This window comes from Hippichthys cyanospilos, chromosome 6, assembly GCF_059441005.1.
Source record: "Hippichthys cyanospilos isolate Australia breed blue-spotted pipefish chromosome 6, RoL_Hcya_1.0, whole genome shotgun sequence".
Taxonomy (NCBI): domain Eukaryota; kingdom Metazoa; phylum Chordata; class Actinopteri; order Syngnathiformes; family Syngnathidae; genus Hippichthys; species Hippichthys cyanospilos.
This window is the reverse complement of record NC_142374.1, coordinates 12,703,116-12,991,473: the sequence shown is the minus strand read 5'-3', so window position 1 is coordinate 12,991,473 and position 288,358 is coordinate 12,703,116. Positions and strand designations below refer to the sequence as shown.

The 288,358-nt window shown below is 39.5% G+C and overlaps 4 protein-coding genes across 6 annotated transcripts in view; all 4 read right to left on the bottom strand.

Annotated features, from left to right (window-relative positions):
• Positions 1-72,826: 72,826 nt before the first annotated feature.
• On the bottom strand, positions 72,827-87,098 carry cbln1 (cerebellin 1 precursor). The gene is made up of 3 exons (XM_088417101.1): positions 86,317-87,098; positions 85,046-85,165; positions 72,827-73,419 (listed from the first exon to the last, which is right to left on the bottom strand). The coding sequence occupies exons 1-3, from the start codon at positions 86,578-86,580 to the stop codon at positions 73,222-73,224; spliced, it is 582 nt and encodes a 193-aa protein (XP_088273227.1). The 5' UTR covers positions 86,581-87,098; the 3' UTR covers positions 72,827-73,221.
• A 29,208-nt stretch (positions 87,099-116,306) lies between these two features.
• peds1a (plasmanylethanolamine desaturase 1a) lies at positions 116,307-146,805 on the bottom strand. The gene is made up of 6 exons (XM_088418011.1): positions 146,335-146,805; positions 133,594-133,713; positions 132,277-132,368; positions 125,606-125,750; positions 122,701-122,913; positions 116,307-118,919 (listed from the first exon to the last, which is right to left on the bottom strand). Exons 1-6 carry the CDS (start codon positions 146,492-146,494, stop codon positions 118,798-118,800), a joined length of 852 nt encoding a protein of 283 aa, XP_088274137.1. The 5' UTR covers positions 146,495-146,805; the 3' UTR covers positions 116,307-118,797.
• A 3,962-nt stretch (positions 146,806-150,767) lies between these two features.
• znf423 (zinc finger protein 423) lies at positions 150,768-279,982 on the bottom strand. Of its 3 annotated transcripts, XM_088417873.1 has the most exons (22): positions 279,046-279,982; positions 260,837-260,899; positions 247,980-248,174; positions 221,067-221,244; positions 220,194-220,318; positions 219,664-219,745; positions 219,478-219,553; positions 219,085-219,365; positions 218,722-219,005; positions 218,270-218,650; positions 216,776-216,957; positions 215,942-216,481; positions 215,707-215,857; positions 214,609-215,142; positions 214,317-214,501; positions 212,990-213,393; positions 211,526-211,739; positions 210,099-210,183; positions 205,560-205,580; positions 166,219-166,350; positions 164,533-164,648; positions 150,768-151,439 (listed from the first exon to the last, which is right to left on the bottom strand). In XM_088417873.1, exons 1-22 carry the CDS (start codon positions 279,083-279,085, stop codon positions 151,410-151,412), a joined length of 4,299 nt encoding a protein of 1,432 aa, XP_088273999.1. In that variant the 5' UTR covers positions 279,086-279,982; the 3' UTR covers positions 150,768-151,409. The 3 variants fall into 3 exon arrangements, with proteins under 3 accessions (XP_088273999.1, XP_088274001.1, XP_088274000.1); XM_088417875.1 differs by lacking the exon at positions 260,837-260,899; XM_088417874.1 differs by lacking the exon at positions 205,560-205,580 and having other exon boundaries at positions 279,046-279,981.
• Positions 279,983-286,668: 6,686 nt separating this feature from the next.
• Positions 286,669-288,358, bottom strand: part of LOC148422233 (uncharacterized) — a 9,786-nt gene continuing 8,096 nt past the window's right edge. Inside the window, exons 9-10 of the mRNA XM_088418012.1 lie at positions 287,588-287,794; positions 286,669-287,428 (exon numbers count right to left, since the gene is read on the bottom strand). Coding sequence (XP_088274138.1) covers positions 287,397-287,428; positions 287,588-287,794 — 239 coding nt within the window. The 3' untranslated portion in view covers positions 286,669-287,396. The remainder of the gene's footprint in view (positions 287,429-287,587; positions 287,795-288,358) is intronic.

Genomic DNA, 288,358 nt, shown 5'->3' with positions numbered 1-288,358 from the left:
GTCATTTGTTAAAGATATTCATTAAGTGTCCAGATGTGCTAATATATGACACGTATAGTTTTGTCAATCAGCAGCACTGGCGGTGACACGCTGTCGTCACGGGAATGGTGGATGACGCCAGCAGAGACAACACCAATCAATCATCAGATCAATCATAAACGGCGTACTTTGCATATTTGCCGTATATTCTCCATTATCATTCATGTATGCAAATTAGCAGCAAGCTACTGGGTCCGGCGGGAGAGAGAGGTCAGCACTGAAGTTGGACATGTTGCTGGGTGAGATATCAGATCAGGCCTTTATTTAGATTTATGCAGATGTTAACAGTAATGATATACAGCCGCTACATTGTCCTTCTTTGTCACTAAAGTTGTTGTTTTTCTTTTTTTCCCCTTCCACAGGTCACATACTGCAGGGCTGAAAAGAAAATGAACTCGTTAGTCTCATTTGAATTGGATCTTATCCTACTCTGGAGGCGACTGATTTCAAGTCAGCCAAAGTGACTTTTGGACATCTTTGTTTTTCATAGTTTCTGTAAAACCGTAACAAAGATGGGGATGATTATTGTTATAAACAGGAGGCCTACGTTAATTTGTATATACTGTACTGTAATGGTCCATCATCATTGATAAACTGGATAATCTAAACACAGAGTGTGATGTACAGGAGTGAGAAAAGTGCATCACTTGTTCTATCCTCAAACACTTCCCTGAACCCCACATCCCACACCCCAACGGCAACATTGTTCAAAAACATTTTTTTGAGGCTATATCAAGGCATCAGCAAATGAATGTGTTGAAATATATCTAAACATCCATCGCTCCATATTCATTGAGTTGTCTTATTCATAGGATGACCAGACATCCCATTTTATCTGGGACAGTCCTGATTTTCTTGGTTTGGAGCCTTATGAGTACCAGTGGATTTTAACAAACCCATTGTTTCATCCAGATTTTACATCAATCACGTCCTAATGTCCCTTTCTAAAAACAAAAAAAATGTTGTCCAGCACAAGCAAGGCAATCCAGGGTTCCACAACCTTTAACATTCAAGGAGCCATTTTGGTTTCTATGGATAAGACTGGGAGCCACAAACAACCAGAGGAGTTGCTTACAACAGCTTTTGTTAGCCAACGTTGTAGCATATCGGAAGGCCACGCTGTATTTTCTGTTGATGTTCTCCTTTGGTCATATAGCTTTTAGCGATGTTCGTAGTTACCAAGGTTGTTATCTTCTTGGTTTCAAGAAAAGAACTAGTAGAATGACCAAACGTTTGAATCCATCATTGTTCACACTCAGAGCCATTAAGATGACATTTTTTTGTGTTAAGAATTCTTCAAGCGGTTTAGTTTTTAATGAACAATTATATTTCACGTTGAAAATGTGAAAATATATATCCGCAATATATACCCGTTTCCTATTTTTACCTTCCTGAAACAGATTGGCTGGCTCGTGTCACATTTCATGTCTCAAGTTAAATTTTCCCTCAAAAATGCTCCTTTACTTGAATTAAAGGGTTTCCAGAATTTTAAGTATAAATGAATGCTGTAAAGCAATTAATTCGTTTAACTATCCATCCATCCATTTTCTATAGCCGCTTATCCCCACAGGGGTCGCAGGCTTGCTGGCGCCTATCTCAGCTGGTTTTGGGTAGTAGGAGGGGACACCCTGAGCTGGTTGCCAGCCAATCGCAGGGAACACAAAGACAAACGACCAATCATGCGCCCAATCACACCTAAAGACAATTTAGTATGTCCATTTCACCTGCCATGCATTTTTGGGGGGAGTGGGAGGAAGCTGGAGTGCCCGGAGAGAACCCACGCAGGCTCGGGGAGAACATGCAAACTCCACACAGGAAGGCTGGAGCCAGGTGGATTTGAACTGGGACCTTTGAATTGTGAGGCGGACGTGCTTATTCACTGCGCCACCAAGCCGCCTCGTTTAGCTATTCACCACTAAATTTTCCAGAATTAAGAGTGTTTTCCACCAATTTCTTTTTACAACGTTCAAAACAGATCTTTATTGAGTAAATTTTGAAATGACAGCAATATTACAGCAATGATATTTTGACTGTAAATGCTTTCTTTGATTCTTGACTACAGTTCTTTTTCTGTAAAATACAACTTGTGAACAAAACCATCAAATTTGACTCAGCGTTATGGGCAGTTTTTCTTACAGCCTTCTCAAAGAAACAATTCTCAAAGCCTTTGACTCACAGATGTACTTCAGCCAATCAGCAAACCACAATGTTTGCAGATTCTTTTACGATGAAATGGTATCCCAAAGATGTACATCTTATATAGTGTTTGATCTTGGCTTTGCAAAGTGTACTTTTTTTTAATCCAATCAGCCCTTGAGTTTCTTTTTAATATAAAACAATGTCCATCTTTGTCTTTGTGCCGGTGACTCTCTCATTTAAGTTTGGTTTTAAAGTTAGCAGAGTTAAACTGCCACAGAAAGCAGAACAGAAAACAGATTTTTTTTTCACTCCTCCAAAGTTACTGCTTTAACTTTGACAACCCGTACATAAAAACGTTTTAAGTTTACTAAAGTTTATACAGGCTATACAGGCGAATAACAGCATGTATTTGACTGAAAAACCACCAGGGCTATCTTTTCTTTCCTTCTTTCTTTCTCTTCTCTGCAGCAGAAAAAAATACACCTAAAAGGCTTCACTTTCATTGATGGAGAAAAAAAAAATTCAATGAGAAAGGTCAGTTCAAGCCTCGCTTTAATTGTTGGCAGGAATGTTGTAACAAGCGTCCTTGTTGTTTGTGTATGTGTAGGTATGAGGGGATTGGTTCAGCACACTGCACCTATGTAAACATGTGATGATGGTAGGCTAAGGAAAGTGTAGTGTTTAAAAATGTTAACCTATCCAACTGTATTCTCTACTGCAAACCGGTTTAGGGTCATGGGGAGCTGGATTCTGTCTCAGCTGACATTAAGCAAAAAACAAACAAACAAACAAACAAACAAACAAAAGAATAAACTACATATGGCTAAAATATACCCCACTTTAAACTATTGTATCATGTCTGTAAAATAACGCCACATACAAAAGTAAGCCATGGACTAAAACCTGAGAAGTCTCATTTGTTGGTGGTGCAAACACATTTACTATATGACCATGATTTTAATGCACTGAAGTACTTGACCGTGTATATGCACCATCAGAATAACGTCACATACATCAGAAGGACAAAAAAAAAAAAAAAGTGCAGCCTGTTTTTGATTTGAATTACATGTGCGCTACGGCCATCGGTCGCACCCAGCTGTGACGTTAATGTGAGCAGCTTATGTCGGCGAGTTGAGGGAAATGGCAGTGACACAGGAAGCAGAGGAGACTGGCTGGTGCTGAGTGACCATCTGTTCAGGTTTTACTTCACTACATCTTTGTTTGTCAGCCACAACACACAAAACACACACGCACGCGCACACACAAATACGTGCATCTTTGTGTGTCATACATCTTTCAGAACTCTTTCAGTCACTCTATATCTGGGAGGCCACAAGAAGCTTACCGTTAGAAAGAGGAGCTTACGGCATATCTGACCTGTGCTTTGACCTACATGTTACACCTCCAGTGTCAAAATACCAGCGTGCTTGGCCCATTATAAAATTTATGACAGGGTGACTACACTACAATAAATGGGAGTTTCATTCATTTATTGTGTGTCATACTGCGCCATTAATAACACACAATTTTAGCTACAATGGAATGAATTCCTCCTCCTGATGCAGCCTTTGTAGTGTGTTGGTGTGTTGTTGTTGTCAAGGCAACAGTAAACCAAAATGTAGCCGTTTTGTGTGTGGTGAAATAAAAGGAGGACCACATTGCAACTCTACTTGAGTGGAACATTTTCTCCTCCCTCCTAGAATCTCATTTGTAATTGTCACTGCTGATGTTGGCTGTGACTGTGTGGATGTGATACTCAAGTCCTATATTTGTGTCTTCCTCTTTGTTGATTCAATCTCCTGGACGTGAAAGGCAGGCAGGCAGTGATAATCTCCCTAAATTTCACTGCAGAATATTATATATATATATATATATATATACAGTATATATATATATATATTTTTTAAGATTTTATGTAGCTTCCGTCAGTGACAGCCAAAACTGCACATGCGCAGAACATTTCAAAATGTACGATATGAAATGCCATTTTGATTGTGTGCATTGAAGTACTCAAATGTATATTCCAAATGGACTCTATTTTCGTAGGCAGGTGCCTATGCGCTCTGCGTAAAAAAGGGCCCATTATTATTTTGCTGCTGACACAAGTCTAGTTGATCATATGTTGGGCCGAGTAGCTGCCTGCGATTTTGGTGTATTTGATGATTTAGTGCTTGGCAGACTTTTGGGGTGTGTGATATTTGGTAATTTGTAGATTTTGGTTTTGATTAGATTTTAAATTGGCACGTTTTCCCTACTGCCATTCTTGTCAATGTCTATCTCATTACTCTAATGCAGTGCTTGTGACACCGTCCATGGAGTCGATCTGAACCCAGCATTATTTATTTTCCCTAACCACGGAGAGCCACAACATAAGGATGAAAGAGTCCCACGCGGCTCCGGAGCCGCAGGTTGCCGACCCCTTATCTAGATTGCGCACCACCTAGCATCAAACGTCCCCTGTGATGAGCTCGAACTATGGCCCGGGGAACATTCCATACAGAAAAAGGATAGCTGGAAATCCTAACTGTGTTCTGAATCTATTTATCTGCTAATTTGAAGAAACCAAATGAAATGTAAGGGCAACAAAGTCCCCACCAATCCGAAGGAGCGGTGATCCATGTAAAAGTCTGCTCGTGCATACGCCGAGGCTCAAAAGCCTGTGGGTCAGTGTGACAGTGATCATGGTCTGACTGTTCAACACTGCTTTCTGTCAACTGGCATTAACATCCTTAATGTGGCATTTATCAGCCGGGACACACTGGGTCACTGCTTCCCAATTAGTTGGAAAATGCATATTTGCCTTCATTCCTCACGCCGTGACTCATCACAACGAAAGGAGAAAACGCTGGCGTTAATGACGAAAATCAGCTGTGAGAACCATTATGATGGTGGTGCTATTAAAAAAAGGGACCATGGGCGTTTGGTTTCATATTATCCGGTGACAGCCCAATATATGCAGCTGGCTTTTATGATTACACCTCAATAGGCGGTGTCTGCTGAAAATCCATTAGACTTCCCATGCTTGAAATTATTAAAATGTTTTGCACTCTTAAATTCAAACTTCTTTAAATTTGCAAGACCTCATTCTGACACATTGAGATCAGTCAAATTTTTTATTTTTTTTTTTCTCAGATTAATTAGTAAATTCGTGCGCTAGACTAATTAATTTTTAAATTAGTTAAAGATCTGAATGTATAATACCACTGGTCTATTTTAAAATGGGAACACTTCACAGTGGGATTCAGAATAGCCATTAATAGAGCAATAAAAACTTGACTTGCAAGCAATAACTTAAGTTCCCAATTCCCTTCAGACCCTTCTTAGCTTCATTGAATTGGAAGATAAGGTGGAGATATGGGTGCAAGACATTGAAAACTGGATTTTAAAGTGTACCTCTGGAGCTTGGAAGGAAAAAATGTATTAATCATGAAAAATGGCATCCAATTGTATTTTTGGTTACGCTGGCTTTATTGGAGCAAGCTGTTAAGAGCCTATGGAAATTTTCAGCCGGAGACACCATAGCGGCAGCCATGTTGGCTTCTTTTTTGGATCCTTTAGGCCAAACCGTGACCTAGAGCCGTTGGTAGACAAATCCAGATGCTATTAGCTGTTGCAGGCAGCACCAGCTTGCACAGGATTCCTGTCTTTGAATGCTTTAAATGCACAATGCAAAGCGTATGGATGACCCAATAATAAGAGGAAAATCAAAGACAAGCACGGCAGTACTTTTATATGCCTGAACCTATTAATTCAGAATGTAAATTGATCACATAAAGGTGGCTGCATAGTATGGGTATCGGACACCATGTGAAAACTTACAAAGAGTAAAAGGACCCAATCAGGATACACACACTTCCCGGGCAGTATCTAATAGGGATGGAAGGAAATCTGTTATTTTGTTTTGTTTTGTTATTTGATTAAAAATCTTTTTGCCCCAGAAATGCAATGAATACATGGGTAGAATAGCTGCCTGTTATCTACTCCTTTGTGGTGAAGCGCCAAAATATCAGCCAAACAGTGTGAGAAGACTAGGCAATGCTCAAAAAATAAACTGCATTTCATCTAGTTGTGTATGATACAAACGGCCTTGTGAAGCTTTTGTTTTGCAGTCATCTTGTTTTAGTCATCTTAATCAGCTCGGATGTAAACATTTTGACTTTTGACTTTTGATGTCATAACAGCACCATGCTGTTTGCAGGGAAAAAAAAGTATGTTATGCACCATATTAATACATGGTGAAAAACAAAACTGAGAAGGGGTGACAAAAAAATAAGACCCCGCTTAATAGGATAAAAGGATAGCTCAGGCGATTGGTGATCCAATTAAAATGACACAAGTCTGGTTGGAACCATGTTATACTGGAGAATATCCAGTTTTGAACAGCAAAATAGCGGGGTAGAAAGAATGGTCTTCTGTGCTGTGGGAAAACTTACCGATTGGTTAAACAGCTGACATAACAGAGGTAGCAAATTAAAGAAGGGCTCTTCCAACTGGCCATTTATTTAACTACACAACCTCGTCAAAGTGGAGAATATCTAGCTTTGAACAGCAAAATAGCGGGGAAATTTCTGGATTACATTTCAAAAAGAAAGATCGGTCTTCTGCCTTGTTGAAAAACTGACTGGTTAGACAGCCGATAAGGAGCGGCATTCATGCGCTAGTTGATCAACCCAGTAATATTTGTGCATATAAATCAGCCTTCAACATTAAGCATTTTAGTCAATTTTCTTGGATTTTATTCACCGTAAATTGATGTTGGCGGCAACAAAAGCACTCAATATGAGTTTTCGGCGTTTGATCAAAGCAACAGCCTCCATCTCCACCCTGCCCTGTCTCTCCGATGCAATGTGACATTTTTTTCATCCGACAAATCAGTCCTGCCATTTTCATAGCCGGATTCTGAATAGAAGTCCTTTTCTTAAAATTCACATTGGCCCATTTCCTCTTGACTTTGGTCCATTTTAACAATTACAGCAACAATCTGGCGTATCTCTCGGTTAAGCAAGAAATGGTCCTGTCAACCATTTGTCCATCTTACAAAACTATCTAGGGTGATTTTGGGCGAACTGTTTAGGGAAATACGGAACAAGACAAAAATTTTGAACACCATCTATTTATGAAACTTTACAATGTTACTCTCTCTACCCATCAAGATCTCAATTTGGGATCTCCGGAGGTACGGTTTAACAAATTAGCTTTGATCATTTTTTTCTGAAAAATATTTCTTAATTAACCAACCATAATCCTGTGATTGTGTGCTATCACTCACACCGCACAAACGTCACCGGATCCACGCATCACTTACTTCACTGTAACATATCTCTTCGTAAAGCTCCCTACGAAGTAAAAAGTGCTTGAGATGATTGTATTATATTGATTAAATAGAAGCCCAGCAAAATTTTGCTGTTGTGGCAGCATCCAGGCAGGTGCCCTCACATGCTGTTTTGATTCAATTGATTGTTCTGAAGAGCTGCAAATTCTACTTAACAAAAAGATTTGGAGTTCCGTTCCTATGACTGCTGAAATGCAGTGCTTTGGCCACTCACTGTTTGTGCATGGAAGAGATGGCCATAGTGCACATTTTTGGAACACAACTTCAGCTAAAAAAAAGACTGACAGCTGAAGAAATGCCACTCGGCCAGGAATCGACTACACTCCTTCGGCCTTGTCATTTAAATGCATTACAGACCAATTTAATACAGTGCGTGAATGAGAATTTTGCCTAAATTACATTTCATAAAAGCAGTGTCTTTCTTTAACCTTCTTTTACTATGCTATCTGTATTTTACAATGCAGTGTTTTTATTACTTAAAGCGTGACAAAAAGTAATTTTTTTATGTTGTTGAAAACATTAGGCCCTACTGTATTTTTCGGGCCGTAAAAGGCACCTCATCATAAGGCATGCTTTTATCCTTTCTACGTTTCAAGACTGATAGGTGAGGCTCCGCCTCTGCTGCCTCCCCTGACTGCCTGGATTGTATGTCAGCCAATCGCGGGGCACACAGGAACGAACAACTATTCACAAATCCAGTCACACCAAAGGACAATATGGAGTGTCCTATACACTTATCATGCATGTTCTTGGAATGTGTGAGTCTCCGGATAGAATCCTCTCAGGCATGGGAAGAACATGCAAACTACTCAAAGGGAGGCCGGAGCGAGCTGGAATTGAACTTGGGACTCTGAACTGTGTGGCGGACCTGCTAACTATTCTTCCACCGTGCCACCGGTCTATAGTAGATATGTATTCGTATGAAAAACATTAATTTGTGCAAAATTCTGTTGATCTAGAGTGTGCCCTTGAAACATGTGTCTCAGAAACTACTGATAACAGAGCTGAGTCTTTTCATATTCATGACCAAAAAGAGATTAAGCAAATTATGTTGTTGAACTCTGGATGGTTCTTCTTAGGTCAACATGCTTGTTTCAACAAGTACTTCATGGATAATCATTTTTATAAGAAGAAAACCTGCTGGATGCTGTGAGTCACTATTACATGCGCCAATTGCTTGCTTTAAAACATTTTCAAAAAAGGCAGTATAATCCGAGACGATTGCCAAAGAACACTTACAAATAATTGACGAGTGAAATCAAAGTTGAACTTCTTTCTTCTTTGTCCTTGAAGCACCAGCATATGTCATGTTGTCTATTCTGGCAGACTTGATGTTATGTGCAATGGATGGCTCAGTTGCAAACTCTACCTCCCCTATATGGAATTCTATGTATCAAAGTGATCTAATATGATGTGAAGAGTGAGCCTGTGTTCCTTCCTTGATGTAGGCTTTTCCTTAAAAAGCATGAGTGGTTAAGCGACTGCCGATAATGGATGGCTGGATGGTTGCGCAGAGTGCTTCGCAAAGCATTTGGGCCAATGAGAAATGATAGAAAGGAAGGAGCCTCATGTCCAAAAATGAAACCTACTTTCTGCCATAACTGAATGGACATAAAAAAAAAGGAGATAAAGTACATGCAAGGGAAAAAAAAACACATCAAGGGACAATACGTTTAAATAAACAGGACTTCAACTGAGCAAACATGAGAACATGGTACGGGGAGAGGATGTGGACATTAAAAAGAGCAATATGTAGAATTGTGTGTATGGCTGAGAGCTCAGTGAGAGAATAGAGAGATGCCTGACATTTACCTTCCGTATTCTTCAGTAAACAAAAGAAACCAAATCGAAGTGGAGTGAGATACGGTATACTTGACCGCTACAGTATACTGGATGGCTACAATATCCTTTGGCATTGTGTAAGTCAGATTTTGTGTTGGATTTCATCCTTCAGCTGCCATGCTGCACGCCCTATTGCTTGCTGTTGTTTTTAATGGTCTTGCTTGATTATCTATTATATTTGCATATTTCCTTTGCTTTAATATGTTTGGTTAAATTGCACAGTTCAGTTAAATTGCAGTTTTATATTATTCAAGCAACATCATTATTTTTTCTCCGGGCAATGCCAAAGTATAGGCTAAATTTTCTTCAGAGACATAAATAATAGCACCAATTTTCTTTCAGTCACTCAAGTGAAATACTTTTAAAACATAATCAAAAAATAAACTAGTTGTAATTTATACATAGAAGGGGGACTTTGATTTCAGAGGGTACATTTTTCACAGAGGTACTCATAACCTACTTGACCAAATCACCCACCTGTAGATCCTGGGTTGGAGTCTTGACACCTTTCCATATGGATAGATCATATTCTGTAGTTGTGCCATGCATTGGGCATTGTCAGAAGTGTTGTGCTTTTGCCTTTATCACAGCGCTGCTCTTTTAGATTGATGGCGTTTCTGCTCGAGTCATGTTTAAAAAGATCAAGTTGCCTTTTATTTGGGCAAACTACATCAGAAACTTGAAGCATAAAGTTTGTGATAAAATCCCACTCTGTAAATGACCGGGCACATTTCGCGAGCTCTTCTGCTACAACCTCGCTTTGTGATTTGGCTTTTCTGAACAGTCTGCCAAGATTTAAGTCCTTGTATTAATTCTTGCACCTTCGGTAGCCTTTGTTTCATGTCCATATTCTTGTTTTTGTCCTTGTGTTTTGTTTCATGATGCCATCTTCTCAAATTATACTGTTTCATTATCGCCACTCTTTTTCCACTTAGAGTTAACCGGGTTTTCTAGCAAGCTCCGTGAACATGGAATCCAACACCAACGTTTTGTTTGAATCCCCCGTTTTTCAGTGTCCGTCTTCGACGTTGCCATTTTTGATTGGTATCTGAAAGTTAATTTTTTGCTGTTATGCGAGCTAATGACTTCTGATGAATAATGGACGTTGAGTGCGCCACTGATGCACTGTGGTAAATGTAGTATCAGTGTTTGCAAAACACTGCAATTGGCCTCTGGACACACATGTGCCGTAAGGGGTAGTAACCACTCCTTGATGGTTTAGTTTTTGTTCACAGTTTAACAGGTTTGGTCTGAATAATTTAGCTCTCTTCTTTTTCTCAAATGTCAACACCATTGTCCAAATTCTAGAACACATTAACCAAGTAATGAGTGGTGGGTCTTGGTCCTCTTGCAACAGATCAGTTCAAATTGATCAGTCACAGAAAAGCGTCAGAACCTAGTGTATCACTGTCCATAATATTAACAGTTTATCCATTTGTGTAATAATCTGACGTCTGTACAGCTCAACTGATGGTCCCAACTCCGTTGCTAAAGCAAGAAATTCAACTATTTAACCTCTGTGACCTCTTAAACATGGTAGATGTAGACTCAACAATTTTAGATGGCTATCGTGCGTATTACTTGGGACTCTAACTAGCCAAACCTTGTGTGGAAGAATGCATTGATAACACAAATCTAGACTCTCGAAGGTATGATAGAGTCCCTTTTTTAATGTGAATTTATTCTCCTAAGGCATTTTTTTTTTATCACTTAGGTTTGATCCATTTCATCATGTAATGTTGGAAATGTTTGAGTGACTAGAAGCAAGCTCTGCCTGCTGTGGAAACACAAAGGCCCTAAAGGCAATGTCACACCTGTTCAAAAATGCCTCTTCAATGGCCAATTTTACTTTGTTGCTCTTGTACTCCTGTGTTCCCCTTTCACCTCTTTTGTTGTCTATACTGTCTCACCTCCACAGGTGGCAAACAGCTGGCCAGAGAGAAACAAATGGATCTCATGTCAACAAGCATCTGGCGTAAAAGCAACATAGCAAAAAAAAACAAAAACATAACAATAGGGTGACAAATGGTTTAAACCTGTGGAGAAGACAGCAACAATATCCACCTTGACGCAGACAAGACCAAAGAACTGATCATAGACCCAAGGCGGCAGATGGAGTCGCACAAACCATCACTAGCCCATCAATGGGACAGAGGTGGAGAGGGTGAAAGCTTTCAAATTCCTTGGGACCTACATCAGTGAGGCTCTCACCTGGTCCCACAACACTCGACAGATCATCAAAAAGTCGAAACAGAGACTGTACTTTCTCAGGGGAGTGAAGAAATTTGTCATGCCAGCCAAGATTCTCAACAACTTCTACAGATGTACAATGCAAAGTGTCCTCTCCAGCTCCATCACAGTCTGGTATGGCAACTGTACAGCACAAGACAGGAAGGCTCTCCAGCGTGGGATCAAGACCTCACGGCGCATCTGTGGAGCAGCCTTCCCATTTACCACACCAGTGTTCTGCGGAGGACACACAACCTCATCAGGGACAATATTCACCCACAACAAAACCTGTTGGAATTGCTGCCATCAGGCAGACACTACAGGACAGCCTAAGGACCAGGATTGTCAGGCTGGCAAATAGTTTCGACCCACAGGCCATCCAAATTCTGAACAAATCCCTTACGCACTAATCTGCCTCTGACCAGATGCATACATGCACCTTACAACCCTGCATAGTGCAGGAAAGTTGCTGAATACATAATATTTTGCACTGTCGTCTTCATATGTATACAGTTCCTCCACTCAATCTACTCTGTATTATGCTCAGAATGTAAGTTTATTCATTCATTAGTGGGTCATTAGTACTGCCCTTATGCTCCATTAGTGTTTTTTTGTGTTTTATCGTCTACCTTATTGTTTACTCGATTATGAAATGTAGTCTGCTCGGGGAAGTCAACATAATAAGAATTTCATTGTGTAGTATTACTATGAATATGACAAGAAAAGTCTTGAATCTTGAATTTGAGATGACACCTTCTCAGAAGCTTTTCTCAGTTTCTCAGTACAGAAAAAAAATCATTTTCCAATACAAGAGGAAAATCCAGAAAGGAAAGTCGCCAATCATTTTCATTTGGCACATCACCAGCGTGGAGTAGCAAATACATGTTATTACTTGAAAAAACATGGGTAAAACATGAACTGCACGTCAAGGAGGTAACTATCTAAGTGTATGAGAGCGGCATTCACAAAATTGCAGCTCGGAATTCTGTTCTGCCACTCAGCTTTGGAGTAATGGGATGGATAGATTCCAGAGACCAATCAAATTACACATGAGGATATGATTGTGGTGTATACTCTTAATGGTATTTCATTAAGATCCTAACCCAAAGTGCATTAATAACATGATGAATATAGGTCAGTTGATTCACTCATAAACTACTATATATTATATTGACACATACAATTTATTTTTTAGTCTGAACAGTTGATATGTGTGAAAGGTGGGTCACACATGAAAATTGTTCGGTCCAACTAAAACCACACTTATGTTCGACGATTTTCTGTGTTTCTGGATGATACATTCTGATATATTTTTTCTGGTCAGAACCTGAGCAGCAACATTCTGAATGAACTGCAGCTGTTTGATGCACTTTTTAGGGGGTCCAGTCACAAGACAGTTACAATAATAATTGGTATAATTGTTGGTTTCCTTAATGCTTGAATGTAATGTCTGTTCCGATTGTTTGTTTTTGCCTCAGGAATGGTGTTTTTTTGTAATTCAAAAAGACATACAATACGCTCTTGTAATTCAGACATATAATACGAGGTCATTTTTTTTCACAAGTCATTTTATTCAACTTCTTTCATTGAGTGTAGTGTGCTGTGTTGGTAAATAAATAAAAACACCTGAAAAGCAGTATAATAAGAACACGATAAGTAGATATGTACATACTGTATGTACAGTATAGAGTAAATACTGTAGAATGTGCATTCACCATATTTATATAGAAATGATTATAAACAGGATTACAAAGGATTCTTGCGTGGGTATGTGTGTTTGTGTGTGAGCGCGCATGTGGCATGGTTCTGGGGCAAAGGTTAATTTAGCCCCGCAGTGAAGAGCCCTTGATAAAGAGCAGAGTGATCCCTGTTTAATTACCTTCCGTTGACTTTTCAATGGTTCACACCAGGTCATAGGTGTGCATTGCTGTGCGTGTAGGGAATGGATGATTTTGGCTTTTGCGGCACACATGTCCACATTCACGTACTGATTAGGAATGTGAAAGATGAATTAAATTTCAGCCTTATTTTCACAATTGTTGGTGCAATTCTTGTGGAGAGGTTGTTTATGCACAAACTACACTACAGAAAAGATGCACATGTGTAACAGGTTAGATAAATGTTATTAATTTCACTCAAAACAGGTCTGTTATTAGTAGGATTAAGAATATATTATATTGATGTGTGAAACATGTTCTGCATGTCTAAATTTACATTTGTTCCAAAGATGAAGGTATTAAATGTTTTTTTTTAAATCTAGCTTTTCCTTATGTTAAAATGGTGATGTGTGAAACATGTTCTGCATGTCTAGATTTACATTTGTTCTAAAGACGAAGGTATTGAATGTTTTTTTATCTAGCTTTTCCTTATGTTAAAATGATTGGTGATACTTTGCAATTCATGTCATACTTGGAGGTGTTTAAGTGATGGGACATTTAATATTGTCCTCTAAATTATTGTAAGTGCATTCTGCATCTTGGGAACTATGCCACACATTTTAACATAAGGAAAAGCTAGATAAAAAAACATTTGATACCGTCGTCTTGAGAACAAATGTAAATCTAGACATGCAGAACATGTTTCACACATTAGCTAGTATGCGCGTATACTGCATCTGAAATGTTCTGAAAATTAGCCTGTCGTCACTCACATCTACTTGCTCGCAAACACTATACGTGTGTGTTGTGTGTTGTGTGTGTGTGTGTGTGTTTTTTAACTGCTCCTTAATGACTTGAGCCCCATCGCTCACAGTGAAGAGCCGTTCAAAAGACTCATCACTTAGCATGTTCCTCTGCCTTACATGGCTGTTTACCTTGCTCTCCACACATTCTCAATGATTACAGCAATAAGACTCTGCTGTAGCAGTTGGGTCATGTCATTTTGATGAATCATATTAAAGCTATCTGGCATGATTTTTCGGCTTAAAAAAAACACAACCAAAACACACTAAAAAAGCTTTTTGGAGACTGGCTGCTGGAAAAGTAGATCTTGGGGAAAATAAGTTTGTTTACCTCTGCTTTACAGAACGAGGTTCACTTAGTGAATGCATAGTGGCTATATTATAATTCTCACTGCATTCCAAAAAAAATGTGTGTATGGGGACAAGAGTATGTGTTGATACTAGTTTGATGCAATAGATAAATAGTTAAAGTAAACCTTCTTGCACATTTAATTACACTTTTCATACACCTTTCCACGCGCCTTCTGTCTTTATAATGTCATTCAAGAAACATACAAGGTTCTTCAGGATACTGAACTGGTACAAAGTTAATGCTATACGGCGGAATTTCACGCCAATTTACAGAATTAATATGCAGAATAGCAAGCACGATGACAAACAACAAAGCTACAAAGCACAGTATGTGTCTCCAAATGCTCATTATCTCCTTTAAACGCAACACAACTTTCACACGCACACACACGCAAACTCTGCTGTGTGTGTTTTGAGTGAGTATGTTGCTGTTGGCAGAATGGAAATAATGTTAATTAAATTAGGCCTAATGAAACAGCTGACTGCAGCAATTGGAAAGCCCCCACTAGGATGAGAATGCTGGAAGAATTAAATGACTACAAAATTATGTTCACACACAAACATGCACATACAATAATACAATAATAACTTGATACCACTAAACAAAGCTAAGTAAACAATTTGCCACTCAATCTTGAGTAGATCATGGCCAGCTACAAACACTAAGAATTACTTTGGACACTTGTAAACCCCTCGTATGGGAAATACAAATGCTACCTGAATTTGGCGCAAAATTGTGTCCTCCTTACTGTATGAAGTGATTTTAAGAATCCTACCCAAAATCAAAAGATGTCAGAGAATTTCTGACTTTCTTTACAGCATTGCCTTGAAATTTAAAGAAAGAGCTGGTTAATATGTTCACCAATTATGTTTTACCTCGAGCAACACAATGGGATGTTGATTTGCATCTCTAGCTGATAGTCAGAATTTCTGAGGTCAAAACTGTTTCTTTCTGAACTGTGTTGTGTGCTTGTAAGTTTGTAACACGAAATTTTAGATTAGTGTAAATGTGCTCACGTTGGTAACGACAGTGAGACCTGGAGGGGTAGGATTGAAAGGAAGGCAGAATTTTTCGAAGACCTCCTCAATTCCACCGACACATTTGACTTGCTTTTACGATATGGGTTTGAATTGGAGAATTGCTAGGAAACTGTTCAAGAAATCATACATTAAATTGTTAAAGAAATCCTACATTAAATTGTTATCATGATTTATTTATTTTCTGTATTGCAATCTATCTATGGAATCCTTGTCCATGTCACCCCATTCCTTAGATAGGGCTGTTGATGCAGAAACGTGTGAACTGAAACCTTGGCCCAGCTGTTGGATTAGATCAGCGGCGCTGGTCTATCTGCAGTTGGGCTTTTTGTTATGTCTTGTTTTGTGTAATGCTTTGCTGCATAAAAAAAGCAAGTGGGACGACTGAGCTCGGACAGCTCTGAAGCGAACACAAGAGTGAGAGCTTAGTTGTCCCTTGCTAGCAAGAAAAGTCATTCTTGGCTGGTCTGAGTTACTATTATACAGTGTAGTCATGGCTTGTCTATGTCTTCTTTATAGATTTCTTTGACAAAAATACATTGTCAATGGGATGTCCATAATTCGATACCCACCCCCGTTGTGTGTGAGAGAGCGTGCATGTGTGTGGTTATTTGTCAGCATGTTCTCAATAGGCTCAAGCCCACCTATGATCGCACTGCAATCCTACAGAAAATTTGTGAATGTTTTCCAATACATATAAAAGACTTCTATTGACATTCCATTCAGTATAGTTCCAGAATTTGTGTGTTAACGTTTTAAAGCCTCTATTTATGTGATTTCGTTCATCACTTTTTTCCTTTTTCTACTTTCTTTTCCCCTCAGTTCATCTCTTTCCATCAACGTCTGCTTCATTCTCTTCTGTCTTGTTTGGCCGTCCTTGAGTTGAAAATAAAGACGTAGGCCACAGTGAAGGGAGACAGATATTGCTTTGACACTCTGTAACATCCCTTTTGTTCGCGCCAAACTCATTCCAGATTGTGTGCGTGTGTGCTGGGAGCTCACCGGTGTGCGTGCTTTTTCATGGGAACGCGCAGTGAGCAGACTCAAGGCTGGAGACGCTTACAAAAGCAGTGAACTATATGGCAGATTTCAATGAACATAAATGAACACGTGAACAACGGGAGGGTGGAGAAAAAAACAGTATCTACGTGGTGAGCTAACTGTTGCTAGGCAATTTCAATAACCTTGATTGGTGGGTGTAGCTTTTGCTGCAAGTACACTGCGGTATGGTTATAAAAATTCATTAGAATTTGCTAAGCTAACACGAGCTACGCTGACATACTTAGGGTGTTTCGAATATTTTGCTTAAAAAAAAAGTACCTTCATAAACATCTTGTTAAAATACCTCCCCAATACGGCTCTCCTATCTCATTAGATTGTTATCGTACAAAAACGCAATACTTTATCTCCTTAATCTCTTTGTTTTAACCTCCGGTCAGTGGTGCGGCTGTTTAAGCACACCAGAGATCATGCATCAACACCATTCATTTCATTGTACACTTTTAAGCCACTTCCTCACTTGCTGATCAATCTTTCTTTAAAGCACAGCCGTAAGCCTCACTTCCTTTCCTCTTTCCCTCTTCATCCTGCCCTCTATCATTTCCCCCTTCCTTGTGTCTCCCTTGTCCCTGTTGCTTATTAATGGTTTTAATTTACACGGACAAAAGACCGCGGTGCCAGCAGAGGCACGCACTCTGCCCCCCCAGTGTGTACTTGCGCGTGTAAAAGACGAAGCCCCTCTCGTCCCGCCGTAACCGAACCGCAATAATGCTTTGTCTTCTTTAACTGTGCTGCTCCTTCAATGTATCCCACATCTTCCTGCCGACAGTCTTACTCCAACATTTTGCGTCTCAATCTTTTTTCTTCTTTTTGTCCTCTATGAATTGATTTTTCAAAGAAACTTTAAGTTATTAAAATGTAAAATGAACTCGAAGGAAAAACAATTGCTTGGAGCACAATCATTTCAAGTTAACATGTTCTCCTCAAGCCCATGTGGGTTCTCTCTGGGTATTCCCGCTTTCTCCACACTCCAAAAACATGCATGGCAGGTGTATTGCATTGCTGAGTGCATGATTGGTTGTTCGTCCCCGTGTGCCCTGCAATTGGATGGCAACCATTTCAAAGTGTCCCCCGCCTACTGCTTAAAGTCACATGGGATAGCCACCAGCAAGCCTGCTACCCCTTTGTTTTGCGAGTCTTACCCAGTTATGGACATATTCTGATGTAGTCAAAATGCTATGAATATGAATGCTTGATTAAACTTTGATTTATAATAACTTATGTGTCCGTCATTCCATGATGTGTGTGTTTTTTTCTTTCTGAATAATAAAGAAATGAGAATGAATGTGTACAGTGTTTAGAATCAACTTAATGTATCTAATTGATCATAAAAGGTCAACAGCAGCAATTATGCTCAAAAGAAATACAAATACTGAATGGTTTTAGTTTTACAAATGAATGGGTTAATTGTCGCTTGTTCACTTTTTTCTCTTGATGGATGTTCACAAACAACAACACAATATGAAATGATTTCCTGTGCATCTTCACCTATAATATCAACTTTTCGGTTACAACAAATGCTAAGTGTTCGGGAAAAAGAAAACACACTCTCTGTCGATTGGTATTCGCACTTGGATTTTCAAAGAATTTACTCTCCGGCGATGGGTATCTGAGACCTGCACTTCAGTGAGCCTTTGATGAATCCCACTCCCTCCAAAAACATTCTTCAAAAATACTGAAAAAGAATCAGTATATGTTCTTTGTGGAAAATGGGAAGAAATGTGGAAGAAAATTCCTGCACAGATTATTACACAGAGGGATAAACTGCACTATGTTGCAAATTTTCACCACCACCCTTAATAATAACTAGGTAACTCAAAAACGGAAGCCTTATTTGCCGAACGGGCCACAGTTGGGAACTGAACCTGAAGCTACCTTCACCAAAATCTGGATTAATTTACGACACTGTCAGCAGCTCTCATAGAGCGTTCTGTTTCCCCATTATTTCTTTCTTGTAGGATTTTCTTCTGTCTTATTTTCTTACCTTTAACTCCAATGCAGGAAGCGTCCCTCTCAACCCAATTACTGCAAGCTTCCTTTACGTTTTCTTTCAAATAATCTGACATACACACACAGGCATGCACACACTGCTTTTATGCGTCCACCCAGTTTTCTGCTTCAGCACCTCTGCATTTAGAATTGTCCCCACAAATGAGATGGTGGAAAATACAATTAAAGTGAAAATAAAAAGGAAAAGGCAACCCACCTTGGCTCACAGCCTTTCCCACTTGGTTTGTTTGCCCTCATTAAAAGTGATTGGTGCTTATTATACATACGCAAGACATAAATTAACAAATTAATGCAAACGCTGGCATCTTATTTGTAATATTTATAGTAATATTGTTTAAAAACCTGAGAATCACTTGCTAAATTAGTTTTTAAAACATTCTCATGTCATATATATATATATATATGTATATGTATATATATATATATATATATATATATATATATATATATATATATATATATATATATATATATATATATATATATATATATATATATATATATATATATATATATACACATACACACACACACACACACACACACATTGTGTGTGTGTGGCAGCACGTGGAATTAATGCTTGACATCCGCCTCACAGTTTTAGTTTCAATCTCAACTCTGACTTTCCGTTCTGGAGTTTCCTGTTGTATTAGAAAAGTATGGATGTTAAGTTCATTTAAAATCCAAAACTGTCAACATGCCTGAATGATGATGTATAAGATATTGTTTACCATTACTTGTACTTCATAGGCACAAATCTGGTTGAGATGGGCTTCAGCTCACCCATTATCATAAAATATTATGGTTGTGCTTTTTCCATTTTACTATGTATGCTTCTTTTCCAGAAATATTAATGTGTGTTTTATTGTTTTTACGTCCCCATATTCAGGTTATTTTCACATTTGTCAAAATCTTTTGTGTCCACACACAGCTATTGATGCCAATTGACATTTTAAATGGAAGGGCTGGCAGTTGAATGAGTAAAAGTTATTTCTTAAATCAGTTTTAGGATGATGGCATTTTGATCTTGCAACTGCTTTTTTTTCTCCCAATACAACGTTCTTAATCATCATGCTGTCACAAGTGAATAATTGTGAACAGTTTAATGAAATATTGGTGTTTAATGGATAGATAGCTGGATGGATATAAAGTTGAATAGATGACTGACATGATAAATGCTTCAGGGTGTACAAACATACACATTATAGATTAATTCTTGTATTTGGGAGAAGAGTCAAGGGTCTAGCATAATCTATCTTAAAATATATTTTATTTTAAAAATGAGCAGCTTTATCCAGGACCAGTGTTCTCTCTGAGGTGTGTGTGTGTCACATGTGGCAGACAAGCATGAAGGTAAAATGCGTAAAACTTCACAGAAAATGGTGAAAATGTGTGTGTGCAAATTTGTGAAATGCACACCATATTGTGTTATTCATAGTCATACTCGGTATGTATCGGTTCCTATCGGTAGATTCTAAATTTACAGTCATAACAATGCTGATGTATATTGTAGGCTACCAACATTACACCCGTGGAGTGTTATCTCTCTGTTAATTATGACTCCTATTGAGTTGGGCCTGGCTTTGGTAACAAGTGCAGAATACACTGTTTCGACTGCAACACTTATTTCACATGATACTTAAAAAATAAATGAAAAAAAAAGGTCTGAAATTGCTGAAACATGTTGAAAGTTTGGCAGCTCATCAGTTGTAGTTCGTCATTTATCAAATTCACTGTGTCCTTCTTTTACTGGGGGGGGGGATTATTATCTGACATATTGCAGCACTCTTACAGTAATTAGTAACAACAATATGGAACAATTAATATGGTTTGTTTTCCACTATATTTACATTCACACACACACACACACACACGCACACACGCACACACGCACACACACACACATATATGTATGATGAAAAGCATCCATCATGTCACTTCACACTTTATGTAGGCCTACTTTGTATGATAAAATAGCAAATACCGTATTAAAGCATTGATTTATTGAAACATTATTAACATTTACAAAATATCCATTTACTTGAGTTGAATTCTGGACGATTCAAGTCAATTTGGACTAATACATAATAAGTTAAAAAATAAGTTACAAAATCCTTACTCTGAAACTGACTGATCCACACTTTTTGTTATATTTTTGTTTATGTTTGTTTTATTTGAGGTACAAATCCATTCTATCTTTTTTTATGCAGTATAACAGGTTTTATTTTTTTTTTTTTGTAACATTATGCTCTCAGGTTTTGGACAGGTGTAATACTGTTTTGGTTAACAGTTGCATTTGTGATGCTGCTCACTTTGGTCCAAGGCATGCTCAGGGAGCTTGGGTGAATGCTCGGATTCATCGAAAATGAAAGGGAACATTGTCTAGAATCACATTCCAATTGAAATCTGGCAATTTTTATATTCAGTTTATCATATCAAATCAAGTTGATTTATATAGCCCTGAATCACCGAAGTCATTCCAAGACTTCTTTTGCAAAAAAGAAGTGGTCCAGAGACTTCTTTTCATCATAAGTACACAACAGCATGCCTTGATCAAAGCTCCCTGAAGGGGAAGGAAAAACTCAAAAACCCCAATTTGGAGAAAATCAGAAACCTTCAGAAGGGACCACAGGTGAGAGGAGCCCCCTTCTTCCTTCTCTAAAATTTGAAAGATGAAAAATCCAATAACCTCTTTTTTTGTTTTGCCACCCACTTAAAACAAAGAATTATGGTTCCTGGAAATGTCATTGTGCATTTGTGGGATGTAGGGTGCATGTATAGATTTGTGCGTGTGTGAACGTGTAAATGTGTGTATTTGAATAGAACAAAGAAGAGTATGCACACCCACACTCTGAGCATTACAGTGGAGATCAATGTGTCTTTTATGTAAAATGTTTATACCATGGTATGTATTGAAATGATCGTTTGTAAATTGATTAACATGGCTATTTTTCAATCTAGGTCTAATGTTTAGAGGACAAACGATTGGTCAGCATGACACGCAAGTACGGTGTCTCGGTCAAACGCACCCTGGGGAAAGCAATGTCGCAGCTTGACGCACAGCCAGGGTCATGTGCAGCAATGTGTAAACAAAACCGACACGGTAGAATATATCCTTTGGTGCAGCAGCACGCATCTTGTCATATACAAACGCTTAAGGTCTGTGCAGTGCTCCTGGTATTGCCTGGTGCGGCTTAATCACCCCACTAATGTCACTACACTGATTTGTTGCGCTGGTCATTTGGATGTTTATTAGAAAGACCACCAGGCGACAACGTGACTAAGTGCAATGACTGACTAAAGCTGCTCTGTCTCTTTTGTGGCCTTTTCATCACATCGATAAGCATAGGCGGGAGATAGATACACTCATATATTTAGACACGTTATTGGTGAGACAAAAACTGATGGAAAAACAAAGGGGATGGAGGTTAGGAGATGGGAAAGCAAATGAGAGACAATACAGAAGTGGCCTTTTTGAATAAAAAACAAGAAAACAATACAATACATAATGAGCACAGCATCAGAGGTTGTATGCTGTACTTGGAAATCCTCAGAAAACAATTGCAGCCTGCATTTTTTTTTTTTTTGGAAAACTGATTTTAAATGCTTTTTATTTTAAGAATCGTGGCAAAGGAGTTCCAGACTCATTATATTATTGTGTTTACCACCGGCTTTTGCTTTTGCTTCTGACACAAATACGACGTTTGACCTCAGCTTTGCATTGTTGGATTTAATTAAGAGTCAATATGTTTCCCGTGTTTGTAATGCATCATTGTTTCTGAAGGTTTGGGTGGATCAGCGAGCTGCCACAAGCCAAATTGACTGGGATTGAAATACGTAAATGCATTATTGCTGTGGTTTTGGACAGTCCGTCCGTCCGTCCATCCATCCATCCATCCATCCATCCATCCATCCATCCATCCATCCAAAGACAACTCCACCAGCAAGCAAAATATATACGCATAGTCTAGCAGTCTGAAATTTGACCCCAGATGTTTAATGCACTTCAAAATCACCTAGCCTGAGTGGAGTTTGCCAAGTTCTCTGACATGCTTCTTGCCCAAATTTAGCTTGGATAGCTCGAGCTCACAATTATTGTACACAATATGGATTAATGGTTTTTACATAAGTCTCATGTATTCATTTGTTATGGAAGGCACCAATAAAATGTATGTTTCAAGAACATAGGTTGCAGTATGCAGTTACAACTAGAAGTCTGGTGCATTTAAATTCAGTCGGACATTTCACAGAATTATTTCAGAAAAAAAAAGTACATCTATGCATTAATTGTTAATAACTGCCAGATATCTAAACGATTTTTGCCTTCTATTACTCTATAAAAGCTGACAAATATCAAGAAGAAAGATGGAAGAATAATTTAAGGAATGTGATATATTAGTAAATGCAGTGGCGGTCCGTGCATTTCACAGGCTTTCAGTGAATGGACGGACCCCTCATGCGCACGTACACAGGCTTTTTTCAGAGCATTTAAACATCAATAAACCCACATCAGCAATTAAAGCTTATCATTATATGTGCCAAAACTTAGAATAAGTCATAATAATTCCAAATTATTTGTCCACAAAGTTGCTCACAAAAAAAAAATCATTAATTTAACAGGTAACAAGAAGTGGCACGTGACAAGTTGGGCCGAAGCATTCTAGTATGGAGGAGAATCTGAACGCCCTTGTACCCCCATTTGAGAACCATCACTTTACATGTCAGGCAGAAATCATTGTAAATCAAATCATTTTGAATCCAAACTTGTTTTAAATCAAAATCAATTCTGATTTGAACCGTAGAGCTGGAATTCTGGTTTGAAGACAGTTATGGATTCCTATACCTAGTTGCAATGCTTATTCCATTGTATTCCTTTGACATTTAAAATACTTAAAATTGTTACTTTTCAAGATTCATGAGTTTTTATTGTCATAGCCATAGTAATACCACACAATGAAATTCTTGTTCTGTTCACTTCCTTGAGTAGACTACATTCCGTAATCGAGCAAATAATAAGGTAGGCAATACAACAAACAAACAAACAAACAAAAACAGTAATAGAGCATAAGGGCAGTACTAATGAACCCCTAATAACTTAATAGACATACACTCTGATCATATTATCGAGTAGATTGAGTGGAAGAAAATAATAATAATAAATGAATAGACATACATTCTGATCATATAATGGAGTAGATTGAGTGGAAGAACTTTATACATATAAGGAAGATAAAATGCAAAATATTATGTAGTGCAAAATATTATGTATTTAGCAGCTTTCCTGCACTATGTAGGGTTGTAAGGTGCATGTTTGCATGTGGTTGCATTATGTCAATCTTACCAAAGAAACTACTTGTGCTAGGTGTGATTGCATGCTATATGAAGCGATTTTTAACATCGATGGATCCAATGTGGCCAGGATGGTAATATTATAAGCATGTTTTGCACATCTCTAACCTCACAATTGGGAGCATCTTTTGATAAGCCACTTCTCATTTGTACATTGTATAGATGGCAAAAACAGTGTTAATGATCACACTTCATTAGTGAGTACACGTGTCTCCTTGGTGATTCCATTAATGAGCCACACACAAAATGATGAAAATTTAAAGGACCAAAATGTTAAACAGTATTGAACTTCAAGATTGCGTGCACGCAGGCCAACTTTGTTGTGTGCTGCAGTCTTTCATTCTCAAGGTCTCTTGGAGAGTCGTGTTGGCGCTCTCCTTCAACAAAGAAGGCTTTCCATTGAAATGTGAAAAAAAAAAAAAAAGTTTCAGCCAAAGGAGTTGGCAAGAGAGTATGCTATTTTTTTTCCAAACAATGACACGTTTAATTCCTTTTAAACCTTGACCTACGACAAACTGAGAAAAGAGATGGGGAGGAGATTTACATTACAGTAAGCAGTGATTTTTGCATATGGTACATAGAAGTGAAATGTCACCTTTTATACTCTTAGAATGTTTTTAAATGCACAGCTTGATGCAAAAAGGTTGATGTTCTTTCAGGGAAGAAGGCTATATCACGTCATAATCTTCCACTGGTCCATTGTAAAAGCAATAATAGTCAGCAGCAAATGAAGGCTTTAGGTTGCACAATTCACATTACCGTAACCTCATTGACTCTGGTCACATGTGCTAATTAGGGGGATGGATTGAACAAAGAATTAATTACACTTGATGAATACATGATATTCCGTGCCAAGCACGAGCTATGACAATCGCATGTGTTAATTTACCCAGCTCGTGTTTGTGTCACGTCACTTCACTTTCCTCAAAGGCTCCAACAGTCAGAAGAGCATTCATATAATATCTGCATCTTTTTGTCCCAAAGCTGTCTTCTTCCTCGCAAAAGTTCACCAAAACAATGGGGAACAGTGGAACCAACATATTGATATCAACTGAAAAGCCCCCCTCTTTTTTTTTTTTTTTTTTTAACCAATCGAATGTCTGCAAAATGCCTATAATGTCATCTACAATAACAACGTGATGCCAGAAAATATGACAGAACAAACTAAGATTGATGTCTGGGCCCGCCAAATTTGAACCATCACATCACTTGAGAATTGGCATACACCAAAATAAACAAACTGAAACATTATCATTTGCGCATTTGTGCTACACTGTGCCTCAGAGTCCTTCACAAAAGGGTTAATAAATGGCTATTATTACCTGTGCTGATCAATAAGGTCTAAAATGAAACACACTTATCACTGCAACTCCCCTACACGTGGCAGCCGCTTCTGCTTCTTGCTTACAACATGGTTGAGATGCATTGTACAAAGGTAAAGCGAGGAGGCAGCTTTCTTTGTCTCCCCAGAGAAGACAACAGGGGAGCTCTTCATAATTAATGGCTCATGCTATGAACAATCTTGGTGTTGATTTGACATTCTGGTATAATAACTTAAGGACAGCTGAATGAATAAAACATGTGTGTTTGCAAGCTATAACTTGTCCATCATTTCAAAATTTTCAGTGTAAATTACAAAGTAGCACACTTTGGAGAGAGAGAGATTCTATTACTCCCAGACATTAAAGGAGACATTCAAATCCACCTGGCTTCGGCCTTTCTGTGTGGAGTTTGCATGTTCTCCCCAAGCCTGCGCGAGCTCTCTCCGGGCACCACGGCTTCCTCCCACACTCCAAAAATATGCATGACAGATGTATTGGAGATACTAAAAATTGTCTCTTGGTGTGATTGGGTGTGTGAATGGTTGTTAGCCTGTGTGTGCCCTGCAATTGGCCAACAACCAATTCAGGGTGTCCCCCACCGACTGCCCAAAGTCAGCTGGGATAGGAGAAGCGGCTGTAGAAAAAGGATGGATTAAAGGAGACATATTGTTAATTTTTGTGAGGATTTAAAAATAGCCACCAGGTGTGTATACTTACACACTACATAGGCCATGTTTTGTGTGTGTCTCAAGTGAGCCATGATATGGTTATCTTCTGTTATATCCTAAGTTTTAATGACATGTGCTCTATTCATGTCATCATAGGTGGTACATCAGGATAATGATAATTGTGTCAAAAATTGGTTTTTGGTATACGGAAAAGTCTAAAAAAAAATCCATAACTTTTTTTTCTTTTTCATGGTACATAATACTGTACGTACATTATAAAGAACACTACTGGCCAAAACATGTTTGTACACTTCACCTGAGATGTGTTGATAGCATCTGTCACTGCTATCAAATCTTGCCTGTAGCCACTCACATTTACTTGGTGGCGAATTTTCCAGCAGCTCAAACACTCAACCTCTTCAAGAACGTCACATCACTTAGTTCATGTCATGAGTGAGAGAAAGCTGTGTGTGTAGATTGATGCCACTGTTACGCAACAGCCGAGGAATTAAAAACCTTCTTGCTCACAGACACATTTTTCAGAAATGGGTCGGACTTACAGGTTGGCTGGCACTCCCGAGACACCATTATCCTTATACGAGTCATTAACAAGTCCGTTTTCTGTCCCCTCCGAGACTCAAAATGGAGAAATGATGAGAATATAAGAATATATGGTTGAGATTTGGCAAATTGAGAGTTATTTTATTTAAATCTGCTAACACTCTCACCATCAGCTTCTGCACCAAAATATACTTCTTGTTATCAGTTAACATGTTGCCATGCTGTGTAACAAGCATGCCAGCTGGGATGGAAACAGAAATTTTCTGGTGACGTTAGTAATTCTAGTAATAAGGAAATAAAAATGCTTCCCTGCTGTGCCCTGCATTTCTGTGAGCAAGCAATCTCAAGTTGGTGATATCACCCACGTCTTGAAAAAGACTGGATAAACGTGAAGAATGTGGAGACATGAAACATTTTGAATCCAAAAACGGATCGAAAAGGGAGGGTGTTACCATATGACTAAAATAAAGAGATACCGAGCGAGGGTGGGAGAAAAGGAATAGGTGTTTGGCCAGGTAGGGAGGGAGCTGTCGTTTTCAAAAAAACAAGAGGAGGATCAACAAATCGAAGGAGAGAAAGTAGTAAAAAAACAGGCTGAGGCCGAATCAACGGCTGCAGGGGAACTCAGCGTGAGCGCTGCAAAGCACATAGAGGCCGATGAAGGGAGGAAAATAATGAGGAGCTAAATAGGAGGGTGGAAAACGCACAAAACAAAGTGTGTGTATGTGGTGTGTGTGTGTGTGTGTGTGTGTGTGTGTGTGTGTGGTCATTTTGCAAGATACAAGAGGCATTTTTCAAACACACTGTCAAGATTGTGAGTTGTGAGAGAACTCCAACGTATGAAAAGTTAAGTAGGAATAAAATAAGTGGAGGAGATGCTTGAATTGACAGATCCCACGTGTCATTATTACTTTTCAAAGGAGCTATTTGGGCTCCACAAAGAAGGAATGTAAGTGCTCAAGGCCACATACGAACCTGAATATGGGTTTCTGTGTGTTTGCGTGCACACAGAAGGTTGGTGGAGAGGAATAGTGTGCTCTCAGCTCTCCAGTGGCTTCTTTTCAGTGAATCCAAAGTGCTAACCTTCACCTTACAAAAGCGAAAACCCAAGGCCAGTGAAAGTCTTTGGAAGTCATATACAGTACACAACAATCATTGTAAACCTATAATGACCATCCGTGTCGACAGTTCCCCTTTATTCACCGTGGAAAGCACAGAGACAAAATCTAGACTCATTTTCAGGTTTTTCTGTTTAGATAATCATTGACTCGTACAGTGAACATTGTACGCTGTAAAACTGTATAATTTAAAAAAACTGTAAAACTTGGAATAATTAATCCCAGATATTCCAGATTAAACCTTTGACTGTGGTTATATAGGCTTTTGTTTTACAATTTACAGAATTTGTTGTGATACAATTATAAACAGAAGTTTTGAAGGAATGTGATTTTAAAAGGCTTTTGATTTTAATGACAAAGGATATGGACAAAATACTGTATTAACGTGTCGCTGATGCACAGTTGGTAAATAGCTTTCATATATTCGGCTTGGCTGGTAATCAGTTCCAAAATTATCACAACTTCTGTGTTCGCTGGGGGCCGAAACATCAATCTCTAACACTCACACACTCATCAACACGCACTTGTTCCATATTTCTCTCACCTTCATAGTGCGCCCCCACCCCGAAATTTGCCTTGCTCAGAAGTGCGTGTGCTTACCGCTGTCCTTCTCCAATCTTCCTTCCCAGTGTGTGGCCTCTGGTACCATGGTAACAACACAAACATACATTCAGACTTTCATTACCTGGGAGGACTTTTTATTGACTCTTGATTCCTGGTATCATACGCTATAATGTTAAATTCACACAAGGCTTCACCCTAAAATCGAACTGTAAAAGGGGCTTGTGCTGCACCCAATGAGGGTAACCTACACAATTTTTCAGTCATGCATTCTTGATTTGTACGTCTCTCAGGTTACATCTCCTTTTCAAGTCTCCAAGTCTTTTTTGCATGCTCCTTAATGTTTCTTACAGATCATTTTCAAGACCAATACACAACAGTCACCATGACAACTAACACCACTTAAAGTGATAAAACCTTGACAATGTTATTTTTTGCACCTAAAGAGTCTTCTTGCTGAGGTTTGGAGGAGTTACTTGACTGCAGTTAGTTTGATGTATACTTGAAGATGATGAATTACTGCACTTTGATTATTTGACTCTGAAGGGGTGAAAATGACTTCTGAATGCAAATGAGTTTTCAAAATATTTTCTTTTGATGTCTTTTGATGATTGTGGTGGCCACGGGATATTAGTGTAATGAATGCCAATAATCCTTGAACAATGATTATCTTTTATTGCAGTTGAAAAACAAGATTTGAATTACATACCAATGTTCAATGTTACAAACGCATTACAAATGTTACAAATGCGTTGATTAGACATAGAAAAATAAGACACGCCTCATTATGCTGTGGTAGCAGGTAGTTGTAGTAGGTGCCCATTCATGCTCCCAGCATGGTGCAAAATTTCACACAGCTGGCAACTAACAACTGAAATATTCAAACCACCAGAGTGTTGTGGAATATCACAAACTACAGAAACAATTTACTGTTGTTAGATAGATAATGAATTTATTTAAACGTTTTCAGCAAGAGAAAAGTTCATATGAATAACATTAAAATCGTTCGTAATTACAGCCAAAATCATGATAGTAAAAAAATATTTACTGTACATGTGGCCGTTTTGGATCCCATGATATTAGATTTATGTTATATGTAGTGTGAACTTCCGGTGTTTGCCCGAAAGCGGTCCTCCGAATAGGTTCCGGGTTCCAGATACTGAACATAGATACTGGAATTTCAGTTGCAGGGAATCGATCGATAATGTAATGTAATCGTAGAAAATTTAATGCATACGTTTTTTTTTTTTTTCCGGGTTCGGAAATTTCCGTTTGCCAGAGGTCCATAGTTGGGAATACTCACTGTACAGTATTGTCAGATAGCAGGTCACTTGCAATGCAATGTAAAACAAGCAAAAAATAACACACAAGTGCAAACAATTGGTCTAAAAGCCAACTGCAGACGCACATATGCAAAAGGTTAGACCGTGATTCTCCAAATACTGTATAGGGCACACACTTAAATTTAGGGTCAAATTCTGGTATTTTCTACGTTACCATGTATAGAGCGCACCAACAGTTTGGGAACAATGTCACCATTATCGCAAGACAGAATAAATCTTATCTTGTAGTTTTTTCATATTTTCTTGTGTTCATATCCATAAGTTATGTATTTGTTGCAGGTATATTGAGCGAGACCTGTGAGAGGGGGAGAGAGAGAGAGAGAGAGCGAGAGAGAGAGAGAGAGAGAGAGAGAGAGAGAGACGGTGCTTGCTTGAAGTAAACGTGAACGCTGATTGTACCCCCTTGTTCTCCTGCCTTATTGTGTCCTTGCATAAAATTAATTTAATTTCCATTACTTCCCATGGGGAGGATTGCTTCAATCTCTTTTTTCATGTGCCCACTTTAATGGTTACTAGTTTAATTGTTTGATTATATTGTACTTCTGTTGCAGAATTATAATGTTCTTGTGACCTTTGTAATAGAGGTTAGCACACACAAAACTTGCTATATACGTAACAAAGTGTGTTCTAATTTAGCCTTCAAGAAAAATATCTTCAGATGACACGCAAAATCATGACAAGAAATTGGAAGAAAAACTTCGCAGAACCCCCTCACAATTTGGTTAATTTGTGTTTCTCTAATTGAAGCCTACTTACTGCCAATATAAATTATGAAATATTGAGATGTTTACCAACCGTGCCCCTTGCTCATCCTTCACGTTTGCCTCCTTCTTCCTGCCTTTCTCTTTTCCCTTCATGCCCTTTGCTGCCAATCATCTTCTAAGATTTATGCACAATTTCACTTTTAAAACAAGCTGCATTCCCAATTTACACACCTCTATTGGCAACTTTGTAGCTGCATAAAAAAAAGGCAATGACCTCGCCTCTATTTGGAGGAGCACTGTTTTGCATCTATTTCCTCTCGCTTGCATGGGTCTTCCACTCTTCGGCATCATTAAAGCCTCACTGGACCAGGAGGCGTGGTGTGCAAGGATGAAGGGTCAATTTTTCGTGTCCTTGCCCACCTGAGTCAGTAAATGTCAGCACAGTGGCATGATAGTGTATTCCTCTATGTGTGTTCAAAAGCCTATTTGTGTGCGTGTGTGTGATTGTGTGTGTCCGTGCAAAATAATTCAGGGAAATGGTTTGGTTCCTGTATAATAGTTTGACATCCGACTTTGCTTTTATACCCTTCACCCATGGCCTCAATTAAGCTGGAGGTATCATGCGTGTGTACAGGCGTATGTGTGTGTGCATGGCCACGCTGACCACAGTAAAGTTAAATTTAAGTGAGGCAAAGGTGAAAGTGTCAAGCAAGGTCGACTCCGTATTTCAACCATGTATGGATTTATTATGATCTTTTATTGTGCCTTCCATTGAATTTTTTTTTTTGAAGGAAAATGCAAACCAGGCTGTGAGGTTGTGGGCTTACATTGCGTTTTTTTTCAACACCATACCTGCTGTGAAACACGTTTTGTTATGGTCTCACACTATGATTATTTTAAACAGGCTAAGTCTAAAAGACAATTCACTGCTGTAGTTCCAATTACCGTATTTATTGGACAATAAACCACGGCGAATTAAAAGCCGCACCAACAAAAATTTTACAGAAAATGGATTTTTGCCATGTTTAGGCCGCACCAAACTGCAGTGGACCTCCGTATATATATATATATATATATATATATATATATATATATATATATATATATATATATATATATATATATATATATATATATATATATATATATATACAATTAAATAACATCATGAATAAAACATATATAAAGCATTTATTTATTTGGCTATTTTTCATAGCAAGGGTAGCAGAGCTTAGCCTAGCCTAGCCTAGCCTTCTTTGTATTTAATCTCCAGCTTCTTCAAAATAGGAAAAATTTGAAACCTTTTTAGTTTTCCCTTCTAATTTCCCCACTTAATGACCAAATGACACCGTTATGACAATTGTTCAGCTCATCTCTACGACAACTGTTTCCCCCAAATTTCTAAATACAAGCAAAAAAAAAACAATACTTATTTTTCATAATCCCACATCATTAAATAGTTCCACCAATTCAAGCTTCATTCAAACTCATTCTATATTTAATTTAAAAATGCAATAGGCAGTATGAAATGCCTGAATGTAGCTAGCTTCATGAGGGTAAGATGAAACGAAAGGATTTATAATGAAGGCAAAATATTTGGTCAAAGTGCAGCAGAGTGGAAGTGCATCGCAATTACCTAGCACAATTTTCCAATCAAACGTCATAGCATGGCTATGAGCTATGTAAAATGATGTAACACCTTCAGATGACTAATAAGAAAAATCAAAGTAAAATCAAGTGTCAAAAAGGTGCATGCTTGAAATGCTTGGACTGCACCACTCAGCAGTGTGTGAGTGTTAGCTTTTCCTTTCCCACTCCTTGACAGTGGGGTGTCAGAATCCGCTGACAGCTGACCCACACTGACTACATAACTAATGAAAACACTGCACAAATACACACACTTACTGAAAGTTCCTGCTATGTATTCATAACTGTGCTTTTCAATCCTGCTCTTCCTTCTTTGTCTGCACATTATGCCAGCCACTTTTGTGCATGTCTTAGAATGTCTGTGTGTGTGCATGGGTGTGTGTGTTTGACTCGACAGCTGTGCATCACCGATCTTCCTTCCTTTCCTGTGGACAGTTCACACTGTGCAGGTGTGCGCCAGTTCTCCTCTACATGTCCTACGCGCACACACGCATGCACAAGCGTGTGTGTGCATGCATACACACCACTGAAACAAGAGAAGGTGACAGCAGAACAGGAAGACAGCAAGTTGAAGGGAGCGTCAAAAACGTAACTCGTTGTTGTACGGTCATACTGTTGTCATGACACCATCTCTTAACGTGCGTTCCAGGACAAAACCATGAGTTTTCTTGACATGTGATGTGTCATCTGAAGAAATAAAAGAATAGTGGTAGCTATACTACAAAGATTGAATGATCCAATCAGTAAGGTTTTAGGCTCAGTAGGTTTTAGTGCATATCACACAAGCCATCACAAAAGTTGTTCTGAATATATGCCTATTCTATTAGGTACAATAAATTGAATACTGGCTTAGCTGGTGAACTCTTCCTTGAATACATGAAGTGGCTTCAAGTTATTGCATACAGCATGTTTCACCATTAAAAATTCACCTGCTGGGACTTACCCATTTTCACCAGGCTGCAACAGTGCAAGGTACAAATGAAGTCCAAACCTGTGCTAATATTTGACGGTTCTTGGTCATTGATCCGCATACCAGTTTTTAAAAAAATGGTCATGTTATAGTGTCGTAATTTCAGTAACCAACCAAATCAACCAAACCTCATATTAAAAATTAACCAAACCAGAAACCAACCAACAAACGTGCAAGCCCAAGACAAAAATCACATCCATCCATCCATCCATCCATCCATCCATCCATCCATCCATCCATCCATCCATCCATCCATCCATCCATCCATCCATCCATCCATCCATCCACAGCCACTTATCCTCACAAGGGTCGCTGGTGCCTATCCCAGCTGACTTTGGGCACCAGGCAGGAGACACCCTGAACTGTTTACCAGCCAATTGTACGGCACACAGACACAAACAACCATCCACGCACCCAATCACACCTAAGGACAATTCAGTATGTCCACTTCACCTGTTAAGCATGTTTTTGGAGTGTGGGAGGAAGCCGGAGTGCAGTGATGCAAAAAAAAAAAAAAAAGATCATTTCACATTTGTGAAGCTCACGACAGTCACAAGCAAGTAAAAATAAAGACATGCCAATATTCATGAAAAGAGTGACATTTTTTCTATTTGTCCCAAAACATATAAAACATCCTACGGAAAATATTCTACAGTCAATCATAATCTAATCTATTCAATCAATTCAAAATTACAATTCTGTAGCTTTCAAAATGTTACAGAAGTTATGATACAAACCATTAAATGTATGGTGCTACAATTTTTAAATATATCAGCTTCATGTCATTTTAGGATAGCCTAAATATCATCTAATTCCAAATTGTATTCATAGAAATAAGCACAATCATACACACTTGCACACACACATGCGCAAGCATACCTTTGCCTGTCTTTCCTGTGAGGGCAGAGTCAAGTGTTTTCCTGTCTTCATGAATATTAATGAATCACTTTCTCCATCAAAACACAATCTCATTTAAGCAGGAATCTGTGAAAAAAAAACCTCCCTCTTGCACTGATCTGCATGCGTGCCCACACTGAGGGAATATATGGAGGTATTACGGTCCTACATATGTCCTTTACTATCTGTGGTGAAGTGCTTTTGATGCATGAGTTGTTGATAGACACGTATTCCCAAATGCACGTAATAAGACTCCTTTTACAGGAATAGAAAAGATATCACACTAATGTATGACCTTTGACTGATTTTCAAGCGTTTTTGCAATGTTAATGAATTCGGTCATATTACACACACAAACATGCCCCAACACACACACACACAAACACGCACACACACACACACACACTCACACACCATTATTTATGGAATAAGTGGAATTAATGCTTAGTGCGGGTGGAGTGTGAGAGTTGCTTGGCCAGTGTACTCAGATTTGTGGTCAATTAAGTTGGATTTAGTGGGCCCATCATGAGATCCTCAACGTCTTAGTGCATTTATATTGGACTGGGCTCTTGGTAAGCCGTCTGCATTCTCTGCCCTATTCCCACTTTGCTTGTGCTTTTCTCTATTGTTTGTGCTATGCGCACTTAGATGTAGGGACGGAACAAGATCTCATACAATGAGATCTTGTTGAGATTATAACGCCACTAGTTTTCTCATCCCTGCGCAACTTGAGATCGATTTTCTTAAGGATTCCACAGAAAGTGGTGATTTGTAATGCACTCCATGACAGTAACTTAGTGAGACAGAAAACGTAGTGAGGTCAGCCATTTTTAAAATAAACCTTACCATACCAAATAATATACGGTCACAACCGACTTGGTATGCTTTTATTTTGAAGTTTTTCCCAGAAGTTACAACAACTGACTTGACTTAACTGTTAAATCCAATTCAATTGCCAATTCAAAGCATTATAAAACAACCTAATTACACAGAATTTTCATGGTATGGTTTCTGTTGCAAGTGTTAAGTGCAGTGTGTATGAAAAATTAGCTGCTAGCTAGCAGCGCTTGAAGGACTCCCAAGAGCAGTCAGAGTATTTTCAAAGGCAGTTTAACAGACATAAACAACTCCCACATCCTGACACAGTTTAACTAATGAGACTGAGCCAAAATGTGCTGTTTCAGCCTGCAACATCAGTCCTTTGGTTCTCTCGTTACTTTGCTACACTGATCAAAATTTGTCTAAAATCTCACAATTTGAATTTAAGTAAATTTTAAGTAAATGTGTTTTTTAATCTCAAAATATTATGAAAGTTCATCATTTATAATTAGGTTTAAATGTGCTATTTGGTTTACAATTGTAAAATAATTGGTTAAGAAAAGATGGGAAAATATTGGTAGATAAGGAAAAAAACGTTTGAAAAGGCTTTAAAAAAATGAGGCCATACGCCGCAGCTACTGCAAGCTGTATGCATTTTATTAAACTTCTGTAAGAAGAAATATCTCAGGTGCAGACTTTTGCACATTAAATTGTTAATGAGATCGACATGAGAATGACAGTCTGCTCAGTAAAAAGCACACATTTTGAAAACTAGAGCAACAAAATTAGGCATAATTTTTTCAAATTTTGCAAAAATCTCATGGGATTTGGTGCCAACACATCCCTTGCGTGTGTATTTGTGCCTGTGTGTGCGTGTTTGTGTATGAATTCACTAAATAAAGAAGTTACCTTATTTTGCGTTCCCTGTTAATTGACACATTCTGAGAAATAGGGATTTTATAGCATTTCTTATTGTAGATTTCGTTTGCAATAATGTAGATTTGCATTGAATCACGATGTGTGCTGTTTGTAATATTTTGCCCCAATATGTACATATAGAGATTCATGTCTCGTATAATTTTACTGCGCTCATTACATGTAAATCAAAGGTGGGTATAAGTTGAGCTGATAGAGTATTGGTGTGACTCTCACCTTGGCTCACTTCAAACTGCGGTAGGTTCTGAAGACTTGTGTAATGAGGTTTCCTGCCTCAGAAGGAATGAATGAATAATGAGTGAAAATATTGCTAAGCATCCTTTACCCTTGTCGGTAATGCAGAAATGGACCACTGTCGCTCCTGATAAGGAATTCCATAAGACATTCCCGGATACAAACTGACAAAGAAATGAGATTAGATTTGGTCTTTAATGGCATTTGAATTAGAATGAATTAGAAACAATTCCAACAAGACTTTTTGAAGTATATTATTGACAATCAATATTTGATATTGGGCATTTTTAGATGACCATGACCTGACAATAACTCTTGCGGCCAGTGCTACAGTATTTATTTATTGATTGATGACAAATTGCCACCTTGATTTAAACGTGCAGTCAAATTGTATGGGCTGCTCTTGCTGTGATCAGTTCGCAGGGTTATTATAGTTTTGCAGTTTTCTTAATAGTTACCATATTTTTATTTTTAGAGTTTTGTCTTTTAAAATTTATATTTAATTACTGATCAGGTTTTGTGCTTGATTCCAGTTTTAATGTTTGTTTTATTACTAATTTTAAAATCCATATTACTTGAATACAAGATTTCAAAAACTCTGTCGTAAAAACTCAACAAGAATATCACTTTAAAAATCATTAATTTGTCACTATTTGTACACGTTTGTTTAGAATTAGATACCTTCAATGTTCAGGTGTATTAGTGGCCCTCAAACACGCACTACCCCAAAAAGTTCAAGGTATTCATATTTCAGGATCATTTCAGGATGAATTGGAAATGTACAATGGTTTTGACATGTGAAATCAATGTGATGTTTTTTGAATTTCACCCAGAATATTTTTCCCTGAATACCCCCAACAATTAATGCGCATTGGATGTACATAATACAGTGCACCAATGGGGCAAACATGCTGCAAAAGGCAGAACACTAAAATACAGGTATTTGGCAAACAGCAAAACAACTGCAAACAACAAATGCAAACATATTGAAAAAAAATTTGCAAAAATACTCTCGCAAAAATGAAATAGAAGCAAATTTACAACAAAACAAGTATAAAAATACACACTCAAGATTAAAACAGCTACAAAAAAGCACCAATAAATGCAACCCCAAAAACCAAATCGACACAAACGGAAAAGAAATGCGAAAAAAAGCAATGCTATGAAAACAGCTGCAATGACAACATATGCTGTAAATTGACACCACACAACGGAAGTGATGCCACTCGGAGATGAAACTGAGAGGCATTCACATTGTGTTCTTTTGTTTGTTTGCATCGTTCAAAAGTTTGTAGAGTTCTGCTAGTTGAGTAGATTATCCCCTGTCAGCCACAATAACATATGAATCAAGAAATTAAATTGAAACAATACAAGGATGATGATAGCATTAACAACAGCACTTTTGGTGGAATGTTTAGGAATACTTTTGCATCCCTGATATAAAAAGAGGAGAAACAAAAGAGGAAAGACAACTTAGAAGCAGACAGGACAAAAAACAAAAAAAACAACAACATAGCAAAAAAGGGTTGAAATCAAGGGTCAGAGATTTGTGAAACACATGACCAATATATTTTGTTTTGCTTGACATAATGGCAAAACGAACAAGTGACTGAACAAAGGATATATACTGCATGTACCCAAAACTTCAGACCTGCTAATCACTTTTTTTTCACCATGGTTCCGTTATCTAAATCAAAATGTGGACATTACAAGTTTGCACAGTGGTTAAGATTCTCAAGTGCTCTGGGCAAAACTATGCGCTCAAGCAAGACAACAATACCATCAATTTAAGGAGTTAAGTGTCACTAATATTGCGTGTTCGCTTTAATGGGTCAAGGGAAAAATTCGGTTTTTATGTACACGACAAAAGTAATGATACAGTGGCACAAGTGTGCACACCCGAACGTGCATGTGCCTTTCTGACGCTAATTTAAAGAGTGAGAGCAGTAACTTCCATTGACTGGGAATCACACATTTCTGAGTTCACTCCCACAGTGTTGCAAACGTCCCTTTCATCTACAAAAATATTAACATGAAGAAAACCAGACCTATGCGTGAAAACAGGGCCGACCCAGTGTTTGTGTTAACGCGGGACGGTTGACTCCATTACTATATTACTGTTCAGCTGTGTAAGAGGTTGAAGCTCTCTTCTTGTTGCATATTTCAACAGTCCACCTCGGTCTGACGTGAATGTCACAATCGAGCTACGGGTGTCAAAAAAGACAACAACAACAAAAAAAGTCTAGCTCACAGTTATGGCTCAAGTCATACTGTATTATCAATGAGAGCAATATTACACAAAAAAACACAAATTGACTGTGGTACAATATTGGAGGGGATGAGTGCTCTTTAATATCACTCACTGTGATGTCCATGAAGGTTTCAGAGGATGCTTCCAAGAGTCAGCTGTGTCAGTCTGCAGTGTGCTGGCACCAAGACAGACTGCATTGACTGCCTGACCCCAACAGATGTGGCGGCCTCTGCAGTAATGTGATACAAAGGTTGCTCCGTGGGCCAGAACAAACCAGCCTGCTGTATAGACAAAATGTCCGCGCATTCCTGAATATAGCTGAACAAAGTAGAGACAAAGGTGATGCGGATTCAAGTTACCGAATGGGGTCTCACAAGGAAAACATGTAAAGTTATTCTAGATTGAAAGATTACAATGCAGATTACGGTCAGATGTGAATGAAAATGGTTGTCTCTATATGTGTCCTGTGATTGACGGATGACCAGTCCACTGATAAATGGATGAACACACGAGTAAACAAAAAAATGTGTGCTTGGCTAAATATGCCCACCGGTTTTCCCAGGAGGAAGAGCAACAGCACATCTGTTCACATCCGGCCGCCCATCTGTCTTTATGTCCCCGTGTGGGAAACCTCCGTCACCTTGTGTATCCGTTGTGTCCAATCAGCACTGTTGACCCACTCACACGGTGGCAGAACCTGGCGTCACATGACCGCGTATAATTGGAAGACCACCTTATGTCTAGCACATACTGCACACTATATGGTATATTGTTAGAGCAGGACTTTATACAAACAATTGTTTACTAACTGACAATGTCCAAACGCAAAAATATCTACGCCATCAAATAGTTTTTTTTACACTTTGGATAAAAATAACATCATATATGGCTTATTGGAATTCCGGTCTCACGCAGCATGAGGGGATCTCATCAAAAGTCATGCCAACAGAGCCCAATTTAGTCTCTGGATAGAATTGTGTCCAACTAAGTTTCAACTTTTTGTCATGAGGCCGAGAAGGATTTTTGGAAAGCCCTTACTCAGTTAGCGTCATTACATAAACTACACTGCTGATACTCAGGAAAGCTTTTGATAAACGAACCTATACTGTAAAGAACAAAGTTGGTCATAAATGTTATATATTATTATATTATTTTATAAATATTCCTCATGGAGCATTTGCTAAGGGATTTGACAGGTTTGCCATGAAGTTTCAATATCCATATATACTGTGTATATATATATATATATATATATATATATATATATATATATATATATATATATATATATATATATATATATATAAAAAGATGAAAATACTTTTTTTATTGCAATTACACGCCACATGAAAAAAAAACAAGCATTTCCCCTGGGCTCATCCCCGCCCCGCCCTCACTCAAATTAATTTTTTTGACAGTAATGACACAGTCATAAAATGGAGAAAACTCTCAATTTCATGTTTGAAATTGTTTGGCATCTTATTAAAGGCAATGTTCAAACTTTAACTTCAATTGGTTGAGGAAGGGGCCACCAAATAGAATTTCGTTTCAGGCCATAAACTCATAATAATAAACCTGCAAAAATTAACACTTAATAATAAACAACAAACACTCATACCACTTTTGACAACTTCAATTAAAACTTCAATTAAAATGTCCTCAAATAAGGCCTACCTAAAATACCTAATACAGAAAATACATATGCTATTACTGTATACTTATATCACTGATTAAAAATATTTAAAAAAAATCAAGCAAACACTCAAAACTCTACCTTCCACCTGCATGATATATGATAATAGTGTTATGACTCTGGATGGTGTTTCTCATGTGAAGCATACTGTACATTTACTGACAACTCAACTTTCTCCTTTTTTTATTTATTTACTTTTTATTAAACACAACACTGCATTGCCTCGCACAGTAAGTGGCTTAGCATCGACTCGCTTTCACTCACACACATACACACACACACACACACACAGGCATCTGCCAAGTCTCAGCTTAAACTTGCTGGGAATTTATGTACAAATAATTACTTTTTAATAGCCGCTAATGTGATTTCCTGCCAAAGAAATATTCAAATGTATCTCAGGCAGTCCAGTGTATTACCTGCCTGGGGCGATCAAGACGACATAGGGGAGACAGTGCAGGGTAGACGGATTATTGTTTGTGTAATGATAATAATTATTTCACCCCTGTCAACTGCACAGAGAAAATGGGAGATAATGTATTTCTCTCCTTTTGGCTTGTGGCTTCGTCCTGCTTGATGCAGACACTTGAGTAGAGATCCCACTTCACTGGTGATCACCAAACAGTTTTTATTGTAGATACATTAATATCTGTGAATATAAGAGCGTTGGTTCTATTTATGCTATGTTAAATAAAATTGTAAGAGGTTGACATCAGATTAAAAAAAAGTCACAAAGCATTCCAGAGAAATGGTTAACCTTGTTTGAATGGTTTTTAAGCATGCAAATTACTGGAAGTAAAATCAGTTCTTCATTTATAATATCTGTGAATGTGAGACCTTTAGCTCTATTTGTACAATGTTGAATTCATTTGGAAAAGGTTGACATTAAATTAAAAGAAAAAAAACACACACACACAGAGCATTCCAGAGAAAAGGTTAACCTTATTTGAAACAATTTTAAGCATGTGATTTAGTGGATGTAAAACAGTTTCACTGAAGGAAAGCCATGGTTAAGTGCATGGCATTTTATTTTAAAAGCTTGCAGTGAGTGGTTGGCACATTTACTTCTCAGGAAACAAGTCTCAGGTTCAGACGATTCAGATGGATATGTATTATATTATTCATCTCCAACTTTTCTATTTTACCTTTTTGTTTCATATCCAATTCAGTTTAATTTTATTTTTGTTCCAGAGAGTCATTTTAATTACCTGCTAAATGTTCAGTGGAATAAAAATGAGAATGGATAATTATCTGTTTTTGTTCATCTTACTCTGATTACGTGTTTAATTGTTTTTTACATGTTTTGAGAAGATTAATGAATAGAATGTTTACTACCATGCTTATGAGTGGTATAATTGTTTTAAAATGTGCAAGTGTTGTTCAATAAATGCCAAAATAACATGAAAATAGGCTAATCTTGTAAACATTAGATTTTATTTAAGGGGAAAAATACTTTCATGAGTAGTTTTTCTGTTATATTACGGTATTTTATTGGCGTACCAGCTGCCTGAAGTTACAGTTTTTTTTTTGTTTTTTTAACTTTTTTTTACAGAGCAGACAACGAGCTACTTTTTTTCTGACAGGTGAGGTTTTGACCTACTTGGACAGTCTTAAATAACCAAATTTCTAAATTATATATTGCCACTTTGAAGGAGAGAATAAAATTGATCACTTATGTTTATTATAGTAAATACTTAAAGCAAATAAACTCCCAGCATGATTGATATTTTGCATTTTCTGGACATTTTGTTTCTCAAAATCTTTTTTGACAATTTCATGGCACTATTCTACCAATATTTGTATTATTAAATGTGACGCAAGTGTGTTGGTTAATGACCCGTGAAAAGAAACAAACGAAACCCCAGGGAGTCAAATGACTTGCTGCGCTATGTTGCTTTGAACAAGTGTGCATGTGCAGGTGCGCGCGTGTGTGTGGCACCAGCTGAATTGCTGTTCTGTCATCTACGCACGAACAAATTACAGCATGCTGATGCGAGACTATCAAGAAACTCACACAGAGAATAAAAGGTATGAAATTGGATATGAGTTATTGACAAATAAGCAGAGGAAAAAATACAATCGCTCACTTATTTTCATTCTTATTTACATCCGTCTTCTAGCTCCATTTTCCTGTCAGAGCTGTGTGTAGCACATCAAAACTATAGAGCTGTGCGCTTTTGTGTCAAGGGACAGATTAGTGTGTGAGTGTGTGTCTGTGCATGTGTGCAGAGTTGGATGTGAGTGTGTATGACAAGCTGATAATAGGACAGGCTTTGGGCCACGCAGGCTACCTGGAAACATACTATATCTGCCTCAAGGAAACGCACACGCATGCACAACACACACACACACGGTCTTATCACAATGGCAGCCTAGCCAAGAGCAGTCAGATCACTTACAGTCACGGATCAGTACGCAGGCCGAACACGCTCACATACACATTCACACGCGCAGCCGCTATGACTGTGATGTCGGTGGCTCACTAAAGATGATCCTTTCAAATCTTCCTCTGACCTCACTGATGCAATCAGACACATGAGCCGCCTTCTGGCTGTCTAAATGGTAAACTGTATTTTTTGCTACTTTCAAAGGATTGAATAAATGCAGTAAAAATAACACACGAAGCATCACAGCTTTTTCTGAAGCACAGAAAGATGACTAAAAACACTTCATAACAGTTCGGTCAAAAAAATATACAAATTATGGGTCAAAAAAAAGACTGGCCCAATATTTGGGCCAATTTATTCCAACTTTCTAGGATGGTAAGTACAAAACAGCCCTCTATCAGATCGGACCATTTTGGGTCAAAAGATAACCTACTTAGATAACCTAATTTGGCTCAAATTGGCCAAATTTTGGGGTTGTCCTTTTTTTGACCCATAATTGGATTATTTTCAACCCGCAACTGTTTTTAGAGTGAAGACATGATAATAGATTTGAATTGCATTTTCTCTTAATTTCACGTTTTGTTTCCTTTTCTTGGATGGTGCTTTGTTGCTCCATCCATCCATCATCTACCGCTTTATCCGCAGTCAGGTGGGTTGGGGCAGCAGCTTCAGCAGGACAGCCCAGACTTCCCTCTCCCCAGCTGCTTTGTCCAGCTCCTCCAGTGGGAGAAATAGTCTCTTCAGCGTGTCTTGGGTCTCGTCTCCTCCCGGTGGGATATGCCCAGAACACCTCACCGTGACACGTCACGGTTTAATACTATTTACGAGCACAGTTAATTGATTTTTGCGTAGTTTACTGCCAGTTTCCAGTTTACCTGAGTGCAGTCCTGCTTTGAATCCAATCTCCATGTCAGCCTCTCAATATTACTTTATTATTAGTAGTAGTATTGTTATGTTTATGTAAGCTAATTGTAGAACACTAATATGTGTATGGAATGGATGAGAACACAACAAAAGTTTAATTAAAAAAAAAAGAATGACAAATTTCAAATACATAAACATTTTCTGACCCGAAAAGTACTTGGTAAAGGCTATACTGGTTCCAATAGTTTGATTTTTATAGTACTGTAGAGTGTTTTAATTCCAGTTTCAGGTTTACTTGAGTGCTGTCCTGCTTTGATTCCATCCTCCATGTCTGCCCCCCCCAGTTTTATTATTACTTTTATCATGTTGTTTTTTTTTCAATGGTGCTAATTGTTGAATTTTAATAATATAATGGTGTGGTTGATGATAACATGAAAGTTTAACGTGAAAACAAAAGTTATCAACAGGAAAAAATGTTTGAAAATACCACCATAATATCGGTATGGGTATCTGCAATACTGGTACCAGCATTTACTAAGTACTGATTAGAAGTATTGATTGAAGTAAATCTCAAGTATTGTACATCTTTAGATGACATGCATGGAGGAAGGCTGGTGCTGAGGTAGAGATCTCAGACAAAAAGAACAGAGAGGAACGCGTTAGGGGTCTTACATGGGGGAACTGGGGTAGTTGGTAGGCTGAGGGCGTCAAGTCTCTGCATGGTGTGTGAAGGGGTGGAAGGTAGTGGACCTGAATGTAGAGAAGCTGGCGGCAAGGTGCATTTAATAATACTCATTTAATAAGAAGAAGGACCAAAAATAAATCAACAAGACTGCATACAAATAATCTATCCAAAAAATTTGACTTACGAAGAGAAAAACAAGAACCAAACTAACTCGGAGCAACATAGACAGGAACTCTTCAACAGACAGTCAGATAGTAACTCGACAAGAACTGAACAGCGATTGGAAAATAAATACACTCAAAACTAACGAGACAACACGAAACAGCTGGATAGGAAACCATTGGCGAGGGAGCTGACTGATCAAAGCCCGGGTGCAGGTTAGCAAGGACAGATGGACACAATGACACTGACGAAATACTGAGAAAGGGAACAGAAACATGAACTCATAACAAAAACCCCAAAACAGAAAAGAACAGAAAACCCCAATATTAAGCCTCAACGCACACACACACACACACTCACACAAAACTACAAATCCCAACAGAACATGACCACATAATAATATAATAACATAATTGGGTCAAATATTCAGTTTCAATTGTAATTTTGCTTTGTTATTTGCTTTGTGTTGACTTTTGCTTCTGCTTATTTCAGCCATTTCAGCAAAACTGGTTTCAGGGGTAATTTTTTAAAAGTTTTTTCAAATGTTTTGCTTTTTTTCTGAGTGAAATAACCTTTTATTCTCCATATCCTCTTCCCTTTGCTGCATACTTCTCCCTTTAGTCCATTGTTGTGTTTTTCTTTTGATCTTTCTCCAATTTGTCTCAATGTAGCCTTTTTTTTATATCACACTTTCATTTCTCTTCGCTACCTCATGCTAATGATTCATGCTGCATTTGTGATGAGAAGCCCCTGGCACACACACATATTGCATGCATTCATCACTGCCACAATCCAACTTCTATTTTGTAATACAGTCATACACATGTATTGGCATGCCTCTGGTCATCTACGTATGACATCGAGACAGATTATGTATTATAATCCTAATAGGAAGATGGATAAATTTGCACTAATTTCAGTCATTGTATTCAAATCAGCTCTATTATGACCAGTGTCAGTCTGTGAGATTGTTCAACAGTGTAACTACTTTATCAGACAAGAAAGTATAACAAAAAAGTGAGAAAAAAAAGATGTTCACTATTGAAAGCTTTCTGATGGATGACGATGTAGTCTGAGGGCTGCCTGCAGGGATTCAACACTGATTTCACTTTTGGGCTTACTCCCTGAGTAAACCTTTTCTGTATTGTAGTTTTGTTGTTTTGTATTTGTCTTAGAGTACTCTGGGAATAGAGAGCAAACACATACTGTTTCTTCCTAAAGCAGTGAACAATGTACATAAATGCAGTTCTTGCTTGATAATTGATAGCAAAGTAGCTATAGCATGCTACAAACTAATTATGTGGAGTCAACTAATTAGCTCCCTCACTTCCCCTGTTTTTGGCCAGGAGATGGCCTTGAGTCCTCTTGTTCCCCTTAGCTAAAATCAATAGACCCAACAACAGCCCCCCCCCCCCCCCCCCCCCAACGTCTTGGGAGTTAATTTGTTGTCGAAAAGCACTTGGATGAGAGGGAGATGATAATGTATCCTCTGAGGATACACACAGAGAAAGCCCGCTAACCGCAGCAGCTTTAAACTTGACTGAGTGTTCAATGAAGTAAGTGATCACCAGCATGTAGGCCTTGTCCACAACAACCTTCATTTACATTTACCAGCTGCACCAGAACACAAAATAGTACACTTAATTTATATCATAATCCCTTTTATGATTTATGTAACAATGGATTATCATCCTTCAATTGGCTGTAAACCTGTTCATGGTGTACCCCCGACGGTGGTTAAGATAATCAATTGATGAACAATGGATGATTGGATGGTTCATAGTTTTTGTTAATTTACATATGTGATCTCATTCTTTTATGATTGTGTGTTTACTTTCAAAACGTAAACACTCCATCTTTTCAGTGCATGTTGCTGTTACCCAAACTGCTGCCTTTCTCCCTGTAGTCTGACAAACAAATATTCTTCAACCTTGACAGTGGTCTGTATCTGTTTTCAGATGTCACAAACTTTGGAGACACAATGCAATGCAAATTCCATTGGCCACCCTATAGCGACTGTCTTTGACATCATGAGCCAAGGACAGGTCAATACTAATCAAGTCAGAGTGGGGACATGGAATATGATTACAGTATTCTCCAGCCAAACAATGTATTCTTATTAAAAGTTTAGACAAGGGGAAGAATAGGACTGTATGTTGAAATAAAACCGTTTGATGTCAGTTTTGAGGTTGTTCATGCTGTTAAGAAACGCCATACAAAAGAACCTGAAAAACCCCATGGTGCACAGTGTTATTAATATGTTAATAGAAGTAGCTCAAAATAGCTTGCAACAACTAACTTAAGCTAACCTTTGTTTGAGAATTTTGCGAGGACTATTTAGAACAAATAGAATTGCTACAACAGGGATCATGTGCTTCTCCATGCAGCTATCGATCAATGAATGCAAGAGCTGCAAAATCTTGTTAATAAAACTAAAAATCAATTGGTACAACATATCAGTCGACTGACTACAAGTCCCATGAATCTTAGACACGGACACAAGAAGTAGTTTAAATTCTGGTATGCCGCTATCATAAAAGTAAAATGGAAGGAATCTAAGTTACATTTTTTTTGGATTGGTTTCCTGGGTGAATTCATACGACACATGTTTGATTGATGCACACATGGCACAAACAAGTGACTTGCAGACTGGACTCCAAAAAAAAAAAAAAAAAAAAGAACATTGCGATGCAACCTACACAGAGGTGGGACTAAAATATTGGGGCTGGCGCAATCTGTTGGGACTCAAGAAATAAGAATCAAAACTGTAACTGTAAAGCAGGAAATTTGGTCTTCCAAGTTGTGTTTTGGGACTGTAGCAGACCCCCCGATCAAGGTTGCCGCTTTACTGGTGATTTTGATCTTTTATTGATGAGCGACATTGTCCTTCATTGCCATCATTGTCACTTTCACAATAATTGCATGCACCTGGATTATGGCGTTATATTTGTGCCACAATTACGCACGCGCGGAAAAAAAAATTGAGCGGAGAAAATCAAACTGAGCGAGCGAAAACAGATTTTGAGAGCAAGAAAAAAAACTATTGAGCGCGTAATGATAAGAGTTTGAGCGCGCGCCGATGGAGTTTGAACACAGAAAAAGAAATTGCTCGCTCAAAATTCCTTTTTGCTCGCTCGGGATAGCCCTCTCTCGCTCAACATCTCGCTCTCGCTCGCGATACTCCTCCCTCCCTCGCTCAACATCGCGTTTGCTCATTGAGCTCTCGCTCGCTCGAGTCGTCCTCTGCGCTCGCTCAGTTCTGCTCACGCGTTACGTTTGTGCCACAAAACCAGCCAATCAGAGCTTGTAAAAGCACTTTGATTGACACAGCTTAGTATCCAATGAGATTGCTTGTACGCTATCCATTGACGCACTCTCATTTGCCCTGTGTTCACCCAAAAAGGGCAAAAGAGAGTGCGTCAACAAGGACTTGGGCTGGAGAATTACTTTTAATATTATTATTATTACTGTATTGTATCATTTGACAGAAATACCTTGTTAGTTTTTGTACTTTAATAATATAAGCCCACCCCTCCCGCACTCTCGTTCGCTCCTTCCGGGTGAACACAACAAGCAATTAAGCTGTCAATCAATGTGCTTTTACAAGCTCTGATTGGCTGGTTTTGTGGCACAAACGTAACGCGTGAGCAGAACTGAGCGAGCGCAGAGGACGACTCGAGCGAGCGAGAGCTCGATGTTGAGCAAACGCGATATTGAGCGAGGGAGGGAGGAGTATCGCGAACGAGAGCGAGATGTTGAGCGCGAGAATGCTATTGCGAGTGAGCAAAAAGGAATTTTGAGCGAGAAACTTCTTTTCAAGAACTTTTTTTCTGCGCTCAAAATCTGCTTTCGCTCGCTCAGTTTGATTTTCAACGCTCAATTTTTTTTTCCGCGCGTGCGTAATTGTGGCACAAATATAACGCCATATTCATGCACCAAGTTCTAAGAGGAAACCATGGCCGTAATGGTTATTTACAACAACATTGTTACAATCTACCTGGATTGAGGACCCCAAAGCAGAATAAATATAACGGTAGCATATAAACTAACTGGCAAAAATAAAAAACTGCATAACATAACAAATGCATTACTAACAGAAAAACACAGAAACAGAAATTACGCAATGCTATGGGTGCAAGCAATGTGATAAATCATCACAATCATTTGCTGCTGCTACGCCTGAAAACCTAAGTCTCCGCCCACAAGGAAATTATCAACAGAAAAAAAACAAACAGCAAAGGCAAAGAATATATCCTTTATGGATACCCAGAACCCGTTTGTATGGACGCTCCCAGTCAAAATTATTCATATGTGATCATCTTTTAATCATATTACTGACTACGCGCTTGTATTCAGTCTCATTTGTGTGTGCTTATGTAGGGGCTTCTTTCTTAATTCAGCGTGTTAATTGAAAGTGTTTTAGTGAGACACACGTCCCATCTAATGATCTTAAATCTCATGTACACACGCCAGGCAAAGTGCAGAAAATGTCCTGCTGTTCTTCTGCGACAGCAGATCTGCTCACACAATTACAAAAGGTGCTAGCAAATATGTTGGTGACAAATCACTCTGGAAGGTGAAGACACGAGCTCTGCACAGATGCTCTTCCTAGAATTTGCTCACATCATTTCAATGCATTAAGACACACACGTGCACACAAATGCGCATGCACACACACTCACACACATGCACAGCCATGGTGCAGCAGCTGCCTTTGCTGCAGTAAACTTAGTCAGTCTGCAGGGGATGCAGTCAATTATAAACACATTAGGTTGTGTTTCCCATAATGCAAAATGACAGAAATACCTGTAATAGAAAAGCAGCTTGCTTACAGAATTTCTTCCTCTACAAACACACATTGGGCACTAAAATAGGTATACATTTTTGACTGTTGTTATTTTATAAGGGATGCATCATATTTTTGTCCATTCAAAGTTTTAAACTGAAAACAAATAGTGCATATTTTGCATTTGATCAAACCAAGGGTTTGCAACCTTAAAACCTTCAAATTTAGACCTGGGACAACACTGGGAGCCGCAAAACACTTTATTACATCTGAAATGAAGCTGTGTTTACACACACATATACGTTATTGTCATTTCAAAGTAATTAGTTACATTACAATATTACTGTTTTTGAAATGTAATGCATTAAATTACTATTACATTACTTTGATATTACTCTCACCACCATAACTGGAAATAAGTATTTGCCATACTGCACCAGAACTATTTGTAGACTATCATTAATAGTAATTGTACAGTGAAAATTAACGTTAGCTTACCTTGTCATTATTGCTAGTTGTGAGAGGGATCTTGCTGACATGGTTTGCAAATGCTCTTGAATCCACTAGGAAAAGAGCCAGTGAGAGCTAGTGAATCTTCTAACCTTGTGATGTCGAAGTGTCATCCCTCAGGGAGAGAGCGCAATCCTCCGAGTGTTTTCTTTTGGCTAACTTCACATTATTATGGCTCCGTCCTAAATAGTTTGTCAAATTACTGGTCCTATTTCGCCCTATTCGTCCTATTTGCCCTATTCAACGTACTGTAAAATCACAGTATTGTGTGCTGTGAAGTCACAGTATAGTTGTGCTTTTACAACAACACATTGTAATCTCCTGCCTGTGAGATTACAATATGTTGCGAATGCATTCACAGGATATTGCTGTAATCATTACTGTGAAAATAATGCAAAACTTATCCAATAATTTACTGAGAATTCACAGTGAAAATTTTTACAGTGTGGGCAACTACTGTTTTAAAGCATTTCAGTTGAGTAAAAAGCACTGTCGGGCTTCCTCTTCTTTCTTGGGACGACAGGCAAGCCAAAAAAGGCCAACTTCATATCGCACCCAACAGTGTTATAAAAATAGTGTACCAACATCAATGCAATAGCCATAACCCGTTGTAACTGTGTTGTAACAGCGTTGTAACAGCTCTCAAGACTTGTCACTCACATCGGTGACCAACAAAATAAGAAATCATATCCAATCACTGATTAAGGACACCAGGAATCCTCACCTAATTACGCTGTCAGTATGTCATTTAATCGAAATAAAGTTTGAATCTGCCTTTGTTATTTATAAATACTATAACATTTACACCCCCCCTTACCCCACCCCCCCAAAAACAGCATTAAAACACTAAACAAGAATAATATCCAGAGCCATAGTATACAATTTTATTTCATTTTCATCAATCGTTCAAGGACCTATGCATGACCTATGACCTAACTATTATGGCATTGGGCAATAAGCGCAAAAAAGTCATTTATTTAATTAATTATTAGGGAGGGCCATGCGTCTCTGATTTTCAGTTTTCAGTTTTGGTCAAAGATTTCAGTCCATCCCGAATTAGTATTATTTCAATGTAGGGCTGGGCAATAATCCAATATCAATATTTATCGTGATAGGCACATAATCAATAGCTACACATACGATCTTCGATAAATGTTTGAGAGAACAACTAACAAGGGAGAAAAGCCTGACATTTTGTTTGCCGTTGGCGAAGGCTAGAGTATGACATGTGATATGCCCCATAAATTTAAGCGATTTAATATACCCAAACACCTTGTACATTCCTTGAAAGTGAGTTTAACTATAATATAAGATTAAGCAATTGATACTAGTGGGGGACAGTGGACTGAACTCTCACTGCAGAAAGATTGAGAATGAAGATACTTTCGTGTAATACACTAGGGGGGAAGGAGACTTTTTAATATAAATAAAGACTGACTTGACAATTGCGAAATTCACTGCCAGGGTTAAAAAAGAAAACTCAATTCGTTCAAGAGCCCTCTTGTAAAAATCACAGGCATGCGCTCTCAATTCCCAGCAGTCATGTTGCCTTTAATGCTAGCAAAGTAGCAGAGCTCTGCACTAGACGGATGAAACCATAACTGACAGACAAGTTGACAGGAAAAGAATGTCTTTGTATTACTTTGTACTTTCATCCATAAAAACACTCGAGGCGCGTTCAACAGGGAGCTGCACGGAGGCGCGAGAAGGTGTGGGCGACAAGCTTCTTCGAGTATTAAGCACGTGGAACGTGCAGCATACACCCACTTGCCACGACATTTGGTACACCTGGTACTTGCAGTTTTAATGTTCGTTTTTGATTGTAGCAACAGTGTGTTATCGCCACGGATTCTTCCTGGCCGACAACATTTTCTGTAGTTTTTTCAATCATCATTTTCGATGATTGATTATTCCACAAATAAACACCTCAAATGGTGCCACGACTCTGTTTTATATTCCTTCTTGTCTTTTTGTGTTTGGTTTATTCAAAACATAACGGCTCTTTTTTTTAAATTCACATATTGGTTTTTATAAGGGATATCAGTGTACCGGTATTAAAACCAGCCTACTGAATTCTAGAATCTGCTTTGGTGAAAGTGACAAAAATGTCAGGCTGATGTTTACCAATATTAAATGGATTAAATGACAGTAGTGTTGCTCAAATAATAATTAGTGGAAACGTTTGTCTCAGCATTTACTCAAATACTATTAAACTACTAGAAATAACTATGTATACTATACCACTAAAAATACTAATACTAAAACACAGAAACTCCCATTTGAATGAACCCAAGCCTTTTAATTATCCTCATTGCACAGCATGACAGTAAAATGTCTTTTTATCAATACTCATTCCCTTCAGACAGAAAGAAGTGATGATGACCTTTACCCTGCTGCAGGTAGGACATCTTTCATGATTGTCCACATGACAAGCCACTCAACACTCTACACTTTGCAAACATCTCACTTCAACAGCATCACGGCTCATTTACTTGCGTCACAAAAATTACCTGCATCTTTTTGGACATGAATATATTTTTTGAATATTTGAAGCAACGTTCTTAAGGACATCCTCTTTAGTTTAAAGGTTGTGTGTGACTCGTTCTGAAAAGCAGGAGGAAACAATTAGTATAAACGCTACGAAAGAAACTTGAATACAATACACATTGGGAACTCAGATTAAAAGCAAGCTATTACCAGTAAAGATGGATTTGTCTTACCATTCATTTTAAGAACAAACCAAGAACTTTAAAATGGTGGAGATGATGGCCACTTATAAAACTTCTTGACTGTTAATCTTTTTTGTTATGCCTGAGCATGAAAACATTGTGAACAAATTCTCAGGGAATGTTTTGATTGCTAAAAAAAATACTAAAAAAAAAAAAATACAATAACTGCCTCGCCTGAAGTGTACCTATTCCATGGCTTTGACAGAAAATGTTAAGGCAAAGAAACTTTATTTGTATAGCACATTCCATACACAATGCAACTTCATGTGCAACAGAAGACCTGAGTTCATTTGTAAAACAATAACATTGCAACTCCCAACACCTTGCGTTTGAAGAAAACTTCAGCAGCAGTCTAAAAAGGAAAACAAACTGAAATTTCGATTTCACAGACACCAATGACAATAAAGTCAGTAAAGGGTTTCTATTAAGATGGGGAAAAAGTTGACCAAGTCAGGTAAGCATTTTACTTTTACATGTGTAATGTTTATATAAGTGTGAATTAATTCCTAGTGTCTGTTGACTTTAAATGGAAATCACTAGCTTGCTAATGCTAACTGCTTTTGCTAACCAGTTAGCTCGGGCAAATTTTGTTGGTGTCTAAAATTCTTATGTCTAGAAGATAATAGATATTGAGATTATATATGTACTCTCTTCAATTTACGTTCAATCTTAGTGGATTATTTAAAAAATCAACTCACATTCAACCTGACATTATTATTATTATTATTATTATTATTATTATTATTATTATTATTATTATTATTATTATTATTTTAATTTAATTTTTTAAAGGTAGGATAATCGATTTTAAAAGACTCGATAGTCACAGCCCTAGTTTGTATATTCGTCCATCTACAAACATCGTAGTAAGAATATTATTGATCGTTACATTGTTTCACCCAACACCATGTGCTCTAAAATTATAATCTAACTAAAATCAACACCCGTATTCCTAAAACCATAAACAGTATCTACATTTAAGACCACCTAAAGATAATGGAAACAATAGTGAGCCAATAAAGTATGACAGGATCTGAAGAGAGGAAGGTGGGAGAAAAAGAAGAGTGAAAAATAGAGAGAGAGAGAGATGCTAAAGGGAATAACTGAGTGATGCTCATTAAAACTGATTATTAAAGCAGCAACACTGAAGAGCAGCATTCATGCATAGACACAGCATCCCAAGTGTGTGCCGCCATCAAGAGATAAACGCTGAAGAATTACAAATGCAGTGTGCATCCGTATAAAAAAAATATTTTGTTTGCACAATGTTTCAGTGAAGCTGGGTCTGAAGTGGCAAATGTAGTTTCTGATATAGGATGAGTGCTGTCAAAATATTCCTAAAGCAAGTTTGACAAAAGCGCTCGTGTTAGGAAAACGGACTCGGTACCAGCAAGAGATACAGTGCATACGTCAACTAAAAAAAGAACAAAAAAAAGACCTGCATATTTTAATTTGAATTTGTTCCAATATTCAATTCTCAACTAAAGGTACAGAAATGATATATGTCTATTTAGAAGTTTTATCTTTTCTCAAAAGAAGGTCACCACATTTTTTACCAATTGTTAATGCTGATTTGGTACATAAGCTTATCGGGAGAACCAAGTGTAGTTCCCCCTATATTATTTGGAGTTTTAAGTGTTGGATATAGACTGAAATTCCTGCTGCAGGGGCTTGCCTCAAGCATGTGTGCAAAAGTACGTGAAGAAAACAGCATCGGTATCGTACAAGATGTGTTTGCCTAAGGCAAAGCCTCAAGACATGGATGTGAATTTGAGAGGCTGTGTCAAGTGCTTCATTGTGTTTTAGTCAAAGTGTCAAATTGTTTACCTTTGTTTTGTGAGGTGAAATAAATGGAAACAAAACCAAAAAAACTGGTTAAAGAAGTCATTGCGATCATTCATAATGTGAGGAAATTGCATAAGAAATTAGACAAACTCTAGGAAAAATGTGAAGGCTGTAATACTTGAATGAAAAATATATTATAACTTGGAATGATTTTTATTGATGTGATTTGTATTGTGTAATAAATGTTTTCTTCAATGTCATAAGGATCTTTTTTTTTTTTTTTAATGAGCAGAACACTGAAAACTTTTCATGGGAACACCGTGAATCTGTTTTGTTAAATGTGTGATTGATAATGAAAAATATTTTTGTGTGTGAACATTTTTTAGGAAAACTTTGACATTTTGGTTAATAAGAATGTTGAATTTTTGGTCAGAGAAATTTTGGTGAATTGAAAATTGTTCCCAAGATTGAGCTGAATGATGTAAATTGCAGCAATGCAAATGCCAAATCTTGAATGTGCCATTGGAATGAATGATAATCAATCTTTGTGAGAAACTCAACCTATTGTGAATGAATTGCTAGAAAAACTGAATAGTTGGAATGAGATAAATAATGGCACCCATTTTGTGAATTCTTGGAATGTGTTGAAAATGAAATATCAATTCGTCCATCCATCCATCCATCCATCCATCCATCCATCCATCCATCCATCCATCCATCCATTATTGCACCTTATCCTCACTAGGGCCGCAGGTTTGCTGGTGTCTATCGCAGCTGTCTATAGGCAGTAGGCGGAGGACACCCTGAACTGATGGCCAGCCAATCGCAGGGTACAGAGGGACAAACAACCGTCGCACCCAATCACTCCTAAGGACATGTTGGAATGTCCAATACATCTGCCATGCATGTTTTTGGAATGTGGGAGGAAGCAGTAGTGTCCGGAGAGAACCCATGTGGGCTTGGGGAGAACATGCAAACTCCACATTGGAAAACCGGAGCGAGCTGGATTTGAACTTGGGACTCTGAACTCTGAGGCACATGCTAATCACTTTTGCACCGAGACGTCCCTAATAAAGGGATGGCTGTGAAAAAAAAACTGGTCACAATGCTACTTTTAACTTCATCCAAGTGGCTGAATGTTTGAAACTCTCATGCAACCGTAGAATAATTTCATAATCACTGCGATCACTCTGCAGTGACATTCATACAGAGATGCATGTGATCGTTTACATTGCACAAATGAGTACTGTACGTTACCTTAATATTGTCTGTCCCGTTACAGTTGACAAACTTCAATGGATTAGTATGAATTATGCAGTATGCTCACCATCCGGCCTTCCTCATTTATTAACAGCCTTAAGACAAGACAGACTTTTATCCATCAAGATGATAATCCCACTTCTGATGTACATAATCTTTCCCTACACAGCCGCCATTTACTCTTCATCATCCTTTCTCTTTCTCAGTCTTCCAATTGACCCCTTACGATCGTGTTTGACTCCATCTGATGGTAGTTAACTTGTTCAAGCTATCGCAGCACACGCCGACTTGATGGGAAGCTCACAGTGTTTGCTGTTATCTAATTGCTTCACAGGCTGGAGGAGAACAAGGAGCTCTGTTGAATTAAACGCCAGGAACAAAAATCTCAAAATGATTTTGGAATAGAAGACACACTTCGCACATTTTGCGGCCATCTACTTTTTCTTTGACAATCGTGCCATGTTTTTGTGGTTTAAAAATAAAATAATGGCTGTACACTATACTGAGCCATTATTTCACCCAAAAAATATGAGTGGAACTCTAAAATGTGGACATCGATTAGAATAAAGTAAGTGATACCAGATCACTATAGCAACAACTGTGAGTTTTTACCTTTATACAAAGCGATGCGTCATCCACATGATTTTGAAGCCATTATCATCGAGCCAAATAAGAATATGATATGCTTTGTAGAGGAGCCACAACACTTTTGTATTTCTAAAGATTCTTCCGTACTACTCACGTCACAGCTATTTGACTTCAACAGCTTAGTCACTGATTGATGGTTTGCAGTAAAAGCTCATTTTGCCTGGAGCAGCCAAATACAAGCTGAGAGCAAAAGAGGATTCAAAACTATTATTCACTTCCATCACTTGGAAATTAATGTAGAGTTGTGTAAATGTGTCTGGGTCTCAAGTTTTGAATTAGTGTTTAAAATGCTGTATATCCTTTTGAATATGCTGTCTGAATTTGGATGAATATTTTTTCATTTATCAGCATGAAGCCTATTTATTTTGCTTGGTTTCGAAGGACATGGAGTAAATCAGATATTCACATTTCAAATGAACACTGGAACATCCTGTATTTATAAAAGTATATAATTTACACATCCAGAGTAAACTCTCAAAGTGTCTGATTTAAAACAACATACAAAACCTAAAAAACAAAGAAAAAAAACAAACCAAGAAAAAGCAACCCACCGAGCAAAATTAGCTTAAAAACGAATTGAAAAACATCACGTATGTCCATCAGGAGTATGCATATAAATCTTGTTGAAAAGTGAACGTTGAAAAGACATAACTTTGAGAAAATTAAAAAGATGTCTTTATAAAGACATGCTTTGAAAATCTGAATTTGATTGATCTCTTTAATGATGCAAATCTAGTAGTTAAACGATCTTGCCATTTTTGGGGAAAAATCATCATTTTGGATTCCACCTGAAGGCAGCGTGTTGCCATTTCATCTTTATAAATTCGAATACAGTACTAGGAAACTTTAAGTAAATCAATCTAAAAAGGGAAATGCATAAATAAAGCCTCGAAGCATAAGAAAGCAGAAAGCAAAACTTGCTACCAAATTTCTACTCTGAAATTTATGTTGCTTTTTTATTGTGTATTAGTGAAATTTCGTTTTCAACCTTCTATTACCACTGATGTAGAATTTCGAGTTTTCATTTAGTGTTGAGTTCTTTTCTTTTTAACTTTAATAGATAAACTATTTTAATTGAATGTGATGTATATTTAATTCGTATTACTCCCAAATTATTTTTTTTAAATAAATTATTTTTTTCAAATAAAGACTGCATTTGCTATGTCGTCGATACTCACAGTGTTGGAGGGAAGGACTTGAAGAGGTTTTGTGTTGATTAAAAAACATTGTATTAATTATTGGAGACCGGGCAGAGCTTTTTATTTCTTAGACACGATGTGTGCTGGTGCAATATCTGGAGGGCATCACTTTCAAGCCAAAAAAAAAGAAGCCCATAGCAACAAAGGATTTTTGTGCACAATATGATGGTCAAAGGAATAGAAAACAAGAATGTCACGGAACCACCTCCAAACACACACGCGCGCACACAAACACTGCCTTCCCCTTTCCCTCGTCCATCCCCATTTCTCTGCCCAAAAGGTTAGTAAATGTCAGATGGGAGTTGTCATCATCTTCAATGGTGTCATCTTTCTTCATAGAAGCACTCTGTCTCTGTGAGCATCTTTATGTGTGTGTGCATGTTTTTTTTTTTTTTTTTCGTGTGTGTGACAAGTTGAAGGGAAAATAACAGAGAAGAAAGAAATAGGGCAACGTATTGGAAACCAACATGCAACAAATACAACATGCAAGGCTGAAAGATTGTTCCTTCCGCCTCTATGTGTCTTCATTTTGTTATGGAAAGCCAACACACAAACTTTGGGGAACAAAATCGATGCGGCATCCTGAGTGTTATGCAGTAGCACACATAAACACACGCACACGTACACGCACTTTGCTGCGTCTTCACTATATTTTATGAGTAATAGAAGGAGCAAACCTTTGTGCCGATGACAAATCCCTACACGTCGACACTTTTACGAGCTCTAAAGAGCCCCTTGACAAACGACTGGGCTGTTACCCTAATATTCTAATGTTGTGTGTTATTGTAATGGCATGTCTTTGTGAGTGTGCGCGTTTGTGTGTGCAAACGACTCTTTCCGAGCTGTTGGGCATCACCTAACTACAACAGCAATAAACAAGCTTTAGCACCGGAAACAAATCAAGAAATTGTACACACAAGCACGCTTGCATTGCATTTTATGTACTTTAAATGTACAATATGGGCAGGTTGGTGCAAAATATGTCTTTTTGAAAGTTAATGTTATTTTATAAGGCTTTTGACAAGGACCAATGGATTTGGTTTTTAACAACACGTGAGCTAGAGTGGTACATATCGCTAAAATAATACTCTGCAGAAAATCCTCTTTTGTTGTGTTGTAGCTTTCATACTTGAATGATTCTGAAGAAAATGCTGAAGACACCTGTCACTGCGCTTTTACAGAAGGTCCATAGGTGTGATTGGTTGCATGAATTGTTGTTCACAATTGCCCTGCAATTGGCTGGCAACCAGAAAGCCAACGACCTTGCGCTGTGTGTGTGTGTGTGTGTGTGTGTGTGTGTGTGTGTGTGTGTGCGCGTGTGCGTGCGTGTGTAAATATGAAAGAATGAATCAGATTTGGTGTATATATATATATATATATATATATATATATATATATATATATATATATATATATATATATATATATATATATATATATATATGTATATATATATATATGTATATATATATATATAAACACGTATATTAAGATCTTGAATGAAATCGATGTAAACTTAACGTTCCAGCAGAGTTCAGCTGCCACAGGAAGTAAATAGAATTGAGATTTTGTATTTTTTTTTTTTTCATGAATTCAAAATGAATCCTCAAATCTACAGCGCAGCTTCTGAAAGTGGCATGACCCATTTCAGAAAGCTAATTTCAGTGATTGGTTTTTATTGTGGCTGTGACGTAATTTTCGTTTGACTGCAAGTGGCAAAATGGCTGCCCCCAGAGATACTGTAGATAAAAAAAAGGCTGGACTTTAACGCATTATTTATCAGAGTGCTGTGATTGGACATTTGATTGGTGCATAGAACATTTTTAAAGAGAGTTTTTTGGTTGACTCCTGTGTCGAGTTGCTTTTTCATTTTATCACCATGGACCGCTTGTACAGAACTCTGTGGGCTTGATAGATTTGAAACTGCTGCATTGGTCTGAAAACATAGATGGACTCCGTCATGCTTATTCTATCCAAGTCACCAGTCCTCCGCTTTAAGCCTGGCGTCCCACATGCTTCATCGTCATCTCATAAGTCTTAAAGGAGTACATATCTCACACCTTTTCTGTGCTCTTCTCATCCATAATCCCCTAATGGCCACGCGCTGTTATTTCCCCCGAGGCCCGGCGGGCCAGGCACAGTTGTGGGAATGCATTAAATTCAAGAGTTGTTGACGCACGCTTAACAGAAAGCAATAACCTGTGCAGGGTCATTTTTTCCCCTTTCCTTTCATTTTGTGAGGGTGGAACTGAATTGCCTCTCAGACCGCGCATGATTATGTTGCGTTTAGCATGGGAATTATGAGAACCACGCACGCCTCGACAAGATTAAAACCTGCCGGTGGAGAGACAAAATAAGGGTCAAATGGGAGGAAGAGAAGCGCTGAGAGTGATAAGCGTGACATGTAGCTTTACGGTTTTAATAACACCTTTCCTTGGACCTTTTGTAGGGTGAGCTTCAATGATGACTGACAGTGATTATTCCAGGTATCAATCCTGCAGCCTGCAGCCCAAACAATGACTGCTGGCTATGTAAGACAAAACAGGAGAAGGCTTACGAACATTTAGTCTCCAAATTCCCAAGTGTGTAGTCTGGAGCATATGTTTTATAATAACAAGAGCGCCACGCTCCCTTGCCACCTGTTAAAAACCTTTGGCAGACCACAAACTGCAATGTACAGAAGGTCTTGTAGCTACATGAAGGCCCCTGCACCGAGGCGTTTCATAAAAACTGAGGAAAATAAAATAAAAGATGATTTAGTCACCTGCTTTTTTTATACAGTATAGTCTGTACAGGGATGAAAGCTCTCTGTCCTTGTAAGGGGATGCACAATGCTAAAAGACAAAGACGAAACCACCAACACTTCACATTTGATCATTATTTTTTTTTATTTTACTGAACCCAAGTAAATAATAAATAACGTAGTGTTTTGAGGTAGATACATTTACACGATACATTTGCTAGTATTTATGAATTACTAATTACACTTAGAAATATATTCATCATTAAAAGCAGACTTACAATAACAGAATACTAGTAGCTTTTAAATCCATGGTGCATGGTCTACGTTCACAAAATTACGCATTTGAAAAACCTTTCAACGTACAAAACACTGTAAATAAAATATATATAGTTCTATTTTTAAATAATAATATTTTCAAGTCATTACACCTAATTAAAAACTACTTACTAATTACATACTTGCAGCCTTAAATGAAAAAATACATGCATTTTACCTTTATTTGTATTTTTAAGCATGAAAAAATGTTCTTCTGAACCATTGGTTATCACACAATCAATTTGCGAATTATTTTACTGTAATAATACTGATATATTATGATATTTTAATATATCGCTAGCGTCTGGTGGAATGTGTGTATTACAAAAATTTAATAATTTTCAGGAGACCCCAAATATAGCAAATTTGTTCTACTCATTGCGTTGCCTATTGGAGATCACCGCCTTAGATTGGTCATTAATGTATACAATAAATAAATAAAATAATAAACATAATGATAATCCCCTCCATGAACCGTCACCTTACTAAAAAACTATTGGTCCCAAGAGAAAGGTTTAGAGTCCCAAAAATTGTGCCGTAAAAGGACAAAGTAAGTCCAAGGTTCAAATTGCATTCACGTCACATGAGCAAAAATAACCAGCTGATATTAACAAATGTCAGCATATGTAAACACATTTGTGTCCTTTTTTTTCAATTAACGTTCTTTTTCTCGTGAGATCAAAGCAAACATGGTGGACGAAGTTGTCAAAAATTTTCGTAAATCGTCGAGTTTTGTTGGATGAAAGAGTAGATGGATGATGATAAATATGTTGATGTAAAAAACAAAACAAAACTATGCATCTAAGGGACTCACGTTGATTTGAAAGTATGCATCCTCCTTCAAAAATCACGCGTCTGGGACACATGCCACACTGCCACAATTGTCACTTACTGTGAGGTTTTGGGTTGATATTTCATCACAAAACTTTCTGTTTAAGGTTGATTACTTCTCTTCATATTTTAAAAAATGTATTCATCAGTAAAATTTCAACTGTTTTGTTAAAGCTACCACAGTGATGTTTCTGCACCGAGCCCATGTCTTTGGTGTCTGATCTTGCCAAGCTTTTGTTTTGGCGAGCCAAGTTCTTGTAGCTTTCTGGTTGTTTGTTGCGTTATTGTGTCAGACTGTACAGTGCACCTGCAGCTGATCAGCCGTTCACACATGCGTAAACAACAACTGATGATCTGTGTTTTGGTGCCCGTTGATTTGTGCATTATGAGGGGTGTTTTGGCCAATATTGTACATTTCTTTGCAATTTTGCATTTTTTTCGTGCCTAACATTTTTTTGTCATATTACAAGTTCTTCCCTGCTCAATCTTGCTCAACTATTCCACACGGAGCTCTTGTTCTCTCACTGATTCATTGGGCTGTTCCCTTGGCTCGTTACCAGCTCTCCATCATTTGGAATGAACCTCCTCCACCCGTGTCCTGAACTTGTTCACCAAACTTTCCTTTCCATTAAAAACTCTCTTAAACCTCCATCAACTGTATCCTTTGACTTTTTGGGCCTTGACTAGCATTTAATTTTTGAACCATTATGTATTCGTTACCACACTTACCATAATCAAGTTTTTTTTCTTAGTTACCTAGATTTATGTAACAACTAACTGTGATCTATTGATTTGCATGAATCCAAATTAGACATGAAGCGTTTCCAAGCCGTTGGCTCACATCAGTTCATTAAGCAGAAACCGTCACTTTGTTCCTCAGGCAACAGGTTGGGATCAATGTGTAATGTGCTTTTTGGTTTATTAAAGGCAAGGCGGAGAGTATACAGTCTGCTAATTGAGCTCTTCCAATTACGCTTGAGAAGGACTAACACTCATCTTGAACACGAGCGGGCATAGCGGAGATCAGTGCAAGACACATAATTGAAGGTGCTTGTTTTTGCCTGGGTATGGACAGGACTGCTGCATGCATACTGGTACCAATAGGCAACCTTCTTCACCATACATTATCCGTTTTGATTCTATTTCAATGTCTCCAATAGGGTGTGAAGTACGAACAATCTGTTTGTTGTATTGAAGTAGAATTTCTATTCTGATGACCTTCTTTTGTCAAAATAGGCAAGTTGCTTCAAAATGAGGTGAATAGAGCGTCACACCGTACACAACCATATGTTCAGGGGTGCACATATTTTTTTTATCGTGGCTTACTCCAAGGCCAGGAGTACCAGCAAGTAATGTTTGGTTCTCTTTCTGTAATCAAAAAGTCTTCTTCGATGTCATTCTCATTGTCACTCCCACATTGAGAGCACTGTCTGTGTGCACACAGCAAATTTATTCAAATTTGTGCCCTCAAAAAGTTTCACAAGTCCATCAGTTATATTAAGTGTGCTTCAAGATACGACACACCTTGGAGCCACTTCTCAGAGCAAGAAAAAGTTAATCAAGGTAATAGTGGGCAAATATACCTTTTGACAGATGAGAGGCTTAATTGACAGAAATCTTTTGATTGCAGTGATTGCCTCGAAAATGTTGTGCAATACAATATGAATATTAATATCACCCTTTACAATCTTTTGCCGATACCTGTTACATTGTAATTAAATAATTTTCTTGAATGACAATTCAAATGTAATTGTGTGGAGAGTGGGGCCCTTCACACAGGTTTCTTTTCCTTCCTATCAGGGCTTGTAACAGCTCCCAGCCCACAGGTTAAAGAATTAGGACTTTTCTACACGAAGCCGGTGTTCTTGCAAATGGGAGCCAAATGTATGCGTTCTGCACTGTCTTCCACATGCCCCCAGTGTTTTTTCATCAAGAACATAGGTTTATATTAATTGCAGCTAAGAGGGGATTTGCCAGATTGTCCAGATCCTCATTCGCATATAACAGTACTAAACGGAGTTTTACGTCATGGCTCTATACACGTCACTCACATACAAACCTCAAGCAAGCAGCTTTCGCCTTTTTTTACTGCAGATGTACTGTTCAAAATAACTCGGCTCCATGTCGGACCAAATTGTGGTTGTGTGGAGTAGTGTGAAATTAGCTTTCTTATCCACAGCAAGGCTTTTTCTTTCTTCTTCTACTTACTCTCATGATTTGCTATTTTAGATGCTTGTAAATGAATTCAAAGACACACTTATGCATTTGTGTAAAGAGACATTTTTTTAAACAAAGCTGTATGGAGGGATTTTTTTTTTTTAATTATGTGGGTTTGTGTACATGTAGACAAAGCCTTAGTCACTCCCACCCCGGCCCTAATTGGCCAACACTGAGGGCTCAAAAATGTGAAGACGTACGCAAACAACGGGCCTGTCTTTATCCAGCTTGTACTGGGACTAATTTAGTGTAAAATTCCCATGATTGTCCAGCATTGAGGGTGAGAGAAATGAACTGGCTCAGTACAATAAAATAGATGTTGAGACACACAGATTTGTTTTCTGTTAATTTGCCAGAGGGGTTGCACTATAGTAGCAAGACAAGTAAGCCTCATTATCACCTTGTTACTTCAAATCACCAGCAAATAAGTACAACAGCTTCTGATTTCAACAAACAAATGTCATTAGAAGCAGCGTACGGCAACTGGAATAAAGAAAGCGTAACCATGAAAGTTGCATAATTACAATGGCACAGGTGAGATAAAACACAACTGAAGTCATAAAATAAATAAAATTTTGATTTTTAATTGCCATTCATAATACCAATGTAGAAATGCCACAGCTAAACTTTGGCTGTTTTTTTATGTAGATATACAGTATACCATTTTTAAATGGACTGCTACCATGTCAGCATACCTAATGGTACTTTAGTTCAGCAGTTTCAGAATATTACCTGTGTGAATGCTATGATGAAGCATTTGGGAAAGCAGGGAAAACATGGAACAGCTGCATGACAAACTGAACGAAGCAAGTGAACTAAAAAACTAGCAAGGTTAATGGCAAAAAATAAAGTCAAGTAAGTTCTGAAAAGACGATAATGCAAAAGTCAAAACAAAATACACACAACGGCAACAATGATGAAATAAAGATCTAGAAAACTAAACACAAGAACAAGACCATTGACGAGATGAGGAAGCAGATTGACAAGCACAGCTGGAAACAAAACATACAACCCGCAACACAGGACAATAAAACATGCAAAGAAACAAACCTACACCAGGGGTGCTCAATGAATCGATTGCAGTCGATCGGTTGATCACAAAGTTATTATTGGTAGATTGCAAAGCATCAAATCAAATGGGGTAAAAAAAAAAAAAAAAAGAAACAGACGCAAACAGTCGGGCTAAAAGCTAACTGGAGAATCACAAAAGTAAAACGTACGGTAATATACAGTATAGTATATTATTAATTTAACAATAAGTACTTCTTATTACAAAATTAGGATACAGAATACATTTTGTTTTTTATTATTTATACTAGTGCATTTGTGGCATGAGCTGGGGTGCATGCTGCTCTGGACGATTGTGTTGGGTCATACTATAGTGTATGTGTGAGCCTATGTCATTCTTGCTCCTGATGTGGCTGACATCAAATTTTATATTACTCTTCTTTTATTCTCAATGGTTAAAGCAATAAAACTTGTGTTGTAGTTGCTGGGTGGCATTTAGCTAATGTTGCTAGCACTGATTAGCATATATTCTATATAGTTGGGGTGCTGGGCTGTTTCGGCCACCCATACAGCTATACTTTGAATGTACACAGTTATCTGTGATCTAGCTTTCTTTTTCAAACTAACTGCAAATGTCCAATTAACAAGATTTACTTTGTTGTTCAAACCAATGTAAAACAAAATATAAAAATCAACCTATTGCCGATTGAAGCACAATGCTTCCATTTTATGTGGCATTCCATCTGGAAGCGATATTAATTATTCACAGCATTCACAATTGAACAAACGTAGCCGTCACCAGTGGAGAAACACCATGTAAACACGTGATCCAAGAACACTCATCTGGCTGCTGTCTGAATCACTTAAATCGTCTTACGCCAATCATTCTAAATTTGTGTTTGTGTGTGTGCGCGTGTGGCCACTTGGTATTTGGAAATGTCCCCTCATAACTGCTGATCCATGAATAGCCCAGCTAGCTGCTTCGCCACATGTCCTGTCATTGAGTGCCTAATTGGCAAAAAACATGCACATAAACAGAGAGATGAATGAGTGTGTCTGCGTGCATACACACAAACAGATATAAAACACACACACCCCAACGCATAACCCAGAGAGAGGAAAACACAATTAGAGATTTAAAAAAATAAAATAAAAAAATGTCAAGTCTACTTCCCAGTGTGCGGACATCTCAAGTGGGCCCCCAACCCACCCAGCCTTCACTCCATTGGGAATAGGAATTAACAGGACTCATAAATAAATAAGGTATACACTCCGTGGAAAGACGCCCTCTGGTCACCACGCTTCCTAACAAAGACGCGTTTATTCAGAAATATTCTTGACATTTAAGCAAAACACCTTTGGTCATTCTGTGCATTCACATTGCCATTGTGACAGTGTGACAGGAGCGTTCATTTTTATCAACTCTACTTTTATGTTTTGCATATGTGCTTTTAAAAAAGAAATTTAGCTCTATATCATACTAAATCATGAAAGAGAATGTATGGAAGTATGGAAAATAAAGTCACATACATGAAAACTGTTTTGTATTTTTGTTGAAGTGTGCCTTTAAGAGGCGTTGTCTAGTGAATGACATGATTTTAATAGTGCTGGTTTCATCAGGGTTAAAAAGGTTTGTGTATGTTTTGAACATCAATCAGGTTTGTTCTTTTTTTTTTTCAATTTTGCTTTAAAAATTGAGTGCAAGACATAAAGAAAGGTCAGAAAATATTGTGTAATAATGTATTATGTAATAATACATAAGATGGACAAAATGTCCATCTCATAATCATATGCTTATCTAATACTGTTTGATTTGGTTTTTATTTATAGATAAATCCCTTGTGAAAATGTTTCATGCTTCTCACTGAATTCATGCGGATTGCGTCACCTGTTTCTAGACTTTACCTTCCTCCCCTGTAGAGATACCATATGGGCACCATCCTGGTTTTCCTAATTTGTACCAGGCAAGGACAAGGAATAAAGGGCACTGCTAAAGTACTAGAGCCGTACCAGTGCCCTGGTATGTCCATCCATCCATCCATCCATCCATCCATCCATCCATCCATCCATCCAGCCATCCATCCAACCAACCAACCAACTACAGGGATGGGAAATCCAGGTCTAGAAAGTAAAATCCCTGACAGAATTTGGTTTTAGCCACAGGTGCTTCTAATCAACTTGCAGTCAAATGAGCTTGTTAACTTATCTGTTAAGTGAAAACGCATGTGGCTAAAGCCAAACTGTGGCAGGTTGTTACTTTCTGGACCTGGTTTTCCCATTTCTGCTTAACTGTGAGGCAGATGTGCTATCCGGTGTTGTTTGGAAGGTTTGCTTTTGATCCGATGAAACTATGGAAAACATTTGCCACAAAAAGTAATACAACACATTGTGCTATATCATGAAGAGTGCACACGGCTAATACGACTACGTACTCTTATTATTAATAATGATAAGTGCACTCATAGTGTTAGCAGCAGTCGAATTCCATGCCTCTACCTTTAATTTGATCAAATATAATGTTCTAATTCCATATTTCTAGCTTTCATTTGATCAACATTTCAACTAAACACTCACTTTTATTTGCACAAATACTTACATTTTCTCAGATCAGCTTCTTTCCACGGGGTTATATATTATGCATGCCGTGACTGATTTGTAGAAGGTGGTATGGATGCTTAATCACGCGCTTCAGCAAAATTGAAATTGCAAATGATAAACAGTGAGATTCATACGGCATGAACTCTGACTTACCATAATGTCATATTATTGCCCCAGCCCAAATTCCCAACCACTGTATTATGTTGTATGAGTTCATACAAAAATGAATACATTTCATGTTGTAAATACAGCACAATTGAATTGTGATTGTGATTAAAACTACACAAAGCACTTTATGGTCATCATCAGGGGCGTAGCCACAAATTCTTCAGAGTGGTAGGCTGGCCACAGCACGTCAGTGAGGGATGGCCATGCACATGCGCATCATTCTTTATCATACCGCCCACAGTTAAGGTGTAAATAAAATTCACACATACCCAGAACAACGCCCATCACACATGATCAAAGCTGGAACAATTGCAAGTTTTAAAAAGCAACACACTTTTGCTGTATTTAATGAGAAAATGTAATTTACTTAAGGGGTGAGCTCTTATCTGTGTGTTTGTCTGATCCCCATTAAAAAGGTCATCAAGAAAACACTGACTCTCAATTGCGATTTTGAGTTTTATCTCTTTTTAAAGTTCAATAACATGCAGAAATTACAGACCAGGTCATTTCTCTTTGATCGCAGTAGAAAGCAACAACAACAACAAAAAACAGCACGTATTTCTATGATGATCATCCAATCTTGTCAAGTCATCCAGGGGGTGATCCCGATTATCCTTTGCCAAGGGTCGACGCAAGGCAAACTGGAAGGCGACGCCAGATTCCCCATATCGCAGAGGCCAAGCTGGTTTCTAGTCTCGGGTCATTCTCCGCATTCTGCAGACACTTATCAAGAAACACAAGCAAGTTCTTCTCTATTTATATGCATAGCTAAACAAAGGAAGCATTTTGAAATGTCCAATCCAACACTTTTGTATCTGATTTGCTAGCTAACAACCAATCAATGAGCGATATTCACAGATGACATTGACTCTAAACAGTTAGATTCCATAATGAACTAGGATGCACAGGAAACGTAATTTGTGTTTGCATGGTCTCTTCCCTTGAAAAAAGACATGTGAAGATGCAAGATTTCATTCACAATGCGATTTGGTCCAGATCTGCCAAGCAAACTTTTGTATTATTAAATCCAAACATGAAACCCCTCATCCACATTCAGAGTGTGCTCTTCTCTGAACATCACTGCTGGAAATAAGCTGTCCGTGTTCATTATCTTCTGTTCTTTGCTCTGTCTTCTGTCTTTCTATAACTCTGTGCTCTGCTCTCTCGTCTGCACTCCCTTGTCACCTTAGCTCATAACACACAATCTACAGTACACATTCAGGTCAGCTGCAGAGGCACGTCTTATTTGACATTCCCGTATGCTTTCGTTTGGACAGTATCGTTTCTGTTTGTTTCCAGTCCTAAACTCCATGCACCGAAAGACAGTTTCTCAAGTCATCTTCATATTGTCTTTTTTTGTTGTCTGCCACAATTATCTGTTGGAAAACCACCGTAACAATTGCCATTTACAGTTACATGTTGCGCAATGATTTGGGATATGGGACCAGGTCTAAAGTTTTTTGATGCATTTGAAGATGGCTGGCTAGCTTGTCACTGATTGGTGATTGGATAGTTGAATTGATGGAAGGCAGGATTGATGGTGTTAGATTCCTAGATAGAAAATGGGTCAGGAGTAGGGAACTCCAGTTCCTTGAGAGCCGTATCCTGTCTGCTTTCGATGTCTCCCAATTCACATAATCAGCTTATAAGTAAGCTCTGAGGAAGCCAGTTTGAATTTAGCAAGAATCATGATATAACCTGCAATGATGCAATAGACCAGATCTGGCACCAGGGCCTTGAGTTTGACACCTGTGTAATACAGTACATTTACCCTACAATAGCAGTGTGACTGCTCCTCATTAAGTCATTTTTGTCACCGTGTGAAAGAGCAAATTTCATGTTTATGCAATGCACAAACATAATTTATTCATTGTGAATTTATTACTTGGTTGTGTTTACAATATGTGTGTGTTTGTATTGTTAGCACAAAGGAGAGTATTCTCAAGCTTTTATGTGACTGCAAGTGTTGGTAGAGTGACAAGGGTTGAAGGGAAGGACTTTCGGGAGTAACAGGCACAAGATGCGAACATGGTTTGCATCAAGCACACTGGAAAAATGTGTGTGTTTGCGTGCGTGTGTGTCCTGACAAACAGGAGATAACTGTCCCCTGTGTCTCATGGCAGTAAAGGGAGAAGGAGGGGAAGAGAAGACTGGAATATAAGTGCTGACCAACTCACGTTGTTTTGAGTGTGATGCGGTGACCTGCTGTAGATGGCTACATCTCAGTGTCTTCCACATTCCCATTGGAGCTGAAGGCCCCTCACAACACACACCAACAGACATACACACTTTGTAGAATCGCATAGTAGAAAGATGCACTAACTTTCAACATACATTATGGGAAGTGCAGATTTTTAAGTAGTAGTAAATTGTGTACTCACCTAGAACATCAAAGGTGACAAACTTCAAAGGGAAAATACTGCTTATGCCTGAGAGGTGAGTCTCTTCACCTTAACACTAAACCCTGAAAAGTGCACATTAGAAGTAGTAGTTTTTATGTTGACTAATTAGCACTGTATCCAAATTGTAATGCAGTAATACTAAATTAATCATCGGTTCCATCAATGAAGAGGTCAAACTGACGTTCTGGTGTAGGGCATACGGACCGAGAGGATGAGGTAGTTGGGATCCTGACTCAGGTCAAACGCAGCAGCAACCTGCGGCTCTGGAGCAGCATGTGGGTTGTAGCAACTAATCCAGTGACAATTTTTCGCTATGCGCAATAAAGTGTTTGTGGTTCCAGGTCAAAACGGCTCTTTGAATGTTAAAGGTTGCAGACCCTTGGTGAAAGCCTTGTAACATAATTCAATTTCTATTTTAATGGTGGTCATCACTGTACTCTTGCATTAGTGTTTCCTCTTTCTTCTTCATAAAAAAAATTGATTGTTATCCTATACTATTGGAATAAATTCTCATTTTGCAATGACAGAAATAAGTGAAAGGAATACTACACATATTAGTGATACATATAACAAGCCAACTGCCAACTTGAAAAAGCTATTTTCTTAAAATAAGCATGCATTAGAGCGCTTCATAAAACATTCAAGCACAACGACAATCAAACATGCCAGCTGTGCTTTTCTCATTTTTAATTAAAAAAAAAAGCCAAGATAAAACAATTTGCCGACTTTCTTTCTGGACAGCCGTCCATGTATTCCACTTAACCTTTTAATAGTTGCAGGGAGATGGGAACAAGGCAAATCCCGGACTAAACCACAAAACATGTTTTCAAAAGAAAATCAACCCAAAAGTTTTCTTTGCCATATGTTCTATGTGCGACCACTAGTCTAAACATAGCATTCCAATGAATGCTACATTTGCGTAAAATTAATAAAGCAACAATATTGACTTATTGTTTTCCATCTTGGGGGCAGACTTTTTGACACTTGCTGTTGACTGAAAAATAACATCACAGTTTCTCAAACCCCGGGTAACAACCTATCACTGCTTATCTTGCAAATGTCACATGATCAAACACAGAAAACAGGTGAGCTGAGCAACTATAATGCCATTTTCAGTTGACAGCTGGTGACAAAATAACCGTCCTCTGAGATGGATAAAAACAGGTGGATTTTGATGCAAGAGACATCTTTCAATTTCTCTTCAGTTATGTTAACCCATTCACTGTCAATCCAGGTAAAATGGATTTTGGCTAACATAGCTATCAAGAACCAAATGAATAAAACAATTCATCTTTCACATCCACTTAAGATCTTCCTCTTTTTCTTCAGTACTATTACTTTTTTTTTTTTACTTACATAGCTGTCAATAACAGTGTATCTATGATGTCAAAACCGTAAATGCTAAAAAAATAGATTAAAAATTCTGCAAACACAATATTAGAATACATAATATTATCAGAATGTTGTGTTCGGACTAGTGAGGGTGCCTAGAATATATTACTGTTAATAACGTTTTTGTTTCGGCACCCTCTTTTAAAAAAAAGTCAGAAAAATACAATTGCCTCAAAACTTGTCACTACTTTTGAGATGTTTTGTATGCGGACGAGCTGGTTTGTGCATGGAAATGAGACATTTTTGTTGTGTAGCAACTTTTCACTATGCTTTTTTTTTCATTGGTTTTGCTCATTGGATACATCCAGGAAAACCATTTTATTGTTGCATTACCATTTGTTATGCTCTTAGAATAGTTTGTAGTCTGTTATCCTCAACAACAAAATTCATAAAAAATGCTCTAAATTCAAGTATTCCAAACATTCACTGAGAAATTATGCTTTTCTGCAGATGACAAGAAATGTAAAGACAAAAAAGGAGATCACGTTGTGTTTACAAAGAGAAGCCCAGGCTTGGAGAGCAGACATAGAGAGAAATTGAGGACACGATATTTAAGAGGGTCTTCTGGAGGGACAAGTGGCGGCAACATAAGACATGAAGAGAGAGAGCGATGAAATGAAGGAGAAGAGGAGAAGGAAAACGGAGAAAGGAAATGATGTTTGTGTTTGCCTTATGTTTTTCTTTTTTTTTATTCCAGCACAAATTTTCCCCCCGGAGCTCATTAGTCTGGAGAGAAACAAACCACAAAACCTTAAAAACCAACAGAGTGGAGAGAGATGGGAAAGGGGAAAGGAGGGGTTGAGCCTGAGTAAAAAGAGAAAAAAAAAGATGGAAACTAAGATAAGCAGCGGAGGAGTCGACAAGTGAGAGAGAGGACAGCTACAAGTGGACAACAACATGCTACTAAAAACTATCTACTGAATAAATTACACGACCAAATGTAAGATAGGTTAAAGAAAAATAAAATTCCATTTGAATTTTATTGATTTCAGAGCAAAGAAAATAACAAAACAGTCGATAATAAATCCATTTGATTCAGTGATAAATGAGAAATAATTAAGGTCTAAATATTCACATATAATTTACAGAAAAGATAATAATAATAATAATAATAATAATAATAATAATAATAATAATAATAATAATAATAATAATAATAATAAGAGTTTTATCTTGTTAATATACTGTGATATATATGTAGTATCTGAGCTTTTTAGCCACAACTTGGTTTGAACTAAAGAAAAAAAAAAAACAAGAAGCATTTTTTTTTTTTTTTTATCAGAAGAGCAGAACAGCAGCCCAGTTTTCCACACAAAGTCACTAGGAGATCCCCTTATATTTTTTTCTTTCATATAACACTGAAATACAGAATATACAGACATTATAGTCATCAGCCAGATTCCTTTTAAGGTATGGGTATTATTGTTATCATCATCATCATCATCATAGTAGCAGTAAAAACAGTGGCTTGGATCTATTATACAGTATAATATCACATATGTAACTGTATATTGTTGCTTTTGAGTGTCCGAAAGACCCGAGTCTGACGTTGAAGTGAAGCAAGGATTAGTCCGTGCTAGGAGGCAAACTAATACAGCAGCAGTAACACATACAAAAGTACACATTGGGGAGGTTGCGAGGATGATGAGATGAACCACTCATGGAGGAGGAAGGGCTTTTGGGGGCGGGATCAGATGAAGGTAAAACTAAACTGTAGCCTTAGAAGAAAGTGGGGACAAAAAAAAACTGCGCTAATGTCTTCTGCCTCAAGCGCTTTGCAGCATTTTAGAAGCTTGTTGCTGTTGCTGTTATTGTTACTGTTGCTATTTGCACAAAAATTGTTGATTAACAATGCCTGCATGAACTTGGCATTTGTATGTGTTGCAGCCTGATGGCAAGATTTAGAGCCCCCCAAAGAAGAAATGTAGTAAAGCAACTGATTGCCGCTGACTAAAAATTCTTGAAGAAAAAAGATGGAGATGTTGATGTCATGTTTCATTGCTTGCTCCAAAAGAGCGACGACCACAAGCATGAGTTTATATCTATGTGTGTGTACAAAAATTGTTAATCAACAGCTCCTGCATGAACTTGGCATTCGTATGTGACTTGCTGTCACTTGCAGCCTGATGGCAAGATTTGGAGCCTTTCGAAGAACATTTAGTAAATAACTGACTGCAGCTGACTAAAATTTCTTGAAGAAAAAGAAAAATGATGCAGATGTTGGTGTAGTGTTACATTGCTTTCTCCAAAGCAAGAGTATGTATGTATATATATATATATATATATATATATATATATATATATATATATATATATATATATATATATATATATATATATATATATATATATATATATATACATATATATATGTGTGTGCGTGTGGTTGTGTGTATATATGGGCTGAACTACGGAAACATTCCTCTGATGTGGATGGAATGAAGGGAAAAAAATGGTACTCTGCCTTTAAAACACTCACGTCATGTGTATACGATGGGGGAGAGTGTATAAAAAAGGATTTGGCCATCCACAGAACAAGACTAGGAGGGATAGATTGATGGAATGAAGTAAAGTGAAGGAGATGGCCACACTTTTTCAACTCTTCAGTCGCATCCCAAACAAAAGTCTGTCGTCACCTCCATTTTCTCTTCCTCAGGTACCCTCCATCCTGGCACCTCTTCATTGTACTTCCCTTAAACAACCAGCATCTTCTTCCTCCTTTTCCTTTCACGCTTCTCTTCTACATGGGGAACACCAGGAAGCCAGAGAAGGTGGAGTATTTCCATCCTCCCATCAAATTTCCTCTCTCCAATTTGAGGTAGGCTCGGTCTCCCTTCTCCATCTGGATCAGAACGCCGTTGCTGGCCGCCTCACGGGTCACATCCTGGTCACCGGCAAAGGCTGAGATGACGGGCCAGCCGTTGTGCATGAGGCTCACCTGGACAATAAAGAAGGAAGCGGACAGCTTTTATAAGTGGAGAAAGGAAACGAAGGTGAATATAGGGGACAGCTGACACTCAAATTGACAGTTTAAAATAGATGGTTGAAATGTTATTGTGATTTCTTATGAAGTCTGTATTGCTGAACCGATCTGATTTTGAGAATCAGGTGGCATTGCGACAGTATGATTTTCTACTTCCTAGGCTTGGTTTTGTGGAATGAGCCAGTCCAACACTAAGTGACCATATTGGCCTATTACAGTGGTCGGCAACCCAAAATGGTGAAATAGCCACATTGGACCAAAAATAACACAAAATCTGTCTGGAACCCCAAAAAATTGATAGCCCTATATAAGCCTTATAATGAAGTCAACCAATGCTTTGTCTATATTAGCTATATTATATCACTATCAAAATGATGGCATAGTATAATAATAAACCTTTAGTATTAAATGTTTATTTTCCCTGCAGTGCATAGAGAGAATAGATGCACCATATGACTATTCTGCTATACGATAGTGCTTGAGATTCAACTTCCAATACAATATTATTGTATCATGTTATGTTGCATTGATGAAATTATAGATGAACAGAAGTAAAGAAATCAGATTTTGGATGTAATTTTTATTCCAAAAAAAAAGGCTTCAAAAACAAAAACTGTGTAATGTGACTTCTGTTTTTGAACATCACTTGACACATTCTCAGCATCATGAATGGAATGTGTCATCTAAATCTTCACCCATCTCACTTTGTGCTCCCCTAATTTCTCCAGACGTAATTGAAGTCCCCTTTTTTTGCTAACTCCCAAACGGGTGTAAATATAGCATGCCTTCTTGGGAAATGTCTGTCCACCTCATTCTTTTGGTTATTAGACAACTTCTCATTACAAAGCATAGATGCAGCCAGTACTTTGGCATTGGCAATGAAAGCAAATTATTTGATCCAAGAAATGTTGAATCCTCTGCTCTCCTCAGCTATCTTTCTCTTTTTCCCTTTGGAATCCACGGCCCATCAAACCTTCAACACCCACATAACTGGCTCCACAATGGGCTGAAAGAAACATGTGTCTCAAGCTATGACGCAAATAAGCAAATCTTAGTTGACAGATTTGTTGAAATGTAGTATTTTTCTACACGTTTTTACAGCGTGTAAAACATGTTTGTGGCATGTTTGTAAACAGTACATATATATATATATATATATATATATATATATATATATATATATATATATATATATATATATATATATATATATATATATAATATATATATATATATATATATATATTTATGTTTCCCGTCCACCTTTCCACATTTTCATAAATTTGAATAGGCAATTAGCAAATAGGGATGCACAGAAATGAATAGCAGAAATTTAAAAATAATTATTGTCTTTTTTTTTTTTTTTGGGCCGATAAACAATTAATCTGAAAAAAATACATCCGAAAATGGATGCGGTGATCAGGTGCAAACACCAGCACAGAGAAGCAGAGGGTGTCGCTTGGTGGGGAACAACGGAAAAGCATTTCAGTGGGTCAAAAAAGAGCTACTGCTGAGTTTCCACTTCATGGTCAAGCCAAAAAAAAAAACAAAAAAAAACGTCAACGGCGTGTTCTTCTTAACTGTGTTAAGAGTGGCTAGCTTTCGTCTTTGTCACTACACTTTTGTATTGCTGTCACGTCACGTCTCTACAAACCAACACAACGCCATAAAACTATATCCAATCGCTGATTAGGGATGCCAAGAAACTACTAATCAATCAATCAATTGGATGATACAGCACAAGTCTACAGTATTAGACTTCTGAATGTCTGAATGTTACTGAATGTAAAATTATGGCATTCCGGTTCTATTGTACAATAGAAATGCAGTCGGATACTGTATTTCATACTCAGACTGGAAAAATGTCAGTCAATGGATAAAACGTTAATGACCGCAAATGTCTAAATATTGTGGGCTTCTTATCAATGTATGAAGCTGACTTGTATCAAGAAGAAGGATGAAGTGGAATAACTCATATTTTACCTAATTACAAGTGGTCCACCTAATCCATTGCGTTTACAATACCTAATGTCAATTAACCAGAATCGAAATTAAACCTAACTTTGTTATACGCTGCATAACTATTACAACATTTACCACAATCGAACTGGTGCACTTTTGAATTAGTCCCATTTAAACAGCTGTTAAAACACTGAACAAGAATAATATTCAGAGCCATAGTATGCCGTTTTATTTTATTTTATTTTCATTTACAAACCTGTGCTGGTCACTGCTTGCAGCATTACAGTGTAGTTTTGTTTTTTTCCCTTCCTGTTATTCATGATAAAATAAAACGACAGCACAACAGGCAGCAGCATTTTCAAATAAGCGAGTCCATGAGTGAGCGAACAATGCAAACACCACAGGCACAACGTTGTATCTAAGATGAGACAGAACATATGTGAGTTTTTCCACCACCATGAAAATCCCAATAGGTAAAACAGGTAAAATGGTCTAAACAGTACAACAATTCCTAAATTTGGATCAAATCCTGCATTGTGTTCTTAATACAACTGCTTCAGAGCATCACAAATTGTCACCGTCATCTATTGCACAGTAAATGTAACAAGCACACTACATTTATTGGTTATTCCTGTAAGACCCACAGGTGGACCATCTTGTATTCACATATGAAGCAGTGCGCAAATAGTAGCTGTTTAAACAACAATCATGAAATTCTGAATGAAAATCAAAATGCTTGGCGGAGTTAAAGGATTCTAAATTTACCATTAAATCAACTGATGTAGCACAACCATAAGCATCACGTAATTATACACTTATACATCACTTCACCTCCTGACGCGCACAATCGTGCGTATGTGAGTGCATACGCGTGCGTGTGCGTGTTTGTGTGTTTGTGTGGGCAGGATGAAGAGAGTGGAGAGCTCTTTTGGCCCGCCACTCCTCTTTAATGGCCAACCTGCTAACGGTGACTCATAGTCAGAGCACAAATGTGAGAACGAGTATGTTGCTTTGAATAATTACATTAAACCACTCAGACGCTACTTGAGCGACTTTTTTCATTAGATCAGGATGGCAAAATGCCATACATAGGTCAGCATGAGGAAAAACGTGTAGTTTCTAGTGCTGAAACTTTGGTTGGGTTGGGTCCCAATACAATGATTTTTAAGGAGTAAGTAAAACAGTCACTTTTTATTATTATTTATCATTTATTTATTTATTTTTGTTATGTATCGTAAACATTTTAAAATCATTTTTATTACGTACCACTAGTTTTAATTACGGTAGTTTTAGGATACTTTAGTTTTAATCCACGCGTACTCATTCCTGCACTTTTTGCCTCTTTTGTTCCATTTCAAGTCATTTTTTTCCAGCCAGTCAGCTTGCCTTTCCTTCTGTCTCCAATTAACAAACGGTTCATGCTTTTCGCATATGTCATATCTGAGAAACATGGCACCTGTTTAGATGGATTAATCTGCCAGATTTTACTGACAGGTTTTTGGGCAGCTGAACCACATTATGTAATGTAATTGAACTTAAAATGATCAATTTTGGTTTGATTGCTTTTAGCTTTTAGCCAATTATTGTCTTGGGTAAATCAGCATATAATATATAACAGACCTAATTTATGCAATGCTATACTGTGCCATCACAAGTGTTAAATTATGGAATGTGAATGTTGCATTATACTAAAAATAACACGATGAACAGTACATTAAATCTATGTATAGTCGTGAGTCTTTTTTTTTTTTATTACAAAATGGATTGAATGCAATAACAGTATGTTGGTCAACAGTGTGATTCAAAACTCCTTTTGACTCTTGTCTTAGTCACGGAAAAACCCAGTTCTTTATGGCATATCGGTTTGATGCAAATACTTTGGTTGACACTGGCGTTGATGAGAAACCTAAGGGTTCAATTATGAAATATTCCTATTTCTTTATCAGGAATAATGAGATGAGCTCATAAATAAAAAGAGGACATGAAATCAAAGATCACCAAAAGCGTCCTATTAGCCTTATAAACCTCTTGACCTACAAGAGAGATCACGTTACCTTGTTGTGCAGGACGTTCCCCTGAGAATTCATTTACAGACACACACACAAGCACAGACACACACCAAGCATCTTCAACACCCTCACATTTACCAGGCATAAAAATAAAAGCCTGATAATAGGGCTGCACATTGGTCAGGCCTAAATTGACCTGCATTCATTATGCATAAGCATCAATTAAGTACCTTATTATGGAGCAAGAGACAATAACCGACCAAGTGCAACATCGGGAATGCACGAAGACTACGATAAAGGGACTCAAGTGCATCTATCCTGTGCCATTTCGGTAGGGTTTTGGAGGAATCCAGGGGAAATTTCCAGAGGAACTATGACTATATATTGAAGTTGTTCCCATAATCTCAGGGGCGCATTCTGTCTCCAAGCCCTAAGCTATTTTGAAGTCAGCCAAGTGGTGGGCACATCACAGTGCAAAGGTTGGAGATTGGAATCTGGGCTCCGGCTTTCTTGTGTGGCGTTTGTACGCTTCAATAGCGCTAAGAAGTCATCTGAGCCGTGGGGTAGTCAAAATACAGGGGGTGAGAAGGTTTTGAACGGTGGTATTGGTCTGCGAGCAAATAACCTCTTGTGTGATGTGTTAAAGACATTGACCAGTATTAAAATAAAAGCAAAAAGCACAAGAACATAACATCCATTCATAAGTGAGATTGTCTGAAGCACTGTTGCTTGGGATCCTATCTCAGTCAGCGCTAAGGTGCAACACAGTAAACAGAGCTCCCTTGATCGACCATAAATTACAATCCCTTACTCGGTTGATACACAGGGAAACTGCACTGTTGGAAAATAAATGGTAAAATAATAAGATTATATTTCATTAGTACATACCTTTATCAACTGTGCTTCTTGTTATCAAAATGAATAAAAAATGTAAATATTGTGAAGGCCAGTGTTTAATCAAGCTTTACTACAAGATTGTGTTTTTACAATATTTATGGAATAATCATTCCTTGAGTACATTTGTTGTAAAAGTGGTTAAGGCATTGAAAAACGTTTGAGCAGTCTAATTTGTGCAAAAAAACAAACAAAAAACAGTGCATGTATGAGATGTGTACAGTTGTAAAGCCACTTGTTAAAACACTCAACCAGCACAAGTTATTAAGTCATGACAGCAATCAATTGTTTACAGTACAGTTTGACAAATCAATACATTTTTCATCTGACAATATACATCTGTGATCATGCCCAAAAATATATGTTAGCCAAAACCTAAAACTCCAGATGGGGAGTTTAACACCGAAAATCCGGAACCTGTGTCAGCCACCTAAGACAGGCAACTCGGAACAGTGATTCCAAAAAACCTGATCAAATATATGTGATCACGTGATGATGACGTAGGAGGCTTCATGTGCAAAAATAAGAGACAGGAACTGACACAAATATTCAGCTGTGTCAAAAGAAGATGGCTGATGAGCGTCAGGTATCCTGGACTATGTGAAGGCACTCCAGGGGTACCATTTATGCAAAACTTCTTCAACAATAATGATCTGATTAAGGGAATATTTTAGTTAAACATTAGGAGTCCTTTTTTTTTTTTTTTTTAATTCAATAGGCTACTCAATTTCGTTTTCTTGAACTCAGTCTCCTTCATATGTCACCCAAAAGGAGGACACTTAGTAATTAGCAAATAGGGATGCACTGAAATCAATAGCAGAAATTTGCAAAAAAATAATGATTTTCTTCTTTTTTGGGAGACCAAAAAACAATTAATCTGAAAAAAATACGTCAGAAAATAAATGCGGTGATAAATTTGATAATTTTACATCCACAAAAGTTCATTTCTAATCCAATTAATTATTTCCTTTTTGTTTGTTTCCAAATAGTACAAGAGCACCACTGTACAAATAGAGTTCCAAAGTTTTAAAAACATAAATAAATAAACAATGTGTGGACAGCACTCTGTTTTAGGTATTTTTTGCTTGGCTGAAAGAATATTTTAATGGGAGTACTTGATATTTTAGTGAAAAAAGGTTGAGAACCACTAACAGAAAACCAGTGTGGTATATTTTATAAGCCTTCTTGATTCTCAGGCAGATCAGCATGGAACTTTAGTTCAGTTCCATTTTCACTCACATTTGTCTAATTTAAACCCATGTTTCATGTTAATGCTACGATACGCATGATTGCTTTCCAAAGCATGTCTTCTTTTGTTTCACACTGTGGGAGCTGTCGAATCTGGCTCTATTATCACTAATAACAATATTGCATGACTGGTCGATGGGTAGCACAAAATTTACCGTGGCCATTCTCTGAGTTAGTGCAATTGCATTCACAGCAGGTACCCGTACTCAGGTTTTTGTATGTCACAAACTTGGCAAAACGCAGATTCCACAGTATAGGCAAAGTTAAAGCTACATATCTGATAACATATCTGCTACCATTATTTTACCTGATGTTTGCCAAAATGCATTAAAAACACATAGAAACAAAGTAAAAAAGAAAATCATTTTTATAATTAACATTAAGAATAGGAATATCCAAGATCATCTTTTAGGACCGGATATAGAATATAAATAGAAAACGTGCATTTTCAATTCAAAGGAGAATTAAAAATATATTTATATATTAATGTTTTTACTCTATGTTCATTCTTCTCACCAGATTTCTCTTGTCTGATGCTAGTTTAAGTTAACATTGTTTGTAATCCCAAAACAAATAACTAAATAAATGAATACATTTTTAATGAAAAAAGGCTTCCTGTTAGTATCTAGCCCATGAATGGAGGATACATGCAGCACAATATACATTTCTGATTTGTTTTCCTCAGTCAATCAACGTCAATCTGGAAAAAAAAAGTTCTGCAAAATGATTCGAGTCATTATTTAAAAACACCTTTTATACTTTCGCTACTAGTTTTCCCCATGAGTTTTATTAAACCAGTTCTATTGTTTAGGCCCTGAGCCTGCTCTTGTTTTGAGCCAAATTATTCCTATCATTTGGCCTCATTAGTTGGTGTCTTTGCTCAATCTGTACGCTGTCTACAGTGATTAGGATGCTTTCTGTTTGTTGGCTATTATCCAGACTGCTAATTGGGTGTTTCATTGTACAATCCTGGGGAATGACAAATTGTTTTATAAATATAGTGGTTGTCTGTATGAATAGTGATTGCACATTCACGCATATGTTTTCAATAACAGTTGTACCAATGTATTTCAAATAAAACTGCAACTACAATCTTTATGAGCTCCCTGTTTTTGGGCCTTGCCATTAATATTTGAACAATGTCCTGTTCTCTCATGTTTTTCTTCTTGGAAATGAATACAAAGAAATGCTCACTTTATGTATGACATTGAATTAAGATGAGTATTTTGCAATAACAACAAATCAGAAAACAAAATACATTGTATAGATTTTGAGAAAGAACGCTCAATTAGTATTACATTATAGTCTTGAAACAAACACATTTTTAGCCTTTGTAAACTAGGTAACATGTTTATTTTTTTGTAGTTTTACTGGTGACAAAATGTGGGCTGGATGCTGTCATCTAATAATCCGAAGGAGGGAAGCTGCAACGACAATGTGAGTGGACACTTTGGACAACAATATTCCACTTAGATTTGTTACATCTGAATGGACCAAGCTCCACTATTTGGGCCTCTAATGCACCAATTTTCAGGTAAAGGGTTTTTTTTGCAAAAAGCCCACAAATGACAAGAGTTTTGAACGTCACTTGCTGAATGGAGTGACGCATCCATCGTCCGTCACGATGTCCTTTCAGACAATGTTGCAGACAAACCTTTTCAAAGTGTGCTAGACTGAATTTAGCTCATTTTATTGTTTGTGATCCGTACTGGCTAATACAGCAGCATGGAACTAAATTAGAAATTCAGTTCACTTGTTATAATATGCAACAGGTCCACACAATTAGGATTTTCTGAGCCAGAAGTGTGACTGTGACTAATGACTCCATTTAAAATTGATTATCCTATTGATTATTCCATCAAATAATTGAGCAATCGGCCCACTAGAGAACCCTCTGATCTATTAATTTTTATCTAGTTGTATTTTTTAAATAATTTACTAAAGTTGAACGTTTGTTTAAGTATTCATATAAAAACTCAGTTTATTATAATCTACACATGAATTATTAGACACCAACAAATGCTTCTTATGCTCAATGGTTATCAATCGCGAGTAATCCAAGTTCAATAAATGCTAACTGCCATTTAGTTCACCTTTTTTTAGTTCACATTAGTTATATGTACATCACACATGTAATTGCGTCCTAAAAGACTTTTACAGACAATGCTTTAGCAATATTCCATGGGCACAGTAAACCTCTGAGTGGAGCTGCCTGTTATCTACAATGAGGTCAATAACTTCCTGTTAGTCTTCTTCTGCCTCCACATTTTCTTCTTGACCAACAGACTGGGCATGTTTAAGGCTTGATTGCCCTCTCTAAATGGAAAACCTTGAAACCAAGCCACTACAGTATAAATCGTTTGCAGTGACAGGTTTTAGTTTTGGATAATGGCCCTTTTTTGGTTCACAAATTTCTTTTCTTTCTTTTTGGAAGATACGTGTGCAAATGTTGTCTTTAATAAAAGCCCGCTAACGACTGAACCAATATATGTTTTGAAGCACTCCAAGGCCACAATTGGAGCAGTTTGTCAAAACACACTTTGCATAAGATGTTTTCAAATGAAATGCAACAGTCAAAGTACTGTATGGTATGCCAGGTCTACTTTGCAATTTTATATTACTTTATTGTTGTTCTTTTTAATGGAAAATTATTTCAAACTTGTGATATGCTGCTTTTTTTTTTGGGGGGGGGGGTGCGGGGGGGTCCTCTCTCTGTGGTCACCACTGCAACATTGTGCGCATCTGAAAGAATGGTATATGTAGAAATCAGTGGCACCAACACAGTTCCAATGGTGCTTCGAGGGGGTTCTTTTTTAGTCAAACTTTTTAAAGTCAAAATGCTCATGCATTTGGTCAACTTTTTTCACAATCATCACCGCGAGGTTGATGTCAATCATAATTTTCTTGGTTTTGGCTTTTTTACAGAAAATTCAGATCATTTGTGTCGGATGGACATCTCGTATCTCCAAAATCATCAATTTTCAGGAGACCCCAAAAATAGCAAGCTTGTTCAACATTAGCATTGCATTAGCATTAGTGTCGTGAAAAAGAACAAGCCATTTTTAACACTTTAGTCTACTTATTCCATAAATAATAATGATCATCATAAAATAAAAATACTAAATCAATAGGAAGCATTTTTAAATATTAAGCTAACCAAAATAGGAAATATTATCAAGACCAGGGATATAAAAAATACAATAAAGCTATAGTTATAATTTGTAAAAGCTTATGGTGTTTATTTGTGAAAATTCAAACAATAACAATCAATTACATAACTGTGTATTTTCTTTGATTAACCAGTGAACAAAACTGTGCAAAACTTCAATTTCACACTTAAGCTCATTTTCAAAACTACCAATTTTCTTTAAATATGACAAATTAATCAACTTAATTCAGTTAATGGCCCAGTCCTTCTTAAACAATAAGCAAATATTCTTTACATACAGTATGAAGTACATTTATACTGTATCTCAAGTGAAAATGTTCAGAACACATTGAGGTATATTGTAATTAGCTGAGTACCAATACCAAGTATCAGTATAGTGCCTATATCTGGCCTTATTTCAAGGTATCAGTACTCATGGTAGTAGCCCGTACCAGAAGCCCGTATCAGCCACTCTTTTTAGAGAAGTTTAACAACCATGAACAAGCGGTTATGAATGAAAAGAATACAAAATTGCTATTAGAAAGATGCTTTTGTGTATCAAAAGTACTAGTATCCGTCTTAGTGACTTTTCAACTTGTTGGTATCGGTCTGAAAAAGTTGTAACAATCATTCTTAATTGTACGTGGTAGCTTTGTATGAATGAAATGCATCATGCCAGACCAGCAGTTTTCCTGTGTGCCAGTAGCCAACCTAATCTGGGCAGGCGTACTGTTTAGCTTGACTTTCTGCCACTAAATTGTCACCCTGTCAGGTGCATCTCTAAGGCATATTTTCTGCTGTTCGGCCAGCCCAGCTAGCGTGCAGCAAACCTTGCCCAACTCCAAGTACTAAGGCATGCATCTTAGGTTCATGTGTCCTGCATGACCGCAATTCATAAAATACATAAACGTCACCACTGGCCACCAGATGCTGGCCCTCAACATGCTTTGGGTGTAATGAAAATGATTGCACCTGGAAAAATTTTTTTTGCACATTCTTTATTGCAGCGGACTATCAAATTATTTTTAAAAAATGCTAATTAAATAGCGAAAGTGCATAATATCTGTAATACATCAGATGACTGACGGGTTTGTCATTAAAAATACATTTATTTGCTCGTAATTGAACTGAGCCACCGAGGCAAAATCCCAAGCAAAATGAACGCGCAACACTACCTGGCCAATCAAAATAAGCAGCTCCTCACACGGGAGAAACATCTCATGATCAATGCTTCCTCAGACTTTCTTCTTCCCGTCCTCCTTCTCCCATCTAAGTCTGGTTTTCTCTCCTTAATGTCCATCATTAGCGCTTTTTCTTTCCTACCCCGTTCATTACTTTCCTCGTCCATCCCGCCTCAACACCTTATGTATTTTCACCTTTCCTTTCTCTCACCTTCCTTTTCATGTGCCCTGGCTGGCATCCCTTCATGCTTTTGCAACGTGTGCTTTTCATCTGCTGCCTCGCATCTTCTGCGCGCGCCACAGTAACTGCCTCTCAGGCAATTAAACAGTGGGAGTTTTCGGCACACCAGGTGCCCTGGATGGATGGATGGGAGCATGAATGGAGCTGCTTTAGGAGGGGCATGTCACGGAGGAACAATTAATACTTGTTCTATATTTGGAAGCGTGTTCAAAATTTCTTTGCTTTCATCATCTCAATATCGTTGTCTTCTGCGTCGTTTGACTAACTTAATGACTTTTGAACATTTGTTATCTCCAATTACAGTATGTTTGTGCGCAGCCATACAACAATGACCCCTTTCCAAACGTTTCCCGCCTTCCTTGTTGTTGCTGCAGATATGCGGCGGTAATTAATTTGGGACTCCAGTAATAATGTCTAAGTGACAACACATAACACCAAAACTCCTGGGAGTCAACAGCATAATTACACAACAGTTTAATTTCCAAAGAACACTATAATTAACCCTCATTATCCACATGTTTAACACAGGAAATGGGTTTAGGACTGCTCAAAGATCTCCGATCACTTGGCACATCAGATTAATCAAGCATGTGGGGAGAACGTGAGGGCAGTTTTACACGTGTCTATTAACAGAAAAAAAAACATAATTTTTGTTATGAATTATAACCTGTGTGACTGAAACCATTTGAACGCTGCAGGCGTCGCCATAGAAATTGCACACATCGGCGCTGTCCCTGGTGCTAAAGTTGCAGCTGCAGCGGCATTCCGTCCTATTTGGTTGTGTGATCTATGCATACATTATTATTGTGGAGGGCAACTAACCTTAATCGCTTGATGCCCACCCTTTTCTCTGGGGAAACAAGATGCACACACACTCATAAAGAAGACGCTCACTAACCTGTATTGTCTGGCGGTTGTAGACTTTCACTACATGAAAGTTAAAACTGTAAATCCCTTTTCGAGGCGCGATGAAATTACTTCTCTCTTCATCGAAATTCCTCCCGACATTTACGAGAACCTGACAGAAGGAAAAGAAAAAGTTAAATTGTCGTCACGGTGTTTAGAATGCGGCAAATGATGACAGGAGCGGAGATTTTCGCTGACACAAAAACACTATGAGATTTCTGTCCTATTACGTTCATTGTTATTTTATGAACTGTCAAATAGTTCCGAGTTACATGGAATCCCATCAACTCTTTGATGAATAAAGGACTTGGTTTCAACAGGCACTTCTGGGTACATCTTGTCTCCCGGCATTCAGATTACCTGAAGACAAAAAACTGGATTCCTTTAGCTCTTCTTTTCCCCCCACTCAAACGCTCAAACCGTCATTCCAATGAAATTTCAATTATGCATCTGTGCAGCTAAATGTCTCCTTTATCGGATGGAAGCGGACCATGGTGGGTAATTGAGCGGCAGTTTGAGTGATAATTAACCTTTTGCATGCAATTTGGACATTGCCCTTATGACCTGCAGTTACTAAATTATTTGACGACATGTCAAATCACGCAGCCATTGTCGTCATTCTAAGAAGATGAATTATTTGAACTTTTTTTTTTTTTTTAATGACAGTTCATTACCTTGAAAAGAAACTTGAACACATGCTTCCGTTTTACGTGCATGGAGCCTACATCTGACTGGAACATGTCGCACATAATCATTTGTCTTTTGAGCTACTAGCCTGAACTGTTTTTTCTTCATATATTTTTCAACACATCCAGCAGCTCATATTTGTAGTATTTGTAAGGTCTTATGCTTTGCAATCAAAGTTTTTCAGTTCAAGTGGCACAGCGTACAAAAGGTAAAAATGAAATGTCATCTCATTGTTGGAGAGATGTTTTTCTGCTTCCTTACTATTTAAGGAAAAAAAAAGCTGCCCTTGAGCAAGGCACTGTCCCCACCCTCCTGACTGCTGCATGCTTTGTGCAGTATACAGTTCCCCTTGAGGAACAGTCAGTATATTAATGGCACAAAAGCAGTCATGATGTAAGATGACTATTTTAATAACAAATAATTAGATGAAAGAACATGTAAACTTAACATAAACACTGTTAACAAAAACTTCACAGTTCTTCGGCTTTGTCGGACATGAACTATCCACTCGATCTCAAAAACTCATTGATTTTAGCGTGCATCTAAGAATCTGAAAAGCCAGAGTTTGCTCCCTACCCGATCAAAGTAGATGACCATGGTCCGGTTGCTCATTTCCGAAGGTTCGTGGTTGGTGTTCCGCACGGCCGAGAAGGCCACTTTGGCGCTGCCCGAGCGCACAGAGATGCCCAGCGCGGTGCCAGTGGGGTCCGACGTGGGATTGGAGTCGCACACCACCAGGCACTTCCCCTCCAGGACGATCGGTTCCGTCTCGTTCTGAGCGCGGCTCGGGGTCGGGCTGGCAGCGAGCCACACAGCACTCAGCAGGCAAAACGCCAACATAACCGCAGTCACAAGCGACGACTTGGAAGCGGGGCTTTTAGTCCACTTTCAAACAAGTCAAGTGCAGCGGCGAGAGCGTCCTCAAATTGGGCTCAAAGTGAAGGAAGAACTCTGTTGGGAGTTGACGGCAGACACCTTGCTCCTCTTTCTTCCCCGAGTCCCACTAAAGTCCGGCTTGGCTAGACACTTGCAATTGGTCGTCCTTTTTTGCCCCTTTTTCACTTGTTAGCGGCTTTTCAATGACTTGGAGGACAGTCGAGGAGTGTGTCGCGCGGTGCGGCCGGGCCGAGGTGAGCGCACGCGGAAGAAGCAGTCATAGCGCGGAGAGATGCTGGAGGTTGGCGAGTGGGTGGTGGGAGGTGGCGGTGGGGGGTTTGGTGGGGGCGAGCTCCGTCTGGCTGGCTCGCGCACAACTGAATTATTGATACGTCACATATGAGAGTTTGAAACACAAAAGGCTCTGGAGGAAGAGACGCGGCGACGCAGCTCGGGATGCTCACGCCTTGCACTTACTTTTTTTTTTTCCTCTCTTTCTCGCTCAACCAGAGTTGCCCCTCCCTCCCTCCGGTCACGGTGAGCCATCATCGGATTAGCGCGTGCGCGTCCTCCCCATTTTCCAATCGCATCCAGCCGACCGCCCCCCATGATGCCGGCCCCTCCTACACTTGAGGCAGCCCAACTCTCTCTCTCTCTCTCTCTCTCTCTCTCTCTCTCTCTCTCTCTCTCTCTCTCTCTCTCTCTCTCTCTCTCTCTCCCTCTCTCTCTCATGTACTTTTTCTCTTGCACTCACTTTCTCTCGCTGTCTTCCTGCGGCTCAGGAGGTCCTGGTTACGTATATGTTAAATGCTTACATGCAGTGCCTGGCCATGCGTTTCAACCCTGCGTCTTCAGTGACATCACATTTACTCCTAGCCACAATCTATGCCTCATAATCACGCCAATATGACACAAGGCCTGAGAATCCACGCATACATAACACTACCCTTAGCACAGGCCAATCAAGCAACATTTAGTTTGCAGAGCATTTGAATTAAATAGAATTTTGTATTTAATTTTGTTACCATTGATTTAATAATGAATAAACGTTACAAAACCAATTACCAATACAAATAAAATGTTTGCATTCACCAATTTGGATTCGCACAGTCCCTCCTTGTTTGAAAATAAAATCCATCCTTTCTTTCCTCTGCGATTGGATGGCAACCAGTCCAGGGTGTATCTATCCCATTGCCCAAAGATTTCTGGGAAAGGCACAGCAAGTCTCAAGAATACTTCATTGGCTCTGTTGGGCAATTTGTCTGTGCAGTTACATGGAGGCGAATGCTGAAAGCCATGTCTGTCTGGTTGTGTTTCTGGCATAAGCATTCAGACGCTTCAATGATGAGGATGAGCATTCAAAAGTGTCCCCAAATGTGTTGTCTCATTGCTGCTTTCGTGAATCTATTCAAGTTGACAAACCCAATAATCTCCAAACACCAAACCCATCAGTTACAAACAACAAGCACTCCCAGCAAGAGCATTCATTTCCTCAGAGGCTGTTAGCCACAAGTAACTTAGCCTTTATGAAAATGATGGATAAAGCCTTTTCTCGGGACAGACTAACGAGCATGAAAATCAGACAACCTGAGCGCAGTATCCTCCTCTTCTTGGAAGGTCTGTCATGAAAATGGTGTGCCAAATATATATGCAATCAGATCCACCTCTTCTCCTCCATTGTAGGCTGAAAAAAACAACAACAATGTATAGGTATCAAACGAATCTCCTGGTTCAAATCCACTGCATTTTGCGGCAAGATGACACTGTTGGTCTCCCGGAAGAGCTTACCCAATCACAGGACACATGTGTGTTGATTTCTATGTAGGCCTGGCTAGCTTGCCCTGTGGTCCCAGTCGCGCAAGATGATTGGTCTGAGCGATGTAAACTGAATGGGCTTTGTCCATTCACTTGCAGTAGGCAGGCCATTCTCTTTTCATTCTGAAGGCTCTGGCAGATTTCATGGAATCTTACTACATTAGCGAGCTTAAATATTATAGGAAAAAAAGTTTTTCCAAAATTTTAAATGGAAAACCTCTAGTATAATATCCAAAAAAACGATTTGTCATATAGAAAAAAACAAAAGACAGGGAGAATAAGTTTATTTAAAAATATGTATGAATAAATGTGTTTTTCTTTGTATGTTGAGGCTAGCAGAAAATGTCTTGCAGGCTCTCAGGGCCCACCACTGCCTACATGAAACAGTTTATTGGGTACTTAATATATATATGAGTTTTTAAATGTTTGGAGGCCCCTCGGAGGACCCAGGACACGCTGGAGGGACTATGTCTCTCGGCTGGCCTGGGAACGCCTGGGTCTCCCCCCCGGCGGAGCCGGATGAAGAGGCCTGGGAGAGGGAAGTCTGGGCTTCCCTGCTGAGGCTGCTGCCCCCGCGACCCTACCCCGGATAAGTGGAAGTTAATGGATGAATGCATGGGTTTTGGATCAGAATCTGAGTAGCACTGTATTTGCCTCTGAAAAAGTATGTAGCTGGAGCTTGAGGTTGTGTACTACATTTCACCCTCTCAAAGTTAAATATGGGGACTGCAAATATCATCTGATAATACATAATATTAATATTATACTGTAATACTAATTCATAGGATTATCAGATGATCGTGTACTTTCTTTGCTCTCCCTCTCATTCGTCCAAACACACCAAGTTATTTCAAATCAATCTAAAGTGCAGGCTCAGCCTTTTACTATAAATAAAAACATTCCAGTCCACTCAATAATAGTAATCCACTGTTATTAGAAGTGCAGCCTTTTTAAAACACTCACTTCCACAATGTCTTATGGGAAATATATGAGTATTAGAGTATTAGGGCCACACACACAGACCCACGCATGCACACACACACGCACACAAAATCAAGAAGCTATAAGCTTGTCAAGAAAAAAGTCACCAAATTACAAGAATGTCAGCTTTCCCAAACACAAGCAAGAGTGTATTGAGTTCCAGTCGAACGCCTTTATTTCTGTGGAGTTTGTCCATTAAAGTCGGTTCAACTTGTATAATAACAATAAATAATTTGAGATTCATTCCACTGCATACTATGTTTTATCACTTGAAAAAAAATACAAACAAAATAAAAAACTAAAACCACATTTTTTTCTTGATTCCAGGCTGTAAAGACAGAAAAGCTGGGGGAATCAGATTCCCTAATTGGCCATTCCCAGGCCAGAAGAAAACAAATCCAGAACACTGAAAAACCACAAAACTCAAACAGCGTTGGAATGAACAACACAGTAACTCTAATCATTATTCCTGAAAATTCAAAATAACGTCAATCGCTGCAGCCTACAAGGAACATAATGCACATTTCACCAAAGCACCACTGATATCCTGGCAGATGTAGATGACAATGTCTTCAAGACATGATGAGGAGGTTCAGCAAAGCAGAAAGTAATACTAAATAAGCACCTTGGGGAGGCCAACCAACGGGGGACTCGCTTGAATGACGTACACTCACAGATGTTAGACCGGGTTACCTTTGCAGTCTTTAACAATAATGTGAATGCCATCACTTAGTCTACTCTGAGAATGTCCCATTCTTGGAAACTACGCATTGTTGGGCCCGGTTAATAGGTGGATGAGAGACCACCTGGGAACACCAGATGCTGTAAGCGTCTAGGCGGAGCCCACCTGAGGTCTCTTAGGACTTGGGTCTGTGACAACTAGACCTCAGGCGCATTGGGCCAACCACACAATCGCCTTAAAACCTCAAATGAATAAAGCAAACAGTGATAGAAGCAACAGCAACTATCTGACCTATGCCACACCCTGATGCTAAAAAAGGAACTACGATCACTGTATGAACAACTCACTTGGCTCCCCCACGCTTGTTTGCAGGCATTTATAGTAGCTTTCAGGCAGGGGCATATTTAGCTGCATTGCAAACTTGAATATACCTGAAATTTACTCTATATTTTAAAAAAAAATTCTATTTTTAAAATATCATTTAATTTGCATGAAAAGATTTTAACTTCACATTCCAAATGAAAAAAAAACATAAAATTTATGAAAATGACAATACAATATATTTCCGTTATTTTACACATTAATACAATAGAAATACATTAATTTAAATTAATTTAAAATACATTTACATTTGTACTGTATTTCACAAATATTTATTGATTATTTAAGGGTAAAACTGTCAAATTAAACCTTATAACAATGAAGAAAAACAACAGAAATTCTATACAAAATTACTCAGAAATTATAATAAATTCAATATAAATATGCAGTAAAATGACTGATATTTTCATTGAAAATACAGTGGGTCCCGTGTTACGACATTAAGCCTTTCCGCAGGTGGGGTCGTAAGGGGAATTCGTCATACGACGGGCAATCCAAACCTATGTTAAATAGCTAATGCGTTTAGAACCCCAGGTAAAATCATCAAAATTATACATTCATTAAAATATTATAATAATTATACATACATTAAAAATGGGTACCAAAATAGTATAGTAAGTGCTACGCAATTATAATATACATGTATATAAAGAAAACATCATAAATAAAAAATATAGAAAGGATTTATTTACCTTTGTGTGCAGCTTGCTATGCCCATATTCCCTAATAAGGGTTATCTCCAGCATCGTTTCCATATTAATGATCTTCTTCTGTCTTTAACTTCACTAGGAATCTTGGGACCCATGGCTAACCCTTTCAAGTTTGAATTAAGCAGTAAAATGCACTATAAATACGGTTTGGTAACCACTCACAATCGAACAAAGCTTTACCGTTCCGCCATTTTAATGTGAGGGTGATCAATAGCAGACCACCATCTCCGTGAGGAGACGCTGACCAATAGCAGACCAGCATGGTGGTCACACATTGCATGGAAGCAGTTAGATGGCAATAGTAAATAAATGCAATTACCTAAAAACGCCAGCAGATGGAGGCAAAACAACACAAATACAGCCAAGCCCCTAGGGTCATGACAGTTGTTTTGGTCACATAATCGGGAAAATGTCATAAAGAGGGGGTGAAAAACTCAGTATTCCACGTCGTAACATGAAAAGAACGTAAATCGGGGACGTTGTAGCACTGTAACTACAAAATCTTTAAATTCAGATTTATTAACATAGTTGTAACGTTCATTTTGAAAGGTTATTTTTGCCTGGGAATTTCAAATCTTGCTACAACTGCTCCCCCACCCAGATGTTATATTCTGCATCTGGGATCAGGCAGAAGTGATGATTTTTACACATTTACGCCAACAAAAATGGCAAACGTCACCTGAATCTTGTATTAAAGGCCTCTTGAAAGAATGATAATGTTTCACCCATACATCTTTTAGACACATTCAGCTGGGAAATTTAAAAGTTATATTTTGCCTCTGCGAGGCATACAAAACGATTGTGGTGATTTTTAGACACTTAGGCCACCTATGAATGTCAAAGGTCACTTGCATCTCTTGTTAAAGGCCTCTAGCAAAAGCAGTGAGATTGCACCCACGTATCATCAGGTAAAGAAAAACTTTTCAAAGGGTTCGATTTGAATGTGGAAACGTTCAATATGGTTTGACGCAATGGGTTTACGATTCGATGCAAGAGGGTACGTCGAGACGGTACCATGAAAAAAATAATTGCTGGCATTTTACTTCTGTTGTAAATGTGCCACTTCCTTTTAAGATATATCTCTCCAACAAAAGATGATTTGAGACATATCTCAACATATGTCAAAGTGGAGCAATTCCATTCCCTGTGATGCAATTGTATCTGTTTAAAAAAAAAAATAAATAAATAAATAATGGATTCAAATCAGGTCCTAAGACACACCCAGTCTGTGTACTGCAAGGAGTGTTTTGAGTGTCACAATTTATCAACTGATCAACTGAAACGTGGGACTTTAAGAAAAGTCTCCCATTTCCTGGGCTAGCTAAAGTCATTAAAATAATTTTCAAAAATTGTTATTTAATGACTGAACCGGACGGTCATTGAAGAAGAATAAAGATATTTGTAATTTAAGTGTGTGAATTTAGATCTAAAAAACTCAACTTTATCTCGACTGCTTTCGGATAATTGTTAATTGTGAGATTATCAGACATTTGTAGGGTCAAATGACTTGGTCATTTTCTTGTGTTTTCTAAAGGTAAGTCACCCTTGCCAACAGCTAGTAATGACGAGCAGATTGGTGTGAAAAATAACCGAAACACTGATGTATTGTCACAGCAGAAATCGCACACAGAGCATACATGTTGGACATGATATTCAGCATGTGTTAGAAAGTGTTCATGCAATATAAAGCGAGGAAAAGTGACCTTGAATCTACTACACACACAAAGTAATGTGTTCCTATCTTTCTGCAGTATTTGGTTGCCACGGCAATGCTCAAGTACATTATCTTTTTATAGTTGCTATTTTTCCTTGGTTGTCCCAGTAGTTGAGAGTGTTAAGTTGATTTTGGCATCACAAGAGTACATGCACATGTTGTGTGTTCTACCTGGTCCCTCATGTCTACTTATGCATGTGTAGGACACTGACACAAAGCCTTTGTGGTGTGTCCTTCATATTGGCACACATTGGTGTTTGTCAGTGGCTTTTCTAGCTAATTGAGCATGGCAAATCTGTGGCAGGGGCTGACTGATGAGTGTATTTCTCCGTCTGGTGGACTAAAAAAAAATACATGAATAAAAATGATTTAAGCATGAATTTGCCAGTCTTTTAAGTTGATATTGTCTCACCATTGTATGGAGTGTACAAACACGTTGGGATATGACACCGTTACATTTCCAATCCCATTGGAGGACAAACAAGACTACCACTTTCTATTCTCGTTCATCCCAACTGTGTTTGATGGATTCCAAAACATCACCAGCCAATTGAAAGGCTGCTTTGCTCCTAAAATATAGCTACCTTACTGAGATAGTACTGTGTTAAGATTTGATGTAAAGACAAAAAATGTGGCCTTTAACATAATTTATAAACAACCATTCCTGTCAATAATGCTGCTGTCACTAATGATTCTCTGACACCAAAGCTCTTTGTGTCTTTGTCTATTTACCTATAGTACTTGTGCACAGTTTTTGTGTGTGTGTGTGTGTGTGTGTGTTTTTCGCTGCTGCTGTCTCGTGAGGGTTTTTTCCGGCCTTAATACAAACTGACAGTGAAAGACAGGAAAAAATGACTTCTTTCAGATACATTATGGAGATTAGACAACACAATGACGCTCTCTCTTTAAAGAAAAATGATCAAGCAATATTATCAGACAGTCCGATTTGCATAAATTTGCTGCGACTAAAAGTGCTGACTATTGTTCGTGTACTGTGCATACACACATTTTATTTTGATTAACGTCTTTAAACTCATGGCTCTGAAGCCTATCCTAGTTGATTTTGGCCAAGAGGCCATGAGTTGTGCCCTGAACTGATTGCAGGTCAATTAAACTGCACATTTAAATTGATCAAACATGGATTCATACACTCACACACACACAGACCGACACACACCTATGGATGATTAGGAGTCTATGACACATCCTTTTAGCCACCTCTGCCCTGGCAACCTCATCTGATTCCTCCACTCCGAACCCACCCATCTCTAAGGGAGAGCCCGAAACCCATAAAAGGAAGCTCATTTTCTCTGTGATCGTGTTTTTTTTGGGCTACGGGTGAGAGTGGCTTGACTGGTAAATCACAAGCTTCGCCTTTCAGATTAGCTCTGTCTTTACTCCAGAGACAGCAGCATCATTGCACATGCTGAGAGATATCTTCCCGACCTGGGTAGGGTACGCCACCCTTTTCCGACTGAGGACCATTGTATTTGGATGCGCGGATCCTCATTCCAAACGTTCCAGTGAGAGTTGAAAATTTCGGCAGAACCGCATCTTTTGCAAGAAGCAGTGATGTGAAACGGAGGTCTTCAAATTAGACCTTGCAAAATGTCTCAACTGCACAAAGATTTTCTGTCCAAAAAGGTTAAGAATATCAACAGTATCAGTGACAAAGGGCAGCGTTGGTCGATTCCAAACTTCACTTGAAATGAATCTGAATTTTTGTTGGCAATGCAATACAATAACCGAACAACCGATATCGACATCTAATGATATTCTGTAGCCCCTAACCTTATCACGAACTTTGAAAGGCACTGCACCCATTTTGTCTATTAGGTTTTGTTTCACCACTATACAGAGCTCACACGTACACAATAACACTCCTGTTGCACATGATCACAGCCCTAACTAACTAACTAACTAACCAACTAACTAACTAACTAACTGACTAACTAACTGACTGACTAACTAACTAACTGTCAGTCATGAACAACTAAATGAATGTGAGAAAATAATGTCTTCATTCGAGTCAGCATATTGTTGTAATTGTTTGAGCTTTAGTCACAATGTGCTACTCAGTAGGTGTGAGCTGGAAGGAACAATTACCACTTTGATACTTGGGGCACTATTTTAATCTTCCGATGTTACACATTTAGAGCTCATCTTCCTTCTGGTGTGAGAATTGTGACTGCACTATTCTACTAGATAGTCACATACTGTGGGGTTTAGCTGCATGCAAACAGTAATGCGTGTGGATTTGTAAAGTGGACAGGAGTTGTATCTTTTTTTTTTTTTTAATTTTTTAATCTCATAGCTGAATAGGGAGGCCTTGATTTCAAACGTTTTCTACCCATCAAGGAATAAAGTGTACACCAGTGGATAAAGCCTATTTAGTGTGGGTGGTGTTTTTGCTTTCAAAGCATCTCATCTTGAGGGGTCTAATACTGTATTAAAAATAAAAACAGAGCAGTGTAGGTGCTGGAGAACGTTAAAGGAGAAATACTGTATAGCAGTGGCCCATCCTGAATTCATCTTTTGCTACGCTTGGACTCAAAGAGACAATGTACTGTATTTTTTTCATTTTTTTGGCTTACTGTGAGACAAATGAGGGTTGCACAACATCATAAGTAAATTTTGAAATCTACCGCTACTTATTGTACAAAAATGTATTTGTTCATCTTCAGGATTGCACGAGAGTCTGAGCCTCTGATTTTAAGGATCTGCCCATAGAGCAGTGCATTCGTGTTTAAGGGGTACATACATTTATGTGATCATAAATACATTTACATTTATATTATCTGGGCCTATCAAACAAATCAGTGCCTAATATTTTGTTACACTCTCAAAATAAACTGTTTGGAAATTTCAGTATGCCGGCTGTGTGGAAAATTCGGCCTGTTTGCGGAGGGGCGGGGTTGCTAAAATGACTTATTATTGCTGCTGGACTTTACAGACGCTTCAAGCATAAACCAAGTTTAAGATTGTGTTTTGCGCTCTGCATGAAAATAGAGGCCAAATATAGTGTCATTTTCATTATTTATTGCCAAATCTGAAATATCACTGTACATTCCAATGTGGCGATCAGGAATCAATCTAATTAAGCTTTAATAAACACTTGTCCTGGCATAAGATTAATCAACAGCCATTGTTCTCTTCTTGAAGGGTAGCTGCCATTAAATGAGTTATCCTCTGTCACCACATCTCGCACTTCGGTTGGAATAATCAAATCACATATGTAAAGCCAAGCCTCTAATCTCATTTTCAAAACCTGATTATATTTTATGTTTGCAGGGCGCGGCAGCCTCACTCACTGCAAGGTTGACATGTCCTATAAAAAGTTGTTGTATGTGGTGGCTAATTATTTATGGAGCATATAAATACAGCATGTCACTGCTTTGTCTAACATGACACTGAACTTTTTTTCTTTAAGAGGGACTCTAAAATTCTTAAAGCTAAAGCTTCATGCAAAGCTTGTTAGTTTGGACTGTACTTGTAAACAAAGTATTTTCACGTATGCTTCGCGTGGGCATGATTTTAGTTCACAACAGCCTGTCTGAAGATGAGGTGATATGGAATTGCTTTCTGTGAAGATAACATTTTAAAAAAGCATATTCAAATGAGTGGGATGCTTTATGGTGAGTGAAGTTGTAATACTGTTGTTCGGTTAGTGACAGCCTGGGGAGGCACAAACTTTACCTTTTGACTGAATGGTTGTCATGAGCTCCGAGCTACCCAGCAGAAAAAAGACCATTTCTGTTCACGAACATGTTTTTGGAACATATTTGTGGATCCTTTGCCAAAATTCTATTCCTAGCCTTGGTGCAGGGTGCCAGTATTGCAAATGTATATGAGCAAGATACCTTATAAATGGACAATCTGGGAATTCTTGCAGTCCTTCAGTTCAGTGTTTAAATGAAATATTTAAATCATTTAAATGGTCTCTCTTCAAGGGCCCACCACTTAGGACTAGTCAACATAGGGGCACAGCAGCACTACACTGTGAAGGAAAGACCTTTACACAAATAAGTATCTCCTGCTGAAAGAACAAAGCCTTATGAAAAGAGCCCTCAGAGGAGGCTTGCTGAAATAGCCATCGTTAAACGATACTCAGACGTCACGCCATGCCTCAAATTTTTACTCTTTTAGTCAAAATCAAATGTGCCTTCTGCTGTTATTTGTCATTCTTGTGCTGTGCTGCAGTGAAAGCCCTGTGCAGTGACGAACTCCATCAATCCAATCATCAATATTACATGATATCCCATCCTTCTACTATTAAGTAAATGCACTCAGTGGCACACTGTATCCAAAGATGTATATCAACTGCAAGCTATGTATTCTCTTGCAATATCAGAATGCCCAAGATTAACATGATACAAAGTCATACTATCATACTATTGGTTTTGCATGGGTGTCAATGTTAATGAAAATTACAGGCGATTGCAGACAAATCTTTAATATTGTAGTTAATTCACAATTGTAGCGATCTGCTGGCATGAATCACATATTTTTATAGTAGACATGACATTTACCGTGACTCATATCACCGTTAAAATAAAAAAAAAAAAAAAAAAAGCAAAGCAAAAATGACTCAGCCTCTTCACATTTAAAATACTTCCGACCCCATTTCAGATGAATATATTCAAAATATGGACGGATGAAAAAAAATCTATTACTGACCTTGCTTTATTCTCCTGTTCGTGCTCATTTCCCCAGTGTGTGCAACAATTCAATTTCTTACAGTTCCCTCTGTGTCACATTACCACAAAAGAGTGAAATAACCTGATGGTGAAAGTGGAGAATTAAGAGGAACATTCACCTTGACTATGTCTTTCACGCCTATCTGATTAGCTGTCATCACCCATCTTCAAACGTCTTTATCTACTTCTCACTTTCTCTTTCTTTCAGTCTTTCCAGTAAATCTTTTCACGTATGACAGACCTGTCCCGCACACCTCACACACATTTTGTCTTATTATCTAAGTAGGGCCATCCCATTGACATAATGCATTTCCTAGCCCCCAACACTAACCTCAATCATCACAACTGATGCATTCATAACCCTAACCCCAATTAAAGTCCAATAAAAAACTAAACTCTAAAACCAAGTCCCGCTATGTAGCAAAACCACAAACAAACACACACTCATACTTACACACACACACACACACCTACACACACACACTCATATAAGCACATGAATTGTGATTAATTCAATCACAAAATATTAATTCTAATTCTCATGGATATGAAAGTGTCGCTTGTCTACCGGAAAGCGAACACAGCACATATTTGCACAAGCGCATCCAAAGCGAAAGAAAAAGATCATCCGTTACTTAAGTGTTGAACACAGTGACATATTTTTCGCAGGGTGTCCTGCCCACCAAATGTCCTCCAACATGTTCCCGCTTCCTCCAGTGAACACAGCAATGACTTCACTGACTGCCCACGTCTCACCTCCCATTCAAATGCATTGAAATAGCTTCGCTCCATGTTATGGCACTATAGTTACTCTCTATTTTTGTGGACTCTTCTCACTGTTAATTTTCACATCTTAAACCTGGAAAACCTTTAACAGACTGAGCAAACGAGTGCTAAAAATCTCATGGCCAGACTGGAATGCAATTTTCATTGACTGCCAAATGGATGATTCTATCATGGTTCAAAAGTCTGAGTAACATGTGTTTTCTGCTGTTGCTATATATGCTGTTTGGTGGGTCGTGTTTTCACTCAGTTTTTGAAGAAATCTCTTTGCCGTTTAATGTGATCAGCTTTTATAAAGCTGTGATTGTCCTACACCTTTCAATGACTTTATGGTTCTCAGTATTGTAGGAATTGATTTCTTTGACTACTCAATTTTCGTTCACATGTCACCTGCCACGCTGACTGAGGTGCACGCCTCGGAATAAGAAACTTTCCACCTTCAATCGCAATCTTCAATCCAATAACAAAGAATGGCAATATTTTGCTCAAACCTTGAGAAATATGTTGGTAGTCAATCCCTTATCCCACTGAGGGGCGAAGGATTGCGATTGTCGGAGAAGATGGCAGATGTTAGCAAACGTTTTTGCCTGTACTGTTATTACCTGCGATTGGCTTGCGATTGGCTTGAAACCAGTGCAGGGTTCCCCCCGCCTACTGCCCGAAGACCACTGGGATAGGAACAGTGGCTACAGAGAATGGATGGCTGGATGGATGCTCCTGTCTCGTCCAACAACCGCTCAGCTTATGGCGCCTGGTTTAGCAGCCACTTGAGCTCACCCCAGCATTTTTACATCCACGAATGTCCCAAATTTTATCTGTGAAGAATGATGAGCGATACCACTGGGGATACTGCTCAACACCTCTTTTTTGAAGCATCTTCCAAATTTGAACCCTGCTGATAATGTCCTTCTCAGTCTCAGCTCAGTGGGATATGGGTTTTACAGTAATAGGCTTAAATAGATATACACTTGATAAACCTGTGGTTTGGGCTCTAAAGTCCTTCCACACACATTTAATTCAGTATACCTGTATGCATTTTGCTTTGTGCACTTGGAAAAGAAAAGGGTTCTGTTCATAGCACAGCAACGGCACAACACGTTTTATCGCTGTTCTGATGTTCTGGGAGTTTAAGCTCCTGGACTTCTGTGTGGAATTTGTATGTTCTTGAAGTTTTATGACACTGTACAATCAATCTTTTGCCTGTGGTGGATTTGGGCTTACTTCATAGTTCTGTCATAATGTCAAGATTATCAGCAAGAGGGTGTAACTGACAAAGACAAGCTATGAGCTGTTGAGAAGTGTGAAGATGAGCGCTTGAAGGAAGAGGTGCTGAAGGTCAGATAGAAGACAGCTACGAAGGAGAGATTGAAAGAGAGGGAGTGAATGAGAAAAAAAGTGATGACAGGTTATTATTCACCTTTCTGCTCCGGACACCTGATGTTATTTCCCTTTTTCCTCAGACACATGGTGGATCCAATCGAAGGATTCTTTCTTCGGCCCCTCTGCAGCTGCATAATCACGTGAACGTTTTAGACATGAGCCATGCGAGCACTATGCACACATGTGTATGCAAAAGGAAAACCGATGCAAAGTTGATATCATGCTGGCAGTTAGGTTCATAGCTTCCTTACCAAGTTGTGTTTTACACACACACACACACACACACACACACACACACACACACACACACACACACACGCACACACACACACACACACACACATACACATTTTTCAAATATTTTCAAGGGACTCTTATTAACTGTCCTCAAAAGTCACAATCTCTGAATGCATATCCAAATTCACGAGATTCAAGGGAGTCAGTGTATATGTGTTTTATGTGTGTCCCGTGTGTGCCCAGTGTGCACACCAAGCGTTTAGAACAATAATACGTTTCTAAAAACTCACTGTAGAGCGATTAAATTGTGACCTTATGCGGCCGTCTGTGTACAATCTTCTTACACCCACATACATGTCCATGCACTCACATACGCCACACTCACAAACATGCACACATGCGCACACACGCACACATGCACGCGGACATACACAGGTGATACAAAAAGTGCAACAAAACCTGTGAACATGCTCACATTTGCAGTTTATGTGTGAGATTTAAATGCATTTACCTCATCCAATGTTTTTTTGGCGTGTGTGTGCTTGTGTGTACGTGCATATGTGTCCGTGTACACAAAGAGAATGAGATGATTTCACATGGGCAGCCATTTTTAATGTTTGCTTCCACCTGTGTGCAAATATCAGTCGAGTGTGAGGTGCCATGTTGACTCAGTGGATCGATAGTTGACCTCCCAGGAAATTGAAAAGGCCAATCTGTACTGTAATAACAGTGGTACACTAAACCTTCGCATGAAGGAATAAAGAACTAATGCTAATGTGAAGAATGTAAAGTAGAGGTATGGTACAGTGCCATTGGACAGTATCTTTACTGAAACTGTCCGTATTTGGGTTTTGAAAACAATATTTGATTGCATGTACCTGCATAAGACTACTCCTATGCTGACCGGCACATGTGGACTTGTCAATGTGTTCAGGTTACCACCTTCAAACGTAACATTGGATTGTCTTCTGTGCATGCTCTAACAACAAGAAGTCTGGATCTTTTGATACAGAAGTTCTTATGATATAGCGTACAATACATTTTTTTGCCAAAGCAAGTGGTAGGGAAATAAAAGCCACCCAGCATTACGTTACCACTTAATGACAATGAATACATTGAGTTCTAATTAACTTGGGTGAAACTCAGACGCAACACAGACATACTTTTGGAGTGAGAGGGAAACCGTTTACTTTATTTAAGAGTGGAGTAACAAACAAGTAGCATTAATGTGTTTTGCTGACAATAGAATGTAAGAAACGGAAAGGATCTCACCTGGTCCCACAACACTCAACAAATCATCAAGAAGTCCCAACAATGACTGTACTTTCTGCGGAGACTGAAGAAATTTGGCATGGCAGCAGCAAAGAATCTCAACAACTTCTACAGATGAACAATCCAAAGTGTCCTCTACACCTCCATCACAGTCTGGTATTGCAACTGTACAGCAAAAGACAGGAAGACCCCCCAGTGTGTGATCAAGTCCTCACAGCGCATCTGTGGAGCAGCCTTACCCTCACTGCAGGACATTTACCACACCAGGGATCTGCGGAGGTCACGCAACGTCATCAAGGACAAGACACACCCATAAAACAATCTTTTCGAACTGCTGCGATCAGGCAGACATTACAGGAGTCTGAGGGCCTGGCTGATAAACAGCTTTTACCCACAAGCCATCCAGATTCTTAACAAATCCCTCACACACTAATCTCTCTCTTAGTACATGCATAAATTTTAATTTGCACTAATATATCGCACTAGGTGATATTTGTACTGTATTATTAGCACCATTACCTCTGTTGTTGTTAAATTGCTATTTATTGCAATTTTTTTTTTTTTTTTTGCTATTTATTTATCGCTCGATCATGGAATGGAGTCTGCTGCTCAGGGAAGTGAACAGAATAAGAATTTCCTCGTGTGGTATAATAATACTACACATAGGACAGTAAAACTCTTGAATCTTGAATGTCTATTCTGGTCACGATGTTATCCATGGGTTGTGGTCTCGGGGTAACTCAATCAACAAACCCTCTTCCCTAACATATGTAAACAGAGATATTCCGAATGATTCAGAAAGAAGAATTCCGACAGTAATCAAACCTTAACCCAAATGGTGACTGCATGTAATTGTGGTCAATGACATAGAAAATACTCCCCTGATTATTAGTCTGGGTCAGGTTGAGTGTCAGGGTTAGGTACACAGGGTTACTTTACCTGAAGACTTTCCAAGGATGAAGAGAAATTTCATCAGGATCATTTTACAAAGACATCCTGGAATTGGGCTTTTGCTGGTGTTGACAAGCGCTCAAATTTCCCAATGCAGTTGATGCAGGCAAGCACAAGTGCAGAAGCAGAGTTACATCAGTACAAGTTTGCAGCAGTACGCTAGCATCATGACTAAGTGTCCTTGATTCCTTTTGTTTCATTAGGCTACATCTCATGGCTTGTTGCATTATGTTAGTACATAGATGGCAAGTGTTTATCAACAGCTACAGAAAGAAAGTAAAACAAAATTGCTGAAAGACGTCAGAAGAAAGATTAGAAGAAGGGAGATAAGGTATAGAGCAGCTAAGCGCTAAGACGAGTGTGCAGTGAAAAGATGAGCTATTTAAAACACAGTCATGAGAGAAAGAGAGAGGGAGAGAGGACACATTCAACCAGCACTTACCTATGGGTCACACACTGTTAATGGAAAAGATGGAGTGATGGTTAGATGGAAAGGAAATGTGATGAGTGAAAGAGGAAATGGGTCAGTGGGGTTGAAAGAATTGAGAGATGGTATAAAAAAAATCAGTGCCAGGGAAGAAGCAGACAACAAAAGAGTTAAGAGCGAAATCCTTTTGGCATATACATATACATTTGTTCTAGCAAGATTTAATCACTTATTAGAATATCACAAACAGGCATTTTTAAAAATATTATTGTTATAGATAGATTGCACTCACAGTGAAGGATGAATTTATGGCATTAATCTTTCTTATGAGTAATTTATTGTATACTGTAATAAATGGGAGTATCAACAACTCAAAGATGTTACAGGCTTGAAATGGAAAGAACCTATCTCAGCTTTGAGCAAGTGATACTTATATACTGGACTGGTGGCAAGCAAAGTAAGTAAGTAAGTAAACATAAAGATCTAGTCACACCTATTAGGGATGGGACCAGATCTTGTGCGACAAGATCTCATGAGATTAGAATGCCATAAGATTTCTCGCCCTTCCACCCACAGTATACAAAGTTTGGTTCTTTTGGCTGTTTTTTCGGAAATGGCAATGGAAAACACATGAAAATGCTTGTTACATTACAATAAAACACACAATCCAACATGGTGAGACTCCAACAAAATAATCGTGAATAAATTTGTGTATTGACACACAGGCTTTTGCCTTGGATTTTGAAGATGTTCCCACAAGTATGTCGTGACAACAGCGGTCTTTATAATCCACAACCTGTTGCTGCTGGAGAGTCACGAGTCACAACTCCATAGAAACAACACAAAATTGCCACTTCAGTGCACTAAAAAATAACTCAATTACACTTGTATTTTATTTTATGGGGTCGGTTGCTAGCGTTTAGCGCAGCCCCTAGCATGAATCAGCAGCGAGCTAGCAGTGCTCAAGCCATCTATATCAGCTTGTGGGAGCAATCGGATTTGATCCTGACATCCTTGCAGTTGCTGTTCATACACACCAGGCTAACTGAAATGTGTGTTCTGTAATTCTGACGTCACTTCATCTCGACCAACTATATAAGGACTTGTCTAAAATCTCAATTTATATTTAACAAAAAAAACAAAACAAAAAACTATTGTAAATATTGGCATTCATAATTAAGTGGAAATTTGTTATTTGGTCTTCTGGTTAAGATTTTCGTTTCACCTATACTGTCTTTATTTATTTATTTATTTATTAAATACCCAAAGTCTCAGTTACAGGATGCACACTTTCAAATCACCTGTGGCTATATTTTTGTCTTCCCAGTTGAAGAAAAGGTTGATTCAGATAAGACAAATAGGCCGCACATCACAACTAACAGGAGGTGTATGCAGTTTGTTAAAATGATTGAGATCTCACCTATAGCGCCTTTTATTTTCATATTTACACACTAGAACATTAATTTTGTTGCAGTCTGCTCTGTAGAAAGGAAACATTCAAAACAGGAAACTTTATACAAGGTATTACTTTATATGACTAATTTTGCAAAAATCTCACCTCAATCTTTTGGACTTAATTTCGTGAGACATCTCTTGTGGGAATTGTGTCTCATCTCTTCCTTAACACCTACAGTATGGAGGACTCATGGAATGTTACATATATGTTGTGGAATAAAAGAAAACCTATTCAAGCACAGGATGGTGCATATTCAACAAAGAAGGGCCAGAATCAAGACTGAAACACAAAACCTCTGGACTACGAACCAGGGGTGCAATCACTGCTCATCCCTTCTGCTATGACTGATGCCCATGTACCAAGTTAAGTGAACCTCGAATCAATAAACGCAACTAACAATTTACCCTCTATAATCATATCCTGATTTCACCACAGAAATGTTTGCTCCTGACGTTCCCAGAAAAGAAAATCAATTTTTCAACTGATTTTCATGCGAAAACCTGAAAAAATGTGATGCAAGCATGCCTCATTGGAGAGCCGCAGCTGAGATTCAAACTTTGACCTTCAGAACGGTCAATTAAAGGTCGTAACCAATACACGACTGTGCTGCCAAGTTACAGCTCATGACGCAAAATGGAAATAAATGCAATGACGTCAATATGTTTTTTTTCAAATATGTATTCATGAATCTACTTTGGATAACCTCAGTCTTTCATCAACTCCCAGACACAAAATAAAGCAGTCGCACATTAATTCTCATGTCTATTGTGTAAAAAAAGGATTATTTTGCGACAGTGCCATCATGAGTGGACTTCTTTCCTTTATTATGAGCATGTTTTTGAAATCCCAGTTGGCTTTGCAAAACAAAATGATAACTCTCCTAGAACTCAGTTCCTGAGTGCCCTCTCCTCTCACTGCCCCCGCTGTGAAAGAGCACACAGATGTGACACAGTGGTCGGCTGACAGCTGTGTACAGAAGCACACTCTTGCACCTGTCCTCTCCTATTACCAGGACGATTATTCGCTGCGCTCTGCACACCCATCGTACATTTGTAATACATTTAGACTCGATGCACCCCCTTGTCACACTGATCTATTTTTAACAGTACCAGTGTGGAGAAGTGTAGACCACCGCTGTGCAATATTCAACAGATGCACCACTCTGAGAAGTATCCCGACACCTTATTGGCTGCGTGAATTGCTGTCATACAGAGTTTGATTGAATTGTCATCTTATAATATTGCCAAAGGTCATTCTGTTGGCGTTTTGGTTTTCTGCGGAGGAAAATCAATATGTGTTGTCTGCTGCACCTCTTTTGACTTTTTCCCTTTGGACCTTTATCACTCCTCTCCTCCCATGTCTTACTTTTCTTCATTCTCTAATCCGTCTTCTGTGTTTGTGCTTCTCTACACACACTGAGAAGGTAAGCTTTCTCCTCGCTCTATGTGTGTGCATATGCACTGTTGGTGGTGAAGGCTTTTGTGAGGTTGGGGGGTGCGCATAAAGGTCAAAGCTGACAGCCTTTTAGCAGGGCTGCCAACAACACATAGGAGGAAAACACATGGGCTGTCCAATGGAGAAAAGTTGCACAGACAAACATAAAGACCAAGGGCGCATATACTTTGCTGCGGTTGGGGAAATAGACTTTACATTACACACTGATTATAAAAACTCAACTTGAATTGTATAGGATTTACTGCCTGTTGCATTATAGGCACTTTCATGCCCTTTACTAGAATCTTAAAGGGATAGTGTGTAAGATTTAGACTGTTATTCAAGACAGACAGCAGGTGGTGCTGCATTTACCATTATCGGTAGCTATAACTAACATGGCTGCCTCCAGAGAAGTGCCACCCCCCACATATTATAATTTAATGATAACTAGACCTATGATTAGATTTAAAACAGGCTGTTGGTCATTAAGAACACATTCATTTGCAAGTTTCTGAAATTTACAATCATTTAATTTATTCCTTTTTAATGAAAAATCAGTGGCGGTCCGTGACTTTCACATGTACGCCTTCTGTGATGCCAGACTCTCGAATGATTACCCCTCCATTGCATCACTGGGCTACACAGGCTATTTGAATATGAACGAAAAAAATAACACAAACGTATTAAAAATGAAACAATAAATAATAAAAAAGGGCCTGCACTCACCAAACCGGACGGCGGTCACAATAGATCAGTCTTCTTAATATCTCCCAATTTTTCTTGACCTCTTCATGCTCTCTTTCTCTTAGCACTGAGATGTACAGTGTGTTCACTCGGGTGTTTTTAAAACTTTTTTAAAAGTACCGGAGCTTGCTTTACCTTTGAACTGAGATGTGGAATACTGTATATCCACTCGGGTGTCCCCATAAGTTTTTAAAAGAAGCTTAAAGCAGGTGTCCAGCTGTGCTTTGGTGTCTCATTGCTGCCTTGGTTAAACAATTGAAGTTTGCAAATCTAGAGTAGCTCCAAACACCAAACAGGTCCTTTGGAAACAAAAGGCATTCCCAGCAGAACTATTTGCCAGGCTCGTGCAATCAGCCAAAGCTAACACCGTATAGCTTGGTTCATGAGTTTTGCACTGCCTTTCTGCAGTGAGCATCCACTCAAGTCACGTTCAACGTGAGGCCTCTAGATGGCGATCTTATGACTTGATTGGCTGTTAAAGCTGTCTATTAAGTTATACGGGCCGCTCACATAACCATCTGTGCTTGCACAGAAGTCGCAACTATTGAAGCGGATGCCCTAGCGCCTCCGGGACCAGACAGATTACATACAGCCTGGCAACACAAGTTAGCTGAATTCTAATTGGCTAAAAACTGCAACTTAAAACTACAACACAAGAAGGAGCATTACCAAATGGATACAATATGAGATGAAAAGAACAGAATGTGGAGATAAATTTTTGAAATAAAAAAAAAAATTAAATTTTAAAAAATTAAATTAATTAATTAAAGTCAATTTCATTTTAAATTCATTTTTTCTGAATATATATATATATATATATATATATATATATATATATATATATATATATATATATATATATATATATATATATATATATATATATATATTCATATATATATTCAGAAAAAATGAATTTAAAATGAAATTGACTTTAATTATAGTTAATATAATTATTATAGTTTATTATAGTTATGATAATGATGTCATGTGGTTATGTTAGGCCAGCAGAGAGCCTTTCTGGCCCTCACGGCTCACCACTGAGATATATAAATTTGAAATTAGGATCATATAATACTTGGGTTTGTTTGTCTGTTGTGTGCCCTGTGATTGGCTAGCAACCCGCTCAGGGTGTACCCTGTCTATTACCCAGGGGTAGCTACCCTTGTGAGGACAAGCGGTTCAGAAAACGGGATGTTGGATGGATGGACTTCATCTTAAATATTTGATAGCTGTAGCCCTAGTATTATTTAGTGAGAAGAAGTGGCTAACGAACTTATAATTCATGTTCAGTTTTTCACACTCAGAGGTAGGATGGGAACACATTTTCTTTTCATGCCACAATTGTAAGTATGAACGCGTGTGACGAGAGAAAATGTTTGTTCTGCTCCTTCCTGTCACCTATCTCTTTGAACAATCACATGTATTGTAACAGTTACCTTGACAACTGGTCACATGATCAGAGAGCTCCACAGGTGTGTCTGCGTGTGTGTGTCAGCATAAAAAAACCCACCCTGAGGTGTGACCTTGCGCATTACCGCACCGTACAGCACACCGCGTTCGATGAGCTTGGTGTGGGAGAAAAATCACTGTTTGCTTCCTATGATCACGGCTGCCCAACTAACCACCCACTCACAAGACAAACCATCATAACCCTGCTGCGGATAAAAAAAATCCATATTGATCTTATTAGGAACGACTTTGTATGCCAATTAAAAAGCTCATGGCTGGATATGACTGCTGGCTAGTGGCTGACAAAGCATAGCTAGCGTTCCACAAACATAAAAAACACAAAAATGATTAAAGCAAGATATAACAATGATGGTGATTGAGCCGCACTTCTTTTGATCAAATGAAACTAAAACGAGCATCTTAATTTGTGATTCCTAAATTTCTGTCTTAAAATATGGCATGTGAAAAGAAAGAACAAAGCTTTGCCAGTGTAGTATGGGCAGAATGAGTAACATGGGGAGACATCTACGTACATGTATTCCTCTTGTGAAAGTATTTTTGAAATCTGAAAATAAAGAGAAACTATGGAAACATTGGAATGGCCCTTCTTCTAAAACGTTCAATTCCATCAAAATTTATGTTGCACTTGTGGTGCTTCCAAACTTTCAAATCAATTAAATATATTAATTATAAACTTTCAGATCAATTAATTCTAGTTACAGCTTTCTTTTAGTCGCGTTAATCTAATGTTTACCCTTCTGTTTACTCGAACTGTATATTTTCTTGCATGTTTGCCACCACCTGATAGGCTACTGTTGTGGGTGGGCGGGCAAGTTCAAAAGCGGAAGCAAGATAGAAAATGCAGGCGCCTGTGAGAGCTCTTGATTTGCTCGCTCTCTTTCTGTCTCTTGACCTGAAACTTTTAGGAATTTGAGGAAGTTTTGTTTTCATCTCAACAGATGAAGTTGGGCAAAAATAGTTCTTTGGGCTCAATCCCAAAATAACTTTTATGTTAAATTTACAATTTATTTGCGAGGCATCAACTGCCAAAGTTTGTTTGAATGTTAATGTGTGTGTGGTTTTTCATATGGGAAATTTGATTTAAGATTTTTATGTGAATGAAATGGGTTGCTGATGGTGGCCTAGTGGTGAACAGAAATCCTTATCTGCGATATTATGTCTAAAATGCATTGACATCAAGAAAAAATATTTTTCTATCATTTGAATGGTTCAACACAGTTTTGTTTTGACTTTTTATTTCCCTCCTGAAGTCACACCCAATTGTCAATTCAAGTCACTAATAACCAGCAGCATCAAGCGACAACTCATGATTGGCATTAATTTTTTAGTTATGTTCTTTTTTCTCAATCGTTTTTATGGTTGAGGTTTTTCTCCTTTTTTTGCATTAAGTTAAATGTCATGCAGTCGATCAACAATAGCTCGACTGCGCTCAACACATTGAGCACCCCTGTCATAGATGTTTCCATGTTCAATATACCTAATTCAAATAATCATCTCTTCAGCAAACTCTTCAGCAGCCATGATAACCATCCTGATTATTTGAATCAGGTGTATTGCAGGTTGAAAACATTTAAAACACGCAAGATTATGGCCCTTGAGAACCGAAATTGTCCACTCCTGAATCAATCTGCCTCATAGTTCTACGGATCTGGATTTGAGTCTCTTAATACAAAAAGAAAAAACAATGCATCCATCATGCAGGAAAAAAAAAAATCATTTTAACGCTGTGTGTGGGTAAGCATAACGGGGGACTGTTGTTCACTTAGTGTGCAGCTGAGTCTCAACTCAAGTTATCAACTGGCAATCAATTGTCATGCCTCTCAATTGATCATCCAGAGACACACGCACACGCACACACACATTTAGCGGGGGTCCAGGGAAGGGAGATTTTGAGCAAAGGGCTGAGGTAAAAGCAAAAGAGATGTAAGGGAAGATGGATGAGAGACAGGAGGATAGTGAGTTTTGTCTCAACCTTTGTGTTTGCCTCAGCATTGATCTCTGTCTCACCTTAACACTAAGGTCAGCCCACACACACAAACACACGCACGCACACACATATTTGCTGAGGCCCTGGCTTTGACTGGCTGACTGGTCAAATTAAACCGAGATCGCTGCAAGGCTCTAGGGACGCACACACGCGCGCGTGCGCACACGCACACACACATACACACACACACACACACACACACACACACACACACACACACACACACACACACATCTATGAGCCATTCACGTCCCGTGAGGATTTTATGCAGAGATTTGAAATGGTTTCAGAGTTTAACATAACATAACATGAGGATGTGATGCACAAACTGAATCAGATGTGTAATATTTTTACACATTTTTTTACGTGTGTGTGCGCGCATAAAATGTCTCATAGTAGTTCTGCTGTGTAAGCACCTCAGACAGACAGCGTTTTTGTTGTGTATCCACAGAGGAAATAAAATAACAGCCCACGTCTTTTCAACCCACTGACAACTACCTCTCCCTTTCCCCACTCACTCTTTCTCGACATCTTCTTTCTTTGTTCTTCTATTTTTTGCACTTTCACAGTTTTGTATTTATTTCACCTTGGTATAGTATTTGCCATATATTTTGTCTTCACTTGTTCAACCTTTCTGCTCTTCAAATTAATGCCAATATTACTACTACTGACTTTTTAAAAAAATCAAAAAGAATTAAGATTCATGACTTATATTCATATCTTTGCACACAACGACCTCCTCTTTCCCCTTTATTTTTTGTATTACACCTTCTTCCCTTGTTTTGTTCATTTTCATTCTTTCACAGCTTTGCATTTATTTCACTTGTGTACTTTTTGTTTTTTCCTCCCTGGTTCAATGTTTCTGCTCTTCAAATTAAAGCCAATACTATACTACTTTTAACGTTTTGAAAAAAATCTGTAAGCATGACTTAAAGTTCATACCTCTGCCCTGTGTACGTGTCTGATATATTAAACCAGGCTGTAGAAAAAAAAACTGCCAATACACACATATGGTTCTCTTTGCCTGTAAATACTATACTACTTCTAACGTTTTAAAAAAAATCTGTAAGCATGACTTAAAGTTCATACCTCTGCCCTGTGTACATGTCGGATATATTAAACAAGCTGTAGAAAAAAAAAAACTGCCAATACACACATAAGGTTCTCTTTGCCTGTAAGGTCAACATAACCATAGTAATACAGTGTATTATTACGCAAAAAGTATGCAAACCTGTGATACAACTCTAAAATTAGTCATTTACAGATATTTTAATAATCAAATTTTTAATGTCTTATGAATATAAATGAAAATGATTGGGTGAAAATCATTGTCCCGCTCAAGCGATTTTTTTTTAAACAAAGATATTTGATCTTCAACCATTCTTTTTTTCAGGGTTTTTAATCCGCATTTGAGGATAGAGCTAACTTTGCGGTACACACACGTTGACGTTTATACTGCTGCTGTTTGAAATACGATGCTTCCATCTACTGGTCATTCAGTAAAACGCTTGCATTTGGTGATCTGAAAAAATCGGGAAATCAACACCGTTTTCATCTCAAGAAGGAAACGTTCCAAAAATTTGTGAGATTATTCATTAGCCACAGATTTTTTTTCTTTCCTTTGTTTTTTTTTTTTTGTTTGCAACAGTGATCTTTGATTAATTTTTACTGTTGGCTTGCTTGTTCTAATTTTTGTAATACAAGGTACCTTTTAGGTGAGAGATTAAAAAAGGCCACAATAACTACTGTGCAAACAAACTTAATCAACAATGCCAATTATGAAAATGGTTTTCAGTTATGGCAGATTCATCCACAACCATCCACAGATGATAAAACGCAAAATTATCACCTGACCCTAAAAAAGGTTTTTTAAAACAATTTACGCAGGCAGATAATGTGTGAAATAAATTGTCAACGATGAAAACAAATTGCGTTTTTATTTTGTTTCGATGGTGTTGTTCGCAAATTAAGTCACATTTGCTCATTAATATGCTAAAGTGACTGTGGACAACCCAAGCAAAATATTTCAACAAGGTTAACTCGGTAAAGTTCAGATTTAATGTGTCTAGAAAAGCGCTATACAAATAAAATGTATTATTATTATTATTATTATTATTATTATTATTATTATTATTATTATTATTAGTAGTAGTAGTAGTAGTAGTAGTAGTAGTAGTAGTAGTAGTAGTAGTATCATTGAATTTCTTTAAATACTGTGGCCCACAAATGCCATTTAACGAAACAGTTACATATAATGAAATTCACATTTGAATAGATATATCATCGACCACATATACTACAAGTAAAAAGCAGGGTTAGCTTATTTTATAATATATTATTTGGGGGGGGGGGGGGGGGGGGGGGCAGTTAAAACCTCTATCTTGCAGTTCCTCTATTTTTTGCGCAGATTTTAAAACTTGGATCTTGCATTTCCTGGCCAATCAGAATGAGATTGTCACTTTGCAATGTGCCCATTGGTTACTTAAATGCTGTCATCTTCTTGCCTGAGGGAAGCCATCCCAGAATGCTTTGTTCAACTATGTGCAAGAGAGTTATTCATTGAAATCATATTTAAAAAGCAAAGTAACACAAACACCTGTTAATACTTCATTCTAAACATTGTTTTTACTTTAATGAATGTATTAATAAATATTGTATACAATATGCATTTCAGTTGATGAAATCATGACTGTGCTCAGTGCAATACTTTAAAGATGTCTTGGTCAATAGTGGCTGCTTTATATTAATGCTCAAGCACTTAGTTGTTCCTAGGTGAATGAATGCTTCATGCATGCTGTTAGGACTTTGTTTATACTTCAGGGGTCCCACATGTACAGTAGTTTAAATATCTCAGAAATTTGAAAAATTTAACTGTTTCCAGCAGTGACACAGTTGGAGACTACGACGACGATTGATGATGGACGAAATGTTCGTATTTAAAATATTTTCATTACTCGACTGTCCTTCCCCAAAACTAACGTCCGTCTCTGACAGAGCAACGGATGGTCCGCCAGTACGGACGGACTCCCAAAATCTGCCTTTTTCAGTGCTCCTTGTCTATAAAGTCTGGGGTAAGTTTGGACGCCAGCTGACTTTGGAGTGCACTCTGGATTGGTCCGCAGCCAATCACAGACCATAAAAGAAGCAAATGAAAAATTGAATCAAGATCAAAGTTAAAATGAGGACAGTTACGGCATGCAAACTGAATGCACGCACTCAGCAAATCAAATTACAACACAAACAAGATTATCACAATACTTTTGATATTCATTTATGTAGGAAAGATGGATTCAAATTTATTGAAGATGCCTGCCTAAAAAAAGTTGTCTTCAGGGGAAAAGGTACAGAATTCGAACAGTCTCAGCTGCAGTGCTCATAATTGGATTTCTCACATTCACTTTCACTAAGCGAATTTCTTTTTCTTTGTCTCTCTCACACACACACACACACACACACACACACACACCTGAACACACACGTACGCACACACACGTACACACACCAATAATAAATCACACAAGTAACTTTGTGAAACATTTAAACAGGCACAAGGGTGTGAGCACACCCCCTAATCCTTAATAAGCATCTCTGTAGGAATCTCACACTCTCTTAATAAAGTGACAAGTTCATTGTGAAGTTATTTCATTCTAAATTATATTTTTGTATAAACTGCCTGGAACATGAACTAGGTGTGTCTCACACTAGGCCAGGGTTGGGCAACAGTCGTTCACAGGCTTTACTCTGACCGCACCTTGATGAATTAAAAAAAAAAAATAATAATCTGGGAAGGAAAAATATGGGTGGAAATGATTTAATCATCTTATATATGCTTCTTCGACTCAAAGAAGGCTTGTTACCATTCACACACCAGAGTTCTAAGGACAGGCACAACATGCAAGAGGGCCTAAACTGAAATTAGAACCTGACATTTCTTGTCTATGAGCAAACATATTAGCTAACCTCTCACGCACCTTACTGCCCAATAAGCCCACTTCAGAGTGTATTGTAATAATATTTTGCAAAGGGACACTGGCATTATCTTAATCATCACATATGTTTTATAGAAAAGTTACAAGTAATTAAATCCCACCAAGTGTGCCAAAAGAGGGAAAGAGTATTGCATGAGCTCGCACAGGCCAAACTCAGCAGCTTTTGTGTGTTAAGTAGTCTCAATCACAGCATGGTTGGTCTTGAGTACACATTTTTCAGTAAAGAACACGTCCCTTTGCCAATGCGATTTTAAAATATAATTGTTACTTGTGGGAGTGATTGTACATTCGTCATTATGAAGCAATGGCAGCCCGGTAAGTGATGCTTATGTTGCAATGAAACACATATGCGATGCAATTTAATTTTCCTCTTGGTAAACCTAAGAAACTTTAATAGGTCACAGCATGAAATGATCACTATTGCGCATCGGCATCAAGTGAGAGCAAACATGTCGCATCCATGCTGAGTTTATGTGTGTGTATGTCTTGTTAACTCTGGATGTGAAGGTGCAAAGACCAAAGGGAATGTGGGAATGACAAAGGTGCTCTCACGGTGAACTATATGAAGATGTGTGACAGGCACCATCGCCATGTTTGTAGTGGTGACAAACCAACACCATCTTCATAAGAGTATTAATTAACAGTCACAAAAAGCTGTCAGACCTGCTGTCAGACCACATGTAGGTTTAAGATTTTGTGCATGAATACACTAATGAACAGAAGTAACATTGCTGTCCAATGAAAAGCACTTATATCCTCTAACTTCAGCCTCTTAGGCAGTTGAGCATAAAATAAAATACATATAACGACGTAAAAAGGAAACAGATAAATGACTGGATCAAATCAAACCAATTTTTTTTACTTTAAAATATATATTGCAGAGCATACCAAAATTTACTCTGTTACAAGAGGCTTCGTCCCCACAATATAAAACTACTTATACTGTATGAATATACAGGGCCAGGCAAAATGATTGACACTTTTGTAGGTTTAATAAAAGACAAACAAAAAAAAGTGTTTTTATTTTCGAAAAGTATATGTGGATTGGTGATCATCGCATTTCCATTGTGGAAACTTTTATCAAAACAAACAAATCTGTAACTGCAACACAACGAGCGTTTGCACTTCGAACTTGGTAGACATGATCCTGTACCAGCTCGTAACACAATCTTGTTATGTGTTACCAACCTGCCTGCCACTGCCAGAACTCTAGAAAATGTGGCAGCGGTAAGAACTTCAGTTCAATAGAATGCCATTATACACTATGTACTTTCCGAAAAAAAAACAACCTTTTTTTATTCGTCTTTCACTAAACCAACAAATGTGTCAGATCATGTATATACATTTCAATATATAAGGATATGAGGCCTTGCAAGAAAAAAAATGGCGCGAACAAAAAACGTGTTCAGTCAATTAGTACAGTCAGTGATTACCATAAGGATCTGCCATCTTGCAGGGCCTGTATCATGGGAGTTCAACATTTTGTAGATTGTAATCATGTTACAATGTTGACTCTTCACCCAAAACACCCTCGAAGTGGTACATTCCTTCAGAAGCATTCCCTTCCTTCAGTGCTCTGCCAGTAGCGTTCCTTCCCAAGATGTCTCCCATAACCTGCAATAGGCCTGTTGACAACAGCAAGCTTCTGAGTTAAAAATATTGGTACCACAGACAGACAGACAGACAGACAGAGACAGATAGAGATAGATAGATAGATAGATAGATAGATAGATAGATAGATAGATAGATAGATAGATAGATAGATAGATAGATAGATAGATAGATAGATAGATAGATAGATAGATAGATAGATAGATAGATAGATAGATAGATAGATAGATAGATAATGTTCCACTGGACAAAGTGGAAAAATACCTTGAACCGTGGAGTTATGCTTGTTGCACACGTTTTTGGGAGTGGCAAGCACATCCCAATTACTACGCAGGTACCACCGGCCACCCGTGACCCAAACGGGTTAGAGTAAAGTTTTTCGTTGAAAACTGAGTGGTCTTCACAGATGATCAATATATAACTTAATTCACCTTCCTTTCATCAAGCGCCGGATTTGTCCCATACGCTAATAAGAGTACAGTACTTCCTCCTTTCCCCTTTAGCCCATCCTCCACCCCTCAGCACCATCCCGCAGGGGATGCATCAGCAGCTGTACACCAATTGGGGCTCCATATTCTGGGGAGGCTACTTGTGTCTCACTTCATCAACCGAAAAACAGTGCAAAAGGTGACCTTGTAAAACGCACTGCACTGCTGACACGCCAATGTGATTACTTTAATCATGAAGCACATAATAAAGTTTTTAATTATATTGTAGGCTTGTTTTTCTAATAGCAGGAAATCGAGTCAACACTAGAGGACGCAAGAGACTACACCTTGCGGTGTAGAACCGTTCCTATGTCGGAAAATTAATCTAAAATGAATACATTTCCCGTTAAAACAATTTAGTTCTGTAACCTTCAATCATATATTCTACTTTATACTTGAATTAACTCCCGAATTGCCTATTTTCCTGCTCACGAGCATTGTTTTAATATTTGCTTTGCACAGAACACTTACACTCCGACAATGTTTTAATTCTTTATTCACTTAAAAGAGCAGATAAAAACATTAAGGCAGACAAGCAGCGAGCGTTAAACTGCAAAATGTAGTCAAGAGTTTAACTGTACATGGCTTTTTCGTTCATAAGAAAATAGAAAATGATAAAGCTGAGAAAAAAGCCAAACGAAAGATGTAAAATAGCATGTGTACACTTGTGCCTGTGTGACAGAAATTCCATGTATCCGTGTGTGATGTGAGAAGGGTGCTCCTGGACGAAGAATTAAGTGCAGTTTTTATTGACCCTTTGAATGTGAAGATCCCCTAACATGTGCTAGCGTGTTCAGTACTGAGTTACTGTATCAATGTAATACACAAACTGCTGTGCCATGAAATAAAAATGTATGCACCCATTTAGGTTTATTGGTTTATGGAGGCTAATTTTCAGAGTGTATTGTGCAACGGCGAATGCAAGAAAAAAAAAAAAAAAACTTCCCAAAATAGGAATGTTTAGGACATTTCATGAGATGAAAACATACATACAGGTGCAACAAACTAGAATATGGTAAAACACCTACTTAAAAGTTGAAATAATTGAAATGGATATACCGTCTAAGATATATTCATCCCACACAGAATGAACAATAGTGTATTTCTACTTGAAGACTAACAACTCCCAAACTCAAGAAATGAGAATATCACTTAAAACAATAAAATCAATGTGAAAATCTGGTTGATTTTTTTCTTCAGAAACTATTATGATGAGTTAAAAGAATCCAGTAAGTTTGTGAATTAAAATACAGAAATGAACTTTGTATAGATTACACTACTCCTATTTCAAAAGATGCACCTGTATGCAAATTTTATCTAAATGATGATTATTACAGGGACAATGTGTGTCTCTTATTAGAACCAATGAAAGCCATGCTTGGCGAAACAGGGCGATGAGGTAATGATGCCATTAATACTTCATGTTGCTGAACAAATGACAAAATAATTGTAGGGTTGGGAGTTGTGCAGCTCGTTTATGGAAAACTATAAAGTCTATACAGCATATACAGTATACACACCTTTAACTTGAAACACTTATATATACCTCAACAAAAAAAAAAAAAATCTTTACCTATTCGACTACATAATTGACTTTAACAGCGAATTATCTTTCAATAGAAGGCAATATGATACAAGTTAGAGGCCTGTGGAGTGTATTACAATTTTGGAAAATGAAATAAGAAATTCTGCCATTATTATTATTGATGGCAACTACAGATTTTCTCTATTTCCATAAATGAATGTGATTTTGAAAAACTATTTCCTGGCATACTGGCCTTCACTCAATCAGACAGTGTCTTAGCTCATACATTCCCAAAAGATTCTCATGTATCGGGAAGGCCACATTGATAACACTTAAGTCAAGGGTGGCCATGTGTGCATGCATTATTCTTTATAATACCATGCAGTCAGGGTTTCATGAAATAATGAAACTGATTTTATTATATAATTTAAACATGTAGTTAATATGAATAGCTTCTGGCAAGGTAACAACGGGTCCAATAATACAGGTTGCAAGTTAATGTTGCAGAAAAATCACAGATTTTTCCATAGCTGAGTGGGTGCCCAAAAGGGTGGCCCTGGCCATTCTTGGCCACCATAAAGAGCCGCCCCAAAAGTCTAGATATTCAATTCCAGATATTTATTTATTTCTCATGTTTCTTGGTAAAGGAGGGTCAGATAATGGCTGTCGTTGAATGAGTTCACATTTGAGTGTAAGGACCACTCCCCCAATAGACTCCCAACTGCTACAAATGACAGTAAATGGTAAAAATTGGTTACACGAGTAAAGTCAACTCACCCCAAACAAACAGCAGATTCCTCATAGATGCCGGGTCCTATCTGGTGTAAACTATACAAAGTTTTCATCATGATGAAAATGCAATGACTTATTAGTAAAAGTTATTAAGCTCCAATGATATACTTTCATTTAGGATTTTCAATGATGTATTGCTATTCATCACTGACTGACTTTTATTTTTTAAACCATGTTATTAGAAAAAGACCGAGGTTAAAAAGATTAATTATCCTGTGCACAAAAACACTAGGAGGTGTATTTTATTAATTTTATTGTTCAAGAATACATGTGAACGAATGTTAATGTGCATGTTAGGCAGCATGGTATCACCCCTGGAGAGCCCAACCTCCAGATACCCCCAACACTAGGATCAGCACACTTGATTGGTTAAACCTTGCAATACACAAGCTGATTGAATGTTACCTCGTTAACCAATGTTGGTGTCTGAACCTTTTTTTTTTTTTTTAATTGCATAAATCTTGGTAGACTTCGCAGTTTTGCATGTACAGAAAGTATAACAGTTTTTGTTTGCAAACTGTTCCTAGCAAATACAAGAGCACTGAAACATGATTCGAATGTACAGGGTGTGCGCATGTGTGTGCTTTCCTTTTAATGTGTCAGCTCCTCGTCTACAATGTGTACACCCTCCTATCTATCTGTCCATGCGTCCTCAATCAGTCTTCTTGGCCCAAGCCAGGTCATCGGATCGCGGCTTTTGACCAGTAAGTCGTTCAATCAGATGCTCCATGTGCCTCCAGAACCCCAGCTGGTCCAGCGGGTAGTTACACCAGCCTAGACCAACAGAACAGAACACCACACCAAAGAAATTAGATAATAAAAGAAGAATTTTCTAAAATATGGCAAAAAGGGTAAGAAAATAGTATGCATCCATTAACACGCAAAGGGGAAGCGCTACCTCCCAATGGTTTGTCCCAAACTATCCATTTTGCAACGGAATCTTCGCCTCTCTTTTACCCTTCAGACAAGCTGAGATCATCTTTCATTTCACACTGCTTCACCTCTCATTAGTGACCTTAATGCCCATCGAGTGTTGTGTCATCAGTCCTCGCACAGCGACCTTAGTTCCTCACTCTCATCTCGCACATGCACGCAAACACACACAGCTCCTCATCGCTGTGTGTCGACATAAGCGGAGACAGTCACTCGTCAGAGTAAACTAAAGCATCATAGGCAAAGATCTCAAGATTTCAGATCAATTTAAGACGTGAAAATTGTATGCCACCACCCAGTGTTTCTCCATAATGCAATTTCTATACTACTTATTCTCTCCTTTGGGTTGTGAGTGTATTCAAATTCCTCAAGAAAGTGAATTTAAGTTTTTTTTTTTTGTTATCTGTGAGTTGGTATAGTCATTATAAAGCCATGGAATATTTTACTCTATGCATAATACCATCTGAATTTAACTCTTTGACTCAGTTGTTCGTGATATTCAAGTCAATTGAGATTCATCTGTGTTTTAATATTTCACTAGATATTCGATAATGGTCATGTTTGGATATTAATATGCAACACGGGTACGTTCACACTGCAGTCTAAAAAAAAACAATTTCAATTTATTTATTTCTTTATTTTTGCCCCATGCGACCTGTGTGTGATCTTTTAATTTCAGTGTGAAAGACAGAGATACGATTTTTTCAAATGTGACCCATGCGGGGATATGGTCTTGAAACCGCTCCATATCCGATCTTTGGTCATGCGATTTCAGTCTGAACGACACAATCCTGTACTCAAAAAGGCGGATGCAGCTTGGAAAGACTAAAAACAACAATAGCGGAAACAAGTGAAAACAAGTACCTTCAGTCATTTATTTTCTCTCAAAGATCAAGTTGCAACCATTCACATTCAGTATTTGAGACTGGTCTAAAGTGCTAGCTGCAACCTTTCATTTCTAGCATCAGGAGGAATAGTGTTGGTTTCTTTTGTCATTTTCTAAATATTTAGAAAATATCACTAAAATAAAACATTGTCCACCCTGTCCTTTTCAGACTTGCTCAAATGTTGGGTGTTAGTTTGGCAAAGACCTTTGCTATGGCTTGCTACATTAGCGTCTATGTTACCATCACTAGCTTTGGCTGCAGTAGGAACAACTGTATGTGCTTTACATTTATGTGGTAGGCTAAATTTAGGAGCTCTTTCTGTTGTAAGCAACTTCAGGTTGTAACAAGAATGCGGCATGTGGCATCAGGGTGTTTTAGTTAAATTTACAGTTTATCCGACTCTCACGCACTCTCCGATTCGTACGTTTCCTTCATTCCTGAACAACAGAAGCCTATCAGGTTAGGCCAAACACAATACCAACCAATCAGTGTCCACTTCAGGTTGTGATTGACCTTTATTTTCAAACACTCAACAACGGCATGAAAACAAATCTAATCATCGTAAAGGTAGCACAAAGATAAAGATTGAACATTTGATGACTGCAACTTAAAATGTAATGCTTTAACTTGTAATGAATTGATCATAATTAATCTGTTAATTCTTTTAATACTGTAGTCAAGCAACGCGCTTTGGGATTGAGGTGCGGCTACATCCTAACCAAGCAAAGTTAAAAGTGACCTTTATGGGAATATGTGGTGCAGAGGATGGATGGATGGAAAGACAGACCAAAGAGGCAAACTGATTTAAAAAGTATGAATTATAGTGTTCACACACACACACAAAATCAAGGCATACAAAAATATCAAAGGTGAACACAACTGAGGGTTGTGTGTACTCTAGCTACACTCATATGATGCCTTTACATCACCACCACACACGTTGTGTTTACATAGGGTGCGTGCTATAGCTGCAGGGATGTGTGTGTATGCCGCGCGCAAGTGTGTGTGCCGTGTCCCTTCAGTGACCCGCCCTCCGCTAAGGAGACCGCAAAGCAACCAGAAGTTGTGTTTGATTTCACTCCGTTTCCCCTCATCTCTTCTTCCATGCCCGTCTCTGCTTTTTCACCGACACAATCCTCCTTTCCCTCCTCCAAATCCCCGCTTTCTACCCTCCCTCATCCTACACTTTTCTTTCTCCTCTGCTTGTGAAGTCCTATTTGTTAGAACAGACAGCAGGTTAGCATTAAATATACATGGGGATTGTCAGTCAGTGGCAAACACAAAGACAGCTACACTAGCCCCAGTGGAATCTGAGCCTGGCCCAGGCTACTGTCCTGAGGGAGAGTGAGGTGATGGTGGGGTAGTGGGGTGGTGGGAGGGGAGCCATCACGGTCCCCTGTGGGTGCTGGACTGCCACCAATCCACGCAGGTTGGAGAGCGTGAAGAGGTCACCAAGACTAGCTTGCGCACAGATGCTCAAGTATGCAGATGCAAGCCACTGCGTGCATCTCCAAACACATACTTTTCCCAGTGACACCCCACTCGGCTCGCTCGCGCACATCTGGCGTCCACTGGGGCGCCAAGGTGACGTACAAGCACAACCCCCTCGCGTATACTGCCGCTTTTCCTCCTCCTCTCACCCACATGCGCAGAGAATAGCCAATGTGGCTCTAATACAAGCCCAGTGTCTCTCATGACATAGGCACACGCAAACAACATTTTCTTGGAGTTATTTAAAAGCCAGCGCCATTTTGCCAGACTTTAAGTTTAGTCACTCTGCTGTCATTCGGTTCAATTACGGCCAAGTAAGGCCAACATGTGTTATTCATACATTTTGACCTTTATCTGTTTTCACACTCGAATGCACATTTAGCTCATTTGGAGCATGCAATTCTGTTTTCCTTTTGCATGGTAACTGATCTTCTAATTTGTATAGCAAGTACCATATTTTCTGCACTATAAGGCGAACCCTCAATTAATTACATTTTAAAACGTTTTACATTAATAAGGCGCACCACGTTATAAGGCGCAACAGTAGAAGCACTCAAACTTTTTTAGTAGATTACAAACCAGCTTGATAACAACTCCATTCACTCCCAAAATGAATGTCTTATGTTTTATTTTATTAGTGACAGTTTATCTTTTAACAGCAAGGTATAACATGTAGAGCAACATTTATATCAGGGAACTTTTCCTCCAGTGCAATCACAATATAGTAATACTCAAAGTAATAACAATAATAACTCAAATAATAACTCTAAACTCTCAGTAGCATAATCACTCAATGTCAGTATGACCAACCTTGTTCAACTGTAAACACACAAAAGAAACAGGTAAAGTTTACGTTATCAGTAAGTAAGTAAGTAAGCCCATCTACGAATCCCAATCTCAATATTGATCCATATATAAGGCGCACCAGATAATAAGTGGCACCATCAGCTTTTTTAAAAAAATAAGGCTTTTGGGCGCGCCTTATAGTGCATAAAATTCAGTACTCTTAATCAGCGGTGTCCAAACCACGGGCCATGGGCTGTCTGCAGCCACCACAGGTTTTCAGTGGCTTCTGGTATATACTTAAAATGACAAGGCGAATGGAAAAAAAAAAAAAAAAAAAAAAGAGGAAAAAATAGCTGCCACTACTCCTAATTAGGCATGGGATGATAACAGAATTGGCAATATATCGCGGTAATATTGAAGAATATTGTCTTCAATAGACAGTGAGAGCTCCTTCTAACCTGTAGTGATACAGTAGTATGTCTCGTGTGGCGAGACATGGTGGATGCGGTGGTGTTTCCGTGGCAACACCACATGCCAGTCCTGCAACAGCGTCACCCAGCGTGGAAGCCCGAAGTAGGAGTGGCTCCACTTGTGAATCTGGTTGGTCAAAGTGACGAAAACGGCCAGGGCAAAGACGTAGCAGTCCCAAGGATAGGACGCCGCCAAGGCCTCTGAAAGACAAAGAGATTAGCAGACATTTTTTTTTTTAAGTGTTGTGATGAGAGCCCACACAAAGGCATAGATAGCACTCCCACAGAGAGAATGCTGACGGGAGCCACGTCGAGATGAAGGGATCGAGGAAGAGGGTGAGGAGAGTGGGAGACAAGAAGACGTAGCAGCGAGGGAGAGATGAGCAGAGGACAAGTGTGTCACATGACACACTTGGCACATCTGCACTGTTGATGAGCACATACTGAAGTACATTCAAACATTGACCACCAAAGATGACTGTTGGAAGAAAAAGGGATAAGGAAAACATGCTGTGTTGTGACTCTTTGTTGATTTTTTTTTAAAAATTTGTCCATTCAATTTTGGATAAAAATTGGACATAAGGGGCTTAATCTTTATTTTTTCAGGGGCTGTATTTATGCAAATAATAATTACTTTAAGAATCAATTAATTTGTTGATCATTTTGTCAATTAATCGAGAATCAGATTTGAATAAAATAAGGTGTATTATTTTTTATAGGAAAAAGCTCACACATAATTAGAATAAAACATGATAATTGAGCATTCATAATAATTGATTGATAATTCATGTTTACCAGGGATCACCAACCCTTTTGAAATTGAGAGCTACTTCTTTGGTCTCAGTCATACGAAGGGCTACCAGTGTATGTCAGGACTCTGATGATTTTTCCAAACAGCTGTAGTAAATACATAAATTAAGTGCAACATAAATGTAATATATTTATAATTGTATAATTATAAAATTCCGAGAAAATCATAACTTTTATTTCATTTCATCACTTGCAAGCTATTTGCAGAACAAGCCTGTGGGATCAGCATAAAAAGTTGCAAAATCCTTACTCCTTAACTAACTGGCTCATTTTATTCATGGTACAGGGTGGTTTGTTTTTTTTTTTTTTGTCTGTTTTTTTGTGACATTCATAACTTATTATGATCTCAGGTGTTGGACTTTTGTAACCCTGGTTAACAGGTGCATGTCTGATGCTGCTCACCACGATCCAAGGCCTGCTCAGCTAGTTCGCGTGAATGCTCTGAAGCATTGAAAATTAAAGGGAACTTTGCTTGGTAGTCGGTATGTCAACAGTATAATTTACGATTTCTAAAAATGGATCTTAGACGTCCGTAGGCATCATTGGCGGACATGTCGGTTGGATCTCACCTCACCTTCTCACCCGCCCGCCGTCTTTGTCTGGTGACCGCTTGCCACCGCGAGGGAGTTTGACACGATACTTTCATATCTGACCTTACCGCTACATGACCGCCATACCCTCCTGCTCACCCTTGTATATCCCTGAACCCTCTGAATGGTGACCCTCTCAAGAGCAGACAGAACAGGTAGCGATATCACATTCCTTCTTGACCCTTACGTGCAAACGTGACCTTCGAGTGGGTCTGGTCTTCTACCTATAATCTTCTCTCCCCCCACCCTCCATTGTTTGCTGGTCCCCCTAGAAGATGGCTGACCTTTGCAACTTTTACATGTGGTTCCCAAACAACACAAGTTTAGGAACTTTGTTCTTCTGATCCAAGTCCTCTCATCCTATTTATGTCTTTATCAAAACACAGATACGATACACCACCAATGTTGAAACCATAACTGTTTTTTTTTAAAGTAAGACAATAATCCAATCATATATTCTTCATCTCGCTAAATGATGTCACCACCCCTTCCTCCAACTTGGGCCCTATCGGTGACCTTCTAACATTACAGTAATAGGTTGCGCTCTTTCCACCGCTCATCTTCACCCAGACCCGTGCCATTGTGCGCACGAGGTCAGCGCAAATGTACAACTCCCCCGTGCCTTGTCTCACTTCAGCCACCCACAAGCTGCGCTGCTCTAGTATATATCAAAACGGCAACATGCTCAATGTCACTGTGACCCTGCTGAGGCAACTTTCTAAAGTTTTTACACACGTAATCCCAGAGCCTGAATATACACCTTCCCAGCAAAACATTAGCCATACCTCCACAAAAGATGAGTATGAGTCAACAGATGAGTATCATAATTAGGTAATTAGGTATGCATCCAAGTCTGAGTCAGTAACCTGATTTTGATACAGTCCCGATCTGATACGTTCACAATTTATTGAAGGAAAAAGTGGATCCAAATTGCCTTTTTTTTTTTTTTAAACAAAAATATCCCAACATGAAACCTTCTGCATGGCTAGGAGTGATTTAAACTAAGCAAGTAAATTCCATTCTGTTTGACGGTGGTGTGAGCTGGTGTATTAATTAATTTATCTGTGTGAAACGCAGCTCTATATGTCCATACAACAGACATTACCACCCTTGTGCACCACTGGATTATTTTATTGCTTTGTTGCACTGAAAAAAAAACAGAACATCGTTTCCGATCTGATCCGATTCCGATCAGCTGGAAATGATGTGATGGGGCCCAATTTCTGATAACATAACTGGAATCTGGACATCCTTAACAAAAATACTCGCAGAGGTATTCACTTAATGAGACGGCATCCTGTTTTATTATGTCTCTCATCTACCGACAGTAAATAAGAATATCAAGAATTCCTTGAAGTATGATTTAATGCATGTGTATTCTAGTATATTATCTATTCTTAAATGATTTATGTTACAGCTGCTAATATTTTAGTGTCCGTTTCGTGTTATGTTGTCTTCTGATCGTGGGAATTCAAATTTTGCGTGTGTGTTACCTGGTGTGTAGGTGAAGAACTTGTAGGCCATGTGCGCCAGAGGTAAGATGGGGATCATACAGTTGTCGCCATTGGTTTCAATGAAGTCATGGCGGGTGATGGCGGTGGGGTCAATGTGGTGCTCCCTGAACGGCCGGATAAATGCCTGCCGAGACATAAAACATACTTTTTGTTTCCTTAAAAAGGCAAATATTAAGCCACTTTTCTACATGTCCCCAAATTTCTGAGGAAATAATAACCCGTGTCCAAATGAGAGTTTAGTGGCTTTGTGTCCTGAAATTAATAGCACCAAAAAACAAAGCAATTCCACTTGGTAACTTTTTTTAATGTAGTCCAATTAGGAGAACTGATGCTTTTTTTTTTTTTTTACTTTTAAAAATTGCACACATTGAGAAAACAAAACAACTATTTGAACTTTAGCACAGCAGCGCACACAATCGCACGCCAAGAAAAAAATAGTCAGTGGCGCTCAGCAGCCGGTGCAACCCCAAAGCTCACATCCAGCATCTTAATAAACCACAGAACAGCAGTCAACTTGCACAAATGCACTCATACACATAAATGATCCTTGGACGAGCCATACAAAAGTGTGCACTACCAAACACACACACACACAGAGCACAGAGGTTTTCACCTCTCTGTGAGTGCATGAGGAATGGCAAATAACGGCTTCTGCATCTCAGATGGACACTGGGGACAAAAAGCAGCTCAAACACTCACACAGAGCATAAAGATAATTTATTTACAAGCGTGAATAAAGCCAAAAGGGAAGGTGTGAATCTTTATGATACACAAAGCCGTGGAGACGTCAGCGGGAAAACTCATTATTGTCGCGCGTTCGCACAATGGCGCCCGCATATTTGCCAACTTTGTTGCTCGTCACCACTGGTATCATGACAATTAGAAGCTCTCTCTCCTCCGGCCGCGTCTTTCCACCTCTGTCCCCTCTTCCATCACCCCCCCCCCCCCCCCCCTTCTGCCTGCCGCAGCCCTCAACCACATGAAAGGCTGGCAAAGCGGCGGTGGTCGTGCAGAGTAGGGCGGCATCCTCTCGCCCGGTTAACGGCGGGCCACCGGTCACGGCGTGTCCTCTAATCCCACACCGTTTAAAGGCCCGCCTCGCACGACATCCGCTAATCACCAGCTCACATCGCCTATCGCCCCGGCAACCGCCGCCATCCTATTGCTTGCACTGACACGCCCAGCCGCCCCCCGACACCCACTTCTCTTTCGACCTTCCTACTACAATTTCTTCACACTTTGATGAGTTTTTTTTTTTTTTTGTCCAATGCTTTTCTGTTTTTCTTTTGTGTTGCTCTCGCACATGTTTTCTGACAACCTCGTAGCCCTAACGGTTTATACATACTGAACACAAAGATACTGCTGCCCCCACTAGAGACAGATCAATGCTCCTCCGGGGCAATACTGATAATTAGTAGTCAACAAAGCTAGTTAATGATATTTGGAGCCAGTATTCATTTGAAGAAAAAGGATAATATTTATCTCATAATTTTGAACTATAAATATTTCTAACACTTTATTTAAATGCATTTAAGCTGCTTTTCAGGTTTATAAATAGGTTTTTTGTTTTTACGTTAGGCTATGCACATTTTTTTTCAAATTTTAATAAGTGCAGCAGCATGTCTTGAGAACTACAAATAGCTTGTTTTAATGTTTCACTTACTGGTAGTTTTTGAGTTGAACCAAAAACAAAATGCATGGATTTCACATGCTCTATAGCATTCCCTAAAAGGTTAAAGGGGCTGTATCGTGGTAATTAAACTTTTTGGAGCTTTTAACCATATTATAATCCTGATTACACACTATAAACACCATCAAATTGCAATTTTTCCATCTTATTGGAAGATATTTGATCCATCTCTGACCATTCCGGGTCATCTCTCTGCACCAGCCCCACTCGATCTGAAAAAACAACAGGTTCTTACTTTGTCTGCTCAGTGATATCACTAACCGAAAACCACCTTTGTATCACCTCTATACCACCCCGGGTAGACTAAGCCCAAGTCTACACACATAGAAGACAATGGGGAAGTTGGACAACATCAGTGGCAGGCTTTGACGGAAGTAAATGTTAGACTTCCTGTTTAGACATATAACTAGGAAAAACATTTATTTATTAGACAAAATGAAATGGGGCAAAAGCTAAAATTTCATTCCAACCAACTATGGGAAGGTTAACGTATCACGATACAGCTTCTCTTGGGTGAAATACAAATCATTAATTGTAAGTCTGAGGCTCACTACGCTTGAATATATTATGTTTCTAAGACATTAAAAAAAAAAAAGGCTGATGTCAATATGTGCTTAAATTGCCAATATTAGTCCTGATAATCTATCCAGCCTACAATAGATTTATTCCTAGTGATAAGGTCCATGTTTTAATGTGATGAGTTTCACATTTTAGTGTTACAAATTGGAAAAAAAAAAAAATGGAAAAACAGCAATTTCTTTCAGCTTTGTGTCTTTTTGTTTTTAATGATATCACTGTATAGAAATAATCCAGACAGGATAGACTTTTATTTTGACGTTCTAGAAAGTGGGCGGCTCCTAATGGAAACAACATGGTGTTGTTCTGAAATCACGTTCACGGTACAGTGTTGCTACAAAATGACATGCAATTATCAATTCAGGGCAAAAAAAAAAATACAGGAATAAATCAAGCAACGAGGCACCACCTCCATGGTCGCTCCAGTTGACATGAGATGATAAATAGATCAGCCCCAATTGTTGCCGATGTGCTTTGCTTGTATGTGTCAGATCACAGAAACATTCCTTTCACAATCGCATTTGTTTCTGTAACCTGAAGAAATACAAAAAATAACTGGATCTGACAAAAAATGTGAAAGAAGTCCAAGTGTGGAGAAGTGAATCAAACGTGTTGACAACAGAAGCCTACAAAAGGAGCAGCCACTTGGCCATGACAGCGCAGGTGTTACTAATGAGGTTAATGAGGGCCACGGAGCTTTGATTCATCTAATTAGACACACCTGTGTTTTCCTGCGCCCTCATTTCAACAAACGCCTTTCTGACGGTAAAGGTAAATCAAGCAACACCCACTCCCATTTCTTCCACCAACTGTAAAAAGTGTTGAATATGATTTTGTGTTTTAATGCACTGATCCAAAATGTCAGCATGGACCTGGACAACACTGTGGAAGAAAAGCCAAATTAAAATGTGCAAAAACTCATCAAATATCTACAGTTCCCTAGCATAATGAGGCTGGGTGAAAATGCCAAACGCAACACAGACAGTGATGTATGCTAATACTGTAGCAAAGTGAAACATATACATATATATATATATATATATATATATATATATATATATATATATATATATATATATATATATATATATATACACAGTCGGCCCCCGGCTTACGAGCACCCTGATTTACGAACAATTCGCCTTACGAGCGTGGATCAGGGAGATTTTTGTCCTCCGCTTACGAACAAACCTCTCGCCTTACGAGCAATTCGACACGCCGGCCAATGAGTATGCAGAAATGTTCTCGTTAAATTGCGTCGATAAAATCAACAGTAGCGACATCATCAATCATCAGTAGATACTTGTGGCAGTAACGTGAACGCTATTGTTCTTACAACGTCACACTGACTGTCTCACTCACGGTGTCTAAATATATTACCATTTAAGTGTAGTGTTTGTACAGCTAAAGGGAAAAACAGCTGACATGAAATTAAATGTGCCGATTGCAGGACAAAGAATTGTCATTGGTTTAAATGTGTGTTTTTTTTTAAATTAATTGTCAATACATTCCAACCGTTTAAAAAAAAAAGTGCGAATAATTATCAGTCAGTCACGGAGATGCAAATATGCTATTGGTCGATTAAGGTCACCCGGTCTCACTCACGGAGATGCTATTGGCCGGCGTCACACGTCAATCACAGAAATGCCGATATGCTATTGGCCGAACGCCTTTATCTAGCTTGATGGGACAGGATGGAAGGAAGGAGAGAAAATTAGTGAAAAACGGAATGTTGTGAAGACTTTGCAAACTTTATCTGTTAGACATAGCTTCTAAAATTACTAGCAGCGGTAAAGAAAGAAATAAGAGGATGATGTTTTAGTATCTGCGTGATTTGCACCCTGACTGAAAGAGTTACTGTAACACTGTAAGACCAATAGCATATCTATCGCCGTGTTAACTTTGAGCATTGGACTCTGCCCCCCTCTGCTTACACCCAGCTCAAGTCTCGTCGTTTCAAAGGTAAAAGCTAATTATTCATTGTATTCATTATATAATGCAAGTGTACAGCAGATTATGTCACTTAATTTTAATATATGTATACAGTGTGTCGTTTTTACCTAAGGCTTCGGCGCGCGTTGCACGCATTCACGAATTAACATGGGTTTGGATTGCCCGCTATACGAGCAATTCGAGATACGAGCGTAGCCGCTGAACGGATTAAGTTCGTAACCCGGGGGCCCACTGTATATATATATATATATATATATATATATATATATATATATATATATATATATATATATATATATATATATATATATATATATATATGTGTGTGTGTGTGTGTACCCCGAAGACACCCTATATACACTTCTTTGTACATGCAAAGGAAGAACATTGAGAAGATGATGTTAAAAACACAAAGACACAACGTGTTTGAATGGCTCAGCAGGCTTTGCAAGCTACTGCTACTAGCCTCAGGTGTTCTCTGGCCTGCTTGCTTTCATATTCAAATCAGCTTTAAATAGGTAAACAGGACATCTTTATCCTCAACCTCAAAACAGGCAGGGATGCAAAACAAGTACAGTGCACATCTTTTAATATTTTTATTCACAAACTGTTGTGCATAGAGGTCCATTATTCTTGTGGAGGAGGCCATGCAAATGTCGGGCTGCTGCGGGGTCTTTTGGCTCAATGGCATTCCCAAAGCCCACTAAAGGCCTCATCAAAATTAGGCCTCAAACTCACATTGCCTTGAGCGAGGAAATCAGATTAAAAACAATTAATGTTACAATAATAATAACTGGAGTTGCATCAGACAGTATTTTGTTGTCCTCCTACAGGGGTGCCCAATCGTTTTTGACCCTAATATTCAAGTAACCAACCTTCTGAGAATGACCGGTTTAATGTCAATGTTGCAAACACACACAACTTTTTCAGCCTACTTTAACTAAACACACAATACTTTTGCTTGTCATACATTACTCTCTCAGGTCCTCTCCCACATGTGCGCACACATAATGCTTGAACCAATGACTGTAAATGCAACATCACATAAGCACATTTAGTCACATAAACACATATAGAGGCCCTCCTGAGTGGCATCGGAAGGGCCGTTTGTCATATATGGGTCATGACTGATAACTGACAGTGATCGAAAGCAAAGTAGATTATTGGAAAACAAAGTGATTATCAATGCTGTGGAATGATTAAAATCTGACATGTAGGGTGTTAAACCCTCAAATTATTGAAATGTTCCCTACAGGAAATATAATATTAAAGAAATCATTCTATTTCTTCAAGTCAACTTTCTCTTTCACCATCATAAAAAATGTAAACAGGATACGTACATAACGGACTGGTATTTTTTGTAGTGAGTAAAAGCCGAGAAAAAAAGGGGGGTAATAGGTAACATCTGCAAATCAATAAACAAGTGTTGCTTGCATATATTGATTGTTATTTCCCCCTCCTCCATACTAATTTCATATTTATTTTAAATAGCACTTGATTCTTGTCCCCACTGTTTCATTGTAAAACAGGTTCATTCGTAATGCACTGGACTGACAGAGAGTAGGAAGCGTAGAAGTGTTATGTTAAGCTTGGGGAAAAATACTAGTTTGAGTTACAGAATTGTTAATGTTAAAATGTATTCTTTCATCAAAACTCCAACTTACTACAACATTCAATAAGCATTTATTTAATCCAGCATACAAACACACCAAAAGCAGCAATAAAAATAAAATAAGATGAATAAAACTTTGTAATTAAATATAACAATAAACCAATCAAACGGCTTAACTTCTGGTAAATTCATGTATTTTACTCCAATAACAACCTAATAATGCATGCAACAATTAAAACACTGTGAAATACTGTATGTTTGATTTGATCATAACACCAGTGCCATTGTATTGAATGCCTACTGTCGCGCCCATGTTTTGATGTACTAATCAAATATAGACATATACAACATTAATCATACACTGATTAATTATGGTTTTGACAGAAATGATAGCTCCTTGTATAATTAGGATGCTTCATGTCTCTGAACACACACACTCGACAAGCGCATAATTGTTTATGAATATTTCATAACACATGGAACTCTCATCTCATTAATCACAACAAATCTGCATTCTGCACCTGACCACGTGCATTCTAATTGGCTACAATGAACATAACCCTTTCTCTAATTGGCTGTGGGGATGCAGCCACGTCGTGTTCTGATAGTATTCGTGTAATGCAGTTTGCCCATGATGGAGTGTAGTGGTATGTGTGTGTGTATGGATAATGCTATCAACGAGGCGATGCCACACTTGACACTCAACCTGCCAGATCACCATGACAGATGACGGATCTACAGCTAAAAAGTGACCAACTTGCTGCATTGCTTTTTAAGCATCATCACAAAGTTGATGTGTGTGCACGTGTGTGAGCTCACCTTGCCAATTAGAGGGATGTCAACGGATCCCCAAGTATCCGCCCCCCAGTGAACCATCCCCGATGCAAAGTCTGCTGTCAAGATTCCCAGCACTACAAAATCAACAGAAATAAATACAAAACACAGCACAACTTGAATAAACCTAACAATACTGCCACAAAATATCTTAATAATAATCTTTTTTTTTTTTTCTTTTCCTAGCACGGGACACTAGAGAGGATACGTGGTTCGAAAATGGCTGGATAGATGGCGTTGAAAATGTCACAGGTTCCCAAGCCAGAGACTACCTTTATACCAGATTTCTATTTATTTGTTCATTATTAAAGATTTCTTACCCAAGCTGCCCAGGTAACTTCTCAGTCATTTATAGTTAAGTTTGACCAATAATCTTGTAACTGAAAGGGGGCATAATTGTTCTTGCCTTTGATTGGGCTATTCTTCTATGCCTCAGGACACATTTGGAATTATGGTTTAGAAAAGTGTGAAACAGCAATGGTGGAGTCAACCTTTTTGACGTTCAAACGTATTTGAAAGTGTGTTTGAACATGTCTGCAAATACATTTAAACGTAGTTGCAAGAAAGTTTGTACAGTTTTGCAAGTACGTCCATCCATCCATCAATCTTCTATAGCCTCTTATCTTCAAAAGGGTCACTGACAAGTATATGCGCACGCATTTATACAGTAAGTTCAAAGATATGCGCAAGTATGTTTGAACATGTTTGCATGTAGATTCAAAAATATTTGAATACATTCAAACCCATTTCCAAGTACATTCAACTATATTTGCAAGATTTATACAATTTCTGTTTTGCTAATATCTCTGAAGGTAACATTTGTTTTAATAAACATTACATTTCAAATAAAAATTCTTATAAACAAAATGTGTGTCCCAATACATGCATGCAACCCTGTGTTTTTTTCTTTCTTATTTACAAAAGTGTTTGTCCTCTCGGTCAGCAGTAATAGCTAGCTTAACAGCTAATTTCTCCTCCTAAGAAAAAGCTAATAGTGCTGATTTGCAACCCTTTTACAGTGACTAGAGTAAACGTATTTATTTATAAAATCATGTAAGAAAAAGTGTAGCAATGATCTATAAGCTGAACTAATGAAACCTGTGATAGTTGATTACCTACTGCTGATGAACAAGTAGCAGAAAATCAGAAAAGTGAAAGTTTACTTGTCAAGAATTTTGAAACCTAAATGTTCTCCAACCTTGGAATGAGCCATATGCAATCAAAGGGAGCAAGGTACTTCAGTCCAACCTGTCTTTTGATGAGTGGAAAAGTATTTATTTCACTGAGGTCCAACTAACTCACCAATGCCGAGGATGATCTTGTAAACGTGTAAAGTGGAGAAGTGCAAGAGGAGTAACCAGAAGTTGACGACGAAGAGGATGAGGCACAGGATTACACACACCCACTCCTGGACACGCTTACCTGAGGACAGACACAATAAACACGATCCAAACTATTATCTGAGCAGAGCCCAAGAAAGTAGAGAGTTTAAAGAACTGGGGACGGGGGGACGTCACGGTCTGGCCATATGCATATGTGTGTTCACCGTTTTAATATATAATCAGCCAGATGAAGACAGGTGTACTCTGAGCTGGGGGGTCATGACCTCTCATATGAAACACCAACGCTGACGCAGCACTAAGGCCGCCCGGACACACGCAGACACACTTGGGCCTTTTCAGGTGGGACGTCAGCCTCATCAGAGAGGTCAGGAAGTATTCATTTTTTTTATTCCAAACTCACTGATCAGCACTTTTATGTGCGAGGGACACACACTTAGAAAAAGTAAATTATTGAAATCACACCTAGCGCTGATCTCCTGCTCATTAAATATAACACGAGTAGGTTCTAGTCCTTCCACGACTTTTCCATGATTTCCCCATTCTTTGAAGCTGTCAGATCATGTGACGGCCGACAGCCAATCATGTTTCACAAGTGTGCAAACAAACAGAAATCATTCTTCTGTTTGAAAAGTTGTTTCACAATTACATCTCCTCGCTGTTCATGAAATTTTAATGTGCTCAGATCCTCCTTTATGACAGCATTAGCAGCCTATAAGATATTAATGGCAGTTTTTGAATAAAGTGCACAGATCTCAGAGTAGGCGCGCTTATAGACCAGAACGACTATTAATATGCTCTCATAACGGATGCAGCAAAGTGGTCATGGGAGATTTAAGAGATAAGATTATGGATATTTCACTAACTGTCAAATGTGACCCTTCACCTTCTGGAAATGGTATCAAAGTTGGAAAGAGACCAAAGAATTGCTCAAATGGAGATTTGAGTCGAGATCCTCCATGGCTTTAACTTCAAACAGCGAGCATAGTTAAACTTGGATGTAGAGTGAGAAAAGTAGTCTTTAAATAGATTGTGCTTGTGTGATACAAGAAGAAGTAGATTGTGAATGGAAACCCATTGTTTCCCTTTCCAAGTGGTTTGGTAAAACATAGCATGTTTACTACAGTAAAGTTAGCTTCACTGCAGTGGTTTAATAGTTGATAAAAGAGGAGCCCTGGATCAAAATAAAGAAATATCTATTCTTACTGGTGTTTTAATACATGTCACTTTTAAGGTGTTACCATCCACACAGCTTCTGAAACATGTAAGTTAAGGTAAGCTTTGATGCTTCATTGGGCATGCGCACACAAACACATTTCAAAGAATGGGTACGCCACAAGTCACTGTTTCAAGTGTACCACCACAGATCCCATATTGAGGTTGTAATGGGTACACGGAGCAATAATATTGTACAGTTTGATAAACATCTGATGTTCCAATTTGTGTGTCTCATTCTGTATTGGCCTAAACAAAACAAAATCACCCTAGTTAGTTTTAATGAACAGTGGAATTTTGTCAATTGATGTGACGTCAAGTCGTTAACCAGGCCAACCCTTACAGAATTGAGTAATGAAAACGGCAAGATTGAGACGTCAGACGAAGAAAATGCTACGGCGCATTGGAGACGGAAGAGCAAAGATGGAGGCTGCTGCTTTGATCAGATGCGAAAGGCTGATGTTGAATAATTCTGTTACCATGAACCCCCCCTCCGCGGACATTGGCCATGCATAAATAAAATGTGTGAAACATGTTTGGTAAAATCCTCCGTAGCTTTCTTTCCCGTGCCCAGTTATCTCCTACCTGTCGTATGGAGGTATACTGTAACAGTCTCCTTTGGTGCACAAACTTTATTTTTCTTTTTCAACACAGAGTGCAGCCCCCCCATCGATTTCTACATGCTAAGTCACTCTCCATTCCCCACTCCTCTCCACATGTACACTAAGTTCCACACGTTTGTCAGACATGAGCTCACAGCAGTGTGGCCGTGCTAGTCTGGTTTTTGCCTGTCTTTATTTAGTGCCAGATGTAGAAAAGCAGTGGTTTAGTTTTAAGCAAATCTACCTTAAGTCGAACAACATTGCGTATTAGGGCTATTCAATTGCTTCAAACTCCACGTTAGGAGTGAGCGTGGGAGTGCTGCGGTGCATAACGCGCTGCTGAATGTCCTTTGGAAAAAAAAAATGAGGCTGTGACAATTGGGGCGCAAAATAGCGAGAGATCACTGTATAAATTCTTACCTGCAAACAGAAATGCCAACACGTCAGCCCCCCAATGTCACATACACAAACTCCCACGCAGATACGCATACAAACTAGATTCAATAACAGCAGCATAACTGGCGTTCCGTCACTTATACATCCTCTTGCCAAATCCGGTCTGGTATGCATGCACCCACACAGACGTACATACATATTGGATTCAATTCAGCAGCATATGTTTTTGTTTTCGCTGTATCCAACCTCTTCCCACTGCCGCTATGTGGCTTTGCTCTTCGACTGTCTTGGTAGTGCAGACAGTGGTCCTCGCAAACGACAGAATTCCAGCCAAACTACGCCTATGTTATGCAGCCATCTTTGTGTGATGAATTTATGTTCTCAATTAAAAGGTTTAGACACACAAAAGTCGTGCTTGTCTTTGTTATTCCTCTTATTATTGGGGCACACAACAGCTAATAGGGTCCAGACTCACCTATCAACGACTCTACGTCAAGGCTTGGCCTCCAGGAGCCAAGAAGGAACGACGTGTATCCGACAGAAAGCTTCAGTAGGCTCTTAAAAGCACTAATAAAGCTAGTGTAACCAAAATTCAATTGGATGCCGTTTTTCTTGATAAATACATTTCTCCTTCCGAACTCTGGAGGTACACTTTAAGTTAAGCAAATAACAGATAACTCACTCTCACATCACTTTAGCACATACTCACATCTTGTGACATAAACACACATTCAAACACTCCATCAGGAAAGCTCAAACACACACGCGCGCACACGCACACACAAACACACACAGTGTAGGGTCGTGGAGCAGAGGGGCGGCTGTCAGGTGATGTGCGTCAGTCCTTGGATCCTCTGGCTCCCTGGTGAGGGGAAGGAAACTAGGACAGGCCTCCACTGAGCGCGTGCGCACGCACACACACTTGCACACACACACACACACACACACATAAGCTCATGTCCCTCAGGCTGTGGCATTGCCGGATATCACACACAGCTACGGACAGGCACAAAAAAACAGTCTTTAAAGGCACTTACGAAAAAAAAAAAAAAAAAACAATACTATCAAATTAGCATTCTCCCACACAAACATATACGCAAACACACATGCGACAGACTACAGCAGGCGCATGACAGCAAAATTAGAAGTTGCACACAAAGGTTCACTTTAAGTTGGCACAAATAGACTAAAATTAGACACCCCCCTTTGCAGACACACACATATACACGGCCAATCTCATTAATATTGTTCTGACAACAACCCTCCGTGGTAGCCCCTCTGCCATCGCTCACCCTGCAGCACCCCCTGCTTGCTAACGTGCACGTGGGCGTGCGTGGCAATTTAACCTGGGCGGGGCCACGGGAGGGGAACGATAGGCGCTAATAGGCTGAAATTAATCAACGCGCCTGATTTGCTGTCTGGGGAAAGAGTGGCGGCCAGCAGGCAGCCAACACATACTGAATACTAATGCAGGGCACACATGAACACACAACATAGTTTGACACGATCATATGAAGAGAATTATTCCAAAAGCAGAAGAGGCAGCGTCCTGGTGTGATGTCTACGTTGGAAAGGTGACGTCTGATCCAAGTGTAAGCCATCGCATTAAGAAAGGTGTAAAATCACCTTTTTTTTAGCCTTTGGTGAAGCTCTGTGCTACACAGGTTCCCGAAAGTAGTGTACTTTAGTTTTTATTAGACCACAATGACTAACATATGTTGTGTAAAGAAACAAACGTCCAACCAGGAGCTTGTTCAGAGAGCAAGCGCAGCTTTATTAGCTTTAATGTGATTTATTACTCGCTTCACAATTTAATAATGTCCAACGAAGAGCGGAGTCATTAAAACGCGCTTCTTCTATTAAAGACAGATGACCATCCTCAACTTCAAGTTGCAATGGGAGCAATACTTGCCAAGATCCAGCAGATGGCACATCAATGAAGGGCGCTTATTGCTCTTGACTAAAAATGACAGTCCTGGCTTGAGTGGGGAATATGTTCGATTGGGCAACTTGGGCATTATACAATTGTGGCATGAGTTGAATGTTTACTTCTTTCTGCATAGAAATTAATGAAGTAGCAGCTCCTATTTTGAAAAGCTATGACTGTGCAGAAGAAGTACATACCAGCCAAGGATGGGCAGATTAATGTATTGAGTGCTTGCATTTATTTCCAGGCTTTTTCTCCACACACACCTAAACTCTTTTTCCGTCTGGAAAAAATAGAATGTTTATCGGCATTTCATTGATGAATGTTTTGCCTTATATGGTACATAAAGCACTTGTAAAGTATGAATTTTTTCTTTCCCCCCAAAATTATCAAAAGGGCAAAACAGAGTGTGGTTGGGAGCTGCATGCAACCCACAGGCCGGCAGTTGCCCATCCCTGGAAATTGAATACTGCGCTCCAGGTAAACGTTTTTTGTCCCACTAAATCCATAAAATTGCCACAAAGGTATCATGACTGAGAACTACGCGCAGGGCCGTTTCCCGTAACATGAAATGTTTTTGTCTTTGTGGGTGTTCAATGAGAGATCATCATTATTTTTGCAATGTAAAGGACTAAATAAAAAGATTGGATGTAGCAAAAATATGAACTGGGAAACATCTCGCAAGTGTGCAAGATGTTTATGATACTTTGACTTTCAAGCGTGAATGTCAAAGTAACACTACCGTTTTTTTTTTCTCTAAGCAATGAATAAATGAATTCTTCCTAGCAACAAGTGACTGACAAACATGTTAAATGTGAACTACACTTTTTTTTTCCTAATATTCTGTATATTTATAAGTGACACAGATATAATTCATTTGTTGCAACTCTCCACAACTATTGTGACATGTTGTTTTTATCTCTTCACATGTATACTATTAATATCTTGTTTGTATAAAATGTAGCAGCAAAGGTTTTCACCTGAAGATGCTCGTACAAGTTTTTAATTTATTCCATCTCAGGCCTTACGCTGACAACATGCTGTTTTTTTTTTTCTGACACTATGAATTGCTAGCTGACCAAATACCAAAATTAGTGCCTTCTTTCTCTAGTGTAAGAGCATCACATGGGCCGAGTTGAGCTGAGCAGGTACTGAGCATTGGAAAAGGGATATGGGTAACTTCTTGTTATGGACTCACCCGGGAAAATAACATTCATAGAGGTGCGTAGAGTGAGGACTATTAGGATGCACACCACAAAGGACAATAAAACACAACAGAAACGACTGTGCTGCTGTTTTTTTTATCTAGCGTCTCTCTTTGTGTGTCCCTGGTTTTTTCTCTGTAGACTGTCTTCAGATGGGACGTGGAGTGAGCGAGGGGGGGCGTGTTGTGGGTGGTAAAAGTGGGTCACATGCTTGGAGAGAATGAAAGAGGCATAGGGAGATGGGGGAGACAGACAGTATAAGGGTGAGAGGGGTGAGGGGGGGGGCGCACAGAGGATTGGGGGGGGGGGGTGTTAAATTCCCTTGTTCAGGAGTGGATCAGTCACAGGCCTCATTCCTTTCATGTGATCTCTGCGGACCCCAGAACTTGGGACAAACACACACTTATTGGCGTACACACAAAACCAACATGAATGCAAAGTACACATAGAAGAGAAGAAGAAACAATACACACACACACACACACGTTTGTGCCAGACAAACTTAATAAATCTATTACCCTGTAGATTCAACAGCAACAAAGAGAGGAATGTGGCAAATGAGATTCACCAACAGACACACACTAACATACACGCACGCAAACACACTTTTTAAGCCACATGAGAGTGAGTGTAAGTAGGCCCTGCTCCAGCCTCTCGCCCCTGTGGAGACACACGCACACATAAAAAAGGATGGACGGATCCAATCGTGTGTGTTGGACGGCATCCTGTCATCCCCGGGGCTTTCGGCTCCCACCATATTCATCTGTGGCCCTCATCATAATAATTGCATACACACACGGTCAAGGTCAACGGCAGAATGGTAGCTAGAAGGCTCGCCTCGAGCCAATGTGTGTGGTATTGTATATTTCACACTGTTGTGTGTGCTTCCGAGAAAGACTGTCCCTCAAAGCATCATTTGCATTCCTACCAAATGTTTGACTTAATGAAACCCATTTTTACTTCCAAAATAAAAAACTGTAATTCTTTCCAACTTCCTGCTGGGGGAATTACATTTACAAAAGATGTAATACAATAACTGTGCTTGTTAATGCCAGGGATGCTTTTAGAAGGGTTTCGTGCATGATGCTTGGGGTAATTCGACTATCTACATTCAAAACTTGACACAGACACATGCAATTTCTGCGTTTTTTTTAATCAAAATAGCTTGTCTTGTGATGTAAATGTTCAGCATACAGTAATTTAGTATACAAAGACATATACAGTGCAGTCCAGAAAAAGAACCAATACCGTAAATTGTTAATTTACTATTAACAATTTTATGCAAAATTGTTAGTAAATATAACAAAAAATAAATACATTGAATGGTGACAAAGCATTAGTAGTAAGTGGACAGAAACTGCAATTGAAAAGCACAAGACAAGATTGATCATCTGATGCTTTTAGTACAGAATTTTGGTCAAATTGTGATTCAGGCAAACAATGTTACATAAATGCAGGTGCAGTTCTAACAACTGTTTCAATATGCAGTAATACAATATCTCAGAAATAATGTGTATTTCAGTAGTGCAACTGAAAAAAAGTCAAATCCATTCTTCATTTTAACTAAATATTCATTTAAAACAGGTATATATTTTTCAGAAAGCAAGTTCTAACCACTATAAAATGTGATTATTGTTTAATGTAATAGTGTCCTCATTTCTACAAAGTGAGAATTTTTCCCCACATGGATCTAAAACTTTGAAGTTTATGGATAGTATTTCTCACAATAAGCAAGGCGCCAGTGGTGTCGCCAAATTCTGGCCAATCAGAAAGAACTTCCACTTCTGACGTGTCCAATCAGAAAGAACTGCCGCTTCTGATGCCACCAGTATCTGCGCTTCGGCGAGAAAACGGGTAGAGCAATGACGTAAATCTTCTGGTTACACACAACCGCAAAACCGGAGGATTAGGCAAATCTTCACTTTGGCCGGAGGTTTTGAAAGAATTGGTTTCGATGAAAACGAAAAAAAGAAAGCCCGGTCACATATAGGCAATAGGGCCAAACTGGAGACATTTACCACCAGTTTGCAAGAACCCCGGCTACAAGTAGACAATGCCTGATTCATTCATTCATTCAATGTCCTTAAAATCCAAAATAATGACACGATCATTTTGACAATTTCCGAAATTGACACAGGTTTCGAATGTCCCAGAGGGGTCTGCTCACGTAACACATTGAATTAACGTGAAATACTCCCTGCATACCGAAGCGCAAGTTAGTTTGCGTACGCTTTGTGCATTGGACACTATAATTCCTCCATTTTTACCAGTTAGCGCCAGACAAGAAGCGTGCAATAATTGAGTAAATCTGGTCCGGTGTGTATTTTATTTCTGTGTGCCATTAAACTCACATGGGTTAGTTTGATTGTTTTGTTACATGAAAATAAGCTAGAGTATTTACATTTAACTATTGTAGCTCTTTCCTGGGCAGTATTTTAGGGCTTCTGATTGGCTAAAACGGACATTGTATGTCAGAGGTTAGAGCACCTCCTGTCGCCTGCATAGCACTTGCATTTCTTCCGTATGGACTGACATCTTAATGCGATTTCTAGATGTACAAGACCATACATGTGCCATTGTGCTCCATATGTTGAGGGCCCGATGAAGCGGCCGAAGAGGAGGGGGCGGGGTGGAGCGCGACTCTTCAGCCCCTCAGAGGAGCGCAGAAGAGGAGGGGTGACGTTGGGAAAGGGGCGGGAGTAGAAGCAAAGCGGCAGAGACAAACGAAGACGTCTCCAGCTGTTTGTCCATCCAGGCTGTGCTGTAATGAGGCCGCGTTTGGCTCGATGGAGCGTCTCGGTCGCCTCATCTAACTTGTCCAAAGTCTAACAAGGCAAACTGCTATTTAGATTTACCTCCCGCCAGCGCCGAGACAGAGCCAAACATCTGAGCGCATAACAGTGTGATGCTGCCTTAAATGGACTCTTTGGCATTTGGAATTGGGCCTGTTTAGTTGTCTTTAACAGACACTTGTCAGCATGTGGGAAGCATTTTTACTTTTAAGTTTGCCTTAAAATGTCCTGGTGGTATTGTTAACGTGGACGAGCGCGTCCTCTGCCTTCGGCCTGCTGGGCCTTGTGGCAGCAAGCACCAAAACAAATAAGTCTTTTTGACTCAACCTGCTCCAGACGTGAACATTGACACTCATTGACTGCAAAACTGTTTATTTCAAACAGAACATGCAAGATTTTATGTGGATTACTCCTGTTTTTTTTTTTTTTTTTTAAATACGGGGAACTAAACCAAAAATTACACTATAGAATAAAACGGGCATTGCATAACATAAAAATGAAGGATGCAAGGACCACTTGCACAGATTTTAACTAGTTAAATGCACTCAAACCAACCCGGCGGTCATTTACTACAACATTGTATTACATTGATAAAAAATGCCACGTTACAACTTCATTTGTAGGTAATGAGGTTTGGGATGACAGGATTTTGAAGTTGTTCACAGCCTACTAGATTTGTTTCACCCCTGCACTAAGCAGCTGCCCAATTGCATCTCCACATTCAGAAGCCACTAATGAGCAGAACCTCTTTTGAGCTGACAAGTATGGAGTGCAGGAAACCATGATTGAATTATGTTATCAATTTAGGTGTTAATATCTATTTCACTGGCTCAAAATACATTGAATTTATATTGGTAGTAATAGCCATAGTTGTGGTCATCGTATCTCCACTTTTTCAACACAGACATTGTTTTAAACGTATTTTTTGTGATGAATGCAGTGTAATTTCAAAGTCATTTTCTTTTGATTATAGGTCATATTGCCTGAAAGATTAATTGCACTTTATTTCTCTGGTACATGTTTCCTGAGTCTCATATAAACAACTACCAGTAACCGTATTTAAAGGAGAGTATTTATTGTATGAGGAAGCGGTCCACACGTCCGCCTGGTCTGGATTATTATGAACGTTTGGGCTCAGTGTGCTAACTAAGCGGCCGCTAAATGAGAGGGGATAAAATTCCGAAACCCCAAATGCATGCGTGATCCTCTTAAGCATCAAAACACACAGCGACCGAGCAAACATGAAATCTTTGCTTTTAGGACAATTGCATACAAGTAGGTCTAGGCGATGTTGCCTAAAAATAAAATCACATTTTTTTTTCACAATAATAAATAAATAAAATAAATCTATGTTCTATTTTTTCCCACTCCTTTTTAATACCTCAGTTTTAGTTGCTGAAATAAGTTTGTTGTGCTTTTTGTTGCAACGGGTTTTAAACAAACTTTGGAGTGCGGTGTTACTTCTTCCACGTCAACTCATTTCAACTTTGACCACTGTCTGAGAAAGAAATGGTTCGCTTTCTTTAGCCCTAGCTGCAGCATGTTCCAGGTTGCCTTCTGTTGCCTTTTGCTGTGGCTGTAAAGGAAACAAGTGGAAGGTGGAAGATATGGAATATTAAATAACAGATTTTGTTGTGGGTAGGTATCAGGCTTTTCTGTTCTTAACTGTTTTGGGTTTTTTTCTGGGGTTTTAATCGTGCTTTCGAGCTGTGGGGTTTTTGTTCATGTCTTAAGTTTATGTTTTCTTCCCATCGTGTCTGTTCTCGTCAGTGTGATTATGTCCACCTGTCTGCATTAACATCACTCCCTTCTGTTGGCCAATCAGTTCCCTCTTCCAATTGTTTCCTGTCCAGGTGTTCCGTGTTGTCTTGTTGGTTGTGAGTGTATTTAGTTTCCAGTTTTCTTTCAGTTAATGTGGGGTCATTGTCTGTTGTTGCCAACTGAGGCTTGCAGTGGTATTGTTATGTTGCTTAGATTGTGGGTTTTTGTGTTTGAGTATTTTTAAGTTTATTTCCAAGGTTTGATTTGTGTTCTGTTGCTGGCATTGTTTTTCTGTTTTTCATTTAATTTATATCGATATTTAAATGATATTTTTCAAGTGCAACCTGCTTCCCTGCATTTTTGGATCCAACTCCTGAGTCACCCCCAGACAGCTCAAACAACATAAATACTGTCCTATTTTTCTAGTTTATCAGGTTAGTTTTGAGTCAGATAATGAGTTTGGTTGACTTCTTGTACATGTATTTATTGTGCAAACAAGAGGCGCCAAAAATATTGAACATTTGTCTACGGCGTGATTTACTTGTCAAATCTTTATTTTACAACACATTTGAGTGATTTGACTTGCCACAAGGTTTTGTTTCTGTTTGATTCATCCGTCCAATTTCAAGTTATTTCCGTAATTTTGGATCATCAATATACATTTGTGTTTGGGCTGATATATGATCATCAGTATAAACCGTAATCAATTGCTGCGCAAGGAAGCTCAGTAAGTCAATCTTGATGTAGAAGGTGAGTGGAATGAGCAGTTTGTTTCGTCAGCGACGTCACAGCTGCAGATGTTTAATGACATCAAGTCTTAAAAGGTCACAAGCGAGCCGTCACATCAGACAATCATATTGAGTTCAGTGAGTCATGTGCAGTCGGGCGGCCCGTTGACAGACTTGTTACCATGTTTGGCTCACAGTTCAGAGGTCCTGTGTTCAATTCCAGCTCACCAGGCTTTTGTGTGTGGTGTTTGCATGTTCTCCCCCATGCTCGCGTGGGTCTTCTCCCACATTCCAAGAACATGCAGGTGTATTGACACTCCAAATTGCCCTTTGGTGTGATTGTGAGTCTGAATGGTTGTTTGTCTCTGTGTGCTCTGCGATTATCGGGTAACCAATCCTCGAGAGCCTGAATATTGCTGGGAGAGGCAGCAGCAAGCCAGCGACCCAAGTGAGGATAAGTGACTAATGAAAATGGATGGATGGGTCAAGTGGGCCAAGTGCCAAGAGGGGAGGGAGAAAGTTTTGATGGTCTTTTTGCCCTAACGTAAAATGGCTAACCTCTACTCACTTTTCCAGTTGGGCAATTGTAAACTAAAGGAATTGGACAATTGTTTACTGTATTAAGCTTTCAGATCAACCAAATTTGAATGGAAAGCTCAAGACCAAAGAGTCCGTAATAAACAATTTCCAAAGTTTGTGATAATTTAACATCTACGGGGGAGATTAAATTTAAAAAACTTTTTTACAATATGTTATTTATGCCTCCAATAGTCACAACGCAGCATTCTGAATAATACCGCATTTGTGTAATATGAATTGAGCAGGAAAAAAAAAAAACATTTTTTTCCCATCCATCTCAGGGGGAAGACATTTTGCAACTTGTTATCTGAAAACGAATTGCTCAGTGCTAACGTAACCACCAATACCGGTTCAGCTTGTGAGCATCACATGACCCAACTCAGGGAAAAGAAGTGTGACAGACACTAAATTCGCCTTTCCTGAGTCTCAAACCAGACACACCCCCCACTTAAATGCACTGTACATGTTGTGTGCTGAAATCAAGACAATGGTGGCCACTATGCTGGTACCAGTGTATCTTGTTGCTCGCCAAAGGTGGATATTACGCAATAGTTTCAGCAAAAGCTTCAAGCCCAAATACTAAATCAGCGTCAGAGTTACTCAGTGGCCATAGAAGTATTTTTTTAAACAGGTCATTTTAATCTTGAAGAGACAAAGTTATATGAACAGTTTACAGAAATGTCTGAGAAAATGTCTTTTTTTCATGGTCTATGCATGAGAATGCTCTTTGTCTGTCTAAGGACAACTTTTGCAAAGTTGAAGGAAGATTCAACATTCTCCATGTAACCATGTAGTGATTGTAAATTTGCAATCATGTCAAGGGCCCCAAGAGGTTACGATTCAGTATCACATTGGGAGCACAAATCAGAAGTGCCACACAAATTTTGCCATCTTAACCACGCTTTGTTTGAGGCCTGAGCAGAACACAATTTGATGAATTTAGTAGCAAAAACTAAACATTACTAAGCATTATTTGATAGTATTTTAGATGAGGGGACACAGAACCAGAGCAAAATTGTGCTTGTCGTGCTCATGGTAAAAATTGTGAAGAAAGTCAGCACAACACCCAGCATGGGCCGATAAGCGTAATGGCAATTTACCGCAATTTTGAAAGCCACTGTTATTTAAAACCGTCCAAACCTGCAAGTCATCAGAACACTGATGCAATGTTGTTTCGTGTTCTATTGAATTAGCTCTTAATTTGAGAAGGAAACGTGCTGCACCTGTCAAAGCTTTCAAAGACATAAATTAGATTGGCTGATCAGTGCAAAAACCGCTGTTAAAATGTCCCGAACCCCCATTTGAGAACCTCCGTACTGGTAGATTGTCCATAAACTAAATGAAGTAAATGCACACAAGGTTTTCTGCATATTTTGAGCAGGATAGGTGATGCTGCACCATACAGTAGTGAGGCCTCCCTCCCCTCTATCATAAACAGTGATGACAAGCGCAATCGCAACAGTAAAGACAACGAACGAGTGGACTTGTCGGTGCTCACCGGGCGAGTAGAGCCGAGCCAGCTGCCGGGCTCCGGCGTGCTGCGGTCCCCAGCGGGGCGCCGCGCTGCGTGCGGCCGCGCCGTGTTCGTTGCCATTGGGATCCTCCTCCGCCATGGACCGGTGCCTGATGTCGCTCTCGGAGAGCAGCGACGCCGCCATAGTCACAACCGTGGCCGCCTCCCCTCCCGCTGTCGTCTCTCAGCTAGCGCGCGCCATCGTGGAGCACACGGCGTGGGATTTTGCACGAGTTTCTCCGCGAACGGCTCGCTGCAGCCCGGCGGCAGCGGCGGCGAACGCTCAGTCGGTGCGCCAGAAAAAGGACACACGCCTTGCCGCGGTTGGCGTTGACTTCCGCTGTCACGCGTGACAGCCGCTTGCACGCCTGCCTAAAAGCCGTTTACCTCCACACACTAAAGCTTAGCTTGAAATGCGCCCATTTTAATACCAAACTGTCTACTTCCAGTTCAACGGTCACTGTTGCAGGGACCGTCTGCATTTTGCACTGCGGTGAAAGCGGTGGAAAATGTCATCGACGCCTAATTGTGGACACTTCATTAACAACACTCGTCATTACAGCCCCGTTTTACCAAATTCCACCGGTACATTTGGAACCTTCAGTGGGTACAATGAGGGGAATGCACTGAATATTATGGTCTGATTTTGGCATCATGATGATCTGTGATTAGCACACCTGCAGTTCTTGGTTTGAATCCAGACTCTGGCCTTTTGTACACTCGGGCTTTCTTGGGTAGTCGGGCTTCCTCCCATTTTCTTAACACATTAAACTAAATTGCCAATATGCGTGAACATGAGTGTGAATGGCTCTCTATATACAGTAATTGCCCAGCAATTGGCTCTTGGCCAGTGATGGCTGTACCCTTCTTGTTGCCAAGTCAGCTGGGCTCCTGCTCACACCATGACCCTAATGAGAGCAAACGGTTTAAAATAAATGCACAGACAAATGAACTGACTTTTGTATATTCTTCCATAACTCGCTGGTTGCTAAATATTGTCTAAACTCTGGTTAGACAGTCAAGTATGTTTGCAATTTGGGCAAAGATCCTGTTTAATTAAATCAAAGGATTACAAAGTCAAGGACCATCTTCCTAGGATGTGAGAAGACAATGGTAGTCAGCCCATAGTCCATGTTCAATGAAGATAATGGGCCTGCCTCACAGATGTGTAAAAGAGAAGATCAGAGAAGTAGTGAAGAAACAACCACCGCGTACAAAGATACTGCCTTATTGCAAGAATATTCAATCATCTATATAGATGAACAATTGTAAATAGACAGCTTTACTCTAGTGTGCTATGTTTAACACACTTATTGCAAATAACTGCCAGACTGACCGTGCAAAACAGAACACCTTGCACATCTTTCTGTTCATGTCATATATACTGTACATTATCTATTCACACTATATAGTAATTTGCATACTATATAGGTTAAAGGACATTGCTACAAGGGAAAAGCATTAAAGTACATCAGGTCTTGTGACTCCCTATGGCAAAACATGTAGTTTTGTGTTGTTACCTATTTTGCAGTACATGCAATGCACAAAGTGGTATTTAGGATAACATTGTTGTATGCTGACCTGAACTCTTGGGTAGTGGTAATATTTCATTCATCCATTATCCTCATTGAGTCCCTGCTGACTAAGGAGCGAGTGGCAGTATACGACCTGAATTGTGACAAGGCTTCAATTAAAACTAACATGCATGTCTTTAGAATGTGGGAGGATGTCGTTACAATTCACGTAAACATGGGGAGAACATGCTCATACTACATAGGAGGGCTGGAATAAATACTCAAGCTCAGAAAAGGCTAAAGTTCAATTGAACAATTTGGGGTTTTGACAGCCTCCTAAAAAAATCTATCCAAGAACCAAGTATTCTGAGAACCAAAAGCAGTATATTTTTGCTTGGTTGAATAACAATTATGAATACAGAAGAGAAGCTAACACATTTCACATCAAGCTGCATTTTGTAGAGTTAAGCATTGCTGTTTACTGGTGTTATGTGAAAGCAGCATGCACACTACATTGTCTCAGAGAGACGATACTTTGGAAGCATACGTCAATCGAGCGAGAGAGCAAGACAAGACAAATACAATTCACCATTAGTTACAGTGCACATTAGAGCAGAATCTACATAACTTGGGCAAATGTGTCAACACCCGTTAGTTATCCCTGGCTTTCACAGACATGAACAAGGAGACCACAGCCAGCTGCCCTTTGGCACCAACAAGTGTTGAGAGTGATGCATTACAAAAGTAATGTAATTACTGTCATGCATTACTTTTTGCTGTAACACGGTAGTGTAATGCATTACACACACACACACACACACATACAAAAAAAGGAGTAATATTTTACAAATGAGAGTAACGCAGTGCATTACAAGGCATTTTTAACCTGAAAGTGGTGTTGTTGGGGTCCCCCCCCAAAAAATTTGCAAAGAACGCCGTGAGATCTGAGAAGAAAGTCTGGGGCAAACTATTTTCTCTCTGGAGGAGTGCAGCAGCAGCAGACGATAGGTTGAATATGGACAATACATAGAGAAGATGGACCATTACTTTCAGTTTGTCAGAGATAAAGACAAGAAGAATATAATAGGTGCACTTTGTGCGTGACACAAAGCGCTGTCCACCAAATAGCACCAGTAATTTGGCAAAACATTCAGAGCGGTGCCACAGTAATGTGGAAAAGTTAGCGAAAAGAAAACATTGGATTGAGACTGGGGATAAAACAAAGCAGGCAATTTGAACATTCTCTCGCTCAGGGATGGCACTTCCACATCAAGAGGCTAAGAGACTCGTGGCCAAGTATGTCGTATGTAGAAGATAAGCTTCGGCTTTCCACAGTGGATTCGCCAGCATTTCGAAACCTTGTCAGCGAGATCCCTGTCACAGCTAGCAATAATGACAAGGTAAGCGAACACAAATTTTCACTGTACAATTGCTATTAATAATAGTTTATAAATAGCTCTGGTCAATGTGTATTAAGATGAAGCATACAAAACACTTATGTTAAACAGTACACTAAACACAATAACAATGATGTAGGGTCGCTGCTAACGTTAGCATTTCAAATACATAATAGTGTAATGTAACAAATTACTTTGAAACGACAGTAATAAGTAATAAATAATGCATTGCAGTTTTGAAGTAACTTGCCCAACACATGATGACTGACACTGACTCCAATCCAACACTTTTTCTACACACAAACACAACTCTTACCAGTCAAGTAGTGTAAAACGCAAGACAGGAATCCAGGCACACGAGGATTAACAACAGGCAACAACACAGTGCATGCAGGGGGCCATCCATGATATAAGCAAGCCATAGGGTAAGCTCAATTCTTGTCGGATCACAATGTCTTTGCTGGCGTTTTATTTTGTGTTTGGTTTGGTGGCTGAACTCAAATCTAGTCATTCTAACTCCCTAACCAATCGTGGTGCATTGTCATGAAACTCGTGCTGCGTGGAGCAGCCCCCCCTTCTTTATTCACAATTGATATACAAACCTTCTATTTACTCTTTTTTTCCATTTTATCTGCAATTGGCATGCAAACCAGAAACTCGCTCGGCTGCACACAAGACACAAACTGACATCCAAAACATGATTTGAATTACAGCTGCAAACGTTTTCCTCCAAATCCATTGGAGCGGCACTTCCCATGTAACATAATTAGCAATTACTAGACTAGAAAAAAAAGTTGATGTGATAGAATGCATTTACACCTTAAAATTAATAATATTACACATTATCCCTAAGGTTACTTTTTTAGATTTACAGGTATATATATATATATATATATATATATATATATATATATATATATATATATATATATATATATATATATATATATATATATATATATATATATATATATATATATATATATGTGTGTGTACAAAGTGCACAAAGTTAATAGGAAGTGCAACTGTGTCAATTTCAGTGTTAGTTTTGCCTTTTACATACAAAGTTGTCCGATGAATTTTGCCAGCCTATATTGAGCATTTGTTCAGCAGCTACCAATGTTAACAACAGGCACTATATTAAAATATGTCAGCATAATTTGTAGTTTTTTTAGTACTAGTTCAGCAATTGAACATGATCTCAATTGAATGTTTCCAAAATTCCTTCGTTTCACTGAGCATTGACATGTACCCAAGTGAATTTGGGTAACAAAACAGGAATAAATTCACACCACACAGAACATATTTATTTGTCATATATGTATTTATTTTTGTTTAAATCCTTTTTCTTGTTTGTTCTATATTAATGTCATCTGGTTAGTTCACATTTAAAAGGCAGTCATTGACCAGATGCACTGAAATTGATGTTAATTCCGTTTTTTTTTTTTTTTTCAATTTTTACAAGAACCATCAGACCCCGTTGAGACTAAAAAAAGAAACATATGCATTGTTTTCCTGCATTTTTTAATTTGTTCCTGTGTCTTTTTTTTATAGTAATTACAAAAAGGGAAGAAAATATATATATAACAATAATCATAGAAAGGAGATTTGGATAGGGAACTTACAACTGGAGTACAGACAATCACAAGTACACGGCACGAGTACCTACTTACGGGAGGAACTCAAAGAGAAAAAAAAAAGAAATAAAATCAAAATGCATATGGAAGAAGAAAGAAGATGAGCACAGATGTGTTTGAATGCTAACCGAAAGAAGAGAAAATTATGATTTTTCTAGAAACTATGAACATGATCCAAAACAAAACGTTTTTTTTTGTTTGTTTATCTCTTAAAAAATAATTACCGGTACATGGTAACAGAGATTTTGGCAGGGTCGATTAAAAATACTGCACATACAATACCTTGTTCCACTCCTTTCCTTCATCCCGCTTGCCTTTATTTAATAGCATATCCCATTAATATTCCTTTCCCCCGCTGCTGCTAATAGCCACACCCAGTGGTGCGATCGTTACACTTTTACATGTGAGTGGCAAATGACACTTTGATTGGCTGTGATGTGGAGATGTAGCTCCCCCGCCGGCTCCGGGTCGGGGGCCCCGACTGAGCCGAGAGATCCTGCCGAGCCTCGGTCTCACTGCGCGTGCTGACTCAGTGTGTGGTTCTGGAGGGGAGGGAGAGAGGGGACAAGTGAGAATACATGATGGGAGAAATAATGGGCTCGGTAAGCACGGTGCCGATCTCTCGTGCCTGTCGCCCCCGCCTCCAATCACGTAAGTTTCACACTGCCTCCGACAGGAAGGGCGGCAAAGATGTGTTTTTTTTTTGTTTTTTTTGAAAGAGCAGCTGATGGCCAAGGAGGAGAATATGGAGGGCAAAACAGAGACTAGACTGTAGGACAATCATTATTACATGCAACTTGGAAAAGAAGAAGTTGCCAAATCTAAAATAAGCATTCGTTTTCAAACTTAGATTCATTCCTTGCATAATGTCTTTGACTTTGCTTCATTCATCTTTATTACTTTTATCCCGTCTTCAAGTGTTAAGCTTGGTTTAAACTTGACGCGTCCACGAATTCCGCGTGTCAAATCACGTTATTTCAGTCCACGCGGACCAGATTTTCCGCAACGCATATTCTTCACGAGCGGACAACTATTACTTATGGAAGTTCCCCGGTATGAACACCTTTATGATTCGTCTGAAATTAACACTGTGATCCAAATACCGTAAACAACTCCTGGCGAGCACCACGTTGGGGAGAGATGAGGAGTGTGTTTAAAAATTCTTGGAAGAAATTTGATCGTTTGAATCTAGTAGGATTCTCTACCTCTGCTTTAGAGTAGTGTTGTTTGTGTGTTGTAGACTCTATTTATTGCCACCTATAGTCTGGGAGAATATCATCTGACTGCGGGGGAAAGCCGCTCCGAGTATAAAGTGCTGCGTGCCGGCGTGCCAAGTATAAACCAAGCTAGACTTTTGCTGCAGGCTTGTTTTTGCCGTAGTGCAGTACAACGCAAATGCAGAAAAAAAAATGTATTATGCAAAAGGGGGATTCTTCATTGTTTGAGGAAGTAAGAAAGAGGGAAAGGCTTCAAAGCAAGAATTTTTTTTCCACACCGGGGGATATTTTTCACAGTTTTATTGTATGATGACATCCGCCAAACATACCAGTGAATCACATAATCTGTCTGCCTGTACTTTAATAAAATTACATCAATATTGTTTTGTACCAACTTCTGCCATAACTTTGGCTGACTCCGAGCTGGTCTAAGGTCTAGTCTACTTTCAGTCACCAAATTGTCAGGTGTGCTAAGAGCAAACGCGGTCAACTCGACGTGCCAAAGCACTTAAACAGGTTCCTGTTTTTACATTGGGCACACATGACCAGTCTACTCATCACATGATGTTCAGTCCTGCAAGTAAAGTACTGAAAAAAAAGAACAATAAAAGTAGAAGTAATTACATTTTTCTCTTAAGTACAAACATTCACAATTATAAATGTAAATTAAAAAGGCAAAACCAATTCACCATTTTCTAGCCCAGTAATAAAATACATATGCTGACCTTAGAATTCTTTATTTTTTTTCAAACCCACAGACTACTTCTGCAGGGAATAAAAACATCACGTGTATTTGCGGTTTGTCATATACAACAATAAATTGACTTAAAAAAACAAACAAAAAAACAAGTGTGATTCATTTCAAACATGGTTTTGTGTCTTAAGTCTTGTTATCTCTTACATTAGAAGGTTTCAAAAGAAACATGTTCATTTCCTAAATAAAGAGTAGAAAGTATGGATATCAAAAGCAAAAGTAAAAAAAAAAAAAAAAAAAAAAAACAGTACAAGGCTTAGGTGTAGTAGAGATACGGTTTGTGAAAAATCCATGCAAATCTTCATTGTTATACTGCAGGATGTATAATAAATACAAGTGAGTCATTACTTCTCACCTCTGATGTTGATAAGAATGACAAGAGAACAATGAAACACTTAAAATGTTGTCTAATCATATAACTATGCACCGATGTATAAATGTCTTTTGAGATCATCAGTCGAGATCTTCTCTCCCATGGAGAAGACAGTTCAAAACACCCTGAGTCAAAACCAACACATTTTCGAGCGCGGCGAAGAGTGAACTGTAAACTTCTGTGTGAAAATCTGCCAAATTTCCAGTACGATTACAAACTAATTGAGGAATGTGTTGTTGCTGTCACTGTGAAATCTCATTAAACTTGTAAAAAAAAAAAAAAAAAAGTGTCTTCTTGTGTCACTGTTAGGACGTGTGGAAAACATCATGCGAGATCACGCTGCTTCACACAGTCATGCACAAACACACACCTCTCCCCAGTCAGTCCCCTTTGGCTCCCACATATCGGCTGCAACAGGGAGCTGAACTGATAATCTGGATTTGTTGGTTTGGAACGCAAAGCCGTCACATCTAAAGCAGTTGAAATCGTATGTGTGTGTGTGTGTGTGCGTGATGGCAAGATGATTGGAAAGATTTCTCTGGGAATTCATGTGTGCGTATCAGAGAGAAATTTCCTCTCGGATGCTTTCCTCCTCCTCTTCGTTTTTCCCTTGACTGTACAGCTTGTCCCCATGAAACGTTCCTTATCGCTCTCATTCGCTCTCACACACACATGCTGAAGAAGACTATTCCCAGCGCGACATACCCAATCAACGCCCACCCTGCACCCCAGCTCCCATCAGCGCCCCTAAAAAGCAGCTTCCCTCAGATTAATCACCCTGGCTCGCAGACAGGCCCCTCTACAGAGGGGGCATAAAGAAAGCAGCGAGAGAAGAGGTGCTGGCTGGAAGAGAGCAAGCGAGAGAGAGGCACGGGGGTGAACACAACAGAGGAGAGGAGGACCGGTTGGGGACACGAATGTGAAGGATTATATATGGTTTTGGGTTGATAATACTTATTTGTCATTCTGTGGCCCTTATCTTGCTGAGCATGTTCCATTGAGCCCTTTGCTAAGCATGACAGAGCGCGCGCGCATGTGTGTTAGTGCACAAAAGCGTGTCGTGTGTTTTGACAGGATCCGTCACTCGGCTTTAGAGTCCAAGCACGAGTCTGTCCAGGGGAAAGTGAAGCACGTCTGTAAATGCTGTATTGCTGTATCAAGGAACGTCACGCTGTTTCAAGGATGCTGTATTGCTGTTTCAAGGAATTTCACACGTTTGCATTAGAAGGCTACTGACCCCGTTGTGACGGGAAGGCCTCCACTCTCTCTTTGAACTGAAAGGCTGTAGTTCTTATCCAAGCCAGTGGAGGTCAGGCTCATTCTTCTTTTAAGGACGATTGAAGTCTTGGCACGAGCTCAATCACCACATGCTCTCCTACCTTACGTCACATTTGACCTCTCAAAAATTGCAGTTGGATTGGGGCGTAAAAGGCGAGGCGGTATTAGAGGAAGGTAAACGTAGACGATTAGTGGGGGCTGTCGGTGTTGCTGTATTGATTTGTGGATGGTACGAGGGCAAGGGGAGGAGGGTGAGATGAGGGATGCTCCTCGGAGGGAGAGCAGGCGGAAGATGATCATCAAACAGGAAGTCAATGTGACATGGATGATGCTATCACATGATACCAGCTATCATTTTCTCATGTACGTATGTGTTAATGCTTCAAGCTTATTATTGATCATGCGGAAAGGGGATCAAGTGTGTGCGTGTGTTTGAGGGACAACAAAATAAGTATCGATTCCTTAATCAATTATTCAGTTATTGGTTCCTCTTGAATGTTAATGTGTCTGTCCTTTCAAACTAGGTACATCACAATAAATTAGAAAATGGTATAGAGGTGCAACTATTAATCAACATGTAATTATTCATAAAAAAAATCCGTTCTTTTGATAGATGAATACTTTGGATTTTTTTTTTTTTTTTTACTAAAAATTGTCCAAATGTTCTGGATCTGGATTTCAGCTTATCATCAGTTAACCAAATTGTGCAGCCCTCCATGAAAGAAAATTGATTATCTTTGTGCTAAATTGAAATAATTTACTTTTACTTTTGAAAAAAAATAATATGTTATACAGTATACTATTTTTTTTTGGTTTATGTAAAAAAATATTTATAATATCACAGCCAAACAAAACATGCATGTAGCAACCATGTTTTTCAGTTTTATTTAGAGACTGTATAACCAATATGTAAAATCAACACAAGTGATGTGAAAACTGATCTTGTTATTTTATTGGTATTGATATATTGTCATATATATACACTATAATATATATTATATATTATGTTGTTATTATATGCAATGCAGCATTGTCCTCATCTTGGCGAAAGGGTAGGATTTCTTGAACTTGAATTTCAACCAATTACTTTTGAGTATCAACCTTGTTTTGTAATTTGTCTATTCTGTTTTAAGCACAATGCACGGATAAAGTTAAAAAAAAATCATAAATAATTAATGGTAGTTTGAAATAATTAAATGTTTGGAAAATGGAAGTCAACATTAAAAAAAAAGATACAAATGATACCATATGAGATGTATTAAATGTATTAATCAAAAAACGAATAAACAAAAGAAGCAATTATCACAATAACTATTAGTTGCAGTCCTAAAGTAAACAAAAAAAATAAGTAGCCCAATTCAATCAGCGGAACATGTTTATTTTATACATTGATTTAATATGCAAGTATCTGTTTCAGAAGGTCTTTCCCTCCAATTTCTAAATTCAAAAAACACTTGGGGTTAGAATAGAGGTTCTGACCCAAGACTAGGGTGACCAGATTTTCAAAATTTAAAAACTGAAACATAGCAAGTTTGCTAAAAATGAAGTATGCAATCAATTTTCCTCAGGAACAATTTAGACAAAATGATCACCAAATTACCGGTAATCGCCATCCAGTCTGGACAGGTGGCTATATTTATGCTTCAGCTATTGCATTGTAATGTGTGCAAAGAGGACTCCTTTCCGTTTTGGTGCATTGAATTAGTATTTCTATCGATGTTTGAGATGTCCCTACAGTGTGAGTGGTCATTGACTCAACTGCTCAAGAGAGTATAGTACTCACTCTTTTGCTTCTCCACACAGTTGTTGATCAAATTTGTCAGGACCCGGGACGCAAGGCTGAAAATCAGAAGTGTCCTGGTTAAAACGGGGCGCCTAGTCTCCCTACCCAAGGCCTCTCTCTGGTCCAACAGACAGACTCCAAAAAACAGCCCTAAATGAAAACAGCTGTTCATAAAATCCTCACCTTCAGACGTTTCACACAAAAAAACCACGGGATCCGATCCTGTAAACTACGGCGAGTGTGATAATGTAAAACAGGTGGTGCTAAAAGTCTTAACAACAGCGAGCTAACACCAAAAGAAAGAGATGAATTGTTATGAAAAGTTTAGTAGTTTGCACATCCATCCATTTCATACAGGTCAAGTCCTGACTTGGGGTCACGTCTGTGCTGGAGCCAACATTCAGAACTATGAGGCAAAGTTGCTAATGAGTAGCTCACAATGCAAACAAGGCACGCGTGAGTGTTAAATAATATACAACATAAATATAATCGTGTTTCTGATGAAAACTCAATATGGGGCAGTAACGGTTTTTGTGTGCGGGGTATGTCCTCAGAAGAGATGTCTTCCCGGCACGACTGGAGCAGTCCATATCGAGGCCTGTCATTGTTTTTCCTAAACTGCTTAGAGCGAGCGAGTGGATAGCCAGCAGAGCCCCAGGCCCAGGGGAAATATGGCCTTGTCGCATTACCTACGCACAGCACTGCCAGACGCACACATGGGAATGCATTCATGGCCTTGCACTTGCAGCTAAGAGCACATGCACGCACACGTACACATACACTCTTATGCACACTGAATATGTACACACACACACAGTCTCCGGTGGCAGGGAAGAAGGGGACAACATAGGGAGAGAAGAGGAGATGGAGATAAAGAGAAAATGTAATCTGCTTTGTCGTGCACTCTCATTTCTCTTATCTTCTGTATTGCACACTGAATCCGTGGATGTGCATTTGTGTTGTCACTTTTACTGATTGTGTGTGTTCATGCATTGATCACGCTGAAAGTTAGAATGAAAGTTAGAACATATAGACATATAGTTGGCTATCAATACTGATGTCCTGAAAACATTCCAAAACATTCTGGAGTTCAGCTCAATTTTTTTTTCCAATTAAATTCAATCCAATATCAAAGAATACACTTATATGCCTATTGAATATCAAAGACTTGATTAAAAATATCCAATTTTGCAACCAAATTATACAGAGGCACTATCTGGTCAAATGATTGTTTGTTTATTTTAATGTAAGCACAATGTGTACAATCACACATGTTACACAAACACTGAGATCAGCAAAGACGAGATGCATTTAGTAAATAAAGTGGCAAAAAATAGGCTGCAATCCCATTGCATTTACATCTCTGTGACTGTCTCACAAAGATGAATTTTAACATACAACAACAAAAAAGTGGCTTCAGTCATTTGTTTTCTTTAATAGATGCGGTTGTAACATTCACCTTCTGCAGTATTTGAGACGAGTCCCAAGTGCTGGCTGTAACCTTTAAGTCCAACCATCAGGAGTATTGGCACTGTTTTCTTTTGTCATTGGCCAAATAACTGGAAAATAACATTGAACATTCTATGTCCTGACTTTCTCTGACTTGCTCAAGCACGAGGTGTTCTCGAGTTTAGTTTGGCAAAGAGCTTTGCCATGCCATACATTTGCATCTTTGTTGCTACTGTTAGCTGTGGCGGCACCCGGGTGCTTTGCATTTATGTGGTAGGCTAAATTTGAACTGCGTCTGTGGTTAAGAAAGCTCCTTTCTACCGAGAATGCATAACACTCTACCTTTACCCAAGGTTTCGTCTGGGTGTTTTTCTTTTTAAAGTTAAATTTACCATTCATAGGACCGAAAACCCTCGCACGCTTTTCCATCTTCACATCCCTGCTCCTGAACTTAGCCTCTCACTCATAACAGGGGCCTATCAGGTTATTCCAATACAATGGCAGCCAATCAGTGTCCACTTTAAAGTGTGATTGACCTGGATGCACCCACTCATATATCATGTAGTTACTTTGTGTACTGACATGTCTGTCAGTACATAAATGTGTGTCAAATGCATGCATATGTGGGGGTAATTGGAGGCACTCCAAACTTGTGTGTGAGTGTTGCCCTTTTTAACAGCAAATGAAAAATCACCTTGGTGGCCTTGTGGTCTTTTTTGAGTTCAACATATTTATAGCTCAGTTGACATTCTTCCAACATTGTGCGCGTCTCCACATATATGTGTGTGTCGGGGACAAGCAGATGGGCTAGCCCGCTTTCTCTCCTCCTTGGCTTGTCTTTACCCCCACCCGTCCAGGACAGGATGCTGCATTGGGAGCAGCTTGAAAATAAATGCACCCTGTCCTGAGCATCCCACCAACACACACTCTGCACTCCCCTCACTTGCGTGTCGCCCAGGGTGACTTGTCCACGTCTTGCTGTAAGTCCCCCAAGTACTCAGCTAATTGGTAAATGACTTTTTTTTTTTAAATCCTAAACATCGGCTTCTTTCTCAGCCGAGTCACGACCAGCCCTGATTTCCTCCTTTCCAGCACGCCCTGTGTGACCTCCTGTTTTTGAGTGTTTTCTCCCATAGGGACTTCCCCTCCCCTCTGCCCCAGACAGTACGGTTTGGACCAGTAAACACACCAAAAATACACTCACAGCACGAAAGGGCAAGCACCCAAAACCGCAACACGAGAGAGAAAGGTACACACCGCTCACCCCCGCACCCTCAGCCTACCTCAAAGCAACCGTAAAGGTGCAAGATCCCTGCTGGAAGCCATTACGCATAGAAGGAAGTGACCTCACTTCCAGCACAGACAGCTAATCACACCGGCGCACCTCATGACACATTTGAGTCACACCGAGTGCCACACAAAAAACTAACAACAAACAAAGATCCTTCCAAAACACGAAAACAAATGTACTCAGAGGAATGTGGTCCATGTAGACATGAGTGACAAGAGCAACCACAGATACGAACAAAAACAAAAATGGAAAAAAAAATAAATAAATGTAGGCACGCATGCATCATTTGAAGTGTGTCCACATGTAGACATCCATCTGTCCATTTCCATTGCTCATCCTGTTTAGGGCCCTGATGAGCTGGAGTCTTCCACCAACTGACTTTCAAAAAGACTAATTGCGGGCTAGGCCCTGGACTTGTTGCCAGCCAATCGCTGAGAAGATTTAATAAAAAAACTAAACTTGTGAATGAGCTCCATATAGTCATAAGGAAGAAAAAATCAATCAGTTCTAAATACAAATGACACATGTCATTTACAAACACTGAACCTTTGGCAACAACAGGTGCCCTCGTGTATTTTTGTTGATTATACCTTCTAAGTTGGACTCAGAAAGAAGCATGAGTGTGTGCACGTGTTTGCTCTGTCCCCATTCAAATAAGAGTCTCCCAGAGAGCACTTGGGGCAACTGAGCATTCTAACGTAGAACGCCAAAGGATCAAATTCTCTCTCTTGCGCACACAATCACAAAGATGTGGACCATAGAGCATGCGCTCTGACTTCACACAAGATTCACAGCCAACAACAGCACCCAAACATTGTCAGAAAGCACCACAGTAAAAACAGACAGGACAAAAACTATTGCGGTTCAGCCACATACACATTTTTCATTATTCAGTTAGAGGGAGCCTCTTTGATTCAGTCTGACAAACACGTTGTTCTCAGACATAATGCTAACAGCAGAGATAATACATTAAAGATAGGCTGACACAGAGCTACAATATAACCATAAAGTGGTGGAAAGAGAGCTGCCAGTATCTGTGCAAACAACAAAGTAAATATTTTGTTGGCTGCCTACTTGTGAAAATGTGTCGAAGGCTGAGTCATGTTGCACTTGTAAGGCGTTTACTAGTTAAAGTGTCTTTGCACAAGCGCCATTCATTTTCAGTCTGGATTTCACATCAGCGATACGTTGAGTTTTGTTGGATGCTTTACCTTGTGAAAACCAGAGTTGGGCAGTCCGTCATCGATGGACATGTGGGTGGCAGACGAAGCAATGAGTCACGGGAACGTCCAAAAAAACGTAGGAATAAGAATGTCAGAACGGTTGTGTTTCGCCTGTCGTTGTAATTGCTAGTTAAATGTGTCAACTGACTCATCATAAAAGAGATCCACCAAGAAGAGGAAACTCCAGTGGAAATGTGTCCAGGATTCACTGGAGACGGTAGTTGAAAGCGGCCCAGCATTCTTAAGGGTTACCTCAGTAGCTGCAAAAAGTAAGAATAATCTTATTGGATAATCCTAATCATAACGCACCAATTGACTCTTTATCACCATTAGTCAATGTGTTTTTGGTGTGACCACGACCAGGACGTCACAACAGGTCTGCTGAGCTCCTCTGCAAAAATTTGCATTGTCTAGTTAAAAATGTGTTTCTGCGTTTCCGACGGACTGAAAGAAGGACAATTACAATTTGGTCTGACTTGAAAAAATGGCTGACCGCCGATGATGGACGGGGGGTTTTGCACTGCCGAGTGCTGGACCAGCAAAAATAAGTAAGATGGCCACCTCTGGTGAAAATAAATACATCGAAATCTTTCCTTAATTTATTTTAAGTTTATACAATACTGGTGGGACGGATCATTGTTGAATAGTTTTCGTTCCAATTAGGATCATCATTAGTTTGCTTGGCAACTAGTCGAGGGTGTGCCCACCGAGCACCTTGCCCAAGGTCAACTGAGATAGGCTACAGCACACCTGTAACTATAATGAAATAATGTAGGGTGTACGCTGTCTTTAGATTTCCATACATCAGTGCAATTTAAAAATGAATGACCAGCTCCAATTAATGCCCAGTTTTGACAGCGTCAGTTATTTCAAATACGGCGAACATATAGTGTCAAGTGAATCCACCTCTGAGAAATATTATGACCGCAAAGGCTAAATAATTTATATTGTTTTATATCGGTTCTCGTTAGATTGTAGAGGTGTATCTCCAAGGTTGGGTCTGTGAATGTAAAATCAGTACACATTCTTTAATTGCGTCTAAAAGCATTGTGGTGTGTCCATACAAAACTATAATATTCAACACCACAGGGGCAAAGCGCAGGTGGAGAGAGACAACACATTGTACAAAACTAACGATCCCCCATCCATTCACTTATTTATCTGACCAGCAATCCACCCATCTAGAGCTGATGCAATATTAACCAACGCTAAAGGAGAACAACAGATCCAGAGGAATCAAAGTGAGGGATGACTGGGGAGGTTTGGTGATGGAGGGATGAAGGGAAACTTTCAGGGCAGTAGCTGCAAAGCAGGACCCTTAGAGGAACCCCAAAAGCAATGTGATCTAGAAGTGATTCAGAAAAAAAAAAAAACTAAAAAAAAAACATTGACCGAGAGTAAGGCAGAAAGAAAGCTGAGGACTAAATGAGATCTAGAAGGACCTCGATGATCAGGGCCAAAGCATTTTTTATTTACAGACCCTCCCTCAGTCCCCCACACAAACACCAATGCACAAAGACACAGCAAAACATCTCTTATTTACCAGCTTACGTCTGCACTATTTATGTGGCACCAGGGAGTGGCACAGAGGAGAGGAAGAGAGGAGAGGGGCTAAAATATGCATAGGGGCTGGTTCTTCTGGGACGCACGAGGGGAGTCAGAAGTAGGGAAGCGGGAAGACAAAAACGTGAGGCCGGGAGGAAGATCGGACGAGCGAAAATGTATGATAAAACATGGGCAGCGAGAGCCAGCAAACCGACGGGCCTTTGCATGCCAAAGGAGGGACCAAGTTGGAAGTAGGCGAAATGAAGGAGCCGAGAAGAAATCAGTCTGGAGGGAGAGGGGATGATGCAGCAGTGTGTCCATGCCGCAGTGACCCCTGGGTGTGTGCCTGTGTGTGTGTGTGTGTGTGTGCTTGTATGCGTGTGTGAGCGAGATAGAGGACGAGACTGTGAGCCGGACATCATATAAACTCTCCGAGGACTTGAAAGAGGCCGAAGCCTTTTCGAGCTAGCCAAGCAGCCGTCTCCATCCATCCGCACCTCATTAAAACACACACACAAATAACCCCATTACACACACGCGCGCGATAAATGCTAGCAGTGGCATTAACCTCCTTGGTAGGAGCTCTCCATCTCCGCCAGTCGGCCTTTCTGTCCAGCCCACTTAGAGAGCCCCCCTGTGGGACAATGGAGCAGTGGCATTGCAGAATGAGGCGGCAGGTTATCACAAATGCACAAGCGCGCACACACACATTTGGGATGGCCATTAAAGAGTTAATAAGGTGGATAAAGCCTTAAGTGCGCCACCAAAGGGCGAAGAAATAGTGAGTTGAGTGCCCCCCAAAAAGAATGAATCTTTTATGACCTTACTCAATCTTAGAGTGTTCATGATAAACTAGGGATGGACTAGATCACTGGTTCTCAAATGGGGGTGCTAGGACCCCTCGGGGTACTTGAAGGAATTTAAGGGGGTACTTGAGAGTTTAAATAAAACAAACATACAAAAATCCTTAAAAAATAATTATTGAATTAATTGATTGTTTCAGGAAAATATAAGTTGATAAAACACATTTTATGTTCAGTAGGTTATTCATTTTCATTATTGTAAAAACCCAGATTAACCCCCAGGAGCATACCAGAATGGTTGGACCCAACTTGTCATGTGCCACATCTCGTTACCTGTTAAAATAATTATTTATTTTGTGAACACATTCCTCCTATGATCCCAAAACAGGACGCTTTAAGAATGTTTTCCTGTCAACACATATTTTTTTATAGTTATTTATTTTTGAGAACAGGTCTGACACTTTGCAGAAAAATAATTATTAATAATTAGGTTATTTCTTTATGAAAACAGATTTCTTCTATGATCCAAAAGACGACACTTTAAGTTGATTATATTTTTGTGGATCAATACAAATGAAGTTTGAATGGGTCTAAAGTTTAATAAATCAGAAATTGATGGCTTTTTAAGCCTTTTTTGTATTGAACATGTCTGCATTCTCTAAAATAGCTGACAGTGTATGAGTTGAAGTAATCAATAATTAATGTTGATATTCAGTGAACACCTTAGAGACCTAAAATTGCCCCAAACCTCCAAACTTCAGCCTGTTGACTTTAAATATTCTTTTGATGGTTTTAGTCATCTATGAAAGCATAAAAGAAAATGTAAACAAATTGAAAAATGATATTATTCTCTATTCAGAAAAAAAATAACCAAATGCATCAAAGTGCCTGAAACTAAAAAAAAAAAAAACATGACAAAATCAAAGCCTTTTCCCTGGAGTCAACCACTGTATTAAGCCAAAGAAGTGTTTAAAAATGGCCACTACTAAATACGTTATTAAGACTTTCAGAGGTGAGGAGTCACCTGGGACTGTGCATAAGTAAAGAGGAATGACAGCAACTGTTGAGTAGTGTCTGTGTGGACATTAACCGACAGGGTCCAACAGTTACCCTGCTGTTAAATTGACTGGCCGGCCATATGCCCAACACTTTCCAACCTAAAAATCACTGCCACTACGTGGGTCTTTTGGCTTGAAGGACTTTAACTCCTCAGATTATAGATCCATATATCTTTCAACTACCACTTTTTATACTGCCACATGCTCATCGTCAACTTTTTTTTAAATTTATTTATTTATTTTTTTAGTTTGTTAATGGATCAGACCACTAATTTGGTAGCTGCCAATATTGCTGAGATACAATGAACTGATAGATAGAAAAGCTAAACATTAAATTAGGAAGTAGACTGAAATTTGTTATTCTTTGAGTATATACTAAAAATGAAAGTTATGATTCTGTCGCAGATTCATAAAAAAAAAAAAATCTGCAGTGGGACCTTTGTTTTGTTTATCCTGCATCAATTATTAACACCATCATCTGTGCGCTACGGAAAATGCTCATATTTATCATAGTTTGCAAATAAAAGAGTGGCGTACATTTTGTATAAAAATCTTTGTACAAAGTTTATAGTGTTAGCATCAGGTGAAAAAGATCCACAACTTCCACTTTCAATGGTGAGTTGCAAAATGACTCCATAATAAAGATAATGACGCTGAAATGCAAGACCAGCAATTAACCTCATAAGTGACCACGCCACAGCTGGCTTATGACCTACACTTGGGTGACTGATCCCATCTACCCATTTAAACACATGCACACACACACATTCTCATACAAGCACCTAAATTACCCCCTTGTCCTGATTCAGACAAAATCAACCGATGGCAAACCAATCAAGGTATGCGACGCATCCAACTTACTTGCAGTTCGGTTTGAAAGAAGAACTTCTGAGGACACTGCGAACAGTCGTAAATCTTGTCCTCTTGACCGTGGACCGCAAAAATGTGCTGCTGCAGCTTGTTGGCCTGTACAAACACTGGAGGAGAAAGAACACAGATTAAACACACTGAAGCATCAACCCAGAGGTAAGAAAAAAAAAGATTAAGGGAGTGAGATAAACAAGCCACTATGTGAAATGTTAAGGCACTTGTAGCAATAAAAACTGAAATATCAAAATATCAGGAGAGCCATCATGGCTTCCACATTAGAAGACCACTGAGCGGCCTCAAGTCTAAATAACCATTCAAGACAAATAATACTGATTTAATTCACAAAGGTGTTTCTTAGTGTGAAAAGCTCATAATTATTGTCCACTTAACAGGTAATACAATAACAAGTGCTGAAGCTGTACAAATACTCACACATTGAATAGAACCATCAGGAAATGGGAGAGTATGGGAGAACAGCACATAGGGGGAAGCAGGGGAAATAAGCAGAGAAAACAAGAAGAGCTATCCTCAGCAGACCTTGTGATATTTATCAATAAATTATCTCTCCTTTTTAACTTCTGCTCCAGTGTTGTTTCATAGAGTTCTTTTTTTTTCTCATCGTTCTCTCTTTGCTTCTCTTTTGTTTCAGTAAACTTCTGGTTTTCACTCAGTGTGTATGTGTTGAATAATTAAGACTCCCCATAGGAGCAGTGGCCATTTTACTAATTCATAGGCCACCGAGGAATAGAGTTAAAGTTTAAAGCATTGCTGTGCACCTGGGGAACCCGCACACAACACAAAACTCAACTCAACAACTGGGGAAAGCCAAGAGAGACACGAAGTGTCATGGAGAGCGTAAGTGCGTGTACATGGGGGGGAGGGGAAGGAAGATGCTTTTGAGAGTCAGGATAAGGGAGGGTCAAAAGCAAAAGCAGTTTTGGTAGAAAAAGCAGCGAGTGAAGCTAAAAACAAATAGAAAGGCATTACGTGTCTTCCCCCCACCCCTCGACTATGACGGTGCAAGGGAGGCACTTAAAGGCCCTTATTAGGGCTGTCACAATTAAATATTCTTAAAATTGATTGTCCTATTAAACATTCCAGCGGGTGCGCAGCTTGTGAATGTCACATGACCAGACAGAAAACAAGTGAGATTATTGGTCGCTACCCAAGTTTACAGACAACATTTAAAGGTGCTAATTGTACAAGGAAAATATCAAATTACTTATTGAGAAAATATGAACAATTCAGACCCAGAAAGTGCTTCATAAGTAAAGCATCCCTTAAACACTAAAAGCACCATTGACGTGAAAGGAGGAGTGTCATCGACATTGTATTTATTTATTTATTTTAAATTACAATCATAAATTTAAATACAAAATCTACATTTATTTATGTATTTTAATTTAACCTCATCTAACTATAACCCTCATCAATCCATTTGTCCATTTTAAAAATCGTGTGACCTTGAATGTTTGCCCACCTAGGTGCACCAGGGTTCCAAAATTCATAATCACAATGATATATTTTTTGATGATGGAAATGTAAACAAAGCGTCTTTAAAAGAAAGAATGAACATAACTGTACAACTTTTTGGTTATCATGCTAATCAAGCACAACAGCCTCAAAAGTTCCAGGCAGACTGTCCTTGAAGGTGAACGTGCACTGCTTTCCTCTCACCTGTGAAGCAGACGGGACACTTGAAGGTACCTCCCATGCCTTCGAAACTGTGTTCTATCAGGTGGCAGAGCAGCTTGGCAGGTGAATCAAACATCTGGTTACACAGCTTGCACTCGTGATTGATGCCCTCCTCTGCAAATAGGACACGGATATACATATGCGCGTGAAGGCTGGATCGAGCATATGAAAAAAAACAGGGACATATTTTACACTTAATAATACAGCATTCATGACAGATGTTTGATGTAGATACAGCAGGCAGACCAATGTCGTGAAGAAGTGACGGAAGAACATAGAGCAAGATAAACACAGAAAAATCCGCACGTCAAAAACTTTCACGGGCCGTTTAAGTTTACCATGACTGACCAGAGCGCTAATTCCAAATTCATTTAGATGTTTGTTCCAAGTATAATGAAAGGCCTCTGGATTTTCCATCATTGTCTTAATGCTAATTACTGACTTACTTTTAAACAACATCGCCTCCTTGCTGGAGGTGAAACACATGAAATAAATCAGCTCTTTTGTTAAGCCATTTTTGACTGAAGGTGGGGAGCGGGGCATTTGTTTTGGGAGACATCAGTCACGTCCACTCCCGTTTCATCTCTGCCACATGTTCTGCTTTTATTTTCCATCCCCTGTTGTACACTTAACACCCAACAGTCTCAGTGGTACGTATGCCCCAACTGGTAATTGCCTGTCCTCCCCACTGGGGCTGTGAGTGATCTATCTCCATCCTGTAGCCACCCATCCCTCTCTCGGTCCTCGTTATCCCACAGCCCCCGACTGTCCACTGTATCCCCCACTTAGCTCGTCGCTCACTCCATTTATTCTCATCCTGGTCCCTCGCTTGCTGATTCATTTGGATGGCCCAAAGCCCATTTACTTGTCCCATTAAAGCGTTGGACATAACGTCCATAACTTAATGATATAATGCTACGACATTCACGTTTTTATTTGAAGTTTTATTAGTGCACATCTGCATAATTTGGTGTGTCACAGTTTTACATAATGTATTGTACGTTATCACTCTCACAATTGCACTGCACGCCTAGATATAAATGTATTAAATCAAAGAGCTGAGCTGCTCCTCTTTACAAGGCCGTGCGTCCATCTGCTAGCTGCATCTCATTTTTTTGCCTCCTGCTTTATGAATTTTGACACAACACCAAAAAAAGTGAATGTTTTGTCTCTTAGTGTAACGGTCCCAAAATCCCCTTAAGTAAAAAATTGAGTACAATATAAAGAAGCAACGATTATTCAACAACTAATGAATTATCAATAGAGGGTTGTCTAAAATGAAAAAAAATAAGATTGACATTAATTACAAATTCAAAATCATTCTAAAATATCTATGAATCAATTTTATAAACAATGTATAAAAAATAACCAGATATATTGATTCTGGAAATAAGCGTCGGTAGCATCACTGGAAATCAAGATATATAATGGAACTCAACAACTCCACCTTTGGCAGTGCTCCCGTTTGGCTGCTTTCCTGCATTCAAAATTTTTGACAGCGAAGCATACTTTTATATCATTTTGTGTCCACCGGACAAGATTTTCGTAGGGGTGTGCCAAAAAAAAAATAGCGATTCTCATTTACTAAAATCTAAATGGATTTAAAACATCACTATATCGATATTAAATGGAAAAAGAATCAATACGCTTCCTGTATCTTTTTATATTACAATTATTTTTATTTATTTGTTTGCTGTCCTCTTCCGAATCCGGAAAATCAAGCAACGAGACAGCCGGACGACACACACAATGGAGGAAAGCCAATCGTCACGTCCTTATCGAGAGCAGTCTTGCACTTTGCTCTAAAGCCACACTGCCATGAATTAAAATGCAACGTTTCGCTTCATGGCTAACCAACAAAGTTTGAATATCAAAGCTGTGGTGATTAGGTAAGCATTAAAAGTGTCCTTACAAATAGAGATATAGCAAAACAGACATGTTGAAGCTAAACAAGCAAAGAGTCAAAGTAAAAAGTGGACGTTTCTACCAATCTGGAATGGGGTATATTAGTGGTTGCAATATGATGAGGATGATGATGGAAGATACATGTAAGTTTCTGCTGTTATTTCAAAATTTTTGAAAATTGTTTTTGCTCACGTCTTATAAATGCGGTTTGAACCCTGGACTAACTTTGTCCTTTTTATTGTGCAATCTTTGGGACTCCAAGCATTTCTGTTGGGCCCATAGTTTTTTAGTATTGTGATTCCCGGGGACTCAACAATTTCCAGAGGTAAAATGAGCACGGTATCATGCACATTATTACATGTTTTCCATCAACATTATATAAGAGAAAACTCATACATCGACTTATTATAAAACATTGTTTAATACATCAAGTCGATGAAAGACATGCTTTGTGATAAGTGACACAAATAAAAGATGCCACTGGTTCATGCACACACTCTCAAGTCAGCACAACAAGCTGCAGGCGATTGTGAGGCTAATAACATCTTCAGTCATACAACCATGACACCCATACTGACAAGTACACACACACACACGCACAACATTTCCCATCTTTTCTTGCCTCAAAGGCCGACAAGGGTGCCCTAATCCTGCTTCAATAGCTGCGTGTGTATGTGTCCGAGCATGCGTGTGTGCGTGTGTGCCGGGTGCCACACAGGCTTATGAGGATGCTTATGCCTCGCGACTGGCGGCCCCCAAACATCACAATATTCTCAAAGGCAGACACACACACAGACACATAAACCTCAAAGGCTGCTGGGTTGTGTAGGCGCCAGAGTGTCCGAGGCCCAGCGAGACTGATAGAAGTTCATTATCATTGACTAGAAGATTGAAGCAGCGGGGGGCAGTCACATGGTGGGCGACACACATTAAGAGACGGTGGATTGCAAGTGAAAGACGTTTGGAAGCGTTGCATTTAAATTAATTGTCGTGTTTCATACTACAATTTTGAAATGCTTTTTGTCATTTCCAGCTATATGAAGAAATATGTTTGGCCATTTTTAGAGGGTAACGGAATTAAATGGCTACATATAAAAACAAGTAGGAAAAAAAGTGAGAGAGAGAATTGAAGGGACCAAATTTTGATTTAGAGACATAATTGGGCTGTCCGGAACAAGGGAATGGGCACAGGCCTCCAACCAATGTGCAGTTGTGTGTGTGTGTGTGTGTGTGCCATGAAAAAGGTGTTCTCTTGTGACAAATACATTGTTTTGATCACTATGTGTGGGGACGGCATACTCGGTATGCCGTCTCCCTCTGAGACCTAGTCCAGGCGCGAGCGTTTGTGTGTGTGTCCCATAGTGAGATGACAAAGTCGCAGAGCATCCTGCCGTTACACTTTGTCTCACAGCGTGCATTTGACGCACGCATACGCACACGCACACAGACACACCAGCATGGGAGGCCCATGCTGGGAAAGAGAACACATGGGAAGGAAGGATGAAAGAGAGACAAAAAGAGACAGCCAGGGTGAAGGTTAAAATTTGGAATTTGTAACCGAACAATGACATTTGGGTAGACAGCCTTTTTCCACACATTTCATGAAAAAAAAAAAAAAAAAGGCTGATTTTTTGAGGGACTGTTCCAGCTGCGTTAACAATTCCCATAATATTACTCGATACGCTTGATGGGTTGCTATGACAAAGCTAATGACAAGCACTGGCAAGACATTTTTGCTTCATTTCCTCATTGGCGGTACACTTACTCATGCTGACATTTTTACAAAATCTTCAGGATTCCACCAGGGTCTTGGTATCTAAGGGCATTTAATAGCCCAAGTCCAGCTTTTAATATGCAATGTGAACAAAACACTTGAACAAAAAATTGGTCTGGCGTCATACTAACGTGGTGTGTGCATCCGTGTACACAGTACAGTACATGCACTGCTCATTGGCAGCCTAAAGCGAGGTATATCTATACAATAACAATAAAGGAATTCTATTCTTTATTATTCTATTCTATTCTTTACACATTGCCTAAAGCAGTAATGTCCTTAGGTCTATTTTAGGTTGGATAAATCTGCCTTTTTCGGGTCTCCTGAAAAAAGACTATTTTGGTGATACAATGATTCCACCTGACGCCAGAGTTGTATAAAAAAACCATTTTGTTTTATAGTGTGTGGTGTACTCAATGCAGAACAAAGAAAAGCCACTCATCACAATATCTGCACCGATATTCTCATTCAATTAGAATGTCCTTTGAAGTACCAAGACTGACCTATAGGAGACAGCGTGGTGCCACAAGTTAATCAGACTGCCCCCCCAAAAAAACAAAGATGAAGAGGTACTAGTCATAGTAACCAAAGAAATAAAGGAAGCTCAGACATCTGTTCTCGGCTGCAGCTCATTTGCTGACTCCGTTGCTGTTGAAAATTCTTATTCTTGTCACTTACATTGGTGAATGACTGGTGAGACAAAGTCCAACTCAGTGTTGACTACATACTGCATATCAAGATTTCCCCATCGTCAATTTTAAACAGAATTATCATTTACCTAGGTCAGCCTTCCAGCAGAAGGCAATAATTGCTCAGGATTATCTTTCATATAATCGTCAGTTTTATCATGAAGAGGAAGGCGCAAATTTGACCTGATTGTTGGAATCTGTGCACCCCGCAATAGCTTGTCGCTCTTCTTAGCCTCCGCTCACTCTGCTAATTGACCAGAGGGGGACCAGGTGGCATCACCGTACACACACACTCACACAGAGTGAAACATGCAGCAGAGCACAAATGAGTTCCCAGATCCCTAAGGTGGATGCCTACCCGATTACATACCACACTCATGCGTGTACACACACGCACAACACACATCTTGTCTTACCATAGACTGTGAAGCTCCTGAGGGTATTCAGGCACCCACTAACCCTAAAACCCCACGACCCTTTTTCCTCTATTGCTATCTCGGCACTGGCTGCAAGGGGTCCCTGGGGTACCAACCCTCCATTACTGCACCTCCTTGCACTTGTCAAGCCTCTCCTTCCCAAAACTATGTGAATCTGTGTGGGTGAGGAAAGAGGAGTAGGCGCGCGTGAGTGTGTGTTTGGTCTCCCGCGGCGCAGAGGCCGTCAAGGATGCCAGGCGATAGAAGGAGGACGGATAGGGGGACGGCAGCCAAAAGCGAGCCACGGAGGGAAAAGGCGGATGCAGTCGGATGGAGGTAGAGAGATGGCGGGATGGGCAGAGGGGGGCAACCGAGATGGCGGGAGATAAAGTGCAGCCAGGAGGAGAGCAGTGGATGGAGGGTGGAGGAATATGGAGCTCTCTAGGGGGTTTGCTCAAGGTGTGTTTCCATAGCAACCAAGGGGTGGGGGGCCTGGGGTGGGGGGTTCAAGGGATGAGATTGACCCATTGGTAGTGTGGGGGCTGGACAATGCACACACACACACACACACACACACGCGCACACACACACACACACACACATACACAAAACCTGCTGCAGTGCTGGAGGGGTCCCAAGTGTACCCCCACCTTACTCACCCTCGCTGCCTCTCTTGCTCCCACCCACACACGCACGCACGCACGCACGCACACACACATTCACAGACAAAGAATGCTGCAGTGTAACGCTCCCTCAGGTATCCTCCACCCACACACGCTCTCATTTTCTATCTCTCCTCTAATTCTATCACTCGCTCTGAGAGGTAAATGTCAATATTTTCATCATCTGAATACTCCTTATCTCTGTGTGTGTTTTTTTCAACTTCATACTGAATGACAATGAGAGAATGTCTAACCTTTGAAAGTAGGGTCTGACATTGCTATAGGTTAATTCTCAGCCATCACCCATCGTTAACCTACGCCTCCCAAATCCTGCAACTATAGTTCCAGCACAGAGATTTGTGCTTGTAGTTTAAAAGCAAGTGTTATTTTATTCTGCTAACTTCATGGTGTGTTTGTTTTGGAATCCCTCTTGGGCTTCAGACCCACGCTACAGTCATAGAAAGATAATGCAAAAACCAAGACGGCAAACAACTTAACAATGCATTTTGTACACTATTGCTGTACAAATATTCATTAGGCCAATAAAAACAGCTGGTGGGTATAGTTGCAATGTTAAGATATGGTATGTGAAGCTGGCGGTATACATTTATTATGATGATCCTAAAGAAGGTTATATTGTGTAGCTGTCAGCAGTGGGGAGTTGTGTTCTGCATGCTAAAGCTATTAGTTAATGTACAAGTGTTATGGAACTGTACACATGTAAGATATTGTAGCCTACGTGACACTACAGTATTGGAATGCATCATATGTAAAATAACACATTGGTGCCTTGGAATATAAGTGACACAACTAAGGAGTATTTGGAGATACATATCATCATTTGTGTGACTTTTTTTATTCTTGTTTTATCAACAAACAGAAACAATCTGCACAAAACAAACAGTGAAGCAACACATGTAGACAACATAATACACACAGGCACTCACAATCTTTATTATTTGAAAAGAATGCCTACTGATGTTATGCAGTTTAGTGAGGCGTAATGACCGGTTATATGTACTGTATATACAAAACGTTAGTTTATCTTCACTCCTACAAACAACGCAGGTCCCTAAAGATGGTCTCTAAAGATACTCACAGGCATATTGTCTTTATCCTTTGCAAAGAATGACTAATATTACTGTAAACTACTGAGGTGTAATGACTGGCTCCATGTTTATACATGTCTTTAACATACTGTCCTCAGGTGGCCATGGCTCTGATATTGGAAGAAGAAGCACAATGTCTATTGAATTGAAGCAATAAATGTGGACAAAACGGTTTAATTGTAGTACAATAAACATAAATCTATAAACAAATATGTGCGTACCTCATTGGTGAGTCTAAAAATATTTACTACTGGAAGTTGGATTGATGCCTGCTAATCAGGACAAGATATGCGCCATTTTTCTCCTGGATGGCCGCTCAGATGAGTCAATTGAAGATTTTTAATAGTACTTGACAGAATATAATCTACTAAACTAAAAATCTATGAATATGTCTGATACAAAAATGAATCATTTACACAGTAAATTATACACACACTATTGATAAGCAAGACTGAAATATCTCGATGACCAGTTAGTGTATGTGTATATTGAAAGCAAGCACAAATTGGGTAGAGCCGTGTGGCGCACGTGTGCATCCTGGAAGGACAATTTGTGTGTGTGCGTGCATGTTAAGGATGGGGTTTCCCTCTCAGATTACATAACAGCAGAAGTTCCATGTGAAATCCAGCACACCCAATTAAAAAAAAAAAACATAAATAAATAAAAACTACAACAACACAGACACAAATCATATAATCCGTGATCATCACTACATCACGCAAAAATACAGAGGGCGATATATATATATATATATATATATATATATATATATATATATATATATATATATATATATATATATATATATTTTTTTTTTATTTTTTTTTGGTAAAACATGTTACTGATTTTGGGGGAGGGGGTTGGATTTGAATTACGGACATTTATTCAAACTATTGAAGAAAGCTGCTAAAACTACATGCAGTAACAAATGGACATAATAAAGTCGGCATTGATTAAAAAAAAGAAATGATGGAAAAATGTCAATAAAAACACTCAATTCCCATTTGTGGTACCTGTGTTACACACCAAAAACAGGCCCCAAACACCATTACAGGATATCTTCACAATGAGGAGAGCACTTGACCGCAACAACATCTAATATGAATGTCTTGTATCATCCTATCATAATGAGACTTTAATTAACATTCAACAAGGAGAGCGGCACACATCATTGCTCCAGCCTTGGAATCATCGCTCAGGATTTTCACGGGAAAATAGGGAATTACCGCTTCTTCCAATAAACACACGGGAACCCTAACACACGGACGTGCATATATACACACAAACACACACACACGCTTTTTAGCTTGTTAGGAAGGATGAGGGTAATGAATGCAGAGTATATTTCTGTTTAGAATCTTAATTGAAAGCTTGAAAGTAGCCTGGAGGGAATAAGCTTAATCAGTGCGAATAAACCATAAACACACATCCACGCACACGCAAAGAAGAGTGAAACATGGCACCTACGATAGCACTAAGAACGTAATGACCATTCTTTCTTCTGATAGCTTTTACCACCATCTCTTTTGTACACACTTGACCCTCTCATCACGCATGTTGTGTTTGTTCATTTGTCTGTCAAAGTTGGGAGAAACGGTAGCCTTCCATACCATCCATCCATTTTTTATAGGGCTTGGCAGTTGGAAGTGGTTGCCAGGCTTCAACTCGCACTCAAACCTACCTATGGACATTGCATGAGCTTAAGAAGTATGGTTTTGTAGGAGGGACGAAGCCAGATTGCTCATAGAAAACCGATGCAAGCACAAGGAGAGTTTGCAAAATGTTTTTGAGACAGATTTCTCAATTGTAGGTAATTGAAGTGAGATTTTAATGGTTTCTGCACAAAACAAAAATTTGAGAATTAGCTAAACTGTGAAATTAATGTCATGCAAAATTGGCAGAATACTGAATGAGTTGTTTACAAGAAATGTTTCAGCGCCAGGCATTTTCTGACCCTTCGTTACCCTAACGCTTGAAAATGAATCAATGAATAAAATTGAAAACTTAGACTCAAGAAAGATAAGTAACTAGACGTCTTTGGGGTTGAATGTGTGAATTGTAACATTTAAGTAAGTTATGCTGGTATGAATGTTAAGTTTACACCAAATCTTTAAAAAAACAGTATACATTATCATTGTGTTTGATTATTTTCCATGGTATTTATTGTTTTAAGTAAATCTAACCTTTAAATAAATGGTCCTTAGGTTTTATAACTTCATTTAAAATGGGCAAAAATTGTAATTGTCCAAAAAGACTTGTGAAAACCTGAGATTTTTTTTTTTTTCCCATTTCTCCCAATCTTAATATCAATAATCTAATTTAATGCGTTTTATGGCATGAAATGAATGGTAGATTTTGTTTCTTTTTAATTTAAGAGCAAAGTCATTTAAGCACATGACAATGTTTTGCAAAACATTGCATGCTTTTACACGATTACATTTTCTATAGATGCACACTGTTAATTTTCAGGCAGACCAGCCATAAATAAACCAGATGAGGAATAAAATGTGCAGAGAGATACCATGAAAAATGTCGTTCCCTAAGTTTAATAAATCAGGCACAGATGGCACAACACTCAACTTTAAGATTTTTTTTTTTTTTTTTGCATCCAGTCATGTTTTGCGCTCGTTAGGTTATAAATATTTCACAGGTGCACATCACTAAAAAAGAATCACTGTTTGAAAGAACCACATAAATGTGCTGTCTGTTCAGAAAGAGAAGATGAACTTCTTTGGTTGTATACTGATGAAATGAGAACTTGTGGCAAGTACCATGTGGCAATTCCGAAGAAATATGTAAACTGACTATCCCTTAAAAAGGTTAGAACATACACACATCAACCACACATCAAGACTAGTGCGCATGCCTGCATCCGCTGTCTAATCACCGTGGCAACCATAATTAAGGCTGTCAAGGTGATAAAGTGTCATCTTTGACTGTCTGTCAATGTATTTTGAGAAAAAGTGCAATTACATGGTTACATTAGAGGGATATAAAGCATGGAGCAAGATGAGAGTGATTGACAGAAGAGCAACCAGGGACATGGGGTGAAGTGATTTGTGATTCACTTCTCATTCCTTAGGATGTATATGAGGGTTGCTAGCGCCAGTGTTTACCTACATTTATATAATCCTATCCTGCAGCAAGTTTGTCCTTGTCTGTGTGTGTGTGTATCAAATATATTTATTTTTGCCTGTGTGTATTTGTGCGGTTCTTTAATCTGCATTCTCAGGGGGAGTTGAAGGGAGCTAGCTGGCTCATCCTTGCCGCATCTTTGAAATACCACAAAAATACCTATCAAGATAGACATGTGCAAAGGCTTGAGCTCTACGTGCTCGCCGCGTTTGTTTTCATCAATCTCGCTTTATTCTATTTGTACATTCCAACACTTGACAATAATGTGTTTGCTGACCCCATAAGCTTGCATGATCTAAAAGCTTAAGTCCAAAAAGAGGAGGAAGGAGGAGAGGAGCCGAGCCAATAAGAGCGCACAGCAGGATGCTAATAATGCAGCTCCGGCAGTTCCAGTTAACCTGCAAGCTGCCCATCTGGACCCAGAGAGAGGAAGAAAGGTGTAGTTTGTGAAGTAGACAGGCCACAAGTGTTTTCCTCCAATTTGACAGCTAATTTAGTCGCAATTCCAACAATACTAAAAGGAACTGATGGTACATCCAAACCTCTGCAGATGAGGCTTTATACAGTACTGAAAAACAAAATTATTCATTACATAGGACTGATTTTTTATTTTTATAAAGTCTATGGCTGAAAAAATATACTTTTACTCATCAATTAAATGTGTTGTTAAATCAATGACTGATATAAGAAAAACACATTTTAATTTCCATCCATTTATTCCAAGAGGACATTTTTAATATAATAATATAATATAAATATAAATATATAAATATAATTATAATATAATAATATATAATATTTAATAATAATAATAATAATAATAATAATAATAACTACATAGTTCATTCCATTAAATAAGAACATTGTAAAACAATTATAAATATTTTAGCCTGAGTAAAAGCAGATGTTTGTAAATATCTTATTTTGATGACAAAATGATAGTCAATCTGCATTCAAGGAAAACCAAACAAATCAGAGAACATTCACTGTCCAGAGGCCACAATTCAGAAAATTTGGTGCAATTTTAGGTTATTTGCAGGGGGTATTGGAGAGTTTAAAAGGGGTTCCAACACCTAGAAACCTAACAAATACGGTTCCAATATGTAAAGTTTAATAAATCAGACATGTATGACACAGCACTCTGATTTACGGCTATTATTTATTTAATCCATAATTGGTTTGCACTGGTTAAGAGGTACTTAGCTGAAAAAAAGAAAAATCAGAAGTGGTACAACATCGAAAAAAAGGTTGAGAACAACTGCTCAAATAATAGAATATAAAACATAATTATGGATTAATGTGATTAATGATAAGTGGTTGATTAATGGTTCCACTGCTAATTAAATCCTATAAATCATCCACAAAAATGTGTCAACACAAGGCTACTAATCCCTCCAATTACATGATTATGGATTCAAATAACCAATAGAATATTCAATTCTGAAAATATTCTATCATGGCAGCCTTGCTTTTAAATAAAATGTGACATAATTCATCCCTAGCAACTCATTAAATGTGCCCGCCAAATAAATATGGAGAAGAAAGAGATGAAATCTGCTGCTATCACGTGGACCAACTGGACATGCATGCGGACCATGAAAAGCCACACACACCAGGAGTGACCTTGCTTCCAGCCTGTCCGCCATGTCCTCGCCCTACACATCCCCCACCAAGCCCCACTGCCTGTGTCCATGAACCCCTTGTTTGCAATGCCAGGCCGGGGCAGGCCAAGATGCACCTCGCTGTGGTTCTACTAACAAAACAAGACAAGCTTTTCGCAACACTTACATTCACCACTATTAGACGTTGCGAAGCAGGCTGAGACATTTGATTCAAATTCATTTGAAAGTTTCGGAAAACACCGACACAAAAGCAAGCCAACTTTGACCCCTCCCCCAAGGCATAAAGGCATCGCCCACACATTCACACCCACACACATCACAGCAAAGTGATGGCATGCTAATGAAGACGGCAAATCATGACTAAGTCACGAGCGGAAAAGCCTGCCAGATACCTGCAATGTGGCTGGAGCCCTCTCATAGAACATCACACATATATGCTTGTGTGCATGTATTGTATGCGATGCCTGCTGGCTGCAAACATAACTCCTGCAAGAGCTACGAAGAAGCAGAAAAAAAAAGAATGAACTACTAATTAACGTTTAGCCTTCATCCAGCGATGATGGCACTGATTGCGTATTCATTGCTCAGACGTCAAGTTGTGGACAGACTGGCTTAGGAGAGGTTACTCGCAAAAATCAGCAGGATGAAGAAATGCTTCCACTGGTGGCATTGTTAGTCCATAAAAGAAAGCGGTACAGTCTGTGAATAGTCCAAATCACTTTAAAAGTCCTTCAATAATCAGCTTCAGGGTCTTTGGGCTTGATTACTGAAGGTTTGCACGAAAAAAAAAAAAAAAAAAAAAAACTTCATCGCCAAAGCAAACACTGAAATTCGATCAGGTAATACAACCACAAATGTGCCTACCAAACAAACCAAACTACCACAAAGTTGAGTACAAAGAGTATATACAAAGAGTATATACATAAAGATACTTAAGAGAGGTGAGTTATCAAATCTCATGATTGCATGTAACATGTTGAAAAGGCAAAAGGTGCCAGAAAAGCACAAGCTAAATAAGAGATGGCAAGCAAAACCTTTGTGCTTGTGTAAATAAAAACAGCAAAAATGACCAAAACACATTGCTTATTTAGTTTGTTTTCACTTACACCTCAAATCCCATCACTTCAAATACGATTTTTTTTTTAATGCAGATGCACTGCGAGGCAGAATCCTGTTTCAGAATAATTAATGGTTCCAAATATTTTTTCCAGAATAAAGATGGTCATTCAATTCATCATTTCAACAAAAAGCCTTATCTCGAATTTATATTTGCTGGATGATCTTATGGTGTTAAACATTAAAGTGGGGTTAACTGAGAAAAAGCAACATTTTTGAAAGGGGCAAATGCTGTTTAATGGCACAGTATGAACTGAAAGGCCACTAAACAGCTACAATTTACACAAACGTAACAGCCAGCAATCTCAAAGGCTGAAATGAGAAAAAAAGAGAAAATCTAGTTTAGTACACCAGACACTAGCCGAGTTCTTGTCTTTTTTTTTTTTTACTTTAAATCTTGTATCCCACAGCGTCAAATCAAGCCAAAATATGATTTTGTTGGAATGCTTTAAAACAACATGGACAGGTAGAAATGAGTGTGTGTGAGGGCCTTGCCATACAAACTAATTAAAATGTACTTACGCGCATACATGATGTATGTTAAATTTGCATACAACTCGTCAATATAGAATACAACATTGCTGAATGAGTTCTATACTTAAACAGCATGTAACGCGAGGCAGGAAATGTACACGTATGAGTACAGATATACCAATGACAATAACTCTCTAATCAGATTAGATAATGCCCCAATATGTGGACATATTTCCACACCTGATCGCACTCAAGCGTTTTCCCCAACACAAAGGAATCATTTTGCTACCATTTCCTAGAGTGGAAACCTGGCCAAATTATTTAAATTGCCAAATGCACCCCATTTAAATAATAAACTACTTGCTTTTTCTTGCCCTCACCCACAAGCACACAAAACACACACTTTCCCTTTGTCTGCTTCAAATACAAACAAATAAATAAATCAACACACGGCTATTAATTATTCTGAGGCAGGAATCAAATATACATGTGCCTAGAGATTACTGTGTGTGCGTGTGAGTGCAACTTGTAAAGCGAATCCCTAAAGATGGATGGAAAGGCAGCCCCGCAGAGCAACTGACACACAAGAGCAGAGCGATGCAGAACAGTCAGGTAAACAGTCACATTTGAGAACTGAAAACAACAAAATTGTTTCACGTTTTGGTCTATTCAAGCATTAAGGCCTGATTTGTTCATTAAACAGTAACTCTACACAATACTTTACATGAGTTGTATCAAGTCTGTCTTCCTGAAGATAAGTACAAATGCATGGCCATCGACCACAACAATCCCAATAGACATCTTCCAGAATGTCTCATGCGTGCCAACGTACAAATGGATGAAAGCTGGCAAGGTGCATTAAACATATGGTTATAATGGATTTATTAATGGGGCGTTTGCATGTTCTCCTCATGCCCGTGTGATTCTATTAAGGCGCTCCGGCTTCCTCCTATATTCCAAAAGCATGCATGGAATGTGTATTGGACATAGTAAATTGTCCTTAGGTGTGACTGGGTGCGTGAATGGTTGTTTGTGTCTGTGTGCCCTGCAATTGGCTGGCAACCAGTTCAAGGTGTCTCCCGCCTACTGCCCGAAGTCAGCTGGGATAGGCACCAGCAAGCATCCAACGTTGTAAGGATAGGTGTCTCTAGAAAATGGATGGAATGATAACACTCATTTTATTCTTTCATTTTTTTTATGCTGATTTGCCTGTCTGCCTGCCTATCTAACATTAGATAGCTAGTTAGCTAGCATTGCATGAAAAGACACATTGATACAGAAAATTGTGGAAGTCACACCGACAAGTACAAATGGAAAATGGTTTTATAATAAACTATTTTCTTTACATGAGCCTCGTAACACAAATTGCCATGGCACACACGTTTGTGCATCAAAGTGCAAAAATATATCCTGTACTAAAAAAATCATAAAATAGCTGATAGAGGATTAAACATTTAGCTTGATACACACACACACACACACACACGCACACACACACACACACACACACACACACACACATTAACGAGTGCGCAGTCAAACAGTTCTCCAGCCTACTTAAGAGAGTTCACATGTAGAGCAAAGCAACTACTGGGAATCACAGTTTAGCCCCTTTCTCTCTCATCGCCCCGGTCTGTGTGACTCACAAACACCCAGTTGATGCAAGAACACACAAAAGGATTTATATTCACAAAGTCTCACACGTTTCCTACACGGCTTGAGTCCCTTTGTCAAGGCCTCAGATTTTATCATTAATTATATTTGACGCCTCTCAGTATGTGCGTGTGAACGTGTGTGTCTACAACATGTCCCGAAGGGCTGAGTGGGGAAAGTGAGGTTCAAAGACCCCCTGACAGAATGCTAAATCAATATTAATACATGCTCGCACACGAGTTTGGTTAAGCGTACACACACCTCCAACAAAGAGACGCCGGTGTGCTGGTTAGAGGGCATTGTTGCATTGTCTTTGCTGTCCTCCTCCGCCAACACTTTTTGTCTTTCTGCTACAAAAAGGTGAGTGTACTGTGCTAAACTGTTCATTGATAGACATTAATAGAAATGGCACACTAGCTAGCATCTACTTTTGCTCTGGATTCTTAAATTGGTCACAACATACAGCATTTAGCAATTAACAAGTGATTCCCATATGAAAATGATCATAATTATGGTATTTTGTAATGACGGCAAAAAAATAAAAAAGAGTAACAAAGTATGAATGTCATTAGGCTGTACAAGCGGGCATGTTAAGTAAACAGGATGATATAGTTTCTAATATACAACACTTGATAATAGCGTTCTATTTACTGTAATCATAACTTTAGCACAATGTTAACATATGCTAGTGATATACTATCGTGTTAAGTTGCCACAGAATTGTTAATTTGTTGGAAAAAAGGGAACCCTCGTTGAGTCTGCACTTTAAAGTGGTTAATTATATGTACAGTAACTGTAAGATATTACAACAATTTTTATAGCCTCGAAGGTTTTATGACCGTGACGCTTGAACTGATTAACTCTAACTTCTCTTATTAATGGAGAAAACAGTTTCTAAAGTTAATAAAGGTTTTATGATGGTGACGCTGGAACTGTAACATTTATTACTAATTGGCAAAATACTTTGTAAATCCTGGTGGTTGAAAACCTTGAAAAGGGAGCGTAAGTGTCTAGTATTGGGTATGCTGTACATTGCTCGAGAAAATACCACTTTCTCCTTGGTGAGGGGAGCTTGGCTCACACTCAGTCGTAGCCCATTACAAAACTGATTGACCCCGTTGGCATCTGTACAGTTTTTCACTAGCATCTTCCAATGCATACATTGTGATTCTGCTTAACTGCTTCACTTGTGACTACAAAAATAATCCTGATACTTTAGTCAGCACCATCTTATTCCTTTTTTGAAGAAGATATACTACTGGGGTGTGATTGGAGCTCATTGTCTCAGTATGCACAGAAATATGATGTCCAAAGATAACAACTTTTGGTTTGTGTGGTAAAAGGTAAACACATTCCGACGGCATGTGGCTGTCTAGTGTGTTGCAGTTAAATCACAAACGCATTTTAAAAAAAAATACACTGCCACAAGCGAGTCATGGTTACTAGCGGCTAGCCGCGGCGCAAACCTGCAGAGAGTAAGCACCACTCTGCGACAATTTTCCAAAACACACATTTAATGGCAAGTATCTCTCAATCTGTGTGCAAATTTGGGATTGTTGTCAGACTCTGCCCAAATATTGAGCATTTCTGCCTCTGCACAGGACTTACAGATCAAAAAAGATCTGTACAATCAGGTCAAGTGCAACATCCGTGTGCTTTATGCGGACATTAAAAGCACGTCACTGTTTCGAGTAATAGCATACATCAACACTTGTTTGCATTAACTGGAGCGCATGCATACAGGCACAAGCACACACGTGAAACTAATGGGCTCATTTGTATGTACACAACAGCTGGAGTTGGAGAAACACTGTCTAGCCAGCCATACACATGTAGCTTTTACTAATTGTCACTCCAGCCAACCATGCTCGACCAAACATTGTCTCATGGCTGACTTCATTGCAGAGATGCTGCATATGTGTGTGCCTGTATCGCTACTTCATTGTTCTACTCCCTTTGTCCATTATCCCAACCTTTAATATGCATCATAATAACATCTGTCAACCTTTGTCCAAGCACACCTGACAGACACAGCTGCTGTCTGGACACACTGTACACTACACTTGCACACACACACATAAATAGAAAAATTTAAGGGGGAAATATGTATAATGTTTTTTTTTTTGAATGGGCGTGTTGAATTCCACTGGAGCTCATCTGGGTATACGCCGCCCTGTGTGTTCCAGATGTGTTTTGAACCACACTAGGTGATGCCCCACCTGGAGACCACAGCAACCCCCTCACAGAAGACTAATATCATACACAAAAAAAAAAAGCATTCAAATCAGTCAAATTTATGCAAACCATATGTCTGCGCTGTCTTTGGGGTTCACACTTAAAAACCAAACGCGTAAATGTCATACATAATCTCATACTCCAAGTCAAGCATTCTCACAGTGAGGAGGAAATGACGTCGTAATTGTTTCCCGTCAGATCTCTCTTTTCCTGCGGTCCACAAAGAACCCGCTACCTGTGAAGCCCCAGGAAATGAAGGCAGAGGACCCTCCTAATGACTTAATTGAGCTCATTAACTGTGACAAAACATCCAATCAGTATGCTGCCTTCCTGAGAGGCTTGTTAGGCGCTAATTAAAGAACCAATCACAGCAGGCAGGAAGTTTGCAGAGTTACTGTAAGCAAGATGAAACATTATCAATATTTGAAACAAGATTGCATCAAATATTCTACTTCTATAAAGGTTACTTGAAATAAAATATCAAATTTATTTTGACAGTGTCAGAGAATTATTACTTTAACGCATCCATCCATTTTATTTCATGCAATTCCTGTTCCCTCAATTCTTGTAACTGGTTGCCAGTCTTTTACAGGCCAAATGCAGAGATAGCCATTCACACTCACAGTTAAACCGTCAACACAGTAAATCCTCACCGAGTGAGAATTGAATCCAAGCTGCCCGCAGGGAATAAACCCGCATACCATAAGTGACTTAATTTAAGACTATTTTTCAATATTGTAGTTCCGTTTACCAGACCTATAGATTAGCAAACATATCGAGAGTTTCCTTCCCGTGTTTTAGACTTCAAACAACAAGATAACACGATGGGGAACCACCACTGCAAACCGCCAGCAAAATAATGAACATAATAATTTTTCATCTCTCTGACAGTGCGTTACTAGCTTTTTAAATAAAAAAAAAGTCGATATAGCTTTTTTATTGGATAGCATATTTTGGATGTGAAAACAAATAATTTTAGCAATATGTTTAATCAAATTTATCTAAGTTTTCATCTCTTTCGTTGAGACTTTATGTATGTTGATTGGATCTGATTTTATGCATCTGGCCTTTTGTGCCTGAGTTGAAGGGGAATGGGAAACAAAGGTCAATCACACACTGAAGTGAAAAGTGATTGGTGTCATGGTGTTGGGCATAACCTCATGTTGAAATTGAGAGGGCAGAAGACATGACAATGAACATTTAAGAGTTGTCAATCTGATGAAACACTTAACTTTAATAAAAGACCCAGCGGCACCTTTGAGAATGATGGACTGAAGATAAATGGCTCCAACTGCATCTGGTAAAGTAACTAAATGACTGAGCTACTTTTATGCAGTTGTATAGCAATCTCTTGTCTATCAATATTGATAATACTCATGATTTTAGAAGGGCCAATATGATACAGATTATTAGCAGTCAAAGAGGTTGATAAAAGAATGGGCTCAATATGGATTTGCAGTAAAAGAGAAAATATAACTTTCAAAAAGTCTTGAAAATTTAAATGAAAATGTAAATAATTCATTGGTGTCCTAAACAGAAAAAAAGTGTTGAACTGAATTTACTCAATTTTATTTGTCAAGGGAAATAAGAGTATCTGAATACAGATATTTTTTTAAAGTGTAAATTACATTTACTTAAAGATTTATCTGGATCCAGATAATTTTTTGCACAACCGTATGATGAAATAAAATAACTTAAAAACACAATTTTTTCAGTTTGTAGTTTGCTTCAAAAATAACTAAATACATTTTAAATTTCACAAATCTTTGTTTTTGAACACATTTCAAACAAATACAAAGGATGTAGTAATCCCAGGGTCAGCTGAATCTCTTAAGACATGTAAGTGAAATTTTAAATAGTTTCCAAAAGTTAAAACAGCTTTAAGGTGACTTAAAATTGGCATGCGGATTTTGAAAAAAAAACCTCATGACAATATTCACCAAAATGCCAAATTTTGGCACAAATAACCTGTCTATTCCAATAATATATGGCATGTGGATATGGCTGACATTTATTGAAGATTTGTACTTCATCAGGACAGTTAACACTGAATAGAAAGTAACATCTTAATGATAATAATTCTAAGGAGCGACTTTAATGTGTTTCTTAAAGTTATCACTACTGGTTCTAAACTCCGTCATTGCAAGTCATCACCTTTTGTAACCCTTTCCTTTCTATTGGCACAGCTTTCATTTCTCTACTACTCCTTGGCTCCTCCTGTCTTGCAGAGGTAGTGTTCATGGAGCGTGGAGCCCCCCCCCCCCAGACTCCATGCTGCGCCGGTTTAATTGCAACAGCACCCTCGTGTGCCAGCCGGGCGCTGTGTGTGTGTGTGTGTGTGTGTGTGTGTGTGTGTGTGTGTGTGTGTGAGAGGGAGAGAGTTTGATGAAGAGACAGGCGGGGGTTGTGGGGGAGATGGAAGGAAAGACCTCCTAAGAGTGTTCAAGGATAAGCAGCAGGACACAGGCCACCTTCCTATCTCATCTCCCACCTCGTTTCCCATTTCCTCAGTATCTCCACCCTCCCTTTTAGCATTAGCTTCCATGCCATCATTTTTCCAATTCATCCCTTTAGCTATTTCCCCCCTTTTCTTTCGCTAGTAAACAATAGGAAGACATGCTTCTCTTTCCATTAATATGCAGTGTCTTCTCCCACCAACAACTTGGCTTCCTCCCACCATCCCCCACGCAATGCGAAGCCTTCTCTCTCCTGGTCTCACCTCCAATGTTGCCCATTGAGACGTCCTGTCAGAGCGCCCTGTCTTTCCTTAATCAGCTGTCAAATATCAAATTCTCATTGAGCTCCTCTTACCCTCTCTATTTCCCCACGTGGGCCAACATAGCTCCTACACAAAACGTAATACACACACACACACAAACATACGCACGGTTGAGTGGATGTGGCTTCCTACATGTCTTACTGACACTTGTTCTTAATAGTGAGCATCTACAGTATGTGTCTGTATCATACAGTGGAGCCAGGGAGGGGAACCCGGTCAAGTGCTATTGATGAGTATTTCTCATAAACCTAAGTATTTGACTTTTATTTAGCTTATTGTGTTTTATTTTGAAGAATACCAGATGGCAATGAGAATTTATAATGGAGGTCATGGAACTAGAAATCGCAAAATGGGACACGTCTCAGTCTTGGCTACTTTGCACAATAGTGCTCACAGTAAAGCTATAAGAAAGACCAAGGCTTGAAATAATCAGAATTGGAAATTTCTGACTATATTTGAATGCAAAATGCATCAAGTGATCATGTTCAATTTAAGAGGTGTGAGGGCAGTCTGTGACCAAGTGGTTAGCACAGGCACCATTCGATTCTGGTCTCACCTTCTCACCTTCCTGTGCGGTGTTTGCATTGTTCCCCCCTGCCCACGAGGGTTTTCTCTGGGTACTCCAGTTTCCTCGCACATTCCCCAAAACACGCATGGTAGGTATAATGGGCATTCCACATTTCCTTAAGATGTGTCTGTGAGTGTGAATAGTCAGTAAAGGAAGTGATAACCTCAATTCAAGACACTTGGGTGGAAAAGTGCTTTACAGAAACACATCCACCAGTTAGTATATGAGCAGGCTCCATAACTTACACGGTTAATGATGGAGAGCTGGCAATCCCCACTTAATGACAGCAAAAGAAGAGGCCAATCTGTCAGCACTGCTGTGTGCTCACGTCAGAGTGTGTGTGGGCTTTATTAATGTATTCATCTCCTAATGTTGTGCAGCTGGGGAGCAAGCCATGGAATGATGATTAGTGATGGTACACAAGGAGCGAAATGAAGAAGAGGGTAGACGGTGGAAAAAAAAAGACAAAAAGGGCAGAGGCAGAAAGAGAGCGATGAACGGGTGGTCCAAAGATGATGAAGGGTTGAGGGAACATTGTTTAATCACCCCAGGAAACATCAGCTGTTTCCAGACATGCTACAATCACACCGTCTAAATGATTAGTGATTAGTCTGGTATCCGCAGCTCGCAGCCAAGTAGCAGGCGATTATAAATCTGATTCAGCCATCATTGTATATTGAAGGAAAGCAAACAGAGAGGACCAAAAACAGATTCATTTCTGACCATGTCTTCAAAGTAAAGTCTAAGCGCAGACTGCTTCTTCCATCAGGATTTAAAAAGTCAACATTAGAGCAATGTATATATTATACTATAGTAATTATAGTACATTTTTCAAGTCAAAAAAGTATACCTGGTTCAGAAGTCGAATAGGGCCCCACTGGGCCGCTACGACTAGAGCACACTATTACCATCAACTTTATTTGTCAAATGTTTTAGAAAACAATGCTGTATGAAGAAGGTATGGATATGATGACAATAAGAAATCAAAAAGCAAACGGGGAAAAAGTGTGGAAAGATGAAAAAGACAGAACGCAATAAAAGGTAAATCCCCCTGGGATGACAATGTTGTTGATTCAAGGCATAGTCACAGATGCATTCTTCCATCTTTGTTTGTTTGACTGCTAATTGCCTCCAACACACATTCACACCAAAGGATCGGGGCCAAGAAGTTGGGTAATGTTTGCGCCTATTTAAATGTATTGTGTAAATGTGTGCGTTTACTAGTCTAGTTTAATTCACAGCAACCAAAGAACAAACAGCAAGTTAACACACAGCACATAAAAATACTAGCATGAGAGCTAAGGCACTTAACTACACTTAAATAAATCCACCACTTGACATGATTTAAATCAATTAAGGGATGTATTTCAACCAATCCAAGGCTCAAAATATTTTTTTTGCAAAGCAGTTTTATATGAGTTTGAAATGTCCCACAGCATTTGAGTGTGTCAAGCTAATTGGAACGTAAATAGCGCCCCTTGGAAAAACTTCAAAGTAACCGTGTAATACTGCCATTGCATTGACATCGATGTATTATTTGGTGTGTTTATTTTATAGCCGACGTAGGTAGCCTTTCTGTTGTCATGTTTAAATTGGGTGTCCGACATGATGGAAGCAACTCATGTTGCCAGGTGGTACACTGCCACTGCTTCACAAAATAGACTGCTATCAACTTTGTACATTTATGGATTGTTTATGTTCCAGTTGGATCTGAAAAACACTGTACAAGAGTAGCGACCTGCTAGATGCAAGAATTCAAATGTAATTGTAATGGGAAGCCAAGGGGAAACGGTGTAAAAAGGAGCAGGGATGGAAAGAGACATAAAAACATAATTTAACACGAGCATACATAGAGGAAGGATGGGGGGGTGGCAGGAGGGGGTCTGATGAAGGGATGATGCAGGGGGGCTGAGATCTAAGCCACACCACTCCTCCCCACACTTCTACCTAGGAAAAGAGGGATTTGCTCTCCCTGGGTGGGATGGAGAGATGGAGGGAGGAGAGACGAGCAGAACAGGAGGACCGCTGAGAGGGGGTGGGGGCGGGGGTGATGCGAAGGCGGCTATGGTGAGCTACGCCGAGAGGGGGACTGTGGATGAAGGCATACAGATCAAGAGGGAAATGAAACGGAGGAAATTTTATGGAAATCATTGTGAGTGCTTAAAAACATTGACACACCATTATCATTCAGGTATGGATGCTCAGGGGATGGACTTAATGTGGCGTCTTAGTGAAGCGTAAAAACAATGTCACGTTCAAAAACATTTTTTTGAATGTGTTGTACTGGGCTTATACATAGTGTCCATTTTTTTCCATAACATTATGGCCATGATTAAGTGGCCATGTGAGGACTAAAGAGCTAATCTGAATCTAACAACCTGTGTGCATAATTGTTGGTAGGCGTATTGCACATGGTAAGCTATCGTAACAATCTATTCCTGCAAGAAAATTGGTGAATCTACAGGTGCCAAACTAGTATGCACGGGTCCGTTGTATTTAAAAGATGGTTTTGTGTTTTGGGTTATTCTGATGGAACATTTGACAGCGCCACTTTCCGCACTATAAGGCGCAACTAAAAGCCTATTTTTTTTCTAAAAAAGCTGATGGTGCGCCTTATAATCAGGTGCGCCTTATATATGGATCAATATTAAGATTGGGATTCGTAGATGGGGAATGAACTGATAAAGTAAGCTTTACCTGTTTCTTTTGCATGTTTACAGTTGAACAAGGTTGGTCATAATGACATTGAGTTATTATGCTATTGAGAGCTTAAAGTTATTATTTGAGTTATTATTGTTATTACTTTGAGTATTACTATATTGTGATTGAAAACGTTTTAAAATATGTCATTAATTGAGGGTGTGCCTTATAATCCGGTGCACCTTATTTAATGGAAAAAGTTTAAAAATATGTCATTAATTGAGGGTGCGCCAGTGCGCCTTACAGTGCGGAAAATACGGTACATTTAAAATTAATTTAACGATAGTGACAGTTTGAATCTGGAATGTATCATACTTTTTTTGTTTTAATTAAAAAATCTGAACAAATCAGCAGTCAATCCACATTTCAGTAAAGCTGGTTTCTACGTTTGAGGTTCCACGCTTTCAACACAGTGACACAACTTATAAAATGCCTCTATCCTGGCCTGACATATTTCAGGAAAACAGAAAAAATTCAGTCCAAAGACAACGTGCCTCACTGCTTTGCAGTATTGAGTGTGAACTTTGGATACGTCACTGGGTCAGTGCCCCTTGGGGATGCTGGGAAAAATATGAAAAGAGAAGCAGCTGGTAATGACATGGCTCCCCTTACAACTCCAGCCAAGACTCTCCCAATTCACCTAACTAGACCCGCCCCTCACTCACCTCTTCTGACTCACTCACAGCATCTCTTCCTTGTCTTCCTTGCCGTCTGCATGTAATATTTATCTTCCATCTTACTTGTGCCTCATCTGCTTTGTTCTACCTTCATTTCCCTGCCTTAGTTTAATCACTGCAAACCAACTGAAATGCATGCAGTGGCGAATTGGAATTTTATACCACAAATTGCGCATATACAGTAGAATGGATTAAAACCTCACAATGTAATGCATAATCCCCAATCATACTCCAAATGTCAATCTTGTCAGGTCCTGCTGCTGGTACGAATTCAGAGATATGACAGCCTTCTTTATGATGTGGCAGCTGGCTTGACAAGCCCTTGTCAGCAACACAGCAGATTTGTGCTTGTACACATTGATGGGATGCCAAGTAGTAGCATGCCACACTGCATGCGCAACCAGTCCTTGCCATGTATTTTTCTTCTATTTTTTTCAGATGAGTCAAGTTTGCGTCCGCCCCAAGTCTTTATATTTCATCCCACTTTCCCCGTCTTTGCCTTCCATCACAAAACTCAATTAGTAAATTAGTTCCAGCTCGCTAAGCGATAAACAGCGGCCTGGGAGCACATAAACACACACGGTATACCCCATTAGGGCTTCACAAGCACCATGCAACACAAAACCTTCGCTACACGGGTACACACTCATCCCAGAGTAATTAATTTAGCGGCTCACCAAGGAGTTTACGCTTAAACTCTAAACGTCTGCATGCATACAGTACAGTACGCGCGGGCTGGGCTTGACTGATGGGCTCGGTATATTGGCAGCTTTTACTTGCCACACAGCCAGATTCGGAGCCCGTTGTTTGGTATTTTAAGTGCTAATGTAGTTTTGGTGCCAATTTTAAACATGTCTTTAACTATTTGATTATACAATGTTTTTTGGACCAAGTCATGGACATCTATTTGCTGCTAATTTGCTGTATGGCAGAATTTCAAATGAAACATTTTGATTTCATATCACTTATATTTTGGGTGGCTCTAACCTTGCACTGGCAATATTTACTTATTTGTTATTAGATTTCTGGATACATCTCTGGGTAAGGAGTAACTAATAATCTGTTGACAAAATTAAGTTATTGAGAATACAAATGCTTACCCTTAAACGGGAAATACATAGCAGTGATAACAAGTGAAGATGTCATCATAATCTTTTTCAGTAAATAAGGGGTGGACTGATATCCAACTAAATAGTGGAGGAAGGTTAACAATGGTCGCAATAGGCTGGCGACCAGTTCAGGATGTACTCCGCCTACTGCCCGAAGTCAGCTGGGATAGACACCAGCAAGCCTGCGATCTTTGTGAGGATATGCGACTAGAGAAAATGAAATGGAATGGTTAACAATGTTCATTTGGATCAACCTGACTATTTTTTTTTTAAATCAAAAGCAGGGAACAAACAATACAAATATATTTTTTTTAAATGGTAGTTTGAATGTGGATGGCAAAAGAGTGAAAGAGTGGTTGGTATGTAAATTAAAGTAAATAATTCAGTTAATAATTAAGTTGATAGATATCACAATGATCGTCCAGCCCTAGGTGCACATGAATTAAACTGAAGTAGAGTAAGGCTTAAAAAGCAGCTTTCATGCTCTTAAAAAATGAACCCACACCAGCTCAAGTGCTCAGTGGAGTATTGTGACAGTGTGCGATAACCGTGGGCGAAACACTTAAGCTGCTGTAATTAGCCTGATCACTGTAGTGACCAAAGATCCTTCCTTTCATCCCTTCACTTTGCAAACTGGCATGGCAGAGCAAGATGCGACGACACAACACAAAAAACGTGCATGACGGAAATGTGTGTTGAACCAAAGACTGAGTGTGAGGGGTGGAAGCCGTATACACTATCATGCAAGTAAAACACACAGCTTGGTTCAGTAGCAAATGATGATTGTATGAAAGTGACATGCATGCCAAGCCAGGATTTCGTTTTGTTTGGGATGGAATTACTCTTAAGACAAGTACTCTACAACAATATACGGGATATCTAACTGTCAGATCAATGACATGATTGACAGTGTTCCCTAATTATTGGTTAATCAATCCTTTCCCATCCATAGCTTATTCAGAGTTGACTGATTTGAACTACAAGTAAATGATGGTATTACTTCCTGTGGGATTTTCCTCAAATAGCCACAAAACCAATAGAGAACATTCACTGTTGCGTTTGTTAAATCATGAACCAAAAAAAAAAAAAAAAAGAACACGCCAATGTGGCGAATGAGTCAAGCCCTGCAGTGAACGGGATAGACAGCTTGTCTATGAAGAAAATGAAAGAACAAAAAGAGCAGGAAAGGTGCAGTGGAGCAAAGCCAGATCTGAACAAAGAAGTACAGTAAGAGTCCGCTGGCCTTACAGCTGCTCTTTGCACACCCGCTCCCCCAGCTCCTGCTTTGGGGACCGCCTTGCGTGTGTGTGTGTGTGTGTGTGTGTGTGTGAGAGTGTATACATTGATGCGTGTGTGCGTGAATGTGAGCTGCTGTATACATTGATGTATGTGTGCGTGAATGTGAGCTGCATGAATCCCTGTAGGAGGCCATGCTTTCAATGGTTAGACTGCCAACTCCTCAAACCCTCACCCCTCATTTCCAGCTCTTTCTTGCAAAGAAAAAGGGAGGGGAACAAGAAAAATAAAAATCAAGAAAGGAAATTGGAAAAAAAAAAAAGGACAGTAATAAAATAAAATAACTGCAATTATGGTCAAATGTCCAACGGTTGATATTGTGCAAATGATCAAATTAATAATAACAAATTACAGTGGCACCTTAAAATACGAGCTTCATTTGTTTTGATATGACTGGGTCATGTCATAGTGTCTTATACAGTATGTTGCTGCAATATTTTTCTTCAAACCTCTTAATAAACATTAATTTATCAAATAGGAGAGTTAGTTAGTCAGAGTTAGTTATGAAGATTGGTGTAATTTTGACCCTCTGTGTTGACTGAGTTATGTTTTAAGGCTTTATAAAATTTGAAGTAATCTCCAAAGTTAATGTTTTAACTTTGACCGATAATTTAAAAAAACATCATACTTTTTAGCTTTTTACGTGGATGGTTGTGTCCATGTAGAACTGCGACCTCTAAAGGAGATGTTACAGTTTCTTCCATACATACATTTTCTGATAGCTAACAAAAGATAGTGTTGTGATTCTGATTTGAGCATCGAAATCTACTTACTAGCTTACCAGGAAGAGAACCAAGGCAATGTTGGTCGAAATTCCCTCCTCGTTTTTGAGCTCACACCGCGAGTGAACGCTGAGCCAATGTTGATTCTTGACTGTCCTTTCATCTGGGTAGTCTCCTTTTAATCTTTTCTTTTTATCCTCTCAGACCAAACAATTCATTTATTTGGTTGTTTTTGCAGCTTTTGGCGTGACAATCACTATGGAATTGACGGACAACTTCGTAAAACATAGGTAAGGGAGGATATGACTTACTATGACATAGCTCAGTGGTAGAGTGGTAGTCTCCCAGCTAAGAGGCTGCGGATTCCATCAACTGTCCATCAAGACCATGTTGAAGTGTCCTTGAGCAAGACACTGAACCACCAGTTGCTCCTGATGCTGCATCATCAGTAGGTAAATGACTAGGGTAAAGCACTTTGAGTACCCAAGGTAGAAAAGCGCGATGCAAGTGAAAGCCCATTAACCATTTACTTTGTCATATATTGTAGCAACAATCATGTTTTGTAGTTTTCTGTGTCGCAGCTGACAAGTTAATGCCACCCTCCTTGAAGTTGCTTAGTATCTGTACAAGCGATAAGACCCCCTCACATCATGACAAAAGTACCATTCAACCAGTCTTAAGCCGATGTATTTTAGAAAGTTGAAAAGTTCCTAAGGGTTGCTTTAAGTAGTTTGGCATTATAAAGCCTCATGAATCAACGCCTGTTTTTGAAACGTGGGAGCACACACAATCTTAAGAATAGCATGTAAACTCTCCAGAACCGCAAAAGTGTGAGGCAGCCATACTCACCACTCATCTCCCTGTGCTTGCAGTAATGCTGCTGCACATTCATTCCAAACATTAACTCACATATACAGAGAGACCTGCTGTAGTAATTAAAGTTGTCCTTCCTAATGAGACAGGCCACTTTCACAATCTTGCACCTTTCACTGCTGTCTAATTTACAGGTAAACACACGAGTGAATGCACAAACACACCCACACACATTCTTCCTCCCACTATACAGTACAGTACACCCCCTTATTTTGCATAGCCCATCTGGTGAGTTCATGCAGCTGGTGGCCTGTCATAAGGTGTGAAACGTGAAAACCACATGCTTTCACAAAGACTGACATTGAAGTCAAACTTTACCCACCCCAACATAATTTTAAAGTGAGAGGTTTAACAAAAAATGATTGCAAATGAAACATTCGTCTGCTTTACAGAGTGCATCAACTTCCACTTAAATATAGTGACCTCGAATCATATCGTGCCCCATGTATCAATATATTTATTGAATCATCTCAATATATACAGCATCAAAGAAACTCTTTGCATCATACACTCATAAACTGAAACGTGCAGTATTGGATTAAATTGTAATCCCACTGATTCAGGCTTTGTTTACACATAGCCGGGGTTCTTGCAAACCAGCAGTAAAAGTCTACGGTTTGCCCTATTTGCTATACATGGCTGGGCCTTTTTTTTTTTTTTCCATCAAAACCGAATCTTTCAAAACCTCGAAGCAAAGTGCCCTATCCTCAAGTTTCATGGTTGCGTGTAACCTGCTTAAATTGGCGATTTGCATCATCGCGCTACTCTTTTTCCCGACGCAGATACAAGTGACGTCAGAGGTAGAAGTTCTTTCTGACTGGACAGAATTTGGTGACTTGCGACTTGGCATGCTTGTAAGTGAATAAAACCACACTATGCTGGATTTATGTAGACAAAATTTCTTTGAATAACAAACAACAAAGAGGGGGAGACTATGTGGGTTTAAATAAGCCGGTTACAACACTGACAAGGCCTAAAATGCAAAGGAATTGTCCAACGTATAACACACTTTTTGAGATACTGTACATATCGAATAATCTTTGACTGGACAGATGTACTCGATTACTGCAATGCAAAAGTAATTACAATCAGGCCCACAAAAAAAAAAAAAAAAAGTAATCTGCATTTGGCAATAAATATGATTTAGACTGTACTTAAAGCTTAGTGTTACTGCAGCACTCTTGGACTGCTGTGCATACTCTATCTGTATGCATGGTGTGTGCATGTGTTAGCGACAGACAGAGAAAGTGAAATGATGGCAAACAGGGTCAGTGAGTGTATGTGTGTGTGTATGTAGATGTGTGTGTGTGTGTGTGTGTGTGTGTGTGTGTGTGTGCGTTTGTTAATATGTATGTATATGGTAGATCCAGGTGCTGGGACCGAAGAATATCCCTTGGCAAGAAAAGCACCAGTCCCCGGACACCCCTCGACTTCGTGCTAACGAGATAGACAGTATACACATCTCCACACACCCACACAGCACATTGATCAGGGCAAGGATGAGGGTCGCTCTGCACCCCCTTAGCCAAACACTGAGGACCAAGTGCCTCGGGGCACCCCCCCCCCCCCCCCCCCCCCCAGAATCCCATCCCCACCTACACATGCACGCACACAAACATTCAGACAAACACATGGCTAGCTCATCTGGATTCAGCTGGAGGTGAAGACTCCCAACACTGTGTCACATACTAAACAGGCACTTGTGCATCATTACTAGAATATGGACAGCGTACCATAGCAACAACAGATGAATTATAGTTAGCGGAGCTTAGACCTACGGAGTGAAAAACACTGAGCTCCGATGCAACAGGCAGGATCTTAAAATACCAAAACACCAGTTTGTCTACCTTCAGTGAGCGACATTTGAGTGTCAAGAAAATACTGTAAAATAATCTATAGTTATTTTGAACGCCTTATTGCACATCAACAACTGTATGTTTACAATCATGAGGCAGCTCTGGTTGAATATCCGTGGAAAAGCAGCTGCAGTGTCAGAAGACCTTGTAAAGTGTATTTTGTGTATCAGGTCTAGACAATCTCGGGTCTTTCTCCTGAAAAAATAGTCATGGTGTTTCCCGTGACTTTTTTTTAGCAGCAGAGAAAATACATGTGTCCACAAATCCCAATTTACCTCAAAAATACAGGATCTACAGCATTTATGGTAGCTAGTACACCAAAAGACCACGGTCGTTGGTTAGAACTGGAATTTCCAATGACGAGATTAGTTTTGATTCAAAAGTGTGTTAAACCATAATATCTATCAAAAACAAAAATTGGAATGAGATTGTGAAAGCAAATGGTGTGTTTCTACTCACATTTTGTGTGCGAGTGTTTATTTGGGTGCACAGATTTGTGATGGTTTGGCTGTATGAATAATTCAGGTCCACAGAGACGACAGCCTGCCGTGTTAATGAGGAGGACATGCAATGATACCAAATATCGCTGGTGGGAAGCTATTGATCCGATAAGCCATTTGTCCAATATTTAGTCAGGAAATCAGAGCTCATACGTCCTTTACAGCAATACACTGATGGATAGACAGAATAACACATGAGGACTGTTGATAATGCTGATCCGCAATACATAGTTCAAAATGGATTTTTCTAGAGAAGAAGAAGAAGAGTATATTTAGGGGTGTCAACTTAACAAAGTATACATCCACCCATTTCCCAGTGCCGCTTATCCTCACAAGGGTCGCAGGCTTGCTGGTGCCTATCCCAGCTGGTTTTGGGCAGTAGTTGCCAGCCAATTGCGGGGCACACAGAGACGAACACATGACATGTATGTTTTTGGAGTGTGGGAGGAAGGCCTGAGCAAGGTGAATTTGAACTCAGGTCCTTGAACTGTGTGACGGACGTGCTAACCACTGCTCCACTGAGTCGCCCCATTTAACGACCTAATTGTGTTTAATTTATGACAGTCATAGATAAAGTTGTTTTTTTTAAATTGTCAGTGTCAGAGGTTCATTGGAACCTTCACTACACAAGTGAGGATGCACTTTACTAATCATGTCAATTCATGATAAAACGCCAAGCTTGGCCATCACTACTGGCTAATATGTTAATCCATACTAAGCATGTCGAGCAATGAAAAAAAGTGGTCAACATGGGTTCACATGTATCACGTAATGTGATAGGGTCAGTGTCCTATCTGCAAGCTATATTGTTTTGTACAAACAAAAACAAAAACAAAAATATGTCTTGATTTCGGAAAATAAAAAGATTTTATTTTTCACCAAAGAAGGTGAATATGCTTATGAAATTGGTGGGGTTCAGAATCTATAAAAAAGTTAAGAACCACTGAGATAGAGTCTGCTTTCCTTTCTGTAGTCTTTTCTGATAAACAGTTAAATGTGAGAGAAGAACTGCCCAAAGGATACCATAACATGGAACTGCCAACCAAGTGATTGTTCTACGTCAGCATATTGATGATAGTGCAGCAGGTGACCACATTTATCCTTTTGATGACTGACTTTAAATCGCTTGGCAAGCAATTACAATGTCAAGGGAAATTGCTTGACAACAAAGAAATGGTTTCAAAAAGTTAACTCTAAAATTCGGTAGGTCTTACAGGACTGCCCAAGAAGCTCAATAGTTTCAGCAGCAGTCATGAATGACTGCTGCTTTTTTAGTTACCTGTGGTGCTAAAAGCATGGATATGTATTTTTAAAAAGTGTGGGAGGTGTCTCCAGACACCTTTCACAAAGCCCAGTCGCTTTTGGCACTGCGGTAAGCCTGGCACATAATGGCACTGGGAGTCAAACATGCAACACTGTAGTGAGCCACCGCAGCAGGTCGTGGGGGAGCCTGACACTCACACCCACACAAATGCCTGAAACTAATCATACTATGAAGGCACGGTGCAAGGCCAGGTATAATTAAGGACACACTGGCATTTGCCGCCAACATTTCGGTTGGCTGGTAGTAGAGGATTATCAATTCAGCACACCCCCAGGTATGGCAGGCCTTAGGAACAATTGAGCTTCTGGGGGGAGGGCTCCATACAAGTTTAATTTTAAAACCTGCTTCTCTTGCGACCTACTAAAAACCACCTGCAAATCTTAAAATTTAAGCATAAACTGCTTCTCACAAGAGGGGTGAGGTTCAAACATAGGGTGCACTATGAAAAAAAAGGCTAAAAAAGGCTACTCATACTGAAAGGCTAGCCAGACATCAACATACATAGTTGAGGAAAAAAAAAAAAAAATCAAAGTGAATGGGTAATGCAGGGGTAATGAGGTCTTAGCAATCGAAAATAAATCCATCAATGCACTGTACCTTTTCATTTTAAAAGCACAGACATCGATGGCTTTTTTCCCCAAATACATTTGACAGCTGTAGGTAGAGAAAGCTAAAAAAAAAAGTATATGTGTAACTGGAGTTTTTATTTGAAGGGGAGAAGGCCAACCAGAGTGCAAACGCGAAGTCAATTGCTGGTTGGTTGCCTGTGGGAGGAACATGTTTAACCCAACCGCAGACACTGACTCGATCAAGACAGGACATATACGCAAGACCAGCAGGATTCTTAAAAGGGAGCCGGGCAGTTGCATCTAGGACACATGCAACTCCTCGACTAAAAAGAAAAACATCTGGATGATATCCAAAAGCACCATGCATCAACACACACTCGCACGCACTCTAATGAAGCCCCGGTAGTGACGAAGAGCAGCAGGGAGCAGCGCGGATCGCCGAAGACAAGTGTGTGTGAGCTTTCGTCACAATGTGTGTGTACGCTTTGCGCAAGCGCGCGTCTCCGGCGGGATAATTACGCTGCTCCTCGGCAGCTGAGCGTGCCAGATGTACTGGGAGATGGAGGAGGTGGGGGAGGATGGCGAGGAAGGAGGCCGAGGAAGAGATGGTGGGACGGCGCAGCGCAGAGAGGGGCCGCAGCACCAGGGGTGATGCAGCAGGGAGCATGCAGAGTGTTACGTGAATACATGTATACACTCGTTGTGTTTCGATGCACCCATGTGTTTCCCCGTGTCTCGCCGGGAACACTTGCAGCAAGTGTGTGTGCGCGTAGGTGAGTGTGTGTTAGAGCTCATAATTGAGCCTCAGTGTGTGTATTTCCAGATGGATGTCCATGTTTGTACACACAAAAGCACTATGGTAAGCGTATTTGTGTGTGCATGTGTGCGTGCGGGTATTTGGCACAGAGACTTTTGTTGCTTGCCATCCGCCATTAGCAGGCTGGATCAGTCGCAAATGAGAAACTCTCATCCAGGACAAATGCAAGGATGAGATCGGTTAGAGAACATGACATTGGAATTTTCTTCCTGGGGTAGGAGATGACAAGCTTCATACAACCTTGAATCAATCAGGAGTTGTCTTATTCTAGTCTTGTTCGAGAGAGTGCTGGTGTCTCGTGTCTCATCGATATACACTAACAATTTTCAGCCTTCTTATCCTGAATTTTCCTTTGTAACGAGATGGCATGCAGGTAACCGTCACAGCACGCCCCTCCGCAATGTAGCTCACCCCCCCCTCCCAAAAAAAAAAAAAAAAATCTGCAGTGAACCATGCCATTGCCTATATTTATGGACTATGACTGTTTGTCATCGAAATATTTATTGGAATGATGACTTCACGACTGCCTTAGCTTGACATAAACATTGGGTTGAATTAGCCACTCAGGAATGGAATGCCATCGTAAAGTGAGGACATACCTATACTAAAAGAAGAAGCCGGTTAATGAAAGCGCACACAGAGAAAACGAAATAAGAAGAGAGGAAATAAAAATTCAAGCGACAGCTTAGAACAGCAGAAGAGAAAGTAAGAGATTGTCTCCTCCGGTTGGCTTTGTCACCTCGCTCACCCGGGGGGGGGGCAGAGCAAAGCACCATGGGAAATTACTGAAACCAGAACGCATTGATTTATCCAGGATGTTGATGGTGTGTGTGTGTGTGTGTGTGTGTGTGTGTGTGTGCATGCGTATATGTCACACAAGGCCTGAACAGCAATAAAGAGAACAGCCTGGTCGACATCTGCTTAGAGAAACAGATAAGAGCATCAATGCACTGTTATTTTTCTCTTCCTCCATCTCCATCCTGCAATCTCCCATCCTGTGCTGTGTAATTAAGAGTCAAAGACGACCCCCTTCAACCACTCCCCGCATGGCTTTGCATTCCATCTCCTACTGCGCTGCTGCTGCTGCTATTTTCTCCCTTCTCGCTTTATGGGATCTGCACTGCATTCTGCACCGCTTGCCTAGAGCACAATTTCGGATGGGACCGTTGTGAATCAACATCTCGTTTGGAGCCGACGGCTGGTCTTTCCTCACGATTGCTCATTTAGCTATTAACACAAAACATCGCTTAGTCAAGTATGAACTACTGTAAAGGCAACAGGTTCAAAACCACAACATACACTGCATGTTGGAAAACACATCATGCTGGTAGATATATTTACTGAGCCCTTTTCAGAATACAACATTATGCCAGCTGTTCAAAACAAATCAAATGGTGATAACACCATTAATGCCTGACACCATCCACCCATCACTCTTCTGGTTCAACCAAGGCTATCTGGCAAGGTGACCCTGAATCCCAGTCTGTGTGAGTGTGCATATGTAGCTGTGTGTCTGTACTTCTATGCATGCTTGTGTATGTGCGTGCGCTCAATCCCTATAATTAACACCAGCCATTAATGAAGTCCAGCTGCTCAGCAAGAGTACTGAGTGTCAGCCAAAACCTGCCACAAATCACTCCCTTCCTACCACTGTGCAATCCATCCTGTCCCTCACTCACGTTGCTCATTCAGCTTGACGTTCATAAAGCCGCTTCCCTTTATTATATTCTCAGTTTATTTCCTTCTTTTGTTTTTTCAACTCTTCAACACATGGCCAGAAGATAATACTGGACACAATTTTGCAATAGTTTATTTGTCAGGTAATAGTGAATAGGAAATGTAGCAAAATTGGAGCCATACAGAGTGTTTATAATGTTTTCAATTTTCCGTTTTAGACTGTAGTCACTGTTCTGTTTATTTTCAGTAGATGTGATTTGAAATATGTAAATAAAGGCACCCACAAACATACACATACAACAAATATTTACAAAAGAAATTGTACATGCAGGGCCTCCACCTCTCCAGTTAAGAAGTAAGGTCAAGGACAAAAATACCAAACCACATCATTAAATGCAGCATACAATAAGTACATGAATAGAAAAGAGCAGTAAATCCAAATCAGGGTGTTGTGAGAGATAATTAAGGGAGCTGCGGGCAATGTAACAATCAATGTCAGTGATATATAGTGACAGGCAGAACAATTCAATGGCAGTAAGTACAATAGCCCATGTAGCCAACCATTGCCATACAAGCCACAGAAGAAGTCATTGTGTCCTGCAAGTCTTGTATTGAATTAAACAGCCACAGTCAATTTGTGAGTATTTGTGAGAATTGTTTTCTTATAAAATAAATAAAACCTTGGCTTGGATAGGTTTGGGGAGTAATGGAAGAGCTATGAACTTAACTGCCCTCCCATCCACCACAAGTGCCTTTAGGTTATGCCTACAGATGGCATAAGTACAAATGAGATAAAAGTGATTAAAAACCATAACACTTGAACCACGACTGTAATGAATTGATCACAATTAATCTGTGAAACAGTACAAATTTTGACTATTGACTGAATTTAATCACACTGCATTTAAAACTCCTAATTGTAAAAGCGTATAAAAGTCAATTTCCTTCCCAACAAATGTGCATGCAATCACACACACCCACGTGCACAAACACTGACTCCCCACCAGCTGTGACAGATGCGCCTGTCATGGCAGAAAATGAATTCAAAATAGTTAGCGAATTAAGCAGCGAGTTAATTGTTGCTTGGCCTCTGTTTATGGAGCGCGTGAAGGCAAAACGCCTTACAAAGGAAAAGAGCAACAGCGTGTTTTGTGCGTGTACGCATGTTTAATTGTTGTTTGGCAGCTGGCGCTGCCACACCTGGACAGCTTGAGTCAAGCGAGAGAATCCGATAAGGGAATGCATGTAGAGTAAACTATACAGTAAGTATAGTTGGCCTACAGTACACTCAGGAAACACACACAAATAAAAGAAACCACGCAAAACACAATTTTTATAAAAGTAAAGTGGTGTGGGTAAGACAAATCTCCTCACAGGAAGACAAACACACAACACGCTGTATTCCGCTGACTATCTTGCTCATGTCTCTCCCGTCTATTTGTCAGTGTGTTCTATTAGGTTTCCAAACAGCTTGTAATGACTGGTAATAAACTGCAGAAGAAAGAAGTAAATCAAGCGAGAAGATGACAAAATGAGCTCTCCAGGGGGCCCGTGTGCTCCCAGTTTTCAAGACACAATACAAACACACAAATAGAGACACTAACAACTTTGCGTAGGTGTTAATTCATGGTGAAAATCTATTCCGTACCAAAGTACATACATTTCCAGGTTACTTTTAATCCTAGCATTTTTCATGACTAGTAGCACACCTAACAGTAAATATATCATCAATATGGCTAATTCTGTCAAAGCAAAACCTCAGATCTTATTTAATTTACAATCAGTCCCATTCCATCCTCCCGGTCTTTCTTCTCCCCTTCATCTAGCCCTCTGTGATCCTCACTTCCCAGTCCCTTGTCCCTTCATCATCACTCCCTTCCTCACTCTGGTGTCACGGCTCGCTGGCTCCAGGTGGTGAGGGAAGAAGGGAGGAAGGGAGAAAGGGATGTAGGGAAAGATGGCTACATACAGGAGATGGATGGATGGATGGTAGGATGGATGAAAGACATGACAGAGGGGGAGGGCGTGCTGTCATCTGCTCCTGTGTTCCTACATTGCAGCATCTACCAGCATCAACATCCCTTAACATCCCCTTGTACTTGTACATACCCTTTTACTTGTATCAAGTAAAAAAAAAACAAAAAAAAACAAAAACGTAAATGATCAAAGTCAGAGATCCAGACCTACATAATGTGTTTCTTCACATGATTGAAGTGTAGTCTTATTTCTCCTTGCCTGTGTAACTTTAACATGTCACTTTGCTCATGTTGTACGGGCAACAAGGACAGACATGTATCTACCATTTGTTTTCTTTCTTTTTTTTTCCTGTGCTAATGCTACATTCTTCATTTCAGTTCTAAGGCAATGGTTATGCTTTTTCTCGAGTTTCTATTTGCTAACCATGGAGGCAAACCGCCAGGTGAGTAGCAAAATTTGGACCCAGATACAGATAGGATGCAGAAATGGCAAAGTAGAAAGACTTCATATGCAAAATAGAGGAAAACTAGACTTGGACCACATGACCTGAAAAATTAGACCTTGGAGAAACGAGAAAGACAGCATGAAACTGACAACATGCCACTAAGAAGCTGATGCTCACATCCAGTCAGACGTCAATGCTACATGATATAATAAAGGAATCTAAAGGACTACAGCAACTGCAAATCAATTGAAACATCAGGGAACAAATCAGTCTCCACCAGTCACAACATCAAATACAGGACTCTTTAGGACTAAGGTGATTATCAGATAAAATGACAAAGGTGACATATACATGACTATAACAACTGGACATTTAACGGATAACCTAAAGATATCAACATAGGGCCCAGACGATAAGGATTTGATTCCAGCCAAAGCTGGAACGGATTTTTTAATGGGGGAAAAATATTGATTATGGATGGATAGATGATCAATAGAAATAGTTATCATTAATACAACTGCAGTTGTCAATTATATGCAGAGTTTCACTATTCACAGGGTGGCCTGGTACCAAAAACACAACAAAAACCCATTTTGCTTCAAAGAATGCATTGCATGGTACAATTAATAAAGTTATGAGGACATTCTTTCTAGTCGTGTATGTTTGTGTTGAATGAGGGTGTTATAATAACATATTTATGATTCTTTTTTTTTCACTATGTATTTTATGATTTATTTTTGTAAACAGAGACTTTAGGTTGTGTGTAAAGTAGTGACGTCCATGTCATTTGCACAACTTTCTTGCATTGCTCACCTAATTATTGCTTGTAAAAATTAAGATTGCATTAATTTTTTTGAATGACAGTTTTGCAGAATGATCTAATTGACAAATTCCATGCTACAGTATATGTACTGTATAAATAAGGATACAGGTGTAATAAATAATGGTACCAGTGTCATTATTTATACCTTCGTTTTTCATACATTTGTTATTCATAGATTCACACAACCGCTGTAAATGGTTATAGCACATTAAACTAAAAGGTTAAAATAAAATCTGAAAATGGCAGCTATGCTACTTGTAAAAAGTATGTTTTCTTAGATGTTTCCTGAGTTTAATACTGCCGTCCCATAACACATCACACATAACGACAACACGACATCCGAACGTCTACACGACTTTAGCAAGAACATTGACTGCTTTACGAATATTACATGCTCAACCTCTCAATTAATTGAGTGCCGCAGTGAGGGCAACTGGGGGTCAGTGTGTAAAATGCTTTTAATGCTTCCATCTTTTAAGAAACAACAACTCATTTAAACACATCCACAGAGACAAGACGTTTCCTGTGGTGTTTCAAAGTCTCTCAGACTGGACGCTTGTGCCTATGATGGGATTAGCCATGTTCCTTAAGTACCTTCTTTTTTTTCTTTTTTTTTCTCGCCGCTTATTTAAGACTTTAGTCAGCTTTGATTCTCTCTGTTGCGGAACGTTGGCAAATCTCCCTTTGCTTGTTGTGATATCAATTTCATATAAGACTGGTGAGCCTAAGTGTTTTCTTAAGTACAGAGCATTAATGAAGTCACACACCGTGAGGAAAAAGGGCCAGATTAGTCTAAGGCTTATTAGTTCAGGTGCAGCAGGACAGAAGAAAACACCAATGTCTCTGACTGGTGGCAAAGACACACACACACACACGCATGTGCACATGAAAGAACCGTGTGCCACATTATCCACCTCCTTTCGCTCTAAAAGCTTCTTATGCGCCTCATTAACTCTTCAGCGACACAAAGTAACCGGCCCGGACCTTGCTTATCAGGACGCACACAAATACATATTATTGAGTGTATTCATGCACAAGTGTAAAAGGAAGGTCATGAGGCACACAGGCACCAGCTCTGCAACCACTACCGAGATGTCTGTTTAGACAGCAGTCAGACATTACTAGTGAAGCGAAACTGCTTTTTCACTGCAGGCTAATAGACTGCTTAACTGAGTTTACTGCTCTGAACTGGCCACAGCGTAGAAAATAGCCTGCTGGGTTTATTTGAGGGCTTACGTCCCACATAGGGTCTTATACATGTGTAGAAGGGATTGACTGCAGTCAACATCACATGTGAAGCATGAAGCCAGACTGAAAAGATGCACCCTAGAGTTTCAGGTGATTAGGAAGTCATCAGTAAAATGTGATTAGGTAAGGGTAGCTAATGTAAGAACATTAATGGAATACGTTAATGAAAATAGGTAAGTAAAGCTCATCCTGAAGACACATCATTAGTGAGCTCTGTCCAATGGGAACCCTTAGATCCAGGTGAGCGGACATTCAAATACGTTTGTGTGTGTATGGAGTGGAAGGGACAATGAGGCATGCAGCTGGGATTGGGAGGGCCGACTAATTGTGCCAAAACGTGCCCAGTAGCCATCCCCCGCGTGTTGACGTTTTAAATTACATGTTGTCCATTATTCAGATCATTCTACAGGATTGCTGCAATACTTTCAACATGCAATGTGGTTTAAACATGATAGTGTGCCATATCAAATCTATGCATAGCAAGTCATAAACTGTCGATGGGATGCTGATGGGCAGTGAGGCAGCGGAATGCTTGCTGCCTTGCTCAGAGTGGGAGACAGAAAGGGGACAAACCTTGCCGACAGGTGGGCTCTTCTACAGACCATCCCGATGGCAGGTGGAGGAGAGAATGGGCACGGTTAGTAATATGAACTGTTAATGTTGTGAGTGTGTGCCTGGGGGCGGACAGCAAGGCTTGACTAATTTAAAAACTTGTCATCCTCATACAGTACATTTGGGGAAAATTAAAAGTGTCTAGTAAACTATAGAGGTAAAAAAAAAATCACAAATTAAAACATAAAGAAAAAAGATATGCCTCTTTGAAAATGAGCCGACAATGACAGCTAAATGTTTGTTGGCCGTATCAAAAAGCAATGGCCGCAGTATGCTAAAAGTTGACTCGTACTAATTAGAGAAAGCGCGAAAGTGGAGCGCGAGCATGAAGCTCAGTATGCGGTTACGGTCCGTAACTCACAGAGCGCATATTTGACGCACACACGGCTTCATGTTAAGCATGTGTTTTGCGGAGGAAAGAGGAGGTGCAAATATTAAGAGTGTGTCTCATGTGTGTATGAAAGGTCGGGCCTCATGCTGGGGAATTCAGGCTGTGGTGATTAGTGGGACATTAATGGCTGCATGCAACTCATTCTGAGTGTGCACTCAAGGACATGGGTGCCTCTCAACAGTGTGTGTATGTATACTGTAGTGACAAATAGATTGGTAGAAAATTTTGAGAAATCATTTTTAAACTTAGATAGAAAAATAAATTGATCTGCCACCAGGTATAATATTCCAAAGCATATGGCATAACAACAAAATTATGACTATTGCAGTTTTTAGCTTCCCATAGTTTTATAGTACAGGGAATCACATGTTTTCAACTCCCCCCAAAAAACAGAAAAGATAACATTTTGTGATACTGTACTTATTTAAAAAAAAAAAAATCAAAACAAGAGACACCATTTCCTAGTGTCAGCACAGTCTCTTTGACCATTGATTGAAATTTTCAACAAATTGAATTTAACACATGGGCTATTGATTTATTGAGCATCAGATTTTTTAAAAAGGGCTGATCTATGTATATAGTCCACACATAAACCATAATAGAAATATTTACACGTAATAAAAGTACATTAAAACTCCTCTACAACAAAACCGTAATGTGCAAAAAACATAACCCAATGTGAAAAAAACACCTTGCATTAAAGCCTTTCCCTCTTTCTTAATTCCTCATACAAGGAATGTTACATAATTCGAAATGTTTTTTTCATTGCACTGAAATTCATTACAGCAAAAACAAGCATGCAGGAAAAGTCGAGCTTGGTTTATACTTGACGCGCCTGCGCGAGTTTTGTAGCACTTTATACTTTGAGAAAAGTCCCCTGTTATGAAAAAAAAAATCTGGCTGCAAATATGATTTCGTTGTAGAGGAGTTCTTCTGTAAATGTGTTTTAAAGTGTTAAATGACAGTTCGAATGGAATGAGTAAGCGGCCATTAAAAGACACAAAATCATAATGGAGTTACTCTGAATTACATGTGGTCAATTGTGAATGTAATTTCTCAATATAGAAATTTTTTTTATAAAGCAATGACTTGAGCTCCAAATGCTGTCCAACAAGTCAAACTTGTGCTGCGAGGTGCCTTTCTAGGCAAGACATACTGGACCTCTCATTCTTTGCCGTCAATGCTGTCTCTTCCCCTTTATCTGACAGCGCAATTAACGGGGCCGCAGGGGGCATCATGTATTACACATGGAGCCATGTGACAGTCACATTACCGACCTTGATCTTTTCTCCACAGCCACTCAGAGCTGTGATAAGTACAAGAGTGAGTTACAAATTTCTCTGTTTTCCTCAGTAGGCGTCACTATCAAATCTTAATCAATCAATTATCCTATCAATTATTCTTTGGAATAATGGAGCAATCACCCCCCCCCCCCCCCCCCCCCCCCCCCCCCACCACCACCACCACCACCAGCCCCCTCATTTTAAATCTACTAAGGTTGAACATGAGCTCATTATTTTTTCTCATTTCTTCTACAAAGTTCGAATGTGAGTTGGTCAGCGGATATAACTCTGTTACAATATTTATTTTCTTCAGCCATCCATTTTCTATTGCCACTTATACTCACTAGGATGCAGGCACGGAGTGAACATCAAACTTTGCACAGGAAGGCCGCAGCAAGCCAAAAGTTCTGAACTAACTAACCAGTTAGCAATCACAATTAGCATTAGTGTGCTAGTGATTACTGTTTGAGGTGATGAAATACTAACTACTAGTTTACATATACATGTTATATTTGCGTTACAATCCATAGATTGTTTGTAGTGACAGCTTACAGTATATTCTCGAATAATTACATTTGTGTGTTTTATGGGAAATTCTTTCTTTTAGGGAGCTTCATGTGCTAATATTGTCATTGATGAAAGCTGGCTAACTATTAAATCAGAAAGTATTTTAAAGCACAAATATTGCATCGGTCATTTAGCTACTAGGTCAGGGGTGGCCAAGTTCGGTCCTCAAGAGCCACAATCCAGCCTGTTTTCATTGTGTCTCTTCAACTAACACACCTGATTCAAATGATTAGCTCATCAGCATGCTTTGCACAATCCTGATAACGACGCTGATTTGACGCAGGTGTGTTGGTTGAAGAGATACATTGAAAACAGTCTGGATTGTGGCTCTTGAGGACCGAACTTGGCCACCCTTGTACTAGGTGGTCCATCAGCAACAGAGCCATGTATCAAGACAGTCTTTGCACATATGTCTGTGTGTGTGTGTGTTAGCGCTCATAAGCGAGCGAGTCTGTGTATTTCCAGATGGATGGCCATTTTTGTACACACAACTGCACTATGGTGTATGTATGGGTGTTTACTGCTGTGGTACTTTTCCACATTGCAATAGATCATTATGTTCATCATTTTTTTTAAAGATGGAAATAATTGGAAACTTGTGATATCCTCTGTTTGTACTTCCTCGCAAGCTACCATGATAACGCAGCGTAGGTCTGCAAGAAAGTTTTGTGTCGAAAATAGTGGCACGAACATGGCTCTGGTGGCCCGTGAAAGTGAATATCTTTAGTCAAATTATTTTTGAAGTCATCAACCCCACTTGATCATTTTTTTTCTCCCCAATACTGTTCACTTGATCTTGTGGTGTGCCTTCTGGACAGTGACTACCAAAAATGAAATAATAAGTGAAAGCTTCTCAAAATAATCTGCCTCAATATCATAATTACTGTGTGTTAAGCTTTCACAAATTAGTATGTTAATTAACCCAATACTACACGCATGTGTGTATGTGTGTGTGAGGGACATTGCAAAACGGAGGAAAGTGACAAGATAATGGAGAGAGAAAAATGGATGTGCTAGATTTTAACTTGTAATGAATCCACCGTATAGACGGAAGTAGAAGGGAGAGGTTGACATGCAGGCTTCTATGTCTGTTGTGTATCAGGTTGTGTATGGTTGTGTGTTCATGGGTGTGTGTGTGCCACAGGGGTATAAGTTAGGGTTACCCCAGTGGTGGGTCGACAACTTGCATCATGTCTGGACACGTGTCAACTTACGAACACCCACAGCTTCTCTCACATGCATTTTTTTTTTTTTTTTTGAGAACCACTCCACCTCGTTAATCTCCATGACGGCAGCGGTGCTGATGCCGCTGTTTTAGTTGCAAGACAAGAAAAAGTGTCTTCCAGAGTAAGAGTGAGCTCATAAAATAATGAAAACGGTGAAAGTGGACGTTTACCTACTGAGGGCATTTTTGCTTAAATACCAATGATCCTTAGACAATTCACTTATTGTGAGGCTTCTTTTTCAGAAGCAGGTGGCAACAATCCAAAATACATGGGCATCGCCAAATTTAATCTTTTAGATTAAAAAAGGAAATAAAAAGAGGGCTTCCCAAACTGAAGGTTGAAACCCATTAAGGGGTGCAGCTCAATTTTTATTGAGTTGTTGATTGCCGGAGTAAATTGCTCTAAGCTATTTTATCGATCATCAAAAGAGTGCAACATTTCTTGCAAAGTGGGTTTTATTTATAGATGTCTGTCACCACTGTCCAATATACGTAGATTTTCCGACAATAAAACACTTCAAGGATGAATAACATTTAAATTTTAGACCTTCAGCAGAAAAGATCAGAGAAACCCTGTAATAGTGTATATTGTTGTTGTCAGTTGGGAATTCTTAGACCTCCAAAATAGTAATTTTTCAGGAGATTCCAAAAATGATATATTTGTCCATTGTGAAAGTTATCAAGCAAATCCTTAACAGTTTAGAAAATGGTCAATACATTGTAAAAATAACACCCACATGCGATGACTGACTTATAGTGTGGGTTTAAAAAAAAATATGAACTTCACCAAAATGTGACTTTTGAGGTATTTTTCCTGATGACAGCAATACAAAGACTAAAACTAGTTTAACATGTCATCCGTGTGTGTGCATTTCTATGTGGGAGTTTACACAGCGGAAACACTGCGGCAATATTAGACAAACACATGAGGGTACATGTTTCATTGTCATGAACAGAAACTGACATAACACACACGCACACACACACTCACACAATGCAAATAACAACATGGGAAAAAGATGTGCCTCACTCACCGATCATGTGATTTGCAACATGAATCTGGATCTCTCGCTCTGTCTCAAATGTCATTTGGCACTTAATACACTGATAGGTCTTTTTCTGAAAAAAAAAAACAAAAAAAAACAGGAAAGATGAAAAAATACATACTTTTTCAGGTATATAATCAACACACAAGTCCATAAAGTAATGATTTTTTTAAGCTAGAGATGGCTGTGATATTTTTAATTAGTTGAGGAATGCTGTTTCTCAATTGTTGTCAGTAGTCATAAGTAAAACTATTACAAGCTGAAGCAATGAATATTAAAGATCATAGAAGCCCAAACGCAAACAAAACAACAGAGGGATGTGTGTACAGGAGAAAAATAAAGATAGTAAATCGTTGAACAATCAACTCCAGAAAGAAGCAGAGGGTCTGTTTACACATTCACTGCACACAGCAATCACTCATGCACAAACGTAAATACACAAAGGCCCCCAAACTACTGTGTCTTTTGCGTTTGCACCTTGATAGACATGCATGTGCACGTACACACGCCCACAACCCCATTTGGTTCTTTCTGTGCTGTCAAGCTATGCTGAAATAAAGGTGGAAGAAAGCTAGAGGGTCCCTGAAAACTGTCTCCCACGCACACGCGGGGAGGAAACACACTCAAACACAGACATGCAGCAGGTCCCAGGGAGCCAGACTGTCAATATCAAGTAGAGCACACGGCTCCCATCATGCCACAGCACACACCCCAGCCGCAGGATCCAGTGCCCCCACACGCCCCCCTAACTCATGCAAGCAAGCTGTCCAACAATGGCAACACCTCCCAATTTATTTATTTATTTGGGGGGTAAGTTTTCAAATTAATTTGTACAAACTTTAAAAACAATCGGGGCAAATATAACAAAAATTGAGTCAAAAGGGACCAACTCAACTTTCAGGATCATAATTTTAAAATTGATCATTTGAATAAAACAAGAGACCATAGGTTTGTTAGGTTGTTTTGTTTGTTTCCTAACAAAACAACCCAATTTTCGGTTTAGTTCAATTGCACTTTTGGTTTGTTTCATGTGTTTTAAAATTTTACCCAGATTTTGGAGCTAAATTACTAAAATAAGTTGTGTCTCTCTCTCTTTTTGATTCGAAATTTTGTCACAATTTTGTTCATTTTTGTCCCAACAGTTTCAGTACGGAGGTTCATCAATGAATCAAAATAAAAGCCCCTGTCCTCCTATCTTATTGAATCCCAAACATATATTTATATGGCTTTCCGGTCTCCACATATTCAATCCCAGCTACATATCTGTTCTTTTTTTTAAAACGTTAGCGGAAAAGGGTGTCTGAAGATAGCTGGCATTGAATGAGTCAAATAAGCCCCCCAGGATTTTGGAGTGAGTGAAAAATGCCAACGGTTTTGCTAGTGCGCAATCACTGGCCTCTGTAATCACATTTCACCTTGGGCGCAGGTGAAGCCTCTGCCTTCTTCCCCGCCGAACTTGTTTCAGGGCTGACTTCGGGATGGTCAGTCTGAACGTGACTCTCTAAGTCCTCCACGCTTTCGAACTTCACCCCACACTCGGGACACCTGAGCCCAGACACAGGTTTCTCTCCCTGTGCATCAGCAGGTGTGAGAGCCCCTCCTTGGTTGGGGCTCTGGCCGTTAGTGCCCCTGATGGAATCAAATAAGAGAGATTCTCAAGTCATTTAGGGTCACTTAGGGTTAGGGTTAGAAAAAAGCGTTATTGAAAGTACTCTGTATATTTACTGAGGGTATGCCATAATAAAAAAAAATATATATATATATCGATCTCATCAGAATCAGGATTCTCATTTTCCAATCAACCAACAGCGTGCTCACAAAATAAAACAAAACAATATAAAATTCAAAACAATATATAAAAACTCCAAATTAATTCACAAACACATTAATTACTCACATACATGTACTGTACATCTAAATTAATGAAAATACTGTCTGTACTAAATAATACGTTACAAGTTTGACTGATATTGCTCCCAATATGTTCAGAGATGAACAGGCTGGCAGACGCTTCATGATTTGCCCATGCTCGCAATTTAGCTGCTCATCTGAAAACGATTATTTTAATATTCGGTCATAAATGTACTGAAAAATATTTGTATTTTTCATTTTCATTCCGCATAATATTTTGGTACGGCAATTTCCTATGAAATGACAATGTAGTTTGTGCAACTTTTTCTTTTAAATTTTTGTTTATCTTATTTCATAATATAAAAGCTATACAATTTATAGATAGCATCGAAGAGTAGCAGTTGTCCGCATGATATTTTTGTGGAGAAAAAGCACGTTCCCTACATATCAAAACTAAAAAAAAAAAAAAAACCTGCAGACTGAAGTCGTACGATATTTTTCACATCTATATATTGAGGCAGAGTTAATTTTTAATGGAAGCAAATTTCAAATTTCAATTTTTAATTGAAAATTATTTTGAATTGAAAACCAATTCTGAATCGGAGATTCCGAGAACCCAAAATCGTAATTGAAACGTAACGGTCAAAGATTCCCATCCCTAATATTTACATTTAATGTAATTCACCCGAGCTGCCAAATCAGGCTTTACACTGAAAACATTGGAGTTTGAATTTCTATTGGGATCAATACAAATAGTGAGTTTAGTTGAGTTCAAGATTTAGACCATGAAAAACCTTTTTGATGTTATTTGAGGCCTCCCACCGCAGACTCCTAACTTTTACTCTCTTGAGTCTCCTCTTCAGCAGGTATCATTCACATTTTATAAGGTTTGTATTGGTATTTTTTTTCTACCAAAAATTGTATTCTGTCTAAAATTTTAAAAAAAAACTTGTTCTAAATGTAACCTTGAAAATCTTGCAATAGGAACAGTGAGCCAGCCCCCAATGTATTCTAAGTTCCCACTTTACCTGCTCATGCAGCTGGCGCAAAGTCCATAAGGAAGGCCATTGACATCCAGCTTCACCAGCTCTCCTTTATTCTTAAACTCCTTTAGGCAGAAGGCGCACTTGTACAGTTTGTGATGCTGCAGCTGCCCGTTGGGGGAGGAAGATGCCGAACCGTTGCCCGCTCCGTTCCCAGAGCCCCCTCCAAGACTGGAACCAGTTGAGAGCTTCTGCATGTGGAAAGTGCCGTGGATCTTAAGCTCCAGGGTGGAGGTGACGGTTTGCATGCAGACCACACAGCGGAAGCCCGTCAGGGAGTTTCGGAGGTCAGGGTGCATCTGGCAGTGCTCTATAAACTCCTCCTCGCTGTGCAGGGGCATCTTACAGATTCGGCAGGTTCCCGTGTCCAGGCTTTTACTGTGAGTCACCTGGAGCCCAAAGTAATAATCGTGATGCTCCAAGAGTCACATTTAGATTATGAAATTCTTTGTTATGCAATTTTTGTAATTTTATTTTTAATCTAAAAAACTGACAAAATGGGTCAGTACTGACAGGGAGCTAAATTAATGAAAATGGGTAAGGTGTAGTGAGAGAATGAACTGGTGGCTACAATTATCGAACAGATATTTGGCATTTTAACTAGTATTGGTGCCTGCTTTTTTAAAAAATCTGAAGGGCGATATTAAATCAATTTGAAGCTGTCCAGGTAATTATGGTATATATTTAAATTTTTGGTTGAATTTATAAGCAATTCTGCTGACGCTGGGAACACCCTGCACCTTCTGCTTTTGTTTCAATTTAAAACAGAGATAAGAGACATTTTAACATTCGGTTTGAAATTTTGGAGAACTTTACCTACTGTATAAAGCAATTGTGAGCTATTTTTTTTAAGTTTTAATATACTTTTTTCAGATTACCTCGGAAGCACATGAACAATTTTACAAGTATGTTGTCTAAAATTTTGAAAAAGAAAATACTTTTGTTCAACTGAAAAGTTGTTCAAAAGCATAATGCTTGGCGGCATATCAATAAAGCCTAAGAGGTGGAGAGTTTCGTTTATTTTTTACCACTACTAATCTGTGTTGACTGAAAAAACAAAAACAAAACAACAGTCTCTCTTTAGTGTAAAGTGAAAAGTTGTTCAAAAACATAAAACCTGAAGACACTTCAACCTAGATTAAGAAAGTTTGATTTTTTTTTTCAACTTTGACCCTGATATTTTGCTTTTTGACTGAAAATTAATATCAGCTCAATCAATCAATAGACTATCAATAGTCGGTATTGTGTCTGTGTAAAGCTTACAGTCAATGGGTGCATTTACTGCATGCGATTATGAGCCGTATCGGTATACCTTGTGTTCTGTGAGGGTTAACAGAGAGGGGAATCGTTCGCCGCATATTGGGCACATGTAGTGTTTGGCAGGACCGCGGTGCGTCTGCGCGTGTTCGCGCAGCCCCGTCTCAGAGAAAAACGTTCTGGAACAGATGTTGCACTTGTGGTTCCCTTTGATGAAGTCGGCCTTCTTTTTCCGTGAACCTGGTCATTTGGTAAACATTCACAATGGCCGTTATTGAATATACTTGTAAACCTTGCAAAGTTGAGCAAATGAAGATGATTTAGGGTGAAGGAAAACAAGCGGTTACCGGCGTCATCCTCTCCTGGTCGGATGTTATGATCCCGCAGTCGATGGTTCTGAAGAAGGGACTCCATGGTGTAGGCTGCGCCGCAAATGTCGCAGGCGTACATGGGCTCAGAATTGTCCAGCTCCTCCTCACCCCCGCTGGCTTCATGGCTGTTGGCCGTATCTCCGCTAACGCTGTTCTTCAACAGCATGTTCTGGAGGTCGGCTTGCTCCGCAGCAGCCACTGTCGTTCTTTCCCCACCACCTGTGCCTCCAGCGCCCGTGTTTCCTCCTCCTCTTTTGGCCGACTGAGTCAGTCCATTGGGCGTGCCGTTTTGGCTACTGCCGCTCCCGGTGCCACCTCCATTGCCGGCGATGCCCCCGTCAAAGATGCAATGCTTCTCCCTGAGGTGTCTTTCTAACAATGAGATGGCATGGAAGGATTTGCCGCAAAAGCGACATGTGAACTTCTTGCTGTGAGTAGTGATGTGACACTGAAGCTCCACTTCCGTTCCAAATGTCTCTCCACAGAAGATGCACTTCCTGGGCTTGAGACCTTTGAGAGACAAATCAGATTACAATTACGTATATACAGGCAATCTAGCAAGCCGAGAGCCAGTCTGTTTTGTTAAAAAGTGATCAGTAGGAACAGCAACTGTATCATGCTGTCAGAATCAATGTCATTCGCGTCATCATTAAACAGTCATTCACATCTGTTAAACTCCTTTAGAAAAGTACAACAAAATGGATTTTTAAAGGTATTAAATGCAAATAAAAAATATGGCAATATTACATGAATTATGGAAACAATATCAACTTTTACCTACTGAAAATGGCTACAGTACTCAGTTAAAATGTCCCTTCAAAGAATAATAGAGCTTGTTTTTTGGATTTAGCCACTCCCAGCAATGTTACATTCATGTTTATTTATTCACTTCTCAGTGGTTATTGTGCATTTTTTGTGTGCTGCGAAAGTTTTGTCATTTGCCTTTGCCTATGTATGTTTTTTTGTTTTTTTTTTGTGTGTGTGTGTGTGTGTGTGTGTGTGTGTGTGTGAATTGTAACAAAGTGCATGCTATATCTATGAACGCAATATTTGATAGTATGCTGCCAGGTGTACCTGCTCCAAGCCCTCCAGGGAGGCCTGACCTCTGGCCCACGTGGTTATGCTTTACATGGAGCTGAAGTTCTGTCTCCTTCCTGAAGTCCCAAGCGCAGGCCGTGCAGCGAAAAAGCTTCTTTTCATTGCTGTGCTTCACTGCTAAGTGAACCTAAACAAGAAACACCAACATCTACTTATTCAGGCAGGCCACATAGTAAGAAAATGAACATGCGCTGTCCAGTGGATCCTTCACCTGTATCGAGACCTTGGAGTCAAAGACCTCCTGGCAGAGTGTACAGTGGTACAGCACAAACGTGTGCATGTCCAAGAGATGCTTCTGCAGGTCATCCACCGAGGAGAACTGCTTGTCACAGCTCTCACACATGTACTGAGTGGACGTGGTCATGTAGTGCACAGTCAGGTGTTGCAGCAATGCCTCCTGGGATTCAAAGTCCTCTTTGTTACACTGAGGGCAAGACTGGCGCCTCAGTAGCATCTCCAAATGGGACTTCAGGTGGGCCTGGAAACCCTCAAAGCTGGCGAATCGCATATCACACTGGTTGCATGGATAGTCCCCGTTGCTCCCTACGGAAGGTGTGGAGTCCCCTCCCAATCTGTGACGTTTCGGGGAGGAGATCTCCACATCAGAGGAGGAGGGGCTTAGGTCAGCCACCTTTGCCTGTCTCTTGTTGTTCGCCAAAGGAATGTTCTTGTGATTCTCCTTTATGTGCTTGGTGAGCTTGAGGAGTGAACCGAAGATCGGAGAGTTGGTGCAATACGGGCAAGAGTAAACCTGTGCGTAGAAAAAAAACATTTTAATATCCTTAGAGTGTAAATGCATACGATGCCTCAGTAATTATTGCAAGCTCACGTAAAAGACATTCTATAAAGAATATCTTTCTTGTTGCGATACTCTTATCATGCCCAGAAGGGAAATTAAAATAAGTTAAGCGGTTACGGTTGATTTGGCGTACGTATGAAAAAAAAAAAAAAAAAGAAAAAAAAAAAGCTTCTCATTACACTACACGCAAAGAAACTGTTAAATAAAAATATTGTGCATGATGTTGATTTTTTTATTATTATTCACCTCCATGAATGATTGGGATGCAGACTGTAACACAGGAGATTCCAATTTGGTCACCGCTCCCCCAGAGGCTGTCCCGCCTGTCACCGCTGAGGTGCAATGAGTCTGCTGAATGTGTTCCGTCAAAGACGACTCCGTCAAGAATCCCATTGAGCACTGGTTGCAAAAGAAGGCATGGTTCCCCTCTGTGGAGTAACACAATGTAACGGTGACTTGGGTTATGTTTGAATATATATACTTAGACAGTACACATAATTCTCATTCTAACAATTCCAGGAAAGAAGCATAAAAATAAACTAACTAACTAATTTCCATGTACCTGATGGAAGTAGTTAGGCTACTTGTCAATATATTTACAAGTGACTCCCTGATTTTTGCGTTTACTTTTCATGTATGTTTCATATCTTAATTAGGGATGGGCATGAACAAAAGCCTACCTAGGAAAGAAAAACATGGTTTATTAAGAATAACTGCATCCAAACATGGTTCTTACTTCACTGGTTGTATTAAAGCAACCTTACAGAAATCTGAGGAAACGATTAGATTAGGCCTCTATGATGAGGTGACTTGAGCTGGGCTGTCGTGTTGCTGTGACCTTTCCATGCTCTGCATCTACCTATCTGTCAACAGTATACATTGGCACACATAATCTAGTCTGTTAAGGTGGTAAGGTCACGCATAGACACGTGGGTTAGATAGTCACCTTCCCTGTGGGTGGGTGCCCGAGGTATATTTATAGTAGGAACCATTTGCTGAGAGATGAGACCTTCTTCCGCAACTTTGCAGAATATGGCTCCTGTCTAATTGGTCTTTCTGACGTATAGCAAATAGTTCAGCAGAGATCAGGCAGTCTCTTGGTAGGTACTATAAAAATAGAGAGCACTAAAGACAAAATAACCGAGCAACGGTTACTCACAGATCTTTACAAAACTATTTGGCTAGACAACATGCTCAGGCATACTTGCCAGCAGGGGGCAGAGATGTGACAGCCAATCTATCCTTTCTTGTCTCAAACTCACTGTTTGCATTTTTTTTATACTATTTAGTTATCTCAGTTAATTCTACAAATGTTTACTCAATTCAGTCAATATTGATAGATTGAAAAGCCTTTTGTCTGTAATGACTTTTACAAAATTAGGTTTTGTGCCGTGCAAGGACAAAAAATCTCATGGCATTTTAATCCCGTGAAATTTTGCCATATGAGATCCAAATCCTAAGATCAAGAAGACTCCCCTTATTTTAGAAATGATTAAAACTGTACTTTTGTTATATCTGGGAAAAAAATTCCATTTTATTTCCTGCATTTCTCTTGTTTTCTGTTCTGTTCTTGACAAAACAGTTGCAAATTTTTGAGTGATACCCTGAAGTCTTTTTTTTTTAAATACTTCAGTCAAAAAGCAGGCTGCATTGTTTTGTTTTGAATTAAAAAAAAAAGAAAGAAAAAAATCTTGTTACAGTTATTGTTCAGCGGGCATTGAATCATCAAATTTTTCTTACCTAATGTAGTGGAACCTGCCATAATCCCACCAGGCAGACAGTGCGACACTCTAATGTGCTCTTGCAAAGTGTTAATGTCTCCAAACATGTCAGGGCAATAGTTACAATGGAACGCTGTCACATTTGTAAACTGCAGAAGGGGGAAAGCTGCTGCCGCCGGGCTTCCCGTTCCTCCGCTGGATCGGTGAGCTTTGCGCACATGCTCATTCAGATTGTAGAGTGTCGGCAGCGTGTCCAGGCAAAGCTGACACGTATGGCTCTGCTGTGGTTTGTCGGCATGGATGGTTTTTAAATGAATCTCCAGCACTGCCAGGCTATTGAAGTCTCTCTTTGAGCAGTAAGGGCAAGAATACGTCACTTTAGCCCAATTCCCTCCTCCACCTAGGGAGGTATACTGTTAGAAAACTATACAGTGAATCCATCAGCAGCATCAGACAAGACTCATGACATACCTCCACCTGGATGCGCTAAGCTTATCCCCATCTCTTCCCCACTGTCGTTGCCTTTTCTGCGGCCTCGTTCACTGGTCTGGTTGGGCTTCAGGGTGGAGTCGGGGGTAGAGCCTCTCTCCAGGCTGGCACTGGAATCTGGAGTAGCGGAACTCATTGAAGCGACGCTCCCCAGTGCGGGGTCAGGACTGGTAGCACTGTGATTGGAGGAGTCAGGCTGGCGGTGGCTGTCGAGGTGGCAGTAGACATCCTCGACAGAGGGGAATTGTTCTAAACAAACAGGACATCTGCAGTAGGAGAAAAAAAAAATACATTAGCCTGCTTCAATACTGCTTGAAGATAGTGAAAATGAGTTTTCTCCTGTACTTGTGTTTGCGGTTAGCATGCTGCGCGTCAATATGAGTGAGGAGTGAGGGCTCGTCAAGGAAGATCTCTGGACAGTGAATACACTGCAAATCGGCTCGGTCGGAAAGCTGGGGGTGCCTTGTCAGAACATGTTTCTCAAGCTCATCCGTTTGGCTGAAAGTCTCCTCGCAGTAATCGCACATGTACAAGTCCTGCTCCAGGTCAACGTCTCCTCCAACTCCCTTTTTGCCTCCGTCTTTCTCGCTCCTCAGCGCAAGGTGCTCTCTGTTCTTGCGGTGAGCCTGTGAGGGAGAAGGGAGCCAAATGTCTTTAAAAAATGTATCTTGAAACATGTTGTACATTACTTCAGTCTATTTTCTGTATTGAAGAAAGGAGACGTAGCGGTCAGTCTACCTGCATGTGACTCTGCAATGATGAAGTGGAGGAAAAGCCTCGTTTGCACACGCTGCACTTAAATGGTTTGCTGGAGCTAAATGTGGATTCACAAATTAGACTCAGGGGCAATCAAAAGTGTTATCTTCCAAACTAAAAATGTAATGGATATATGTATTAGCAAAAAAATATATGAAGCCGTTTTACCTGTGTGTCTTGAGATGGATCTTTAGATGGTCAGAGCGGGAAAAAGCAGCTTCACATTCTTGACAACTATATTTCTTATCGCCTGCATCAGTTAAGAGATTGAGAGCAGATAATTAGCACGCTTTATTAAAAGTGTATACAAATATAAAATGCATGAAGCTACAAATAAGAACTCATTTGAAACTATTTGCCCGACCATTTTCTTTAGCATTTACTCTCAATGTCTGTGAGACCCTGAAGGTGTATGTGATTTGTTTTTGGATCAATGAGTTCAGAGCTTTGAGAACAATAGTATACAATTGTGAATATTTCACAGGTGTTTGAAGTGCTCATTGTGTTTAATAGAAATGTTCACAAAGATTTCAGCCACTTGTAACTTTGCTAACTCTGCTCAAGCATTTACATTAACATGATTTCCATAACCATTCATCACCAGATTACTTTCATTTGCGAGATCACACATACACAAAACAAAAATACTTTGCACCCTTAGCAAAGCATGAAAAGCATGACATGACTTTTGTGTCAACCTGTGTGGAGTTTGACGTGGCGGTCCCTGCTCCTCTTGTGTTTGAAGAGACGGCTGCAAAAGGTGCACTTAAAAGGCAGCTTGTCACTGTGGATCTGCTCATGGCGCTTTAGGTAACTCAGCCGGCTGTAGGACAGAATGTGCAGTGGGGTTTTAATGTTTTGTTTTCGCGGTTATCACAATCACACAAATGGAAGTCCATCTCAATAAATTTCACTACAGTTTCTGAGGTTCAATCGTAAAAGTGGAACTTACTATACAGATTCATTAAAAATGTGATTTTTTTAAGAAACCAAATTCCTACCTAATTTCTAAACACCATTTAAAAAGAACGCACGTGTATTTGAATTTGACAGGTGTAATCCAGCCAACAATGGTTGAAAATACATTGAAAAGATGCCACTTGGCTTCATCCAATAAACATCTTAACTTGAAAAGTGAAAGTTGAAGACATCATTTTCAAGCAATTAAGATGACATCCTTTTACAATGTAAATTAGATTGAAAAGTCAAAAGGTGAAAGGTTGACATTTTCAAGTTCTTGAAAAGATCTCAGTCTTGGTCTTTAACGACTAACAAGCAATGTCCATGTAAGTTGATTAGCGAGTTTCACCAACTGCTTCCTCCGATTCATATTAACACCTTCATATCAACACCTTTTCTGTGATTCCATTGTATTTGTCAGTTCTTTATAAGTCATTTTAGGTGACATTAGGTTGAAAAAAAAAAGTATAAAATATATTCTTTAAAATGAAAGTCTGCTAATGAGTCCTGTTTCCATTGGTGACCATGGGTATCTACTCAAGTTCAGGTATATGGTAGAACATTGCTTTTTGACTGTTTCAGTGGGGAGTCAAATGTGTCAAGTTTGCTACCTGAAGGACTTGTCACAGAACTGACACGGGTATGGCAGACCCGCGCCTCCTTCCTCCTCGCCGCCCGTGGCCATGCCGAGGTCACAGCAGCCATCGGGCATCTGCGAAGGCGACGCAACATCTTTGCTGGAGGGTGAGGAGGGGACCCAGGACAGCCCCGCTGGGTCGTCATCGCCATCTGATTAAAAAAAAAAAAAAAAAGAGAAAAAAAAAAGTGTTGGGGGGGTCATTTTAAAAGACTTCAGATTGATGCACAGCAAAATTGGAAATAGTACATAGCCACAGGATTTCCCCCAAAAATTGCAATTAGAGCACCGGCAGAGAGAAGGGGTAAAACAGGGAGCATTAGAATGATTAATAAGAAGTTGCATCTTTCTTGGAAGGCAAGAAGCAGCCTGTGGGAGTTCTCAAATGAGAGAGAGGCTATAAACAAAAAAAATAAACACATTTATCCTGGTTACACACGCGCCTGTAAACAGAGAAGGCAAATGAGGGTGGCAGAGATAAAGAGAAAGAAACAGAAGAAAGACACATACTCCAGCAGCAGGAGCAGCGGCAGCAGCAACATCTAAATAGAAGACTCCAAGAACTATGTATCCCCGACGGGGCACAGAAATAAGGACAGAGTGTATTTTCTCTCCCTTCATCCTCCCTCTGCAGCCATCCCTCATTCCATCCCTCCCCTCCCAGCCCTCCATTCATCCCTGAGGACCAGAGATCCGCCTCATCATATTTTCATTAGGGCCTTGGCAGATTGAAACGTCTGAATAGCGATTAGGAGATATGCAGGGCTGAGAAAGGCTGCCTTAGTCACTCCCTATATCTCTAGTAAAGTACATGCAAGGATTGCTCTTTTTTCACCTCTCCCTCGACCATGCAAGAGGTTAGATCTGGTGCAGTCTAGCACAGGGGAAACGGCAAGGCCGCGGCTTCTTAAGTAGACATTTCAGGAAAAGGTTTGCGATGACAAAGGGGCTTGAATAACGCTCGCTTTTTCTGTTCACCTTGGCGTGCTAAGCAGAGCCGCCCAGTGAGGCTATTTAGCATTTGCAAAATGGATAGCGCAGACCTCCTCTTTTCTCTGATTGCTATCAACTATAGACCAGTAAAGAGAATAAAAAAAGGGAATGAGAGGTGATGTCGCACTGATATTACAGCGCGAGGCCACATTGATGGCAACATGTCGTTTCTACGGATAGTTTTGCAAATCGTACCGACACACACTGTTTTACCTCAACCAGCTACAGTTGTGCTTGCTCCTGTGTGTCTGTGTGTGTTTGTGTGCGTGCATGTGCGTGTGTGTAGTCTACTGTGTATTGCGTTACAGAGAGCGCCTGGAAACAGATTCTTGTGATGAATCGATTGCCGGGAAAATGTAGGCACAGCGATGAGCAAATAGAACTCTGCAAGGGGTGCGGGTTAAAAAAGAAACCGCAAAAGCATGAATTATAAACTTAACTAGGAAAAATAAGGCTGGGGAAGAAAAAAAGAGTATACAAAGACTGTAGTGAGACACAAGTGGGTAAATGAATGAGTAAAATGTCTAGCAGTATCAAAACAACAGATTATTGCGACATATTAATTACAATCATGTAATTTTCTTTGTTTTTAAAACTCAAAACTTTATGCTTTTATTATGCTGATCAGATCTGTTTTATTGCATTACGGTTTTCATGCTTAAGTTAGGGGTTGGAAGACAAAGGTCAATCACATCCTAAAGTGGGCACTGATTGACTGTCATTGTGTTTGGCATAACCTGATGGAAGAAGGAAGACGTAATGAATGATAATTTTAAATTAAAAAAAAAAGAACCTGACGACACCTTTGTTAAATGTAGAAGGATATGTATTCTTTGTAAGACGGAGTTTGCTTACCACAAAAGCAGCTCAAATTTACCACATGACGACGCAAACCGCTACCACTGCAGCCACAGCTGATTGCAACAAAGATGCTAATATAGAGAGCCATCAGAGCTCTTTGCCCATTTAAACGTGAGAATACCCCATGTTTGAGCAAGTCTTTGACAAACAGAATGGATGATTTTTTTTTTTTTTTGATTATTTGGGCCTTGACAGAAGAGAACAGCACTATTCCTCCTCGTGATCGATATTAAAGGTTGTGACCACCTAATGGGACTAGTCAAAAATACAGCAAAAGGTAAATGGTTACAGTTGCATCTGGAAAAAGAAAATAAAGGAAGAAGTCACTTATTTGTTGTTGAATATCAATCTTATGATCTGCCACAATTATACAATGTTACCTAAATTAAGAAAACATTCTGGTTGAGGTTTGTTTTTAATCATTCTTAAGTGAGATTAAATATAGATTCATGAGATCAATTAATTTCATATTTTATTTAGTTAATCTCTAAATTTTGGATGTCTCCACAGCACTGAAAATGCCAGAGGGAGGTAAATCAAGCATTTTAGTAGTATACATTCAAACATAAAGAAAGGGAAAAACTGTCACCTTTCAAAGTTTTATTTTCATGCTATATTTTAAGCACAACTTTATGAAATTAAATTAGAAGGGAAGTCACAGAATGATGGATCCTCAATTTAATGGCATGAAAGCAAAGCATACGGAGCAAATGAGGTTGTTTTAAGGCAGTAAGTCTGGGGCGATGTGATGTTTGTGATGCCGCAAAATGGTAGGAAGAAAGACATGAAGAACGGCGGGCCTAAACAGAGACGGAGCCGGTCAGAGCACGAGGGAGAAATCACTTTTTGAAGGGTGGGGTGGAGGGTTGTCGGGAAAGAATGGGAGGGGAGATTAGCGTCATTAAAGAGCCCTAATCCTCTGACTAGCGTGGCTGGCGCTAAAATGGAGGATCACACGGCTTTTTAACTGCGTCTTTGTCAGTCGGCCACGAGGGGACCTGGCAAGACAAGGCCGAATGGTAAACTGGGAGGAATTGGGTGATGTTGAAGGAAAGGAAAGGAGAGGAGGGGGGGAAGCAAGAAATTTTCTGTGAAATGTTAAATTATAGAAGAAACCTCAAGAGGGGAGACATTAAGGCTGGATGGATGTTGTGCCTTTTTTTTTAACAGAGGGGATGACTTTGAGAGGAGAAGTAGAAAATGTAGTTTAAAAGGGAGTGGGGGGGCGGCAATGGTGGGTTGACACAAAGTGTTCATACCACCCCCCCATTTCTCTTCTCATGCAAAGGAAAACCAATGAGAGAGGCAAAGCAGAGGGCCATGGGTCCCCAAGTGTTGTGTTCCCAGTTTATCGCTCACTCGGCAGTCTCCGCATGTCATCGGTCCCTCTGTCTGCAACAGTCCCTCTTCATCTGCCTCCCTCGCTTTGTCAAGCTTTCATGGTCTTACTCATTATGGCACTACATCTACCCATCCATCCCTTCAACGCTGCCCCTAACTGGTAGCAGCCTATACTCCTGTGGGCCAGCCTGGGAGAGGGGGGATAGATGGATGGAGCAACATGATTCATGTGACTAGGAGAGGGAAGAAATCACAAGTTCAGATATAGGTCGGATCAGGGCAAAAAAAACACAATTGGGTCACTTCAGGCTGCAGTGTGAACCTAGCCTTGGGTATGTAGTACCATATCCAATATCGATCAGATTTCTTGAGTTGCGACGTCAGTCTGAACGGCCAGGTTACATTCGCCCAACTCTCATGCAACAAACACGGGACAACCGTCAAAATTCTTCACTCAAAAAGGCAGCAGTGGCTTGGAAAAAAAAAGTGGTTCATAATGTGTAAAAATATACAATTTAAGCTGGCACGCTTCAATGTAGCAATTCAATGTTGTAACTTTGATTTTTCCCAAAGATCATACCCTAAATTGACTAAATAATAAAAAACATACAAACATCACAACGTAATGGAACTGTTTCATGTATAAGAGCCAATGATGATTTCAGGCATGTATAAGGTCCTCTCACTTTGCTTGTCTCAGTTAATCCTATGAGTCTTTGCTGTTCTTTCTTCTTACCAATTTGCTGTTTCCGTTTTTCTATTTGGCCATTGCACAGAACGCCTTTACCACCGGAACCCTGCAGCTCTTCACTCCTTCTACCCTACTCACCCTTCACCCTCTACCTTCCACCGCACCCCAGGCCCCCTGGGATGGCCCCAGGCTGCTGTAGCACAAGTGCACACAGTCTCAGGCTCACCATAGGGAGCAGAAAAACAACTTTGGACTTTGGGTTGGCTGGAACGCTCTCATGATTGCCTACTTTAAAAAAAAAAAAAAGTCCAAAAAATTGAGCTGGCGAAAAATCATTTGTGATTTCCAGAAAACCGGCAAGCAGGGAGGGGGTCAAATTACTTGATGTGATTGGGGTTAAAGAAGTTGAGAACAGAAAAGAAAGCCCAACCTGTTTCTGTGATTATCATGTGTTGTCATGGCAACTGATAAGCCAAGGAAAGTTTCTTGGTTGCTGTGCATCATGAGAATTGCACAGCAGGAAGTTGTATTTGACCAGTCAGATTGTTTGGTTGAAACTACCTGTTGCGTAGTCTGATGGAGTTGTTAAAAATACATTAAAAAAAAAAAAAAGGAGGGGAAAAAAAACAATAGCAACCACTCTTTCCCTGAATATTATATGGCGACACTGATTAATTTCCCTGCGCTCAGTTACACAACCCTTTTTCCCAGCGACATTACAGTTTACTGGTTCGAAGTGTATCCACAGAATAGTTGTATATTTGATAAATGCATCCATTCGTCACATACAGTAGGGCCACATGAAACTCTGGTTTATGCTTGTGCGGGGCTCAGACCTCTGCTGTCATCCCTGCAGCTCACATGGGACAAAGTCTATTGGGATAAACACACACTACACAATGCAGTAAAGAGGACAGACCAAAAGGACGTTGAAGAAGTCTGAGCCCTTGACGATAGTAACGGATGAATAAAAAACACACAAATGCACAGTACGCTGGCAGTGGGGACCCTCACCTTCTGCCCTGGGAAAAGGTCCGGCTGCTTGGGATGCTTTTGGGCGCCAAATGCTCCATATGGACAGTGTGTAGGTGTTTGTGTGTTTGTGCCAGTATGTTTGAGGGCAGAAGGTTAGGAGGAGGGCTCGGTCTACTTTGTACATACAACATGATGCAGATCAGTGCAGGCATGACAATGCAAGCCACATTTGAAAACATACTGTACCTGTAGTCAACCCTGGCAAAAAAGGTATCATTCAAAGAAATGAGTAATGAACACCTCTAAATACAGTACGGGATCTAATAAATATGGTTCCTAATAAAGTAACTCATGACATACTGGATCATGACCAGCTTACTGTGCGAAAGATCGGATTAGCAATTATTTCTTTTCTTGTGCGATATAGAATATTTTGAATTCAAAACAGTAAGACCTTCCTGTGATAAAGCTAAGTGATGGATTCTTTTTTCATCTTTTGAATGTTGGGATTGGTTAAGATATTCCTACACTAAAGTGACAAGTTAAAAAGAAAGATGTTAAGCACATCAATTTTACAACATGGTTTTCTCAGTGCAGTTCTGATTAAAAGTTTTAGGTTGAGTGTTAAGCATTCACCCAATTATATCAAAAGTAATTTAAAAATGGCCTGTACAGTTTATTCATTTTTTTACAATTAAAAAAAAGTTTGCAACCGTGGAATTAAACAGAACTTGACTTTTTCTTGTTTGCTGAAGACATTTGACCTTTCACTCAAAAGGTGTCCTCACTTTTAAATGTTAGGTGGGGAGCCACCTCTTTTATTCTCAGAGGGTATGTCCCTATTCTCCAAAGATTCCACGCCTAAACTGTAGAACTGAAAAAGTCATTTGGATTAAAGGCGAATCGTCTTCAATAACAAAAAAAGTCCGCTTGCCTTGATTCAAACCTTTGAGGATTAACATGACTTGGATGACTAAGAATGCACACATATTGGAAGTTGTCCGGTGCTTCATAAGCCAGCTCGTTTTCATTCTGTCATCAAATTCTTCCTCACCGACCCTGTATCTTGATGAGGGCGAATTTGTCAAAAAGTAATTACCGGCGGTCAGAACAGCGGTGTCAGTGCTTCTTTTCCTTGGGCCACAAATTCCTCATCGCTCCCTCCTCTGCCCCACTTTTTGTACATCTCCTCTGCTGTTTGTTCACACAGAAATGAGAACCAGCTGCCAAGCAGAGTGTCAGATAAACAACAACACCCTGCCAATGCACACAAACACAAACACTGGCATGTATTAACGCAAACCCGCATGTACAATGGTGTGGTCACCCTGTGTGCAAGGATCGCTAGCGGCTATATCATCTATTTATAAGAATGAGGTTTGATAGGCTGACAGACTACTCACCTAGAAACATGTTCACCTAAGTATTGCACACAGATGCATAAAACACAGATAATGAGGCCCTGGGATGTTTACACAAGTACTCATGTGGTTATAAGAATGCACAGTATGATGAATAATACCAACCGGGTTACTTTTGAAGTGCTACCTTGTGCATAACACTGGGTCATTAGCATTTAGCTGGAGCATCTTATAGATCCATGAGTGCATTGGATATAAGCAACGTCTCGAGCAGTGCGATTGGACTGCACCATTACTGCTATGTATCCACCGTATTACGCAGATGCAAACACGCAAGTCCTTCCTCATTAACCTATGTGTAAGTGGGACCTATAAATAAGTGATGCAGGCAGCTGGAGCTTGCATTTCAAAACACAAACATGCAGTTCCACACATAGTTGCACAGGTAAACAAACAAAGCGATTTTGGCTGCCTAAATACGCCAAATGCACAGCAGTATCTGTCCAGGCAGGAAATTTGAATTCTGAAGCTCTTCTCAACCAAAAATCTGACGCAATGCAGAAACATAAACTCCCATGATGAGGGGCAGAGAGTGATGAGAATATAAAATGAGGGGAATAAGAGGCAGTAAGGCAATGAGGCTGTTAAGACCCAGGGGAGCATGGCAGAGGGGGGTCTGGTGCTCAGGGGAACCCAGAAAGCAAGCTGCGGGAGGCGGGTACCTCCTGCCTGCCATTCCTCTTCCCTCCCTTTCCTTCTGGAGGATAGGATCCCGGACAGCCCCCTAGTCGCAACGCGTAAACCCCCCATGAGTGGAATACATGCGAGCACACACACGTACACACTAAAGAGATGTTCCCGGGGGAGACAAGAAGCAGAGCAGAACACCTGGACCTGCCATTAGTGGCACATTCAGGGATTAGGGGCACAGACGGCAAGAGAGAATGCACACTGGGATAGGCGCTTATACACTATATGCAGAAAGTAATAAATAATAAACATTCAGACGCACATGCAAACTGATGCACATACTGTAGCACATTCTGTGTCACCTAGTAGAACTAGCAAATAAATCTCGTTTAAACTGAGAGTTTAAATACAACTAGTAAGCGCACAGTAACTTGTGGTTCTTGTTTAGAGTGCTATAGGGTATTTTTCTAATATTGTACCACTAATAAAGTAATGAGAAAATTATAGACACCTTTCAATATGTTGCAGTGCAGTTCTACAGCACTTCAAACTGAAAACACGTGTTGGCACTGCAAAAACATGTTTACACCCAGAGAAACACAAAGCCAGGAGTACCTTTTAATGTTTATGCCACCTGGACATAGATTGGAATAATTACTGATGCAATAACCCCCCCCCCCCCCCCCCCCCCCCCCCCCCCCCCCAGGGAGAGTCCACATTACCATCTGAGGGTCAAGGACGGCCACAAAGATTAAAAGAAGAAAGAATGAATCAATAATAAGAATGGGAAATTATAGAAAGAAAGGTAAACACAAAGAACAAAAAAATATCTCAAAGACGTGTGTTGAAAGACAAAGTGTATATCAATGTGATTAGTATGACTTTGTATAAATTCACAACACCCAAATAACAACGATTCTGCATTTCTATTGAATGCCTCTAGTTATAAGAAGATAACTGAAAATCAATTGGCTATGGTCAGACTTCATTTACCCTGATTTGTCGATACGAAAGCAGGAGGTATTTTCAGGTATGTTATGAAAGTAAACTTTTTTCATTGATTTATCATATACAGTAAATCACAATGAATATTATGTGATTGATACACACATGACCCCAACAACTGGCTTGCTGGGGAAAAAAAAAAGTGACCTACGTAAAAATCGGGAAAAACTGCAGTCATAACTTGGCAGCCATGCTTTTGTCAGCTTGCACCATGGCAGCTGTGGCTACATAATGTAGTTTACCACCACTGGTGTACGAATGTATGAGTGCATGAATAATGTCTCTATTGTAAAGCGTCTTTGAGAGCACTAAATAAAAGTGATGTATTTTTATTGTATCCCACGCAATCACTCAATCATACTCTGACTATGCTACTCACTCCGAGATTTAACTCCTACACTACTAACCATTGTTGCTGTTTTTTTAACAGACACGAAGCCAAACATACACCATCGAGGCAGGTTGAGAAGGGAATGATCCCAAAGCATCAAGTGCAATGAGATGAGGACGAAGACGTTTAAAAACAACTGTCTGGAGGAAAAAAAAAGGCCCAGGCCCCTGGGTGAATCAAAGCCCTCACACTGGCTTGAACAAAGACCAGCGCTCAGACACACAAACGGATAGATGCATGGACAGAAACACAAAGGTGGATTTAGTACTTAAGTATGTGTGTGAGTGTTCTGTGGAAATAAGTGAGTGTGTGAGCTGGTGACATGAAACAGATCAAAGAGGGAAGAGGTCAGCAGGGCAGAGAGGGAGGAGGACGGAGGGTCCCATTATTGCACGCTACATCTGCAAGTTGGACTATGTACTTTGTTAATTCGAGTCGTACCATAATCAATTAGTTTATAGTATATAGTTTATATATTTTTGTTTTTAAGTAAAATTGACAAAAGCAGGCACTTAGACAATGTTTCAAACAGTACGATTGAATACATGGAAAAATGAAGTATAAAAAGGCATGGCCACGAATAGGCTTCTGAGGTGAGCCTTCGTCCGCATACATGTGGGTTCACAACAGGGAATACAAAGACCGCAAAGTCTGCATTCAAGCACAGCAGATCAATAGAGATTGGGGGAACCAAACTATTGTACAGAAAAATACTAACTTTAACACTGACATACAGTAACACTTATCGCATTCACCACCATCTACAACTGGCGATATGACGTCGAAAATATACTCAAACTGGGTGGCAGCGAATGAATTCAGATTATTCACAAACAAACATGCATAAAGTTTAGCTTCACGGTTGGAGCAAAAAAGAGCAAACCGTTTTCTTTTTTTTTTTTTTAACTGCCAGTTTAAATCCATCATATTTCCTGTGGTGCATCTGAAGGTTGATTTATGTTTTGAAATGATTCATTACAGTATTTATGGCAGAGGTTGCTTATCGTTTCAATAACTTTCTTTTTAAAGTTGCCCATACTCGCATTTAGTGCACTGATGCATTTTGAGTCACACATTTGTGCCCTGGTTCATGTGGCACACGGTAATTTCAGCGTATGCACAGTATGACATTTTGATTGGATAGCCCATGCAGTTGGAGCAATGCAACATGAAGACCGTCAATCCATATAGCTTTCATAGTGAACTGAACTGCACGCCGGCGCTGAGACTAGCTGGGTTCAGGGATGACAAAGTTCATGTTTAACAAAACACAGAACAGTATTACAGCCATCATACCAGAGTTTGTATTAACCAATCCAAACCCGTCAAGTGTGACCACCGCTTACGGAACCGCCATTTCAATCAGTTATCTGCGGCGGCTACAACCCTCCAAATAAGCTCCTGTCTCTCTCCCCTCTGCGGAAGAGCAAGCAAAAAGCACACGCATGCCCCAAAATTAATTTAGACGGTGGAATTAAATTAAAAGCATAGCCTCTGGAGTTTTATTATGTACTAATGTTTGAACCGTTAACTTAGATTGTACGACTAAAACATGAATAATTAAGTACTAATGGGGCTATTATTATTTCAGGAAAGACAATCACATTATGGGACTGGAACGGATGTGTTAGTCTTTGAATGTGTGGGTTGGGGAGGTAGGAATTAAGCAGAAGGGACATTAGAAAAACATGGTGCAATACACGATGACTGTGTGGGTAGGTTTTATCGTCAATGAGTTTATACCAGTGTGTCATTAAGAATGCCTTGTTTGCAAAATATACTGTCAAGCTATCCAAATCAAAAACGCAGTTGGAAGGCTCCTCTAAATTGTAGTACCGTACATGGGTGTGTCTGTTACACAAGCACTATTATGTCAATAGAATTGGCATTCGTGAACAACACAACTGCAGGAATATAGGTGGTGCGCTTAGGTTATAGTCTTCACGAGAATAGATCTCCTTTCAGAGAGGGTCTAATTCACGTCCTCTTAAAATTCATCCCAGAGATGTTTAATCGGGTTAAGGTCAGATTCTTGATTGATTACATTCAAAATTAATTACAAAAAGGTAATTGATTTCTTTAGTATTTCAGTACCTGAAGTAATCAATTTTCTGTTCCATTAGTACAGTTGTTGAGTACTTTAGGTTCTGAAGTACTTAAAGCAATCGATTATTTATTTAATAACCACATTTTTAGGACTATAAGCCACAACTTTTTCCTCATGATTTGAGCCCTGTGGCTTGTAGTCCAGTAATGATCATTTTGTTTTTTTTTTTGCTAGCCACCAGGATGCAGTCCACCTGGAAAACATAGGTGTGTATCTGTCAATTTGTGGACCAAACGAACAAAATGAAATAGAGCTGAAAATATGTGAATCAATGGCTGTATTGAAAACGAGTTTTAAAAATATAACAGTAAAATGATCAAAATGATGTGTAAAATGAATACGATCTTGAATGAAAGTTTGTGGCATGTAATTTGATATATAACGCATGTGACTGTGTGTGTGTTTGGGATTGAATAAGTTAAAAGAGTTTTGTGGCCCAAAGAGAAAAACGTTTTCGTTCAATGATGTCCAAAATGTATAGAGCGACAGTCAAAATCTGACGACGAGGTGTGTCACAATAGTTTTGAAAATGATTTTGAACGTCCGTGTCAGACAAGTTTTTGTCAACCTGGCTTCTGTCTCCTTGCTCAAGTGACACGCGCAAGAGTGTTTGTGTTAGGCACAGCTCAACTATTAACTGTCTCTTCTCGTCTTTAATACTACCCCCCCTATCAGTCAGCAAGCAGACAGCCCCCTGCACCCCTTTTGCAGCTGTCACTGTAGCCCTCACCACAAACAGTATTCTCAGAGGAACAACTCCCCAACACACAGACCAAATACCCACGTCTACTCAAAATGTACAACAAACAGAGACGCATATCTTCTTGCCCAAGACCGAAGCGTTCTTTACTCACATTCACACACAATTTTATCTGCTTATTCGCAGACGCATGTTTTGGCAGCTGACGAGGGGGAAAAATACCCACTTAGCCTCTCACCCCAAACCCTCAAAAGTCTGCATTCACTATTCACACACACATTCATAACAATGAGCAGTGGGCTCAAATCTAACCAAAAAATAGAAAGTGGCAGTTGAAGAAAAAATGTTAGATGCTTCACGCAGTCACTTGCAGTAGTGCTGGGATGAAGAGAAGATGCGTGTACAAACACACTAAGACAATTCCCAATCTCAACAGCTCTGGGTAGTGCAGAGCAAAGTAAAACACAAAAGTAAAAGGGTAAGACTGTGGCGAATGAATCTCAAAGCGAGAGGGATTTGGAGTACTTCAAATATCTAGACGGCACGTTTCGACATGGATTGGATGCAATGACCTTATGGATCGACCAGTTACCATCAATGATCGATGGAGTTCCCTCAACCAACACCACCTGCCCCTCTCCATTGTCCCCTTTCATCACTGTTGTTGTTTGTGTTGTTTGTTTGAAAGTCCCCATCTTACTTCACTCCCCAGCAGCCCCGACTCTTGACTTATTCAGCAGTGTGTTTTCGATCACATTTGAAAAATGAAGAGCAGTTTGGTTAATATTTCAAGACATCCCACTTGCACCAGAGTGAGAGTGACAAAGAGAAAGACATGGGGGGAAAGGAAATGAGGGAATACAAGGGAGGAATTCTCTTGTTTCTTAACCCCAATCCAAGTAGATGTGAACAGATACAAATACGCTTTCTCTTTTTCTATTCACAGCCAATAAATATAGCAACACAAATTCAATCATTACCAGCAAGTAATGTGCAAGTAATAATGGATCTTTAACGTCTACATTGGTAGGAAATGAGATAATCCCAAAACATATTGCTCTTTTCAAAGATATGCACACAGCAAAAATAAATAAATAAGATACATCTAACTGCAAAAACGGACTGACCATAGGTCAGTGATTTACAAACTGGAGGGTACAACCCCATAGGAGGTCCCTACATTATTATGGGGGGCTAACATGAAAAACTTTTATTACAAAATACACTGGCTTGGTAAACCTGCCAGTGTAATTTTTCAGGTGTAACCACTGTAGTGAATGTGAGATAGCAAATTTTGTGTGAGATACTACGGACATTATATTTGAAAATGTTGTATACTCCGTATCATAGAAATTCTGTATCTTAGGCTACACAGATACAAACTATGAAATATGCCAATTATAACAAAATGCATACAATAACCTGCTAACAGCTGCTGACAAAACTATAGCACCAATATATATTCAGGGTTGCCGAAAAGCTGAATCCTGGACCCAACCAATAACATGGATGTACGGTATGCTGTTGGCAAAAAATCAGCCAAATGTGCTATAGACATGTTTTTGCTTAGTAGTACAGTCGATACATTGACGATGGGACTTCAATTTTTCTGCAATTTACTATTTTTGCCAACATGTTGAAATAATCTGTGATGACCACAGGTTTCTAAAACTTACAAAATATGCATACATACCATACCACCTCACACACACTGCAAGATGCATTTGTGCAATCATATGCATAATAACGCACTTGACAAAGTCCATCCCCAAGGACTTCCCACAGTGCAGTGAATCCCAATCAGGCAGTTAGCAGTACACCTATTTCAGGGGGACAAAAGACAGGCAAAGAAGTCAGGGTTGTGGAAGGAGAGGCCGGGACTGAACAGAGGGGATGGAAACAAAAGATTCTGGTAGCACCCAGGGGAGAGGGCCCGGAGCAGCTGACGTCAGTGTTTGTGCATGTGTGTTCCGCATCGGGGTTGCGGGGGAAATAGGAGTGGGAGGCTGGCAGAGTTGGTCCTGGTGCCCCCTGGGAGCTCTTGAATCAGGAAGAGAACAGTGCTGAGCAGGACTCCCAGCCCCCACAAAACCAGGTGCCCAGACGGAAAGCCTGGCACACAGCTTCTTCTCGAGGCTCACCCAGAGCTTTACTAAGAGGTTCATTATCTATCACTAAATGTAACAAGGCAGAAAAAGTTGTGTCATAGCATGGAGCAGTGCCTTGGTCAAACCTTCCAGAGGGTAAAGCTCTCCTGTGCGACAGTTGCATCGCTTCCACTTTGTCCAATTCATGTTCTCGATCCTCTTCCCTTATTCTGTTTCCTCCCCCTCTCAGCCGTTTCTCCCCCGAGTTGTGCTTTTCTCTGACATTTGGCTGGACAAAGGCGAGTCACACCTGAGCGCTGGGTTAAAACTATTATAGGCTGTTTCCCTGTGGTACAATGACCTTTGCCACAACTGTCTATGACTGAAACTGTGCATGTGCATGAACGCATGGACACCTGGGGATATCAAACTTAGTATGCGCTGGCTTTTAGAGTAAATTCAATTAACTTCATATAGGCATCATTTAATCTATGAAAATTGGCAATTCACTTTTCAAGCAATCGCAATAAATGAACAGGAATAACTTTAATACGTTAGAGCTTTCTGCTTGTAACAAAACTACAGACCTGAGCTCCTAAAACATTGAAATCCAGAACATCCTGAATGGAAAAATATCCCACACATAAAAATCCTGCACCGTGTCCAAAAGAAACTGAATCTAAAGAGACTGGAAATACAGTCAGTGTTTTTGTACTTGCTACAGGAACTTAGGCTCCCAATTCAAACTCACATCTTCCTCTGCCTGAGCCACTATGAAAACATGGATATGAAGAGAGATGGTTAGAGTTATTGAAACTGCTAGACAAAATCAGTGTTTTTTAATCTCAAATATTTAAATGGATTTACTTTGGCATCAAGGTTCTTTTTTTTTTTTCCAGCAACAAATATGTCAGGAATTGATTGACCATAACACAAATATGTGGGCCAATGACTGTCATAGAAGGCATTTTTAGTGACATGCAACTCCTACTTCACTCGCGTCATATTTTTTTGTATCCAAATACATTTCAGCATAAGTGTCACGAGCCCCAAGCTGCAAAAGAAAAGGAATTCTTGAGCATTTGAGTATAGAATAGAATAGTAACAGTAGAATACAAGCTGTTACTTGGGTTAAGCAAGTTACAAGACATGTTATATAATCTTGCCCAGACACATCCTACGTTGGGAGTGAAAAATGTTTTGTTTCACCAACCACATCACGACAAAAAGGACTGTATTATTTTGGACTACATGTTACACCAGTCAAAAAAAAAAATGTGTACCAAGATGGGAACACAAACATTCTTATGTAATTCAAAGATGAAATCAAATATTTGTGTCAAAGTTGTTGTGTTTTCGATATTTGAGTGGCATTGTTGTTGCCTTTTTAGTGATTTCATCCACATTTAATGACTGTCACGTTCTTTCCACGATACATTTTTGGTGACCTCTGCATCGGGAATCAAAACATGCAGCGAGTTGCCAGGGTTGCATAAATAATGATTTTTCTACTTTCCCTACTTTGATGAAAATGTAGGTTTCCACTGTAAATAAAAAGATTTATTATTTAATGTATTTTAAGTCAAAGTCGAATTTTTATTTAGTCTTAGTGAGCTAAGTTGCAGAAGCTTATATTGGTAATACAAGTTTGACTACAGAAAAGGCACGTGACTTGAGTCGCTCACCTCTGCTTTTTAGGAGTCTAAGCAAGAAAAAAAGGGAATGATGGATAGTAAAAAGACTTGAGGAACCCAACCTAAATCAAGGCCATGACAAAACTCAGTCCTCAAAGCGAGTATGGGAGACGGAGGTGAGGTGGAAAAAAAAGAGTGGAAAAACAGAGGGAGGGAGACAAACAGAGGCTGCTTTGGGGCCAGTCGCCACAGGGTGTGGGTGTATGTGTGTGTGTGTCTTGGGAGGGCACAGTGGGGAGGTTTGGGGGCATGGAGAAAGGATCAGAGCTTTGGGGCCAGCTCAGTGGGGAACAGAGGGGTTTGGGAGAAAATGGCGGGAGGCGAATAGTGGGGGGGGGGGGGGGAGTCAAAGGGTGGATGAGGGGATGTGGTCAGTTTTGGGGTTGAGAACTCAGCAGGGAGTTACAGCAAGGGAGGAAGAAGGAAAGGATGCAGACACTGGGGCCAATGTGCTAGGAGGCAAGTGACATGTGACTTGTGATCTAAAGATGAGTATGAAGGATGAAAAATGGGGAGGGGATCTAGAAAGAAAGAATGCATAAAATGGGGGTGTTCCACTTGAGGGAGAAAAAAAAGAAGCTGGGAGGGAGGGGAAAATGTAGAGAAAAAAATCCCAGGTGTCAGCGGGGGGGTTGAGGTTCTGGGGGTCCTGGTTGTTGGCAGGGGTGCAGGAATCCAAGGGAATGGCCTGTTCCTCATTATCCAGACACCCCCTACACACACGTGCACACACACACACACACACACACACACACACAGGCACGCACGCACACAGGCCCCTCATGGCCCCATGACAACTTTATCCTGGCCCATTGAAAAAAATCTGACAGAGACGTAAAGCAAAAATAGAAATAGAAATTATACGAATGCTGTGAATGTTCTGCTCTCGAAATGATAACAACATAGGTTCAGAAACACCTGTGAGGTCCTTCTGTTTCTTATTAACACAAAGCCCCCCAAAAACGTCCTTATGATTCCAGTCTGGGTTGATTTTGGTGACATCTGCTGCTACAGTTGGTAACAACCAGTACTTTTATTCGAGCTGTGCACAGAATGATGCCGGTGCACATTGAAAAGTAAACTAATAATGGTACAAAAAACGTCCAACCTCAACCCCGTTACTCTTCATTTAGCTGGCATATTGCATTTAGCAATTCACACTTTTCTTGATAGAAGTCATTTATATGTGGTTGGAAGGAGTTTTAGAAAGAGGACAGGAAACCAAGACTTCATTCCTGGTGGGGAGTTAAAAAGATAGCATGGGAAGGAAGCGCTCTCGTGCCATCCACAGAACAATAATAAATAATGTTATGGCAAAAAAAAAGAGCGATAATGGAAAAAACATAATCTAATACAAAATCCTGGGGAACACCAGAGATAAGTAGCAAGAATTAAAGAGCTGGAGTTTAAACGTAGTTTGGCTCAGTTTGAATCTAGCCAGGTTGAACTGGTCTAAATCAGTTGACCACCTTATGCAGTAAGGTACTTGTAATTTCAAGAAAATACATTATGCCAATGGCAGCGGTGTCTACACCCAATAATTCTGCCAAACTGAATTATTTTTTATAACATTATTGTAATGGGACAACTTAACCTTTAACACCACGATAGGATGATAATTTTGGTTGAAGAGCAACAACCATCGGGACTGAAAGCAATCAGCTCCTCAGTGTACCGTCTCATAATTGCTCCATCATGGAACACTAAAGGCGAAAACCCACAGATCTGAAAACTAAACAAACCTGGAAACTAAAAAGAAAAAGTAGCTGCAGAGATCAAGCAATTTATTTTATTTATTCAAATATATGTAAATGTATATCTCCTTAATCTGGCTGTGTAAATATTTGATCAATAAACACAAACAGACAAAAAAAAAGCTGCAAAACCCTTTGGCTGAAAAATTCTAATGAATGTTTGAAAGCAGGAGCTGCCGTCTTGTCGTCTCGTCATCACACACAACACACACACGCACGCTAGCAGACAGACACTCTATAGTGGACCATGGATGGAGGCTATTATTCATCTACATCCACGAGCACAAATATTTACCCTCCGCAAGATCTACACACAAGGCACACAAGGACACCAAGTAAGAGAGGCAAGATCAGAGGGAAACAAGAGGGGGAAGTTACATTTTTAATTGAGTGCTTCTTTTCCTCTGTGCAAAGTGGGGCTGAATACAAGAGGGGTGAGGGGGTGCCAACACGCACGCACACTCCCACAATCTTCTGTCCTGTGGCAAATTCTTGGTTTCACTATTGCATTAAGTCAGAAAAAACAAAATGAGTTGAAATCGTCAGAGACATAGGGAGAAAGAGGTGAGGAATGGGGGAGAGAGAAAGCATAAGAAGAGAAAGAAGAAGAGAGAAAATGTCCCCACAGAGTCTTTCTCCCTTCCTGGAGCGAGCTCGGGTCCCTGCAGCGCCGCCTGTGTAATTTCCAGCGGCAGTGAATACAGGTATTAATAAAAGCCTCACGGGGAAGAGCACACAATATAACCCTACATTTTCAGGCATTATGAAAGGACGCCCCTAGGGGTCCTCAGGCTCAAATTTCTGAGATGCAGGCATTGTAAAAAGACGCCCCCAGGGGAGAAGCCCGCAATAGAAATCTGCTGAATTCAAAGCATTTCCAGAGCCCTGGTGGGAGCCATTACTCCCACTGGAGGAAGAGAGATCTTTTTCACGCTCTCCTTCCAACCACTCTCTCTCTTTTTTCGTTTTTTTTTTTTTTTTTTTTTACCAAACATGTGTTGCTGACATGTTGACAGATTGCTCAGTGAGGTGTTTAGGTGCATGCACAAGGCACGTCTGCGGAGACGCCAGCTCCATCTCTCTCCCTCCCAGTCTCTTCCTTCCCTTGCCACTTCCCAAGCCCCCCTCCCATCCTCACTCCCCGAACTGCAAACCTCTCAGCGCACCCAAAACTGCTCCCATCCATATTTCATAAAGGAGAAACTAGGCTGAAAGAGAGATGGCGAGGGAAGGAGGATGGAAAGAGTTTGGGTGAGAGGGAGCGCATACAAGAGAGATAGGGAGTGTGTGTGTGTGTGTGTGTGTGTGTGTGTGCGGGGGGGTGTCATGAAAAAGGGAAGATAAACAGAGACAAAGCGGGATCAAGGGAGGGGAGCAGGAGGAGAGGACAGATAAAGAGAAATAGAGCGATGAAGTCAGTGGAAGAAGTGCAGTGAAAAATGAACCCTGTGATGAAAAATGACTCCACAACAACCCTTCTTCGTCGTCGCACGCTGCGACCCCCCACCCCTACCCCATCACCCCCCCTTTCCCTCTCTCCTCTCCATCTCCCTCTCCTCTGGTGCCGGGCTCCCGCTCTCTCCCTGGAAAACCTGAGCAGGAGCCAGCTGTGTCTGTGCGCTATTAGTGTGCAAGTGTGTATGTGCCCGCGCACTTGTTTGTGTGCCAAGGGCCTAGCACAGGAATCTTCGGGTCACCCCCAGATACACTCTCACACAAAAAGCGTAGGGGGGAGACTGACAAGGAAGCAGGTACGCTGGCAGAAGGAGGGAAGAACGGAAGCAGACAGGGAAAACAACAAAAAGACACTAAATATATGGCGTGAACAGGAAAAGGGCAGAGCATTGCGACGAGCAGGACTAAACAAATATTCAAATTCAAATCAACATCCCAATGTAGCAGAATTCAGATTTCAAACCATAATGGCTACTGTTTACAGCGTAGCAGTCACAACTTTGGAAAAAACTTCAGTCACACATTCAGCCATTCCAGCTCCTGAGGCATCATCATCCACATCAAAATGCAAAGCTATTATCAAAAGGTGCCCACTTTGAAGAATCTAAAGTATGACAAATATTGTTTTAACATTCTTTCACGATTCCATCAATATCCATGCATAACTTTAATAACTTACACATTAATGTACAATTTACAGAATTTCACTAAATAATGATAAAACATTGATGAGAGGGTGGTTACACACTTTTGACCGGTACTGTATTATTATTATTTTTTAATTCAATGCTTAACAGTTACATTTTATACATCATAAAACATGTACCGTTGCACTGATAAATACACAGATGTATGTTTCATCATTGGTGGACTCTGACCTGATGCCACACTTCGTAGGCAAAACCTTCAAAGTGAACGCCTAAAAGACTGCAAGTTCAAAAGTTCAGTAAGTTAACAACATTAATTAAATAAACTGCCAATCAGTCTTTTACTATTATTTTAGCGTCAATCTCGCCTACAAGATCAAAACATAGTACAATATCTGATATTTGTTAACATATTATTATTATTATTATTATTATTATTATTATTATTTAATTTACTAATGCATTGTGTGAGTGTTTGTTAAATCTATTTGGGAAGAGGACCTTGAAAAATAATCTCATACTAATCTCATGTTAAATCGCATTCGCAATATTGAGGGGACAAAAATTGCATTCGATTTTCAGACATAGTGCATACGCAGACACACACACATACTGTATATGTGCACACATACCCAGATCAAGTGGCAGAGCAGAGTGCAGGAGGCCGTCTGTAATTTTGTTTCAAATGAAGCTCCTCCTAGCTTCCCTTCTCGTAGAAAGTGATCTGTGGTTTTAATAAGAGTTTTGGCCTCACAGGACTCAGCTGCTCTGCTGTCGACAGACGCACTGAGGTGCGTGCATGTGTGTGTGCGTGTCAGATACAGAGAGAGAGCGAGAGAGAGAGAGAGAGAGAGAGAGAGAGAGAGAGAGAGAGAGAGAGAGAGCGGGTTGCAACAGACGGTTGAGGCTTAGCAGAGGGGAGACGTCCCACGGGGGACAAACCAGTCACCCAAGGGCCCCTGCACTAACAGCCACACTTTCCATTCTGCCTGCTTTCCATTCCCTCCATGTTTTTCTTCCTGTGATAGCCCCTCCTCACCCCCCCTCCCCTCACCTGTCTCCCCTCTTCCTCTTCTTTGCTCCCTTGATTTTGTTGAACACCCCCTCCCTCTCTCCTTCAGTGAGACGAAGCAGAAAAGACAAGAGTGCAGCTGGGTGCTCAATTGAAAAAGATCTCACAAATATCTTTGGAACGTATAGTTCTGACACGCACGCTCGCTTGCACTTTCGTTGTCTAAGACGCTACTGGCTGGGTTAATGGTTATTTGGCATTGACAGTGCCAGTTTGGGCCCTCCAGCTTTGACAGAAAAATACATCCTTTACTATTTGTCACATCCTTTCTCTTCTGTCTATTTCTTTAAACATCACTGTTGTGTTTGCGCTAACACCTCACAAAAATTCGGTTTGTATGCGCAGATAAACCTTGATTAAGGAAAATTACAAGACATTGTCACTGTTCATTTACCGTAAATTCTGGATTATAAAACGGTAATTTTTTCTGACGCGTTAAACCATGCAGTGCAGTGCACCTTATCTCCAGATTTTTGTTGTTTTTTTTTTCTTGCTAACCACCAGAGGGCAATCTCCTGGTAAATAAAAGGAGAGAAGAAGATGCTGAAGTTTTGAATTTTAACTGTTATTTTACTTGACACCAGGAGACACTTTTCACTAGTAAACGCAATCAGGCATGTTACTGTTGTGTTGAGCAGTATGCGAACATTACTTGTTATGTTGAAAGTATGTTGGTGCTGCTCTTATTTCTAATTAAATAAGCAGGCATGATAAATCTGTGTTGAATGTGTGTTGTGCTTCTCTTATTTCTTCATGATACTGCCAAAACCAGGTAATTTGAAAAAAAGTTCCTAATAAAAGCAAACATTGAAAAAGCTTTAATGTACTACTTTTCTGCTTGAACATCTGATGAAACAACCTGGCACTTACAGTCAGGTGCAGCCGATACGTACCAAAAATAAAATGTTTGTGAATTTTTTGTTGATGTGTTTTATAATCCAGTGCATCTTATTGTCCGAAAAATACAGTACATAACTACCGTGGTTTTGAAACTGTTTCTTCTGATCCTAAACCTAATTTATTTTGACTTAAACTCGTCTACTTAATTTGTATGATTGAAGTTAAGACTGTTGAATTAGCTTTTGTTTTTTGTTTAATGCCAAGCTGTTGATACTGCTGGTAATTGTGTTTTTTCCAGATGTTTATGTTTAATTTTTAGTAAGATGACTTGAATTTTTAGAGGAGGCCATGAAGAGGGAAGGAGTGGAGCAATAATGGAGTGAGCATCGAATCGATGACAGGCTGCCGGAGGCAGGAACGGAGCATTACAAATTTTGGTTTGAAAAACTGTTGGACCGACTATGACGGAAGAAGGTCGAAGCACTGACGACTAGTGGGCAAGCAAAAAAATGTAAAATGCCCACCCCTGGCAGCTGGCATCAAACTATCATGTCTATTACGCCAGCGGGCGCTGCTAGCTAGCAGCTAATTTAAGCTAGATGCAGCTTTAACAGGTTAAACACTGGCAACGGAAGCCGTATGTTGCTGTCAGCGAAATTAATCAATTATTAGCACTCTGAAGTTTATTTAAGAACAATGTTCTTTCGGGAGTCGGGAGCAACAGTTGCAGTATAGAGGGTGGTCAAGCTACCTCTATTATGCCACGGAACGTTGCCTGGAATAACTTCAAAATAAAAGCACACCAAAGCATTAATGTCAATATATTATTTTTTAAATCTGGTTTATTTTTAGATTGGCCTTGTCACTGCCTTTGAGGCGTGTTTTATTAATTAACAGAGCCTTAAAGGTTGTTGCTACAATTGACTAGAAATATTTTTTCTGCTCTGAACACTAATAAGCAGGTATCCAGGACAAGAAAAAAATGTTTGACCATTTATATTCACAGCAATACTCAAATTACTCAAAGACTCATTTCGATTATCATACTTCGATTATCATACTTTAGTCGATTACTCTATTAAAGAGTGGAATAATCACAAACATAATAGATTTTAAAAGGATTTGTCTGTGACGGCCCTAAAACATACTCTACATTAAAGCTTCTTTAAAACTTTAAAACCATGGAAATCATCCTGTTGTTTGTTGTTGTTTGTGACGACTGTTTCCACAAAATTTTATAGGCAAAGTGTAGTTTTGTGCAGTATTTGTCTCCAATACAGGGTCTATTAGAGATGAAAACTAAGTTTCATATGAAAGTAATTCAATCTTAGCATGGAGATTTGAGGTTATTGTAGGGTTAGATGTATATGAGCATGTGATGTGGCATAGTGGGGCCAGAGAATGTTCACCATTTGATCTGCGGGTTTTTCTTTTTTCTCCTCCGCTCTTCCTCTCCTCGGGGAGCCTATGCTCCACATTTTGACTCCTACTGAGACCCATCGACACTCCCGCGACTCTCTTGCTCGCTCTTTCTCTTGCACGCACAGTACACCCACAGGATAGATACCCACATGTAGAGCACAAAGAGCACCACACATACACAGTTGTTCATTAAAAAGTCATACGTGATGGGGGGAAAAAAAGGCAAAACACTCTATTAGAATGTGTTTTAAGTGTGCAAAAACAGAAAGCACATTCAGACTGAAGCACACTGCATGCGCCTGATGTCCTGTTTGGGCTTATGTGCATACTTGATTGGGTATACACACATTTATGTGTCATTGATCTGCGCCACAGTGTGTGTACGAGTGTGTTTGTCCAATTTGTTCTCAAATTAATGGTGCCTCTTTATAGGCCTTCTGCTAGAGTGCCACTGAATTACTTGGTGCTTCACAGTTGCACCTGGGACCCATTCAGTGTTATAGCTGTAGCTCCATGCTAACTCGGGACTCATTCGCCACAAGAGTATACAGGGTATGCTCCAACGTCATTTCCTCACCACAATAAGCCCACTCAGGCACACTAATTAGTGAAATCTGCTGGAAAAATGGAAGAACATATAGTAGATGCACTTTTGTGTGCTCAATGCTTCCTTCTATCAATTCAGTGGCCTGTTCTAATGTAGTTATATTTAATTTTTTTAAGTGACCTACTGACTGTTTTAATATTTACTGTAGTTTTGATATACCGTGGGTGTTAACTGTTTTCTTATTAACCAAGCATGTGCGTAGACATATCTGCTAGTTTGTTGTGTACGTGTATCTACAGTATATACACGTCCACTGGCTCATCATGACACATGTCACAATAAGTCTCCTTTGGAGCCCCACAAAAAAATTGTCTGTTTTAAACCCTGCAGGTAGTGCAAACCACTTACACACTTTTTTACCTACAAGCTACCGGTATATGCTTTCAAAATGAATAGTGTTTCTCAAAAAATATGTACCACTTAAGAAATGCTTAGTCTCCAAGCAACATCCATTATGACCAACATTAAAATACAATAATGCATTGAGCTAAAATGCCCAATGTAGTGCTAAAACAAACAATTATTGAAGTGAATTGATACAGATGAGTCAATTAGAAAAAAGTTAAGCAACAAAATCTGTTGCCCAAAATTTTGCAGGGATATTATTATTAAAATTAAATTTGTATGATTGTATAATTACTTGATTTTGCAACAGGATAATCAGAAGAACACCTGTTCTTATCTTAAATAATCCCATGATAAAAGCTTTACAGTTAAAAGGGGTCAAGTTAAAAAAAAAATTCACAATAATATGTTCTACGTGCTCTTACTCATCTAAACACAGCATTTTAATTCATGTTGTGTTTATGTAATATGAATTAAGTAGTGAAATCCAACTTTTTCTTTCCATCTCAAGGGTCAGCATTTTGTCACTTGCTGTCACCTAAATACGACCTCACAGTTGCTCATGGTTCAAGTACTGACCAATCACAGTACACCATGTTTTGCTTGTGACATTCAAAAACTGAGCAATGATCGGTCATTACCTGAGCACTGAGCAAGAGTGATGTCATTTTTAAGACAAAAAAGTGCAAAAAAGGCATTCTAAAATGGTTATGGTGGATTTTGCTGCTAACTGCGAATTCATATTGAACAAAATGCAATAACAATTAGAGTAGCATGTTCAGATTATTGGAACTAGAACATATATTGTGAAAGATTTAAGGGGGAAGTGTACTTCCCCTTTAAATGTTAATGATAAAGATAATGACTGATAATTACTTTTAAAATCAAGTCAATGGAATACTCGTAGGAAAACTGTCCCCAAACCTCACAAATATTCAAGAAAACGTTGTACATGCATCACAAGGTTTGAATGTAAATACGGGTACCACCAAGGAGGAATATCTTTTTTTTTTCTTTTAAATTTGAGTATCGTGTTTATCCCTCGAAGACGGCGTGCATGTACCCCCATAGTTCCCACTACAACAGCTCCCAGGAGCAGGAGCTAGAAAACATAAAAGGATTCTTTAGTCCATGCTTTTAAATCAAGCTTCTCCACAATAATAACCAAAAAATAGCGGCCCCATAACAACTTTCTCGTAGTTGAATCTACATAAGCAAACTACCACATGCAAGCACACTTCCTGCTGAGCTGTGGGATTACTTTGTAATCTGAAGCGCTCTTTCTCCAGGGAGCAAAAAAGATTCATCATTTTATTTCATTCCTTTCTCCAGCTCTCCCTCTTGCCCTCTCCGTGCTCTCTTGCTCACTAAGATCTCAGCCTCCCTAGACTCCTGTGCTGAAAATTACAGGCCACATCCGATGCTCTGACTGTGACATGGCGTACATGTGTGCTTGGACAAAAAAAAAAAAAGCACGGCCTTGTGTCAGTCACAAAAACACACAGGCAAGTAAAAAAAAAAGAAAAAAAAAGCTACAAGAATTAAATCACGTTTCCTTCATAATTATCTGTGATGCCAGAATTTTTGTCATTACAACTGATGGCATGCCATGGTTAGTCTTCTTAAAGAAATAATGTAGTTGAAATGTCATGTGCTTCTCAATTATATTTTGCACAGCCTCTCCCCCTCTCCCACACGCACCCCACCAGGAAATAGAACCCCCCCCCCCCCCCCACACACACACACACACACACCATAAATAATATTATCATCTATAAAAACTGCATAATCATTGTATTGCTAAAACTGTATCCATTTTAACACTGACACAATGAAGAAGCAATATTTTTAAAAAAAACTTTCAAATACATTTTTACAGCATTTATACAGGTTAAAGGCTTGTCTAAGCAGAAAAAAGTACATTAAAGTTGCTGAAAAAAAATGCAAATTCTTATTTTATCACAATTACACTTCACATGGCAAAAAGAAATCCTTTTCCCTGTGGTCATTTCACTGGCATCGCCTCGCAAAAATATTTGTCATTCTCATTGAATTCATTACATCTGATGGTAACGTTTTGTTGTATAAAGGTTATCCTCTCTGGAATGGCAGTGGCTCTCAAGCCTTTTACACCAAAAACTCAAAGATTAAAATAATTTATTATAACAGGTTATTACACATTGTATTTAAATAGACATTTACAAATAAATACTGCTAAATAATTAAATAAGAATAATGTATTTAGTATTTAAACATTAAATGCAACCGAACAATGCATAACAAAAGGGCAGTTCTGGATTAAGATCACGACTATTGAAGCCATTTGAACATTATTTAGTTTCAGCTTTTAATCGGGTGATTTTTTTCGCTTACTTTTGTGTACCTCTTGACATACTTGCTAATCACTGGCATTAACGTCTTAAGGTCTAACCTTGATCTAACAAGCAGGTACTAGGATATCGTAGGCAAACATATATTGCACAAAACATTAAAAAAAAATCTAGATCTGGCATAGAGAAATAAAACACTGGAATGTAATTGTAATATGGTCTCCCGGTAGCTAGCCTGACTGGATGTGCAACACATGTGCATCTGCCGGGCCTGAATGTTGAAGCAGCAGGTGAATATGAGGTTGCTGATATTACACACACAGTCTGTAAAAACACTTGAGCAGTTTCAACAAAGAACCCCCTCCCTCCTCCAAACACGCTCTCCCCTTCACAGACTTCTTTATCACCATATCAAAGTAAACACCATTCAGATGCTTGGAGGCAACACACTGTCTTGTAGTCTAAGTGTGTGCACGTGTGTATGTGTTGGCTTGTTAAGCGCACATTTGGATTAATCTGTAGGAACCAGATGCCCCCACAGCGTTCCTTTCAGTCCCTCCATTAATTACACTAGTACTAATAACGACCCCCGTGTAAGTGTATTATAACTGGAGGTATTGAATATCGGGATAAGTGGTTGCAAAATCAAGACTGAAGGAGAAAATGGTTGAAAAAACATGGAATTTTATACGGTATGGTTTTGAAGGTGAAGTCAACCCATTTTTTTTTGTTGAGTTGTTCTATGCAGCCCACTAATACAAAATAGTATTCTGATTAATATACCTGTTTTTATACATCTGAGAAAACAGACATTTTTCCACTTGTTGTCAATTGAAAATTACATCACATTCGCTCAGGGTAACAACCAATCATGGCTTAGCGTCACATGACCAAAGTCGGAAAATGGGTGAGCCATTTTCCTCAGCCAACTACGGCTGAGCACTGAGCAAAAGTGATGGCATTTTCAGTCGAGGGCAGACGGCAAAATGGTCGCCCACTGACATGCATTAAAAACAGGTGGATTTCGGTGCTTAATTCATATTCCACAAACTCAATATTAATCAGAATATTGAGTTTAGACTAGTGGGGGGTGACCAAAACATATGATTGTAAAGAAAAATTGTGGGGTTGGCTTCTCCTTTATGTGAAATATTATATTGCTTAGCATAGGCTCACTTACTATGTTTTTTATACTGCCACAAGTTTTTCTACAAATCTAAATATTTCATAACCGAATGGGGGCAGAGGTAGACAGAACTGCAGGTGCAGTATGTATTTTTAATGTATTACCGGTAAGTCTCACCTGAAACTCATCCAGTAGTTTGGAAGAATGAATTTTAAAAAAATACACATTTATGAGCAATAAATCGTCAATTAAAATAAAATGCAAGTTTTTGGTAAGGGAGAGAAAAGTGACCACAAGATCATCTAGCAGCCTTTCACGGAAGCATGTACAGTACATGCAAAATCTTGGAAACCCTGAAGCGATTATGCAATATGAATGAATGTTGCGTCCCACCTGCTGGACAGTGGTTGGTTCGATGTTCTGTGAGCTCAGCCAGACATTCAAAGTCCTGTTGACAGTTGTCACAAGTGAATATGGAGTCATCATCCAGCTCGTCGTCATGGTCGCCAGGCTCCTCTTGTTCTGCATCCTCAGGCGCAGCCCCGTGGTCGTCCTTGGGCTCGAGTGCTTTGACTGATGCCGGGACATCTGAGAACAGACCATACACATAATGATTAGTATTGACAATTGTTGTACGGATTTGAATACGTTTTCCTGTCACCATGATCAGTAATATCTGTTTGGGGCCTTGGTCTCTTAATTTGATTTGCTTGCTCAACCATGCACACAGTCCACAAGTTGGCCTCATTAAGCCATGCTTAAAAATACTTTCCTTTGTGCCATTTTGCTTCGTGTCTGGTGAGGAGAAGCATCATTTACTTTCATTAATCTAATTCATTGTTGCTTTGTCATTTTGGATCCTGTTTGTTTTACAGGGCAAAATGAACCTTCCCAGATCCACCACATGCTTGTCCTCTGATTTCTCTAAAATGGATGAATTTGAATGCCAAATACCTCTTGAGCTTCAGCACGTGACATTGTCAGTGTGAATGTGTGTATTAGTGAGAGGTGACCAGTGGAGGGTTGTGATGCCCCAATGCTCTCTAACCCATTGTGTCTCCATTTTCACACCTTATTATCACTTTAGAAATGCTGAGATTCCAGAAAGAGAACAGAAAATCCAGCCAAAGAAACAAAAAGAAAAAAAACTTAAAGAAAGAAAGGAAGAAAGAAAGAAAGAAAATTAACCAAAATTCTACTGTACTTGACTGGATGCATTTTGTCGAGAGGAAAAAATATGTTAGGTCTCCCTCAAATTTGATTTGAATGGACTCAGTTTAAAAGGGGACTCTAGACGCTTCATTAAATTTACAGTGGGAGAACAAAGTATCAATGGCATGTTGGCTTATACTACATTGATATATGTATTGGGCCATCAAAAACGAAATTAAGGAATTGTTGTTTTTCTTTTGCAGCAACCAAAACCTCCCCACTTTTTGAACTTGCAATTGACATGAACAATCCTTTATTATCATACAAGTCCGAAGCGAACAGCACAAAATGTCTCGACTACAGGGTCCCGGAAAAACACTTCATTCATTTAATAATCGATAAAGTCATGCTCTCAAATGACACAGTCTATGAAAAATCTCAACTAAAAGGATATAGTACAGAGCAGAGCTAAACTGGAGAAGGTGCAGTTGCCAAAAATCCAACTGCCACATCTCTTCCAGACTAATTTATAATGGAGAGGTGTGATGGGAAATGGGGATGCTGGGATGTTGGGAATGCGGGACTGCGTTGATGGGGTGCAGTGGGAGAGGACATTAGTGATAGAAGGAGACGAGGAGGGCTAGATGAAGGGATGAGGAGAAAGAGAAGGAGGGTGTTGGCCATCTGTCCAGTGGTGAGAGCGCCGTCTGGCCAGGGAGCGAATATGGACCCTTGGCTGACGAAACACCAACGTACATGCTCAAATTTATACAAAAAATACACAACGGCATAAATGAACATCAGAGGAGAAAAAATAAATAAATGCCAACGCACCCACTGTCAAAATTCAGCTACACTTCAGTTGTACCGCAGTAAAATGAAACCATATTCACTTCTAAACATTCTATAAATGTGGAATGTAATAAACAGCTGCTGTATTGGATGACTTTATATGGGATATGTAAGCACACATCAGTTCATAGTCATGGTGTTATAATAAGCAGTTGTGTTCAATATCTAACAGTAGCTGCACTACTAAAAAGATGCACACGTATACAATACATAGGATATTTTCCGTAGTGTCAATACTCATAAACAATATGCATCAAATATATAAAAGGCAACATTTTTGCACATACACACATGCATAGCAGGGGGTTGTGATGCCAGAGGTGAGGTCAGTGCCAATTCCAGTGCATGCCAACACAACCTGCTGTCATGGCAACAGTGGGACGAGCCAGATGAAACCATCTCCCTCACATTTGTGAAGCAACTTATTATGTGTGTGTGTGTGTGTGCCCATGTGTAGATGTTGCACCAGTCTGATGCCCTTCGTCACCATGTTTCTTTTTTTTTTCCAAAGGGCTTACTGTATTTTCCTTACACATTTTACTTTATTTACCCACCACCGCAACAAATGGGGGACTAAAACATACACAAACCCATGGATAGTATTCATTTGGCGTCCCCTATAATTCTCATAAAGCAGGAGTGTCCAAACGTTTTCAATCAGAGAAAGAAAGTGGGCCACTTTATTTTTTTTTACTGAGTTTGATGTATTAAAAATTATGAAATGTAATCAAACAAATATTCATTGTCCATATATTGTAACTATTAAAAAAAATACAAATAAAAAAACTGCTGTCCTGCTGTCAAGGCTTGTCGTTAACGACGTTTTTTTTTTCCTTTCATTAAAACTGAAGGTCTCAAAAACTCTGACTAAAGTGGAGATGTGCCAAATCCTCGAATGGTGGAAAATATGCAGGTTTAAATTGCCCTGGTTACATGCAGGAAGGCCTTAGTTTAATGCCCCCTCATTCAAAAGCCTCCCATTACAAGTCAAAACATGGATATACTGTACGTCGTATATAAATATGTGAGCAGAGTTAAATAGTGGGGTTTATACATAACTTATGTTGCTTACATACTGTAAGGCAGTAGTCTCAAGCTATTTTCGATGATGTATCCTATGTGAAATATTTGTCATCCAAGTACCCACTAAACAGCACAAGGCATTATGGATTAAAGACCAAAAAAAAGCCCCTAAATGTCTTCACGTACCCCAAAAGTTACTCGCATTGTCATTTGCTGTCTTAAAGGTTATGACAACACCATCACATCAATGGTAATTGTTTCGGAACATTGTATCGTAGCATTCAGGTAGCAGAGGCTACACGTATGTGGTTGCTTTAAATGCACACAAAGGAATTATGTTTCTTTAGAAACGTGAACATCATCTCTGGCTGAAAGTGGCAATAAATAGATCTGGAGAAGCAGAAACCCCTTGCAAACAACCATTTTAAAACATGTTACAAAAAAGACTTGGCCATAATGATTAGGATTTGCCTTTTGTTTGGCATTTTGTCTTAATCACAGTAGCATGCCGATGCATGCAACTTACAGTATCATGGAACATGAAGTATATTGCAAAGTAGCAAAAATAATAACACTGGTTCATTCATCTACTGTATGTCTGTGATGCTCAGTTCAATATGGCTTCAGAGTCACTTGTATAACATTAAGTTTGAAAGCATGAACTTAAAACATGACATTAGGTCAAAGGGAAGCTATGTATGGCAAAGCGTTAACAGTTTCCATGTTTGATGCGCGAAACCCAAACATATGCAAACACATTTTAGTAGGATATAGCATTTTGCACAAAACACACACGAGCATTGTCTAGAGAGAACCATTATCTCTGAGTCGCAGACTGTCCCAATACCAGGAATAACTACAAATAATAATACTTTCACATGTACATACACACGCACACAAACAGCCACAGTATTTTAATCCCAAAAATCATTCCCAATGAAATGCTAAATGAATATGACAATTAAGAATTTTTATGTTGCCACAAAGCCATCTACAGGTCTCCAAATCTTGTCCATGATTAATTAACAGTGACGCTGATTCTTATTCTAGCCCTGTAATAATAGACTCAATTACATCTGGGGTGTAAAATGTAATGGAATTAAATTAACTGATATATGATTGAATAGAAAAACATATATAGCGGTGAGAATAAAATAGCATTCAAACCTAGGAAATGAATATAATAGCTGAATTGAGATGTGGCACAAACAAATTGAAACATTTCTTTCCAAAGTGAAAAATAGCCCCATTGACCATGTGATGTAATTAGGTTTTGACAGATAATAAGACAATGTTTACATGCAGGTTTGACAGCATGTTACCCTGGCTTTGGACGATGATAAAATGCCTGTCTGATGTTTTAATCCCTTGGAGGAAACGTAATAAATAATATTCCATGCTGTAGTCATCAGCCTGAGTAATTTGAGGACAATGGTTCTTTAATAAAGGTACAAACATAAATATGCAAAGTGACACCTCAGGAATAATTAGGTCATTTTGCATATCTGCAGGAATGATCCACGCGGTGTGTGCATGCATGTGTGTGTGCAGTATTACTGTTGTGTGTGTAAATATATATATATATGTGTGTGTGTGTGTGTGTGTGTGTGTGTGTGTGTTTGTGTACACCCAGGGTAATTAGATAAAGAGAAGTGAATTAGCAGAGTCCACAGTGCAGAGTGATGTTACGCATCCTAACTCCGCCCAGCTGAGACCCACTAATCACCACTTGTTAGGCTCATAGAGTGTGTTCATAGCATAAGTGTGTGTTTGTGTGTGGGAGTGTGCGTGGGTGTGTGTGTGCATGTGTGGGTGCGCATATGTGTGCGTGTGTGTTTCATTACCCAAGTTTAAATGAGTTCACCGCGGTGTGCAGTGAGTTAAATGATAAGATGCTCAATCAAATGGAGCATTTTCTTGTCATATAAAGCAGATTTATTAATTGGAGTAAACCTTGACCAGGGAGAAAATATTTTTTATTTTTTTAGCGTACCGAGCGTAGGAGCATACCGTGAGGCTAACTCCACTCATGTGTTGTTACAGCCTATGTGTCTTCTGTTTTAAGTGATGTTTTGGTTTAGTTTATTTAAGGCTTGTTATTTATTTTGTTAGTGGATCACTGAAATCACTCTGTGGATTGGCCTAAAAGTTGTACAACTCTCTCAACCAAGTTTTCTGGAAAGAAAAAAATCATTCGATTGAGTGATATCTTGCAAAATAAAAAATAAATAAATAAACGATTGTTTTAATATCATTTACATTAAAAAACTACTAACCCATTCCAGTGGATGGGAAACTGCATTGGAGGAATTAAACACACAAAAAGAGTTGGCCCCTCTGTGTTGAAAAAACATTGTTCATTTGAAAGAAAAACTTTTATTTTTCCTCGATGTCTCCTGTTAAAATTACACGAAGTACTGTTATTGGCCTGTTCTGCCACCCGGTGCTTATTGTACTGTAGTAACATTTTCCAAATATCTTCTTGAGTCACTGAAAATGCCCCCCACCCCCCCCCCCACCCCCATCAGCAAACTACCAGCACATCACTTTGTTCAGAGTCCTCCAAAGTGCAGTTTTGCAATGTTTGTGCACCAACACTCTCAAACAGATGCATGCTATATCAAATTATGGTTATATATAAACATTTTAAGCCTTGTAAATGAAATAATATTACTTATTTCGCATTCGAATTAATGTCATTCAAACACATATATGTGGAGAAAATTCGTGTGTTTTGAGTTATGCAATAAGTGGACCCCTCCAATATGGGGGTTGAAAAAAACTCGACGTACTCAAAGAAATACGGAAATTCTCTTGTGAGAATGAAAATATACCCGCGCATGCTCATTTGCATAATGCTACCGTTTCACACAGAATAAATCCTGCATTGTTTGGGGTAGCGGGAAAGTCAAGTTTTCTGGACTGCCAGCTGAAAAAAATATCTGGAGGGCGAAAGGTAGAAAATCTCATATTGCGAGATGCACCACCTATGCAAAACAAATTGCACGCATCAAGGCTTGAATTGTTTCCAATTTTACATTCTACTGTAACTTCACTTCCCTTTTGTGGTGAACATTATTTTTGGGTACCGAGTTGGGGTTTTTTTATGTTATGGACATAGCCACAGTCAGCATGAACCATCACCTGGGGAACTTATGAACTGGGAACTATTCCTGAGTTGTACCTTAGTGACAGAACTATACCGAAAAATAGTCCCAAAGCAAGAAGCCTTAAATGGGAATAAAACATAGTGTAACACTGCAAAGGCAAGGTCAGTTACTTATGTGTTAGATTTGGCAACCAAAAAATGGTGGCCTGACTTGCACACGGCTGCTCGGGGAGATGAATATTTCCTGGCCAAGTGTACATAAACCACCTACATACACACGCACATGTCTGCACAAACCTTAAAGAGGCATCAAAAGGTGTGGTAAAGTGTGTGTGGAGCTTCCAGCAGAATGTTTAGAAAGCAAACAGCCGCGACACAAGGCTTTCATTCTGCTCCACATCATCACTGTAGTCGAATTCACAGGCACCTGGCTTCAGCAAGCACCTTCAGCAGGGCCACCAGCAACAAGCTGTGATGTTCAAATCAAACCTGCACCGTGTTGACCACGGACGTTATTGATGTGTCTACAGACACATGCAACCAATGTCACATAGTATGAGTCACACACAAGCTGCCCACAGCAGACTTCTAACCCAGACCCAGTTAAAAAGGCGTGTGGCATGTTTTGTGATGGGCCGGAGCACACAATACCAAAAATTCTTGCATGTCGCTGGTGTCGAACCAAAGACTCAGAAATCACAATTCCTAATTAAAAAAAAAAAATGCCACGAACAAGAGTGTTTCTAATTTTCTTGATAAAGCTAACAACAAAGTGGTATTTGGTGTCAGGCTGAGCAATAATAATTCCGAATAAAAAAAGAAAAAAAAAAAAGAGAAAAATCGTCAAATGCAAGTTCTGCTTTTCATTTATCCCATTCGGGGAGGGACAGAGGCAAACTGGGGTGGATAACAGGCCGACTTCGGGCAAGATTTGTGCGGGGTACAGCTGGCCTGGCTGGGTACATAACTGAACACATCTTTAATCATTAAGTCGCTACGTTTTTTTTTCAATGTATTTTATATCACTATTCGAAAACGTTGTAGCTCAATAATGGTGAGAAATAAAGGTATACTGTGTAAATTTTGCATGGTGTCATTTTGTTACTTTGGTGCCTAAAGGGTTAACACGCAAAGTTAGAAGCACTAAGTTTGGGAGGAAGCCTAAACTAAGATTTCTTCACTGAACCTTTGACTGTGAGGCAAATTGTGCTATGTTCTTTAACATACACTCACAGATTGAGGTTATATCAACTGTATTAATGTTGTAGCAAACGCTACCTAGCCTAATTAGAAAGAAAATAAACACACCATCGAAATAAAATACGCTTCATCTGCTGTGTTTTTTGTTTTACAGGAAATGTCAGCCCAGTGCATAAGATTTTGTAAGTTCACATGTCAAGAATACAAAGAAATGCCGCCTTGAGAACACTCAAATACACACTGACCCACACACACACACACAAGTTGAACAGGTGCAGCTGGACACAACAACACAGCCTCCCCTCCTATCCCTCTGGGGAACACCCCCCCTCCCCTCTCTGTCTCTGTTTGTTAGTGTGAGTGTGTTTGTTGTGTGTGTGGGGAGTGTGGCTGTGTGTTTGGTGGCTATATTAAGAAGCCTTCTCTCCTCACCTCTTCCCCTCTGCATCCCACCTCATCTTGTTTCCCCCTCACCAATGCTTGTTTTCTGTGTTTTCACAATACAAGTATACCCCCACCACACCCTGCCAGGAGGCAAGCTGCAGTCGCACATGTATACAAACTCACATACACGATCACACTCGCACTCTCGCAAGCTCGTGGGAAACACTGCGGCAAGGGAGAGCGGCACCCAAGTCAGGAAACAAGATGATGAAAGAGGTGCTCACGTCACGGAAGTAAGGGAGAAAATAGCCACATGGGGACACAGGTTGCTTCACACACAGTCAGTAGAACATCGTAAAAAGTTCACAGACAAACAGGGTGACAGCTGCTCACTTATTTTAGTTTTGGTGCACAGACATATCCAGTGTATTGATAAACAGCCTCTAACAAAGGGCTTAAATGCTGCAATACAGACGAAAAGCCTGTGCATTGTTGCAAGCAGGCAATAATCGTTGACACACAACACACACGCAGGAACTGTTTTCCTGTGGTATAGCCTTGGGGAAATTAAAACTACATTATGGACCTCAGGAGAGAGGCAACGAGAGAGGGATTGGGAAGAGGGAAAGAGAGTGGAAGCGAGAGGCAGACAGAGAAGGCCAGTGTCCTTCTTTTGGACCATCACAAAGAAGCAGGATCAAGCGTCATTACTACTTGCATCTCTTCCATTCCTTACTTTTTTAGCCATTAGCATCTGAATGTTCCTTCTGTTCATTCTAATGCCCTCTTCTGTTTCTATGCAATCCGATGCATCAGGGATGTTCTAATGAGATGATCACCACAGAGGAACCACTGCAGCAAAGGCTTTAAACATAAGGCCTGAGGCCCAGTACCAGCCACTCAGGTGGGCCAATCGGCCCTTTGGTTATGTTACCTGAACAGCAATTGTTCAATAAAATGAACTAACGTGGCTAATTTTGCCCACTGGTGGGCACGCAGATGATCACTTCCTGTAAATTACATTCTGAAATTGGCTGTTGCTCAGGATTTGACGCTTGACAATGATGCCCTTGTGAAGGATAAAATAAAGTAGAACTCCTCTACAACAAAATCATATTTGCAACCAGAATTTGTTCACAACAGGGGCTTTTCACTATAGCAAATCTATGTCTCGGACGTAAACACAAAAAAAATGTTGTGCACTCTACAATCTGACTGAAGTTAAAAACAAAACCATCCAACATTTAAAATAAGAAAAAAAGAAAGAAACTACTACACCACGCCCCTCTGCACCGAGCTCAAGTGGAACTGATTTTGCGCAACGCGTATCTTCCTGATTTTTTTTTTTTTTTTTGATCGGACAACATGGCGGACGAACTATTGCTTATGGAACTTTGCCGATAAAACCGCCTTTATGATTCGTCTGAAAAGGAATACCGTGATCTAAACAATGTAAACAACTCCTGGCAAGCACCACGTTGGGGAGAGATGAGGAGTCTGTTTAGATAGTTTGAATCTACTAGGATTCTCTACCTCTGTTATAGAGTAGCGTTGTTTGTATGATGTAGAGTCAATTTACTGCCACCTATAGTATGGGAGAATATCATTAGACTGCAGGGGAAAGCCGCTCCAAGTATACAGTGTTGCAAAACGCGTGCCGGCTCGTCAAGTAGAAACCAAGCTTGATTTTTCCTGGCTTGTTTTCGCCGTAGTGAATTTCAGCGTATCGTAAATGCAGAAAAAAACATTCCGTATTATGCAACGGGGGGGATTTTTCCTTGTATGAGGATGTAAGAAAGAGAGAAAGGCTTGAATGTATGGATGTTTTTCACAATGGGGGATTTTTTTGCACATGCAGGTTTGGTAGTAGAAGAGTTTTACTGTATTTGAGTCTCTCATGTCCTTTCACATTTTCCTCATGTTAGAGTGGACTTCCTCCCACATTCCAAAAACATACATGTTAGGTCAACTGAAGACTCCAAAGTCTCCAGATGTGTTTTTTTTTCTTTATGCATCCTGTGATGGTCAGATGACATGGTTCCCAGCTATTGCAGCTGACTTTAGGAGATAAGCAGACAATTTAGGATAAGTAGACGTTATATTAAAAAAAAAATACAAGAATGGATGGAGGGAAGGATGGGTGTCTTCACTTAGAAAATGCATGAGGAGGGTAGAAAAGATATTTTGTCTCAAATACCTGGTGTTTTGACATTTTTTTCAAGCTTTTCATAACCAAAGTATGCACATTCTACTCAAGCTGCGACCAAGCAACTATAATGTAATAGGTCTCCGTCTCTCAGATTCTGCTTGGGGAGCTGACAAACCTTTTCCACAATGACTCATTGACTGTTTCCGCATGTGACTCTTTAATGTTCTCCAAGAGAAACACTAAGTGTGTGTACAGTAGGGTGGCTTTATATGACAGACAAAACTTAGCAAGTCTTTGCTTATTTCCCTCACAGACCACATGCAAGCTAGTGAGCAAGGAACCAGGAGGGAATGCAAGTCAGGAGTGAGGACATTCTGCCCCCCTGAGAGCGAACAGGGACATTTCGGGAAGGATTGTAGCAGGGTGGTGGGGCACCTTTGGCTCCAGACTCTTCCGAAGGGCATGAAGGGAAGAGAGGAGGAAGAAGAGCAGGAAATGGCAATGGAACAAAGGAAAGCGGGAGATGTAGGAGTTGGGGAAGAAAAGATTTGTCTTGATGCAATTCCCTTCCGAGTCACTCTCCCACCTCCCTCTGCCTTCCCTCCCGTGGGTCTTTCCAAACTCAACACACATTTTCCAAGGAAAGCAAGGGCGAGAGGGAGAGGGGGTGGAAGCTTGTAAATTTAATAGCAGGATGGGGCGGTATAGTGTATTTCTCCAATATGTCCTGTTTTTCCCTCTCTCTCCGGTCTGCTGACCCAATCCTCACTGACACAGGCAGTGCACAAATCAAGGTCTATTTACTTGTTATTCAGACCCATTCCTAATCTGTCAGAATAAAATTCCAAAGGTGAAGACTGACTGTCAGAGAAAAAGGCATAATCAGACCTATATGTGATAACTAAAACGTGAATAGGAAAAATCGGAACTCTTTTTTGTTTTTTAAAGAAGGGAAATACTACAGTATGAGATAGCACAGAGTTGCGTTTATGTGTGTGTGCATGCATGTGCGTCCTGGGACTGAAGCTTCCTGCAGGAACTGACACACACAGCACTTCTTGTGAGCCACCCAGGACCTCAGTCAGCACCCCCTGAAACACACACATACACACACACACACAGATATGGACCCATATAGCTGCCCCTGGAGGAGCGTTTACTTGGGTCTGAGTGAGCGGGAGAGAGGGGGTGAGGCCAGTGTACGTCATAGACCCCCCCCCAAGGGTCATACTTTCCTATGCTTGCATCCCGGTGGAGCTAAAGAGGAGACAGGGCACGAGAAGAAGCTGGGAGAGCGATAACTCCGTATTTACCACATTCAGCAGTATCTTATTTCCCTGCTGGGCTGCAGTCAGAGGAAGTGTTTTAACTGTTCTCTGATAGGCTGTAAAAAGTAGCCACAGCTGGCAAACACCTACGGTAGTCCGACTTTTTTTTTTTTTTCCCGTGTGACGGGAATTTGGGGATTTCGTCTTTGCTAAGCACAAAATACCACAAATAGGGGGAACGCTTGATTTGCATAGGGACAGTCTCTTCCACTAATTTGTCTTGTCTTGATTTTTGTATTTATACACAAATCTGCATTATTCAGAATTTATTTTCCTGTTTCCTATGAAAAGTGAAACATGCCCTTGATTCTCTTCGAAAAGATTCACCAATAAAAAGTGGCATGCCAATTATTTCTGTATAATTGAAGCAAGACATCAATTGCACTTTACAATACAAAAATTACACAAAAAGTTTTTGTACATGCAAAATCCCAATAGTTCAAATTAGGGAACGACAAATAATTGATTATATGATTGTTCCTTTTTTTGACGATCTATGAATCAATTGGATATCTTTTTTACTTCAGAGAGTTCCACAATATGCGGAATTTCAGCTTCTCAACAGCTTATGTTAACCAATTTCTCTGTTCCTTCATGAAAGCAGACTGATTGTCTTTGTATTCAGTCAAACTAAAACATTTACTCTTTCTTCAGAAAAAAAAAAAAAACATCTTTGGCTCTGTTCTGACATGTTACAGATTGTAACTAGTAACTGAAGCATAATTAAATCATAGCATTATGAAATAATGTGATGTTTTTGAATAAAGGCATGGAATGTTTTTTTCAAGCATGATTCAGTGATTGATTGACACAGCCAAAAAAAAGACATATTGCATGTCTGTGTGCATTCACTGTCTTTTTTTTTTATTACAAAAAAATAGCATTACATGAATTCGATGTCTGAAAAAGGCTTTTTTTTTTTTTAATTAAAATAGTTATGGCGGCACAGTGGAAGAGTGTTTTAGTATGTCTGCCTCACAGTTCAGAGGTTTGATTCTGGCGCCGGCCTTCCTGTATGGAGTTTGATAGATCTCCCTATGCCTGCATGTGCTTTCTCCCCGTATTTTGGTTTCCTTACACATTCCCCAAAACAGCCAGTGTCTTGGACACTCCAAAATCGTCCTTAGGTGTGAGTGCAAATGTTGCTTGCACCCTCGTGAGTATAAGCAGTCAAGATTATGGATGCATGGATGGATGGAAATAATAAGTTAAAAAAAGAATGCTGTCTTTATTTTTAATAAAAGCAAACATTGTTTTTTAACCTTATTATTAAAAAAAAAACACCTCCAATTTAGTGGCAGAACCGGGTGTCATTTTTGTGTTAAGAAAGGTAGTCTATGGTCATTATCTGGAAAAAGTAATCAATATATAACTTGTAATGTCAATTAAGCAATCGGAAAAGTAACTTAGTCACTTTGTCAAGCTAGGTGTCAGTAAAGTCGCACTTTCTTTTTCAAGGTAACTGTGGCAACGCTGGTTGCAGCCCCAGCGTAAATATGAAATAGTAATACAGTGGAGTGTATATGGGTGGAGGGTTTGAACTACTTAGCCAGGCAGAACACGAGGAAAAACTAAATCCCTTATAACAAAAGAGACAATAAAAGGCTGAACATCCCTCTGACTTCCTCCCAGGATATCGCCGTACAACAGAGAGCAGTCAAAGAGGCCACAAATCTCTGCTGTCTTGCTCTCTACGTCCCCTTTGTCATATCTCTTTCCATTCAGTCTTACACCAGAGACCAGCAAGTTTGCCGTCTCTTTCCACATCTCGCTATGTGCTTTCAACTCTCCGCATTTCTCTACTTTGCTTTTTTCCCCTCTTCTAAGTAGTTTCAACAGTCCCTCCATTCTAATCCCTCCTATGTTCACTTCATCTCTCGGCCCCTTTCGAGTCGGCAGTATCCCGGGGAGAAGGCATTTATAAACCATATGGAATTGAAATTACAAATGCAGTGCTGGTCACTATGCTTGTGTAGAGGTATCTACATGTATGCCTCAGGACTGTGTCACTGCATGCATTTAAGTGAACATGTGTGTGTTTGTACACACTGACCTGTTTGGACAGTCGACTCATCCCATGTCCCTCCGCACTCTGAAGATTCTCCTTCTTCCACCGCTGAGAAGGAAATGAGACATTAGACAGAGAAATGCAAAGTGTGTGTGTGTGTGTGTGTGTATGTGTTGTTAGTTATGAGACAGCAGTAATGCATTCTCATGAACAAGTGGGTACTGAAGATTGTACTGGTGGGGCCAGAACCAAAACTCAATTTAAAACTACAGCACCACAACATATTAATAACAGTTAATTGCGCTTCGCTTTCACCCATAAGCATGGATTCAGTTGTGCCAGATTGCTTTCTCTGGTGAAAATCGGTTGATGGATCTGTTTATTTCTAAACCTAGTGTGTTTCTCCTTGTTCTTTTTCCAGTATTTAAAAAAAAAACAAAAAAAACTAAAACATCACTCGCATTGTTCAGCAGTGTGTCACAAATTACTACAAATGTTTGTTTGCTTCATCCATTTACCATCTTTCTTGAATATTACTGTAATCCTTGTTTTACAAATATTGTGTTGGTGAAAAACAATTATAGACAGAGACGACCAAATAACAAATTTCCTCGTGATCATTTTTAAAATACTTGTTTAAACTGTGCTTAGGAGCACACTACTTTCCCCTCTAGAAACATTATAGTTTAGACAATTTCTCCTAATAGATTTTGAGAGTGATTAGTTGGCTAAAACAGTTAAATTTGAATCAGCATGGGTTAAGATGTGATCAGTACGAACAGCAACTGGGTCGGACTGTGAGCATCAATGTGTGCAGGTTATCAAGGTAGTTGTGCCTATATTTTATTTGATAAACTAAGGTTAATATTGAAGTCGGCCTTCTCAATGCATTTCCAGTGTGTTTTACTGTCGTGCAGAGGATTAACAATTGTTGCTGGCTTTGCTTATATTTTTCTGGTGTACACTAACAAGCGGGTATCCGGGGCAAGACAAAAATGCCTGGAGTATTTTGCTTTTTTTTTTTTTTTAAAGAGGTACTCAAATTTCCGAAAGGACTCTTTTGCAATACACATTTTGAAGCTTGACAAAAATAATACCTAATGCATATAAGGTTCAGCATGATAACGTATGTGCGTATAAAAGAATCTAACCTCATTGAATCATGCCAGTTGGAGAGAATGCGTTTGCTCACAAGCTTCCATGTTTTCAAGCAGCCAAATGAGCTTCACCAAGGGGAGAAAGAACTGCTTTCAATTGAAACCAAGTAAGAAAGCCTGATTCCAACATGAGCTGCATTTTTCGACATTGCTAGCTAGCGTGTGCCTTTTGCATTTCTGCAGTGAGCTTCATTCACCACGCTTCAAGAAAGACAAAAGTTACTATCTTTGTGAATAGCAGAAAAACAAACTACGGGGAAGGCAATGTCTCAATACCTATTTGACACTTCTGATCAGAGCTGGAATGTGACAGTGACTTCCTGGGCACAACAGGAAGGAGGGAAGTACAGCTGGCACACAAACAGGAAAAGGCCAGAGCCACAACACAATGGAGTTTCCTGTGCACCCCCGCTTCCCAACACATGATTCTTCATTTCTCACCTCTGATCTCCGTGTTTCTCCCAGCCTAGGAATTTTTTTATACATATCACTCTCTATCCTTGTCAGCTCCCCTTTGGCCACACAGATTCCTCACAAGAAACTCAAAACAAGAAGTTATAAATCAGTGAAGGGTTCCTTTTGGATCAAAAACAAAGGTGTGCCTTGGCGATGGTTGGCCCCAGCATACAATGAGTTGCCAGATATTTCGTGCTAAAGTTTAGCGGGTCTTCCACTGGCTTTTGAAAATGACCAGTTATAAACAACATCAGGACAAGCTGTGGTTTGGTACATAATTTATAATTGGACAACACGATTTGGCACAAAGATCAAACATTGTTACCTACAAACTGAAACTAAACATCAATACACTTGCACGTGTTCAACACACGTGAATTTCCCTACGGGGATGAATAAAGTATCTATCTATCTATCTATCTATCTATCTATCTATCTATCACACAAACAAATCACGTATGATACAGTCTAAAAGACGTAAAAAAAATAAAATAAATAAAAAAAAAACCTGCACCCATTGCAGTCTACTTTATGTGGCAGAATAACTGCTGGCATTCTACTTTACTTTTGAAAAGTATTGATGATGCACCTAAAAGTACTGGAAGTTCTACAGCTAATAAAAAGACTATTTCTTGATGAGACTGTGGGGAATACACTGTGTTTCATTAGCCAAGCACACAAATCTTTATTTAGATTTCCACATCCTCCTTAGAGATACACACCGTTGGTGTGAACCTTGCACACACCAAGGGGGTCGTGAGGAATGTGTGTGATTGTGGAAATCCGAAAGCCTGTGTAGATACAACAAATAGAGGGGAAAAAAACTGAATACCGAAAGATATTTGAAAGATATTTGAAATATGGAAAATCTTTGCAGAACCCATTTTGAATTATGAATACAATAGGTTAAAATTGGTTAAAATACAGAGTGAGTTGCTGGTACTTGGGTTGGTAAAGTCCAAACTTTGAAAAAGGTCTTTCCCTGTTAAGGCAAATGTTTAAATGGCTATTGTCGCTCACAAGCCGATTGAATTGAAATTCAGACAAACTAAGGCTGAAAGAGAACACCTTTGTTTCTACCCAGCCATTATTACATCAGGAAATAATGCTTAAATCTCCATTGCCAAGGTTTGTTTTCTCTCTCTATTTCTCTCTATCTCTCTCTCTCACTTTTTTTTTTCCAATCAGAACTCAGCTAACTTGTGTCACCAGGCTGAATGAAATCTGCCCGAGGCATTCAGAATCAACAGTGCGGGCATCTGTGCACGCTAATGAACAGGCACAGATAGTTAAAAGATAGTTGAGATAGCCAATCAGATCACAAGTTGGCAACAATAACGCCAGCTAGAAGGCTACTGTACGGGGCCTGTGAGCTGATGGATTTGATGGGAGGCAGAGCATCCAAGGTACCAAGGACCCTTTAGTAGAAAAATCAAACACTGTATAACACACTGTAAAACATTGTTTTTTTTTAACCCACAATGTCCGAAGGAGAGGAAAATATCAATCAAGTCATTGAAGTCTTCTTGAGGAAAGAAAGAAGGCTGGATATTGTGCTGAAAAAAGTGTTTTGGAGGACAGCCGCTTTAGTGAGTGCAAGCATTTTATTTATTTTTTCATTTGAATATGTTTTTTGTCATTTTATTTCACTCAAATTTAATTAATGGATATCACATATTTTTTAAGTTGCATTTACTGATAAGGGTTTATTGATGTTTAAATGCGGCGGAAAATAGGCTGTGTTTTACAGGATTAAGGTGATGCAATGTCCAGTAATGCGTACCGTAGTGTCGGACTAGGTAGAACATCATTGAAGTGTGAAATGCACAGATACATATATACATGAATATACACATATATACAAAACATAGATGTATATAAGTATATGCATGCAAATATACATATATACACACACCTTTTTAGGAATATTCTATTTATTGTGTATACAGTGACATCTGATAAGTCTGCACTCTCAATGTGCTCCTATTCAGACCTTAAATTCCGCCTTCTCTCGCTCTCCATCTTTAGTGAGCATTTTCTTGTTCAATCTTAACTATTGTCTCTTCACTCACTGGTGTTCCCTGACCACTGCTTGCTGTCATGCTCTGTCTTATTCCATCATCCAATTTTTGTCGCATTAGCTCACGTCTTCCACACATCCCTCAACATTAGCTCTTGACCCCTCCTCTTTGTCCGTGCCTTGCCCCACGAACCCAGTTACATCCTTAACAAGAAAAGCTTTTGTCTTTTTTTTTTTTTCTTGCAAAACAACACGTGCTTGCGCACACTCCCACACACCCTGTATCAGGGCCACTTATTCCCAAGGTAGCCCAAGGCTTTGGTGTTCCCAGATCTAGTTGATGAACGGGTCATAGTGGCCAATCACGCATCGGCCAGGAGGCCCAGAGGGGCGGAATGTGGGTCAGCGCAGCCAATGATAAGCTGCTTTCCCCCCACGAGAGGCAGGTGATTGACAACTGGTGCTGGACAGAAGTCAAGAGGGTAATTGTCATCCGACTCCCTCGCTCTTTCGCGCTCTCTGTCTCTCGATATTTTCTGACTGTCTCTCCTTCCATCCAAGACACTTTGCTCTCTTCCCTCAACTGCGTACGCCACTGCCTCCCCTCTCCAACCTACTTCCTGCTCCTCACCTCCCCTCCCCAACCTGCCATGCCGCACCAGATCCACAAGGACCCTCTCATTGGCCGCCCTTCCCGTCCCCCCGGAACGACTTGATGACACTATTGGCAGAGAATCGACGTCAATCTTTATCCCCGGCTCGCGACCCCTGGGAGCCTCCCCAACTTCAACCGCCTGTGTCAAACACACATACTCACGCAAGGCCCACTAGTCGGGGGACAGGGCCAGAAGCTGATTAACCAAATACTTTTATCAGCACTAAAACCGCTCTCTGTGTCCGCCTGCAGTTGGAACAAAACAGCCTTAAAATACAAAACCATGCATGCACATCCAGAGCGCCAGACCAGTTTGAGGTTTGGGACAGTTTGTGTTTGTGTGCTTTTGTTTGTGAGTGTGTGTGCGAAGGGACAAAGGGTGCAGAGGGCTTAGACGAATGGAAGAGAAGCAACATCATCACAAAGCCTGACGGACAAGCTTCATTGCACCATCCGTATTTTTTTTCTACTCGGTTTTCCCTCCTCTTTGTTCTTATCCTCATCACGCCGTCCGACTTTTTACTTTGTTCGGTAACAAAATCGTCTTGATTTTGCCCTTTGTGCTTTGCGCTCTTGGAATGTTCCTGTACAGTATATGAGGTCATTGTGGTTTTACATCATGCTGTGCTATGCAGCTGAGTTGCTACGCGACCTCTGCAACTTTGCCGAACATACAACGCACCACATATAACTCATCCCTCACCCTCTGTCTTGAACACACACAAGATCCAAGATGTCACAATCATTGAGAAAAAAAATAAAAATAAAAATAAGGAGCTGCTAGCTGCCATCTCGTTGTTTACGACAAAATTACTAATACATTACTCTACAGGAGAACACATTACTGGTAACATTACAGGAGTACAAAGGCTCCCCTAGAAAAACTATGCGTCACATACACAACAACAAGCAGAGAGTTGATGTTCAGGGCCAAACAACACAGCGTGAGATTAAAGAGCCTCTCTGATCTGACGTTTGCTTTTTGTGCTGTCAGAGATGTTGCACATTGAGTCAGTCGTAGAAGACAGAGCGACAAGAGGAGAAACGTGTGTGTGCTCTTGCCTTTGTGCGGCGTAACCCTTGGCATCCCAATTGGAATAGACTGTGTGCATGTGTGTGTGAGTAAGTGAGAGAAGTAGGAGAAAAATAAGGAGTGTTAGACAAAGAGTGGCCAGAAGGAGGAGAGGGAAAGATTACTCTGGAGTACCTCTGCTCTGGGGAGCTACTCCAGAAATAACAGGAGAAATAACTACAAGCTCCCCTGGCAGCTTCCACTCGGCCGGGTACCAACACGGTACCAAGTTCAACATTGGTAAGACTTAGTGCAAACATGAGCACAGGCTGGTGAGGAAGAGCCCAAATGCATCACGTGCAAAAAAACGAAGGGGAGAAGGAGCTGGAGGGGGCAGGGAAGGGAGGGCTTCTTAATTGCCTTCTCATGTAGTACAAGCTGGGGAGCGCTTCCTGACTGAAGACACCAATTTCACGCTTAGGCATTATTTAGCTTGATAGAAACTTGATTAGAAGGAGAGTGACATACAGACACACGCACAGAGCAGGCAGAGAGGAGAAGGCAAATAAACTGATTAGTGTCATTTCACAGGGCTAGCAGACAGACCAGCACACTCCTTGGGATTCTGTTGGGATTAACAAGGAAAACATACACATGTGGATGCTTGGCGCATTACATCGCCGTCAACAGTTTAAAAACATGTGTTATTGGTTTAGAAATATGACTTAGGAATACAATGCTAATATGCTATAACTTTGAACAACTCACATCAGCTACTACTACAGGCTCGCTATTTGGTAAGCTTTTTTTGAGGGTGGGGGGGGGGGGGGGGGGGGTCTGTAATGAATCTTTGATCAGTCACTATGGTCCAATACCATCAGTGAATCGCCTTATTAAATATAACTAGTGTTGAGAAATTATAATACACACGGACATCTGAAGTACTGAGAAGTATTACACATCCAGTGATAAAACACAAAACTGAATTCCAAGAATAAAGTTATTAAAAAAAAAAATATGAACAGTTCAGTGGGGAAACTTTGCCAAGTTCTTTTATCTTGTATGCTCGCTATGCTAAAAGTAACTACCAAAAGACTAATGTGCTCAGTTAAACTGTTTAGTTATGCCACAAAGATCGAGTGCACAGCTGTGGGGCCTTTTTCATCAAAGATAATGAAGCGGGTCTATCCCTAAGCACCCAAACGCATCCCTACTTGTATCTTCCCTTGGCAGCGCACCTACAGGGCAAGGTGTGACGGCCAAGTCCATTTGACAATGTGTGAACTCATGGTCCTAAATGAAATCTGCTAATATTATGTTTGCTAAGGGTGTCATAAAGAAGGAAATCAAGTAAAAGATGCAGAAAAGTAACACCACGATAATGGCTTAGCTCAAAGTCAACTTTGTAATTATTTGTACCAAAGAGGATTAAAAAAAATATTTACAACAATATGAATTATTCATGTTCAAACAGTATAAGATAAACAAATGAACTCATCACTTTTTCGGCTCATCAATGCAGTCGTCATCATCGTTATCTTATAAGTGTTTCTTTCCATCCCTTTACTCAATACATTTATTCAAATTAACAGGGCCAAAATGAAAACAATTGGGTCTCCAACATTTTTTTTTCGACTTGACCCCAGCATGCCACGTTGCTAGGCAAATAGAAGCCTTATTCTAAAAATGTACCATTACTTATTGATGAGCTGTAAGAATGAGCTAATGAGGAAATGTAGTAGAGCAAAATGTAGGCTCACTATTTGGCAATAAAGTGATTATTGCAGTACTTGTCCAATGAGTTGTAGAAGACTATTAAGTATTTGCAAATTCTTTACAAAGTAATTACCTAATGAGTAATCAATTCATAAATTATTCATAAGTCTACCCAGCGTTACTGTCTTGTACCTTTATTTTTGTGCATCTCATTTTAAAAGTGAGGTTAATGGCGGCCCAATATGTGAAATCTCCCCAGGTAACTTACTATTGCTGCTAAGAAATTAAAAGGTTTCTCTAAAGAGTGACGTTGCCGTGAATTGAAAACACTAAAACGTCTTATTTTCTCTCACACCACTTGCATTCCATTTCATTTCATCAGCTGTCACAGTTGCTTTCATGCTCCTATTCTCTGTTGCCCCCACTCGTTCTATTGTATGGCTCTCAGCGGGGCCCACTTGCCTTTTGACTGGAAGGTGAATGGAAAGGACTTAGAAAAACCAACTAAAGACTCCAGCACTAAAAAGAAGCAATGGAAGCTCTATAGTGAGGTGCACTACAAAGGCCGGTCAAAGTGTCCAATAAAAAAAAAGAACACGACATAGTCAGCTTGTCCTGTTTAACTCCACAATCTGAGGACAATGCACACTGGTCAGTGTCACACTGGTTATGGTGGGTGTTCATCAGTTCAACAGTGGAAAATGGAAAGAGGGCAGTGAGTCAGTGTGCTAAAATGTTCCGTATAAATTGTAGACCTTTGAGGCAGTATCAGACAGAGACAAAGCGCATGAATATATCATGAAATGGGGACGTGTGAAGAGGGGTGCTGGTAATTGCCCTGGCCACTAATGTTTAATGTGCGGCTTTTATCATGTGGGGGGGGGCGTCAGGAAGGATTCAAGGGAGAATTTTATTGACTGAGTAAAGGAAAAGGAGAGAAAAGATTTAGTAAGGGAAAGTGTCCAAATACATTATCTTGATGAAATTGAAAGGGTCTCAAAATCCCCTTTCTGACCGTATCAATTAAAATCGAGTAACCTGTCAAGTGATCAACAATCGTGCATTCAAATTGTACGATGATCAAATGTTATCAAACTTTGGAGCGCTAAAAAGTCATTCCATCAACCCTGGTGTGCTCATCGGACAGTGGCCAGATGGCATGCTCGGTCTGATTTGAGCATATGTGCGTGTGTGTATGTATGTATAGTCACACCAATGTCATCTTTGTTTTTTCTGCCATATTTGTGTGACGGTGTGTGCACGGGTGTTGCAGAGAGTTGTTCGGGGTCTCCAGAGGTGTGGGTGTTAAGGTCCAGTGAGTTAGCAGCATATAAACAAGGTCAGCTAAGCTGCAACAATGGCACGGTCCTGGCCCGTGATGCCTGGTTTCTCCACACCCACCCAACCACGCACAACCGCACCAGGTCAGCCGCTGATAAGGAGTTAAAGCTGGCATCCAGCTGGACTCACCGTTTCTGGATAAACTCACACAAACGCCATATAATAAAAACCTTAGCAAGCCCATGGCTTTCATTCATGCAGCACCATCCGGTTGTTTGCTAACCGGTTGGTGGGGGAACTGGAGTCTAACCCAGCACGGTCGTCAGGACATCTCTGTGAGGTTTTGAATGGGACACTGAGTCAGAACTGATTGCGTGCCAGCTACCTGACGGTTAGGCATGTGAAAAACTACAATGCCAATGATCCATACAGCTCTATCCTAAATAACTCTTGGAGTATCAACAGATAATAAACAATAAACCAATATTTTTACGAACCCAAAAGCTACCAATACTGTAGACAAGAAAAACTAGTACAAAGTTAGGTTCATGAACAACACGATGATTACAGAAAAAAAAATTAAAAACTTACTTCACTCAGACCTGTATTGGAGGCCTTCAAAAGTACCAGAGAGTGGCACTTATTTTGAATGAGGGGAGGACAGGATGAAGTCACCCAATGTTATATTTTTTAATTGTGTTCCAGTATGAGGCCTTTTTTTTTAAATGACTTTTAATGTATTATTTTTTTAATGGCAGCTAAAGTGATTCACACAGAAACTCATATCACATTCAGCAAGAAAATTAAAAGGTGAAATCAAGTAAACAAATTGTTGCTGACTAAAAATGACACCACAGTTGCTCAAGGCTTAAGTAACATTGCTCACCTATTTTCTGAGATTGGACATGTGATGCGCACAAGCGGCGTCACGCCTGGTCATTACCTGAGCCCTAAACAACTGTGATGTCATTTTTAGTCGACAGCAAGTGGCGAAAGGAATTAAAAAAGAATAGAATAGAATACCAGTCATTGTATACCTGCTATTGAAAGAAAGAAAGAAAGAAAGAAAGAAAGAAAGAAAGAAAGAAAGAAAGAAAGAAAGAAAGAAAGAAAGAAAGAAGAAAGAAAGAAAGAAAGAAAGAAAGAAAGAAAGAAAGAAAGAAAGAAAGAAAGAAATTCATATTCGATTTCAACTGGAATCTGTAGAGGCTAAAAGAAAGGTCCTGAAGTAATAGCAATTTAATGTAAAAAAAAAAAAAAAAATCTAATTTGAATGTAAGAACGATAGCAACAGCAAAACATTTCATGTGTTTTTACTGAACACATTTAAAACGGTCACACTAGGAGATCCTCAGGTGTTTTTAAAAAGCAAAAAAAAGTACTCTGCTGTTCAGCATTATGTGACAGTGTGTCAGGTAGTCAGCATGAACCCCTCCAGGACCGAGAAACTGAAGCTGCTAAATGGAACACCACCATCCCGTCCCATACTATTTCATTATTTACACCTGCGGTGATACAAAAGTGGCACGTCAAAAACGTGTTGAGAAGAAGAAAAAACAAAATCAAGTCAGGTCCGTTTCACTCAGAGCCTTCAAGTATGCTATAATTTGGTCCTAATTGAGTACAGATCAACGTGAGTCCCATTATATTTAATGCAAACTGCGGCTGGGTTCCACCAATCACCAATTATATTAGCTTGTTTTGTCCCATTAAAAAAATAAAAAAATAAATAACTCAAATCCATTCCCCGCCGAGTTGTCAAAGTCAATAGAATTTCAAACAAAGCTTTCAGAAAGCCATTTAATGGTTCAACGAGCCTTTATGCAAAGCCAATACAACCTTTTACACTGAAGCGAGCGGCTCCATGTTGTTGTCCGAACAATGGTCGCACCATTGTTGCAATAGCTCACAATGTATGAAATAACACCATCCATTAAATAACGCGGCATGATAGCAACTGTTTATGAGTAAACTATCAAAGACATCAATTCTCGCACAGCAGATCTGACATAACCCTTGTGCATGCTTTTGTCACATTTGGGGTCATTTTTGTTCACATCATTCTCACTGTATTTCACCAAAGCGATGGCACATTTGTGTACCCTATACTGAAAAGATGTCTCTGTACGACCTCTTTTCATTCTGTGAAGCCCTTTGAGACTTCGGTGATTTAGGGCTATATAAATAAAATTTGATTGATTGATTGATTGATTGATTGACATTCCTGGTAGCATGATAACTAAGTGGTCGTCCCATATTGAACTTTGATATGTCGTCAACATCTGGGTGAAATTTCAGCTCCTTACAGTCTTCTTTCAATGCTTTCCTTTTGATGTGAAATGCTTTTGATGTGACGGACAAACTATTGGACAAAAGAATGCACATGGGTTTTAAATGTATCGCATACTGTTTTATGCGCTGATTTTTTGGGGGGGAGTAAATAAATAAAAATGCATTTAGATTAAGAAGTTATTACTCAGTAAGTTCTGTTAGGCCTTAACAATTTTGGAAAATCGTAATTGTGATGTTTTTCTTTTTTCCGACTTAATATTTTGATTGACTGCTTTAATTTGACTGTACTCATGCAGCATTTAACAATCAGGGATGGGACGAGATCTTTTACAAAGCCATGAGATTCCTCATCCCTGCACTGCTACAATACGCTGCTGATCGTGGAGAGCCAACTTCAAAATAAACCTTAACTTATCACATAATAAATGGACATGAACGTCTTGGTATGCTTTTATTTTTAAGTACTGTAGTTGCTAACTGTATGTAGCATCAATTGCGAACTTGATTGACTGGTCTTTCTACTTCACAACAAGCTGTTGCTGCCAGAGTGAGCCTTGGCTCCCGATATGAAAAACACAACACTGTTCAGAAAGGGAAGGAACAAAAGGCTTGATTACATTTCATTGTATGCTGTCTGGTACAACCGTTAAGTGCAGCATCTAGCATAAATTGGCTGCTAGCTTGCAGCACTTGAGTGTCCCAAAGAGCAGTGGGATGACTTTTCAAAGGCAGTTGAATAGACGTAAATGACTGCACATTTACACGCTTACAACTAGACACAGTTGCTGTTCCTGCTGATTACTTTTTTACAAACCCAGTGCACGCAAATGTGTGTTCTGTGGTTCCGGTTTTAGGGGGAGAGTTGTCTAAAATCTAAAAAAAAAAAAAAAAAAAAAAAAAGACACACACACACACATAAACATAATTGGGTTTTTATAACAAGCACCAACAAAACAAACAAAAAAAATATATAATCCAGGTACCAAAACACTCAATAGTTACAGACCTACAGAATAAATTACTTTCAAACCAATTGTGTGGGGATATTTTTATATTCCAGTTAAAGAAAAAGATGGTCAAATATTGACAGAGGCAAAGATTGTTTGTAAACATGAAAAAAAAAATGCACAAAAGCACAATCATCATTACCTTTCTCGCCCAATAAAAAGAAAATACTTGGAAAACTGGTAAATTTATACTACCCATTTTATAATACAATTTTTGTGGAAATCTCACGAGACATCTCGTCTCATGGGACTTCTGTCCTGTCCCATCCTTAATCAAAAGCAATAAAATAATGGGCGTCGCAATAAACATATAAGAAAATTGTGCAATCTTCTCAAAGATTGACAGTGCACCTTATGTAGATGTTGGCTTGGTGTTGAATAAAGTTCGATATTTGCTGTGCTGTTTCTTTTCCACTAATGTGCAGTAATAATCTATATAAGGAAGTTTGAAAAAATAGAGCTTATTATTGAGAATGTGCTTTACAATCCGGTGTGCCTTACAATCTGAAAATACGGTAACTGTGATTCTCAAATACCACCACCTTGATGCTACAAGCAATACAGAAGAGACCAGTGCAAGGACAGTAAGTTATATAAGAGAAGTGAGAGTCTGCGTGCTGCGCCAAAAGATGACATTAAAGGGATGATAATGGTAAAACCAAACGTGGCTATAGAAGTAAAGGGAAGAAAAACTGGGCAGCGGGTGTACTATGATACACTAACAGCTTGGACAGGCGCAAAGGTTGTAAAAGGAGAGTGACACAACAAGCTGTATGTTGACACGCACGTCAGCTGAAGTCTCATAACAACCAAAGCCCTAAACTGGATTGCCACTTAATGACATTCCAAAACTATAATTAATTTTTACTCATTTTGGCAGCCTGGCAGCACTCAATTTAATGTCTTACACTAAGTGACAATAACTTTAACTCGCAGCAATGAGTAATTACTGTCCCAAAGTCTCTTGTTACAATCAGATGACATCCAGACATTAAATTTCACACCCGTCTTAATTCATTTTAGAAGTAGGATGGCGAAGAGTAACACTTAATAGTGACAAGTGATACTGCTACACCTGCGGCCACAAGATAAACGCAAACTGTCTGCTAAGCCGTTTGTTAAGAGGGTCCAGGCAAAAGTTATCACAAATTCAACTAAAAATCGGTTTACATGACGCCCCGTTCACACAGCGCGGAAGAAAATGAGATGAGTTGTAAAGAGAAGGAAGATGCTGAAAGGAGGAGATTGGGTGGAACTGATGCCATTAGCCTGGTGGAGCTAGCTCGCGCACTCTCTCTCCTGGTCAAAAAGCTCATTCGGCTCAGCTGACTATAAACAACAATCTAAACAAACCCAACAGACGCTCAGGACTAAGTGCTCCCTGTTTCACCCCCCTTTCCCGTCTCCCGCCGTCCTCCGTCTCCCTGTCATATGTGCTCAACTCCAGTTTAATGTCCTGCAAATGAAGCGGATTTATTAATGTGTAATTAAGTAATAATCATCACTACATAATGCATGAGAGACTCGAGGGGCTGAGAGCGGGAGGAGAGAGAGAGAGAGAGAGAGAGACTGCGAGCGATAGGATAGAGAGGTTTGCGCAACAGACTGAGGAGGTTTTCGCTGCCGCGTCTCACTAAAGACACACATTAAAAAGGGATTAATCTGCTGAAATAATATTTTGATAAGACGGAAGCGGCGCTCACTCGCTCGCTCGCTAGCGCATTCACTGCCTCCTCCTCACCCCGCCTCGTCTCTTATCCCATCATGCATTTCTACCACCATTTGTCCATGTTCAATTAACAGATTGCAATTAGCCGGGTGCCCTGCTGTTAATACGGACTTAATCTGTGTGAAGACGAGACAGAGGTGAAATTCATAAGGAGAGCAATGTAAAGACTTCCGTTCGTTACGGTTAATGTGATCTGTGATGTGATCTAAAGTCAAAATCTTTTCTTAGCTGAACACATTCATTCGTTTTATTGACACAAAGATGAATTCCCCTCAAAGAAATATTTCACTGTAAACACAGGGATTTTAACCTTTGATGTATTATCCGCATTTTTTTTTTACCTTAGTTATTTTCCGTTTCACCAGCGACACATTGAGGCGGCAATCTAGTCGGTCTGAAATGAAGGGATATATTTGATTGACGATAAAGGAAGTGAACCGCTGCCATGTTCTTCTTAACATTGTCAACTAATTGAGACTTGTGCAGTACTAATCTTTATAAGGAAGTTTGGAATATAGAGCTGATTAGAGCTGATCAACGCTAATTCTGCCAAGAAGTGTTCTCTATTTTGAAGCCCGACTCATCAAAAAAGATGACATTTTACCCAGTAGTGACCAAACTGTAGCCTAGCATTCATTTTTCAGCCTTCCGTGGGCATATTTATAAAAAAATAAATACATAAATAAAAAAAAGAGAGATTTTGCACGGTTTGCAAGGCTACTTATAAAAATACTAGGTTCAACTACTGCTAATGTATTTGTTCTTATAATGCAAAGCTTTTTTTTAAATATGCTAGTATTTACTCAAGCCTAAAAATTAAACCAAAACAAGATCATTTTGGGAGCAAAAATAATTTGATCCACTTAATGTTCTGTGCCAAGGTCCGATTCATGAAGTTACTGCGAAATTAATCCTCAAGTAATGGTTGTAAAAATGGTCATCTTATTAGATCTCCAATTTTGGTTCTGAACGTAGAGATGGGCTTTGGCTTCTGTTCAACGCAAGCGGTTCTGGTCTAGTGGGATAGAGGTCCATTGATTGGCCATCCAAAAAAATTCTGAAAAATCCTTAACGATTTGCTTCACTACATCTAATGGAACACTGTGTTTTGTAACAGCATATCAAATTGCCCATAAAATATAAATAATATAGAATTGCTTGCATGATTGATTTTAGCATGTTTAATAAATTAAAGTCAAATCATTTTAAAATGGCCCTTTTGCACTTCAATTTTTCTGTGTGGCCCTCAAAGGAAAAAGTATGAACACAGCTGAACAACTGATCATTACGACCATCCTTACGACTCACTCAGTTGAAGCGATCATCATAAGTGTCATCAACATAATCGAGCATAATTGTACACCCGTATGTAAAATTTTGGTCCTGCTGTGTGCCAGAAAATAAGTATATACCACATAAGGATTTTAAGAGTCAGTTTTTAGTTATTCATAGCTGGTAGAAACACACTCTGGTGTGTAAATATAAACAAGCAGAAACTATAGCAGTAGTAGTGAAGTGGTATTGTAAATCACAGTATGAGCCAGCTGATCACAATTTCCTCACTTGAAAATATGATTTCATGATCTATCCCAGCACTATCACTGTCAGTCGGAAACTAAAGCGGTAGATGGATGAGGTGGGACTTGTGTGTTTCCCTCATATTGTTTTGGCTTGCCCGTGTCTTTGTAAGGCAGCCGACGAGTCAGAGTTGGGTGAGCAGGTGAAAGACGGGAGAACATGAAAACAGCGATAATCCCCTGGCGATGCTCACCTCGCTCTGGCCTCCAACGCTCCCTCCCGCCTGCCCACTCACCTGCTCCGTGCAAGTGTTGCCCACCCCCAAACACCTCTCTCTCCCCTCTACCCTTCACCTCCTGTGTTCCCCTCCAACTCAATCCCCTTTCTCTCTCTACATCCCCCAACGTCAGGTCTTGTCAAGCTGTCAGTAGGGCAAGGTGTGAAGGGGAGATAGCAAAAGGCATGTACACATGCGTGCACACACACACACACCAGATGCATGACTACACATCGTCTTATGCAAGCTTGACTACAAGGCCTGTGTCACTTTAGGTGGATATAAACAGAGTGATGGTGGTGGTCCTTAGCCTCAGCTTTGCTTCGCTCCGATTCACCTGGCTGCCTGACTGAAGCGAAGCTGGTTATCCCGGGTGCTGAGATCAGACTGCCTTCATGACACAACCACGTATGTGATGTATGCAAACCACAACATGAGAACGCGGCTCTCCCAAGCAGAAACGTACACACGCGCTTAGAGGGCAACAACAAAAACCACAGGACACAAAGTCACGGTTACAAAGAAGATTTGTACATCGACATGCATCAAAAGAAATGTAAACCGGCCACCTGCTGGATGCAAAATAGCAACTCTATGTTTTAATGCATTTGTTCAGCCTACAGTAAACCGGGAATCCCGTCTCCAATTGGCTGATAAGAGTCAGTTAAAATTACCGAGTACAGTAGTTCTCCGAGTCAATGTCAAACTCACCATGACCTTTCGACGACTTGCTCTACATTATACTACACAAAAATAGCACAAATGGAACATTATTTGCGAAAGAACTAATGGAATAAGTCATCTACATTGATCAGATGTTTTTTTTTCTTTGTCAATCTATTTGTTATGGAGGGTTTATGTGCAACAAACACATCAAACATTTATGGTGGACACGTGAGATGACCAAACAGTTTTCATTGTCAAGTTTATTCTATCTCACCGGAAAAAAAAAAATGCTGCTGTTACACTTGGGCTGTGACATACATTCAATAGTTCTGGTTTTCAATTTTTAGTATGTGTATGCTGACAGAAAGTTAACACGTGAATTTACAAATAAGCGCAGATGTTTTGCATCTGCATGTTTAGAATCAAATAGGTAGCGATGAAATAAATAGTTGTTTGTTGATTATTTTCTGTTCGTGAGATCCTTTAATTTAATGGTGCAATCATTCTGAGTGTGATTAAAAACAAACAAACACAAAAAAACACTGAATTAACCATAAATGAATTCAAACACAACTAAAACAAGAAACACATTAAAAACATTAGAAATGAAATTGAAATGTAACTAATGCAAAGTCCATGAAAGACACACAAAAGTACAGTTTTAGTTACTTTAGTTTAGTCAATAAAAAGTCTACAACAGTTGTATTCAATTGGTAAATCTATCAACATTTTTAAACATACTTTCTTACATTTATGGTGTGCTTGTGAGAGTGTTTTTTTTGTTTGTTTTTTTGGGTGATAGGCCATTTGGCGTCCATTGTTTGAGAATCACTGATTTAGACTTTCTACACTTTAAATTACAGTTAACAAAGAAAGTTGGAAATCACCATCAGGTATTGATTTCTCTGAGACCAACTACAAATTAAATGGAATGTAACTGTAGCACAACACCAATTTAACATCTTTGCCACTTGTTGAGCGCAGAAAATAGTCTATTTGGCATGACTGACAAACAGCACACCACTGACAAATGCACTGGTCATCCTTTGCATGCAGATGCACAGACAACTCTTGCTGTATATCTTCATAAAACACATTTTTCAAGAAATGCTCATATAATTGAGTACAGTTTAGTGTACTTTTTAAAGTGTTTGACAGATTTCTGTCAGTGATAAAAATTTTGCTACCCTGCTGAGGATGGTGCCCCTGCGACCCGACCCGGATAAGCAGAAGATAACGGATGGCTGAATATGGCTGGTAGGTATCTAAATGTTTCTCTCCGGTAACAAACATAACATTTGTTTATCATACATATACATATATATATATATATATATATATATATATATATATATATATATATATATATATATATATATATATATATATATATATATATATATATATATATGAATGTCAACTAAATACTAAAGCTTAGTTGCCAAGGTTAATGCATGAAATCACTGGCCTCTGTTGGGATACCGCGCTCCAGCATTTTTTCTGAACTCAGCCATTTGCACAGACAAACCATAAAATGCACTATGACACAAATGTGTATCGTGCATGCTGAACAACGAACCTAATGTGAATTGAGACACAAACTCCTCATGTAGACATTCCAGCTCTGTCAAACTAACCAGCCAGTGTAAATTAGAATCAGGTCTAGTGGCTTCCTAGAAAGTCTGAGCGGGACAGCCTATATGAAGTAGGAAATGGGGGAGGGGGTGTTGACCACATGGTCAGCCCATCCCGTTGCCCATCTGGGTTCCATAAAGGAAACATGGAGGCCAAGGCCACCACATGCCCTCATGCATGATGCCCAGTCACCCATGCACTACAATGGTTGCTGGCTTGTAGTATTGAAACAAAGTGGGGACTCTTCGTCTGACTAAATACAACAGTTCTGTGGAAAAATAAACTTTTTTTTTTTTACCTTTATGGACAAATAACGCCATAATAAATCAGTCATAGAACTACCACAGAGGAGATTGCGAGAATGTGGAATGTCAGCTAAAAGTAAGAAGTAACAAAACTGAAGACTGACATATTTAGATCTGAGACGAGGGGTGTCAGCACTTGCTTAGCACATCTGAGACACAAAATGATGCAAAACAACAAAGCCTGACAGGTATTAAAACCAGTTGATAAGTCGGGGTCAAGAAAGGTCCATCCTTCTCCAGCTAAATAAGTGAGAAACACACACACCGACAGAGTAGACTAGAGGATGGAGGGCCAATTAGAAGATGACAGGGGAGCCATTCAAAAGTGCACCATCTTCTATTGATAAGCTAATTTGAAACCATTGAGAAAGATCAATGGACTTCTCTGTCTTTTAATGCAAGGGTGCTAACAGAAGCTACACTTTCAAACCCGAAAGTCAAGAGGCAAGCGGAATCTCGGTGATGATTCTGGCCGCACTGGCTTTCAAACAAAGTGCAAGACGTTTTTTTTTTTTTTTTTTTTCTTACCTTTAACCGAGCGCGGTTTGGCCTGTTTCCGTCTGGACATCTCTGCCGGGGCTTCAATTCGACTGTTGTTGCGTCTTCTTTTTCTTTTTTTTTTTTTTTTGCTCCGTTCCGTGTTTTCAGCTCACCATGCAGGCGGGCGCAACCGGGGTTCGACCGCCCTCCTCCTCCTGCACTCGGCCGGGGCTTCTTCGCCTGTTGCAATGCGGCACCTTCGCTCTCTCCGGCCGGCGTCAAGGGAGGAGAAAAAATATATACACACGCCGCGTGGGTCCTGCAACGCCGAACCCGAAACGCGTGAAGTCGGGCAACAAGCGAAGGTTGGGGTGGGCGCGCGAAGAGGAAGCAACCTGTAGAATAAACAACTTCTGCTTAAACGCGACTACACTCGGAAATTCCGTCAAAGTGAGTCCGGAAATGTCGTGATCGGGTGCAGGTGATGAGAGGCGCCGAGCGCGGAGGGTATTGACGTGTGCGTGTAAACGGAATATGCCCCCCTTTGCAAAGTAACTACCGCTGTCTGGTTTTAGCTTAGTTCGTCTTTGCCCTCCGAGAAAGCGTCGCGCGAGCTCCGTCCCTCCGCTAGTAGCTGTGCTCGGGTGGCACAGACATGGCGCATCTCCACCCCCCTCGCGCGAGGAATTTGGACTAGCAACGTGTTATTATTTCCCCAAACCCCCGTGCCCTGTGGTGTTAATAAGAGCCAGAAATTCGCTAGCCTCTGTCTCCCTGCTTTTTCTTTGTCCTGACTCTGGCTACCAGTCTCCCTCCTCCTCCTCCTCTGCCTGCCTCTGCTGGCGGGGCTGCGGCGCAGACACACATAATAAAGCCAAGGCAGGCAGTGCTTGGCTGGAAATGTAGCCGCGTCCCAGCAGGGGGATGTGAGAGAAGGGTCCCGGCGGGGGAGCGCTCTGATCCCGCAGGGAGCAGCTCGGCACAGCCCGGGTTGGCTGAGGCAGAGAGGCAGGCAGGGCTTGACGGGGAGCGGGAGAGGAGAGAGAGAGAGAGAGAGAGAGAGAGAGAGAGAGAGAGAGAGAGAGAGAGGCTGGTAAAGAGAAGCGGAGAGCGGGGGAGCAGTGTTGGGCAACAGCGCCCACTCGCGGCCGACCCGTGTCACTACATCGGGGACCGAGAGACTTCACAAGGAGGGGACAGAGTGAAAATGTGGAGTTGGAATGCAATGGGATAAATCGTCGTTAATTTTCCAATATCGAGAGGCTAAGCGGTTACACTGGCCTCTAAATATCTGGATTCTAGGTGAAATTTCAGGTTGAAATGCAAGCATGTGGGCAGTTTGTGTAGTGCAAGACTCATTGTATGGTGGGGTAACAATCACGGTGCCTCAATGTATTCGTGTAAAATAGGGACTGTTGGTCTCAGTTGATATATAGTAACAGAAAGCCAGGACTTATTCTTACTCTCGGGTGGGCACAGGTAAATTTTAATTTACGCCATTTAGTGGAAGAGCATTTAGTTGTGTTCAAATGTGCTGTGGAGGTGGTTAGGAGTCAGGACCTAGAATGGGTCCCATTTTCAGGCATGGACTTTTACTGCATATGAATGGATTAAAAAAGGCCGTCGACTCCCTGTAGGGAGAAGTGAAGCCATTGGCGGCCATGTTATTTTGCCACCCGAAGCTCACCGACTCTGTACATCCATTTTTATGGGCATTTCACTAAAATGTGTATTTGAAGAAAATATGCCACGGTATGCAGTGATATCAGTTTGACACAAAGTACACTGATAATGAAAAATAAAAATACAATACAAACACCTTCAAGATAGATCAATACCAAGCAAAATACAACAGTGCCGAGTCCCATATTGAGTAGAAAAGAGAGACTAGAATTGTGTATTTAGATGTTGGACAGATAGCAGGCTTGCCTGCCATTTAACATAAAGCCATTCTGATTGGAAGGGCTGGCTCCAGAAAAGGTCCAGAAACAATGGCTCCGTACAAAGATTCATAATGAGACTTCTTTAATTAGGAAAATATTCACCGTAGCTGACGCGTCCTTATATTCATAAGAAACCATTTAAACATTGAAATTGAAGTGTGTAATATTTCATGACAAAGAAAATTGGTCACACTGACTCATGAACATTGTTGCTAAGAAATAAACAAGAGAGTTACTATGCAGACGGAGAAGCGCTTGGTACAGCTTTTTTGAGTATGGCCCAGAGCTTTTTCAGCTCATGAACAAAATTAGAACACGGTTTTCCCACAGACACCCAAACATACCATCAAGCCATCCATTTAATATCTCTACTGCTTATTCTCACTAAGGTCATTGAAGAGACCGAGACTAAAGACTTAAAGCCAACTACAGGGCGCATGGACACATATATTGACACTCACATTACTGTTGTACATATTACATAGGTTTTTTGGTCTGAAGTTCATGTACATATTCTAAGAAACCCGTGAATGCACGTTACACCTGAAGCGCACCATTTCTTTATATAACATCTTGAGAAAGTCAAGAGCGATCAGGGAAAGAATTGTGGACTTAGAAGTCTGATTCATAATTGGGCGCGGTTGTGTAAAGGTTCATCTGTTCAAAAAATGACATGCATATATAAGTATCGATGTAAATATGGCCAATAAAGACATTATTCACAACTATCTTGCAGTCTGATAGAAAGTCCTTATGTCATTGTCAAATGTTTTTTTTTACAGTTGGCAAGTAGCAAGTAAACAAACAAACAAAAAAAGTTTGCGTGATAAAGAAAACAAAGGTCTCAATTTACCTTGACAAAAAAAGTATTTTCTTTGCTCAATTTGAACAGGTTCCACTTCTAAATGCAGCCTTTGTCTAAAAAGGTTACAATATTTCACTCATTTGTAGCAATTTCTTCAGGGGAGTCTCTGACAGGATTAGTTTAAGCCTATTGACTTGGGCTAAACAGAGCCTAACCGTGCATAATGAGCATTTTACACACTTCAGGTCCAGACCACAAAATGTCCACTCTTTTTTGGTTAGTAATATAAATCTTTGCGATTTAGATATAAACACACACAAGGTTTTAGTGGTTATTGAAAAAAAAAAAACACAAGGGAATCATATGAAAAAGCAACCATACAAATTTGCTGAATAAACATAATTCACTTGGCCACTCGAGTGAGTGTGAGTTTATGTGCATGTTTCTGTCTTCTTCAAAGCTTCTTTATGTCCAATAAAGAAAAGCGAGACATTTGTGTGTGTGTGTGTGGATAAAGTGAAGCAGACAAAAGAGGGAGGGGGCCTGATGAAAATCACTGGATGCTTTGTTCTTCCCTCTGTGCTCCAACTGAGTGCTCTCTGGCCACAGCTGAGCTTTTGCATGTTCCCTCTCTGGTTGTCATGGATAACTGGGTAACGTGGAGCTCCCGGTGCTAAGCAGCGGGACCACTGGCCTCTGCAGACCGTGTCCTCCCGCGGAGAGGCAGAACAGCCTTTAAGATTGACCCCCTCGCCTCCCCCTTCCCTCGTCTCCCTTTGCTTCACCCTCCGACCCTCAACACTCCCTCCTCATGAAATGAGTGCACACCGGGAGGCCTGTGTGTGCATTTCTGTGTGTGTGTGCAGCGCTCCTCCAATGTGGCTGCCGTTGGCACAGAGGGGCAAAAGCCCTCACTCAGTGGTTGGTCCCCCTCTGCCCCCCCTTTTTCCTCTGCTCGATTTTGCTGGTAAACACAAAAGAGTGTGGAGGGGGAAAAAAGGCCACATTACAAGCTCCTTAAGGGTCAAGGACAGGCCCCGGGCTGAATAGCTTCTAAGAGGCGCATTGTCAAATCACATAGCTTGCGATTACACCCTCTGTCATCTCTGCAAGGATTTGACTCCCTTACACACACGCGTAGACACACACACACAACAAGGAAAACATCAAGTAGCTACAACAGAGTACGTCTCTCAACCAATGTGCAGCAGGAATTCAAACAGGCAGGACAAGAAGGAAACAAACCAGCAGCAGATGTGGAAGTACAGCTTCCAAAATTTGGATTTGGCTTGAGGATTTCACATATAAACAACAAAACGGTTTACAGGGATGAAGGGCATAAAGCACAATTGTGGTTGAGATCACATGAAAAACGTCTAAAGTGGAAGAACTTACCAAACCAATCACAGTGACCTCACATGAATGCTTTTGAAGATTTTTGTAATTCCACCACAGAAGATCCGACAGAAAATCGAAATAATGCAGTGTTTACCATTGAAACAACAGGAAACTAAAATTTGTATCATTTGGGTTACGGTTGTGAGTTGTCGAAAGTCGGGTTTCCGAAACATTCTTTATACCCCATCTTCTAGCGAGGGGGGTATATATTAATTGTGTTAACCCGACTGAAACAGTGACAAGCAGGTAAATCATGATGCAAACAGGCATCATTCTGGGGGTAACCCCAACGTGTTTACACGAAGAGTTTAGGTGTGAGCTTAATGTGCCTGTTTACATGGACTATTCTGGTTTTAAAGGGGTTTATTGACTGGATTTAAACTAACCAGCGTTTACCCATTTTATAGCATTGCCTCATTACGGTCAAAAGGGCAGTCGTCACATGAGCTAGTTGTCACATGGCTAATTTGTCACAATTATCTTCCCCACTAGAGGATGCAACAAAAAAGTGAAATACTGTCGGGTGTCATGTCCTCTCTGAGAATACAGTAGCACATTGTGGGTCAAGGTGGACACCAATTGACCATTTTGCGCAATACAAAGTAAAAAAAATACAATTTGGTGTATTTCAAAGTATACTTTGGGGTTTTCATATTAGGAGTGATTAATATGGATTTGTTAAGGGGGGTTAGGGCATGTGTGCTCATACACTAGTCACAGGGGAATACTAACTCGCCTTCCCTCGTCATCAGACAAGCGCTAGAGAAAATAGTGGGACGGATTCCGGTTATATTATGATGTTACCGTGTCAACTAGACTAGAATTAAAGAGATCAATGAAGCAAAATGTACTCGTGTTGCAGTGAAGAACTTTATGACCAGTGTCAACAAAAAAATGAACCCTTATTGAACTGTTTTAACAGGTGGCAGCGGCATCATGGTTTGCGACTCTCTGCTGACCTCTACTGGCCGTAAGTATTGCTCCCATCTTTTATAAATTCTGGAATTTAGACATCGTTTTTTTTTTTTTTAACAGATTAACTTTAATCTTCTTTAAAATCTTGAAGAAAAACTATTTTATTAGTTAGTGGTAAATTAGAACTTGATTTTTTATGAAAAACACATACTGTTCACTAAAATGCTACTTATTGGTATAGAGGCACTTAACTCCATTGATTACGTTTTGGTGAATCTAAACGCATGACACACGAAGTCAAGAAAAAAAAAAGCTAATGAGATTGCTGGAGAACATCAAGCATTTTTTTCCTCCCTTTCACTCTACAAGTGTTATGTGTGGAGGACAAACTTAACCCAATTAATGTGTGTTGGGGTGTTGAGGCTTGGCCGCGTATACACCTGGTGCCGGCTGCCAAGCAGGCACCAAGCCAGTCAGCCAGGAAACGAACCAGCTGCTTGTACACTATAACGCGGCCAGACGGCTAACCAGCCAACAAACCAGCCTGCCAAATGCTTAACTCATTCTTCTTGTCAGGTAGGCCCCCTTTCATCTGATTTTGACCCATGACTTGTGCTTAAGGCCGAGCAACACGAGGCTCATTTCAGCAGGTATTCAAATTTGTGCACCACACACATGGTATACGAACACTGGCGTACAGAACACTATAAAGCACGCATGGCATGCGCAAGTGCCAGATGCACACCCCAACAGTCAAACATGTTAATAATTAGAACCTTGTTCTTGGAAGGTGCCTTTGCAACAATTAACACCCTAATGTGTGTTTCTGGTGATGGGAGCAAAGGTGTTTTCTGTGGTGAAGGGAGTTTAAGCTTGAAACTAGGGCACACAAATGCGAGTCACAAAGTTAAACATTTATATAAGTTATTTTTTTCTTTTTTTTTTATTGGACTTATTTTATGGTTATTTTGTACAAATGTGAATTTGATCCACGAGGGTAAGTTGTCTTTAGCTTTTGCCACTCTTTTGTTATCTAGTTTGCATGAACATTTGCGCTATTGGGGTTTTGTTACAAATAAAAAAATAGCAATAAAACAACAAAAAGAACAATGGCGCTAGTAATATAGAGCAAAATATCATGTAGTGCAAAATATCATTTATGCATGTAGTAGGATGCAGGCAGATTAGTGTGTGAGGCATTTGTTGATATCCGGATGGCCTGTGGGTGGAAGCTGTTAGCCAGCCTGGCAGTTCTGGCCCTCAGGCTCCTGTAGCATTGCCCTGATGGCAGCCTTTGAAACAGATTGTTTTGTGGGTGTGTCTTGTCCTTGATGAGGTTGCGTGTCCTCTGCAGAACCCTGACGTGTTAAATGCCCTGTAGTGAGGGTACGGCTGCTCCACAGATGCGCTCTGAGGTCCTGATCACACGCTGGAGAGCCTTCCTGTCTTGTGCTGGGCAGTTGCCATACCTTCGATTGTACATCTGTAGAAGTTGTTGAGAATCTTTGCAGACAGGCCAAATTTCTGAAGTCCCCGCAGAAAGTAAAGTCTCTATTTGGACTTTGTGATGATCCGTTGAGTGTTGTGGGAGCAGGTGAGATCCTAACTGTTGTAGGTGCCAAGGAATTTCAAGGCTTTCAACCTCTCCACCTCTGTCCCATTGATGGACAAGTGGTGTTTTGTGCGGCTCCATCTGCTGCCTTGGGTCTATGATCAGTTCTTTGGTCTTTTTCGTGTTGAGGTAGATTGTTGCTGCGACACCAGGCCCCAAGGTCTGCCCCCTCTTTCCTGTATGCCGTCTCAACCCTATCAGTGATCAGTCGGGTGACTGTAGTGTCATCTGCATTCTTAATTTTGCTGGTGTTCTTTTGAGCGGCAACAGTCATAGCGGCAGTCATAGGTGAAATGTGTGTAAAGCAGGGGGCTCAGCACACAGCCCCGGTTGTGTCCCTGTGCTTACAGTTCTGGTGCTGGATGTGCAGTTTTGGACTCTTGACTAATTGGGGTCTGCCTGTGAGAAAGTTCAGCACCCAGTTGCAGAGGCGGGGGTGCCAGACCAAGTGCAAGTTTGTCTGTCAGTTTGTCAAGAATGACTAGCTTTATAAGGCACATAAAAAAACTGTTAGGAGCTAACTATGTCACAAGGGTTCAATAACAGGTGTAATATTTAGCACTAGGTAAGTTTCATACTTTGCTTGACATGATGACGATTTCTCCAACAACTGTTTTGTAAAGCGTTAAATGCAGGACTCAATCGTATCATTTTTGTGGGGATTTGGATTGATTTAATAGCATCTCAATTCAAGACGTATGGTGCTCACTGGAGATCGCAATTTGTAACTGCTCATCTTTGCAAGATGAGCTTATGATTCCTATCCATGCCTCACAAAAGAATAAAGCGATTTCATGAGCAGACTGAAAGCACATATTTACTTATTTTAACACGCTGAGAGAAGAAATTTAAAAAAGTATGTTTGCTCTGCTCAGAAACCTCCACACAGTATCTGCAGATCACAGGGGCACATGAAAGAACACATCTTCACAGGCATACATTCTTAACGTGCATTTGCAGAATATATATATATATAAAAAAAAAAAAAGACTCAAAAATTGTCAACAATTTAAAGTTTACTCCCAATGCAAGGAACACTTCTTTTAACATCATTTTGAAATTATCTCAGCATCACACAGAAGAATTTCAAAATAATTTCACTAGCACGAGCAAATGTTTTAGTAATATTGAGAAAAACAAAATAACATAAGACATGAAGGTTTTTTTTTTAAATACATGACTGTCTCAATTATTGAAGTGTTAGAAACTACACTTACAAAAAATATTGAGCAGCACAGCTTTGCAAGGAAGTCAAATAAGTGAACATAATATAGGATTTCTTAATAAACATTATTCTGCATTGAACAGCATTATAACACAACCAATGGTTCAACTATTTTGCACACATAACCTTTTAACATTTTTTCTTGCAGCTGCTTTTTTTAGGGAAGGGGGGGTGAGATACAAAACAAATTTGGGAAAATGAGATGATGTAAAAAATATTCAGGTGCTGCCTTTTCTATTGACATCTTTACATCATGTGAGTATGTGAGTGTCAATTTAAAAGAACAAACTAGATTTAGATGACTATACTAAAAGAACAAAAAAACAACAACCGTACTCCAAGAAAAAAATAAACAACAATACATTTTGCCATTTAAGTATTTTTTTTCCAATCACTTACCATTTTAAAAGTTGAATCCCACAGTCATTAAAGAAAAGAAAAAAAAAAAAAAAAAAACCAAAAAACGAAGTCTCTTAAATAAGTTTGTTGGATGATGCATGTTTAGTGTCTGGACACACTCAGGTGAGGGACACCTTGAGAGAGACAAGTGGACAAAAAAATTATCTTAACTCTCTTGTAGTTTCCTGAGTCCTGATTTAACACTTTTAAACACGGCACAATATCATCAGACATCATAAAATTTAACATGCATCCAATTAAATGTGAAGATTGCAATAAACTGTATAACCCACCTGGAGTAGCTAAAAGTGGAGGGCGAAAACTTCTGGGGGAGGGTGTCGCGGGACCCATGCTTTGGGACCCTCTTGGGCTCTGGTGACGTTGAGGGAGGTGCTGCAGTAGGGGGCTACGCAGTATACTGGAGCCACTGTAGGAGTTGTGCAAGGACGGCACTTGTTGCAAGGAGAGCAGAGGAGGAGGTTTGGTTTTCGGGCAAGAGCCTAAAAGCAAGGAAACAAAAAATATCTTCACTTTACGGGCGTAAATGTACATTAAAACCAACACGGGGTTTTATTTCTAAAGAGTATATTTAACATTATTATAGGCCAATGTAATATGCCACAAACTGAACATAAACACTATGCCTAATGGAGTAAAATTAGTAAAAAAAGAGTGTGCAGAACAAAACGTTGTGGCATTTGACCCACAAAGTGTTACAGAAAAATACAAATAAAGTAAAATGTGACAAATATAGTTTGGAAAGCTGTACACAATATTTGAAAGAATGTATTTCCCCAAATATAGGACACACCAAAACTTTGAGTCAAATTCTGGTATTTTCTTTATTACCGCGTATAGCACAGGTGTCAAAGTCAAGGCCCGGGGGGCAGATCCGGCCCGCCACCTCACTTTTTGTGGCCCTTGAAACGCTGATGTGACTTCAGGTTTCTGACTAAAATACCAAAATTGCAAGTTGTCTTTAACGTTGAAAAATTTGGGGGAAGAAAAACAAACATTTTCTTATTCCCCAAATCTCTTTTGAAATTTTTTGCCGGCTTCTGATA

Excerpts from the sequence above, each read along its gene's own strand:
- znf423 (XM_088417873.1), bottom strand. The coding sequence starts at position 279,085 with ATGTCCAGACGGAAACAGGCCAAACCGCGCTCGGTTAAAG. Across the intron at positions 219,554-219,663 it reads ATCCATCTCAAGACACACAG|CTCCAGCAAACCATTTAAGT; the intron begins GTAAAACGGCTT and ends ATCCACATTTAG. Across the intron at positions 215,858-215,941 it reads ACTCCAAGGTCTCGATACAG|GTTCACTTAGCAGTGAAGCA; the intron begins GTGAAGGATCCA and ends TTTCTTGTTTAG.
- cbln1 (XM_088417101.1), bottom strand. The coding sequence starts at position 86,580 with ATGTTGGCGTTTTGCCTGCTGAGTGCTGTGTGGCTCGCTGCCAGCCCG. Across the intron at positions 85,166-86,316 it reads TGGTCATCTACTTTGATCGG|GTTCTCGTAAATGTCGGGAG; the intron begins GTAGGGAGCAAA and ends TCCTTCTGTCAG. Across the intron at positions 73,420-85,045 it reads ACAACCGCCAGACAATACAG|GTGAGCCTCATGCACAACGG; the intron begins GTTAGTGAGCGT and ends TTTATTGTCCAG.
- peds1a (XM_088418011.1), bottom strand. The coding sequence starts at position 146,494 with ATGGCGGCGTCGCTGCTCTCCGAGAGCGACATCAGGCACCGGTCCATG. Across the intron at positions 133,714-146,334 it reads GGCTCGGCTCTACTCGCCCG|GTAAGCGTGTCCAGGAGTGG; the intron begins GTGAGCACCGAC and ends GTCTGTCCTCAG. Across the intron at positions 125,751-132,276 it reads ACATCCCTCTAATTGGCAAG|GCATTTATCCGGCCGTTCAG; the intron begins GTGAGCTCACAC and ends ATGTCTCGGCAG.